The sequence below is a fragment of the Daphnia carinata genome, chromosome 3 (genome assembly GCF_022539665.2).
Source record: "Daphnia carinata strain CSIRO-1 chromosome 3, CSIRO_AGI_Dcar_HiC_V3, whole genome shotgun sequence".
NCBI lineage: Eukaryota > Metazoa > Arthropoda > Branchiopoda > Diplostraca > Daphniidae > Daphnia > Daphnia carinata.
Genome location: NC_081333.1, coordinates 12,260,607 through 12,526,863, shown reverse-complemented (window position 1 = coordinate 12,526,863; position 266,257 = coordinate 12,260,607). Strand labels below are relative to the sequence as shown.

At 40.8% G+C, this 266,257-nt stretch overlaps 25 protein-coding genes, 7 long non-coding RNA genes and 1 pseudogene across 46 annotated transcripts; 16 read left to right on the top strand and 17 right to left on the bottom strand.

Annotated features, from left to right (window-relative positions):
* Positions 1–4,192: 4,192 nt before the first annotated feature.
* Positions 4,193–9,066, top strand: LOC130698626 (cyclin-dependent kinase-like 4). The gene is given in 11 exon segments (XM_057521310.1): positions 4,193–4,243; positions 4,306–4,448; positions 5,340–5,532; positions 5,606–5,617; positions 5,619–5,728; positions 5,922–6,085; positions 6,210–6,317; positions 6,378–6,467; positions 6,525–6,667; positions 6,991–7,134; positions 8,003–9,066. Coding segments are annotated over 10 exon segments (1,242 nt in total). The 5' UTR covers positions 4,193–4,243; positions 4,306–4,374; the 3' UTR covers positions 8,207–9,066.
* A 3,874-nt stretch (positions 9,067–12,940) lies between these two features.
* On the top strand, positions 12,941–21,164 carry LOC130698625 (amyloid-beta-like protein). The gene is made up of 10 exons (XM_057521309.2): positions 12,941–13,069; positions 15,352–15,540; positions 17,856–17,982; positions 18,267–18,925; positions 18,991–19,088; positions 19,155–19,502; positions 20,065–20,225; positions 20,297–20,670; positions 20,749–20,895; positions 20,957–21,164. Exons 1-10 carry the CDS (start codon positions 12,992–12,994, stop codon positions 21,065–21,067), a joined length of 2,292 nt encoding a protein of 763 aa, XP_057377292.1. The 5' UTR covers positions 12,941–12,991; the 3' UTR covers positions 21,068–21,164.
* Positions 21,165–28,781: 7,617 nt separating this feature from the next.
* On the bottom strand, positions 28,782–31,206 carry LOC130698621 (UDP-glycosyltransferase UGT4-like). Its single transcript, XM_057521306.2, is given in 5 exon segments — positions 28,782–29,096; positions 29,160–29,379; positions 29,450–29,681; positions 30,228–30,382; positions 30,385–31,206. Coding segments are annotated over 5 exon segments (1,581 nt in total). The 5' UTR covers positions 31,085–31,206; the 3' UTR covers positions 28,782–28,822.
* A 377-nt stretch (positions 31,207–31,583) lies between these two features.
* On the top strand, positions 31,584–32,600 carry LOC130698622 (dynein regulatory complex protein 8-like). The gene is made up of 4 exons (XM_057521307.2): positions 31,584–31,978; positions 32,035–32,158; positions 32,236–32,300; positions 32,401–32,600. The coding sequence occupies exons 1-4, from the start codon at positions 31,804–31,806 to the stop codon at positions 32,580–32,582; spliced, it is 546 nt and encodes a 181-aa protein (XP_057377290.1). The 5' UTR covers positions 31,584–31,803; the 3' UTR covers positions 32,583–32,600.
* A 1,623-nt stretch (positions 32,601–34,223) lies between these two features.
* On the bottom strand, positions 34,224–45,956 carry LOC130698502 (MAP/microtubule affinity-regulating kinase 3-like). 6 transcript variants are annotated; one of them, XM_057521163.2, is made up of 18 exons: positions 45,703–45,956; positions 44,989–45,162; positions 44,013–44,048; positions 42,275–42,472; positions 41,807–41,860; positions 41,433–41,481; positions 41,220–41,356; positions 41,083–41,139; positions 40,873–41,008; positions 40,503–40,723; positions 40,177–40,389; positions 39,536–40,085; positions 38,924–39,125; positions 38,038–38,151; positions 37,106–37,390; positions 36,376–36,484; positions 34,966–35,070; positions 34,224–34,556 (listed from the first exon to the last, which is right to left on the bottom strand). In XM_057521163.2, exons 2-18 carry the CDS (start codon positions 45,061–45,063, stop codon positions 34,443–34,445), a joined length of 2,655 nt encoding a protein of 884 aa, XP_057377146.1. In that variant the 5' UTR covers positions 45,064–45,162; positions 45,703–45,956; the 3' UTR covers positions 34,224–34,442. The 6 variants fall into 6 exon arrangements, with proteins under 6 accessions (XP_057377146.1, XP_059350376.1, XP_059350380.1 ...); XM_059494393.1 differs by having other exon boundaries at positions 36,376–36,481; XM_059494397.1 differs by lacking the exon at positions 36,376–36,484.
* A 3,221-nt stretch (positions 45,957–49,177) lies between these two features.
* On the bottom strand, positions 49,178–54,823 carry LOC130698500 (uncharacterized). The gene is made up of 8 exons (XM_057521158.2): positions 54,637–54,823; positions 54,382–54,503; positions 52,789–52,900; positions 52,591–52,718; positions 52,369–52,502; positions 49,791–52,307; positions 49,524–49,710; positions 49,178–49,451 (listed from the first exon to the last, which is right to left on the bottom strand). Exons 2-8 carry the CDS (start codon positions 54,461–54,463, stop codon positions 49,300–49,302), a joined length of 3,312 nt encoding a protein of 1,103 aa, XP_057377141.1. The 5' UTR covers positions 54,464–54,503; positions 54,637–54,823; the 3' UTR covers positions 49,178–49,299.
* A 3,889-nt stretch (positions 54,824–58,712) lies between these two features.
* LOC132087809 (uncharacterized) lies at positions 58,713–59,203 on the bottom strand. The gene is made up of 2 exons (XR_009420625.1): positions 58,941–59,203; positions 58,713–58,874 (listed from the first exon to the last, which is right to left on the bottom strand). It is a non-coding gene; the product is annotated as an uncharacterized LOC132087809 (long non-coding RNA).
* A 1,858-nt stretch (positions 59,204–61,061) lies between these two features.
* LOC130698531 (4-hydroxybutyrate coenzyme A transferase-like) lies at positions 61,062–65,468 on the bottom strand (annotated as a pseudogene).
* Positions 65,469–68,274: 2,806 nt separating this feature from the next.
* On the bottom strand, positions 68,275–69,406 carry LOC130698571 (4-hydroxybutyrate coenzyme A transferase-like). Its single transcript, XM_057521249.2, has 3 exons — positions 68,858–69,406; positions 68,639–68,787; positions 68,275–68,579 (listed from the first exon to the last, which is right to left on the bottom strand). The coding sequence occupies exons 1-3, from the start codon at positions 69,027–69,029 to the stop codon at positions 68,409–68,411; spliced, it is 492 nt and encodes a 163-aa protein (XP_057377232.1). The 5' UTR covers positions 69,030–69,406; the 3' UTR covers positions 68,275–68,408.
* Positions 69,407–71,207: 1,801 nt separating this feature from the next.
* Positions 71,208–73,641, top strand: LOC130698530 (argininosuccinate synthase-like). The gene is made up of 8 exons (XM_057521200.2): positions 71,208–71,415; positions 71,488–71,556; positions 71,869–72,114; positions 72,253–72,398; positions 72,514–72,635; positions 72,715–72,857; positions 72,935–73,175; positions 73,235–73,641. The coding sequence occupies exons 1-8, from the start codon at positions 71,311–71,313 to the stop codon at positions 73,393–73,395; spliced, it is 1,233 nt and encodes a 410-aa protein (XP_057377183.1). The 5' UTR covers positions 71,208–71,310; the 3' UTR covers positions 73,396–73,641.
* Positions 73,547–74,908, bottom strand: LOC130698578 (uncharacterized). The gene is made up of 3 exons (XR_009003298.1): positions 74,332–74,908; positions 73,992–74,239; positions 73,547–73,927 (listed from the first exon to the last, which is right to left on the bottom strand). It is a non-coding gene; the product is annotated as an uncharacterized LOC130698578 (long non-coding RNA).
* LOC130698576 (uncharacterized) lies at positions 74,867–75,666 on the top strand. Its single transcript, XR_009003296.1, has 4 exons — positions 74,867–74,881; positions 74,961–75,137; positions 75,231–75,337; positions 75,447–75,666. It is a non-coding gene; the product is annotated as an uncharacterized LOC130698576 (long non-coding RNA).
* Positions 75,644–76,978, bottom strand: LOC132087813 (uncharacterized). Its single transcript, XR_009420631.1, has 3 exons — positions 76,834–76,978; positions 76,566–76,768; positions 75,644–75,753 (listed from the first exon to the last, which is right to left on the bottom strand). It is a non-coding gene; the product is annotated as an uncharacterized LOC132087813 (long non-coding RNA).
* Positions 76,979–77,123: 145 nt separating this feature from the next.
* On the top strand, positions 77,124–77,656 carry LOC130698581 (uncharacterized). Its single transcript, XR_009003302.2, has 2 exons — positions 77,124–77,218; positions 77,302–77,656. It is a non-coding gene; the product is annotated as an uncharacterized LOC130698581 (long non-coding RNA).
* Positions 77,657–78,332: 676 nt separating this feature from the next.
* Positions 78,333–79,115, top strand: LOC130698577 (uncharacterized). Its single transcript, XR_009003297.2, has 2 exons — positions 78,333–78,534; positions 78,670–79,115. It is a non-coding gene; the product is annotated as an uncharacterized LOC130698577 (long non-coding RNA).
* Positions 79,116–79,128: 13 nt separating this feature from the next.
* On the bottom strand, positions 79,129–82,563 carry LOC130698505 (pre-mRNA-splicing factor syf1 homolog). The gene is made up of 11 exons (XM_057521168.2): positions 82,438–82,563; positions 82,217–82,365; positions 82,030–82,153; positions 81,522–81,946; positions 81,326–81,458; positions 80,821–81,210; positions 80,564–80,749; positions 79,843–80,502; positions 79,685–79,780; positions 79,500–79,613; positions 79,129–79,437 (listed from the first exon to the last, which is right to left on the bottom strand). The coding sequence occupies exons 1-11, from the start codon at positions 82,477–82,479 to the stop codon at positions 79,201–79,203; spliced, it is 2,556 nt and encodes an 851-aa protein (XP_057377151.1). The 5' UTR covers positions 82,480–82,563; the 3' UTR covers positions 79,129–79,200.
* A 206-nt stretch (positions 82,564–82,769) lies between these two features.
* On the top strand, positions 82,770–84,956 carry LOC130698575 (pre-mRNA 3'-end-processing factor FIP1-like). The gene is made up of 9 exons (XM_057521255.2): positions 82,770–82,880; positions 82,949–83,063; positions 83,208–83,416; positions 83,482–83,718; positions 83,781–83,993; positions 84,062–84,307; positions 84,371–84,483; positions 84,541–84,687; positions 84,746–84,956. Exons 1-9 carry the CDS (start codon positions 82,779–82,781, stop codon positions 84,951–84,953), a joined length of 1,590 nt encoding a protein of 529 aa, XP_057377238.1. The 5' UTR covers positions 82,770–82,778; the 3' UTR covers positions 84,954–84,956.
* A 2,096-nt stretch (positions 84,957–87,052) lies between these two features.
* LOC130698499 (pumilio homolog 2-like) lies at positions 87,053–95,382 on the bottom strand. Of its 2 annotated transcripts, XM_057521157.2 has the most exons (13): positions 95,042–95,382; positions 94,829–94,975; positions 94,674–94,763; positions 92,976–93,096; positions 92,724–92,914; positions 92,184–92,628; positions 91,953–92,113; positions 89,741–89,912; positions 89,588–89,674; positions 87,928–89,498; positions 87,705–87,867; positions 87,401–87,609; positions 87,053–87,321 (listed from the first exon to the last, which is right to left on the bottom strand). In XM_057521157.2, exons 1-13 carry the CDS (start codon positions 95,126–95,128, stop codon positions 87,115–87,117), a joined length of 3,651 nt encoding a protein of 1,216 aa, XP_057377140.1. In that variant the 5' UTR covers positions 95,129–95,382; the 3' UTR covers positions 87,053–87,114. The 2 variants fall into 2 exon arrangements, with proteins under 2 accessions (XP_057377140.1, XP_059350733.1); XM_059494750.1 differs by lacking the exons at positions 94,674–94,763; positions 94,829–94,975; positions 95,042–95,382 and adding an exon at positions 93,763–93,964.
* Positions 95,383–95,841: 459 nt separating this feature from the next.
* Positions 95,842–101,595, bottom strand: LOC130698510 (long-chain fatty acid transport protein 4-like). Of its 2 annotated transcripts, none has more exons than XM_057521176.1 (10): positions 101,438–101,595; positions 100,168–100,411; positions 99,936–100,086; positions 99,631–99,868; positions 99,360–99,571; positions 99,280–99,299; positions 98,800–99,001; positions 97,112–97,316; positions 96,603–97,042; positions 95,842–96,542 (listed from the first exon to the last, which is right to left on the bottom strand). In XM_057521176.1, the coding sequence occupies exons 2-10, from the start codon at positions 100,326–100,328 to the stop codon at positions 96,231–96,233; spliced, it is 1,941 nt and encodes a 646-aa protein (XP_057377159.1). In that variant the 5' UTR covers positions 100,329–100,411; positions 101,438–101,595; the 3' UTR covers positions 95,842–96,230. The 2 variants fall into 2 exon arrangements, with proteins under 2 accessions (XP_057377159.1, XP_057377160.1); XM_057521177.1 differs by lacking the exon at positions 98,800–99,001 and adding an exon at positions 98,071–98,272.
* A 1,948-nt stretch (positions 101,596–103,543) lies between these two features.
* LOC130698532 (uncharacterized) lies at positions 103,544–169,291 on the top strand. Of its 2 annotated transcripts, XM_057521201.2 has the most exons (10): positions 103,544–103,893; positions 104,001–104,066; positions 104,136–104,222; positions 104,282–104,420; positions 104,494–104,636; positions 104,733–104,830; positions 104,906–104,930; positions 105,063–105,196; positions 105,271–105,538; positions 105,618–105,756. In XM_057521201.2, exons 1-10 carry the CDS (start codon positions 103,755–103,757, stop codon positions 105,752–105,754), a joined length of 1,236 nt encoding a protein of 411 aa, XP_057377184.2. In that variant the 5' UTR covers positions 103,544–103,754; the 3' UTR covers positions 105,755–105,756. The 2 variants fall into 2 exon arrangements, with proteins under 2 accessions (XP_057377184.2, XP_059350383.1); XM_059494400.1 differs by lacking the exons at positions 104,906–104,930; positions 105,063–105,196; positions 105,271–105,538; positions 105,618–105,756 and adding an exon at positions 168,091–169,291.
* Positions 106,832–107,385, bottom strand: LOC130698579 (uncharacterized). The gene is made up of 2 exons (XR_009003300.1): positions 107,286–107,385; positions 106,832–107,177 (listed from the first exon to the last, which is right to left on the bottom strand). It is a non-coding gene; the product is annotated as an uncharacterized LOC130698579 (long non-coding RNA).
* On the bottom strand, positions 108,926–121,109 carry LOC130698520 (orexin/Hypocretin receptor type 1-like). 2 transcript variants are annotated; one of them, XM_057521190.2, is made up of 6 exons: positions 120,522–121,107; positions 115,274–115,421; positions 114,486–114,758; positions 113,048–113,264; positions 112,751–112,863; positions 108,926–109,547 (listed from the first exon to the last, which is right to left on the bottom strand). In XM_057521190.2, exons 1-6 carry the CDS (start codon positions 120,951–120,953, stop codon positions 109,225–109,227), a joined length of 1,506 nt encoding a protein of 501 aa, XP_057377173.1. In that variant the 5' UTR covers positions 120,954–121,107; the 3' UTR covers positions 108,926–109,224. The 2 variants fall into 2 exon arrangements, with proteins under 2 accessions (XP_057377173.1, XP_057377172.1); XM_057521189.2 differs by lacking the exon at positions 108,926–109,547 and adding an exon at positions 111,206–111,705 and having other exon boundaries at positions 120,522–121,109.
* On the top strand, positions 127,673–136,784 carry LOC130698507 (SET and MYND domain-containing protein 4-like). The gene is made up of 12 exons (XM_057521173.2): positions 127,673–127,793; positions 129,213–129,552; positions 129,744–130,091; positions 132,832–133,051; positions 133,496–133,644; positions 133,878–133,963; positions 134,036–134,219; positions 134,583–134,743; positions 135,059–135,099; positions 135,219–135,248; positions 135,322–135,610; positions 136,493–136,784. The coding sequence occupies exons 2-12, from the start codon at positions 129,216–129,218 to the stop codon at positions 136,721–136,723; spliced, it is 2,076 nt and encodes a 691-aa protein (XP_057377156.1). The 5' UTR covers positions 127,673–127,793; positions 129,213–129,215; the 3' UTR covers positions 136,724–136,784.
* LOC130698524 (inositol-trisphosphate 3-kinase homolog) lies at positions 137,688–148,840 on the bottom strand. Of its 2 annotated transcripts, none has more exons than XM_059494820.1 (8): positions 148,353–148,840; positions 140,863–141,120; positions 139,297–139,528; positions 138,763–138,893; positions 138,541–138,675; positions 138,279–138,452; positions 137,896–138,069; positions 137,688–137,753 (listed from the first exon to the last, which is right to left on the bottom strand). In XM_059494820.1, exons 1-8 carry the CDS (start codon positions 148,683–148,685, stop codon positions 137,694–137,696), a joined length of 1,497 nt encoding a protein of 498 aa, XP_059350803.1. In that variant the 5' UTR covers positions 148,686–148,840; the 3' UTR covers positions 137,688–137,693. The 2 variants fall into 2 exon arrangements, with proteins under 2 accessions (XP_059350803.1, XP_057377176.1); XM_057521193.2 differs by lacking the exon at positions 148,353–148,840 and adding an exon at positions 144,306–144,867.
* LOC130698503 (trafficking kinesin-binding protein milt-like) lies at positions 149,792–158,783 on the bottom strand. Of its 4 annotated transcripts, none has more exons than XM_057521166.2 (14): positions 158,533–158,783; positions 157,834–157,929; positions 156,942–157,046; positions 155,548–155,624; positions 154,513–154,717; positions 154,291–154,446; positions 153,981–154,111; positions 153,592–153,914; positions 153,268–153,474; positions 152,961–153,162; positions 152,264–152,420; positions 152,036–152,177; positions 151,606–151,963; positions 149,792–151,524 (listed from the first exon to the last, which is right to left on the bottom strand). In XM_057521166.2, the coding sequence occupies exons 4-14, from the start codon at positions 155,596–155,598 to the stop codon at positions 151,150–151,152; spliced, it is 2,307 nt and encodes a 768-aa protein (XP_057377149.1). In that variant the 5' UTR covers positions 155,599–155,624; positions 156,942–157,046; positions 157,834–157,929; positions 158,533–158,783; the 3' UTR covers positions 149,792–151,149. The 4 variants fall into 4 exon arrangements, with proteins under 4 accessions (XP_057377149.1, XP_057377148.1, XP_057377150.1 ...); XM_057521165.2 differs by having other exon boundaries at positions 158,529–158,547; XM_057521167.2 differs by lacking the exon at positions 157,834–157,929.
* LOC130698509 (putative ankyrin repeat protein RF_0381) lies at positions 162,459–165,164 on the top strand. The gene is made up of 4 exons (XM_057521175.1): positions 162,459–162,763; positions 162,823–163,328; positions 163,447–163,562; positions 163,639–165,164. Exons 1-4 carry the CDS (start codon positions 162,522–162,524, stop codon positions 164,788–164,790), a joined length of 2,016 nt encoding a protein of 671 aa, XP_057377158.1. The 5' UTR covers positions 162,459–162,521; the 3' UTR covers positions 164,791–165,164.
* Positions 169,292–184,715: 15,424 nt separating the features above from the next.
* Positions 184,716–186,587, top strand: LOC130698522 (G-protein coupled receptor dmsr-1-like). Its single transcript, XM_057521192.2, has one exon. It carries the CDS (start codon positions 185,082–185,084, stop codon positions 186,570–186,572), a length of 1,491 nt encoding a protein of 496 aa, XP_057377175.1. The 5' UTR covers positions 184,716–185,081; the 3' UTR covers positions 186,573–186,587.
* A 14,252-nt stretch (positions 186,588–200,839) lies between these two features.
* Positions 200,840–260,171, top strand: LOC130698569 (coactosin-like protein). Of its 2 annotated transcripts, none has more exons than XM_057521248.2 (6): positions 200,840–201,094; positions 204,169–204,248; positions 206,036–206,153; positions 206,271–206,393; positions 206,730–206,859; positions 260,161–260,171. In XM_057521248.2, the coding sequence occupies exons 1-5, from the start codon at positions 201,056–201,058 to the stop codon at positions 206,844–206,846; spliced, it is 477 nt and encodes a 158-aa protein (XP_057377231.1). In that variant the 5' UTR covers positions 200,840–201,055; the 3' UTR covers positions 206,847–206,859; positions 260,161–260,171. The 2 variants fall into 2 exon arrangements, with proteins under 2 accessions (XP_057377231.1, XP_057377229.1); XM_057521246.2 differs by lacking the exon at positions 200,840–201,094 and adding an exon at positions 202,298–202,461.
* Positions 219,987–225,508, top strand: LOC130698515 (doublesex and mab-3 related transcription factor 3-like). Its single transcript, XM_057521182.2, has 4 exons — positions 219,987–220,198; positions 220,356–220,827; positions 221,768–222,257; positions 223,553–225,508. Exons 2-4 carry the CDS (start codon positions 220,369–220,371, stop codon positions 224,416–224,418), a joined length of 1,815 nt encoding a protein of 604 aa, XP_057377165.1. The 5' UTR covers positions 219,987–220,198; positions 220,356–220,368; the 3' UTR covers positions 224,419–225,508.
* Positions 235,760–238,283, top strand: LOC130698512 (F-box/LRR-repeat protein 7-like). Its single transcript, XM_057521179.2, has 10 exons — positions 235,760–235,812; positions 235,898–236,092; positions 236,178–236,720; positions 236,780–237,068; positions 237,124–237,293; positions 237,354–237,443; positions 237,506–237,617; positions 237,685–237,794; positions 237,866–238,006; positions 238,069–238,283. The coding sequence occupies exons 1-10, from the start codon at positions 235,789–235,791 to the stop codon at positions 238,237–238,239; spliced, it is 1,845 nt and encodes a 614-aa protein (XP_057377162.1). The 5' UTR covers positions 235,760–235,788; the 3' UTR covers positions 238,240–238,283.
* On the bottom strand, positions 238,305–240,376 carry LOC130698521 (protein O-glucosyltransferase 2-like). Its single transcript, XM_057521191.2, has 7 exons — positions 240,171–240,376; positions 239,982–240,111; positions 239,637–239,921; positions 239,330–239,577; positions 239,027–239,264; positions 238,651–238,950; positions 238,305–238,585 (listed from the first exon to the last, which is right to left on the bottom strand). The coding sequence occupies exons 1-7, from the start codon at positions 240,344–240,346 to the stop codon at positions 238,454–238,456; spliced, it is 1,509 nt and encodes a 502-aa protein (XP_057377174.1). The 5' UTR covers positions 240,347–240,376; the 3' UTR covers positions 238,305–238,453.
* On the top strand, positions 240,421–243,245 carry LOC130698508 (uncharacterized). Its single transcript, XM_057521174.2, has 5 exons — positions 240,421–240,569; positions 240,868–241,400; positions 241,464–241,601; positions 241,663–242,399; positions 242,462–243,245. Exons 1-5 carry the CDS (start codon positions 240,515–240,517, stop codon positions 243,018–243,020), a joined length of 2,022 nt encoding a protein of 673 aa, XP_057377157.1. The 5' UTR covers positions 240,421–240,514; the 3' UTR covers positions 243,021–243,245.
* LOC130698519 (centrosomal and chromosomal factor-like) lies at positions 256,431–262,516 on the bottom strand. Its single transcript, XM_057521187.2, has 2 exons — positions 260,917–262,516; positions 256,431–258,954 (listed from the first exon to the last, which is right to left on the bottom strand). The coding sequence occupies exons 1-2, from the start codon at positions 261,920–261,922 to the stop codon at positions 258,392–258,394; spliced, it is 1,569 nt and encodes a 522-aa protein (XP_057377170.1). The 5' UTR covers positions 261,923–262,516; the 3' UTR covers positions 256,431–258,391.
* Positions 262,517–266,257: the final 3,741 nt, after the last annotated feature.

Sequence of the window (266,257 nt, the reverse complement as noted above, 5' to 3'; positions counted from 1 at the left end):
GACGTGACACGCTTGAATGAAACGCTTCCCTTTAAAAGACTGATTGCGATTGTTTTTGATGCGGGTTGAACGATTAAAGGATCTTTGATTGTACGAGTACATGTATCATCTATAATCGACGCCATCTGCCGGAAAACATTTGCCAATAAGATATCCTTTTTTTTTCCTATCGAAATAGGGCAGGGCCGTTGCCCTCCATGTATCCTTAAAAGAAGGAAAGATTGAATGTTTTAGAGTGGGATAACTATTGTACTGCTCTTTGTAAAGGCCAGCTGCTGGGAAGAGGACTGTTGGTGATGTAGGGCCTTGCGAGATGTTTCCATAGCGACCAAAACTACAACATTAAATAATCGACCCTTGCTACTCGTTGCTGTTTAGAACCGAATGCCCTTTGATTTGTAAATACCAAATGGAAAAGATATGGAAAGAAAACTATTGAACCGGTACTTTAAGAAATGCTTACAACACATCATTGTTTGTTTAAAATTGAATCGGCTCTTCAGTCAGCACAATGTACTTAATAAAGAAAAAAAATTATATTGCCCTTCTCTACACAGATTTAAATATTGAATTTTGTTTGTGTTTAGGTTTTTTTATGGTGAAATTGCTGAGTGATGGCCGTCGGCTTTTCACAGACATACACGTCAGGATTACAGATATTGTCGGTTAAAAGATTGTCTGGCAATGGAAGAAAAGAATAAGAAGTTGGTGATGCGGAAACGAATAAGGAGAGAGATTGACAGTACCGCAAGGGGACAGGATGTACAGTCGACTGTCACGAAGCGTGTCTCCATATCCATTTGGTTAAAAAGAAGAAAATAAAAACCAGAAAATCGATCGTGACGTGTAGCGAAAAGAGGGTCGGATAAAAAGCGGCTCGTCTCAACTAACACAAAAGTTTAAAAATCAGGCGGGGCTCTAAAAAAAAAAATTATGTGTTGAACGATTAGCGGAAAACTGAATATGGAAATCTTTGCTGAATAGCAGACTGGGAAATGTTCCACGTTACGCCTGGGATGATTCGTCACATCCAAATCGCCTTAGGTATTACTGTATAGCTGGTATTAGATCTCACTCGATGTCGCTTTCATTTCGTATTCGAAAACGACGCAGGGCATTCTCATGGGAATGCGGCCGACAACCGGAATGATTGGTTAGACTTGGCGAAATGTTCGCGTCCGACGACTATATTTTCGAAAACTTTAGCGTTAGTCGAGAAAATGATAGTGATGATAGCAGATGGAGCGGATCCCATTGGATTTCCTCTTTCTGCCGATCGGAAATGTTGTGCACATCTACCGTCTGGAAAAATTCTTTTAACTGTTTTGCATATTATTTCAATCGTTGCCTGAGGGGTGCAACATCTTCCGTTCATGGTACTCTAATTTTAGTATCAAAATTCAGATGTATTAAAGGCACAAAAAAAGAATAGACGTAGATCTCTATTTGGCAAACAAAAAGAAAAGGTCAAACGCCATCGAATATAAACCCATGCCGTCAGAAGATGTGTGTCCAAATATCCCGGGGTAAATGCACAACAGAGAGAGACACAGCCTTTGTCATCGGTTTTCATATTCTTTTGTTCATACATACATACAGAGGAAAAGCCGGAAGGAGAACAAGTTCGGAAACGATGATGGAAAAGGGACGGAGGAATCAAAAAGTACAAACCGAGTGCATGGAGAACGTGAAACACAAAAAAAAAAAAAAGAATCACGAAACAAGACAGAGTAGTAAGAAGAGGAAACAATTCAATTGGAAACGGAAGGATATAGAAACGAAATGCATGTCTGTAGGCAGTGAGTGGGATTCTCCAACACGCAAGTCTGTGATGCTATGTGGCACTCCTGGCGTCTACATCAAAATGTTACAAAGGATGGACACACACAAAAGATAAAAGGCGGGGGAGAGAAAGATCGTGCGTGGAACGTCAGTCTGATTTGAAAATGTTTCACGCTAAAGCTCGTGAGCTGGATGCGTAATGAATGAACAAAGGGAATACAGCAGAATCCGCTCACAACTTCCTGTGCGGAACTCGACTTTGGGAAAATGAATCAGGCAGTACCCGTTTAAACGCTATAAAACTTCATTATTCTTCGTGCTTAAATATGCTATAGGACTATTATATGGAAATAAAGTTTCACAGGGCGGAAGATTTGATATCTTAATAACTTACTTCCCCTTTTTTTTCTAACATGTTCTTTTATTCCCGTGTAAGAGTGGAAAGAAAAAGATATATCAAACACGAAAGGGCAAGGCGTGTGCACAGAATCGTCTAGAACGATGAGTTGTATAATAGCATGGAGTTTCTCATTAGATATATAGTTCCAGTATGAACAATAGGAGGCATTTCTTCGTGACTCACGAGACGTACCCGAAAATGCTTCGACTTCTTGACAGTTGCATGACGGAATACTCACTGCCCCCATTTCATTTTTTTTGTGTGTGTGAAGATTATACGTGTCTAGACGCAACACACAAGGATCGTGACTTTATACCTTCGATATTTAATTATTTCTAGAAATGAAATTAATTGCCTCCGGGAAACGATGCGAAAAATTTGCCCATTTTCCGCTTTTATTTCATTATGTTACGCTCTTGGAATATCTATTGCGTATATATCCGGTTTCAAACATTGACATGTGATGGTGTGACGTCATTTCTTATAGCTTATATGGTAATAATATCTATAGCCGCGTGTAATACACCTGCGCGTGCATTGCAGTTCTGCGACAGCACATGTCGTGATGTTTGGTCATTCGATGTTATTTGAACATGTATAAATATAGAAACGGACTTGGACGGTTATACATTAGCTATACAATACCACATCTCATCATATTGCAACATAATAAAAAAAAACAACACACACATTTTTTTTTTCGTTTATTTTGGTCCGTCATGTGATTTACTGGTAGACTTTAATTGTTTCAGGATTTTGTTGCTACACGTTAAGCGGAAAATACATCAGCCAAAACAATAAAAACAAAATGTATTTCTCATTTTTATTGTGACGTGCCAAATTAAAAGAGAAAAGTCTATAATTGTAACTGTCGACCTCTATATCACACAGACACATAGAGAACAAAGAGTAAATGTAAGATTTATTGCCGACAATAACGCCGCTGCGACAAATAAAAACAGAGGAGGAAATATGATTGGGGCGTTGGGGAGAATTGCGGGCACGTCCCCTCCGATATTTTGGCCTTCAACCCGCACAGATCGTTCCTTCTCAAATCATCACGAATTTTTTTTTTTTTTTTATTCTTTGAAATCTTTATTTTTCACAACGTTTGAAGAGACCACAGAGAAGTTCTAGATCTGATTCATTTTTCACGTTTATCTCGGCTTTAATAATAAAATGAATAATGGCTCGAGGTTTAAAACAAAGCTTCACATAAAACGAAGAAGGCGTGCGATAGACGTACTTGTCTACATTATTCGATTATTATTTTACAACCACTATCCATATACAATACGCCCAGGAGCCAATTTAAATTAACGAATGCGCGTGGTACTATATATAGCATACCCCTAGATGATTATTCTAATTGCGTGACGTTCGCTGTTGTTCAAGAACCGCAGACGACATCCTTCGTCAGCGCTTTTGATTGCTCTTCTCACATATTTCCTTCCGGACCCCGCCTCTACACAACCTCCCTCGTTCCATAAATGCATTTCGAGAGTTTGGTGGCCAACAATGAATTTATTCAAGAATAAAAACAAACACAATTGACTTACAGAGCAAAACACTTGCCTTTTTTTTTTCAAAACTATTGTGGGGCGTTGTTCAAAAAAAACATGCACCACATGTGTCCCGCTGACGGATGCGAGTCCCTTACAAGCAAATCCATCAGGGGTAGGGGAAAAAAAATGAGTCTCCCTACATTCATTCGATGTATCATTGTGTCCGCTTCGTGATGTTCTTATATACCCCTATTCCCCCTTTTCTATAGTTAAAAAAGAAACAAGTACAAAAATAAGAACGCACGAACGATGTATAGGAGGAGAGCAAGGGGGGGGATGTCGCATTGTTTAATTGAACCCGTGTGTCTTTCCTGATAATCATGCTACCCGCACTACATCATCAGCACCCTCTCTTTCGTTATATGAGGGTGGGTAACACAAAAGGGAAAACATTGTAGTCCAATATAAACTCACGTGGATAGAGCCCAGGTGGAGATTACAAGGTACTGAGTCGTTGTGGCGAGCACATCGATGCTAACCGACTGTTTCAAACTTGGTAAAAAAAAACATTCGTGATTTTTATTTAAAGAATTTATTACAATTGGCAATTCCGTGCAGGTTTTTTTCAACGAGAGAAATTGCAAGCGTTGAAAATCAATTTGTGACGTTGTTCGAATTGCCTGAGTCATGGAACGATGGTTGGCTGAATCTCGATTTTGGATGGCCGGTAACAATCGCACGTTCGTCGTCAGCAATTCACGGTACTTTTCATTCTAATAACAATCAATTTGCTCCATTTAAATCAATGATTTGTCTATAAAAAAAGCCGGGGAAATTTATCTAATGGCTTCGTAAAGAAAAGGCCAAGAGTTTTTCGGGCCGGGATCTTTCGTGTCATCGTGTCGTTGTGTACCTACCGCTGTCCTATCATAGAGAACACTGACCTATTGTGTCTTTTGCATCGGGGTGGTTTGTTACCACCACTGCCTGACGACAAACAAACCCCTTCAAAAAAAGATAGAAGAAGATTTTCAATTGATTCTAAGCCCGAAACATATTTTCCCATGCCATTTTATCACGATTCTTCTATAACTCTACCCTTTTTTTTTCAATCCAACTTTTTTTTCTCCCCCTCTCATTTCCAGAGAGTTTTTTTGTTTCGGTTCGATAAAGAACGTCCACAGGGCAGGGCAGTAGTGGCACGCACAAAGAAGCCCAGCTCTACTATGGATAGTTGAATGTATTGCCACGGTGCTCGGGTAAAAGTCACGTCACCTTGGCAACGAGAAATCAAACAGAAACACAGAGAAAGAAAAAAGTCTGAGCAGAACGGGGACTAGCAAAAGATGGAAAGTAACGTTACACTCACACGAACAGTTAAACAACACGGCAGTTTACACGCATCGCTCGCTAGGTAGAACATTTTCATCAGACAGCCAAGAGTTCCTGAAGTCTAAAAACGAAAAAGGATGGACGTAACGCCCGTGCGGATGGCCATGTTCCATCAAAGTTGATCCTGAAAACAATTTGGTGGTTCATACTTTGGTTGGCCGTGAGTTAGTGTGGCTGTGTTGGCTTAGATATCGCGGGATCAACGAGCTGAACAATTGAACGACGAACAAAAACTGTGTGCCGTTTTTTCCGATGTTTAGGTCGCGGGCTCCGTCGTCGCACTTTATGGAGCGATACGAGAAGATCTGCCGGATGGGCGAAGGCTCCTACGGCGTCGTCTACAAGTGCCGAAACCGCGAAACGGGCCAAATCGTCGCCATCAAGAAGTTTGTCGAGTCGGAAGAAGATCCGCTCATCAAGAAGATCGCCCTCAGAGAAATACGCATGCTCAAGGTAAAAATGAGAACTCGGTTTTTTTATTTTTTTATTTTATCGATCGTTTGACATTATTCGCTTGATTGCGCAGCAATTGAAGCACCCCAAACTTGGTGAATTTGATCGAGGTTTTCCGGCGCAAAAAGAAACTCCATCTCGTCTTTGAATACTGCGACCTCACTGTGCTCAACGAACTGGAAAAACATCCGAGAGGGTAACGTTTTTTTTTTTTGATGTAATCAAGACTTGTGTAGATCCATTTAAGTGGATCTATAGAGTCCGACTAGAACGATTCAAATATGGCTGTGTAGAAGCTTTAGATCAATAGCGAAAAGATGTAAACACGACAAATATGTTTAATCTGCCTATGTGTATCTATACGTGGTGTGTATGTTTGCTGATTGCAGAGTGCCGGAAGTGTTGACGAAGCGGATCATCTGGCAGACATTGCAGGCCGTCGGATATTGCCACGCCCACAATTGCATCCACCGCGACGTCAAACCGGAAAACATCCTCCTCACCAAGGAAGGCGTGGTGAAGCTCTGCGATTTCGGCTTTGCCCGGCTTCTCAGTAAATTGATATCTATCGATTCAACATTTGTTCAATTGCGCTAATATCTAAACCCATTTTTTTTTGTATTGGATCAACAATAATTTCAAACTTCTTTTTGTTTCTATTTCTTTATGACAAAAAGATCCGGGAGAGAATTACACCGATTACGTGGCCACACGATGGTATAGGGCACCGGAATTATTGGTCGGAGACACCCAATACGGTCCCGGTGTAGATGTTTGGGCTATCGGTATATTACTTCAATTACAATTGGATGACGTAACGATGGAAATGATTTTTTAATGCATAGGTTGCGTCTTTGCCGAGTTGGTTAGAGGCGAGGCCTTGTGGCCGGGCAAGTCTGACGTCGACCAACTTTTCCTCATCCGGAAAACATTAGGTGAATTCAGACACATTTCCAGTTCTGGAATATATTGAATGTTTTTATTGATGGCAGGTGATTTAATTCCGCGCCACATGAAAGTATTCAAGAACAACGAATTCTTCGCCGGTCTGTCCATCCCCGAACCGGACGTCAGAGAATCGATCGAGTCCAAGATGCCGCGCGATTTCTCCGTCGACGGAATGGACTTCCTCAAGGTGAGCTCTTTAACTGATTTATTTTCTTTTTATTATACAACATCTTCCTTCATCTAAGGCGCCTATTTAAATTACAATTATTCTTCTTTATTTACCGAAGCTAATGTATTCCTTTCAATAACTCAATCATTAAGAATTGAAAATAGGCATAACAGATTCTCTTGTGAGTGCCAAAGCGCAAAAATGAAATTGATGGAAAAAGGAAGATGGATCGATAATAACCTTATTCATATGCAAATGGACTTTCAAGCTGGCGAAATTTCGGAAAAAACGATATTAATAGCTAAATTGAAATTCCTTCTCCTTTCTGTTTGTGTGTCTAGAAATGTTTGGATCGAGATCCGTCGAAGCGGTACACCTGCGATCAGCTGCTCCGTCATCCCTACTTTGCCAACTTCAATTTCCGACTGCCAGAATCCGAATTGGAAGAGTACGAGCGGCTCAGGAGATTGAGATCGCGTTCACGGGTAAGAAACAAAAAACAAAGATCTGACATGTCCATCAGACGATATCGATCGGTTCCATTTTGGTTGCATCCAGCTGGACTCGTTTTTTGTTTTGAAAAGCAACATATTGCTTTCGATGACGTCCATATAGCAGCAAAAATCTATTGTTAGAATGCTCATTTGGCGATTGGAAATCGGTAGCGAACGTCATTCTAAAAAAGGCCATATGCAAATGCACGCTATTCGAGTGGCCCAACATAAAACGCACGCCATTTTGAAAACAGCTGATTCGCGCAATCCGCTTTTTTTTTATTTGTTCACCCTTGCGGAATATTCTGGAGGGCATGTAGAAAAATGGCACCTATCGCAACTTTGCCTCGGCTGATAAATAGGCCAACAGTAAATCATCGTGATCGACAACCCGTAAAGAAGAACTTGCACTTAGTCAAGCATCTTTAGCAATTAGTTTCGGGATGAAGAGAAAAGCAAAAAAAAACCGATGGATTAGATGAGGAAAAATAAAATACTAGTAGGAGGCAAATCGAAATCGAATAATAAAGTAGGCTGGGTATTACGTCGGCATTTAGTCGAGACGGGGGGGGGGAGAGCTTATACGTAATTCGTTGGAATGTATAATACGAATAGCGCAGGGGATGCTCTTCGGCACGGAATGATGGAGAAAAACAAAAGCCTCTCAGCTCACAGATGGGCGTGTCGGGAGTTATAATTAAGAGTTAGACACAGTTGAACGATGATATTGGACTCGACAGACCATACATAACACATAGCAAAAGTTATAAACACGAGCAGTATATTTGAACTAGTACTACGTAAACATTGAGCTTGATAGAAAAATGAAACAAAAAAATGAATTCATTTTTTGGATAAGAATTTTCAGTATGCGGGTAATCATATGCTGCCACAGTTGCCTGGACACGGTGTAGCGAGCAGCCTGAACTACGTCGGCGGAGGTTACAGCACGAGCAACACGAGCACGAGCTCCAACAATTTCGTCGGTAATAGTCCACCATCTATGCAAATCAGCCAAGCACCGAGAATGGTCCGCCGTTATGACCATTTGCCATCCATTTGAGGAGCCGGTCAAGGGGTGCGGCAACATCATCCAGTTGCGGCGCAGCAGCCAACACACGGCAGCAGCAGACGGACAGCAGCGCATCCGACGGAGAGTAGCAGCAACACGAGCGGTAGTGTCATCCTTGCTGGACATCATAATCATGGCAAGACGAAGAATAAAGCCGAGCAGCATCATTATCACAAAAGTACTACGACTAATTGTACGATTCGTACGCCGTTTGCGTCTAGCACCAGTTATGCGGTGGCACATCATCATCAGCTAACGGTCCCAATAAAAACGAAAGGACCGAGGCGTTCATTGGCTGCCGGAACATTGCCATCCACAGCAACGCCATTATTGTCCACAAATATAAGATGAACAAAGTCTATCGACCAGACTTATCACACGATAATCGACTGAATGCATTCTTATATACGTTTAAGTTTTTCTTATCTAACGTTAAAGGCAATATGGGAAGTCATGTGTTATTTAAAGATGCCTTTTTCTTTTCCCCCAGCTGTTCCCTTAAGAAAAAGACACCTGACCCTTTCTGGATGGGTATCCATTATTTATTTTTCATTTTCTTTTTTTCTGATTGAATAGAATAGGGAAGTGGAGAGAAAAAACAAGTAGATGGGGAAAAATTGATATGGAAATTGACGGCTGCAGTATCGGAGCTGCTGGTTGATGTGCGTGCTGCTCGTGATTGGCTTTGACGTTGCGTGTGATGATCATTGTATGTGTTTCTCTAAAACCCTGGCGGCCCTTTTTTTCTTATATTCCCCTCATTTTCGTTATGTCTATAAGAATCGTGTGTTTGCTGTCTATACGATCGCTCTTTTGTTTCGTTCGCTATACACATCAATATTAAACCGGCATTTAACTTCCTCATTATCCAAACATCCCACCTGGTACACGATACAGATCGTGCGCATGATCGGAATCCTAATGTCTCGCTTTAGATGTTTTATTTATTTCACTCTTCTCTTCATCTTACAGATCTCTTCAACATTTAGAGCTACATTTAAATGCAACTGTGTGTAGAGCCTCGTTTGGTTGCACGACGACAAGACTTGCCCTATACAAAAAAAAAACTTATATGTTTAGGTTATTCAAAAGAAATTCTTATTTGATTCTTAAATGCAGTAGTTCTACATGCTAACACAGATGAATCATTATTTTTTTTTTTCGTAGCTCTGCGCAAATAACATCCGGCCGCACATATCCGGAAACTGCGCAGCGGATATGTGCTGAACAGAGAAAAAAAAATAATAAGACTCGATTGGCTTGTGTGCGTCATTGACGTTTTTTTTTTTTTCAACGCTCAGGTCATCGTTCGGATTGAACGTCATTATCTATTCTTTTCTAGCGCAGGTACATCGTGAGCTTTTCCATTAAAAAATAGAAATCCTCTTATTTTCTAATCCTTCAGTACTACACGTAGGAGGAAGCTTTAAATATAATCAACATCAAAGTCCTTCTTTGATTTATTCCATCCGATCTGCTGATGGCAGTCCTGAAAGGATTCCATCGATTTGCCGCTATACCCTTTCAGCGGCGGCCACTAGTAATGGCCCTATCCGACACACCTAAAAGCTTATTCAAATACACGCGCATGAGTTGAATACGCAGCGTCACATCCGTCCTTAAAAAAAATATATAAATTTATTCGCTCCTTCAATGCACAAAAGTTTTGTTTAATTCAATTGACGGACCGAGAGAGCTCTTATAAGGTACTTATATAAAGGCATGTTAATGTATGCTTTTTAATTGTCGCCAGCGCAATTTAATTGCGACACACAGCGGCCTGCTGGATCGCTTTATACATCAAAAGAAGCCCAAGTGCAGATGCCATACTTTTGGCCATTTTATTATGCTCCCTCTTTTATATTCTGAAATACATAGCGCATATTATAGTATATATAGCAATATACCTCGTCTGTAGTTTTTCGCGCTTCGCTTAAGCTCTGCTTGACTGGATACTGTGAGAGGCCAGGGCGGATGCGTCACAGCGAATGGAGGCTGTGAAAGGGGGAGATGGAATAAAGATAAGAAAAGGAGGAATCGCGGGCGACAGACACGAGCGAATAAGACCAAGGCCAGCAAAGAGGACCCTTAGGATATATCGATTAGGTGGGAATAGATAGGAAGACAGCAGCATCCGCACGGCGGATACATACAGGGGTGGCGTGTTTTCCAACTTGGTGGCTCTCGTTTACTGGAACTTTCAGCGAGAAATATATTATGTATGCCTTGGCCCATCGAGCAGTGCAGAGTGCTTGTATATTGAAACAAGCTTCCTGCGTAAAGTACAATATGGTAAAGTCCAGTCGACAGGCTCACGAGAGCAGTTTGTGCAAATAAAATGCGCACATCGCAGTAGATGACTAAGTGTGTAGCAAATGAACTCTGAAATGCTAGTGCATATATATATATAGAATTTGAAAATCAAATGAAATAAAATACACGAAATGAGATGACTGGTACTTGTAATCGTCCCCTGTTTTCTGTAATTAAAATCGAGTGCTTTGCGCAACACACAGAATCCTAACCGCAGAGGGTTCGTCCTGTCATTGTGGGCATGTAATCCCGTGTAATCCGCAACAAGATCGTTGTGGCAAAATTTCGGATATCCTCTCGCACTTGGCTATCTTCCCTCATTATTATCCACATGTAGATAGAGCGTATAACACATGGATCATGAGTTTATCAGTTTTCGCATGTGGATCGCTGTTGGAAATAACGTCCGTGAGGTCAAAGAACCGACTACGAGTCCTTTGTAATAGCCTGCTGGTGTCTTCCTAATTCAATTTCAAAAGTCGTAAAAATAACTCGATTATTTAATAATGGATTACAATTGAAACAAGAATAAAAGAAGAACGTTGCCGGAATATGCTGTATAATAGTCAATTTCAGATGTCTCTTTTCCGTGGTCGTAATGTATGGTAGCAAATGGTCATGTTGCAATAAGTGCTACCGTATCCTTATCGAATCCAGCCGTCCATGAATCGTGAGGGACTTTGCCTCTCTATAATAGCTAACGGATCCTATGTAGCGATAATGGCCGTTCTCTGTACACATCAGCCTCAATCGAAACTCATCCCCTATGCACTGTTTTATACGTGCACTGGCTGACAAACAGTTGGCAATTTTTTAGTTCAAAGAGTACAACAAAAAGTGGCTATCATCGGACAACAATGTACGTTCAGCGAAAACTTGTGACTCGTCTGTAAAAGAACACAGATTTTCCATCGTTTGCAAAAAAAAAAAAATACCGACGTCTTATGCATATTTAACGTGCAGTCGTGTAAACCAGTGGGAGTTAAACAAACACTTCTTCACGAAAAAAAAAACCATATCTAATTTATAAGACGTCTGGTTCTATACAAACTGCTGTCGCCAACAGCAGACGTCGCCCCAATGTGTTATTGACTTGATAGCGCGTCCTCGGTTGCCTAGGCGACGTGCATAATCACTGGCGTCAGTCAAAAAGGGAAACACAAAAGGAGTTCTCCCGTGGTGACAACCATCCACATACAACATGACCTTTTCTTTGCTATACAATTTTTGTGTGTGTATTGCACAACGTGGCGGATACATGGATATGTGAAGCTCTATACATTTCACGTATGTAGAGGCAAAAGAAAAATCCCCTATCGGCAAAAGCTGTGTAGTATACACGTAAGTCGTTTAGGTTTCACCATATGCCAACAGCTGTGAATGCACTTGAATTATTGATGGGGGCGATCGAGATACACGCGAAAAAAGGGGGGAGGAGAAGACGTCTTTTATACAAGGCCATTCGATGAGTCCATGTGTGCAACCGCCATGACGATGTGTGCTGGGAAAAAATCGATAGGGACTCCACCCTTCAGCCGGATCACCACACACATCCACTACGGGTGATACAGTTGCTACAACCACCTTATCGTCTCTTTTCCCCTAGTAGCTTCTTTCCTGGTAGTGATACGTAATAGACATAAGAGACAGATGAGATAAACAAATGGGTCTTGTGTTTACGAATATATAAACGTGTGTATCAAGAATTGGTGTGTCGACTGTCAAAAGTTGTGGATCGATAATGGCGCCAACTGGGTTGCCATTACTTTTCCATGGCGTTTTATTATTATTATTTTTAATACGTGAACTGCGTTGGCATGTCACGACAAATGAGCTTTAGGAGATGTGTCTTTGCTCAAAATGCAGCTTTTTCATTACTTTTTTTTTTTTTTTTTTCAAGAGTTTGTGGCAACCTTCAAAACATACGGCATTGACACATCTAGTAAATTACCTCGTTTTCCTTTTGCCCTATTTGAAATAGCTAAAGGGGGAAACAAGTCGGGGCCGGACGTGGAACGTGAAAACTCATTTGGCGGAACAGTAAATTGGTTCCCGACTGCATATTATTAAATCCCAGCTTTTCATCCAGTTTTCAATCTTGAATGGAATCGGGAAAAATGAAAAAAATGTCAGACAAGTGCCAGTTATTATTAATTTTCCTTTTTTCTTTTTCTATTCAATTTACCTTATTAGAATCCCAGACGGAATACACAACAGCACCTTACGTAGTATTATGTATGATTTCTTCCTTTTGTTAAATTATTTTTAAAGGTGGCGCGCGCAAGCGCAGTTATGTAGGTCAACGGTGCTGCCCCCTTAACGGCGGCTATTGAAATCGAAGCTGGCATCGTCCACACGTCAGACAGACAGAAAGAGGCAGCTGCAGCGAGAAAGTCAGTCCGATCGTAGTGTGGGTGTGTTCTCTGTTCCCCCGCCCGTCGTCGACGCAAAAAAACAGCAAAAATGTGGAACTACAGAGTGTTTTTCATCGCCATCATCTTATCGGCCATCAGTGTTAACGACATTTTAGCCTACGTCGAGGTATAAATTCCTTTCAACTTGAAATGGATTTCCATGATCTTTTCTTCCTTTCCCAGGAAATAAATGCGAAAGAAACAATCGATTGTGTTGGTGTGTGTGTGTGTGCGCGCCCTGTGTGTGACTTGCTCTATCCGCCATTCGCCCTGGTTCCCCTTTTTCTCTATCGAAATCCCATAAAGCTTTTTCCTGCGTATTCGTTACTTAGCCAGGCAACTCGACTAGACAACTTTCATTCCTCTTGTCTGATTTCTTATTTTTAGTTCGAAGCTTTTCCTATTCTTTTTCAGGTGACATTTTCCACTAGCTAGAGGTCCCAAACTGATGCTGTTGGTTGAACTTCCATCATGACTTTTGTCAAGATCTCTCATGTCACATAAAAGCTGATAGCGCATTCCATTCTGAAGCTTTTCATGAGATTGGTTACACCTCATTGTCTCAGTAAACATCAGCAGGTCCCGTTGCACACAGAAGGGAGTGGAGAGAGGTGCATGACTCTGCATGGATCAGTTTGATTAAACCACACCATGTGTGTATCTTTGTATGTAGGCAGTTTTCCTCCCCTCTGGGTTTCTTTTCTTCTTTTCCCCCTCTTTCCTTTCATCTGACAGAAGGTGGGGATCAGGCTCGAGTTTTGATTAGGCAGCTTGGCTGGCAGAACATCTCATATTTCTCACCTTGTCACTGTGTATGCTTTGTGTTTTCCCTTAATCCAACAGCGACGCGACCTTAGCACGCCCTGTCGTCAACACGAAGTCGTCAGTCAACAGGAAAAGAGAGATTCCACTGTTGTTGCATAGCTTCGAGCTATGCTAAAATTCCCAAATTGTCAAATGTACACAAGAAAAGGAGACAGCCGAAAGTTCACGGTTAAACTTGAAGAATTTAGACATTAGATAAACGCAAGGGGGACGAGGTCCGTTGCAAAAAAGAATCGATCGACCTCATCAGTTCACCAAGGCAAAAAGACATTCAGCAGTCGTTTGAGTCGTTCAATTTCAATTCGGTGACAAAAGAACTGTCGAACATCAGCAAAAAAATAGTTTACAAGAAGGTTAAAAAGAATTACATTTTGAAACCCATTTTTCTTAAGAAAAGGACCATACACATACCAAAAAAAAAGCAGCTGGAAAAGAAAAAAATGGGGTCCCCTTTTCTATTCACCAGCTGCTATTATTCTTAATTGAACAGCTGTAAAAAAAAAAGGTTAAGAGACTTCCGCAAAAAGGCAAGCTTTTCTTCCGTTTTCCTATGGACTTTTTTATAACTGTTCTTCTCCTTCATTTTGTAAAAGTAATTTCATTACAGGGGGATCAAAGATAAAGGTTCTTTTTGGATACCTGGAGGTGTATTCTTCACGTATGTGGGTGCACTCGTTACCGTGCTTAATCAGGCCCTCCCGCTTTCCAGTTCAATCTAATATTAATCAGCCCTTCCAGTATACATGGACACACAGAAAAAAAAAAGTTCCAGGTCGATCGATTGATGGCGTACATTCGGAGTGTAGGAGAGTCGGTCGGGAGCCAACCCTCGCTTTTAGTCATTTCCGCTAGACATGGGCACATACATTTGATTGTTTCTTTTCTACATGACACGCACATACCCCTTGTGTGGTGAAGAAAGAAAAAAAAGGGGGGAGTAGGTGTCGCATTTCCGTACGGCATCCGAAATGCTTTAGGGGCCGACAGCCGAGAGGCTTTTTTTTTTGGTGCAATTCGACACTTATTTCCTCTATGTTGAAACATACTTTTTAGCTGGGCCGTGTTTCAAATGAATTTTCGTGCCTTTGTTTTCCAGGAAGAAATGAGGTCGTCCAATTTGGCAAAGCTTTTTGTCCGTCCGTTTTTTTCTTACGTCGATCGTTATTAAGCGTCACGATAGCTTCCCAGGAAAACACCAAGTAAACAAGTTTGGCAGGCTTGCAGCACCGAAAGATGACGTGCACACACACAAGTAGCGAAAAGAGTTACACGAAGAACTAAGTAAAGGTTCCCTTTTAAAAGAGACAGTGGGGAAAGGCACAAACAAAACTGATTGAGCTCTTTGTGGATGTTCTAGAAAAGGGGAAAAAAAAACTTTTTACGGAGTCGAAGAACCAATCAATAATATCGTGCTTTCTCGTCCTCCCCCCTTTTTTTTTTCTTCTAGCAATTTCCTCCTACTCCGCTAAGTCTGCTTATAGGTGGCCCTGCAATTGACTTTTTTCTGATGTTCCCTTCATTGCCAGTGTTATTGATGTTGTTGACGTAATTTGTTTTCTTCATTTTCTATTGACGTGCACACAGGCTGTCGCCGGATCATTCGGATCGGATGTGGCCCCCATCAAGGTGGAGCCCCAAGTGGCAGTCGTGTGCGACGTTCGCAACCCGCTTCATCCGCAGTACATGGATTCGACCGGGAAGTGGGTCTCTGATTTGGACAATAAGAACTCGTGTCTGAAAGACAAGATTGAAATCCTCGACTTCTGCCGAAAGGTAAAGCAAACACGTGACCTATAATGCCAACGTTAGTTTGACAAACTAATCAAATGATTTGCTTTCAGTCGTGTTGTTGTTGTCCTCATTTGTATCGATTGTCGTGGTCGATTGAGTTGACGTTCCCTCCACTTCTTTTTAGCTTTTCCCTAAAAAAATACTTCCCCTGGGCAATTGGAGTAGAGCCAATCGATTGGTTAAAATGGAAGAAGAGACGAAAGACGTCAATGCGAAATGGGAGAAAAAATTGGAAGGGAAACGATTGATCCGTTTTAGCTTTCTCTCCGTTAAGAACCCAGGTCGGATCGATTTCAGCTTCTTGATCTCTCCATTTTCTTTCGGGGAAATATATAAATCCCGTTTTCAATTTAGTGACCTTCTTTTGTCCGACTCCTTCGGGGACATTCGACCAAGTCGGATGTCAACTCCAACTGTCTTTGCTCTGCTGCGCTTCCACTTGTTCATTTTTTTGTTTCCCCCCCTTCTTCATGGCTCCGTTGTTTCCTGCAGTTCAGTAGTCATTCACTTAGCCCGTCGTTACGTGCGTATGCTCAATCTGTTCTTCAACTTGTCTGCTTAAGATGCACTGCTCCGGACAGATGGAAAAGTTGAACGGGATCACGAAGCAAATCCTTTTTTTTTTTTGGTCAAAAGGTAGGCTTCAATCTCAACGACATCTACTTGCGAATTCTTGCCTTAACGACAACAATTTTCCCTCCTCTTTTTATTCGAGCGCACTCGAGGCTGCCGCTACATTTCTCTTATTATGCACGATCATCCTTTTACGTTCATTTCACGAATCGACTTGTAATGCAAAACAAAGAAAGAGTTTATCCATCCGATAATTATCGATATCCCTTATCCGGACTTTACATTTTAAGGGAAATAAGTCCAAACAGTAAGGTCAAAAGGTACCAGCCATTAATGGTTTTTCCTTTTTGTTTGCGCGTACGTATTTTATTTTTATTGTCGTTTTCAAGTGTTTTTTTCGTTCTACGTCTTTCTTTTGTATTGAAGCGGCCAAGCCAAAGTGCCTTCGTTGGTACAAGTCGACGAGTGTGTGTGCCTTGTTTGCACGCTATCGCCCGTCCCGGAATATAAATATACGCCGGTCGATGAGTCATACGCTCGGTTTGCCTCGATCAATGAGTTCCACAAGCCAAGGGGGTTCACCCCGCAACGGCCAATATCGGGGAAGGAGTGGGGAGGCAAAGATGGCTAAACGTTGGCAAAGAGGAACGAACGAGTGATTCTTGACTCTCTTTTCTTTCCACATCGTATCTTACCAAATATAATAGGAGCAGTTAGAAGAGCTAAAACTGACATGGTTAAGGAGCTTAGACTAGACGACAGTTGCCCGTGTGTTGAGGCGGACTGCACGACGGCGTCGCCTAGCAACCTAACGACGAGGGGTGGAACCGCTCTAGTTACAGATGCTCAAGTTTTTGAAGAACTCGGTTCGCTAAATTATAAAACATCACCGGTCGAAACTTGTTGAAAAGGGCGGATTTTGGGTGTGTGTGGGAGACGGAAGTCCTCGAAATTTTGAAACATTGATTTACTTATACGATCGTTCTTCGAGCATCGCGAACGAAACTCGTAGCAAAGAAGGCGCATTAGAGCTAGTGAGTCAGCGACTGTGCTTGTGAATAATCCATCCAGCAATCGTCACTCCTGGAAGAATAGATCTATAGTTAACGCTGACGCCGGCCGCTGTTTCACGATGGCGTCAGCGTCGAATGACCAGAAAATAATGACATGTATAGCCCGCGCAATGGCATTGTCCTTTTCTTTTAAGTTTTATTTATATATATGCATTTTTTTTTTGTTCTCCAAATGGAGCTCGAAGTGGCGGAAACAGCCTGAGAAAGAAGGCAGCCTGTGGGCTACTGCAGCGAGGGCAACTGACAGGCAGTAAAAGTAATTCTTTTAGGCTTTTCTGAGGTCCCGATCGATTCGCTCCTAGAAAAGGGAGCGGTCGAAAAAAAAAAAGAGGCTTTTTGTAATAAGGAAAGGCATGAGCTGGATCAATTATAATCTCCTCTTTCCGTCCGCGTGGCTCCCATCTCTTGTATTTAGTTGCAAAGAGCCATTTTTGTTGAATCCTTTTTTTTTCTTCCGACTTTTCTAGGAAAATCAAATAAAAAGATTGTCCGCCCTCTTTGTCTATCTGAATAGCGAATGTGTCCAAAAAAGAAAACCTTTCATGTCACATTTTCCGCAGTTAATCCTTAACTGCCACGAATTCGATTCTCTAAAGTAGCTAACAAAGTTGCGTTTCATGTATAATAGATGCACTTTTCTTCTCTCGATAGGCATACCGTGGTCGAAACATCACCAACATCGTCGAAGCCCCGCGTTCAGTCAAGATTGACAACTGGTGCAAAGTCGGCCACCGTAAATGCAAGACCACGCAGTCGGTGAAACCCTACCGATGTCTCGGTAAGTCAGATAAATCGTTTCTTTTCTAACCCTTTCACCGTTTTTCTCCGGCTAAATGATCAAGGGTCACTCTCGGTTCCAATAAATCACGATGGCATAATAGAAATCATCTCTTTTTTTTTTTTTTTGTCTATGTGGCATTTGGAAATCACTTGTGTCAAAAGCTTTTTGTTTGTACGCGTTGCTATGTGCAAGCTGAGCGCTGCCTATTCTCGAGAGAAATAGAGGACATTGTACGAGCGTGATTGGATTTTTCTTCTAATACATATCTGTTGTTTATATAGAAGGAGCATTCCAGAGCGAGGCCCTGCTCGTGCCCGAACAGTGCGTCTTTGACCATGTCCACAACGCTAGCCGTTGCTGGTCGTACGATGAATGGAACGCCACTGCCGCCAATGCCTGTTCGACTCGCGATCTCAAACTCCGATCCTTCGCCATCCTGCTCCCCTGCGGAGTCGACCTCTTCTCCGGTGTCGAATTTGTTTGCTGCCCGAGAGCGGCCACCTTGGACGATGTCTCTCCCGTTGCCAAATCATTGAAAACCGAATCGTCCAAAGACGACAAAGACGACGACGACGACGATGATGAAGATGAAGATGACGACGATGACGATGATGATGTCGACGATGACGATGATGTGGCCGCAACTCCCGTTGAAGATAAATTGGACGATAAAAAGAGCAAGACTATTGACGTCAATGATGATGATGATGACTACGACGAGGATGATGAAAACGACGTCGATAGTGCCGAAGACGATGATTTGACCTCTACCACAACGTCGACCACTACCACGACAACTACCACAACTACAACTCCCAAACCCAAGCCATCTCCTACTCCTGACCCTTATTTGACTCATTACAACCCCAAGAAGGAGCGCGACGACTTCCTCGATGCCGAACAGCGTCTCGAAGAAAGGCACAGAGAACGTGTCACCAAGGTCAAAATAGTGATTTAAAATTGTACTGATCGACTGATGTATAACGAATTGTTGTGTCACACCAGATCATGAAGGATTGGTCCGAGTTGGAGGACCGTTACCAAGACTTACATTCCACTGATGCCAAGGGCGCCGAAGAATTCAAACACAAGATGACGAACCGGTACGGGAATTTAATTTTTTTTTTTGTTTCATACCGAGTTCTCAATCTGTTTTCATCCCCACACAGATTCCAGAAATTGGTGAAATCGATGGAAGATGAAGATGTTATGGAGAAACGCCAGTTGTCTGCCGTTCACCAACAGCGCGTCCTTGCCGCCATCAATGAGAAGAAACGCGATGCCATGACCTGCTACACGGATGCTTTGAACGAGAACTCGCCCAACACCCACCGAATCCAGAAGTGCCTGGAGAAGTTGCTCCGTGCTCTACACAAAGACCGCCACCATAGCATCAGCCATTTCCGTCATTTGCTTAACATCAACCCCAGCCAAGCGCAGCGTGAAAAGGATGCCACCATCCAACATCTGAATGACATCGAGAGACTCACCAATCAAAGTCTCCAGATGCTCGATAGGTAAAACACATTTTCATTCCTTTTAAATGAAAAAGACATGCTTTCTTTCACACGACCATCAGTTAGCGGAATGATTTAGCAATATCGACTGAGGCCAGCCCGCTATCGCTGGCATGCTTACGTTGAGAGCAAAGTTCGGGAATTTCTTGTTGTGGCCCGAGGAGAAAGTATTGATCGATTTTCCCGTCAGCTGTGTACTTTCTCGGGGCATTGTCGTCGGGATCAACAACATGTCGCGTGTTAACTTGTATATTGACGTCATTATTCTTAGTTAGAAACCCCAGCGGTTGCCACTTTGTCACTTATTAATGCAACACCCATCATTATTGTCGCCATCTTTTTCTCGTACGTTGGGTGGGGTTATTTTTTTCTTTCTTCCGTGTCGTGGTAGAGTTAATTTCTTTGTTGTTTGATAAATGGAGGCTTCCAATTTTTTTTTTTATCGAGAGTTTCCCTGACGACACGCCTACCCAATTTCCCTATTTTTATTTCCTTCCCTCGGCTAGTTTGGGCGTTTGATCAATAGGGTATTCATTACAATCATGTTGTCTATTGATCTCAGGTTCCCCGACATTCAAGCCAAGGTGGTGCCGCTGATGAAGGATTATTTGCTGGCCCTGCGGTCGAAAGACGATACCCCGTCTCCGCTCCTGATGACCTCCCGTACTTCGGAGGAAGATGTTCTCGATAGCTTCAAGGCTGAAATCGCAGCCAAACAAGCAGGTAAAGTGGATTGATTTGAAATTGGATGTACCTGATTCTGTTGGTATTTACTTATTCATTCTTTTTTCTAGAAAAGGAACGCCAGCGCCAAGCCGATAAGGCTCGCAAGGAAGACGAACGCCGTCGCGATGAACGCAGGAAGATGGAATCCAAGAACAAGAAGCTCAACCAACTGGACTCTAGCGCTGAGGAGACGGCCAAGGACGATTCGATGGTCAAACAAGAAGCGACGACATCCACTGCCACTCCCAAGCAACGCCAGCCAATGGGTGACAAGATCAAGCCTAAAATCATCAAGGAAGAGATTGTCAAGAAGGACAAGATGAAGGAGAAGAAGGCCAAGGAAGATCTGCCTCCTTACGTCGATGCCCAGGCTGTGCAACATATGCAGGAGCGACCCAAGGTGGCGCACGCACAAAACCACCAGATTGCCCATAACGAAGCGGTAATACAAGCCGCAAAAAAAGCTCGTAGCTCCATGTCTTATTCATCTCTTTTTATTTTGTTCCGTGTCTTGTCGTAGGGATTCTCTGTTCGCCATGAATCTGGACATCGCGAGAACCGTTCCGTTTACTTTACCCTGGCTTTCGCCGGAGTAGCTCTCTTGGCTGCTATGGTTGTCGGCCTTGTTTTACTGAAGAGACGACATGCTCGTTCCCCCCACCAGCAGGTTCGTAGTTAAACATGTTTTTTAAAGGCGAGTTTTATTTGATTTGTTTTTGTATTTTTAGGGTTTCATTGAGGTGGATCAGACTGTGACGCCAGAGGAGAGACATGTGGCCAACATGCAGATCAATGGATACGAGAATCCAACCTACAAATATTTTGAAGCCAAGGAATGAGACAATAATAGACAGGATTTTTTTTTGTCTTAAAAAAAAAAAAGAAATTCATAGCAATTCCACGTCCAAAAAAAAAAAAAAAAAGAAATCCGCTTATCATCTCTCGCAAGTCTTGTCCGGATAGTTCATTCTTCTTTTTTATTCTTTTCATCTTCTTTTGATTAATATTATTTTCTTAACAATCCTCTTGCGGGGCTTCTACATAATAACACTAAATATGTCTACTTACCCAACTTACGATCGAGATTGTCACTGTTTTAACATTTAAGTAGTACTTTTTATGTCGTGCGTTTTCTTCGTCTCTTCTTCCTTCACCATTTCCTCTGCCTCCTAATCCTCCTTGTCCTTTTGCCTTCTTCGTTTCTGTATATCGTGCTTCTCGTCTAGGCGTCATGACCCCCTTTCCCACCCAATTCTTTGTACACCAAACGGCAACCATCGCATTTTTTCGGGGTTAAGATTTTCATTTTATTTTGGTCAACTTAAAGACTTTTTTCCGCGATATTTTTTTATTACTGGGCAACTAAAAAAAAAAAAAACTTTAATCCACCCTGATGTAACGCAGCACGCGTGCGCTTTTATTCCCCCTTGTTCACACGCGTTCATCTTTTTTTTCATTTATCCTCGTTTTCTTTCATTTGGCGTAGGTCGACGTTTCGCCTCTCGTCGTTTCATCTTCGGAAACGATTACTGAGGCCCATTCCCTCCAAAACCTTAAAATATCAAATCTCATTTTTAAAAAGAAAGCATGAGAAAAGAACAGTTATGATTTCGCCGATGTCTTTACACAACATTTAACGTAAAAAAGAAGAAAAAAAAAAACAAAAAAAAATTAAAGCCATGATTTTATTTCGGTTGACGACGCTGTGGATGGTAGCTAAATGTATAAATAATAATATTCTTTGGGAGTCGCAGCTGCTCTTCAGATAACAGAAACAATCTTTCGGAACCGCTTTCGTCCATTCAATTCTCGTTTCGTGTTTTCTGGACGTTCGTATACTCGCGCGTTTTTTCGTCCCTCTATTTTTTTAGTGTAGCGTTGACCTCTCTCATATCCACCGACTGCCCGCTCCGCTTCGTAATACTACCACTTTATCTTCTATCCCTGCCGGAAGTTTTTGATTTACCAACAGCATGTAACCTCTATATTGCTGTAATACACACTGTTCCATTCAATATGGTTCCCCTTAAATTCTTTGCAGTTTGTTTTTCTTTTCGCCCCAATAAAATTCCTAGTTAAAGTAGCATTCATGGATTTGACTACTGGGTAAGAAAAGAAAAGTTTTCCTCTTAAAATTTGCTTTTGTTTTTTTCTGACATATTACAAGAAAGACAGGTATTGGACGATATCTCGCACGCGCAGATACCAGAATCATGCATAGTTCTGCTATGTCAGTTGTTCTGTTATTTTCTATCGTTACTACATTTTATAGCTGTTTCAACTGGTACATGAATTAGAACTTAAACCGGAAACAGAAATTCAGTCTTTTATTTTAAACCAATTATACTTGATTGTTAGTACAAGTCAAAGAATGAAGCTCTTCATCTCTGTGGAGGAATGGCGGCCATCTTGTTACGCTGGCCCAGAGCTGATCTGTTGGCACAATCATGAACTTTTTAGCATGCAGATGTCAGTATATACCATCCAAACTGCTCCCATGCCAGATTGTTACGCATTGTGTGCCATTTCTTGTGCTAGTGTGACGAAGGTGTGATTGGCAATGTAAGCAAATGATAGCTGAGATAACTTTCCAATCGTAGTTTTAAATATATATGTCCAACAGATGTACATATATGGCAATCCGTTTTACACAAAAAAAAAAATATAATCCTTTCTGTTTTACTGCTATCGCCATCTAACGGTCAGATTTCTAGTTAATTCTCTACATACATTGACCTAATGTTTCTGCTGCGTCGTGTTGCTCCGAATATGGTGTGTTTGCAAGGATTTCCTTCAGTGAAAATGAGTAATGCCAGTAGAAACTCTTCATTTCTTCACAAAAAAGTTTGGCTTAAGAAAAAAATAAGACTTCTTTGGATTGAAAAAGGATAGATCTGTGAGTATTCATATGACTTTCGTTATGTAGATATTAATAAAACTCACTATCGAAAAAAATATACTCTTTTTTTAAACATGGATTGGATAATATGGTTACTTGAACACTGGATTTGCAAATGCAGAACAGCTGACTTATGTTTCACATGTCAGTTGGAGATTTCCCGGGCAAAATTTCTAATAACTCAGCATTTAGTACCATCTTTACTATAATTTTATACAGTATCCTGCCTGTCTCATTAATAAAGATTTAAATCCTTTTATAGATTGACACATCAGTGAGGAAGGTTCAGTTTAGTTCATCATATTGTAGTTTCACCCCATCCGTCATTTGTACCAATTCTAGATATTGTCCGTAACAAGTCTCCATGTTTACATTCTTGCCAGTGGTGGTGATACTTTTTTTATCACAACCACTTGTTTCAGCTGTTCCAAGTATTGAAGCATTACTTATGCAAGTACTTAGAGAGGGCTGCCCATTACAAAAGTAGAGCTTATCATGGTATGTTATGAAATAAATAGATTTTTAAAGAAAGAAAACTTTTAACCTCTCCTGTTCCTCATAGATGCTGTGATGGTATGTTTGCAAAACTGGAAAAAATTCTGTGCTATGGTGGCCTTAAGTACGTGCTCAACGTTTTGAAAAATGTGAACAGCAAAAACAGTTGGTCAGAATTTCAAACGTCAAAAGTACTTATTTCTGGAAAATCAGTTAATCTACAGCCTGATTTTCTGCTGTTCCATCAGTCACTATGCAGTGTGTTTGGACAACCTATGCATTCTTGAATCAGACTGCTTCAGTTTATAATGAAGATGTATTGCTTGTCATGCCCGGTGACCAACTTCACAGGACTATGTTGTAAGTTAGTATCACTTTACAAAGCCAAATAGGTGTAACAAAATGCAATTTTGTAAATTTTTTATACAGAATTATTTTACTGCTTTGTTTTTTGTTGTACATTGTACAGCAAATTTAGATTGCATGCCTAGTATGAAAGAGATCAAGTATATAACCGAAATTGGCTATCTCAATTCGCGACTTCCGAACTCATCCTCAGTCTGTCATTCTGATGCAGGGGTCCTGAAAGAAGTAGGAATGTTTTGAACCGTCTCAACCAATAAGTCTGTCTCATTTTTTGTGCCTGGGAACCCATGATTATAACTAATTAAAATGCCATTTATTGTGTTATTTGCATAGGTATTAGAAAATAGGTAGTCGCTTAATGATTAGTTCCTTCGCTGCCCGTCAACTTACCATCCCAGCAAGCACTATGTCTGTCAAACCATTAGCTGAATACAGTTAATACCAGTAGTTCACCAAAACAAGAGGTAATTGGTATATATTGATAGGCAAACGTTTAAAAATTGATTCATGTTTCGTTTTCTTTAAATAGGTTAAGAATCATACTGAATCAAAAGAGGTATCTAGTCGAACCAAATTTCATAATGATAACGGTTGGAAGCCCGAAGGAATTTTTGAAAAATGCTTCCTGTCCATTACCTTCAGTCGTTGCTGCGGCCCGAAAACAAAGTATTAAAATTTATATAAATTGAAGTGCATATCTGGGCTCCCTTCTTTTCTGTGGCCCCGTTTCCCTTTGATTTTTAATAAGCCCGTAGGGGGTCATGCCCCTACTGTGATCAGCAGTAACGGTTGTGAGTGCGCTGTCTGGAAAGGGGACGTGGGGGTCCTCATGGTCCGATGATATCATTGGAGGGCTGTGGGGCTACCCAAAAATCCGAATTAACAGTTAATCGCTCACGTAAAAGCTTGTCCGCAACCTTCGCTCTTCTTCCGGCTTCTCTTAGCCACGCACCGGGTAATCTCCCCGGTGAGTCAACTGAGGTAGTGTCTCCCCCTACCTTGGTTGACGGCAACTTTGAAATCGGCTATTTTGCCCTTTCAAAGTTGCAAGTCTTTAAATTGTGCCGAATTTTATCAATACAAATTCTTTAAAACAAAATTTACAGATATTGTCTTTCACTGTAGTGCTGTTCTGCACTGTTCAGTAATGTGCACATTTCCTTATTGATGTCAGAATGTCATTTTATGGACGTATACGTTATATTTTCAATTTTTGCTGTTCCCAATCATAGGAGTATATTTCGTCGTTAGACGGTTTCATTGTTTATGGAATGATGCACTTTAATCTCACTTCATGGAGATTCTACAACTTTATGTGCATTAGTGATATTGAATAGTATACATGCATTATATATCAAATTTGACATTTTTAGTTATATATATTTATTTAATTTCATTTAGAATCGTTAGGGGATTGAACCCTTGATTTCTAGCGTGCGACGCCGATGCTCAACCATTGAGCCACGATTCTTGTAATTTAGTTAACTATTTTTCCTTGTCTTTTGAAGGAAACCTATTTGCACTTGTAATAATATTGTTGTGCGTCCCAACGCAATTTAATATTTCCGTCTCGGAATGTCACCTATAAATACAATAGAGTGATTCATTTTTCATACAAAGAAATATTGTCTACAGTGGGAACCGTAACTCAATCATCTGGCACATAGGATCCAGACGTGACTCGAACTCTTAACTTTCGATTCCCGTAGTCAGACGCTCTACCTCAGAGCTATTAGTATTACGTAATTTCCCGTAGCGTGCGAATACGCTACAGCGAAACGTAAAATAAGAAAAAGTAGGGCTTATTTTTAAACCTGACTATACATCAGATGGCCGTGCATGATAAGGTTATAATAATAGTATGTGGTATATCTTCATGCTATGATCTATATTTATCAGGCATACCTTCCCATTAGCGTGATACATAATGCTAGTAGTCTCTGTTAACGATGTAGTGTCATAAGTATATCAATTCGCGCGATCAACCAACAGTAAAATAAAAAAAAAAGCACGAAAGAAGCCACTACACCATTTCATATATGATCAAAATGCTTAAAATGTTTGGCATATTAATGTTCATTTTTAGTTTTCTCGAAGTTGAAAAAAAAAATTACCGGAAGTGACCGGAAGTAGACTATATCTCCAGAAATACTGGGCCCACAGCAAAACGAATATGATTTTCGTGATCCTCGTGAAATTTAAGGCGTGTCTGACCTATTTTGACCTGTTTTTGGCGAAAAGTCCAATTTGGCCAAAATCGCGATTTTTCCTGAACTATAGTTCAGGGAAATTTGCGATTTTTGACGATTTTCAGGTATTTCCTACTGACACATGGATTCGACCCCAAATTTCACGAGGATTACGAAAATGTGGTTCTTTTTTCATTCAGACCAACAGATAGTGAGTTATTAGGCATTTTCAAACCGGAAGTTGTCCTGAAAGTTAAAATTTCGAAAATTAAAAAATGAACTATGTTTTCCTTCACAAGTTACAAAATATCTGCGTAGTTTCAAACGTAATCTATAGTAAATGAACATAACATGGCCTTTCAAAGTTCTTAAAGTTCAGTTTTCAGGTACGACCTGTATACCACTTCAAATCACTACCACACACATAACAATCGAAGCAAATGTTTTAAAACCATCCCCTTAATTTTGTAGCCATCAAAATTAAGGGGATAGTTGAACAGACATGATTATTACCGGACAGAAGTAAATGGGTGATCCTATTCTTGCAGAATATTAGCAAATAGCACATCTTCAAGAATGTCTCATAAATAAGTTACAATTGATTCACGAAGTAATAAAATCATGCAACAAACCATGATATGTGCAAAGTACACAACAGAACACATCTATTACTTGCAACTCCACTACTGGATATGTTTACTAATAAAGAAGAATAACATTAACATGTTGCAAATGTAAAAGTAGTAAATTATCATCTTAATAATCCTGAAAATTGGCTTTTGGTTGTAAACACAAAAACCATCAATTTTCACCAAATATCATGCACAGTTCTGCTTGTAACACTGGCTTTACCCAGAATGATACAACATGAGACCTGGTTTTCCAAAAGTATGTTTATATTACCTCATTCTAAGCCCAAGTGCAACGGCTGACATTTCGTTTAGGTAATGAAGCAGTGCAATATTTGCACAGCGATAATAGGGGTCGAGGTAAAAACAAAAAAAACAAACAGAAATAACGATACCGTTCAGACGAGGGAAAGTCAAATACACGTTGTCAACGTAAAAACAAAGTAAACAATGAGAATCACATGACAACAAAAAATAACAATAGTTCTATTTCACACGCTAGAGGCTGATAAATCTGTAGCGCCATCTAGTGGAAATACTGTTTTGGCCAGGTTTTAAAATAAGCCCGACAAAATAAGCATCGCACTAGCGCTGTAGCGTACTGGCGCGCTAGCATTGCGTCAAATACTCTGTGTATTTCAAAAACAATCAACTTTATTAAAAAAATAGAAATTTATTCAGAATCAGCATTCAATTTTGAGTATGCCCTGTAATAGCCAACTAATTCCGATGAGTGTCAGTTTTTTCAGAAAAAAAATTTAAGCCCGACCGAGAAAAGTCGGACTTATTTAGTCGGGCTTATTTAAACGGGCTTAAAAATTTTTTTCAGTCAGTGTATGTAGAGAATTAACTAGAAACGAGACCGGTAGTTGGCGATAGCAGTAAAACAGAAAAAAGGCCAATATTTTGGAAGAGTGAGAAGGCTATAGCCTTGTCACTTTTCATTTTTGGCCAAAATCTAGATATCGTTAGAAATACATTATTTCGATTCAAAATTAAACGGCAATCATGAAACTCAAGCCTGTTTTTACGCCGAGTTTACAGTTTTTGAAATAAATGCAGGAAACTGATGAACAATGATGGCATGCCAGCACCTCTTTGTTTCTGTTTATTTCAAAAAGAATTGGTTTAAGGAAAAAACGAATAATTTTCTCGAAATCAGCGTTTAATGGCGAGCAGAGATGACTGGGTTTTATTGAATTGTAAATAATATATTTCTTGTACAAAAAAGTCGGGCTTAAAAGCTCGGGCTTAAAAAGTCGGGCTTAAAGTCAAGCATGCTGCTTTTTTTGCTAAAATAGAAATATAAAAATTTAGGCTTGACTTACATTATTTCTTGCGTGCCAGCAGAAATTTTGATCCTTTTATTTAAAAAACAGGCCATTTGATGAAGAAAAAGAATACTTTTCTTGAAATTAGCGTGTAATTTCACTGAATGCCAAGCGATGCTGTTTTATTGTGTGGTCCCACCGTTACGCCACTCATGACACTGCACACAATTTTTGTTAAAGAAACTTTTTGAACACCGCGATTCTTTTGATATACATGCGCTATTATCATCAATATGCGCTGAAAGACCACCCGTTAACGTTACCACGCAAGGAATAAATGACAACAAGAAGCTGACCAAGGCGGGGCCGTGGCCATTAAAATGTGTAGACATCTAGCGGTAAGACGTTTGATTGTGTAACGTGGGGCTGGACAACGGGCTAAATATATTGCCATGAGCAAAAATTGCTCGGACTTTAAATGGATTTGGGCAGAGCAAGTGCAGTTGCCTGTATGACCATAGGTAACTGGAGAAAACTTCCTTCACGGTCTAGAACTTGCGGCTCTTGTGGCAAAATTACAAACTTTCAATTACAACAGTCTTGCACACGTTGAGAATTTATTGAATATTTTATTTTATTTTTCGTTCAGCGTTCTGAAAACTACTTTTGACGTCCAACTTATGTACAAAAATTTAACTTCTTATCTGGAGATCATTTTTCTCTTGCATGGGGCTTCCACTCCGTTTTACTTTTCGTGTTGTTTGGAGCTCCGTTGCGCCCTTCGTATCGTTTTGATGATCCCGATGATTGTTGCTGTTATACATAGGAGTATTGTGAACAAGACGCAATAGACATCGATCAGGTTTCGTTGGAAACGAGACAGGTTTCGTGACCCGAGCTCCAATGCAGGAGCACCTTTATTACGCAGTACATATTCGGTCCAAAATACGGCTCTTTCTAGTGGTGTTTCTGGCTGATCTCTGAGCAAAGACTGTAATCGTTTGACGTTGGATCGATACCTAAAGTTTAAGATACGTTTAAAACAATGTTTTAATTGGAAAACAAAAGGCGAGGCAACGTACTTTTCTTCATTAAGGATATCAAGAATGGCGCCATGCAATTTCTCTTCGTCTATGTCGTTCCAGGCGAGTTTGATGGCATAACCATCCATAACGGCTTTGATCATGTTGTTTTCTTGGTCGGTCACAAACGGAATTCCAATTACAGGGACGCCATGATACACAGCCTCCTGAGTACTCAACAGGCCTCCGTGCGTAAGGAATCCTCTGCACTTTGGATGACCTACAAAAGGGAAGGAAAACGAACTTGATTAACATTGCCAACAAATTAAAAAGCAGTCACTTCGACTTACCTAAAAGGTCTTGTTGGGGCAGCCAACTGGATAGCATTACATTGGGAGGCATGGTCTGATTTCTCGGTTGATTTTTCCACTGCCAGATCACTTTCTGGGGCAAACGGGCAAACACATTCTTAAACACCTGTAGGATTTTTTCGGGCATCTCATCCATCTGAATGACGGATCCAACGGTGAAGACTACAAACCCAGCAGCATTGCCTCCATCTTCAATAAACTCTTCCATATCCTAAGAAAAATAAAAAAAAAACAATAAACATTTGCTGTGATAATATCACAAGACGAATCTAAGTTGAGATATGGCAAAGCTTATTAACAAAGTTCGGAAGCTGTAATAATCAAGACAATAAATATTTTAATTATACAACCATACGGCTGTCGCATTATTCATGAGCTTAAATTCAGCTAAGAAGTACATGATTAGTCTATGTAAACAGAACAGTGGCCGTGAACAAACACGTATTAAACCAATAGCAAAGATTGGCTTTGATGACGTGCAAACTGTACTCATAAACAATTAAAATTATCATATCTAGATACCATAGTAACAGTACTGCAAGATAGACCTAACGAGATCGTTTGCATTGCGCCACAGCCCATCAATGGTTAAAATTAGTAGTTGCCCTTTGCTCGACCATTGTAAGCCAACGATATTTTATCATACCAAAAATTAAAACGCTAACTTGTAGATAAAACATAAAAATAAATCTTAATAGTAAATTTGAAAGCGACAAAATTATTGCATAATTAAAATGGAATTTCTAAAATGACTCACCGTTGGTAAGGGCTGCGCATGTCGGCAATGAATAGCTCCAACTTCGATCAGGCTAGGTGGACTTGCTCGTGGGTAAGAGATACTCGGGTGAGTGTTTGTAAAAACAAGGCTCACGTTGTGTTCGATGTCCAGCAGAGGAGGACACGCAGGTAAAAGTGTTGTACCAGTTTGTCGAAGACGGGCGTGTTGAACGATTTCGGAATCTTCGTCGTCAAATGGACAAGGGCTGTGTTGATTGTGCGCTGCATCAAGCTCATATGATGCGTGAAACCAGACATGATGAAAGGGACGTACTCGGTGTGTTCCGAATCTCCCATTACGAACGGCATATCGGCCAGCACAACATTGGGGCTCATTACAATGAACGGACAATTGAAATGCCAAGCCAGCGGATAGCCAACGTAAGCGGTAATGACTGAAATAAGTACGAGATCGAATTTTTCGTTTTCCATCATGCGTCTGATTTGGGGATCTTTAAAAGTACTGTTGATCGTACTTTCAGGTACTTCGCGGAATTTTTCAAGGAACGCCATTTTAGTCTTGAAAGGTCGATCCACAATGTTTTCAAAAAAGGACTGTTTGCCAGATCCTCTGTTAGCGACAGTGAACTCAACTTTCATGTCGATAACAATTTCTCTCACATTGCTCGTCTTCTGCAGTTGTGCGGTTGGCTTTCCAGACACGTAAGTGACATGGTGGCCCCGTGCCGCCAGCTCAGAAATCAGAGGAACGATTGTGCTCTTGTGACTTGTTGAGGCATACGGCATGACTGCCAGGATGCGATGACCGTGGCAATGGTCAGCAAAGAGGAGAGCGTGAAATGTAATTATAATTACCCAATGGTACTTGCAAGCCATTTTCAGAGATTGGATATTGAGTTAGCTTCAGGATGGGTTGCTGTGCTGCTAGTTGAGCTGCTTCTCTGCTTTCCGTGTATGGACGCGAAAACGAGTGATTGCTTACTTACTCAATGGGTTTAGAAGCTTGCTCTTTATAGGCACGAAGACAATGCTGTGTCATTTTTGAGATAAATTTGTCATACCCGGATACCCTTCACCTCCATGTTACTGATTCGACTTTGATTAGAAACTATTTTTGGATGTTTTTGTACTATTTTGAGCGACCGTTAGATCACCTAGTGCCGTCTCCATTTACCTCTTAATCTAAGGTGACGATGAATTCATCTAGATAAGAAGCACAGCTTGACCGCGGATTCAAAAGCATCGTAGGCGGTAAACAACTTGGGTTTGCAATCCCCTTCACCTCACGTAGGCGTTGAGTACGGGCTACTTATCGTGGCGTCGTCGGCATGCGTAACGCACGTGATGTTTGTCAGACCGTGGCTCCCAATTTTCTTCCTGGCGGCCCATTCTTGCGTAACGTAAAAAAAGTTCACCTTGATGTTTGGACGGTAAACCCCGACATTAACTTGTCCGTTGATCTTGATTTTCTTTCTTTTTTTAGTTTCTCTTGCTGACATTGACTAAACTCTTTATCTAAGCCACTCCTTTTTCGAGTTGCCATAGCAAAGACGAATGCGTTTGGTCGTTAGGTACGGACGCTTGTTTTTGACAAGATGGCAAACAAATTTCAAGGCAAGCGAGATGCCAATTCTGCCGAGCATCCGTTGCCAACGCCTAGCATGGAATGTCCTTTTAACAAATTAGCAACCGAAGCTTTCTTGGTCTTTGACGAAGCCCATAACGAAACGGTTGACGTGCGAGAAGTTGGGACCATCATTCGCTCGTTGGGTAAGTAAATCTTCTTTCATTCTATCTCCGTCTTCTTCATTATTCTTTTGCAAAAGGATGTTGTCCTTCCGAGTCGGAATTGCAGCATTTAGTGACGGCCATGGAAGAGGATGGAACAACTCAGTTTGTAACTCTTCAAAAGTTCGTGCCTACAGTGAGTAGTGTGTTGCAACAAAAAAGGTAACTACTTATGCAAGAAATTGTACGATTACCTATTGGCCAGAGATAACAAACTGATCGTAAGATTGTCTGTCAAGGTTCCAATCAGCCACCGAAGATTTGATTCTGCGCGCTTTCCAAACATTGGATTCTGAAAGGAAAGGTGGGATTAACATTGGTTTTCCCCATTTTAGGCGGTCTCGTGGCATAGTAGTGTGCCACGCCATGAAAAACAACTTTGTATAAAGATACTGTCTTTTTAGGGTTTTTAACCCGAAAAGAACTCGAATCTTCGTTGACGGGCAGCGGGGAGCCATTTTCTTCCGACGAAATGGAAGAAATGTGGACAGCAATCAAAGCACTGCGATGCCCGTCAGACTTGGACCGTACCCTGCCACCGGACGCTTTTGAATACAGCGTCTATGCAAAATACATGATGAAATAGCGTCTTCCGACAAAAGAATCATTTGCAAAAATACTTTCCTCGGTTGAACGGTCGTAATTATTATTTAGACGATAGTGTGAGAACTACGATACTGTAATTGGCAGGGGGCTTTTTCATGGGTTACACAATCGTACTCATTTCACCCTTCATATGTACAATTTGCAAGTGCACACAGGAATGGATGTTCCCCTCATCCTCATTTTTTTGTATCCCTTTTCAAACAGTTAAAGCGACGAAGAAAACCTTCAGGGGACGTGATATAAACTATTTGCAAAAAATTCGGAAGGGTAGGGCCAAGGTGTAGGAATAAGGTTGAGGAGTTAACGGATCTCAAACGTTAAGAGTGAAAACGACTTCCTGTCGCTCAAAATTCTTCATCGGTTCAAAGGAATGAGGAGCAAGGAAAGAAGAGAAAGAAAAAAACATAATCAACCGAGAAAAGGGGATGATATTTTTAAAGATGAATTCAACGATGAGGAATATTCGCGTACAGCTCATTTCTCATAAAGATACGGTGCAGCAGGTCAGAAAATAATGTGGCGACGAAGGAAGTGACGGGATTGGTGGTGAAAAAATTATAATAATAAATGATATTAATATTAATCATTTAAAAAAACATCCGAGTGGGACAGGGAAAGTTGTGAAACAAAACGGTAGGTTAATCAGCAGACCAGAGTACAAAAAAGTAGAGGTACTACCGATACCCTAGGATTTGTCCAATTTCACTACACACTGTGAGCTACACAACAAGGAAAAATAGGGAAGAGAGGAGGAGGAATCGAAAGGAACAAAGAAAAGAACATTGTGATAAGAGTGAATACCGAATCTACACCATAATTAGCTAGCAGCGCGCCCTTTAAACCCCCCCCCTTACACACGTTCTCTCTCTTGTCTCGCATACGCACTTACATTCGCACACAATATGCTATACACATTTCAGAATGAAGAGAAACAAAAACATAAAAAAAAAAAATTATGAGGAAAAGGGAAAATATTCAATGCAACTGCCAGAGCAATGCAAGTCCATCCTATATGATTATATAGACGGAAAAAATATTGAAGAGGGGGGGAAAAAAATAAAAAATGGTGAAAGATGGAAGAGAACTAGATTGGCGAGTGGATGTGTGTGTGTGTGTGTCAATCTGGAGCGCCATGCTCGTAGCGCCTCGGTTGGTTAGCGATGGACGAATTTGGGTGAACATTTATAGCTACACGCTTGCTTGTTCCTGGGGTAGAGAAACCCAATAAGATGATAAAGGGGGGAGGGGAATACACGAAAAGAGGGGCAAAAAAAAAAAAATCAAAGTCATTTGCAATGGTGGACATAATCATGGGCAACAAGTTGGAGGAAACATGACAGCTTGTAGAAAGGACTGAGGAAATGTTGGCAGGGCAAGGAAATTAATATAGATAAAAGATGTGTGTGAGAGAAAAGAGACGGACAGGTGGAAGGAGAGAATAAACAGAGAGAAACAGAGAAAGTGTTTTTCGGGATGTTTTGTTGGGTGGGGAGGGGCCGGTGTATAGCTTAAGTTGAGAAGCACCAATTCCAGCCCTTTCCATTATGCCAACCAAAGGGTTTTCAACGTATCAAGGTGCTTAAAAAAACAAAAGAAGAAAAAAAAAACTGAGCGCTTATCATTTTTCACTCGGAAACTGGACACCATTAAAGAGCTAGCTCGCGCGCTCCTCATAAAAATGTTGTACAAGTATTTGCATTTTTTTCTCTCTCTCTTTCCGTTTGCTTTTTTCAGATTTTTTAAACTCTGTTTTTTTCTTTTTTTTTGTCTTTTTCTTTCTTTCTTTTCTTCTTTTTCTTCAATCGTGCTCTGAATCGGAATTGTCAGAGGCGACTGGTAGTCACAGTTTCAGTTCGTTGGCTATTTTAGAAGCAATGTTTTTGAATCCGATCGACGTTCCAGAGATGCGCTTGAAGCGGACACCATTTAGGGAGAGGCGAGGTAGTTTGCATACCTAAAATAATGAATGAAAAAAACAAAACAAATATAAGATAGCGTATCTAAACAAACGTCAGCAATTCCGAGTAAGAAAACATACAACAACAACAAAAAAAAACAGACCGCCCAAGAAGTTGGGTAACCTCAAGAAGTAATCTGAATAACCTATTCAAAACCATTTCCCATTCTGTTTCTATAACTATTCATATGAGTTTTCCTTAAAAAAAAAAAAAAAAAAAATCACATGCAAACGAGAAACCTTTTGAACTGCACATTTTCCATTCACGTCTGTTATTGCGTTGCGGGAAAACGAATAGCTTCTATCCTTAATTGCTAACTCACGAAACGTATAATGTTGATGACGCAGGGAAAAACAAACAAATGAATTCGAGAATAAGAAAACAAAACAAAGTTGAAACATTTACCTCGATTTCCCATTGGACAAGGGAGTCGGTATTTGGGTCGCCGTGGACGCAGAGGAGGAGGAACCTCTCGCGTTGTTCGTAGTCGCAGTTGTTGGCGTCAAGAACCTTAACACATGAACAGCGATTGACAGACACAAAAAGAAAACAAATGTCGTGTAAACATTAATCAAACAAATGAATCGAAAAAACGAGACTGCTTTTCATTGGGTATCGCACGGTATGTGTTGGGAAAATAAGGAGGCAGGAAAAGCTTTTTTTTTTTTTTGGCTGTCTTATCACAAGAACTAAGACAGAAGAAAAAAAAAATAACCAAAATAAAACAGTTCTAATGTAACCAACAATCAGGATAGAAAAAATGATGGAAACCTGCCCGGCTTTTATAGTTCGATAACTTTTCTTAAGTCATGATTTCGGTTTTTATTTGATGTATCTTGTTTCGTATTTAATTCTTGGTTTCACCGTGAAAAACGTTTTGATTGAAAAGAAATGACAACAAATGAAGAAATCAACATATTGGGGCTACGAAATATACGGTGTCACTGCTCGACCGACAAAACGAAACAAGACTAACGGTTCGATTCAGATTGAAAAGAAAAAAAAACGCATTCAGTCAGTCGAAAAAAAAACGAACCAATTCCTTTAACGATAATAAAAATGTCTTTATGTCGATGGTTGCTGAAAAAAATCAAGTATGAATGGTGAATTGGAAAAGCCGGGGAGGTTGGTGGACGATATGACAAAACTAACCCCCAGTTGGAAAAAAAAACAATGACCCAACGGGTTAAAAAAAATTATATAGAAAAAGGGTTAATTAAATAAACAAGTTTAGAAAAAAAAATCAAAATAATGACCACAAAAAAAAGGCGAATACCGTAAAATAAATTGCGATTATTATTGGTGAAAGATAAGCAAGCTAAAAATTAAATAAGAAATATGAATATTTCCATTAAAGATAGCTGACATTTACTCCACCTTCCTCCACCATCACCACAACCACGAGCCAAATGGGAAAGAATAACCAACCATTGTAAAAGGAAACAAACAAAGGATAAATTAAAAAAAAAAAAGGGAAGAAGTTATTACGGAATTTTTTTAAATGGAGAAAAAGTTGGCATGCGAGGTCGGATGATGAGCAGTGGACAGTGTGGTCAATCATTTCTGATCAGTGGACAAGAGCCGAAAATGTACAAAAATCAATGGGGAAAAAAAAGGATGTCCAAACGAAACCAAAAAAAATTTAATTAGGAAAAATAAAATTAAGAATACTAGTCCAATTCCAAAAATTAAATTTAAAAAAATAATAAAAAGGAAGAAAACGAAAAAAAAAGAGGTTCAAATAGATTCTACTACTGCCTTTTTGTGTGTGTTTGAGTGGCGTGATTTTTGTCTTATATGGGGGAGTGTGAATACCTTGCGGATTTCCATCATGATTTCATTAGGGTCGCGCGAGGAAGTAGTCTTCATACTCCACGTGAAGCGTAGGGATCGCGGCTTCACTTGGTCATCATTTACGTTACTACTGTAAATAACACACCCCATATCTAAGATAAACTTTCTTTTGACAGTGGATGCCAACGTTTTTGTCTTCTTTTTTCAAAGATCCAAAACAACAAGGACAACAAGCAAATCAAACAAATACCAAATGGAAAAAAAAGGAGAGGAAAAAAATAATAATAATAATAAAAAAAAAACAATATGGAGCGCTTTCGTACTTGAAAAAAAAAAGTCTTTACGAACAAAAGTTTAAATCTTTCATTTCTTGTGTTTAACCATCAATCAGAACCAGGCTCTCCTTTGCTTCACATCCGACAAGAGGGAAAAAAGGCGACAGACGATGGAATCATACTGGACAACGAAGCCAAAAAATAATATTCAAACGAAATTCAAAACAATAATAATAATAATTAAAAAAAAAATTAAATAAATAAAAAAAAATCCCAAAGACGTAGATTTAGCCCGAACAAGGTAGTAGGTTAAACAGCACGTGACTCTTGATTGGTGTAAAGGTACAGAAATTCCCGTCGTTGTCGACTTTTTTTGTTTTTTGTTTTCTATTACCCCTCTTATTATGCGTTTAACGAGTATAAGGCCACGAAAAAAATAAATGGAAAAACAAATTTTTATGGAGGGATGAGCTCACCGTTTAGAGAAGCGCGAAGACAGCTTCGAGAAGAAAGAGGTGCGTGACGATGGTCCCAAACCGGACGAGTCAGCACCGGCCATTCCTCCACCGGCCGCACCGCCGTACGTGGCCGCCTGGTTTCGGGGGCGGTTTTGCCCGCTGTGGAATGTCGAACGACTGGGGACGTTGCGGGGGAACGGTCCCGTCGTGAAACGGTTGGTGCTTGATCCTGATCCGGTCGGTGTTCCCGCACCCGACGATCCTCCCGCCGTACTCGGTGCCCCACTCACCGTACGTCCAGCACTAGAAAAACGGGCACATCATTAGAACAGAAAACCGATCATCAAAACGTGATTTCAATAGAATTTTTTTAGTTATTTATGCTGTTGTTTTTTTTTTTTTCATATTAAGGTTCCGTGTTGAGAACCAATGGCTCCTTCCACCATCTCTGTAACACCTCATTAAAAAAAAAAACAACTACATGGAAAATGTTGTGAGTAACCTATACAGAAAAAAAATAATAATTCCGATGAGACCTGTAAAGCAATTACCATCTAAGGTACTAAGAGCGTATCAGCAAACAGAAACATTTCACAGCTTTTTATAATAGCGACAGACTCTCCCAATTGCCCTCAATCAGCCAACCACCAATTAGTGTTTTATCGGAAAGAAGGAAATGTGGGACAATTAAAAAAGAATGAAAATGAAAAGAGACAAATAACAGTATGAGCGAGGGCTGTATGGGAGACAAACAACAAGAAGAGACAGGGTGGAAGGAGTCACAAGGCAAACGCTTGGTTAGCACACGAACGAGCAGTCAAAGTCCCGTGACCCGTAGACGAGCGCGCGCACGCTCTTGCGCTCAGTATTAAAAAAAAAAAATTGAGAAATATCTTGCGGTGTTTTTTTTTTTTTGATTGAAGGAGGAAATGAAGCAATAGAGAAACTACCTGATTCGAAGCGGATCGAGGGCGGGCGAGGCGCTCTCCGGACTGAGTTCGCTTCGCACCGCTGTAGAAATGGAGGCCGACTTGACATGACCTTTGACTTTGGTCTCCGTCACCCTGCACCATCAGCGTGTGTATTCGTACGCCGCCCCAAAACGTCAACAGCAGCAACATCAGCAGCAGTCAGACAAGATGTGAGGTAGCAATAGAAGGATGCAGTTAAAAAAAAAAAATGAACTACGGCACTCGGGAAAAGGGTTGCCAACAGTTGGCCAGATCATTGTGTTAAAGTGTCGAAAGAAGGTGTGTCGGTCATAAACATTCACATAGACACAGAGAAAACGGGGATAGATCGTGTGGAGCAGTTATGAAAAAATGGAGGGTTTAAAAAAAAAAATAAAGCTCGCTAGCAACAACTGCCGAGACAATGTTTTTGGTGGCCCGTGACTCTCCAGGTTACAAGTCGTGTGACGTAGACAAGCAAGCCATCAAATCAATACTTGGTGACACTCGATCTAGCCTGAAGGAACCGGTCTCCTACTGAACGAGGGACCCCACTTTGTGTACACCCCCCTTTACTAGAAAATAAATCAAACACAGCGAAGAGATCTGCTACAAAAATGAAATCGATAAGGAATAACCCATTGGAAAAGAGAGGAAAAAATGAAGATAGTAAAGTAAAAATTAAAAAACATAAACACGACATACCACAACAACGAAAAGTCAGAAAGAAACGAAAATAAACAAAACGAAAACATGCGAGCAAAGGCAAACTTCGGAATTAAAAACGAAAAAAAAAAGTAAATCGCCACCCTTTTCTTCCTTTACCCTCCCCCAAATATTTGAACTAAATGACTAGAAAAAAATAATGAGATGGCAAAGGACTTACGTGGAAAGAGCGTCGCTGCCGATGGCATTTGTTTTCTCACTCGAGGAAGACTTTGATTCGTAACCTATGGTTGAGCGGCGTCCTACCGAAGTTGTTCCTGGGCCCAGAGTGCGATTGGCGTTAGCCGCCATTGTGTTCGATTTCGTTAATCCTCGTGGTTTACCGAATAAGCTGCTACTCGGACTAGCAGCTCCGGCGTTACCTACACATCCAAACAGAGCGCAAAGAAACAAAAAAAAAATCAAAGTTTTAGCGTCAGCTTATTCGAGCGCCAAACACGAGACATGTAATAAATAGGAACGAAGATAGAGTCTCCGTCAGCCGGTCCAAAGTTACATAGCCAACGATAAAACAAAAGGCCGCAAACTAATGGCCAACAGTTTTCTGCATCAGATTGGTGGGGATCCTTTAGCCGCGGCCGCCATCAAGTTGTGGCGGCCACCAATCTCGATGGATATTGCAAGTGTGATTGGATGTCATTCCCTAGGCAGTGGCTGACACAGTCGTAAAGGCTGCAATCTTTTCGTAACTTTTGTCTCTCTCTCTCTCTCTTGATGAACAACTGGGCCATACATTCTCATATAGAAGACACAACAGAAGACATATACGTACCGGTTGTGTTGGCAGTAGCATTTTTAATGGCAGCCGGCGAAGCCAGTGGCCGGACGCCTGTCGGTCCCCCGCTAGAGGCGTTACCCGCTCCCAGTCGAGCGGACGTCTCCTTAATGGTGGCCGAGTCGACCGTGTTTTGACGGCGGAAAAAGTTCGTGGGCGCGACTCCACCCGAACTGTGATTGGCGACCTGGGGCGTGGCGGCCGTCGAAGCACGATTGCCGGCCGTAGCCGTTGTAGCTCCGGCATTGGTACCGGAGGCAGCAGCGGAGGCGGCACCCGAGGCACTGGCATTAGTGGCAGCTTCGCGCGTCTCGCCACCGGAGGACGCTCGGCGGCCCGTCTTGGACGATGTAGCCGAGATAGATCGGTGGACACTTCGTTGACCCGAAGCGCTAACAGAGACTGTAGCTGTTCCTGATCCCGATTGAGACGAATGACCCGAAGAAGGGACAGAAGATGGCCCTGACGCAGCAGTCGCAGCATCCGTCCGCGGAGGGACGCCCCGCAACGACAATGAGCTGCCCGACCTAGATCCATCACTTTCCAGCTAAAGAACAACAGCAAAAAAAAAAAAAAAAAAAAACGGTACAATTATTTACGCTGTGCGTGCATGAAGGGAAAAAGCGTAAACAACGTACATCGGTTGATCTCCTTCCAAGCAGCAGATAGGTGGCGAAGACGTCGTCATACTTTTGAGTTTTCAGAGAGTCTTCAATCTCCGTCCGACTGTAGCCCATGCCAACCAAGATTTCTATCCGTTTCTGGTCAGACAAGTCAACTTCCGGTTCCGAGTAAGGCTTCAGTTCGTCTTCTTCGTGTCCCATATTCATCCACTTGTCCTTCATGATTGCCTGCGTGGAACGAAAGGACACAACAAAAGGGAGAAGTCAGTCATCGATCAACCGAGAACAAAAAGTGTTTCTAGGAAGAAGAAATGGATTCAAGGTGTAAGAGGGCCTCTCACCTCAAGCGATGCTCGCTTCGTCGGATTCAGAACGAGAAACTTCTTGAGTAGATTTTCGCAGTCAGTTGACATGTAAAAAGGGATGCGATATTTTCCTCGCAGGACGCGTTCTCTCAGCTCCCGCAGTGTGGACCCGTCGAAGGGCAGCGAGCCGCTCACCAATGTGTACAAAATGACTCCCAGCGACCAAACATCCACCTCGGGCCCGTCGTATTTCTTCCCTGTAAATAAAAGGGATGGAAGGGAGAAAAATCAATAATACAATCCAATTCAAAAGACGGTACGAAAAGAGAGAGATCGAAAATAAAATATTAAAAAAAAAAAAAAAAAAAACAACTGTGAAACCAAACGGCTTGTGGCGGTCGTTTACCCTGGAAGAGTTCGGGCGCGGCGTAGGGCGGACTACCGCAAAACGTATCCAACTTGCTTCCCGGCGTGAATTCGTTACTGAATCCAAAGTCAGCAATTTTAATATTCATTTCACTATCCAACAACAAGTTTTCGGCCTATCCACAGGAAAAATGATGAAAATTATTATTAGAAATCGCAGTACTGACAACAATGTGTTGACCACACCCACCTTCAGATCTCGATGAATGATTCTTTTCTGGTGACAATACTGAACAGCAGAAACTATCTGCGAAAAACAAACAAATGAGAGAACGATGTCAAAACGATTCAAACAAATCAGCAAGAGAACTAAGTGCGTCTTGTTACTTGTCTAAATTTCGCGCGGGCCTCCTTTTCTTTCATGCGCCCGTGGAGCACCAAATAATCGAAGACTTCGCCGCCGCTGGCGTATTCCATTACAAGGTACAACGTCTTCTCCGTTTCTATCACTTGGAATAGTTTCACTATAACGTGCCGGCAAAAATAAACATGAAGTTAGAACTGGTGAATAGATGACACTCTTCGTAACGAAAAATTTACCGATATTCGGATGGTCCAGTATCTTCATGATCCGCACTTCTCTGAATAGCTGAAAACGGAGGAAGACAGTACGATTAGAAACAAGTAGAGGAAGTCTTGCTAAATTGGGTTAGAGGGTTTGTGGGCGATTACGAAAAGTTCAATTTTTGTTTTCTTTAATTCAACGGATTTGGGGACTCATCTTTTGGCTGGAACGAGCACACAAATGACAGCATTCGTCTCGTCGTGCGGCACAAAATTACAGGGCCAACATATTTTTTTTCGAGACGATTCATTTTGGGCGCATGACGGAGCAAAATAAATAATGGGGTCGGACTCGAAGAATACACGAGGGTATGAGGGGAATCCTAGAAACAATGGCTTTGTTTGCTCACCTTCTGCAGGCTTCCCTGATTCAATTGTGTTTTATCGATGATCTTGATAGCCACCTGTGATCGTAGAGCGAACTAACCGTTAGAATTGCAACGAAATTGAGCCTCCAACTAGGTCGAATAAACCACAGGAGTAAGATATTCTCTACATTCTCTCTCTCACACACACACATAGACACACACGAAATCAAAACGGACACGGACTGAAAAGCGCGTGAACCAAGTAAGGTAAAGAAACCCAATTAACGGCGCCATAACGACGACCGCCATCGGACATAAGGTCCTTTTTTTTTTCTTTTTATTGTTTTCATGTGACCAACTGGTGGTCACAATCGTCCTACGACGCATTTAAAAAGAAAAAAAAACGCCCGATCCGTGGGGAAAGGTTACAGGAAAGCAAAAGAAAGGAACGAATCATGAACCGTCGCTAGTTATAAAAAAAAAATACAGAGAAAAAAAATAAAACCGCACCTCTTTGCCAGTTGGAATATGTTTGGCTAGTTTCACTTTGGCGAAATTGCCTTTGCCGATGGTTTTCAGCAATCGATATTTCCCGATGTGTGGTTCTTCTGATGTGCGCCGGGAGGAACTTCGAACAGACGCAGATGCGCTGCCAGAACCTCCTCCTCCTCCTCCACCTCCGCCGCCGCCACTGCTGCCATCCGACCCCTTGAAAAACAAAAACACAAAGTGAATAAAACAAACAAAAAAAATTTAATCGATATTCATGCTAGAAATACACATCAGTCACGTCATTCTAGACAGTAACACGGCCGGGACCGACACGCAAATCACTAAACAAAGCAACGAACAAGCGAACTTGCAAGATGACGGATTCTTTTAAATGCTACGGGCCTACTTCCGCAATTAAATCCAGACTAGTCAATCGATCAACGTTTTCTGTCCAATATCCAAAAACAACAACCAACAACCCTATCCATAGGCAAATGAGAAAACGAAGGGACAGGGGTACGAACAAGACAAATAACCCACACAGACAAAGAAAGAAAAAAAAAAAAAGACTTAAAAACTATGACGCATCGTTTCGTGCTGTGTGCACCAGTGTAGCCGCAATGTCTCGCAAAAAAAAAAAAAAAGAAAAACACATCGGGAATCCATGCATGACGCTAGAGACCACGTCAAAAAAAAAAAAAAAAGGCTCCACTCATTACAAAAGAAAGAAAACATGGTGCGAAACGCTTCCGTAAAGAAAAGAAAAAAAAAATAAGGATTCGCTTTATTGTTATGGCTATTTTTCTTGTACATTAAAGGAAGAAAACGGCTGGATATTGCCGGGCATTACAACTGCCCACTCCCACCTTGCCTATTCTGCATACACTATATGAGCAACCTTGACGGTTGTCGAGGCTAGGATCAATCAGCGATGCCTCGGGTGATTCAGAGAGCGATGCTTGTGGAAAGCCAAACACTTGACCCTACCCTCTAAAAATCCAAGGTTGAACAGGTATGACGTCACGACGTAAACGGACTGGTGGAGGGGAAGCAAAAGTCTCGTTAACTCGAAGCTAAGGTCTGATGGTTACGGTCAAATAACTACAATTCCTTCCCCTTTAATGACAAACGCGCAACGCTACCTAAAGCAGTAAGTTGTTCTACGAGGCGAGAGATTCGGGCAAGTTCCGGCTGCAAAGCTCGGTCACAGTCAAGTTTAAACGTCGAGACCTTTATCATTGCCAAAGTTACATCTCGACTTTATTTCTCGTCCTTTTTCCTCTTTTATCGCTTTCTTTTTTTTTTTTTTTTGCAAGTTTTCTTTTCTTGATTGAAGGTACAAAGCACGCAGCTCACTGTGAACACAAATATCACGTGCTGCAGGATAAGTTAGGACGTTTAATATTATAAAAGAAAGAAAAAAAAAGGAGTAAAACAAAAGAACCGATTGCACACCGTCCATATCTTGACGAAAGCTTATCTTTTTTGGGGTCCTTTCGACAGAGAAAATACCCCACTTGGCTCGACCGCCTAGGAACTGTAAAACCCATTTGCTAGTACCAGCTCAGGAAAACAGACGAAGGCGGATTCAACATTTACGTGTCAGCATCCACAAAAAGAATGGAAAAGCCCAAATACAATTATTCCTTATGCTAGGCTAAGGTCACAATCAGATGACTACTGTTTGGTTTATAAAAAAAGAGCGGTGATGTAACTAGACGGATGGGCTAAATTAATATGATAAATGTTCACTTACCGGCCGCAGAGGTGACTTGACCGGTGTAGTCTTAACCTGAAAAAAGCAAAGAGAGAGAAAAAAAGACATTGAAATGATGAAATTAATGGACGTAAACATTTAAAGAGGGAAATGCACTGCGCACTGGGTAATTAAAAAGGGAAGATATTACAGCTGCCTTATTTCCCATCGTTGATTGCTCTGCAGATACTATTATCCAGTGAAGTTACACAGCTTGTGCACACACACCCCCACTAAACAACGAAATCACAACGCAATGCTTCTATTTAACAAGCATGACTTTTCCTTGGGAAAGTTTTGTTATTAACGAAGAAACAATTCCAACTAGCTGGATGTTGGAGGACGATAGAAGTGGCAAGTCTCGAGCGGCCGACCGCTCGTCCGACACTGAACAGGAAAACAGCACACAAAAGGTGTGGTTTTGGCAGCGAGGTTTTTCCTTTCTTTTTTTATCGCGCTTGGAAAATGCGATTGGGCCCAGCTAGCGTAGAGCCCGAGAGCTACAGTTCAACAACCTGCAACGCGTTACGGTGCTCAAACCGAATCCCGTCAGGTTCACAATGGGATAAAATTGGGAGTTATTTTCGATATCACTTTTGTTGCTATCTAGTCAAATTTATTTCCCGGTTTAATTTTGAATCCATCCAGCTAGGCACGGAGATCTTGACCGGTATTATTTTTGAGGCGACCTTTAACTGTCAACACACGCGAAATCAGAAATTTGAAATAAATTGAGATGGGAGGATGCCAAAACAAGATTTCTCTATCGGTTAAGCTTCGCACAAATTCGGTGACTCACAACCACACCTGACAGCTAGAATCCTTGTTTGTGAACATAATCACAGGCGCGTTCGCTTGCCCTCCCCTCTTCTATGCACGTTTTTTGTCTGTGTGTTAGCTTAGCAGAACTAGATACACTTTCTCAAGAATTTCGCCGGCCCAAGGTTATTTAACACACTGAACCATTTCTTGATACCTTGGCAGTGGAAACATGGTCAGAAGGTAGGGATTCAGGAACAGTTGGCAGAGTGGTCCTCATCCCAGCTGACATGTTGTACCGGAACCAGCAATGTAAAAATGGTTTTCAGCTTCCAAATGTCAGATACTAATTTACACTAATGAGCAGATCCAGTCACAAGGTACATATTCCCTGAAAATAAAGAAATAAATGAGAACCATTAGTATCCTATTAAGCTCAGTTTTCCACAATCAACGTTAATGAACCAAATGTGTCATCGCAAGCCAAGTTTGACATATGATGCTACAGATTGTAAAATTTAACAAATCAAATCATTGAGGAAAACATTTCATTCCTGTTGCGTAAGGATCAACATAATCAAATATTTTCTTTGGCACACCACTCCTGTTAGCTGTTTAAACAAGGCCCAGCTGTTCAAGCAAAGAGTACCTCGGGATTTAAGCATTATGAATGATTCAAGCTACAACAGTTTTTGCTCACAGCCAACTTTTGCTCCTTTGTTCATTAAATGAAAGTAAGGGCCAAATATTTCCAAATTTGATTTATCCATGGAAGAGTGCTGATGGCTTCCTAACAAAACAATGGAAGCATCCCAAAAGCCATCAACAATGCAAGCTGCAATCTGTCACTGGATGGAACGGCAATTGTCACCATTATTAAACCTTGGCCTGAGTGTGAATAATCGGGATTTTAACGTAAAAGAAAATAAACCTGACAAGCAGGAGAGAGGGCTAGGCCGAACTGGCAGAAACGGTTGATTTTTGTCGGCCACTCACGAACGTTCACGCGAGACTGATTCCCATCTCTTTGCACTAAACAACGAACAATTCACGTAGACTTTTCTGTTCACAGTCTTGACAAGGGACGGCTTGTTGAAACAATCTATAGGCAGATTAGCGAGTTAGAATCAGTGAAATATGAGCGTGAACGTTGACCAGGTAGGGCAATTTCTACAAAGATGTCGACCGCCCATGCTAAGATGGCCGCTTCGTTTTTCGAGAGGAAAGACCATAGCCTGCTTTATTGACGCGCCGAAAACCTGCCTACCTACAAGGGGTATCTTAAACAATGTCCACCCAGCAGAGCCCCCTGGCGGATCGGTGTATAGTAGTCTATTCGTTTGGGGCGTTGTTTGGGAGGCCATTGAGAAATGGGGAAGCATTTGGCCGTCTAAAACATAGTACCCCATGAAAATTTACCTTACCGTGACTATCGATAGTTCCTTCACTACACCTCGATCACTAGCATACCTCCAATGAATCGACAATCAAATTTTTTTACTTCAAAAGAAACAAATACGCTCAAAACGAAGCTAATAATACACAAATAGTAAACTTGGAAACCAGCGACAAGATTCAGCTTGGTTCTAAAGCAAGAAGCTCCGTCTGTGGGGTTTTGAAAATATACCCACCAATGTCCTGGGAAACTATCCGACCTCCGCTGAGCAAAAAGAAAAAAACAGGAAACAGACACAATGGTCGGAGGGCTTAAAAGTCTCAACTATCGATTCACCATCAGTTTCTTCCTACCCCCCAGAAAGCAGCACCCAAACCCGGCAAGATTTTTTCATTCTTGTATCATTTTTTTCTTTATTTATTCTTTTTAAAGACATTATTTTTCATTTAAAACATGCGCGAGGTGGATACATAGGTACCCATCTGTGAACTTTTCTTTAGGTATTTGGTAACCAGAGATGGTTAAACAAAAACATCATCTCAATGCGCTGATCGTAAATAAAAGAATTCATCGAAAAAGGGATGCGAGAGCTAAATATGAAGAGGCCCCTATTCGAAAACTTTTCATATGCAACTTTCTCTTTAAGCTAGTAGTACCTCCAAGGTAAGATTGTGAATAGTTTTGGAAATCGCTTCTTGAAAACAGAAATGCATTTTTCTTTTTAAATCATTATGAGGCGAAAGTTTTCTCTTATCCAACGCCGAACAGTTCTTGTTTTCTTGAACGTTTGTGTGCGTTTAGAAATCAACGATCATTTCAAACAACTTTTGTGTTTTACCCTTAATCCTTACATCGGCTGTATAGAAGATTAGAAAGATGACACAATCATTACCGAAAGTTTAAAAATTCAAGTTTACGAAATAAATCTTAAAAGGGTTTCTCGTTGCCCGCATGTAATGACTTAAAATGTTTTTCAGAAGTCAAGAATTATGCTGATGAAAAAATTTCCGTCAATCTAAACTTTGTAGAAATTAGGCTACTCAAGTTTATATCAATCCAACGAACGAATGCTATGACCTTCGCCGGCATTTGATAAGTTTCAAGAGGCGGTGACCTCCGCATACAGATGCTAGACAACTTGGAGCCTAGGATGGAGTTTGATACCAAGGCTTGCATCAGCTTCCATTACGAAAGACGATAATCAACATATTTCTTATAATGGATTTTAAGATTTTTTAACGCTTGTTGTGCTACGCCATACCACCCTCTGGTTTAGCCATATTAATCTCTCCGTGCCAAAGGTCCTTTGAATTTCATAATTATTCATGTTTGAGAAAGCTTGACTGCCGACAAATGAAGCTAAAGTTTTGGGGGGGATTTGGGAAAACAACTGCTCAAATTCGCAGTTGACGTTTGACATTAATCAACGTTCACTGGTTGAGGTAAATCAAACATTCTGAAAACATTAACTAACAACGGCCATATGTTTAAATGGCAAAGTCTATATGCGAGCGGATGGAGATAAGGGAAAAGAATAGCCGTTAATGTATAATTCAATTCAAAAGCTCCCACAGGGATGGTGTAGGGCAGTCACTGTTGCTTCTCTTTTGCTAGCCGCACATGAACTTCGCGGACAACGCCCACCCGAGAGCCACTCCCCACAGAAAGAAGATCACGCAGCGTATGTAATTCTACATACTTATGACCTATGGGTGCTTTGCTCGACTATAGGAGCCTATGGCGCGGCTATAGATCACGCTTTAAATCTCCTGCGTCACCATCGCTGCTTTTTAACAGAAAAGCACGGGAAAGCTTTACGAGATTCACACAACTTTTCACGAGTTTGTTTAAGCAACATCCAATGAAAGCAGAACATAAAAACATCGTTCTGACGATGGACTTTGGTGAGGAAGTACCTAACTTTGCGTGCAATTCGATTCTTGTAGCCGCATATTGCGCCCAATTGCTAGTTAGAATACGTCCAATCAAATTCGGATCGTGAAAACAGGAAAGCTAGAATCGTCGAAGCAAGTCTTTCCCATCCAGTCTCCTACCCCAGTTTCATCAAGCCGCATAATTTGGTCATTGGACTGTGGACGTTGATCTTTGGGCGGCGTATATAAAACTAAATTTTTTTTGTTCTGTGCGCTATCATCCGTGTTCTTGCTCTAATCGTTGGTCACGACAGTTTCACGTTGAACATAGCACCAGCAAACAGTTCACGGACCTAAACAAAACGGCTACAGACGAAAATATGAATTGCATCATTTATGACACTTGAGCCAAACATATGCGATCTAACTTAATCACACGTACCAAACGCATCAGAAAACTTACTGATTTGAAGGAATCCTGTCCTATGATGGGAATTGAGTAAGGCTAGCTTTCAAAGGACAATAGCATTGTCGCATTTACTCCAGCGCACCACCGCGTATTCTTAGTAACACAAGTTAGCGGACACTCTGTTATTCTGATCTCGCAGCGATAACTTTCAACTTCATTGGGTATTCAACCCAGTCACCTACGTAAAATACGAACCACAGGGGAGGTCCGCGTTGGTTAGACAGGGGTCGCTGAGTAGAAGAGTAACGACATTTTCCTGTTCTCTATTTTGTGATCACCCCACCCAAAACCCCTGTAGGAAACATCCCCCCATCGAGGGGGAGAGAAAGAATCAGAATAGGAATAGAAAAAAAAAAAAACAATTTTTCAATACAAACTAGCTCTGCGTATCAGATTTCAGCGTTCACACAGTGTTAGATTTGGCTATAAACAAAATCGAAGCAACATACAAAGGTCAGAATTGTTTCCCACCTTTATCGTAAGTTCGTTGAAACCTGAACTCGTCCTACTCGCCGAGTTATATCCGGTCTTTATTACATTTTCAGCACTTCCCTTTTCGAAAAGCTGTAGAAATCCAGACAAAGGCACGGTCTTTAATCCTTTTTTCCTGTCGGGGTAAAGCAGAACGGCACCTCAAACGACACAATTATTAATAATGGTAAATATGTCCCATTCAGACCGTTTCATTCCCATACAAAACTGATTATACATTTGACTTTGATAATAAAAAGGTTATCAACAAAAAGGAAACCTAGGTAAGTTTGGACGGCTAATACTGTTTTTTGGCTGTCAGAGGAAAGATTTGGAATGCTGCGTTTTGTTTTGTTGTAACCAGAGCCTCAGCGCTTGCGTACGCTCGGCTGTCGATCCGCTAAAAGACCAATGTAGAGGCACGCGATCGTTAGTCATGAGCGACTGGGATGAAGGCATCCATAGTGGACCTGAATATCCAAAAATTCGTAGTTAATTAGGTTTGTGTGACAGCAAAAGAATGAGGTAACATTAGAACTTACTTTGGTAGGAAAGGTAGGATAGCGGTCTTGGTCGAGGTCCAATATGAGACCACACTTCCTGCAGGTCGCCACTAATTTTTTGTATGGAACTTAGAACTGTGTCCCACTCTCCGGTGGAAATTGCACTGCTGATTCCTGATGTAGGTGTATCAACCGAAGATTGGTCGGTCGATAAATCTTCCATCCACTATATTTCATGACCGAAATTAAGATTAACGATAGTAAGAAATAACGAAATAAAACTCATATTCGAGAAATTGTGTTTACCGCTCTCCTGGGCGTTTGACTCTTAGTAAGTCCCTCACGTGCTCGTTGAATGGGCGTTGACTTTTTTCCGGCTAAACTGTCTCTGCTTGCGTTCAGGTTTGTCATCGACTGGCTTCTGCCTCTAGAGTGTCTCCAATCGGAGACGGAAGAAGTGGTCGATGTTGCCGATTCGTCAGTGTCCAACCACCAGGGCTCTCTTTGAGCCTTGACAGGTGTGCTCTTTTTCCTGGTTGGCACATTTTTTTGGAACGACAAATTCTTTTGCTTCAGCAGTTGCATTTCTCTTTCCACGCGTGCCACCTGTTTCTGCAGGTTGTCGCACTGGCAATGGATTCGCGAGTCTCGTCTTGGTGAGTCTCGACTTTCCCAGCGAGAATACGTTTCGTTTTTTGAAGGATTCGATTCAGTTGTTTCAATTTTGTCAACCTTCAACAAAGGCACCATTTGTTCCATTGGAAGGCTACTGACCAGAATGGGCGGCTCCTCTGTTTGCACATTGGCATCTTGACGGGCGACGGTCCGATGTAAAACAGAGCTATTACACTGCGATACTTCATTGTTGACTTGTGTCTGAACTTGACGGGTTTTCTCCTCTACCAAATGTGCTAGAGTCTCTTCTAGACGAACTATTTCACGTTTGGCTAATTGTTCTTTTTCAGACTTGGCATTTTCGACCAGTTTGCTCAAATTTTCTGTTCTCTCCCGTTCGCTTGCCAGCTGATTTTCGAATTGTTTCTTAATTTGAGCAATTTCACTAGCGAACCAACTTTCTAGTCTTTTCTTCTCGTTTTCTAATTTTGATTCCATTTCTTTTTTTATCGTTTGCCAGTCTTCTAGAGATTGAGTCTTCTCATAAGCGATTCGTGAATCTGATGCGTTACATTTGACAGAGGAATCTGCAACTACCTCTTCCGTTTGTGTCACGCTTTGCGGAATCTCACTGAAAGATGTCGGAGGTAATAACAAATCAAGTTGACTAGCTTCTTGTTCGGAATTCAAATTAATATCCATTTGGACAACAGGATTTTGCGATTCGACCGACTTTGTTTCACACGTGATAAATTGAACAGGACTCGGGCATACAGGAACGTCTTGAACGATCACTGGGTTTACTTGATTTGCCAATACTAATTCTTCTAGTGATTCCGAACGCGTAATGCTTCCAACTAATTTCGAGGTAACATTTTCCAAAGCCAATTTCACGGATAGGACATCATCGATTTCTTGAGGTTCAACTTTTAACGGGGAAATAATGGGAGGCGGGATGTCAATGTTTTCTACTTCTTTTCCATTATGATTTGCAATAGAAGTATTTGATTTATCAACTTGTGCAAACGTGAAATCCAGATTTCGCTTTTCTTCATTGACTTCCTCTCGTACAGGTTGAAATGGCATGGTTGACAAGAGCGTTTCTGCATTGTCAGGACGCGTTGGCACATGGATTTCGATTTCTGGCAGTACATTAGTCACCATACAAGACTCAAGGTTCGTTTCCAATGCAGGGATACAATTTTCGACTTGTTCACTTGCTTCATTTTGCATATTGTCAGGGCATATGGTAGTTTCGTCTTCTACCACATCAGCGTCGTCACTCTTTTCACTGGCAGACAACGGACTAGGGCAGTATTCAGAATTGAAACGCGTCACCATTTCATTAGAATCTTCATTGTCAATAAATGCCGTTGAAATTTTCACTGGTGAAATGTTTGGAGAAGCCAATCCAAATGAGGTGAATGACACCTCCCATCTTTTCTCTTCGTACGCTGTCGGGTAGCACTGAACATCGGTTAACGGTTTCAAATATTCAGGATCACCTACCAAGTCTAGAATGTCTTCCGAGCTTGAGGATTCTGACCTTTCGGTCGCCTTGTTTTCTTCAGAACATTCCGGGGTATACTGATGGTAGTGATTTGGTTCTAAATCAAAATGGACGTGCCTCTTCTCTGAATTCATTGCACTTGTGCGATCCATTTTGTTCGCATTCGACAGGCAAGATTCTGACGATTCGTTGCTTTTGAGCTTTTGAGACGCTTTTTTTGCAGCTAGGCGTTCAGTAAAACTTGTTCGTGGCTTCGATTGCTGAGCTACCGGTTCCAATTGACACTTAGAGACGGAAATCGACAGCTCTTTAACGATACTTTTATCAGTCGTTAAAGGATTCAAGTTTCTACTTGCGGAAGTAGGGTAAACTGTGACTTGTTTCATTTGCTGGGTTAGTTCATCATCTTTCGAACCCATTAATTTACTATGAAGGCTTCCTGCCGTTGAAACGGGCAGAATGGAATGATTAAAAGGCGCCACTACCGTGGTTGGACGATCACGATTTTCAAAAAGGAGGTCTCCAGGTAAAAGTGAAGATATGATATCGCTCGATTTGAACGTAGAAAACGACACCTGTCGGACTTGTTCGCTGTGCGAATGAGGTGAAGTTGGATCACAAAAGGGAGGCAAAGGATTTGGAGACGTTGTCAGAACATTTGTTGTTGACTCAATTTTTGGAATCCTTTTCAATGGTGCCTGATAAAAAGAAAGCGTGAACACAATGCATGTTTTTACATCGACGTTTAATGAGAATTACCAGTGTTCGTGGAAGTGGCGTTTTGATGGGTGTGATGCCTCCCATAGTGGAAGATGAGAGGCCCCCAAATCCCTTTGTGCTCAGACCACTTTCCATGGATTGTTCCGATGACTCTCCTTCTGGGTTCTCCCTTTCTGTTAAGTAAGTGTATTTATTATTACCTAAAATTTCTTTCGTTGATCAATCAACGAGCTTCGAAACTAGATTCGAAACCTACTGTACCTCTAATTGTCTGGAAGGATAAATATTCTTTAGCCAAATTCCTGTGGATGTCCTCAAGAGGATGATGCCAAATGGACTGACCGTTCAGAGCATTTGAATAAAACCACTGGCCCGTTCGAGTGTCAAGACTACCGAATAAAAATGTAAATCCATAAAATTAACCAAAATTCAATAAAAAATAATAACTAATTTAATTACCATGGGAACCAATAGCGAGGGAGAGGTTGTAAGATCCAATCCCTCACCAAATTTGTTAATGTCGGGTTAGCTGTGAGGTCAATTCCTAAACGTTGGCCGTATTCCCGAATATCTGCAAGCATGGAAGAAATTAATCAATTGTACAAACGCACCTAACCTTAGTTTTTTTTAAATGTAACTACATTTTTTTTTAAAGCGACGTACAAACAAAAGCACGGTTTGCTTTGGGAATAATAACGGTCCGTAACCCGAAACGAGGTGATGCACGCGAATCGCACAGGAGGCCACGTGACTTCACATCCGGTGCTTATCAGCACCGGTACAACCACGTCTAGGCCCCATTGCTGACAGTGTGGCACGCTCATCCCCCCCCATCTTTTGCTCTACCGTTACCGCTTGTCCCATCCAAAAAAGTACGCTATCTCGTACTGTTCCCTCTTCTGTCTGCCCCAATCCTCATTAACGATCCAGTCTGCTCATCAATCATCACCGCCAACCATGGGAAAAGCTTTCCCTTTTTTAAATGCAAGTCTGACCTTCTGAGTCTGGGAAACATCGACGTTAGCATAAAAATAGGGTTAAACGAGTGAATAGCACGCAAGTTTGGATTAACACTTTGCAACTGCCAGCGTAGGACGGTCAGGATTAGCATGGCGTGACCAACATCAACCCTCTGCTTTTCTGATATTGTAAAAATTATATTTGGTTGATCACAACATGAGGAAACGAATTTGCAGCTGCACAACTTAAACCATCACTAGGTTACAGCAAAAAAGAAACGTATTTAACACAAAATCTTATGCTTCTAGGAGATGTCTGCTAACACCTGATTAAAGAAAATAAGGGAGGCAATTCGACAGTTTGTAACTGCCGATGAGCCTAACGAATTGACAACATGCCCTAGCCATAAACGCATACGGCACGCGGCGGGCGCGTGAGCGGAAGCTTCTCCCTGGCGAAGGATGCGAATGAATGGAAAATGCATTCGTACTACCTGAGAAGTGGGTAAGGATGGCTAACTTGGATAGTTCTGTCTAACTATAAATGTAAAAATACAATTTAGTCACGCGACTTGCGAGCTACTAATAAAATAGAGGCATAATAATCTTTTTCGTTGAGCCGAGGCAGAGCTACGCTGCAGCCTTGAATCTATAGTTACTTTCACAATAAGTTTTTTTTTAAATCGCGCTTTCAATTTATGAGGAATTACAGACGGCTTCTGGCGAAACGTTAATTGAAAGCCGTTTAGTCGTCAACAATGTAAACATTATATGCATTTTGGCATATCAGTAACTAAGCATTTTCTTTTTGCAGACTTGACTAAAATTTTAAGGTATCCGTCAGCTTAAATGTTTTCTAAAAGTATGCTTTGGTGCGATTCCAAAGCATGTGCAACACAAAAACGTGCTCTTTTGAAATACAATTATGTGCTATGACTCTGTGATCTAACACTGCAATTATACTAATAAAAACCAACTACTCTTCAATTTTGTTTGGGAAGAAGAGTAGAGAGAATTCTTGTAAAAATATGTGGTTTGAGAAGGTAACAGGTAACACAAAGTCAAGAGTAATTAAATTTATGTAGAACTATACCATCATCTGAAACGTCAGTGGACTCATCAACAAATTCTTCATAGACGATGACTCTTTTAAATGGTTTGGGTTTATCGTTCATATTTTTTGATGGCTGCTTTTACAGAAAATCTTCATGTTTCCTAAAATTTTGTTCAAACATGATTAATAGCTAGAAAAGCTTCTGAGATAGGGAATCGTATTATAGACTAACGTAAGACCCGAAAGTTTATGCAGTATACTCCAGCTATAGAACTCAAATGTTAATGAACTTACCTGGTCGTAATATGACGAAAATCTGACGCTATTTTGAAGAATTTTCCTGATCTCGACACAACGGGTTTAAAAACTATAGCGTTACCAAATTGCGTTACAGTTCTGCCAAAAATTTGGTAAATATATACCAAACGACCAGTGCTGATCAACTGTTTCATAAACAGTGTATCTCACAAAAGCAACGGGCCTTCACACATGTGTGTTGTCAGGCTATATACAGACGTCAAAAAATGACAGCGCAATCGCCATCTAGCGTCGTGATTTGAAAACGAGGAATTAAATTTCGAAAAGTATGAATGCTTCTGAAAGTATACGTACGTCTACAAATAAATCTAAAAATGTAAGTTAATTAAAAATATTTAAATTTACGCTGAATTGATTGAATAAACCACATTGTACGCAGAAATGAATATTTAAGGACAAAACCTTTTATTTCGACATTGGAGTTGAATATTACAAAATTTTGAACAAAACCTTACGGTTACTGTATAACGTTCGAAATGTTTTTTAATACATTACTCACGGTTCATTCATGACTTCTGTCGATGCTGTTCAGCAAACGCAGACGGGACCCCGTGTAATTATCGAGTTAAGCGACTCCGTCGTAATCGTTTTTCCAAAAACTGACACCGGTAATATTTCCATATTCCGGAAAAGTGATGGGCGCCGCATTGTTAACCGGAAACGGGCTTAGCCAACCATTAATTGGTTGGCTACATTGTTGCACCGAAGTGGACTGGTCGAGCTGTTTACCTGAAATGAAAATTCCACCTTAGGATGGGAAAAGGATCATTCAGGTTAAACGACTCGTTCGCAATCTTTTTTCGGTGAATAGCCATTGGTAGTTCTTCCATATTCCGGATAAACAACGGGCACCACTCTATCAACAGTTTCGAATGGTTTACAGAATTCAAAAATCTCATTTTAATTTCGGAAAAGTAGCATTCTAGCGTGAATCAGTGTAGCATGTCTTTCAGAGATTTCGATCGCATTAAGGACATCCTTAACTTGTGCGGCAGCTTCATTTGCATTTATAACATCCAGCAGGTCTACCCACGATTGTAGGTACATCTTCCAAAACCAAAAACCTTGCGAAAACTTACCGTGGCACACGTTGTTTCTAGCGTCCATTGCTGCCTTCAACATTGACGCATCATTCCTTTGAGACGCACCTGTTGCGAGGTAATTTCTATTAGATTTTTGTTCTGCTATAATCCTTTTCAAATTTTTGTAGACGTCAAAGCTCGTTGACGTAGCTGCATGTTTAACTTCTATCAAGAAGGTCCGGAGTGATGGACTAACATATCTTATAAGGCAGCTATATAAAATCAAACTAAGACCGAAAGAGGCATTTTCGTCGTAGGTGCCCGTTATACAGACAAAGCGTTTTTTGGCGATTGCACGATGATATTTACCCTCCGTGAGGCGGGTGTGTACAGTCTGCACGTCTGCAGCACTATCTTCATCGCCAACACTTTGGCAGAGCTTGACCCAAATGGATAAGTTTTCGGACCAGTTTGTTTTCACTTCAGCTAGATTGATGTGGCAGGCCGTGTTCCTGGCATTGATTGCGTTACGAATTTCTATGGTCGAAAGAGGGATAACAAGAAAGTTCCTATCGTTGTTGTAGGAATTTATTATCTCCATGATATCTGCGAAGTCACAGTTAGTAGCCCTAGAGGAAATCAGTCCCTTACTGCACAAAAAGTAGCGCACGGCCGGAGTAACGACATATGTGAGGCAGAAGAACAATGCTTCTGCTATGTAAATGTCATCCGTACTTACTTCGTCAGTACTTAGTTCTGGCTCAGCTTCCGGCTGGGGTTGAGGTTCCGGTAAAATCAACGGCACAATTACGCGTTGGACTATTGGTGCGTTTTTAACTTCATGTTCAGCTACCAGTGTTCGTATCACTCTTGAAGATGTATGGACTTGAATATTGTTATGCGTCTTACCCATTTTGGATTCTTGTTATAGAACTCTTTCAGAGGTAAATAAGAAACAATATAAATTTTCATTATGATTTCAGCTGCCTTAATACAACAGGGTGCGTATCTCGTCCACTGGGAAGGGGTTTTCGACATAAAATCTATTCTATGTCATTCTATGTTATTTTTTACTGCAGAAGTAATAGGGATTATTAACGTTCCAATTTTTAGAAATGTTGTTCAAACATGTTTGAACAACTTTTCGGAAAAGTAAAAACAGAATATATCATTTAATGCATCCCTGATAGAGCTAGGCCTCCGTGTTACCTGAGACCCACCTTACTACCGGAAGGTACTAGCGCGACACACATGAAATGTGTTTTTCGTGTTAAAAAAAATGTTTAAACTATCGAAATTGAAAATTGACTTTGTATTTTTCATAGCATTAGAAATTTCTGATATAAACGGAAAAAACGGCGAACAATGTTGGTGCGCCAGTATGATGCAGCAATGGTAAAATTTTAGCAAAAGGCATGTTTTATGCACCTTATTAGCAAATTGGCAAGAATATCAATGAAGTTAAAAATCCAGCGCTATTGAAATAAAAAAACGGAGTACGTAGACATATTATTCAAATAATTTTTTAGCGTTTTATTCGTGGATTGATAAATGCACTACAACAAAATACTCGTGCATGTTTGAGTTTGAGTGCTAAGGAAGGCTAAGTTTTGTCGTTACAGACACTAGCAAATAGATTGCAACGGAAAAACCTCCAACCCATGAGAAAACATTAAGGAGGTGATTTCTTAAAGATTGCTTCTTACAGTTTACCATATAAACTAAACTGATTTCGAAGCTGGTGTTGTCGAAAAGCCTTGAAAACAGGGAGGAATTATAGTCTGTTAAGACCAAAGAACTCATTAAGCAATTTGCAGCTATCACACGGAACGAAAAAAAGAAAGTTACCTCTATAGAAACTTGACCAAAGAACAGTATTGCTGTCATTCCGAATAGTACGACGGTATCGTCATGGAGAAATTCTGAAAAAAAAATTAAATAACAAATAAGTTGAGTTTTTTTTTTGTATAAAAAGGTTTTACCATTTATATAGGTTGAATATGTGGCAGGATGTGGGGCGGTCTCTCTATTCAAATTTTCTTCAATGAAATACTCCCTGAAACCACCAATGAAATACTGACATCAAGGTTCTGATACAACGCACGCAAAAACATGAGGAAGCAAATCCACAGAACGGCCATAAACAGTACGGGTGCGTTAAATGGCCGCACGATAAGCGCACCACCGAACAAGGTAAAGTTGATATACTCTAGAATGATTTGAAAACCTGGACCTATCAAACTCAAATAAGCGTATGCAATCGGCTGTAAATTAAATCTGCAAACCATTAGCGTACCAATGAGGAGTCCAACTTGTCCAAGGTCGCTGCACACAGATAAAACTGATGTCCTCTCCCCTATAAAAAGTTGTTCGGCACACTTCTGCCAACAATGCTGCTCCTGCTCCACTCCCCAACCCTAGCAAATAGAATGTAAAGTCTAGGTGCTTCTACTTAAATAGATGTCTTATGCGTCTCATGATTATATAAACCTCCGATCCACCAACAAGACACATTGTGTTTCCAAGAATCATGGCCAACACAGCAGTGGCACGATATTCTTTGTTGTCGACGGAAACGAGTCTGCAAGTCGTCCTCCGATCTATCCAGGAATGGCAGCAGAAGCACTGAAATCTTTAAAATACCATTAAATATCTGAACGAAACATCAATCTGGAGATGGCGATGTGTTTTTCAACCTGACCTGAAATGGTGACAACCTAGTTCCAGGTTGAAGACGGAGAACTACTAAGAAACACAACAGCTATACAGTGGAACCAAGCTTTTGAGCAATATATGAACAATCTTGATTGCCCGTTCCCAAAAGGAACAAGGCCTGAAATTTTAGATTGGCTTGTTGTAAGTAATGTTAAATGGGTATATATTCAAAAGTCTTGCTGAACTTAGCAATGCTGCTAATGTTCTTCGTTACTTGTTTATCCATGATCTAAGAGACCTTCAAACAAAAATCAATGAGTGCCTTGTTTCTGTTCAAGCCCTCACTGCTAATCCTAAAACTGACACTAAGCTTGGTAAAGTTGGATATTGAGTGTATTTTCTCCTGGCCAATATGACACATTTATGAATCTTTTCAACCATCCCTGTTCTCTTATTTGGATTCTCAACGTTGGCTGTTGTGAGTGACGTTAAATGGGTAAATATACAGAAGTCTTGCTGAACCTACTGATGCAAATCCTAGGGAAGGAGAAAATCTTGCAATGCCAGCTACTGAAAATGGATAAAAAAATACAAAAATCATACCAATGCTGACAAGTTGCATAAGAATTCTGCTCCACTTACGTTGTGATTTATTGGAATGGTGTGCAATGTATGCAGCTGCTCCAATCAAACCTGTGGCTCATATACTGTGAAAAAGGAAAATGCATTTCACTGCAGTGTAATTTGTACCTGAACCAATGATAAGCCTATAACTATAACCTAAGCAATCCCTATCCACTTTAAGCGTTGAAATACGAGATGTGTGACTTAGCGAAACAAAACAAAGAAGATATTTTTAAAAATCGTCAAACCATTCCAGGCTGTATGTACACACCAGACAGTGGTAGTGATGACAGCTGCAACAGTTGAGGAGGAGATTTCGAAGCTTAAGCACTTGTTATTGTTTCACTATTGCTTTCTGGCACCATCTGTGGGAAAAATCTTAAGTTGTAAATTACAACTTCTGATACAGACCCCATAGTCTAGCTCCTTGTCTCCTCCCATTGTTCCTATTCGAAATTGATTGCTGATCACGGAGAACAGGCTTATTTTGACATCGAGCTAAATAAAATGAAAAAAAGCGAAGGAAATTACCTAAAAAAATGATCGAGACGACTCGCGGAGTTGCCAAATAAACGGTCAACCATGGAGCACAAGTTGTCTATACAAAAATGGGTCAAACGGCGTTCCGTAATGTAGTCACTGTTAAAAGTCGTTTTATAAATCTGGAGATCAATATATTCTTTTGGTATTTCTGCCAACAAAAGGAATATAACTTTGTGAATACAGTTCACTGTTTCATTTTACTTTGATGCACCTCCAAAATTATATTCTTCCCCCTTTGACTGTAATACTGACGATTTCAGCAGCAGCGCTTTTATACCCTGCGTTTCACGGTATATTAACGTTGATGAAACATCCCCTTAGTGGGTCGGGGCAAGCTAGTGACTAAGGATTCTTCCTTAGTACAATAGGCGACTGAGTGTAGAATGAAAGGAGGGCTGGATGAGAGATCTGATCGCAAAGTACCTTTCATTAGACATTCTAGTCATGCAGTCGGCTTGAACAAGCAGTTGGTCCCACCGTGTTGCATGTGAGTCGTGGTAAGCGTCATGGTGTTGGCTAGGTCTGTAGATCGTCCGGATGGCCAAAACTGGAGACAGATGCGGAATTGTCGATGATCATTTCTGTGATGGATGGTCCCCCATCCACACTGTGATATTCGAGCTATGCATGAATATGATGGTAAATCACGTGACTATGTGAGGCAGTTCCGTTGGAAGAAACATCCAGCTAGGTTTAGATTCGTCTGGGTCAAGTAACTGATGAGAGCCGGGGGGGGGATACCCCGGTAAACTCAAAGGGTCCTGTGGCGACTATTACGCTCACACTGCGGTGGTCAACTAACTGTTGCGATTCAAGTTACACGAACAAGTCCCTTCCCTTTCTTTTTATATTTATATTTTTTTTCCTCAAAGTATGTTTTATCAGAGTAAAAAAAAAATGATTTCATAAGCCATATCTACTTTCAGGCAGATTCTATTGTTTAGATGAATGATAATTATTGCTTCTGCGCAAACAGAATATCGATATAATGAATTAAATTTATGGTGACCGTGTCTCATCCAAAGAAGATGGAGTTATCATTAAAAAGTTAATATACAACAGAGACAATGTCATCTTCCTTCAAAATCGAAGTACTTTAACTCTACTTGAAGAGTAATTGAAAAAATTAATAAACATAAGACCCAAAATTGCTTTGCTTATTTACAAACTGCCGTCTGCTAGAACACAGTAGTTTTCCCTGGAAATGCATTCACTCCTAAATTATAAGGTTTTTTTCTATCCAGAGAAATTTAGCATCTGACCATTCCCTAAACAGGAGTTTGTATGATGCGCCCAATTCTTTGCGTCCTGCTTAAATCCTTTGCTGCCACAATGGTATTCATTGGCATTCATTTGAAACATCCATGTTGCCATACCTCAGTGGCATCTTCCTTCTTTAATTTGCGGCATTTCTACGTAAAGCCTGGCTGATTACTGAACAGCTTTGCAGTAGCAGTCAATCTTTTAATTCAGCAATACAAAACCCCGAAAAAACAGGAGATGAATACAGAGTGCTGCTCATAAAATACGTATATTATTATAAAATCATAAAATAGATGACGAGACGACGGGAAAACAATGGAAAGGCAGGAAAGCATTACAAAACACATTTGTTTCAAAAATCGGCAGACAAATTAAGGTGACGCTATTGTAAATGTAGATGTTAGCAGGGAAACACTTGTAAATTAACAAGGAGAAGCAAGTAACCGAAGTCTTACATCCAACTAGAGAAAAACAGTCAATATTTAATAATATGATCCCACCGACAGCGCCTTTCATGGTTTGACTGCGAGTAAAAACTTTGCACAACAAAAAACAATAGTTTTGGAAGCTGGACAGATGTAACAGTGTTCGCTGTGAAACCTTTCAAGCACAAAAAATAACTCATCAGTTGTTCTTCATTTTAGAGGCATGGTCTAAACGCAGGTCTTGGTTTTTCGTGGAGGATTGGGTACTTCCTGCATTTTAGCGTGGCTAACTGAGAAAGCCTATGACGTTATTTGCTATCTGGTTAAGACGAACTTAAACCCATGAGTAATCCACATTATAAAATGTTTCATTACTTTCATAATTACAAAGGCTAATATAGGGCAAAACGAAAATTTCAGTAGCGCTGCGGCAAAAGCGTTACGTCTCGGAGCAAAAAAAGGTGAGGTAAACGAGCATTCCTATTATCGTGAGGTATGCCGTGGAGCAATGTTAAGATAATCCAGGTCACAAACTGCATTTAGATATTAGAGAAGAGTAAAAAAAAACCTGTTTTGAAAGAAATATAAATTAAACGGACGTTTGATCAAATCTGGAAATCATTCGTTATCACCATAGCGACAGAGGTTGAGCAATTCTTTTGATGCTTGATTTAATTAGGTTTGTGTGACAGCAAACAATGAGGTAACATTAGAACATACTCTGGTAAGAGAGGTACGATAACGGTCTTGGTCATGGTCCAATATGAGACTACACTTCCTGTAGATCGCCACTAATTTTCTGTATGGAGCTCAGAACCGTGTCCCATTCGCTCGTTGGAATTGCACTACTAATTCCTGAGGTGTGTATGACACGCAAAGAATGGTCAGTGGATAGATCTTCCATCCACTATACATCAGGACAGAAAAAAATTGAAATGAACGATAGTAAGAAATAACGAAATGAAACTCATATTTGAGAAATTGTGTTTACCGCTCTCCTGGGCGTTTGACTCTTAGAAAGTCCTTCACGTGCTCGTTGAATGGGCGTTGACTTTTTCCCGGCTAAACTGTCTCTGCTTGCGTTCAGGTTTGTCATCGACTGGCTTCTGCCTCTAGAGTGTCTCCAATCGGAAACAGGCGATGTGCTCGATGTTGTCGACTCGTCAGTGTCTAACCACCAAGTCTCCCGTTGAGCCTTCGCGGGTGTGTTCTTTTTCCTCGTTGGCGGATTTTTTCGAAACGATAAGTTCTTTTGCTTGAGCAATTGCATTTCCTGTTCAACGCGTGCCACCTGTTTCTGAAGACTGTCGCACTGACAATGGATTTGCAGATCTCGATTATCCCAGCGAGAATACGTTTCGTTTTTTGAAGGATTCGATTCAGTAGGTTCAATTTTGTCAACCTTCAACAAAGGCACCGTTTGTTCCATTGGAAGGCTACTGACCGGAATGGGCGACTCCTCTGTTTGCACATTGGCATCTTGACGGGCGACAGTCCAATGTAAAACAGAGTTATTACACTGCGATACTTCATTGTTGACTTATGTCTGAACTTGACGGGTTTTCTCCTCTACCAAATGTGCTAAAGTCTCTTCCAGACGAACTATTTCACGTTTAGCTAATTCTTCGTTCTCAGACTTGGCATTTTTGACCAGTTTGCTCAAATTCTCTGTTCTCTCCCGTTCGCTCGCCAACTGATTTTCGAATTGCTTCTTAATCTGAGCAATTTCACTAGGGAACCAACTTTCTAGTCACGGTAATGCCAAAACTGGCTTACCACCATCTGGACAAATAGCTGCTCCACGTGGAAAATCAACCTGTCCACCGACACCCAGTAAATCCATAATTACTGCTTAAAATTTTCTAGTAAAGGCCTCTTCGATAAACGTATTACCAGAATACATTCTAGTTCCAATGGAGTCGCTTACAACTTGGCCGGTTAAATCAATCTCGATGCACGAATTGATGGCTGTAACCTTGGGATTCTGAGCGATCAATGAAGACGAATTAACCCATTGGACGTCACCCATAACTGCAAGTTAATGTTGAAAGCTCTTTATTAATAAAGAATTCTACGTGAGTATGCGAATTGAGTACCTATGAATGGGTTGTTGTCAAGAAAATCGTAAAGCCTTCGAGACCCCAGACAGAAACTATCCGCAATCTTGCCAGGTAGTATCTTTTTTTGGCTATTGCTAATGCAGCCAGCTTCAACCAAATCTACTACGCCATCGCTAAACATTTCCGAGTGTATTCCGAGGTCTGTATGGCTTTTTAGCGACGAAAGTACAGCGTCAGGGATATTTCCCATACCTGGATAATTCAACTGAGAAATAAAGAAAAGAACTCACTTTTGTAGCGAACAAAGAAAAAAGAAAATACCCATTTGTAGGGTGGCCCCATTATCAACCAGACTGTCGGCAATCAATCGACTAATGGCGTTTTCGATTGAACTGATTTTTGATGGAGGTCTTTGTGGAAGCTCTTCATCTACGTTGACGATACAGTCCAAATGGGAACGTGGATTGTCCCATCACCAAAGGTTCTCGGAATTTTTGGATTAATTTGGCCTATGATGTACTTGGCATTTTTTACGGCAGGCCGCGTCACGTCCACACTGGGACCAAAGCTGCAGAAATCATGCTGATCAGGCGGAGAAACCTAAAAATAACATTCTCACTAAAGTTTTCATTATATTGTTGTAATAGTCATTATCTTACGTTGATTAGGGCAACATCTAGTTGAATGATCTTCCGCTGAAACAACAGTGGTATCTCGGAGAGAAAGATGGGTATGAAATCAGCCCTACCAGTGTTGACTGCCTCCCTAGCATTGGCACCAACGAAGAAGGAATTATCACGGAATATGCCTGACAAAAATAACAAGATGATACCATTTATGCAAACATAAGTGCAAGAATATTGAGGTGTTGAGTTTACCACTGTACTCTGGTTTCAAGTACTCCATTGCTCCTTCAATATGGATGTGACATACTGTGACTCTCTCCTGTCTATTTTGCTTTCCATGGTTAGCTAATGCAGCTAGAAGCTTTGATGGAGTAGCTGCTGCACTGTGAACAAAAATGTTGTCACCAGACTTGACAACCTTTATGGCATCTTCTGCAGAAGCAGTGATTGGTGCTCATGGCAATGAATGAAACGGTTCAGTAGCATAAGTATAATACTTCCTTATAATTTCATTTTTAAATCTTCTAAAAACACCGCTAAGATGCATTGTTATGATCACACGATTCACTATGCACGTCGTTAACAAAAAATGTTGGACTAGTTAAAGATCTAGGGTCTATGTGATTCTACGAATTACTACAAGAATGGAACGAGATAAAAGCTAAACAGTGAGGTAAAACCAACAACGGAAGTTCTGACTAGTAAAATTTCAAAATAATGTGTGTTCTCGGAGGCGAACCTTTGTCATTTATATAGTCACGTAGCTGTGAAAGGTTATTAAGCAGCCGGCTGATCTATTTCGAGGCCTTGACGTTTGTTTACTTCGCGGCTTATTTCCATTAACGCTAGATGCCACTTTCTTGCAGCGGTTTTTCGAATTTTTCGATTTTCTTCAGCCCGCCTTTTTATAAATTAAATTTCCACGAGTTCGCACAAAACCCCGCTTTTTCAGGCTATTAATTAAGCCCTTGTTATTGTTTCACCATTGCTTGCTGGCACCATCTATAAGAAATATCTTAAGTTGTAAATTACAACATCTGATACAGACCCCATAGTCTAGCTCCTTGTCTCCTCCCATTGTTCCTATTCGAAATTGATTGCTGATCACGGAGAACGGGCTTATTTTTACAGCAAGCTAAATAAAATAAAAAAAGCGAAGGGAATTACCTAAAAAATGATCGAGACGACTCGCGGAGTTGCCAAATAAACGGTCAACCATGGAGCACTTCTTTTCTTCTCGTTTTCTAATTTTGATTCCATTTCTATTTTCATCGTTTGCCAGTCTCTTAGAGATTGAGTCTTCTCGTGAGCGATTCGTGAATCTGCGTTACGTTTGACGGCGGAATCTGCAATTATCTCTTCCGTTTGTGTTACGCTTTGCGGAATCTCACTGAAAGATGCTGGAGGTAATAACAAATCAAGTTGACTAGCTTCTTGTTCGGTCTTCGAATTAAGTGCACTATCCATTTGGACAACAAGATTTTGCGATTCGGCCGTCTTTGTTTCAAAGGTGATAAATTCAACAGGACTCTGACATACAGGAATGTCTTGAACGATCACTGGGTTTACTTGATTTGCCAATACTGTTTCTTCTACTGATTCCGAACTAATTTCGAGGTAACATTTCCCAAAGCCAATTTCACGGGTGGGGCATCCTCAATTTCTTGAAGTTCAACTGTTAACGAGGAAATAATGGGAGGCCGGATGTCAATGTTTTCTACTTTTTTTTTCATTATGATTTACAATGGAAGTATTGATTTATCAACTTGTGCAAGCGTGAAATCCAAATTTGGCTTTTCTTCATTGACTTCTTCTCATACAGGTTGACATGGCAAGGTTGGCAAGCTCAATTCTGCATTGTCGGGATATGTTGGCACATGGATTTCGATTTCTGGTAGTACATTGGTCACCATACTAGACTCAAAGTTCGTTTCCAATGCAGGGATACAGTCTTCGGCTTGTTCACGTGCTTCATTTTGCATATTATCAGGGAATATGGTAATTTCGTCTTCTACCATTTCAGCGTCGTCACTGTTTTCACTGGCAGATAACGGGCTAGGGCAGTATTCGGAATTGAACCGGTTTAAAAACTATGCCTTACCAAATTGCGTTATGGTTCTGCCAAAAATTTTGGTAAATATACACGACCAGTACTGATCAACTGTTTCATAAACAGTGTATCTCAACAAAAGCAACGGGACTCCACACATGTGTGTTGTCAGGCTATGCAGACGTAAAAAAATGACAGCATAGTTGCCATCTAACGTCGTGACTTGAAAACGAGGAATTAAATTTCGAAAAGCATTAATGCTTCTGAAAGTATACGTAAGTCTAGAAATAACTCTAAAAATGTAAGTTAATAAAAAGATTCCCAGATTAGATAGGGGTGCGGGATGATCCCGCTGTCCAAGCACCAATCAGTGTGAACCTGATCCACCGTAAAACTACTGGTGCGTAGTAGTAGTCGCGAAAGGATGAACGGAAGAGGATGGATTTTTGAATTAAGTAGACATTTACAAATACGAAGCATAAGCATTTACGCTGAATTTATTGAATAAAAAACATTGTACACGAGCGTATAGTTAAGGACAGAACCTTTTTACTCGACATTGAATTTTGATTATTTACAAATTTTGAACAAAACCTTACGGTTACTGTATAACGTTCGAAATGTTTTGTAGTACATTGTCGCACCGACGTCGACTGCGTCGAGCAGTTTAACTAAAAAAAAATTCACCTTCGGTTCTGAAAATAATTTTTTTGGTTAATAGGGCTCGTTCGTATTCTTCAATATTCGGTTACTTGTACGGAAGTCGGTAAACAGCCACCAGTAATTGTTGCATAGTCTGGAGAAACGGTTGGCACAACAGGTAAAATTGTCGCGTCGCAACGAGTTACGTTGAATCGTGTACCGAAATAAAAAATATAATGTTAGATGGGGAAAAGAACCATTGTCGGCTGTATCTCCATTGTGTATCTCTCAGAGATGACGATGGCGTTGAAGACGTCCTTAACCTCTCCTGCAGCTTCCTTTGCGTTTAAAATGGTTAGTATATTTACCCACGATTGCAGGTACGTTTTACAACACCCGGAAACTTGCGAAAACTTACCGTGACACGTCGCGTTTCTACCGGTAAAAGCAGCCTGCAGCGTTGTCGCATCACGTCTTCGATAAGCACCTTCTGCGAGGTAATTGGTGTCAGTTCGTTGCTGCTGTATGATATATTTCAAGTTGTCGAAGGCATCCAAAGTCCTTGATGAAGGAAGGTGTTTTACTTCTATCAAGAAGTTCCGCAGAGACGGAGCCACATGTCTTAGTAAACAACTGTATAAAAGCCAGCTAAGACCAAACGCGGCATTTTCATCATGAGTGCCCGTCGCGCAAAAAAATGGTTTATCTTCCACTGCATACTGATATTGGCCCTCCATGAGGCAGTTGTGAACATTCTCCACGTTAGTGGCACTAAGTACATCACCGACACTTTTACAAAGTTTTATCCAAACAGAAAAGTTGTCTGACCAGTTTTTGTTCATTTCAGCTAGATTCAAATGGCATACTTGATTCCTCGCATTGACTGCAGTGTGAATTTCCATGGAGGAGAGAGGTTCGACAAGAAAAGTGTTATCAGTGTCATTATTGGAACTTAATGTCTCCATTATAACAGCAAAGTCGCAATTTATAGCTGTAGATGAAATCAGCTCCTTTCTGCGCAAGAACGTCCGCACGGCAGGGGTTACGTAGTACGTTAAACAATAGAATAATGCTTCAGCTATATAGATAACATCCGCATTTACTTCGTCTGTACTTATGTCAGATTCCGGGTCCCCTTCCGATTCAGTTAAAATCAACTGCACAGCTGGGCGTTGGACTGTTGGTGCGTTCTTCAGTTGTTGTTCAGTTACTACAGTACGTATAACTCTGGAAGATGTAGAGACTTGGCTATTAGTTTTCGGTTTGCCCATCTTTGATTCTTGTAACAGAACTTTGATAGGCAAATAAGTAAAATTATAGTTTTCATTATAACTTCAGCTTCTTTAGTTAAACAGGGTGCATATCTCATCCACTGCGAAGTGGGTTTTCGACATATAATCTATTCTATGTCATTATATGTTATTTTGTACTGCAAAAGTAATAGGAATTATTAAAGTTCCAATTTTTAGAAATGTTGTTCAAACATGTTTGAACAACCTTTCTGAAAAGTAAAAACAGAATATGTTATTTAATGCATCCCTGATAGGGCTAGGCCTCCGGGATACCTAAGATACAGGTTACTAATACTGACAGGTACTGGCGCGACACACGTGAAATATGTTTTTCGTATTTTTTTTTTATCTTTAAACTGTTCAAAATTGAATGAAATTAACAATATAGCGCTATTGATAAAAACGGAGTACGTAGATTGATTATTCTTTATTGATTACTATTTATTGGTGGACAGATAATTAACGCGAAGTGGAAATACAACATACACATACATAGGTACTGTGCTCACAATTAAAATCATTTTAGTCTTTGTGGAAGCTCTTCATCTACGTTGACGATACAGTCCAAATGGGAACGTGGATTGTCCCATCACCAAAGGTTCTCGGAATTTTTGGATTAATTTGGCCTATGATGTACTTGGCATTTTTTACGGCAGGCCGCGTCACGTCCACACTGGGACCAAAGCTGCAGAAATCATGCTGATCAGGCGGAGAAACCTAAAAATAACATTCTCACTTAAGTTTTCATTATATTGTTGTAATAGTCATTATCTTACGTTGATTAGGGCAACATCTAGTTGAATGATCTTCCGCTGAAACAACAGTGGTATCTCGGAGAGAAAGATGGGTATGAAATCAGCCCTACCAGTGTTGACTGCCTCCCTAGCATTGGCACCAACGAAGAAGGAATTATCACGGAATATGCCTGACAAAAATAACAAGATGATACCATTTATGCAAACACAAGTGCAAGAATATTGAGGTGTTGAGTTTACCACTGTACTCTGGTTTCAAGTACTCCATTGCTCCTTCAATATGGATGTGACATACTGTGACTCTCTCCTGTCTATTTTGCTTTCCATGGTTAGCTAATACAGCTAGAAGCTTTGATGGAGTAGCTGCTGCACTGTGAACAAAAATGTTGTCACCAGACTTGACAACCTTCATGGCATCTTCTGCAGAAGCAGTGATTGGTGCTCATGGCAATGAATGAAACGGTTCAGTAGCATAAGTATAATACTTCCTTATAATTTCATTTTTAAATCTTCTAAAAACACCGCTAAGATGCATTGTTATGATCACACGATTCACTATGGACGTCGTTAACAAAAAATGTTGGACTAGTTAAAGATCTAGGGTCTATGTAATTCTACGAATTACTACAAGAATGGAACGAGATAAAAGCTAAACAGTGAGGTAAAACCAACAACGGAAGTTCTGACTAGTAAAATTTCAAAATAATGTGTGTTCTCGGAGGCGAACCTTTGTCATTTATATAGTCACGTAGCTGTGAAAGGTTATTAAGCAGCCGGCTGACCTATTTCGAGGCCTTGACGTTTGTTTACTTCGCGGCTTATCTCCATTAACGCTAGATGCCACTTTCTTGCAGCGGTTTTTCGAATTTTTCGATTTTCTTCAGCCCGCCTTTTTATAAATTAATTTTCCACGAGTTCGCACAAAACCCCGCTTTTTCAGGCTATTAATTAAGCACTTGTTATTGTTTCACCATTGCTTGCTGGCACCATCTATAAGAAAAATCTTAAGTTGTAAATTACAACATCTGATACAGACCCCATAGTCTAGCTCCTTGTCTCCTCTCATTGTTCCTATTCGAAATTGATTGCTGATCACGGAGAACGGGCTTATTTTTACAGCAAGCTAAATAAAATAAAAAAAGCGAAGGGAATTACCTAAAAAATGATCGAGACGACTCGCGGAGTTGCCAAATAAACGGTCAACCATGGAGCACAAGTTGTCTATACACAAATGGGTCAAACGGCGTTCGGTACTGTGCTCAAAATTAAAAGTCGTTTTATAAATCTGGAGATCAATACATTCTTTTGGTGTTTCAGCAAACAAAAGGAATATAATTTTGTTAATACAGTTCACTGTTTCATTTTACTTTGATGTACCTCCAAAATGATATTCTTCCCCTTTTTGACTGTAATAGTGACGATTTCAGCAGCAGCGCTTTTATACCCTGCGTTTCACGGTATATTAACGTTGATGAAACATGTTCTTATCGGGTCGGGGCAAGCTAGTGACTAAGGATACTTCCTTAGTACAATAGGCGACTGAGTGTAGAATGAAAGGAGGGCTGGATGAGAGATCTGATCGCAAAGTACCTTTCATTAGACATTCTAGTCATGCAGCCGGCTTGAACAAGCAGTTGGTCCCACCGTGTTGCATGTGAGTCGTGGTAAGCGTCATGGTGTTGGCTAGGTCTGTTGATCTTCCAGATGGCCGAAACGGGAGACAGATGCGGAATTGTCGATGATCATTTCTGTGATGGATGGTCCCCCATCCACACTGTGATATTCGAGCTATGCATGAATATGATGGTAAATCACGTGACTATGTGAGGCAGTTCCGTTGGAAGAAACATCCAGCTAGGTTTAGATTCGTCTGGGTCAAGTAACTGATGAGAGCCGGGGGGGGGATACCCCGGTAAACTCAAAGGGTCCTGTGGCGACTATTACGCTCACACTGCGGTGGTCAACTAACTGTTGCGATTCAAGTTACACGAACAAGTCCCTTCCCTTTTATTTTTCTTCAAAGTATATTTTCTCAGGGTAAAAAAAACGATTTCATAAGCCATATCTACTTTCAGGCAGATTCTATTGTTTAGATGAATGATAATTATTGCTTCTGCGCAAACAGAATATCGATATTAATGAATTAAATTTGTGGTGACCGTGTCCCGTGTCATTGACATGATAGTGGCATTGATATTGACAGTGGCATCTTCCTTCGTTAATTTGCGGTATTTCTACGCAAAGCCTGACTGATTACTGAACAGCTATGCAGTAGCAGTCAATCTTTTAACCCAGCAATACGAAACCCCGAAAAAAGGAGATGAATACAAGGTAAGAGGTGCTCAGAAAATGCGCAATAATTATAAAGTCATAAAATAGACGACGAGACGAGGGAAAACAATGGAAAGGCAAAACAAAAGGGCGCTATTGTGATTCTAGATGTAAGCTGGGAAAAACTTGCAAATAAACAAAGAGAAGCTACTAACCGAAGTCTTACATCCAACTCGAGAACAACAACAAAACATTTAATGATATGATCCCACCGACAGCGCCTTTCATGGCTTGACTGCGAGGAAAAACTTTGCTCAACAAAAAACAATAGGTTCGGAAGCTGGGCAGATGTAACAGTGTTCGCTGTGAAACCTTTCAAACATACAAAAAATAACTCATTAGTTGTGCGTCATTTTAGAGACATGTCTGATAATGAACGTGTGATCTTGGCTTATAGTGGAGGATTGGATACTTCCTGCATTTTAGTGTGGCTAATTGAGAAAGGCTATGACGTTATTTGCTATCTGGTATAGACGAACTTAAATTCCATTAGTAATCTACATTATTAAAATGTGTCATTACCTCTCGTAATTACAAAGGCTAATATAGGACAAGAAGAAGATTTCAGTACCGCTGAAACAAAAGCGACATGTCTTGGAGCAAAAAAGGTGAGTTAAGCGAGCATTCCTATTATCGTGTGGTATGCTGTTGAGGAATGTTTAGGTAATCCAGGTCACACACTGCATTTGGATATCGAGGCAGAGTAAAAAAAAACACCTGTTACTAAAAAAAAATATAAATTAAACGGACGTTTGATCAAATCTGGGAGGATTCGTTTTCACGATCGCGACAGAGGTTGACACGCAAAATGATCGAAACACTTACCACCGCTGACAAATCGTGTTTATGTTGCTTTATCGTTATCAGCTTGAGCTTGGCCTCATTTTTTTTATGACAATTTTTTTTTTCGGGATTTCCAGATTATAATTGAAGATTTACGTGATAGTTTCCTGAACGACTATGTTTGGCCTTCAATTAGAGGCGGATTGATTTACGAAGATCGGTATTTATTGGGGACAAGTCTTGCCCGTCCTTGCATCGCCTCTGGTTTAGTGCGTGCTGCGATTCGTGAGAACGCCAAATTTATTTCGCACGGAGCAACTGGCAAAGGAAACGACCAAGTTCGTTTTGAACTAGCATGTTACTCGCTCCACCCTACAGTCAAGGCAACGTTAACTTTCTACGTTTTCAAGTATTTTCATCGTCGTCACTCGGACATCACTAATTTACTTTCTACAAAGATGGAGATGACGTAATATTTTTGGGACAAATTATACAATAAAACGATTTTGGCATTCTCACAGATTATTGCTCCTTGGCGCCTGCCCGAATTTTTCGAACGATTTGTGGGTCGACAAGCACTTTTTGAATATGCCGCTGCTAATGATATCCCATTACCCGTCACGCCGAAAAACCCATGGAGCTGTGACGCCAACCTTATGCATATCAGGTTTTTGACTTTTTCTTTGTTGCAAAAGTTAGAAAGAACAAAAAAAAAAAAACTATTGACCTAATTTTCAATTTCAGTAGAATAACTATTGATTTACTTTCGTACCTGTGTTTAGCTATGAATCTGGGATTCTAGAGAACCCCGACCAGGAAGCTCCAGAGTCGTTGTATCAAATGACTTCCTCATTGGAGACAGCTCCCAATGATCCAACTATTTTAGAAATCACATTTGACAAAGGTTTGTTTACGACCTGTCACTATCCAACTTCTAAGTCTAATGGCACTACAGCATTGCAAGATAATTAATTTTTTTCCAGGCAACCCTGTGAGCTTAATGAACATTCAAACTAAGGCAGTGATCACAGAACAATTGGCACTTTTTGTCAGTTTAAATGAGATCGCCGGACGACACGGAATCGGCCGGATTGACATAGTGGAAAACAGATTTCTCGGCCTCAAGGTAAATGTGCACATATGGCAATGCTAATTAATTTAAAGTTGTTCAGCTTGATGATCCAAAATTTATTCCCCAAATAGTCACGCGGGATCTACGAGACTCCTGCTGGAACTGTTTTGTATCACGCTCATCTTGACCTTGAAGCGCTCACTATGGATCGGGAAGTCCGCAAAATCAAACAGCAGCTCCAGCAAAAAATGGCAGATCTTGTTTACTGCGGATTTTGGTTCAGTCCTGAATTCGATTTTATTCGCCAGTGCGTAGACACGTCTCAGAAATGCGTTAACGGGACAGTCCGTGTTTCACTTTTTAAAGGGCAAGGTATTTAAATTCTTTTGCTATGTAACGGCATTTTAAAAAAAATGTTTCGTCAATGACAGTCAGAATTCTGGGCCGCAAAAGTCAGAGTTCATTGTACAACCAAGAACTGGTATCAATGGATGCACATGGGGGCTACGATCCGGTGGATGCTGGAGGTTTTATACGGGCGCACGCAGTGCGGCTGAAGGAATATTATCGAGTTCAGACGGAAGCCGAATAAAAACCCCTGAAACAGACAGCCGGATAATCACGCAACTAAAGTCAACACAAGCAAACGATCAATAACAGAGTCAATCCTACACTCGTGCAACTCGTAAGGCAAACTGGAAAATAGCGCACAGTGATGGATAACGTACCCAGCATCGGCAACGTAAATAGAAACAAACATGTAATGCAATTAGAATCTGTAAACAGACCGTTTTACGATTTAAAAAAAGACAATAAAATTTAAGTAGTAAGGCAACAATTCAATAACCGCAGTTCACATCAAAATTCATAAATTATGTTACGCTTTTCTACAAGGTTTACTTTCCGAAGAAACCCAAGTAGCCGCCAAAATTTCCCCAGAAAGGGCGATATCCATACCCGTAGTAATTGTAAGGACTATATTCCTCAAGTCTGTTTCTGAGCCCAAATAAACGAGCGTCGCGTTGTGGCAGGGTGGCAACGGGATCGAACTCTAATTCTATCGGTCCGGAATTCACTCCTTCACTAGCAAGGATCACCAACATTCCGAATATGCACAAGGAGGTCTTAAAAAAAAAAGAAACTTGGATTAATTTCTACATTTGAAAAATTTAAGAAAAAGAAGCATACCGTCAGTTTCCCCATTTTTGAGCTGCCAAGAGATATAGCTGATCAAACGTTGTAGAAACAACTCGTTTTGAACCAAGACTCGTTTTGAATTGACGATCCGCCGCAGTTTATATCCGAGAACTTTTATCCTGTAATGTGAATGGGCCAGATCACCTCACTATCCTGGAACGGGACTTGACGTGTCTAATCTAAAAGGCACACAAGGCACACGTCAAGAGTCCGCCAACCGGAAGCTGTTAAGCGACACACTTATGCAATCATGAGGAAAGAGTAAACGTGAGGTTTTTTCTAAAGCTCTATAAACTAAAATCAATTTAATTATTTAAAAATTAAGGCTTACTGTAAAAATTTCAGGAACTGGAACATTTTTCCTTTTTCTTCATTTTACTTCTTGGTTTCATAGCATGTCAATGCGCAGTTTCTTGAAAGGTGGATTCACGTTCGTTGTCTTGAGCTTTACATACTCTCCATAAAGAAACCGAAGACAGGTTCTTCTCGTAATATAAATATATACGATTTCTCTGGAAGGCGATGGCAGCGTGATTTCTAGCAACGAAGAAAGTGACCTCATTTCCATAACGGAAAAATCTGGAGAGGAATGACCACTACTTCAGCCTCAAATACGATGTTCTCTTTTGCTTTAACCTACACTCAAGCACTGAGGTGGTTTTCCCCATAAAAAGGTCCTGCTCTTTCTTGATACAATCCTATGTGCGTTGAATGTTACAGATTAGCATAACGAAACTACCACGATTCAACAATAGAAACGCTGTCGTAGAGCATCATTAATGTGGACCAATAGCTCGGGGAGATCTACGTATGTGGAAAACCCCAAATTGTCATTGTTAAGCTGCTGACGGCAGTCACGCGGTACAAGAGTCCCGTTCAGTGTAAGTATTATTTATCAGTCGTCCGGTGAAATTACGCATCATGTAAGAGGTTCCTACTTTCTATTTCAACTATTACCAGATGACCCACTGATTGGTTGGTGCGCCAGCGGGTTCATCCCAGATTTCAATTCCGCTAATTTTCTTCGGAGTATATAAGGTGGCTGCGGAACTCTCCCAATAACAAACCTGCAGTCCTAGAAGACACAAGTTAAAAAAAACGGGAAACAAATTTACTCTTTACGAATTCAAGATGAAGGTAATACTTGCACAGTCACATTAAACTTTAGTTTTCTCAAGTTTGTAAAGGACAAAATAGATTTTAAAACCTGATTTCCTTACATTGAAATAGGTCCTATTCCTTCTTTACGTCTTTGCTATTTCCGTACTAATCGCCGCAGCTCAGACAAGCAACATCAAGAGTAACCTTGCTGATCTCGACACTGCGGAAGCTATACCGTACGTTTGTGACCTATTTACATTTCTTCAGCCTTTCTTTCGGGTGTTCTAGAATTTTCAAAAAATTCTTTTTCTCTTTTTGAATCCTTTTTTTTTACCGCGTTGTCAGGTATGGGAATACAGGGCGCTATCGCCGTCCACCCTATCGAGGCGGATCGTCATCCCATTTCCGCGTTACTGGATAACGTACGTGCATTTCTCAAATCCTGATGTGGGCCGTGTCCCGTCCTATTTTGAAATTATAGAGATTTAAATGTTAACATTTTAAATTTTACGTATATGAAATGTTGTGTTTCACGAGATATATACACACAATGTCTTACCGCAAATAGTTTTATTCATCCTTTTGCGAAAGTATGCAAATCTGGGTAGACTATGACTTTTTCTTGGTTTCGGAAAACTGGTTTTCTTTCTGCCTATTGAATGAAACGATAAAATAATTGGTTTAGACAATTTCTCAGTAAGCTTTTGTGTTGGAATTTTCTCGATAACAGGAAAATGTATGCGAACAAGCCCACATTCAAATTGGTATGCGTGAATGACATAATGCATGGTAATTACGCATGCATTTATTACGTAGTACATTATTATACTGATTTCAGTAAGGTGACTCACAGGGCAACACCAAGGCAAATCAGATCGCAAAAAACTATTCCGATGATGACAACGGACCTCAAAATTTCTTCACATGGTTAGTGGTGCTCCATAAATCATTTTGAAACTTACTAGCATAAGAATTTTTAAAAACCTCGAGATGAACATTATTAATTACATACCATTTATCTACACGCTTATTTGTATTATGTTCCTTACAGTGCTCTTTTACTTCGAAAAATGCCCTCGACACGGTTGGATGAATGGCTGTCTGGAACCTCTATATCGTGCAGTTTTAGGGAGTGCCATTCTGTCTGGTATAACTCAAACATCATGAAAAAGCACTGACGTAACCTCGCCCCTTCGAAATCAGAAATTTCTTACTTATTCAAATCATTTTTGTTTCAGTTTTGCTCATATTGAGCTTGGAACCCTTTTGGCTTAAAAAAGTCCCAGTATCCCCGCTTTCTTTAAAATTAAAAGCGAAATAAAAGTCTGGCTACGGCCCTGTAACGAAGCACAACATAACTAAAACAAACCCAGAACAGGAGGAAACAACCACGCCCGGTTTTTAACGTTCGTGGTGTTTTCTCATTAAAGTGTTAAGATAGTTTTCTCAAGGCGACTTACATACCTGTGGCATTGGGATGGCGCAGCATCAAGTCTTCATTGCGTTGTTCTGCACTTTCCTTTTTTTCTTGTTTTAGGGGGATGTCATTTTTTGCAAAAAACGGAAGAGCCTTGCCAGTTGACGAGTCCATTTAGCACTTAGTGATCGAATTCCAGTTTTTCTTCCTTGTTTTTTTGTACGTTGTAGAGCTTTAGTGAGGTCTCAAACTAGTAAATTTTTTTAACAGATTAGATCTTTCGAGACGTTTCGTTTAAAGCTGGTTTCAACTTACTTATATTTACTCGTTCTCTTGATAGTTGAGCTCGATCTCTTCATGCTGCCAATTTTGTTGCCGGCCCGTAGTCCACTTCTAATCCGGTTTTTTTTTTTTTTTTAACTCAACCTTTTTGTTTAATTATGTGGTAGGTACAAGAATCTTCTAACTTTCTTTTGTTTTTCTCCCACTTGCTTATTGGACCATCTGCCTGGGAATCAAATGCATACACGTATTTACCTTCCAGCAGGCCGTTTAGAATTAATTATTTTTTGGAAACTCGGCTTAAAGGTTCGGAGGTGGACTATAAAAGCTGATGGGAAGATGTTACACTACGTAAACAAAGTAAGACGTTGTAGAGGTCACACGCGTTAAGATTTACCTTTTCATCATCGTAATGAGGGTATACTAAATTAATGCCTAAGCGGTACACAAATTTTAGATGGCCAACTAAATAGTTTCATGTGTTTTGAATTTTTTGAACAGGTTATCTTATTTTTCTTCGCTGTTTTTGTTATTTGCTGTAGCGCTTTAACACGAGCAGCCAATCTGATTACGAAGCCCAACATTGACATGGCTGATCTGAATGGAGCTGATTCCATACCGTATGGAAAAATCCCCAGTCGTCACCGAGGATATCCGTATGGAACACGATATACTCATTACCGTGTTACCGGTTAACACGACAGCAAGTTTTTCTTTTGTGGCTGTTAATACTAATATTCCTTGACTATCCTGTTTCGATTTAAAGTAGCTGATAAATCTACTGACCTTATTTTGGTGCCCTCGATGCACGGTTTTATGCCTTTAATGGAGAAATACACATGATGTTTATATGTTCCATTGTTTTCGCACTACCATTTATCGCTTATCTGTGAAGTAAACCAAAACATTTGCTTAAAAAAAAAAAAATGCCACCATAGGAGATCATGATGAAAATGAAATTACCTGTACTTGGTAAGTGTTGGCTGATAAGGCTCTTCAAGGGCAACGTCAGGGCGATCCGGTGTAAACGTGCGGTAGTAAGCAGCCGGCAATAAAATTTCTGGCATTGACGCCTCTTTTGTTTTTCTTTCTGCACGCCTTACTTAGCACAACATTGTGTCCTTTTCTAGAGAGCTAAAAGGAGTAGCCTTTCACACACTGAAACCGTATCGGTTTAAGCTAGGTCGTTCAATTTACGAAGGATTTTTGCACAATGCTCAATTCCAGAAATTTAAATTATGCCAGAGGACGCATAATAATCGCACAGTTTTTGCGCGCAAAACAATTTGCTCATGTCTGAATCGAGGCGGGTTTTTTCGCCCTCTCCGGTATTCCCAGTACTTCATGAATTAATCGTGATATACTTACACATTTCATTCAGCTGCCCTATAGTGCCAAGGTGATACCGTAAAAACAATCTGGTTTTTACAAGCCAAACGTTTAAACTGTATCACGCTGAAGGACAAGACCGATTATGCCGAATGCCCTTGATCTGTTTAGAAGGTTTCCTTCTTCATACAACCGTGTCCACTGATGTTTCACCGCTGAGCCCATCTCAGTAAAAATCCGGTTTCGGCGAAAGGTAACTCCTTCTTCTTTGGCAAATTCCCTCCGGGAGTTCCAATGAAGGTATATAAACCACCGTGCGACCTAATCGTGTCACAAAGAAAGTCAAAGCCATCGAACAAACACCGTTAAGAAAAGAGAAATCTCTTTAACTCAATCGCCATGAAGGTACGTGATTGTGTACCAAAAAAAAATCTTGTTTGTTAAAGGATACAGTGCAGTCCAACGCTTGACAGTTTGTTGTTGCCGGGTTGCAATTAAAGTAACGTTTAATTATTTTTTCATGTCCCATTTTTTTTTTAGGTCATTTTTCTCCTTTTCGTTTTTGCTATTTGCTGTTCGGCGATAGCTGCGGCACCACAACTGTTTGAGTCGAAGCCTAGTATTTATGCCAACATCGGTGCAAATATCGCCGATTTAGAGACTGCAGAAGCTATTCCAGGCCGCCGATATTACACCGGTAGCCGAAGTCGTAGCTCCTATGGATCACGATCATACCATCGTACTATGCATCGTGGATAAAGCGACCACTTTCTTTCCCTCTTGCCGGACTATTTGCATACTTCTTTCTTCGCACAATTTTGTGCGAAGCAATTAGTGCAACCACGACCTTATTAACTTTAAATTATTTACCTCCACCGATAATGTTTGCGTCTCAGCAGAAAGATCGCCTACATTGTACATTATTTTTTTTCTTTCCTGTCACTACCTTTAACGTATAAATAAAAGCATCAGCAATTTTTTAAAAATATGTAGATTGAATTATTTTGTAAAGAATACCCATGTATTGAGTACGGTGGAATACGTTCAGGATGTTAAGGTTTGCGCCCATTTTTATTGCCCTTCTTCTTCATCATCATCATCTTTTTTCAAACTACCAAATACTTGGCGTGGAACTTGTTGTTCTTCGATTGTGGCCTCTTCTTCCTCATCGTCATCTCCATCCTCATCAATGTCAATTTCGTCAGGGTTACTTGCAACTGGAACTTCCTCAGTTGCGCTGCCCGGTTGAGTTTCACTTCGGACGAACATAATGTTGCTTCCAGGGCGCGCGAGAGGTTTAGCCACAGGCTGGAGAGGGAATTTTAAAATTAAATAACAAAGGACACATGGAATTGTAGATAATAGGGTACCACTGGAGGACGAGACTCCTCCACATCTAGCATTTTCATGCTGTCCTGAGAAGCAGCGGCTGCTTCGGCAGTGTTGGTAGCCGCAGCTAACATCTGAGCTGACATCATGTTGATCTAAAGTAACCAAGAGAAATATATTTACATATTTCATCGACTCGTGGTGAAACATCGCTGACACAATTTACCTGCGTATTATATGTTGCCTGTACACTGCGCTTGATTCGAAGCATTTCACGCATCGTATCTTCGTTGCCATGCTTAATTTCAAACTCTTTCCAAACCTAAAACAAAAATTCAATGATAAATTTCCAACGAATGAATTATAACGAAATATGCCACATACCTTCCAGAACTCTGGTGCCACCCTAGGATCGCACATTTGACTGCAATGTCCGTAAACAGCTCGAGCTCGGTCAATTTCGCCCAGTTTGCGCTCCAAATCGGCGAAGCGCAAACACATTTCACGAGCCTGGTGATCGGGTAGTTCTTCGATGGATCGCTCGTAGATGTGACGCGTCTTGGTAACTCCGTATATCTCTGATGCTTTTTTAATGTACATGTTGTACATGTCAAACCGCTCGTTTGCTGGCACAGCTTTTGTGGCTCTCTCATAGACGTTCATAGCGTGGCGAGCTAGACCGTGTTCCTCTTCCAACTTGGCGTAGAGCATAAAGAAAGTTTTGGTAAACTTATTGGGACATCCGTCGAGACATTGTTCAAAGAGATCTCGGGCACGCTCCAATTTTGAACCACCATAGCGCTTCAGAAACTTGGATAAATAGGTGTTCCATATATCGTAAACATTGGGCCATTTAAATAAAGCAATTCCTCGTTCGTAGGCTTTGAATGCTTCTTCAAAGTAGTTGTTTTCTTCCAGAAAGATAGCGTAGTTCATAATGATCTGCGGAGTTGCAATTTTCAGTTCAAGGATGCGATCATAGACCGCTTTGCAAGTCTTAAAAGTACCAAAGCTTTCTTCAAGGTCTGCGTATAAGCCCCAAATCTAAATTAAAACAAACACGTCAATGCTGTTGAATTTTAAATAGCAATTGAGCAAACAGTACCTTTAAAGATTTATGGACACGGGTCTGTACTTGTTCAGCGTCATCATGGTAATCTACTTTGCGTGCCGGAGGTGTAGTAACACGATGCATTAGCTTGAGAGCTTCTTTGTAGTGAGCATTTCGGATTTCCATTTCAGCCCATTCGCACCAAACAGTTGCCAATTCATCAACTTTTACGTACTTCACCTGCAACACCAATGACATAAACATGATAAATGAATAATCTGGCACGCAAGTTTTTCTTCAAAATAACCTACCTGTGTAGCTTTTTCGAAAACAATTCGCCCATCTTCGATTTGATTATTCTTTTCGTAGAATTTAGCAAAGTCGACCCACAGCGTATGAACTTTGCCGATAGCTTGCTTTGGATCCACTGTCTGGACAGCCTCAGTGAAGGTGTTGATAACTTCATGAGGTTTGCCTTCGTAAAGCTGGACTCGCTTGTGCCATTCGGCAACGTTATGGGGATTTTGGCGCAGCAGAACTGAATTTAAAAGTAAAGGTCTGCGATCCATCAGATCCTCAAACCTAGCCATCCTCAGTTCAACTTCGATATCATCATCATCCGTGGGGTTAGTTTTTTCACCTATCTCCTCCATAAGATGACTCAGATTCAGTTCTTCAAACTGAGCGTAGGCATCGAAAACCTGTCGTTTGCAATTAACATAATAGACGTTAATAAATTAGTTCATTTATTAATTTTTTTTTACTTTTAATTCTTATTACTATATTTTTTCAAAGAAACGTACAACGCAACTTCACTTGTGTAAAATCTCGCACAGTGGTAACCGTCTGAATAGCTTCTTCGTAAATATCTCGTGCTCTTTCAAACAAACCACTACGTATGTAATAATCGGCAAGAGAATTCCAAAGCTGGCCAAGTTGATCAGTATACCTGTTGTGAGAGATTATCATTACAAATCTGTATTAATTTCTCCGTTGTTCAATACAGACTCACCGTCGAAGTCCTCCTCGAATGATTGCATCGACGTTAAGACTTTTGATTTGCTTTGGATTTTTTGAATTGAGCTCACACAATTCATTCCAAAGTTGGTGGTTTGATTTCCCAGTTTTAGAAACAAAGCTATCTTTGTTAACAATTTGGGCTAGCTTGACAGCGGCTTCATCTAGTCTGTCGATAGATTTCAAGTAGTCGACAAATTCTTCGGCGTCTTCTGCAGACAGTTTGAGAAAACGACGAAAGACACGTACAGCTGTTTCAGGTATCGGGTGCATTTTGACAAACTTCAGGTAAAGCGGCCAAATACGGGAATGCTGGGTAATTGGCAAGGCTCTGAGAGCACGATCAAAGACCTTTCTTGTGGTGGTAATTTTTTGCTGGTGTGTTAAAAATTTGCAGTAATCCATCCATATTCTAGGCATCTATAGTGCCATTACAGTTAATGATGAAGTAAGAAATTGCACATGACACTGATATGGAGTATTACAATTCAATAAAATGTTACCTTGTGCATGAATACCAAAGCTCTTTCAAATGCATTGTTCGCATCTTCATAACATGGATCTGTTATACAGCGTCCCTTAGTTTGCTTCCTTCGTAGGCAAAGATAACTATACCATAGTTTGTAACTGAAGACAAGCATGTGTAAATTAGCATATGTGTGAACAATAAGGCGGCAAAAAAATTTTTACCTGCCAGGCATTTCTTTCAATGCTCTTTCATAAATCAAATTGACGATCGCAGGAGGAGCATCTTTTTTGAATTCACAGTAGCGAAGCCAGTGTTTGACAGAGTAAGGGTTTCGTAAAATTTCTTCTTCATAAGCCAAGTCTTCTTCACTCTTAAATCAAAGGAGACAGGTCATAATTTAAACCCAGCATAATTATGAAAACCCAGCATCATGTATTCTTACCAAAACAATGTCTCCCGGCTTTCTCCCGATAGGTTTATCCATATTGCTGATGAATTATCTCACAATTCAACGCTACCGACTGAACAAGCAACACATGAAAATTTACGAAACGCAACGTCTGCCGCAACCAGGGTAGCCTGTTGCCAAATTGCATTTACCATCCATCGAAAATTTGAAATCCAAATCGAAAAATTATATCTTCTGTTTTTTAATTTAAAACATCTTACAAAAAAGGTAAGGTGCTTTCAAGTATTAAACCTTTTCAAGATACAAGCACCGTGAATTATCTTATAATCACGTTTTGTATGACAGCGTGGGTCTTCTGTGTTTACACTACAATAATGGCCGACCAGGAGGCCAGCTACCCGGCCCGGCACTCAGACGAGGCAGATAATTCTAATTCTCAATTCCCAGATCCCTCGGAACAGTTACCAGATGACTACGTGAGTGTATAAAATCTGTTTATTTTTTTTACGAACTAGCAGTCATGGTTTGGTGGATTTTTCCCCAGGGAGAAGATGGCAAAGGTGAGCAGGACATCACCGGCAATGGAGAAATCTACGAAATTGAAAATGAAGACCATATTGCTATCGAAAGAAATATGGAATTTTCCAGAGAAGGCTACGGTAAGCCCTGTTTCAAAAACTCAGTTGGTGATATTTCTATACCTGACTACCTTTTGTCCAATTGAAAGTCTGCTTCACAACCAGAATCTTATTACTTTTCTTGATTCATTCGTGTAAACAAATCAATTTCTTAATTACCAAAAGATCATGTGGAATCAGAAGAAAACAATGAAGAAAAAGAGGAGAGACAATATGATGGTCAAGAAAATGAAGATGATGATGATGATGAAAGTGATGATGATGTTCAGATCACAATTGGTGATATTAAATCTGGCCCAGCAGCGTATGCTGGTTTTAATGTAAAAAGAGGAGCAGCCGGAACAGCAGCTCAAGGAATGGGGGAAAAGAGCAAAGTAATTTTTTTGTTATTGTATATTTTGGTTGAAATGTTGTTTCCAAGTGTACCTTTATGTTTTAGTTCACTGTAGATGAATTTGACGGTTCAATGGCTATTAATGGAGTTCCCGCACATGAATTCAGTTTAGACTCGTTGGAAGACAAACCTTGGAGGAAACCTGGTGCCGACATCACTGATTATTTTAATTACGGTTTCAATGAATTAACGTGGCAAGCATATTGTGAAAGACAAAGGCGATCACGAATGGAATCTGGAGCCGGTGTTCCAGCTAGTCTTGGATTAGGCCCCCCTCCAAAGGTAATAAACCTAATTATTTAATAATAAAAAATTAATATTGACTTCACGATTTTTATATCTAGATGATGGCTGCTCCTGCCCAAGCGATACCAATATCAGTGGTTAATGAAAATTCGAAATACGCAGGGTCAGTCGTTGTGAAAAAAGCTGGCCCTCCACCAGCACGCAAAATGGCCGGCGCTATTGATGTTATTGGCGGCGGGAATCTTTCGTCCCGTCGTCCAGAATCAGGAGTTTCTCCTGCGCCATCGATGGAAGAGCAACCGGAAGTAGTGGTAATTAAGAAATTTAACAGAATGTTCAGCTAAATAGGGCTATCCACTAAAATTTATATTATGGCTAGCCTGAACCTCCTATCGAAAAGCCACCGGTGTCAATAGATTTTTCACGTCCACCTCCCGGTTTTCCAAATATGGCCCTACCTCCGCCATTTGGTATGCCACCACCGGTGATTCCACCACCAATGATGTTACCACCGCCACCTATAGTACCTGATCCTTATGCCAACGAATTTATGGCTGGTCCGGGGGCACCCGGCGATGACTATTACCAATACGAACCCACGCAGGATTCGCAGTGGGGCTCTTCAGTAAGTCAGCTCCTCGTTGGCTTTCTTGTCATCGAACCATAAACATGTTCAAATTGTGACTAGGATTGGCGAGGACCACCACCCATGGGAATACCACTTCCAATGGGCATGAACCCACCAGCAAAGCAACGGAGAGAGAGCCTAGGAACCCCTCCTGTTCCTGGAGAAGAATCTCGGTAATGTACAGATAAATTGCTGGTTGATGCATGGGGAATAACAATATTTTCTTGCAGCCTAAACACCAGTAGCAGTCGAAGACGACGTTCACGCAGCCGTTCTCCTAAAGACGAACGCGAAAAAGAAAAAGAAGTTGAAAAGGATCGGGGCAAAGAGAGAGACAGAGATAGAGATCGTGATAGAGATCGAGATCGCGACAAAAGGTAACTGACACGAATCATAAACCGCTCATCTTTTAATTTCATATTTGTGATTCAACAGGGAACGTCGATCGGACAAAGATAAAGATCGTTCTAGTGGCCGTGATCGTGAAAGAGATCGCGATCGTGATCGCAGTGATAGAGATCGTAGTGATCGTAGACGTCGACATCGTGGCAGCAAAAGTCGGAGTAGGAGTCCCACCTCCCACAAACGTTCGTCCAAGCGATCGAAAAGAGAAAGAAGTAAAAGCAAAAGCTCGTCGGATTGATTTGGTGTCAACATACAGTCACCTTGCCCCTGCCTTTGTTAATTAGCTTGCGCAATTGGCCGATTTCCCAATAAAAACACCCTTTTTCGTTTATCTTATACTTTTTTTCGGGTTAAATGGTTAATGGGATTGTATAAGAAGAAATTAAATCCAACGCATATACTCGGGATGTATTTTTTTTTTTCAAAAATGAAAGAGGGCAAAGGTGGTTGCACGAGAGTGTGCTATTAAGAGGAAATACATTGGAGGTGTTTTTCCAACCAGAATTTAATGTAAAAAAAAATTGTAAAGTTTTAAGAAAACTGTCTTTTTGATGGAGATTGAAAGAGAAAAGCATTGATTCCAGAAAAAGAAAAATTTAAGGAGGGAAGCGGATGGGGGGTGTCGAAGAGCGAGTTCTGGTGGGGACGATTTTGTACATGTATCATGTTTACAAGGGGGAGAGGAGAGGAAAGAGCACTAGTGATATTTTTTTTACAGCATTTCGTAATTTTCGATACATAACACCAGCGGTTACAAGGAAATGTACTAATAAAGAGGGTCGAAATAAAAGCCAAAATCAAGAAATAAGTGACGCAAAAAAAGAAAGAATTACGGGAAGTTGGGGGGGAAGCTACACACTCAAAAAAGAAAATGTCCAACACAATAGATGGTTGAGAATTTAAGGGGAGAGAAGGAAACAATTCACAAAATATTGGTCCGTGTCAGGTAAATCCACGGCTTGAGGAGCAAGGGAGGAAACCAAACAGCGTCAGCAATAGAAAAAAAAAATCTACGAAGCGAACTGGCGTTCTACAACTGAAAAAACGTAGCCTTTAAGTTTGAGTGGAGGGTGAAGTGTTTGATGGATTTCAGAAAATAGCAATACAAAAATGAAAAAAAAAGAAGACCCATAAAGGTGATGACGCGTCGTCGCGAATGAGAGTGTGTGGGGGTCCACACAGCTTGACCGCCGCACACTACGGAAATTTACAATCGATGGATGGAGAAACTGGAGAAAAGAGCAATTTGCTAATTTTCTCACTGATTTTGCTTCGCTTGGTTTTGTTATGTAAAATAATGAAAAAGGTTCGCTCTTTTCACTTTTGCCGCTGTACACTTTACAGAAAACCAAAACGCAAATTACGGAGGTAAAATCCTGTTTGGGGGATCAAGTCGGAAAAGGGTACTGATGTCGGTCATATCTCACGTCAATGAAGTGGGGAAATAAAGATTTAGAGAGAAAAAAAAAGGAGTAAACAATGGCAAATGTCTCGTTTTGCTTAATGGGCCACCTGCAATTTTTCATCGATGGGGGTATAGAGCTCGATACTGTTTGGGACCAAGTAATATGGTGTGAAACCGAAGAAAACAAAACCAATAAGCAAGCAACTCAGCAAAGTGGGTAAAAAAGAGTTGATCAAATAAATGGGCCACCATCACATCAATCAAAGATGACGCCGTTAAATCCAGTGAATTTCAAGTGATCGTCAGAACTAAGGGAATGAACAAAAAAAAAATTACAACTGTTTTTTTTTTTTTAAACTTTCGGTGGATTGACGATTCCTAAATTTTTCTCAACATAATCCATCAAATACCGATCAACAATCCGGATCAAATTCGGATAAGATGGTAAAGATAGTTGTTTCCTCCGACTTGTTATAATGTAATATCATGCAGAGTTGGAGGATAGTGGGAGGTGCGGACCAATCGAATGAATGAAGATAGATGGAGACGGACGAAAAAAAAAGTGTTTAAAGTAAAAAAATACGAAGGGAAATTTCCTGTACAATGTACACATGTAAGGAAAAAGCTGTACAATGTACACTACCACGACGTATGGTACAAATGGTCAGTTGAGAAATCCAAAGTTTTTGAACTGTTACTTTTTACCCTTTACGAAACCAGAAAGCTTGCCCGTTTCTTTTTCCCTTCCCATAAATCATTATATCCATCAATTAAAAAAAAAATAGTAACAAAAAAAAAATGGGACTGGCTTCCCAATCAAAACAGCGCATTTTTCACGAAAAAAAAAAAGGTAGAAGAAAAAACAAGAAAAAAAGGAAAAGAACCAAATGTTGAGAATTTTAAACCAAGATGTTTTGCTTGTTTGTTGATGGTTGTCGTGTTTTAAATAACGTAGTCGTTGGCTGCTAGTAGTGATTAGTGCTGCTATCCGATGTTATCCGATGACTCCGTTCGACGGCGGCCCAATAGGCCCCAAATCAACATTATTCTTCAGGAAGTATTTTTCCAGTTTGGCGAGAATGTGTTTGCCGTAAGTATACTTGCGGAGCGTAGAGACGTGCGGTCGGATTTTGTGCATGAGCAGTTTGCGCTGCGAGGGCTCGGCCACATCAATCATCTTCTGCACGACGTAGTTGGCGTACTGCGAAGAGAAAGAGATAAGAGGCGGTTAGGGTTCAAACAGGCCAGAGATAGATTTCGTTAGCTATTCCAACACGTACCTGATCCTTCATCATAGTGTGTAGGGGACTGTGCGGACTCGCGTCGTTGAAGCTGATCACCTCGTCAATCAGACTGGCCCTCTCGGATCGGGTGGCGTGCGAGACGCATTTCTCCACGACGTTAGAAGCGAACTTGTGCTGCGACAGCGACAGCACCTTACCCTTCACGGCCGTGACGATCCGCAATTTGTCCTCCGGCTTGCCATGCTCTAAAGTCAAACAAAAAAGAAAAAAAATACAAATTAAAATATGCACGACCGGCTTGGCATACAGGTCCCACATATTAAACTTTGCGGATCCGTACCGAGAACGTGCTGGATAACATAGTTGCCGTATTGATCTTGGATGAGAGTTTCCGTGTTGTGATGCAACTCGTTCAATACGGGAGCCGTCTGCTCGGGAGTGCAGTGTTCGAGGATGCGCTGAATTACGCGGCATCCGTACGGGTGCGTTGAGAGTGAAAGGACCTATAAAATCCCAAATTAAGAACAGTGCAAACACTAAGTATTGCAAAATATTACTCTCACCTGTCCTTCAAACGCGTCGATAATGAACTGCAGCTGCATAGGGTCGACACATTCAATGCACTTTTGGACCACGTGGTTGCCGTTTTGATCTTTGACACACTTGAGAACATGGCCGTCCAGTTCGCGAACAATTTCCTTCTGCTGCTCAGATGGAACAGATTCCAGAGCTTTCTGAATGACGCGGCAACCGTACATTTGGAGGGCCAGGGGTAAGACGTGCCCGCGAATTTTCTGCGCTAGAGTGCTCTTCTGCTCCGGTGATCCAAATTCAAAGAATTTCTGGATGACATAATTGCCAAATACGTCCGTCATGAGCGCGTACGTGCCAACGACAATCTCGGTAAAGACCATCTGCTTCTCGGCCGGCGTGGCACGCTCTAATTTCTGCTGGATAAAACGTGAGCCGTGCTGGTCCTGAGAGAACTCGACGATGTGGTTGGCGATGTCGCGCAATTGTAGATTGGGGAATCGGTTGTTCCGGAAGTCCTCCAGCAAACGTGATCGTCCCGTCATCTTGTCAAGGCCGACTCCAATGACTCCGTTGTGAGGATGCTGTGGCTGACGTCCAGCACCTCCCATCTTGGCAAAGAGCGAGCCGCCAGCACCCGCTCCAAACAGACCTCCGGCTCCGACGCTGCTGGGCGTGGTAGCTCCGTTACGGAACTTCATCATCTCAGATCCTGGAGCAGCCGACATGAGTCGTCCACCAGACACAAAAGGACCCAAACCGAGTTGCAGTCCAGAAGACGCTCCGCTCATATTGGGTGGAGGAGTCAGCGAGCCAGACGATAAGCCCAGGGGGCCAGGAGATGCGGTGACAGTTCCCAGGGCGCCGTAGTTCTGTGGCCATTTGCCTCTACCGTATTCACCCAGCGAGGGCGAGAAAGTTGACGTCGAATTTCGGTCAAAGGAATCACGCCGACCCTGTCCGTTAGCCAGACCCAATGAGGGAGATCCAATCGATCCCAATGCGCTGTTACCGAATCCCAGGCTGTTGCTTTGCTGCAATCCCAATGCTCCAAAGTTACTGCCCAGGCCAGAGTTGGGCTGCATGTTCTGCAGGCCACCGAGGCCTGGATTGTTGGGTCCGTTGTGAGAATGCGAGGCCGACGAGCCTGGCGTGTTGCTGTACAGAGATTGCTGCTGGCCGTTATTGTAAATCGAAGGTTGTTGCTGCTGCTGCTGCTGTGCCGCTGCCGACATCTGCTGCCCTTGGTTGCCCATTAGTCTCATGTTGCCAGAATTGGGACCGCTTGGGTTTTGCAGAACCATAGGAGCAGGCGACATGAGGCGAACGGGGCCATTCATTCCACCATTACCAATGCCTCGCATATTGCCCATCACCAGCGACCCATTTTGATCGTAATAAGCCGGTATGACTTGATATTGACCCGGTTGCGGAACGGGCGGATGATCAGACAGTGAATTCGGAGACATTGGTCGCCTTGGCTGGCCTTGCTGATGCTGTCCGGGAGCTACTGGACCAGGAGCGCCAGGCCCTTGCGGAATGACTCCTGGATACATGCCCCATGGAGCCATACCATAGTACTGTGGCATCATCGCCGCATGGCCTGTATGGAAATATTCAAAATTAAAATTAATTGCCATGCTACACAAATTAAACTGACAAAATTAAATGTAACAAGAGACACCATCTCACCTGCAATCAAAGTTTGCATGTACGGCTCTTGATTGATTACGTATGGTGCATTCGGATAAGCTGGCCCACTTGCTGGACCTGCAAGCCCTAAAACGCAAAAAAGCCATGGTTACACATAATCCGGCGATTTTAACGAAAATGAAATGTTTTCACCAATTTGCTGCTGCTGGGCGGCAAGAAACTGTTGCTGGGCAAGAAGCTGGACCTGCTGCGGTTGCTGATGTTGCTGCTGCGGGGGCGGTGGCAAAGGAGGTTGCTGCTGTTGTTGTTGTTGCTGCTGCTGTTGCGCTTGATGTTGTTGGTGATGATGGTGCGCCCGGAACAACTGAAAACAAATAATAAAAACAAATAAATTATTGTCACCGTTTAACTAAACTAAAGCTTGAAATATAGCGCCGGATAGACCATTAAACATTGTCAAGAACACGCAATCTTCTCCCACTTTTTCTTTTTTCATTCTTTTACAATAGTCTTGGGGAGGGAGGAAAAGAAAGGAAAAGCAATCGATTGGGTCCTGTCTCTAGTCGGGCGCCACGTCTCGACGCAATCTAATTGGAAGTTGGCGAACAATCTCGCATTGAATTAAATGATCCAATTTATTTGTAGATCTTGCAGTTTCAACTAGGTCATTGGAAGATATTCGAAAGGCGCATAAACTAACTAACAGAAATACTTGACTGGAATAATCCATCAGGGCGGTCCTATGCATCTCGTTTCTAAGTAACAGGGAAAAACGAAAGTCAACAAATTCTTTTCGAGGTGCACATACAGAATCTGTCATTACTCTTGAGACTACCCCCTCCTTTGCGGAGGAAAAGCAAACCTCAATTAGAACCTGGTATAGATAGACGGTAGAAATCTTTCAACTCGTGTGCAATTTGCGATGCGACATGAACCAAAAATAAGAATAGTTTGGGCGTAGAGTCAAACCTCTTCGACATCGAGAGTTTTGGGTAGAGTGATTTCATTCTTGGCGAGCCGTTTGGAACTTTTTCGAACACAGCCAGATGAGTAGATAGACAAACAGAGACTCAGCAATGCTTGGGACGATTGAGACGTTCCGCCGAATGCCGCTGGTCCTATGCCTAGCATATTTGAGAACGGTGACGGCTGCGGCCACAACACTTTCATTTTTCACGGCAAGTCTTTCATGGACTGCCGCCACGACGGTGAGCGTTATCTCCTTTCTGATTTGGCAGAGTAGATGAGCAACCATCCAACACGCCCTATCGTATTTAAGAATTTCGACTGGGCATAACAATCAAACACGGCGATTAGGCAAATGTCATCTATTCCGATCCCTCTCAGCTTTAGCCTGCTCAGTATTTAATCAGAAACCGCCCAGTCCGGCACCGCTTATCAGATCTTACACTTGCCAATGTCTTTTTTTGGTCAAAACACCACAACAAGAATTTTTTGTTGTTGATAATTTAAGAACTAAACGGGATAATCCATTATCGTAAATGAAATTGCTGACAAAAATCGAAAGTTTTTCCACAAACGAGCTCAAAACGCTAGCGATGTTGAACGCAAACGGAAGACAGACAGTTAACCATTGAGGCTATGCCGATTGGATTGAGCCTGATGAACCTAACCGCACAATACACGCAATCACGCTATACAATCGATAGCAAAGACGTTTAGCCAGATTGGAAAATCTCGCCGGTAGTAAGTGAACGACTAGTCGTTGCCCCAACTGGTCAATTAATCGGGCAGATAGCTGTAACGAGCAACGCGCACGGAACACTGGCACACACGGCCGACGGCTGGCGACTAACTGCGTGGCGCAGGGCAAGTTGGGAAGCCAACCACTAGTGTGTGGATTACGTTGACGGAAAAGGCGGACAAATAAAAGGAAGACAAGACAGGGAAAATAAACCAAAGCAAAAAAATGTTGGTCCATCATTAGCGCAAAGAGAGCATTCGGAATGTAGCAATCAAACGAGAAGGAAAAGAGTAACTAGGACGTCGTTGTCATCGTAGTAGATGTCGACAACAAAACAGTTGATGAAATCAGGCCAAAATCGGCTGCTTTCGACTAACGGTAGTCAAGCTAACAGTGGGTGGAGCTGAGAGAAGACACAAGCCATATGGTGCCGAATGGCACCTCTCAATCGGCGCTAGACACCAACAAAACAAGGCTGTTACATTCAACAAAGAAAGATTAAAGACCTTCCAAACAGATCGTAAACAGACAAAAGTTTTAAAAGATCCTACACTTCCCAATTACCCCATCGGTCTTCAATCCGAAAATACCAAGCCTTTCTCAAATGTGTAACTAACTGAAACTCCCCCGTAAATAACACTCACGTTTGCACTACTGCTCTACAAAGTGGAAAGAAGAGATGAATGAAAATGTACATACGTGAGCGTCAAAATTCTGCTGGAGCATTCCTGACGATTGAGTATCCATGGTAGAGAGCACTGAATAACTGCTGTCAAAGTGCACTCCCGGCGGCTCCATCATCACCGGTTCGTAATGGTTGCTATGTCCATCGGCTGTTCCGCTAGAAGATAGTCCCAATCCTACAAGAATCAATAAAACATTTAAATTTTCTATGCACATCTAGATTACTTTTTTTGAAAGAGCACTTACCGGGTGGTCCTCCACCATTGACGAGTCCACTCATGGGACCGATACCGTTAGACATCCCCGGCGCCTGAATCGGTCCCGTCAGCGATCCAACCATAGCGCTATGGGGGTTGTTAGGAGGCAGGCCCATACCGTCACCAGATTTGATGGGCACCGAGTGAGCAATCGGTAATCCTGGGCTGTGATTCTTGGTTAGATCCTCTTCAGATGGTGAAGGTTGTCTGCTTCCTTGCGTCCGGCTGTATGAATCCACATTCATGTGATAGGGCAAGCCATTAGACGCAGCTTCCGAGGCATACTTGAAAGCCTTAGCATCATCATCGGAAGCCAGTCCGTTGGGCAACATCATAGCATGCGAGTGGGGAGGACAACCATTTGTGTTCCCCTCCATGTCTTGAAGAGGTGGCGATGAGGCTTTCTCCTTCTTGTCTTTATCTTCTGTCGGATTCTGCAGAAACAAAAGAATATTTCCAATCAAATCAAGGACGACAATACAAATCAAGTAGAATTATGAGGTGTAAGATGAATGGAAAGCGAACTTACGAGGACCAGCCCTCTCATCCGACTTTCTAGATCTTTGTTGGTGGGCGATGTGCCGAGGACGTACTCGACCATCTTGACGCCAAGTCCACCCGTTTCAGAAGAACGTGGCGACAGGACATTGGCCACCTCACTACCTGGGAAGCTGCCAGAACGTCTGGGACCCATCGAGATGGGCTGTGAAACAGCATGGTCTGTTCAAACAACAACGACATTAATGCTGCAATTTACATCGATAATTTTTGAACAACTCACCGATAGTCGAATTGCTCCACGTAGAGTCTCTCCAAGTTTGATCACTGATGTTGAAGAGGCTACTTTTAGTGTCTTCTTTTTGTTCCTCGACTCCCCACAGCTTCTTGGCCGAGGGAGCAATCTGGAATAATAAAAAGTTAACAATAGACACTTTCGGTTATTAACTAAACGATGATTAGTCTACGAGAAGCAAGTTAACGAATAAATAATTTCATTTTTCGCATCCTCTTAAGGTATAAAATGCTAATTTTTTACGAAAGTTGATGTTCGTGGTTTCACTTCTGACAACTGAGACTACGCGGCGATGTCAAGTCTACCACTAAACAATGTCACTCAAGTCTTTGGCTGTGAAATTAAATAACACGAAGTGGGCGTCAAAAAAAAAAGTAACATCGCAGAGACGGCAGTTTATAGATAATGTTCTTATGTTCAAAAAGGTAAGAAAGATTCAGTTTTCCGACTTGTTCCTGAGCTTTTTGACTCTCTCCACGAAATCAAGGCCTCTCGGTCGGCTGACCACAAGGCCACCTGTATGCTTTCAGTTTTGTTCGCTAGCCTCGAGCAACAAAGACGTAGTCATAAAATACGAAGAGAAATAAATGGAAAAATTACAAGGTAGCTAAAATGGAAAATAGAAATCCTGACAGTCTTAAAACATGTAAGTCAAATGAATTTTGGAAAAACGACACGTTGCATCAAATCTATCATTTTCTAGAAACTAAAAATTTTGCAATATCCTAACATACACGATAAGGGAAAGAGAAAAACCTTGCCGTGTATAACTTACTAAGTCTGCGCTCGTGTCCTTCATGTTAGGTGGCTTTAAGAATCCACAGGCATTTTGACAGAAGGTAGACTTTTTGAAATTTTTACACACCACACAACACGACAAAGATCTTATTTTTGCAACGTGCAAGAATTAAGTACTCGCTAATAAACTATGTGAATGAATTTCTTTTCTGATTTGTACAAAGAGATGTCGAAACGCTGAGAGAAGCGAGAGAGACGGCGCACACCACACACGCTGAACTCAGCTATACAAGCCACACTCGGCTGCCTCGACACACACACGCACACACAGAGCGTCGCATCGAACAAAAGAGTAGAGAACCTACGGCTGCAAGGCAACGCTGGAAGCACTTTCCCCTACCTCCAAGCTCTTCCTCCTCCTCCCCCTTTTCCACTCTCTTCCTCTTCCCTACTCCCTTTCTTTTTTCTTTCTCTCTCTCCCTTTTTTTCATTCTGACTACCTACTCTTCGCAGTAACCCCTCTTCTTGCCTGCCTACACTCGCGAAGGGAAAAGGGAAGGGTACTGAATACTGTATAGGGTAGAGTATGCATGAGGGGTAAGGGAAAGAGAAAACAACACTTGAAAAAGATCCGATTCCAGCAGCCCTACGAAAGTTGATGAGGGGATTTCTCCAACGTGGCGACTAACGAGAATAACAGCCCCAAATGACACACACTTTCTATACAGAAAAAGAACATTCTTTTCTTCCCTACCTTTTTGCATGCAAACTTGTCATACTCTTAAATGTTATATAGTTGTTTACATGAAACTAGTTGGACTCTTAAAATAAAGAGATGGAAAACAATGGATGCACCAACTTATGATAGTAGTAGCAAAGGCTTAAAACCACATTAGCCCAATCTCTGAAACATTAAGAACTGAGTTTGACAGAAGGCTTTAAATGTACCTGATCAAATTGGCTTCGTTGCTGGCTGTTGACTGCACTTGGTTGTGAGACGGATGCTTGTGCAGCATCATTGGCAAGACCAGGCTTGACCTGTAAAGAAGCAAATCAATAAACATTATCTTATTTTTAATTCTTCAAAAAGTAATGTCAGTTACCTCTGAAATACTCTCGTCCCCTAGCCATCTAGATTGATGCTTGCTGAAGGCTTGGAAATTTCCATCAGTCTGAGGTCTTTGAAAGATGTAGGATACCATGGCGTCATCTTGAGAACGAGAAGATATTGGCCGAGCCATTTCTGGCACCTTCACAATACAGAAGATAAACATTATAGTGGCAACACGAAAATGCTATAGTGTTAATAAACTTACAGTTTGCAGTGGGGCATGACTTCCGTTGCCTAGCATTCCTGAAGTAGAAGCAGGAGCGTCTTGAGAATCACCTCCCACCCACTTCATTACATATAAAAACACTGAAAATACTAATATTTCGCAGGGAAGATATGTTACGGCCGACTATTCACATGCATTTATGTGAATCGTATCGTAATTATTCAGTCCAATGTGTCTCCAGGACTTCTTTTTACACTTCTATGTATATGTATGTATATAATCTGGAAGAATCAAAACAAACACAATCTGAAAAACTATTTAACCGCCAATTTGACGCTCCGAGACACTCAGTTCTGTAGAAAGCTCCTCTTTTTATAAGAAAGATGTGCAAGTTAAAACTGACAATAAATGCTGATGAAATCAGTGAGACGGCTTTGTTTTGATTAGTAACGAACGCGCGTGTATACTACATAGGAGGAGAGGACGCGTTCTGGTAGGGGGGGTGACAGTTTGAAATTGTCGATCGGAATTAAAAGCCCCTATCTTTCTTTATAAAAACAGAGGAGCTTTCCCGACGCACTCAAATCTCATCACGAGACATTTCTTCGTCGAAAACTTACCAAGGATGCGAACGGATAAAACCACTGTACAGCTTTCGGTTATTTACACGGCAGGGGCAGTCACCATATAAAAAACGAGTCAGACAAGATACACAGTTCACAAAGGCGAGCGAGCGTAGTCAGGCTAGTAGAAGGAAAACAAGAGACGAACGCCAACCGCGCGCGCACATTTGAAATATGTTGGGGAAGAAAGAAGAAAAACTTGAATGAGAGATTGAATGAAATTTCGATGTTTTGTATTACTTTGTGGTGTTTCAAATGTAATCTTTTATACAATATCAAAATTTCTCAACAATTGGCTTCGATAAATCTATGGTCCCATTTTAACTGCCGCGACTCACGAGTTTAAACATTTCAAACCCAAGCAAACTTGTCATTTAACCAAATTTGCTTTTTTTCTCCCCATCCCTATGTGGATTATTTGGGCAATACCCCATGTCCCTGACGGCGGTTATGGTGGTGAATCCAAACCAAAATAAAATATAAAAAAAAATTATTAGACATGATAGTCAGAGTATCTAGTTTGTAAACAGTCCTTTTGACAACGATGCATGAAAATGACATGATATGTAGGGGGAAAAAAAGTGTCAATAATACGTGCGAATGTTTTAAACTCTTATTTTCCCTGACTTCAACTGCTCGTAAAGGGCACTAGTAAAGGGCACATATGATTGGCTAGCCGCATCGAAGAAGTACACCTCATCCTTAATCTTGTCCACATCAAATCCTTCTTTCTGGTAGTCGACTTTTCTCAACTTATACGTGCCCGTCAAATCGATTACTTTGACCAGTCGTACAAATAGCGGCCGGGCATAGGATGGCAATACTTTGCTCATTCCGGTAGCCAAAACTTTCAAGTCCAGATTCCTCTCGGGATCCAATATAGCTGCCATGCCCGCACGACCTTCAGCACCCGGAACCTACATTTGCAAGAAAAACGTTTACGTACATAAAATATTACGATAAATTGATCAGAATACCTCGACTCCATAGACGCAACAGTCCTTTAACCCAGCTACATTGCTGATGACGGCCTCTACTTCCGACGTGCTGACATTCTCTCCGCGCCAACGGAAAGTATCACCAGTACGATCCTTGAAGAATAGGTACCCAAGTTCGTCCATCACTAGGATGTCACCAGAGAGGAAAGCTGCGTCACCACGTTTGAAAACATCGACAGCAACTTTTTTCTTCGTGGCATTTGGATCGGCGTAACCATGAAAATCGCGAATAGGATGATTCTTAAGAATCATGCCTACAAACATGCCCGGCTCAAAAGGTTTGCAGCGGATGCAAAGTCCATCCTCACCGCGAATGGGCTCTCCCGTTTCTTCATTCACCTTGATCAATGCAACTGGATAAACCGCTGGGGCAATCATCGATACAAACCCAACAGCGCCGACACGGCCATCGAAATTAACTACAAAGTAAACAATACACTGATAAGCTTTGGAAAGTTTTGCTCGGATCTGTGTGTGTGTGTAAATACTTATGTTTGCGTTTCCTTCGGTGGCTCCGTAGAATTCTGCAATTTGTAGTTTTTTCGTGGAACTGCTAAAGCGGTTAACAAATTCTTCCCAAATTTGCGGGCGCAATCCATTTCCGAACATGAGACGGACAGTGTGACTTTTGTCTTGAGGATGTGGTGGGGCGGCAAGAAGATAGCGACATGTTTCTCCGATATATTGAGCAACCTGTTAATCGATTTTTGACATTAAGCTCATTCAAGTTGTCATTGGGATTTCATCAAATTTCATTGGTAGTACTAATCTTAAATTTCAAGCCATCCACACAAATGAAGTACGAGGAATTGTCAAAACGAGAACAGCCGAAGCTTTTAAGTCAAACTCGGTTTTGATAACAACGTGCAATAGATGAAAATATGACGGTTAGCAAAAGAGTCATTTCTCAGCTTAGCCATCAATTGTATGAATATCTAGTCGATAAGGAAAGCAAGATCATCCAATAGCTGAGGAAAACAGGTCCCAAACACAGTCTCAATCATTTCCTTGTCCTTTCAACCCAACACCTTAACAATTTCTCATTGAACCAGTAAAATCAAAGAGGGAACACGCATTTTTCCAATGTCGAATAAAGAAATAATTCGCAAAAGGACGATGAAATAATAAAATTAAAGAACACCATAACGACATGGCGGAACTCCAAAAGCTTCGTCAGCCTTAAAAACCAAGAATATTATTCTGGGTGCCGTGTTCAAGGTACATTTAGTGCGTAAAATTGTGAGTCAGATGATTATGGCTATAACCAGTTAAAAGCTATTAGTTCTAGTTCGTACAGTCTTTGATCAATTTTTTTTTCAGATTAATGAAGCAATATTAATAAATACGTGGTAGGATTTAAGCTATGGTCTTGTTAAAATTAGTGAAAAGCGAGTGCAAGATTTTAGAAATAATGCAAAAAACGTAATGGAGGGTGGAGAAGACCGACCGTGCATTTGTGCTGGATGGCTTCCTTCCAAAAAGCCGAGGCCGAAAACTTCTTGCGCAAAACTGCCGTGCAGCCGAATAATAGTACTTGGCCGGCACCAACCATTCCTCCAGCGGTATGGTATAAAGGCAGGGGATCGTATACAATGTCGTCGTACTTCATCGGGCTCATGTAGAATGTGGCGCTCACAAAGAACGTGTAGCTATAGATCCGGTGTCAAGTCGGACGGATTAGCAAATAAATGATTACGTTACTATCAATCATGCCCAGTCGAAGTTTAGACGTAACATGCCTTCCTTACAGGCAATTAATTGAATGCGTATTAGTTGAATTGAACGAGAGACCGTCTTCCATTAAGTAGTAATAAGTGAATGCAGAAGGGCAGTGAAATTCACCGATCTAGGTTATTTCAGCACGTTTTTTCTTCTCATGCATTGTTTTTAGAAATCGCAACTACTAAATGCATGAAAATTTGCGCGGCTAAATTTGTTTGGTTATCCTAAACGTCGCTATCTGTCTTTGCTAAACATAATGTGTCGGATTCATCGAAACCCTCCCCTGGTTTAGATGTGCTTGGGACTCACAGCAAAGTATGGATGATGTTGCTGTATCACCGAAAATGATAAAATGCTGTGCATTGATCGTTATCAGGTGCCGAGTATTGAGATTAAGCTATTTTGAATTTCTACTGTAACCATTTACGATACTCAGAATTAAACTAAATACTACCGTGCATCCGTGTTTGGTGCAATCGCTCCAAAAGTTCGACACACTGAACTTTTTTCGAATAACTGCAGTGCAGCCAAACAGTAGAGTCATCCCGGCACCCATGCATCCACCTGACATGTGGTGTAAGGGCATTGGGACGTAGATGGTGTCTTTCTTGTTAAGACCGCAAGCATAAAAACCCCCAAATGAGGCAAATATGTAACTAGTAGCAGAGGTGGTTACCATTAAACAAAAACATAAATATTGAATTACGTCGAGTCAAAAACTCATTCTACGAAGAATAAAATTTTGAGATAAGAAAAAAAAACATATAGGAGGTTTCTAAGATCTGATAAAATACGACGTTTGCTGAATAAGGAATAGCTAGTCTTCAAAAACTAGTTCTTCCAGTGCAAAACCCAAGTCGAAAGTAATAGAATGGGATATAGGCGACTAAAATACGTGCATGTTACTATGATTAATAAGCTAATGGCTACTTACCGAGAATGACGAATGACAGCCTAAAATGTATAACAAAAAAATTATTATCACATCAATAGATTGATTATTAAAATATTTACGGCTTTTGGAAGTCCAGTAGTGCCAGACGTGTAAATGTAGAGCATTTTGTCATTGTAATTAGCCCGCTGAGGTCCAGAAAGGCAACCTGGGGATGCCTCCTCCATTTTCGTGTCGAGGTTGATGCTGGATGTGGGGATTGGCACGTTTTTCTTGAAGTCAAAAGCATACTGCTTGATTGAGGAATCCAACTGATCACGAACACTAGTAAAAGCTATAAAATCAGAACAATTAGAATACTTCTTTTCATGATTGAAGTATAAACAAACTAACCATCACAGAAATCAGCTCCAAAGATTACTGCTTTGCATTCAACGATTTGAATGCAATGCAACAGAGGCTTGTCTCGAAGGTTGTGGTTAATTAAGGCAGTGACAAGACCAGCTTTTGCAAGACCAAGCCAGATGCCAACATATTCTGGTCTGTTATCCAACAAAAGAGCAACAGTGTCACCTGGTTTGAAACCAGCTTCCTCAAACACATGTGCCATCTTATTGCTGTATTCGTCAATCTATGAAACAAACAAAGAGGAATATTAGGTACACAAATATGTTTATAGAACCAGAATTGAGTTTCACCTCCTTGAAAGTCCACTCTCTACCCTCAAAAACAAATGCAACTTTGTTGGGATGATTCTTCACATGATTCTCAAATACCATTGGTACAGTCCAATTTTTCTTCTGGTATCTGCGTACCCTCAACAACACTTGAAGATATCGAGTCAAACCACTGAAATTAGCAGAAACAATTTGTTATTTGAGTTCACTATAATTTTGAGAAATATAAAGGGTTAAGGTAAATCAAACTTACGTGACATCGCGTTTGATAGTTCGAACTACTACACTTAGAAAACTGTATCCACCCATAACGGCGTAGATTGCCAGTAAAATCAAAAGGATGAGCCAAATAGGCAAATGCAGTCGGAGCCACAACAACGAAGCAATGACACCGTAGAAAGCTCCTCGATTCATTTTTGTTTAGTGATAGAGCTTTCAACACAATATATTAATGCAGGAATGGTTAAACAGCAGACGTCGGCAGTGAGGTTGAAGACCTGTGAGAGAAAGTCGAAATTTGGAAAGCTATTCAGAAAAACGCTCAACCAAAGAAGCGCCAAAGTGTGACGTTCGCAGCACGTATGGATCAGCCCAAAACAGAAAACGAGAAAGTTTTAGTTGTAAACAAGCTTTCACTTGCTCTGGAGGCGTGCAGTAACAACGTTTTCAACAATAAATACGAATATGCTTTTAGTTATGTTGATTTCCAAGAAGGAATGCAACTTTACTACCCAATAATGCGCTTAGTTACTACTAAAAGGACGTGGGAGTCGGTGGCTACGGGGGAATCACCACAAGAGAAACTGGCGTCGAAAGGCTATCTGTAGTGCTGGTGTTTACACCACGTGGTCTTTTGTTTACGTTGGTTTGAACTCAATGGGAAAATAAGTGGGTGCAAGTGCGACAGGTGCACCTTATCTTTTTTCAAATGTCCTATAAAACCACCCCTCACATCACAATGTTCCCTTCTCACGTGCCCTTTGCCCAGCAAACACTATACTAACCCCAAGGCTGGATTTTGTATGCACTTTTCTCTAAAAAATACAGCTACCATACGTTACATAAGCCTATTCTTTTACCCGTTGAATCGGGTTATGAAAGTGGTAAAACGAGGAAACTGTGTTCGAAGGCCATTCAAGTGTAAAAACATAGTAACCAGAGCTCGAGGGAGTGCGACAAGAAGTGAGGCAAACAGAAAGTATTTGTTTTACGACTATTATTTGCACCTTGTTATCTGGCTAGAAAAAGATAAGAAAGTGGCGTGATGTGGGGATAGCATGATAACAATTCTTTTAAATAAATTCTCTAGAGATACACTCGTGGCAAGTGTTGGCAAAAAGAATTGGGTCTTTCCATGTTCATCCCACGATAGGTAACAGGAGATATCGAACGGTCTTGAAATATTCAGGACAACTTCGATTTTCAAACTACAACATTACACACAGTTTCGTTCAATTGTACTCCCAAAAACTGGATAACGACGAGTATTCACGAACACGCGCCACAAAATTTTTTTTACTTACTCGAACTGGTCATAGGTACGGCTGGAATATCAGTATTCCAGCCAAAACTAAAATGTGAAATCGGAACAGATGAGCTATAACACTAGGAGAGAGTAGAGCACGCCCTTTTCCAGTCAATCCAAACGAGGAAATAGTCTTGTGGCACGAGTGCAGTATACAGACACCCTATCTCCTGGCAGCTAAACGTTGCCAGATTTTATTTTTTTATCGCTCGTCCGCCAGGGTTTTGCCCCGGTTTGCTAAAACCCGGGTAACCCACGGATCGCCGCCAAATAATGTTCATTTTGAATGATCCCGCTGGCTAAGTTTGAAACTGAGCGGATTGAGGTAGTTATTTCGGTCAACCCAAGCAGATTCTGAATATGTAATTTGGAACAGGAAAAACTTGAATACGTGTATGAAAATAACGCGACGATTCATATTCGGCTTAACCCGTCACAAAATAAAAAATAAAAACTGGATGACCCACCTTAACAGCGAAATTCCATCCGTACGACGTTGGACCAAAGTCCAGAGTCCAGTTCGCTTCTTACATGAGATAGCAAAATTGCATGTAATACATTACTGTTGGTTTCCGTTCGTGCAAAGAATACTAATCCCTCTTAAATCTTTCTCGCTGTGAATGGCAAAAGTATTATACGACCAGAAAGTGAGCTGAAACAGTTAAGGCTTACTTTCACCGAACCAGCAACTCGTTAGCAATTGAAGAATTAAATCCTGAAAACCTGTTTTTTCTTATATTACATTGGCGAAATTCATTTTCGTCTATCCATTCGCCAATTAGAATTCTAAATAATAGACAATGGAACTATTTGAAAGTAAAATGTTGGAATCGACGTTGCTTTTCATTTGAACATAAACTTTTCAGACCGTAATTCTGACTAGTACTAGTTGAGCTTAAACTCTTGTTTTCATTTGTGACGAAAATTTAGGTCAGGAGAGGCGCTTTGTCAATTTATTTAAGAAGCGAAAGTTCGCTTTGGACTGTGATAACGTACGCATGTGCAGGCTATGCATTTCATCCCAAAAAGCTCCAGCACGATGGACTATCGCCCTAGATCGAATTCATTCAAGCAAATACTTATTTAAGGATAAACCCAAGATAAAAGGCTCTCCAATTGATAGCCGTCGGTTTGGTTTACTCCAGGCAATCATTGTCAGGCAAACCAGTTATAAGAATCGACTAAACATTCAGGTCACATAGTGTTGGCAATAACTTATCGTGGTCATAACTTGGTTTCACTGGACCTACCGGCCATGCCTTGCCTTCGGCATAGTTTCATGCACCATATTTTTTTTCTCAAGAAAGTGATTCGTAAAGACATGTGGAAGAAGCTTCAGAAGGGAAACTTGATTGGCCTTTCCTACGACAGTGAATTTCTATAGTTAGAAGCGTTTAAAGAAGGTTCCTAATCCAACAACAAATTTATATGATGCACGTGTAAGAATTTTTTTTTTCTTTTTTTTTTTTTCATATCTGTGCACCTAAACGGCCAAAATACCCGATGAAGCTTTAAAATCCTCCCCCCTCTCCGCCTCCTGACGAATCATTTACACCTAATCTGAAAATAAATAGTAAGGGGTATACAGTACGATCTACAGCGATAAAGGTGAGATGACTACTGCTCGAAAATTCACTCCAACCTTATAAATAACGAAGATCATCCTAGAAAAAAAAAAAAAAAAAAATGAATGGTTAGCTGGCCAGCATCTGTCCTTCGTTGGAGGGACATGCTGACCATACTTTAACCGCAAACCGCTTCCCGTACGAATTCATCTTCTATAGTATGAAGGACATCTGTTGTTATTGCATCGTCAGGATGCGTTAACAATGGATAACTTTTCCGTGTGGTTATGTGTTGTAAACATATCCCAATTGTCCAACATTATGCGTAGGCTATTATTAATGATCCTACAATTTTGTATATTTTTTTTTTCACAGTCATTTATGTCAGCTCTCCCAACTACTTTTTAAATTGACTAATGATTTCATATCAACACATTTGACTAATATCCAAAGGAAAATGTTGCGATTAAACGTCTAAAACCAAATGTTCTTATGTTGGCAATTGCAGTCAGGGCACAATAAGGATGAATTCGTTTTACTTGAAGTATTCAACGAATTAACGATGACCACATTGCACCTTCAACAGTACATCATAGCATTTTCCTAGATTGCAGTAGCTCTAAGATTTCCTCGTATTGCCACTATAAAAAGCCAACCGACGTGATACCTTGATTCAGCAGTTGAAGACACGGAGTCGTTGACGATATCACATCAACTTATTTGTTCTAGTAAAACAAAACAAACAAAAAAATGGGTTTATCCGCCCGCAGTGCAGGACTGATGCTCGTCATTGCATTATTGATACAATTTGCAGCTTGTGCAGATGCGAGCTCGTCAGGAACACAGATAAGGAACAGCACAGGGTCAGAAGGCCAGAGAGAGGAAAAATGTGAGTTGTTACGTCACTACGTTTAATCTAATCCATTTTCGGCTCAAATTTAGCTGACGTAGTTTATTAATATTATTTAATTGATTCCCTTTTCTTGTCGAATGCAGTTCTTTCTTTGTTTTCCATCGTCCGTTTCCCGAACACGCTGTGTGTGGCATCCAATTCTTACAACGGTACGAAAAAAATAATTCTTCATTAAATTTAGTCTTCGTTGTATCGCGTAACTGTTGAAATCTATTCAGGGACATGTTTGACAACTGCCGAGTGCTCTGCCAAAGGAGGAACAGCGTCCGGTACCTGCGCTTCGGGATTCGGCGTCTGTTGTGTTTGTAAGTTTAACAATACACGTCCATCATTAACTATTACACAAATTGTTTTTGTTTTCAAGTGACCATCCAAACGTGCGGTGCAACAACCAGTTTGAACAACACATATTGGCAAAATAATGGATTCAGTTCGGCATACACCACAGCTGGCCAATGCTCCCTGTTTGTTAGCAGAGCCTCTTCTGATGTCGACCAACTCCGGTACAAAATTAGAGTCTTTCGTTAAAGCAAAAGAAATGCGGTTGCATAAAATTTTCTTTTTTTTGTTGAATAGATTAGAATTTTTAACCTTCACTTTGGCTCAGCCGGATTCGGCTACGCTTAGTACCACTGGTCAGTGTATAACTGATTCTTTTACTGTTTCCGGTGCGGCCAACATCGTCCCAGCTATATGTGGAGCCAATTCCAACCAGCACAGTGAGCTATACCACATCAAATTTTATTTAATTGAACTAACAACATACCGGGACGCATTTACCTGATTTTGTTCTCTATTGTTACGTTAAATAATAGTGTACATCAACATCGGACCTGGAACGAGTACAGTTACCCTTAGCATAATCACATCGGGAACAAGTACATCTCGTTACTGGAACATCAGGGTCATCCAGGTATGCTTACATGAAAAATTTCTATTTAAAGCAATTAAACTTACAAATATTTGGCTCAATTTTTAATCAAAACAGATTCCCGAAAACACTGATTATACGGGTAAGTGCTGCCAAACTGGAACATCTTGGCAATGCCGGGATTTTGTTCAGTCTTGTGAAACATTTCGATACAAATTTAAAAAATGAATCATTTACACTGATGATCCGAAAACTAATTGTCCGTAATACGCAGCTCCAGACAACTGCCTGCAGTGGTTCACCGAGGCTTCTGGCACATTGGTTTCGTTCAACTACCAATACGCCACTACTCCGGTAGTTCAACACTTGGCATATCAAGATTACACCATGTGCATCCGAACCAATCAAGTAAAACGGGCTATCAATTCATAGCTTATGTAAAACAACTCGGATTTCGTAATCGATATTGATTCATACGATAGGGTTTTTGTGGAGTTAAATATGATTTGTGCACACCGACGGCTACGTATCCTTATGGAATCTCGACTGTTGCTGCTGGCACTGTTGCCACCGGTACGCTTATGGATGCGGATTGCCCATTCGATTGGCTTCAGATTCCATGCGTCTCCGATCAAGCCAACTCCATCGTTACGTCGGTGGGAGCGACAGTCGGTTGCGCAAGTAAACTTTGCGGCATCACGGGTTTTACGGTAACCACTGATTCGACAATGGCAACAACTTCACTGTACAGTAAGTCATTCTAATTGATTGAGCCGCTATTTTTGGAATTTCATAACTATAAACAATTAAAATTTGCCTCCCCAAAAAGGCTATAGGCGACCTTTCGAAGTTCGTTTCTACACGGACTCGAAAGAATTTCTCGTGACTGCGGCTGAAGCCGAAAACTGGGGGTTCTGCCTAACGTACACTCAACAGCCCTGCCTTTCGTCAGCCACTAGCGGATAATCATCGGTGTAATTTAATTAATTAAATTTACATATATGTATTTTAACCTCAACAGCCTAGCTGTACATGTAAACGAATAAAAATGGTGGAGAACCAAATCAAATTAGTTTTTAGTTCATTTTTTTTTTTATGGTCAATACGAATTTTTCGATTCTAAAAGCGGAAAGGGTAAAGCGCATTTCCACGTTCGAGGTCATTGATGCTATTGGTGTAAGTCGCTGCATTTCTATTTTCGTTTTTATCGTGTTCGTGTAAGAACACGTTCCGATCAAGGCCTTTAATTGAAATGATTGTCCTGTAGTTTTTCGATGGGATTACACACGTACAAATGTACGTGTGACTAGGCAAGTTTATAGTGCACTAGTTGCTTCGGGGCCCATTTTACTTCACGACCCTGAACTCGGTCGCCGCACCGATGGCCGATCCCAGCAATCGTCCGGTTCGGCACGTATTCACATCCCTACAGAAAAAGAAGAAGCGCAAATCAAAAGACGATCAAAAAAGTTGCATCTCACTCACGGTTCCCGAGATCACGGTGACTGAACGCAGAAGGACGTCAAGGGTGGGGCTCGTTCACACGCCTCTTTATTCATGCTGCTCCAATATGTATGACATGAGGCCTTGAACGTGAAGGACGACGCTGAAGAGGGAAGCACGCATTAAACAAGTCTTCAAAAACTGTTTGGCTCTGACATCTATTTTTCATCGTGATTCACGCTAAATTCATTCGACTTGCTTCAGTTGCCCACTTAAGGATTTTTTTAAAAAGCATTTTTTTTTCTTATTGCGTTGTTTCACTAAGCCAGCCCATTTCATTGTTTCTTCTAAATGAAATTGTTTTTGTTTCCGTCTTAGCCATTACCCAAGTCTTTCAAGATGGCAAATGGGAGTTCTTCCAGTGCTTCTGGATGTATACCAAAAATCAGCCGAATAAAACTGGATTGGTTCAAACCATTTTCGCCATGACAACTTGGTAAATAGGCATTGACCTTGCAAGATTTAAACGATTTTTTTTTTTTACAATTTGAATACTTGTCGTTATCTTAATTCATACACGTATCCATTGTAGACTGTGCGTTAAACGTTCACCAAATATATTGGTTATCTCAACGATGGATATGGACACACGAACAAACAAAAGGAAAGAAGTACACCCCATTTTTAAAGAAATAATTCCGTCCGGATGAATCGGAATCCAATAACAAGGCTGCCGATGATGATTCATTTCGTCCACTTTTTTTTTTCAACCGAAAAGCCAACCGGGGAAACGGCTGCCGCGTCTCCGTTGTGGCCGATAGTAACGAGCGCGGCGGCTTGCGTCGCCGTCCAAGTCGAATTCCGCTTGCGGTAGTTCAGCGTATTCAATTTGCGCCATTGTTATCACGGCGCAAACGGCAACCAACATCAACAAGATAAGAATTCCCTAAAAAAAATTTAAAATTTTTATGTGCGCTGCATGAACCGTAAAAAACTAAAGCCATAAACGTCGATGGCCGGGCAATCGTTGGTCAGAATTAAATTTAGAGCTAACCTTGTTCATGATGCAAAATCAGTTGCTTTTTTTTCCTCTCCTGCAGTTTTCAGCTCTTCGATCGGTACGACTGTGGAAGGTAAAGCTTTTTCTACTCGCCTTATATACCCTGCGGAAGTTGAAGCTCCCGAAACGCAAGATGCCTCCCCCCTTTGCAACAACCGAAATTTGGCTTCTCTCTTTCGAGCAGCATTTTGAACAAGAAATTTTCTTTTCTTTTAAAGCGAAGGACGTTGGAATTTCCCAGCGCAAAAAGAAGAAACCGTCGACAATAATGAATGATTAAGAACAAGATAAAACTGAATTAGAACATCACGCTTGTTTTTTTTTTCTGCTGCGTAGTCTTGTTGCAGTGATAGGCGTCACCTTCTCGTCTGACTCTTCGGATGGCTCGTGTGTCCGCAGGACGTTTTTACCTTGCCAGCCAAGAAGGGCAAGCGTGCGCACTTCCTAACCGAATCTCCTCACTTTAGGCTACTACCCAATTTTTTACTTGATTTACGTCCAACTCGAAATTCGTTTTTTCTTGGCCAGTTGCATTCAACGAGCATTTCAAGGTGTAACGCCAACTCACGTAATAATCACTATTACAGGCCGGCTCAGCCAACCGCTTAAGAAATAGGCGAATCAATTTCCTCTGCTGAAGTAGTTACACTGGAGTCGCTCTTGGAATTTCGCTTGTAATTTATCGTAGGCTCCTTTTAGAGTATACCGACCTTGGCGAAGTCCATAAAAACGTTACACGACACAAGCGGATGGGTAGATGCACGAAGCAGGCGTTTTTCACGCAGGTTGTTCCCCCTTAGCTCTGCTAACCGAGACATAAAAATGAGTTGGATAGGAAGACCAAAAGACATACCCTGAAGGTGCGAGATAAGCCGAGTGTTTTGGCAAAACAACGTCTGGTCAGTTGCAGGTCAAGTTGCGTCCTGAATAATCAGGATTCGTTTATGCTTATAGGCGTGAGCCCGTCGGGCATTTCACCGTCAAGTTTACCAACTACGGTAGGGCTCATTCCGGTGAAAAACGGTGCATTCGCTCATGGCCGACGTCAACCTCCTGTGTCATTTGCGTCATACGCTAACGTTTCGTATGGCTCTTACACCGATGGTACTGTGAAATCAAATTTTAAAAATAAAAGAGTAAGCGGCTGCTAGTATCCCGTTAGCCATCGACGTGCGTTAGAATGAGTGGCACGTACACGTAATAAATGCCAAACGTTATGCAACATATGCATGTCTAATGCAATGATGGATGAATGACGTCGGCATGAGGGACTCGCAGGAGTAATCTAGACATAGCCGATGGCATTTACGCGTGTAGCTGAGAAGCCTCACGACTCTCTCTGTAAAGTAGGCTAGACTGCAGCTCACCGTTCTAAGGGACTGCTACTCTAACTCTGACTCTAAATTACCCTCTCATTTGCGTAATCACGACCCGCTTGATAACACGGGGCTGGACAGATACCGCCCTTGTACGTCAGAGGTTCCCTAACTCATTTTAGAAAATGGACCACAGAAAAAAAATAAAGTCGGGACAGGTAATGAATGACCGCAATAGAATAGATACAGTGTATTTATTCTACAACCAATTTTGATTATACAAACAATAAACGATGAGACGACACTTATTGATTGATGGCCCCATCAGCCAGGAACTGACAGCACGAGTATATAAAAACGATGACACATTTAATCATTGTCGAAATGGTATTACTTAAACGTCTACCTCCTTCAGGGGAATTTCGTTTGCATGAATATCCAATGTTTAATAAGCAAAATGACATCGAATAAAGATTGAACAGAGAGCGTTTTAAAGTACAGACGACTAAAAGTAAAACACGATATATTAAAAAAAAAGCACGGCAATTTTTTTTTTGTTTTGTTATGTTTTTGCCTTTCACGAAATGATTTCAAACGCCAGAATAATTTAATGAGCATTATTCGTTAGCCGTATTGACAAGCGTGTAATTAGAAGAAGGCATCGTGCAAAGTAAAATGGTTTCGGCCGACGGTGAAGCGCCGTTTCTCCTCTTCGAACTGGGTGGACTATTCCCACTCTTGGACGAAGATCTTGTCGGCTGTTGGCTGCTGAAGAATCCCGACGGTTGGCGCTGATGTTGTTTGGGTGTCCGTGTTAAACTGGTGACGACGCTCGGAGAGGGACTCATGTTATGAGTTGTACGTTCTTCTCGTCCATGACGTTTATCCACATCGGAAGAACAGCAGTTCATGGCAATGCCAAACTCGCGACGAAATTTTTCTTTATTGCGCGTTTGGAAAAATAATGAAACAAAAAGAAAAGAAGGTGGTGGGAAAGAAAAGATAACGAAAAAAAAAAAAAACGAAAAGAAAAGAAATCAACAAAAACGGAATAAAACGAGCTTTAGAAACAACGCAACTACTGTTGATACTTCCAGACACATCCAAAGTTTGTTTGGATCAATCAAAAATGAAAAAGAATTCACTATAGAGACAAGATTATTAACTGGGATGATTGTGCACACGTTTTTAAGACTAAACCCATTGTAACCGATTCGAAACCGACGTTGTTTGTTAATTTGCTAAGCGATCCGTGATTTCCATAGAATTGCCATGAATTCGGCGAATATTGTAGAAAAAGAAAATGAAATGATTTGTTATTCGTGATTGCTTGTTATAGAAGCCAATGCTAATTGGATGGATGCGTTAATTCAAAGCAGCAGAACATAACTCGTTAAACGTGTATTCATTTGTTTTTTTTTGTGTTTTTTATTTTTGTGCTAAAAGAAATTTCGCACCAGTTTTTTTTCTTTTGCTTTGTTTTATCACACAGGTTTTTTTTGGGAGGGGGGGAGAGCGTAATTTCTGTTTTTTTTTTTATTTCGACAAATATGTAGTGTAAGGACAATCAGCAATGGAGTGGTTAAAAACAGAAACGTGAAAAGCCAGAACGTGAACGCTGTTACAATGCGCAGGTTATGTATGATGACACGCACGGCGTTAAGAAATTCGGGTGTGGGAACGAAAGCGATAAATAAAAATGGTGATTGAGGTGGGGACAAATCGTGCAAGCACCGATAAGACGAAAGACAACACGTCACCGTATAATCAATTAAAAATTAGACTCTGTAGTCTCTTTCATTTTGCATTTGATCAGCGATTAATATCCGCTAAAGATTAAAAGTTTGTTTACTCAAACAATTCATTCTCGAAATTCTCTTAATACTTAAGTTGGCACCGCTTTTCTTTTCATTCGAGAGAGGGACAGGTGAATTTTTGATTAACGACCGGCTCAAAGAGATCAAGCGATGATATGGTTCACGAGAATCGGGAGTGATAATTAACAGCCATCAATCAATTACACGGATCAAGCGAATTCCCTGTTTGGTTGAACATCATGAAATGACGAGAAAAAAATAAATAAATAAAGAAATTAAAAAGACAAAAATCATTTAAGCATAGCTGTGTAAGGGAAGAAATGAACGATGCGGCTAATGTTCTTGGGTCCATGGTCCTCAAATATTTTTGGCTCGCCCACTGACTTACTCATATCGAAACGCTCCAAAATCTTTTCATATTTTGAACCGCTGGTAGTGTGTGATTTTGGTTTAGATGCCATTCGTGACTAGATGACAAGACATTCATGTGCCCATGAAAACGTCTTTGTCATCACGTCTCATCTCTTTCGCTATTTTATAGCCGGGGACTGAAATGCCAACTCAGAAAACCTATACAAATGGCAGTGCATAATAAACGGCATACACACTTCATGCATATAGCAACGAAGATGGCTAACGAAACAAAGAAAAAATGCCAACGATTTTTAACAGCCTCGCAATTGGCAACCTCCTAGATGTGCTAGGGAACATAATCAACACGATGGGGTTCCGAGCCGCTCAAATAAAAAAAAAGGGGGGGGGGGGGCAGACTTGAGACAAACGACCAAGATAATAAACAAAAACCAAAGCAATAAAAAAAAATACCGAGACCTAAACTGAGACGAAATCAAGATTGCAATCAACGAGATTTGAACGAATCAGACTGAGAGAAACAAAGTGCAGTGGGTGATGATGTTCTTTTTGTTTTGTGCGTGTTTTTTTACGTGGTTGTCGTGAGCGTTCTGATGGAGCGTGCAGTAGGGTGATTGGAGCGGCATTGTCTGAGCGGATAGCAGGCTGCGGCCGATGGAGGCGGCACGTTGCTGGCCATTAGCCGGTCGGTAGCGACGGCCGTCGAAGCCGGCGCGGTCGAAGCCAACGCCGCTGCGAAAACCGTCGCCCCTGTCGGTACGCGGACGACCGCGATCATCGACTGATTGAGGCGAGATCCGGCAGCGCAAATCGAAACGGAACTACGACCGCGTCCCCCGCCCGGCAGATGGTCAGTCAACCAGCGACAACGGCAGCGAAACGTGCGCCGAAACTCCTTACGAAACTTCCCTATTAGACACACACACACACACAACACACTGATGTCACGAACGCGGTATGCAAATTGCCAATTTACAACGGTCGCTGCCAACAACGCCCCAACAAGGCGTTTTATGAAACTCATTATCTTTATCGTTTGTCGTGAATTCAATTTTAAGAAGGATCTGCGCATGTCGGACGTAATCGACCTTTCGTGAAAGTGAGTTGCTAGGCCTCAACTACGTATGTCACCTTTTGTTTTCTCCTTTTTTTTTTATCGAGACATGCACGCGACTGCCGCATCCATCGTCGGGATTCGTCCAAAGATGGCAACAGCTTTGTGCAAAGAACTTTACTTGTTCACGACCGCATTCACGCTAGCGTTACAGTAGCCTTAAAATAAAACAACACCTGAGTAAACAAGGGGATGAAAAAGCAATATAGAATTCAACGTTGCGACAAACGACTCCAAGAACCGCAAAAGCTAAACACAATCACATAAAAGTTTACGGCTGTTGGCAAGCTATTTTTTTTCTAACTCTTATTGCTTTTATGGATCCGGTTAAGCTACATCCGTCTTCCGTGAAACGAAAGGCAAACAACAATGAGGTAGCGAACAGGAAGAAAATCTGATTTCTTTTGACAACGCCACCAAGTTACGTCGTCCATCCAGTCGCATCCGTTTTTCGATGGATTGTATCTGTGTTTTCAAATATCGGGACGCAGTCCAAGTTTTTCTTTATGTGCGCACGGATTTTTATGAAAGAAAGTCCGTTTCAAAACTCGCTGGACCCCTTTCTTTTTTTTTTCATAATCGAATTCCGCCTGGCACTGTGCAGTTCGGTCCCCTTTTTCTTTTAATTTTATAGAAAAATTCAAGTAACTCGGGATAGAAAAAAAGGATCGTCGCCCCTTACCGGGAACTCAATGAGGATACGCGTCGTATCCCGCGTTTTTCATTGCGTGAAAAAAAAAACAACAAAACAAACTTTGTGCTATTACGGGAAGCAAATGGAAGGAAGGGATGCAGAGATTGACGCGGAACGCCGTGAGCAGTGCGTGTTTTCTTACTTACCGCTCATGAAGTTATAAATCACGGGGTTGATGGCGCTGTTGAAGTAGCACAGCCAGTGCGAGACGAGCGCCGCTGCGACCGTGTAATCATTTTGTGTCAGTTTGATTGTATATCTGCTCCCACCATCCGAAAAAAATAATTTTAAAAAAAGCGCAACTTTTAAAATGATTGCCTCATACGTTGGTTATGATGACGTGGGAATTTTTTCCCATATAAAATGCTGGAAATCTCCAGGGCACGTTAGAGGTACGCAACAGTTCCTTAATTAAAAGGAGGAATGCCGAAAATGAAGATTACCTTAGAATGCTGACCAGATGTACAGGGAAATAGCAGACAGCAAAGACGATGACTACGACAACCAACATCTTGGCTGCTTTCCGTCTGGAACGCAATTGCAATTCGATCGACGCATTAGAGTTGACGGTGAGCATGTCTTTATTGCCCCCACTACCGGTGCCATGGTGACCGTGAGGATGGTGATGATTGCTGCTCGGTTGTTTAGGAAAGAGACGCACTGATCGAATAAAGAAAAAAAAAAAACGAATAAAATGTAAATCCATTAGAAAAGATTCGGTCAGTTAAATTTAAATATTTCGGATGAATGGTGAGCCGTCATTCCATATAAAACGCTTGGTTGCTATGCGCATTTTTGCCAGCCGTATAATGCCGCGAACATCATCAATAACCAGTTGTCAATTGAATGGGATTAAATGGGGGCGAACATCTTCGCAAAAACGTGGGATGGGCAGTTTCATAAAAGGATGCTTAAAAAAAAAAAAATGCGGGATGTCGAGACGAAAGTGGCCCAACTTCATTCGAGTGGTCTTGCTTACTCTGTTCTCTTCTATTTGGCGAGTTAGGGAGTGGACCGCAAGGAAACGTGGCGCACTTATGAGGGCCTAGGGTGTGATACGTCCACTTCATGGGCCATTCATCATCTTCGAATGGTCTCCCGTGCTCCCGATCCGCGCATCCATCGTCGCATTTCCCGTCCGAGGGAATTTCGGCGTGTCTACACTCTATGTCAGATTAATCCACCAACTCTCAATAGGCTAATACTGGTGACCATTAAACTCATAAAAGAAGAAAAGAAGCTCTGCCCTAAATGACACCATCATTCATTCGACGTCGTACTAATCCCCCCCTCCCCACTGTGCTCGGCGCCAGCAACAACGATGCCTCGTCGTAACCTACGAGTTGGCGGTATAATGCACTTTAAAAGTTTCTACTATCCGTTCTTTGGTCGCGTCCTACACTCGGCTAAAAATAGAATTCAATGTGCGGCAGCATGAGGAGCTTTATAGATAATTCAGAGAACATATTTTTCAGTTGTTCGCTTTATGGAAAATCGTTTCCTTCTAGAAAAACGGTGAGCTGAGCGATGTAAAACGACCCTCTTTTATGCGCATGTTTCAAACCAAATTGCAACCGGAAAAAAAACAAACGCTTGTTTTGTCTATTGTTCGATTTTTTGAAAAATTGCAGAGGTCCCATTGCCTGACGATGAACACCAATTTCAAGTGGCTTAACGCATCTGCTTTCAAAGCTTTTCCATTTATTCATATTTTAGGACCCGTTTTGTAAGGGTATGCAAAGTATGAGATTTCTCGTAAAACAGGAAGAGGTTGCAAACGGCGCCAAACTAAGAGCTAAAAAATTCACTTTCTGAATTCTCTACGTTGCACTCAAAAACGCCATGTAGATTCTTGAAATAACTTTGACTTCACTCATTTACCTGTGGTGCTGTTGGCTGCGTCGTCGGCGTTGTCAGCCGTGCGGTTGCCGCCGCTTATGGCGAGCCGGGCTGAACGCCACAAGACCCTGACGATCTGATAGTAAGTGACGGAGATGAATAGCAGCGGAAGAGCGTAGAGCAGGGCGAATTTGACCAGCTGGCTGTAAAGATCCGTTTCGTCATCCCAACTTGGCTGACATTGCGTAAAATAGACGGTGCTAATCGACAGGTTGCGGCTCGGTCGCGTTTCCAGCACCACTAACTCGGGGATGTCTAAAAAAGAATAAATAAATAAATAAAAAATACTAAAAATTCACGAACGGCCATCGTTTCCCGCGGTTTCAAAAACAAACCATCCAGTTGATGGAGGAGTATTACTGTCAATTTCAGTACGACCCTTTTTGGCTTTCAGGCCATTTTCAAACCGGTTAAACGGGATTCACGCGGAATTCAACGAGGTATACAAAGGCAAATGGCAAGGCTCTTAGAAATTTTCCTTAAATGCAAAGTTCTTTCCAATGCGTTTTGTTCAAATAAAATGCAGGTATGCTAAATAAGGTGAATGCCAAAAAAATGTTGGCTTGTCCCTGTAAGGCGTAGGTGTCATAAATTTTTTTTACGCAGCATTTCATAAAAAAAAACGAAATTGGCTCATCGTTGAATGTCGTGATTGAAAAACGCCAGGTGTTTAGCAATTTTTTTTTTTTCATCTGCCTGCTGTTTATTTTAACCAAATTCCTTGGACATTATATGGCAAATGGATAATAATTTCTTATTTTGTTTTTTACCTATGAGCAGCGAGATGATCCAAATAGCAGCGATGGCAGTTTTGGCCCGACCGATGGTCGAGCGGAACTTGAGTGGATGGCAAATTGCGTACCAACGGTCGACGGAGATGAAAGTCAGCGTCAAGACAGAGACGGATACCGAAACAGTCTGTTGAAATACGAATTTCAAAATTAATTTCAGCATCGCTGTTTATATTTAGAAAATGTCAGCACACAATCCAACGACATTTCCCCCCCCCCCCCTTTCGCGTTCGCCAAATAATCCAAATATTTAAACGGCCATTTTCGATTTGCGAAATTTGGACGGAGCAACGCCGATGGCAATTCCCATGTACGTAGGCAATGACTTCCGTCTTACGTGAATCTATTATTCGTCTATTCGACAAGTCGTGCTTTGTCCACGTCGGCGGAAGAGAGATGCAATATCGCAGCATCCGGAACCAGCAAAAAATAAAAACAAACGGACGACGCAACCATAGAAAGAACGACATCTTTTTTATCCCGTTAGGTTCATACAAGTACATACACAGCCATCCTGTGATGTCCTCTGTAAACTCATTCCCGCTTTTCTGCAGCAGCCAATATAATAAAAACACAAGAGATTGATTTTGGTTGCACAAAAGCTTCGCTCTTTTTTTGGGACGTTGGCTAACGACGGTCCAATATGTGCTTTGCCTGTCTGCAGTGGTGGAACAGCGTGCTAGTCAATGTACGTCAGCGATGGGCTAAAAAAGAGAGAAAAACAAAGTCCGAAATGGAATAAGAAAAAGTGTTGTGACGAAACGGAATCGCGACGCGGCTATTGAAGGAGAAAAATAGCTATCGAACGCGCTATATACGTTCAGACTTGCAAGCGTTGAAGAGGAAAACAAAAGTGTAATGTCGTGGAAATTCTACGAGTCAGGGCACGTTTCTCATCAGGACCGGCTCGATGCGTCTGTGGCTAAAACAAGAATGAAAGTCAAATTTGAAGAACGCACGGATATTGCACGAATTCAAAGGAACGACTTGCTCATAATGACGGTTCCCCTTTATTATTATAGAGAACTTTTCTGTTTTAATTTCCTTTCTTTTTTTTTCTCTTTCTGAATGGCCTTTCTCTTCATGCTAAGTTTCATTCGCCCTTTGACTACCCAAAATCGTTTTATCCTCCCTCTTTTTTTTGTCCCGCAGACGCAGGTCCTCCGAGACCGTGTGGTTTCTTAAGATAACGTCCAATATCTTTTCGGCGATTTACGATGCAGTTCCGTGCTGACAGAATTCTTTATCGATCAATGAAGAATGAGCTAAAAGAAAGAACAAAAAAAAAAAAAAAAATTAAATTAAATAGCAGGAACGAATTGGCTAGTAGATGAAAACCCGGTTGGTGTAATGGGACCAAGTTTTTCAATCAAGTAACTAATCGAGGTGTGTTGAAACTTTAGCGGAACAACAGCCAAAATGATCCAAGGAGATCGTAAGGCGGTTCACGACACCATCATCAGCTTCAATGCGCAAGTTAGTAATTAGGGAAAAGCCGATACATTAGGACGTGCACAATGATCTCCTCTTGGGCTAGCCAACTCTTGTGATGCACTGCATTTAAGTTGAAGCTGTAAGGGAGCGTGGTAGTAAATAAAACAAAATTCACCTGGAAATGGAACCGTAAAACTTGTGGGTATCACCTCGCCTTAAAGTAAAGCTTTGGAACGATAGCGTTGAATTTGTTATCGTTTTCTAGTAAAAATAACACAGTGCATTACATTGCATCCGTACATGGCACGGTGGTTAATCACGACGGTGTTTAGCAATGTAAGTAGGTGTAAGAGCAAGTTATTTTCGTCTTATTTTCGATATATCTTTTATTCCCTCCCCCTTTATTGCCTTTATAAATTGACCACGTCACGGCTTTACTCGCATTAACGCAGCTTATCGGATGGCCAGCACGGACTGGGCTTAACGCTACTGAAGGGGATCAGCGTACTTGTATAATATATGCATTGAGACTTCAAAATCCCCAAGCTTCACTGGTCAGACAGGGCGTTGGCTCCCACCTTTCTGTCTGCTATTGTTATGTACCGTATATTTTTTTTATGCTGGTAAAGTATTATGCACGAAACCCAATACATCGTGAAGCTTCACGTCTTTCAAAAGCAAAGGACGTGGGCTTCAGGTTATCCTTTTTTTCACGTCGCATTTTATATGAACACACGTTGGAGGGACGTTGATAAATCACCAAGGTCGACGATATCTTACACGTTGATCACATAACAATACTCTTGAATGCTAGTGGAAAGAAAATATCGAATTCCAAAAGTGGGAAATTGGGCCGAGTGTACGTGCGAATCGACAATGAAAAGAGTTTCCATCAATCGATTGGCGATTCTTTCATGCCAACATTACGCAAGTCCACTATTTAATCGGGTCACAGTGTCTCCTGTTGCAAAGCACGTTTTTGCTTCTGGATATCGTTAAATGATATCCTGACTGTGACAAAATATTTCAATTCTTTTTCTGAAATGTAAAAAAAAAAAAAAAACAGAAAAGTTTCTTGTCGCCTGAAAACAGTAAGATACATAAAGGGACACATCATTTTCCCTCGCTCGTTGCTGAAGGAACTTTTTCCCGACAATGGATTCGAGTGAATCTTGCCCATAAGTTTTCTTCGATTGTCCTCCTACCCAAAGTTTCGAAGGCGTTCGCCGTTGGGAGCATTTTTGTCTAGACAGTTGCGACAATGGTGAATGTTTTTCTTGAATATTTCTCGTCAGAGTAACTTAGGTGCACTATGGCCTCTTTCCGCGTATCATATTACATTGAAACTCAAAGTCCTTTTTATTCTTTTAAAGCTGTTTTTCCAATGTCCATCGGTAGTGTCCAGCAAGAGGCTTCGTTTGACTGATTAATAGTGAGACTATTATCTGATGGCAGATAGAATTATTTCCAAGAGCTGTTTGCGTGTTATACAGTTGATCAGATCTTGTGGCTCCATATGGGCGTTGTTTGCCTAAAAGCCAATGCGGAGTAATTGCTATCCGCACTTGCAATCTACGCAGACGACTACAAAAGGCGACCATCGATGATAGCCGCTTGCTGCATCCCAAATACTTTTCGCAAAATAATAAGATAGAACCGAATGTCCATTATTGGTACATTCAATCGCGATAGGCAAAAATAAAAACTTTCGTACGCTCGTCATGGGAATTTCTTTTTACACATCCAGAAGGACACAATGGGGGCCTCGTATTGTCCTCTGTGTGTTGCTGTTCGATTGCGAAGAAAGCAAATTCGGATATTTGCTATATGTGACGAGATAGTCAGATAACTTGGGGAATAATATCCGACGAAGAATGTAAATGGAGTATATACTGCAACGCAACGGTTATGACACACGCGTACTATTGCTGAGCCATTTTAGCTTTTTATCTAGGCACTCAGAAAGTTGACAGAGAAACGACTGGAAATGTCAAGATTCTGCGCAAGGAAAAAATAGTAATACGCGACGTATAATGGAAGTATATCTATATGTATATATATATTTTTAAGAGTCCCGCATTGCTAAGCTCGTAAGTAAACATTGAGCTCAAGTTTAGATTGACAGAATAAGCGAACCTACGGGAGCCCGATGATGTGAACAGAGGAATCTAACAAATAATATTTGTCAGTGCCCGTCTCTTTCGAGAAATCGTCCCAAATCATCGTATTATTGTTTCTTCCTGCTTGCCAAACGGGGCGGTATCATGCTGATTACGATAGGACAGCTATTATCAATCATCAATCCCAGCTGTCCTCAAAGCCATTCCTTACAACCGTCCAATGCAATAACCCTTGCGGATCTATTCAACTCAATAGGGGGACATCATATTACTTTCTTATTGGTATACGGTTCTATTGCTAAAGTTTGTTATTACTTGGACCGTATGCGTCATACACAACTTGGAATATTCCAAATCTTCGAACTTGAAATCGGATTGGTTTATTGATATCATACCATTTCGCTCTAATGAGTTTAAAGAGAGCTACAGGAACGTAGAAATGAACTGAACGAGTCCAATCAGCTTAAGTCATGATTCTTGTTATGGACGGTTGAGCACAGGAATAAATATGATTGGCACACCCTTAAGTTTTGCAGGTTGCCATTAAAGAAAGACGTAATAGGATTATATGGGAATTAAACTTCATGCCGTACGTCATCTGCGCCAACGCGTAAATGTAGTGCAATGCTAACGGACATCATATCGGAATTTGATTACAAGAGGATTGGCCAAATACTTGTAATATCATTACGTCAATTCACCTGTCTCCACAGTTGTCTTTTACTCATCAATAAAAACCGTAATATCAACGTATGAATGTTGATGTTAAACTGGAAAGACGACGATCGAATGGCTAACGTTGACCCACTGACCCGCAGTGTTTATGGCCTGTTCCCTGCCTTGTTAGTCTGTCCATGGATACGTGTTCCATCTCGTTAAATAAAAAGCTTAGCCAAGATGGCCTCGATAGCGCCAGGAAATCAAGACGGCCGTGTTTTGATTAGTCGAAGCTGAACGTATCGGGGACGTGGCACTGACTAGTGTCGATGCAATTACAGTTCGCTAGATCCCCCCCCCCCCTGCTAACAGTAGTAGGGGCGGTCCCGCGTTCATCCGTACGATGAAAATAAAGAAGATGTCCTGTGTCAGTCGGAGCGAGTTGACCGTATTCGATAACAACACAACGCGTCTTTCATTAGATACGCGGAAAAGCGGAAGAGAGCAGGTTAGCAGGGACCCTAGCGATATGATTGTGCTGCGTCCTTAACTGACAGTTGACCAACCGGATTTAATACGGACGCTGAAATGACATGCATTGTCACCCACAGGCAAATCTCTGAATAAAGATCTATAGCTGCCTGACGAAGAAACTCGCTATATAATTAAGTTTACCTTTCATGGGCATTAAAGTCATCGCTAACAAAGGATGTTTGTATGTTGCGTGAACATGGTACGTTAGAGTCAGACGCTGTTTGACGCAAGCAGAGGGAGCGTTGGGCTCGGAATTCGAAGGTCGTTAAATGCTGACAGTTTACGCATGTAAATCATTTTTCAAGGGCTGTCTAAATGTGGCCAATTTAGACGATTGGAGAGCCCAAGCGAAAGAATTTGTCTGTTCAGCATAGGAAATTCCACGCCCGTGCAACGCGGCAGACCGAAATGCAATGGCTTGCCATTTTTATCGTTTAAATGTTTCGCGATTAGGCCATTTTAATTATTTGATTTCTATTTACTTGAAAGTACGGGATGATTTTGCAGAGCGTGTTGCCCATGAACCAGGTCTCGGTGATGTCCCACAAAACGGTGGGCGGCAAGCAGAGAAAGATGACGAGGAAGTCGGCGATGGCCAGGTTGACGATGAACATGTTAGTGACGGTTCTCATGGTGTGATTGCGATAAACGGCCAGACAGACGAGGAAATTGCCAACCAAACCAACGATAAATACCACACAATGCAGACCAATCAGAATCCACTCGTAGACGGATGGAAACATGTACGCTTCGATCCGGTCAATGTAGTCGTCATCCGTTTCGCAATAGTCATTCGTGCACGTTTCGTTTTGAACGAGGCCATTGAGGCCGCCAGTAAAGTCAGAACAGTTAAACCCTTCGGTGCAGTTTGACGGAGAAATCGACCAGACGGTATCGTTATGAAATTTTTCCATTTTTTTATTCTTTCTTTGTCTTATAGAAACTGAGGTGCAAACGTGAGAACTTGATAATTTCTCGAGAGTTCAAATCATCGCGGGATCACTAGCGCGATAATGAAAACACACTAATTATACATGAACCGTACTGATTAAATAGTAGGATAGCGCTGCAAATAAACGTACGAATAGCTCGAGAAGAGGCTAGACGATGAACTGGAAGCCACTGGTGACGGAGCGTCGCTATAATAGAGGCGTCCCCCCGGCCCCCGCAAACAGAAAAAAAAAGGGGAGAAAGAAACACGACCGAACGTGCGCGGTTTCTCCCGGCCCCGCCTTTTCTTTCTCTTCAACATCATTTCGCATTTTGTTTCAAACGGGAAGGATTAAAATAAAAGTTTTCTTTTGAATACATTTTCTCCAATTCATGCAACGTCTTCGTCGATCGAGCCCTTTTTGGGTAGAAAATTCAATCGCTGTTATTGGGAATTCAAGTCAGCTCTAACGTGAAATTTCCATGTTCGGAGATTAACAAGATGCGGATAGCAGTATTATAGACACAACTCGTCTTTGGCTGTGTACTGGGAAAAAGAAAAAAAATAAAGACCGACTGGGCCAGCTGGTTTTCTCCCACATATCCTAAAACGTATGTAGCGAACACAAAAACATTTCTCGGTATATTGCGTGCGCGGTCTAACTAATTCCTGATCTTTTTTTTGTTTTGTTTTACTCAGCTACCGTGTTCGTGCACATCGCCAATAAAGTGGTTTTTAGTGCACGGCGCGCGCGTATTAGATGTAGAACAGCTCTTAAACTGGATTTTTCGAAGCCACCACGACTGTTATCCGATCTGTCTGGCTGATGGCATCACGTGTAGGCTAGTTGAACGCACGCTATATGATCGGCTACTTCGGTCAAGTGTCGAGGCGCCATGATGCCGCCGAAAAATACTCCTTTTTTTTATTTTTATTACAGCATTTGCCATGGCCATCAGTGGTAACCCGACGCAGAGGTAACTCCGCGCCGTTGGGTTGTCAATTTTCTGCCCCTTTAAGAGGTAAAACGAGAGCTGCGATTGACAGTTCATGCCAAACAGAGGAAAAAAAAAACCTGAATGTGTTAGTAAACAGATCGTTGCGCCCATGTAAAGTAAAAAAAGAGAGAGGAGAATAAAAAAAAAAAAACAAGGAAGGAAAATAACAAGCTGGTTGCGTTTCATTTCGCCCTGTTGGAGAGGCACTTGTAGAGAACGACGGCCTCTTCTTCACCGCCGGATCAATACAACGACGATTAGATTATTAGCGGTAGAGTAACAAGGCAATTTGGTTGCATTCTTGATGATTCCCTTTTAGCGGTGATTTCAACAATTAATTACGGAACTTTTGGTTGGCCCGCTGGCAACGCTGTGTTTTGAAATGAATTTTTTTAAACGCTACACGAACGTAGTGAAGATTCATTTCTTTTTTTCTTTCTTTACGTCAGCTCATTCTAGATTCAACTGAGTCGCATGGCTGTAGGCCAATAGTGCTGTTGGCCGTTGGTATATAACATGACATGTTTGACGGCGCGCTTTCCCTTTTTTTTTATTTTTAAATAAAACAATAGTTTGGTGAATGCTAAACCAATGGGTCTGTTGAGTAAGGTTAGTTGCAGTCCGTCGCGTTTGTATGGTTGCCAATAAAATCGTGCACAAGCGAGCCACAAAGAAAACGGCCATCTCGTTCCAGTTTAGTGTTGCACATGCAGTATGTTAATTTTATTACGCGATGAGATTTATTAACGATGCACGTGCAGGGATAATAAATAGGGCGTAGTTAGATGCAAGAGTGGTCGATTAACGTACGATTCCTTTCCTTATTATCAGTTGAAGTTTGTTCATCAACTAGGAAAACCTTGCGCTTCAACTTTTTGTTGCAACCAAGCCGAGTTTTGCTTGATCAATAAACGCTAATTAGAAGAAAGAGATAATATTCAGCTGGAACAGAGAACGTCTATTCAATGATGTTCACACCTATCTTTGTGTACGCTTGCCCGTTTGTTACCTAGCGCTAATTTGCCTCCACGTAATATGCCGTTTCCACAACATCCCCCCAAAAGGAAAAGAATAATCACTAGTCTCAGCTCAATATGCGGTAGTTCAGATTGCCATTCAAAAACGAAATATGGAAATGGGCATCGCGTGTTGCGCAGAAACGTTGGGTCCAATCCACCGGTCGATGTCGCCACAACATTTTTGTGTGCAAAGAACATGAACAGCAAACCCCAAACGAAATTCCATGGCAATTGAAGACGGGAAATAATGATACGATGATAACTCACATCTAGCGTGAACAGAAGGGCGTCGCAGTGTGCAACCAATCTGCGCTGCAATCAGAAGACATCACCTGGACAACGTCATTTGGCAGAACGAAGACCCTCCGCGGAGAATGTTGTATTAGTTTGTTGACTCAAGTCAAACTTCGTGATGAGCGTTAATTAAGGTGTTCAACATTTTAAAGCAAAAAAATGTGTTTGAAAGGCAAAGAGCCTATCGTTCGCAACCTTTTCAATTTCGTGCGGCAGTTGGCCTGAAATTGGCTTCATTCTTTCCATTCCGCCCTGCGAGATTCAATTATAGTTGGCGAGGTCCCTTTTTTTCTTTCTTTAAAGAACAGAAGGGATCCCCTATTTGTTCACAATGATGTGTAATACACAAACCATTTATTTAGTTGGTTTCATCTTTTATGTGTTATAGAGAACGATGAACTGAGTTTGATATGGTGAGCTGAAACGACAGACGAACAATAGAAAACTAAGAAAAATCTCACCTCTGAAAGGCAATTGAACGTCATAAAGTAATCAAACCACAGAGCTTTGTACAACAATGAGAAAGTAGCGATGGAAGAAAAGGACGAGTGAAAAGGGAGAATTGAATAGAAAGCGTTCTGGGAAATCTGAACGAAAAACATTTGCGACGTTTATTTTAAAAGTATAAATTTGCATTATCTCGTTTGCGAACTTTGCCACAATGAAGCGCCAAGCGGAAATGGAATGGAAGACATTGTTCACAATTTCTTCTGTAAATTCGAAACTATTCCATTGAATTTCAAGCTTGTGCATATATTTGCATTCGGACGTATCCGACTGTCGCGCTTCGACGGCAACGTGAACGTGACTCCGTGACCCGACGTGTACACATACGCTGCAGCACTTTAATGTTTTTCGGTAGTGACAAGTTGGTGCCATGTTGTATTCGTTTTTTATTGTTTGTTGCAGCGGGAGGAAACATGTTTGTCCTTGGCCGCAAGGAAAAAGTAGCTAACAGTCCATCAATAATAAGTTTTGTATTTTCTTACTTTCCCTTTTCACGATCCGTTGGAGTTTATGGATGGAGTTTGTTTTTATTTCCTCGAACGGAAGGAATAATAGGAAAGACAAAGTCCTCCGGATGCTGACGATTTTATTAGCACCAGTAATGAATCGGCTCTTCAAGATTTTTATTTTGTTGCAAGAGATGGATCGTGTCCCACAGCACGTACGCCTCTGAAAAATCATATCAGCGATCCATCTTCTGCTTCCGGATGCGAGCTAAATGTATACGGTGTCTCTACAATGTTTGTTGCGGAATCATCGGCCGTGATGTTTCCAAACATTTGATCTTCTTGATTGCTGTCCGCATAGCGGATGCGTTTTGTGAAGGTGGACGAAGTAGCATCAGGAGAGAAAAGTAGGATTTGAGTCTTTTTTGTTGCCAGAATAATCACATGTTTCCATCTGGAAATGTATCATGAAAGAGGCAATGGATTTCTGCTGGCTCCAGAACAACGTCACACGTAAATCCTTTTACGCCGCATCGTTCCTACGTGCGCCAATGACAAATGAAATGTAAGAATCCTATCTAATTTCTATAGGCATATATAGAGACAGAGAGAACATATCCATGGCGGCTATATATATAGTCTGTTATGTTTGCAAACCTACAGGTTATTTTCTCTCCAAACGCAGAATGGGATCATTCATCCATCGTATGCCGGACAAGTACCCACATCAAAAGAGAACAAAGATGTATCAATCTCTTTCCAATTCGTCTTGGAAACAGATCGCATCCGTACATGGAATGCAGCCAATGGTTACACCCAAATCAATATTTTTCCCCATATTTTTCTTTTCTCATGAAGATTTCTTTTTCCCTTGTGGTCTTCGAATATTGTCAGGATTGATTGAATACAAGGACAATGGATCAAAAGAGCGAGAGTGAGTCAGAGATTGTACTCGTTAAGATCCTCGTGAATGATGTTCATAGACCCATCATCTATTTAAACGAGACTCGATTACTTTATCTACGCAAGATGTCCATAACGATGGTACTTGCAATCCTACACTCCATGAGTTAAGTAAGGTAACTACACGCGCTTGCATTTGATGATGCAATCTGTCCATTAAACCTATACTATATTGAGAAGTGCTTCGTGACCAGTGCCAGAATAGTTGCATCGCTGTCATTGCCCAACTGTTTGTTTCTTTTAATTGAATCCTTCCCTTGATTTTAATGTCGCGTGTTTACGAAACGTGTAGTTGCTTCGTCATCTTGGAATTAATTCGTGAAAGCAAACATTTGTGATGAGGATGATAAGTCACGATGGCATCCCCATTCGCGAAACGAAATGTAAATTCTTTCGTTTTGCATATTTCCAGACCCCACATAGTAACCGATGGCTTCTGTTAGCATTCAAAGATGCTGATGAAGCGTATTCTTATGCTGGTTGTTTGAAACAGAAACAAGCAGAAAATCGGCATAAAACCATTTCCGCTATTCAAGTGCATTGGCGCTTAACAATAGCCTTTGACATGGGGAACATTTTAAATAGGTTTGGGACTTGATTTCGATTGCATTCAGCAGCCAATTTTGTGCGTCAAAACAGAGGAAAAAATGTAATCTAATGTGGAACGTTCGCATTAAAACGTCGTACAAAAGACGAATGTCGGTTTCGTATGTTCGGTCTTTTGTAGCTGAGGGAACCTGTTCTCGATGGTTGTTGGATGCACATTGCATGGTAACAATGCAACGGTCCCGACGGCAAGAAGCACAGACCCTTTTGTAATCATGCACTCGTCTTTTTAATTGAATTGCACGTTTTTTCTCAGCCGCAGAAGAATCTTGACATTTGTTTGAAGGGGTCGCGAACTCCACCGAGCATAGATCAGCTGACGTACGAATACTGCTCGATAAAACAGTTGTCAGATTACTCTCACTGATGATAAAAAGATTTTATTTTCCAACCCTGTATTTGTGTTGAAAGAAAATGGATGTGCGTTTCGGTTTTTCTGCTTGCCCCGTTGAACACAAAACCGTCATTAACCTTATAAGGCATCACTTCAGATTGCGAAGCACAATACGCTTTCTGGTTGCCATCGTAAAAATCATAATCTGATTTGCTCGCTATGGTAACGTAGTAAACAAAAAACTAAAATGTAGAACGGAAAATGTCTTAGCGGAAATGGTACACATTGTATGCCTGTATTAGTTTACACTTATAGTAGGCCAGTTTTTATACCTCGCCGTATTTCGCGTTTCGTAACCAAGTAGCTCGTCGGTCGAAATACGATCAGTTGGCGGAAGGACATCGTCAGGACGTTGAGTTGTCAATTACCTCAAAAAATAAATACGTTTTCCGAAGGTACCGTAAACGAACCAGTACTCTAAAGCGAATCGAATTTCTACGAACAGAAAAACGATATCATAACACAAGATGGGCACGACAAAGGGACGTAAATACGTAACTTAGCTACTCACGTTGGATTTCAGCCGTGTCCATCCCTTTGTTTCCTCATTTCCTTTTCTCTTTTTTTTTTTTTCTAAAGAAGAAAACCATTTTAGGCACATGCGAGTACAAGCCTCTTTCGATTTACGTCGTTGAATGTCACCAGGTGATCTCGCTTTCTTTTCTTCTCGTCGGAAGAGCATCGCTATAGTGATTGGCTTAAAAGCTGAGTGGTCACGGACGACTACTGTTTTCTTATAAACCTACGTATTGTCGGCTTATAGCATCAATCAGTTTCATAGCTATCACAATCCATATTAGGCTCATCGCTTTTTCTCATGGCGTCCTAGCGTTTGTTTCTTTCTGCTCATGATGATTAGAAGCTCTCCTGGCAACAGTCGTAAACGACCAACGTAACTGTACCCCGGCGTAGTGAAACAAAGCATGGCCGTCAGTTCGTCACAACGCTGTGCACACGGCACACTGGGCTTCATTTGATATTCCCGTAGAAAATGCTATTAACATGGAAATGTCGCTATATTGCGAATACGGATTATGGGTTACATCAATCTCTTTCGTTCACTTGGAGCACTTGTATTGCAATATGCGCAACGTATTTGGAGAACATGCGGTTATTAAACGTGCTCGTTTGCGCCATATGCAAAAAGACGGATGAGCCCTCGAACTGCGCTATACCAGCCGAAGCCACTTAATAAAACCAAATCTTGAAATAGAATAAAGCGGTGGGGAAGAACGAGGAAGAGCAGACGTCGGACCTGGGGGTAAAGCAAAACGATAGAGTCAACATCCTTATGGGCTCGGCATATATTTTTTGTTTCTCTCGACAAGCGGATTGGAGAATGTGCTCACTCCAGACAAAAATAGATCCGTCTGAAAGGGTCTGATGAACAGGAAAGGGAGGAGAAAAAAAAAATGAGATAAAATTGCTGCCTTTCTCGCTGGAGAAGAGTCGCAAGCGGTTCGACATTACGGTGTTCCAGTGTCTAGTTCTTCCACGTATTTTGACAAATCGAGTTGGAACTTTTAGTCCGTGCAGCTCGGTCCACATTGTGAAATTTCTTGCCGAAGCAACGCTGTTCAACGTTGGACTTAAACTGTGAGTAACGAATTGTTGTTTGATTTAACTAAAAAGCAGATGAGGTAAGAATGAGGCGCGTTGACTAGTTTTACTTAACGATGCACGTTTCCATCATCAAGAGGAGATTCCACAGCACCAATCACAATGGCATTTGTTGACGTTTTAGTCGATAGAGTCTAATCACCTGTGAGCTGTAGAGAAATGGAACTTACGGCGATGGCAGGTTAATAATTGCTAATTAAGAAACTTCAAAACATTCACCTGTCTCTGTTTTATAAGCGAAATTCCACTCCAAGTTTTAAAGACATTCAGAGCCAAATGTGACGTGCGATACGAAAGCCTAGCCGTGTATTCGTGCTGCATGAAATCGCGTTTCGTGATTGTTGTCGATTTGACGTGATTGGTTTATTTTCAACGTTTTTTATCTTTAAACTTGGCTGTATGCCTACCCCTAATTAAGCCACAGACAGTTCGTTTGTTGTTACAGTTTCAGTAACGTGTTACGTAATACCTTGTTTGGTTGTGTGTCAAAGAAACTTTGACCAACGAGACTGGAGTGGGAAAACCGGCCAAAAAAATAAAGCCAATGGAAGAGGACAATTTGATCTAGTTGCGGAAAAGCTTGAAAAAGAAGTCCCATTAATATCACGAGTTTCTCTCCAATTTTCGAATCTCATTAAGTTACCTGGTTGCCGGGAGCTTGTTACTCGGGACGTCAACAACCATTGTAGTGCAAAAACCACTACGGAGCAACACGATAACTCAAGAAAATGAACGTCAGGTATACTACAAGGAAAGGCTTCCATTTGTTATTCGTAACTGAGATTGTGCACGAGGCTATTCCGAGTTGAGATGTTGAACTGATTTTCCTTTTACGCCAAAGAAATTAGCCCATTCTTTATAAATGTAACATCAGCAACAACAAGAAGAAGGGAAAACGAAAAGACCACATTTCCTGCGCCGCACGACAATAACAGGGAAGTCGTGAATATGCATAATAAACATCAATTACGGGCGAACGGGTTTTCGCTTGCTTGTTTCTTATTGTTTGTGGATTATAAATAGCACCAGAAGAAAATGGGGAATGAAATCTTTTATTTCCTTCCCCTTTTCGAAAGACGCAGTCAGCTCGTCCTAAATCGGAAACAAAAAGCGAAGCGGGTTGCTTTCGTTCGCAAAGGTACAGCTATACACACACAGGGTGAATTAGGGACGTCGCCGTCAGTGAACGCATGTAATCAGAAGCCGGTTTGCGAAGAAAAAATAAAATTGACTGCGTAGAATTTCATTACGGAGCCAGTGAGTACCAAGTTCCCCGTCGCCAATTGAGCTGTAACACGCAGTTAGATGTCGGTAAAATTTAGTCACGCGTGAGGCTGCCCCCTTTTCAAGGCAATTATGATAAAGAACACATTTCTTGACGTCTCTCGATGGCAGAAAATGATGGAGGACGACGATAATTTCGGAGAGAAAAATGGATTTTTCAAAACTTATCATTTGGCCGTACTGAGGAAACTTCGCAACGGCGACTTGGCCGGCTTGAAAGCCTGTTGCAATGACGAGGAACGATTCATTTTCGTTCACAATCTACCCTACGTTCATGAAATACCGCAAGAAATGTCACTGGCGATGGCCAAGTCGCTACCCAGCGGCAAATCGGCGCCCGACGCGCAAAAGAAGCGAACGGAAGGAAACGAATTTTTCAAGAAGAAAAATTATAAGCGCGCAGTGCAGCTCTACTCGGAAGCCATCGCCAAAGCGCCCAGCATCTTCAAAGGTAAAAAAAAAACGAATTTACATACACTGGAAAGAGTCATATCAAAAACACATTTTTAATGATTGGCATGAACACAATATTTCATCTGTAATTGGATACCCTGTGTGTAGTGAACGATGTCTTTGATTAAAAAACAAACAAAACAAAAGGAAAACAAAGGGCAATAACCTTTACCGTTTGTTACTCTCTAGAAAGTGAAGAACCCCAGTTAGCCATGGCGTTCGCCAATCGTTCGGCCGCCTTATTCCATCTGGATGCTTACGCTCGAGCGCTTGTCGATATTGATCAAGCGTTAGCCAACGGATACCCAGACGAATTACGTTACAAACTAGTCGAAAGGCAAGCTAAATGTTTGCTGGCTCTGGGCAGGCCGACAGAGGAGATCGCTGCAGTTTGCGAGTTGGCCGTCAAGTGCGTGAGCGATTCACGTTTGGATCTTGTCAAACGCCAACAGTTTGAACGAGATATGAAACAATTAATTTCCGAATCTGCGATACCGAATAAAATAATTCCGGCTGTAAGCATTCAATCAGTCAGAGGTAAGCAGCTTTATTCCAAACAATAACAGAGATCGTTTACATTTAAATTTGAATAATCGCGCATTTGTTTTGCATGTAGGGATGTAGTTTTTATCACAACTAACTTGACGAGCGCACGTAAACAACGGCGTTTAGGCCAACTTAGTGGTCTACTCACTGATTAGAGACAAGGAATTACTAATAGAACAGCCTCGTTGCGTGAAACCCTAAGATAAAAACAAGAAAAAACAAAAACAAATGGAGGGTGTGCCGATCTCCTTGGCAACAGCCAAAATTTAATGCGTGCAAAAAAAATCGGGTTATGCTGAATATAAGCAATACATTAGAGAGGCCATGGAGTTCACTAAAATATACAACAACAACAAGAAAATATTGAGTGCCTGTCGTGCCAAACGAGCCTCGCTGTAATAGAATCCATTATCACTTAGGTCTATGGGCCTTTATTATGTAATGCCATATCTTGGAGTGTTGGTCGGAAAACGCCGTTTCGCTAATAGCATTTTCATACCGTATATTTCAAAAACGGCTTGGCTTACGAGTAAATTAACTCTTTTTTTAGAATCAGCATTCAATTCTGAGTATACTGCGTGATTTTTATCGAATTCTAAGAGGTTTGCATTTTTAGCTGATTTTGACCAAAGTGAGAAGGCTATAGCCTTCCCACTTTTTCATTTTTCGCTAAAATTGAAATATCCTTTTAAACCCATTATTTCGATTCAAATTTAAACGAGAATCACGAAAATTGAATTTATTTTTGCGTAAAACTTGTGGTTTTAAAAATAAATGTAAAAAACGGGTTAACACAATTGTGCGCTAGTACGTTCCGCCGCTGATGTTCTGCATCTCATTTATAATGTATATTTCAAAAGCAGTTGATTTGACGAAAAAACGAATCATTTTTTCTGAATCAGCATTAAATTCTGAGTATATTTTGTGACTTTCGACGTATTCCAAGAGCTTTCGTTTTTTTGCTGATTTTGACAAAAGTGAGAAGGCCAAATTTCAACTTTAGCTTTAAACATATGATTTTGATGCACAATTGAATGCTAATCACGAAAATCGAGTTTATTTTTCGATTAGCCGTATAGTTTTTGAATTAAACCTTAAAAACCAAAAAGGTTGGGCTTATTTTTTTGTCGGCCTTAAAATTTCCATCGCACCAACTTTTATATTTTAAATTAATCAAAAACCATAAACTCTGCGTAAAAACAAATTTCATTTTCATGTTCCATGTAAAATTTTGAACCTTATTGATGTAAAGTTATGTGGATTTTATGATATTATTTTTTAAATAGGAAAATTAATAGAAATTTTAAGCCCGACAAAATAAGCCCGACTTCTTTGGTTTTTTAAGTTTAATTCAAAAACTATAAGACTAATTAAAAAATAAACTTGATTTTCGTGATTAGCATTTAATTCTGCATCGAAATCGTATATTGAAAGCTAAAGTTGAAATTTGGCCAAAAATGAAAAAGTGCGAAGGCTATAGCCTTCTCACTTTTGTCAAAATCAGCCAAAAATCGAAAGCTCTTGGAATACGTTAAAAATCACACAATATACCCAGAATTTAATGCTTATTCAGAAAAAATGATTGGTTTTTTCATAAACTCAATTGCTTTTGAAAAATACCTAATAAATGAGATGTACAACGTAACGACGGAACGTGCTAGCGCACAGATGTGTTAACCCGTTTTTTACGTTTGGTTTTCAAACTGCACTTTATTTTATTTTAGAAACGGCTAGTTTAAGAAGAAAAACCATACCTGAATCGAAATTAGTGTTCAATTTGGATTATAGTGTGTGATTTTAATTGAATTCAAAGAAATGTTGTTTTTGGCCGATTTTGACAAAAGTGGTAAGGTTTGGCATTTTTGGCCAAATTCTAAATTTAGTTAAATATACACGGCTTCAGTTCAAAATTGACCGAAGATCACAAAAATCAAGTTTATTTTTGCGCCAGGTCTATAGTTTTCGAAAAAAAAAACGTGGAAAACAGAAGAAAGGATTTTTGCGCTAACATACTTTTGTAAGGAATATTTACCCACTTTTTATAGACCACCACTTCTCTGGTTTAACATTTATTTCGATTATTTTATAAATTATTTTATCTGGAATACCAGTTTCATTTAAAAATCAAAAGGATAGTAAAAATTTTAAACCCGACTTTTTTCGCGACTTAAGCCCAACAAAATAAGCCCGACTTCTTTAAAATGTTTTTGCTAAATTCTCAATATAGTTCAAAAGATATGAATTTGATTCAACATAGAACAAGAATCATTAATATTGACTTTATTTTAACGTGGCACTTACTGCTTTTCAACTAAACGTAAAAAATGGGTAAACAAAGTTGTTGCGCTAGCACGTTCCAGCGCTAGCATCCCACGTCATATTTAGTTGGGATATTTCAAAAACAGTTGATTTGGCGAAGAAACGAATCGTTTTTTTTCGGAATCAGCATTAAATATTGAGTAAATTGTATGATTTTTAACTTATTCCAAGAGATTTTAAAAAATAAGCCCGACAAAATAAGTTCAACAAAATAAGCCCGACTTTTTTTTAATTTTTGGCAGAAGTCTAAATATAGTTTAAAATGTATGATTTCTATTCGCAATTCAATGAAAATCTCAAAAATAATCTTTATTTTGACCTGGAGTTCGTAGTTTTTGAGATATTTAAATTTAAAAATGGTTGGACTGACACATTTGTTTACGTGTGAAAAACATATTCATTTCTTGAACAGATCATGAGGAGAAACGTCTACCTGACGTCGTTGCTGGTAAGAACATTGAACATCCTTCATTTTCCAAGAAGATCCGAATTGACGAGGACGCCGCTTTGGGACGGTATGGCGTCGCTGATGCGCCGATTCGAGTTGGCGACGTGGTCGCTGTTGAACCGCCTTACGCTTCTGTTATGAATCCGGAGAAATTTCCAACGCACTGCCATCACTGCTACCGACCGTAAGTGTCTCCCTTGTTGCTCATAATTCACGAACGTAATAATAATGTCGCACGTGATAACATGGCGAATCATCATCACCATTATCTCCGTTGACGACCCACAAGTCCTTGCGATATCGAACTGACAAAGACGAATCAGTTCACGTATTTTAACGTACGCGCTTACGTTCAAGTCAAACGCATTTCATGAAAAAGTCAGACATGATGGAGCACACGATCTCTTTCGTATGCAGGCATTTTTAGGAAAAAAAGATTACGCGTGAAAAGGGCACTTTTGGCCATTCACTCGTGATTGGCACTTACACTTTGATGACGCCGTCAGCCTAGGCAATCAATTAAAAAAAGGAAACATGCTTTTCATCAAACTCAAAAGAGGAAAAAAAAAATCGATTGAATTTTACATTCGCGGTGGTTTCAATTTTAAAGGGCATTTCGTTATTTCAGGCTGGATCTTGGCGAGTTGCTACCGTGTCCAAACTGCACCAACGTGAATTTCTGTTCTGTCACCTGCCGTTCTGAAGCGATGGCCGCATATCACGCGATCGAGTGCCCTCTTCTCAGTTACATCGACGCGGCTGGCATCAGTATTACATGTACAGTAAAAACAAGCCACACAGATATAATAGTACCTAGTGCCCGTAATGACAAAAACATTAGACGTTGAATTTTAAACAATTTTCGTGCACAAGCGTGAGCCAATGAAATATTGCGCAACGGATCGCTGTTTCGTAATTAAAGCTCCATGATAAATGGGGCTTTTGCGTTTGTCATAAGCCAGTGATTCATTTAAACGAGAAATTAAAATTTTTCTCTCTTTCTTTCTTAGGCTATTTATCGCTGCGGATGATTGCGATCCATCCGCCCAGCTTCTTCATGGACGTCAGGCCGTTTATTGAAAAACCTGAGTTACAGGCAATACAAACTACATTGTCATTACAAACGATCACGAATGAAAGTGCCTTCTTTTATGCTTCCTAAAAACAGAAGGGCGTTGCCCTAAGTGAACAGACGAAGAAGTACATCAAGACCTGCCAATTGGTCACTCACGAACACATGCGCAATAAGGAGAGCTTCTTCCACGTGACTCTGATGGCCAATTTCCTTCTGAAATGTTTGAAAATGGGCGGATATTTCGGAGCAATCAAGCCGATCGAGTTTAACTTTCCAGGTAAGAACAAAGTCCGTAACTAAGGAACTAAAATTTTAGTTTCCTGTTGGCGAAACTAGCGCAGTTTTTCGTTGTGTATACGTGGTGAAGTTGGTGGTCCATGAAGCGAAAGATGCTTAAGAGCTTTTCCTTGTTTGGTCCCGCGTGCGTATCGCCTTTCCAAGAAGCCCCCCTCCTCACTATCCTAAAAATCTATCCCTGATTGGAAGAGGAAGTAAACACGGCGGCCGTCCTTCCGGAAGAATAAAACTCCTTAGATCGGCTCCCTTTTATTCGTTGCACAACAAGAAAACTGCGTAGACTTGGTACATTTTCATTCGCTAACGATCTCCCCTCTCTTTTTCTTTCTCTTCGAAATCGTAGAACCTCTTTCAGACCAAGAGAAATGGATCGGTTCGTTGTTGCTAAGACATCTTCAGCTGCTTCAGTTTAACGCACACGAAGTTTCCGAATTGCGGATGGATCGCCCCGGCAGCATGGATGGAGCGAAAACTTTCTTTTTAGGAGCCGGTGTTTATCCGACGGTATTGTCTATACGCAAATGATGTTCATTTTGTTTTGTCTTGTAAACTTTTTTCCAGATGGCCGGAAGCAAATGGTTTGCATCTAAGCACTTGTTGTTCACGTCTTCCGATCAAATTCAATTGCTTTGTATTTTGTTCCATACGCTTCATGCACAATCGAGCGCTATTCTTTAGACCTGTTAGAATTGTTCCGCAGAGAATGGAAAGCTCTTGGATTGTCCCGCCGCACTAATTGCGAACGTGTTGCGCAGTAGCCAAACTTATTAACGCTCGGTTTCTGTTGGGTTTTTTTTTTTTTTTTCATCACCATAATAGGTAGCGCTTTTAAACCATAGTTGCGAGCCAGGTGTAATCAGGTACAAAACATCAACTCGCGTTAAACGTTTCCTATTTTTTTTTTTTTTTTGTTTCTAAAAATATTCCCATTTCAAATGTTCGTTCATCTTCTTTTTGAATTCTACAATAATTTACGTAGGTGCTTTATCGGCGACGTGATGATCGTAAGGTAATACTTTGATATCGATCTACAGCTAAAACCGTTAATGTTTAAAAACTGTTGTGGTTTTTGATTTAAAAAGAGCCATTAAGAGTTTCCAACGCGGCGAGATGGTTAACGAAAATTACGGCCCCATTTTCACGCAAAAACGTCGCGCCGATCGTCAACGATCGCTCAAAGATCGATACTGGTTCGATTGCCGTTGCTTACCTTGTGCGGAAAATTGGCCGTTGATCGGCGAGATGACGGACGACTCTCTTCGTTTCCGCTGCCGCGATCCTGCCTGCCGAAAGCCGCTGGTCGTTGCCGCTGACACTATGACGCCGTTCATCGCGTGTCCTTCGTGCAAGAAGAGCAACAATATTCTCAAGGTAAGCCAAAAAAAAAAAACCAAAAAAACATGCGCGTCCCATCGCGTCCGTATGCACACCCAGGCTTCCAGGTGGCCCAGCCCGAGTATATAATGTGGCCTTGTCGGCAAGAAACCGGCCCGGTAGAAACAACGACGAACCTTGAAATCAGATGGAAAAAATTAAAAGAAAACAAGACAAATCGTGTGCAAACTAAGCAATAACAACCACAAGCAAATTGAACTTGCTGGACAGCTTTAGGCTTTACCTGAAGGTGCAGGTTGGGCTGCAAATTTCCTGAATGTTTTTTTTTTTCAAAAACATGATGGCCATTTTCCTACATGTAGAGAAATAATTCGTTTTGACCATTTAAAGAGATCTGATAAATTGTCCGGTTAATTGCGAAATGTTTGAAAACAATTTGGCGAAAAACTGGGAAATGGATCGTTACGCTTTTTAAGGCAAACTTTAAAAAAAAAAAAAAAAAAAAAAGTATGCGTCTTACATGAACGCTGCAATGGCGTGAATGGATCGCTTTCATCACGCGCAGTCCTCATCACTTGCGTCAAAACCAGCTGTCAAAGTTTCGTTATTCAGGATTTATTCCTTTGAAAAGCGAGTAGAAAATGGCACTTGCTGCGTCACGGCTGCACCCAGTGACAAGAGGGAACGAAGACTTCAATAGATAAAAGACGAAAAAATGCTAAACTCGGTTGTTCAATTTTCGCCTCGTTATCGATTTGGGTTTCCTCTTTCAATTTCATCGAAAATATGAAATCGTGAAAAACGTTCGGCAAGTCCAAGGTCTCGGCGGCACGGTTCAACCAATCACTCGATGCCCTTAATTTCCGCTTTTTTTTTTTTTAATTCTGTTTAATGAAAACAAAAAATGATTATTTTCAGAGTCTGCAAAATCTGCAAGATACGGAAGGGTCGTTCGTTCGCGGAAGCGAGCTCTTGGAGCAAGGGAATTTCGCCGGCGCGTTGGAATGCTGCCTGCAGACGATGGCCAAGTTGGACGATATTCTGTGCGCGCCTTATCGTGATTACATCCAATGTCAGGAAAAGGCACGAAGATGTATGCTGGCGCAGGGCAACATCATTTACGAAACCATGCAAAGCGAACGCCGCTGATTCATCTACTAACGCACAAAACAGAAAAACAACAAGATTTAAAATATAACATCCTTTCCAAATCGAATGACAATTTTCTTGGTTTTCTTTTTATATTGTCAACGTCGTCGTCAATTCATCTCCACTCGTGACGGGCCGCGTACAAAAAGACGGGCAACAACACAAAAATAAACGAAAAAATCAGGAATAAAAAAAAAAAAAAAAAAAAAAAAAAAAGGAATGGCCACGTCTCTCGGATGGACACCATTCGTGAGGTGGGCAAAAATACAATACAAAAAAAATGTAGAACACAAAATGTTCCAGTAATAGATAATGCCAACAACAAATTTTTTTTTTTCTTCTTCGTAATTCTTAGTTTTACGATAGTTGGATCTCAAATTTTATCTTTTTTTTTTTTTCGTTGTTAGTTTTTTTTTTTGAGGGGGGGGAGGAGCAGAAGAAGGGGGGGGGGAGTTCTTTTGTTTGGTCCTTGGCGAGAAAAATAACTTGAGGTGTGTTTTACGGCGAGAAAAAGGACATCTCGAGGCACAAGCGATATACGATGGAGATAAGAGAACAACAAGCACGCACTGGTGGGAGATATACGTGAAACAAAGAAAAAAACAGGTCGTGGGGATTTCTTTAAGGTGATTTCAAAGACCTCTAGGCCAAACGCACACACACAGACACACACACACAAATCGGAATCAAAAGACTTCCTAATTTGGACACACTTGCAAATTGATTTCTTCGTGTTGTTTTCGCGTATACAGAGACGTTCCATTGGCAACCGTGAAGATACAATTCATTCAATTACAATTTACATAAGCATTTAGAACCGCATGGAACAAATGAGGAAGAGCCAACAAAACCCAATTAAAAAAAAAAAAAAAAAACGGAAGAATTTCGTTGCAAGTTATTATCCTAAATTTGTTTGGTTTTTTTTTTTCCTCTCCATTTTTCTCCCTCGTTCACTTTTCGCGAATCAATTTTATCGTTTCAGGTGCATTTCTTTCGCATTAGATGCATCGCAATGAAGGGCCTCGATATCCTGCAATCATAATTATAAAAACAATGAAAAGACAGTTTTAAAGATGGTCACAAAAACGGAAATCATTAATATAAAATCTTGCTTAATACGTGATTCTACGTGGGAGTTCGTTTTATTTATTTATTTATTTTTTTTTCATTACCTGAATGAGGTTATCGATACCCGTAAGCCATCCCTCTTCATGATTGCCTTGTTGCCAGGGCTGTCGGTGAGAGACGCTCACACCATCAGGCAGCGAGAGGGTTTTGGCGAAATCGATCACCCAAGCGCCGACGTGTTGGCTGTCGTAAATGATCAGAATACTGCTGCCGACAACCTATAAATGGTACCGCCAATCGTTCACCAAACGTCGGACAGAACAAAAGAGAGAACGTTAGAATTATGGCCGACGCATTTCTTTGTTTTGGGTTTGGTTTTTCTTTTTGTTTTTGCTCTTTTTGTACCTCAGCCAACAGAGAGCTCAAGGATGTCCACGAAAACAAAACAAAAAAAAAAAAACGAAACAAACGAAAATGCGTTGTATACCTCGTGCGTTTGAAAATAAGGCGATTCCTGAAATTTCTGCCTGATGTGTTTCAGCCTACTCAGGATTTGATTCCTGACATGAGGGCCCCGGCCGAGGAACACTTTTAGCATCGATTGGACGGCTTCGCGGGTCTGCACCGTTTTCAATTCGCTGACGGGCGGTTTGCCTTGGAACTGTAATTAAGCCAGATATAGAAAAAATATAAATGTTTTAAAACTCTTTTTTTTTTTTGTTCCACCAGTTGGCTTATTCGAAACGTACTTTAATGGCTTCGATACGAAATCCGAGGCTGCAAGACGAGCTCTGTTGCTCGCGAAACGTCATGTAACGCAATTTGGTGACGGCCTGCAACTCATTTTCCTCTCTGGTTGGCGCAGTTGGGTCGACTTTCACCATCTGGACGGACCAAAAGAAAAAGCGGGAATCGTTTCATGTTACGGGAGAGACCAAAAGATTTTGCATCATTGCATTCTTGTAGCGTACCTTTTGATAGAGATCCGATCGGGCCGCTGTATTGGTAACTTCAGATTCGAGAAACGTTCGCGTTCCCATTTTGATGTCGATGACGTTGGGATCGGTGAAACCGTGCAGCAAGTCTTGCATTTCGATGAAACCTGCAACAATTAGGAAAGAACAGAAAAGAAAAAAAAAAAAAAAAAAAAAAAGAAAGGAAAAATTCCGTGTTATTCACTTTCGGCATTGACGTCGCTAAAGAATTTATGCCGCCGTAACCACCGCTGTCCTACTACCCCGGGCTTATTACATTTTTCCTCGACTATTCTTTTTTTTTTCTTTTCAAAACATAAAGTATGTGTACATAAATTTGTGGAAAACACCGTTAACTATATCTGGAATTGCGAAAGAAAGCGGAGGCATTATTAATTTGACGTATCCTTTCGACCGGATGCGCCGATAGAGGGCCAATTATAACACACACAAAAAAAGGGAGACGGAGATAAGAAGAAAAGGCAAACAAAAGACGAACAAAGTTAAACTGTAAAAAATGATGAAAATTACTTTCGCCTTGGTAGCTGACGTCGCGATAATACTTGGGAACGATGTCGCTAGCAGAGTCCTTCATGAGAGCCTCGTAAACAACTTGCTCGTTGTTGTCGGAGCCTTGTTTCTTCCATAAGGTTCCGAGACCGGCCGGAGCAAACGAGCCCGGATGACCCGACAACTGAACCCAAGACGAGCGCCGATTTTTCAACAGGACGTCAGTGGCCGGCGCTGACAGATCGAGCGCATTCTAAAAATTTAAAGAAACGAATTAAATAAGATGCTCATGTTTCTTTCTTATCTGAAATTTTAACCTTCACGTTACACAACGCGAGATGTGAATCGTTAAGTCTAAAAAAACAAACGCTTCTCTGATTTCAATTAGCCTCAAAAGGCAGAATCAGAACGAGACCATGAGAGTCAAAGCCACAGACAACAACGAAGAGAAGAAAGAAAAAAAAAAGGGGGACGCACGTTGGACATGAAAACAAGACCCCGTCAAAAATAAAAACTGAAGCACAAATTACGTAGCGTATCGTAAAAATTACCGCAAAAAAAAAAAACAAGTGAAACCACAAAACTAAAGGGGGGGGGGGGGAATGGGGAGGCCCTTTGATTACAGCTAGACAAACTGTTTTAATGTACCACGAGTAAGAATAAAAGAAGAAAATGAACGTTAACCGCAAGCTGAAACACTTGTGATTCTCGGTCTCATTTCTTTTTTTTCAAATTAATATTGTTGTTTTTAATTGCAAAGCGATTTCCCCTTGGTTTCGATTCGCATCATTCTTTCCATTGTTTTGTTTGTTTTTTTTTCGAATTTTTCTTTTTCTTTTCTCTCTGCGCATTTTTGAAATTTTTTTTTTTTTTTACAACGAACACGATGCGGAAATGGGATTACGATGCAGTTTTCACTAGATGCTTCCGTAATGCATAGAATCACGGAGCTTGAAAAGAAAGGGTCCCCCTCAATTTCCCATCGCAATACAATGATGGAGTTATTTCAGCCCGGCTGGGAATGACGTATTTTGTGTGTATAAAAAGATACGATGGACGCGAAAGAGTCTCGTAAAATATCCAACGCACTGTCAGTCGTCCTTGTGGTAATCCTCCACCAACAGCGGACGTGATGTGATAAGAACTACAGTAACCCAATCTGGCGTGTGATGTCACGATGCTTGTTTTGTTTTGTTTTTTTCTTTATAGGGAGAGAGGATTTTCCCATATCGCGCGCAAAATTAATGGCTTGCACTATCAAAAGGCTGATTAAACATCATGGGCTATTTTTTTTTTTTTTTTAAAAGGGAGGGTGGTTTAATATGGTCCGGCCAGTGGCAAACAGGATGCCCGTCATTAACAATTAGGCCGAAATGGATAAGAAAAAAATGGGTCATCCAGGAAATGAGTTAATCAGTGGTCAATGGAAAGAGATTATGGTGATGTCAATGAGACATTTCAACCAGAGCAGGAGACTCCCCCTCACAGAAAGATTACGTTATTGACGTATTCAAATATTTGTTAATATGAAAAAAAAATAAATAAATGAGCTTTAAAATAATGATAATAATATAAAATGAAAATTACAAAGGCGAGAAGCTGCAACATGGTCATGTCGCCGTGGTAACAGGTGTGACGTCCGGTTGTTGGACTGTCCTTGGCGCTGCTGTCCGCTTTGGCTGATATGTGTGTTGTCGTAGATGCCGGGACGCCAGATGCTTTGAATCCGTTTCTACTTGGCCGCCATTTCCTCAGGTTGGCTATCCCGTGTTTGGTGGCTGTTCCTCCTCCGACTCGTTTGTGCTGCTGGATACTCGTCGCCGATCCGTTCGCATCGCGGACCGACTGCGTCAGTCACCGTCATCAAAGAAAACAAAAGGAGAAATATGTCAACGTTAGATATAGCCTCATCTTATCTGATATTCAGTATGTTGATTAGTTGCAGGTTGATATCTGTGCCGTACCCCTTGACATAAGTTTGGATTTTTCGTTCACATGCAACCATAGCTCGCATTCTCATTTGCGTACGTCACGAAAAATTGTACGGTAAAAAATACAAAACGAAAGCAAAAAATTTTTACGATAGACCGGAAGCAAAGAATCGTCTGTTTTTTTTTTTTGCGTAACGTACATTCCTAGCCGATGAGTATGTGTTTCCAATTGCAAAATTAAAAATAGATGAAAACGTGCCTGTCTCATCTTTCTCAGTGGCAAATTAACGCGCAAAACCTATTTGACTCCTGCCAATGCAGCAGAAACGGTCGCCAAAACGTGAAAACATCACGAGTCCGGTTTTGTTGTGTCGCAGTTTTCTTTTTTCTTTTTTTTTTATATACTGTATTTTTAAATCGTTCGGCTTTTCGTGGAGGTCAAAAATCTTTTCAAAACCATTAAAAACGCTTCGTGAGTTTCACAACTGATTCAATCCGGTTTTTAGCCTTGCCCAGAAAAGCCACCGCGCACCGGACACACATTTCCATATTGGACGTCGTGCGACTTGGGCCTAATCACGATTCCCTCCTGAATCCCCAACAAAGTCGAATGGTGTCACGCGCGCCTGGTTGGACGTGTCACGAGCCATTCGGCGGTTCATTCAAATTTTTGGATGTGAATTTGTTTTCCTAATTTTGTTTTCTTTTTGGGCTTTGCCTTGGCGACCCAAATAAAAGAACTTTTTAAGCGTTTCTTAATGGTGGTCTTAACGATTAGCAAATAAAATGTCCAACAACAAAAAAAAAAAAAAAAAAAAACCCTATCCTTTCGCTATCTATGTACAGTGAAGGTTATGCACCGCATGACTCGTCTCCGTACGCCCCCCCCCCCCCCCCACAAGTGGACCGTCACATTAAAACGGATTCGATATCTTGACGGGTTTACGGTGCAACATTGCACCTTTTACTTTTGAGAATCTCATATGAAACTAGTAATGCACTCGGTGAATGAAAAAAAAATAATCACCTTGCTTTCAAAAGCCAAGCGAAATGGATGGCAACAAGTTGAACGTCCCATTTTTTTTTTCTTTCTATTTTATCTCTACATGACAATTATTGCTAGTAGAAACTAATAAATAAGAGCCTCTTTTTTTTTTCGTCCTCCCTTTCTCTTTACGTGTTCGAGAAAGACGATGTCGAAAAAGCAACAAAATAAAATATCATAGATAAATGGAGAAACGTAAAATTAAGCGATGAAACCATTTGAATGAATGTTTCGTCTACGTGACTGGTATGGAACGGTGGACGTGATGGCCGTCTTCGCTGCAGACAACGTTACACACGCACAAGTGTAAAAAAAGCAAAAGAAAAAAGCAAATAAAAAAAAAACACACACATATAAAAAAGGAGATCGAAGGAAATAGAAAACACAAGATAGATGGAACCGTTGGAGTATAGACACCAAAGCAGGGCAAGGTCGATCAGAAGGAGACATTATTTTTGATCGTCTTTTTTTTTTTCTTTTTTTTTTTTTCTTTTTCCCCTTTTCTAAATGATTACTTAAGGACGAAAGGGCAAACGAAATAAAAAATAGAAAAAAAAAAAAAAAAAAAAGAAAAAGTGAGTAATAAATAAATAATCATCATCCGCCTTATGGTGTTTGTAACGTTTCTCTTGTTTTACTCGTCTTCCCAATTTGGAACTGGAAACAAGTGACGGCTAATAGTACGACATAAAGTTGGCAGTGTGCCAATTATAGACCCTCCTCTTTCGAAACGCTTAAAAAAAAAAAATTGCATTTTCTCTCTTTTTGACAAGAACAGACACCGTAAACGAAGAAGGCGACGCCCTCCCGAATACATCGAGTCCCAGGGCCAACAGACAAAAGACGAACCTACAAGAGATAAGAATTCGTTGTTGTTTTTTTTGTTTCCCCTCTTGCGCACGAGTATGGCCAGAACACTTTCGCTCACCGCTAAAAAAGAATGATGGGCTCGCATGGGATAAACAAACAAGCTGCGACTTTTGAGCCGGACATTAAAGGCCATTCATTCATCACGCATTGAAAATAACCAGTTATCGAAAAAAAAAAAAAAACAGCTGACTACTTGAAAAGGAAGGGCGGAACGAATCAGATAAACGTTTGAAAAGTAACATGATTTTTTTTTGCGTGTATGTGTGTCTTTTCGGATACGGATGCTCCATTAGTTTCAGGGTCCTGAAAAAATACTTCATTCATCAAAAACCGGTATTGCGTTTAAAATAGTTGACCTCTTCTTTCATTCCTCGTCTGATGATATTTGCAGGTGAAGGAGAGGCCCACCTATCGCGCACCTTTCGTCTGCTCATTGACGAGATGCAAAAAAAAAAAAAAAAAAAATACTATCTGTCTAGACATCCGTGTTTGTTTATAATCAACTAATAAAAAACAATAAGCTGTTATTAATACTTATTTTTTTTTTTTTCTAAAAAAAGAGCTCATAATTGCGGTTGTATTTATTTATTTTTGGCCAGACGGTCGACCAAATTTGAATTGCAAAACAGGCGAAAATCCACTTTTCACTCCTGGCCACCTCCTGCTGTTCATTTCTTTTGCAGCCAATTGCGTATTTTTTTTTTTTTTTTTGAAATATAAAACATTCAAGAGATAAAAACAGTTTTTGCCTAAAAGGAAATCTGTGTCGAATGCACCTTTTCTTTCGCACGAATAGACCAAGACGCCCCTAAAATTTATTGAAAGATTTTAGCAGGAAAAAGAACTGGGTCCTCCCCTAAGTTTGTTAGTCGTTGAATGACGTTCGAAAAAAAAAAAAAAAAAAAAAAAAGAAAGAAATGGCCACTTCTCTCTGTTCAGTTTTTGATTATGGCGTCTGCGTAACAACCAAAGAGGACAAACTGTTATCTAACAGATTGGGTAAGATCAATTGGTTGTTATCCGCTGTCACGGACACCAACCAAAAAAAAAAAAAAAAAAAATTGTCCTGGATCCTTTTTTTGTTCGTCCCGTTGCACGCAACAAATACCTTTGACATTCAATCGGTTTTATTTGTATTGAATGTCCGTCATTTTTTTTTTTTTTTTGCGTGTATCGTTTTTTACCTGCTGCTGGTGGATGGCTAGAGTAGGTCGAGTACAATCCATAATAAGACGCTGGTACTGTTCAGCGGCTTTTCTCACTAGCTGCATCCTTGGGAACCGTTGTTCGACCTCCATTCGCGCCAAAGACAAAACTGTTTGAATTGGATCGTGTCCGCGGGAGCGCTGCGCAAATTCCCGTCTCCGGGGATACGCCAACGTAGCGAGCGCGCCAGTCAAGTGGCCGAAACGCGTGTGCCAATCACCCGAAGTCAAACTATCTTGGCAACGAGTCACCGATGTTTTCATGAAGACCGGACGGAAGTGTCGATTTCTTTTTATTCGAACAACAAAAACGAAGAAATGACGCGTTCGACGATGTCGACACACAACGCGCACAAACAACGACACTTGAATTGGAAACGTTTACGCTCTTAATCACTGGAGCCGGATATGTCCATGTCGAAATCGCCACACGCGAAGTGAGTGGGAGGGGGGGGGCGAGAGAATGTTTCAATGTAAACGAACGACTGAACGAAATGTCTGTCAAAAGGGACGAAAGCAAAACAGTTGTACACGTTGACAAATGATTCGGGGTGTGACACTACCAGTTGCGAGGAGAGAGAAGCAAAAAAAAAAAAAAAAAGAGAATAACAAGAATAATAAAAAAAAAATGGAATGAACAAAATGAAAAAGGGAATGACTGAAAAATCGCGTGCGCTCGGGACGAGAGCTGACAAGCCAATGGTGAACTGAAACGTGCGGGACTTTGGCTTTCACGGCGGCTGCACGGGTTTTTCGGGAATACCAGTACCGCCACCGCTACCACCTTCACATTCATCTCCCGTTTTCGACATTTTTCTCTTTTTCTTTTCGAAATGATGAGCTCGACATATCTGTTCATTTTTTTTTTTTTCTTTTTAAGGTTTTTGTTTTGTTTTTATCTTTTTCAATGTTGCGTTCTTTTCCCATTAGTTTTCTTTAACCGAAAGTTGGTACCAGCTGACGCTAACTGGATTATTTCATGTTCGCTTTCCTTCTCCCTATTTTCTTTTTTCTTGGAAAAAAAAAAATAAACGCGCGTCTCGGGAAAAAAAAAAGTTGTTCAAATTGTACGGTTGAAATGTCGATGCGAAGAAGAAAGTAGCTTTCGTTATCGGTGCAATATTGACCGTAACGAGGAGCATGATCCGTCTGCGGTCGTTAATCTAGTGGGAGAGAAAACACGAACCCTGAAAGCTATCGCTCGACGTCAACACACACATTCTAATATCAGAGATATACTGACGGTTTCACTGCTCGATATAGTAACCACAACGCAGATAAAAACAACAACCCAAAAGAAAAATCGAATCCCTTAAAAAGGCAAAGAAAAAAAGAAAAAAATACTAACTTCTATAATTACGCATTAAAGTAAATTATCTCGCACAAACTCCATATTTCTATTACTACCCAGAAAGAAAAAAAAAAAAAGGGTCGCCACGGTCGGAAAAAAGTCGTTTGGGCGGAGGTGGGGGGGGGGGGGGACCTGTTTTGTAAGACTGCTTCAACAGGATTGCAATTGACGTCAATGATTTCTGTTTAGCCTTATTCTTTTTTGTTCTCCCGTTCTATACTACTGCTTCAAACATTTTCGTGTTTGTTTTGTTTTGTTTTTTATCAGAAAGCTCCAACAAGTGGGAGCTCTCTCTCTCCCCTTCTCTCTCCGTGTGCCGTTTGCTGACGTCAATCGGCAACCGACCGCGAGCGCATTTGCCCGCCCAAAGCAAAAAGGACGGGACTGTGCGAAAGAACGTAATGGAATGCAACACACACAAAAAGAAAAAAAAAAAAAGCTTATTGCATGTGTAATACATGCACGACAAAGAAGCCACGATCGTCCTGATACGGTAGACATTTCCTTTTGCACGAAAGAAATACTACCGGCAAATACGTCTGGAAATTAATCTATCGGGAGCTTTGGTTCATGTTCAAAATTTCTTTTTCTTGACGCGTTCAGAAAAAAAAAAGGGGGGGGGGGGCAGGAGAAAAAGAAAAACCATTGGGACATTCAACAGGTTTTTTCTTTCTTCTTTTTCGGTGTTTTTTTTTTATTAAACGGCCAGCGGGAATCGTTCCAGGAAGCCGCAACAATTGTGCGGTGCGTACTCGTCGCTCTCGAATAACTCGACGCCTCTCTTCTTTTATGTGATATAGATGAAAAAGAAAAAAAAAAAATGACGTCAAAAAATGGAAACTTGATGGTAGTCACGCGGGTGGAAAAACAATACCGAGAAGAGAATTCTCGAATATGAATTCGAAACGAACCGAAATGGGAAGAGAAAAAAAAGGGAACACGAACACGAAAGGGGCGGCGCGCGAGGCAACCCGTTACTAAGGCAACAGTCACGTGACTCTACTGACGTCAATGCTGACCTCCAAAAAAGAACAGTCGCAAGTAAAAATGAAATAAAATGAGATCCAAGTGGGAAAGAGAGGAGGGTAGAGGCAGAAAAAAGAAAATGCATTTGAATGTCTGCGTGAGGCCTTCCCTCCCGTCATTTCATCGGTTACCCTTCTATTTTCAAATTTTCCTTCAAGAGAAAAAGCATATATGCTTGATACTTCAATTTCACCTTCGAAAATGCAGATATTGCTACTATTGTCAAGCCCGGTTTTGTTTTTGTTTTTGTTTTTTTCCAGTTACGTTCGGTCGAAATAATTTAACCAAGAACTGTCCGATACGAGCGGGACTGGTGAATATGTTTGGCCCCATTTACTGGATATGGCTGCTTTCGATTACAGACGTGTTGCTTGGCGTGCGCAAATGTTAAACTACGCAGGCATGTATTTAAAAAAACAAAAAAAGGAGGGGGGACTTACGATGTAAAGCCTGTGCACTAAACAAATGGCTAGTACACGTGCACTTATCACGCGTGAAACTCACAAACGGATGTCACGAAACATTTGATAAAACGAAGAAAAAAAAAAAGGACCAAACCTGGTGGTTGCAAGGATCAGCCTGATGAACAGACGAGTGACGTAACCAACAACAGCACGATCGCATGATACGTTCGATTATTCGAGAAAAGAAAAATCAATGAATTCGGGAGAAAAAAAAAAAAAAAAAAACGAATGAGAACGCGGGCGTGGACCGCTGCTCACCTGCAGCTAAGCTGCTCACAGGTGAACTAAGGATTCAATCAAACTGATTCCTTATTACCCAAATTTTTTCTTTTCCCCCTTTGCCCTGGCGTACAGAACAATACAACTGACAACTAAACAGCTGTTTTGATTGTATGTTCAAGAGTGGCGTATGTGTCATCGTGAACCAAAAAAAAAAAGGGAGACTGTCAATCATTTACGCGCCGCTAATTTTTCACCTGTACATACATGGTGCACTGGCTTCGAACGAATTACTTCCCCGTATGAAACAGAGAGAAATGTGTACGATTCTATTGAACCAGCTGCACAAGGTATTAAAGCATCGATTCCAGATTATACGAACTGACATTTATGCTGAAACAGACACAGGGACGGACGAAAAGCCGACGGTTCCGCCCGTCGTTTACGTCGAAATTCATCGACAATGTTACGACAGTCACGCCAAACGACAAACAAATGAACCCTCACGATAGATATGCATTTCGTTTTAATATTCTCCTCGATATGTGCATGTTGTTCTGAGTTTGGTCAGTTTTTTTTTTTTTTTTTCTTTTGTTGTTGTTCCTTTTTAATCGTTAAATCATCGAAGGGTATTTTGAAGTTGTAAACAGATGGCGGTCATGATATTTGAACAACCGGTGGTTACGACTTAATCAGGCTTATTTTAGAAACAGATTTTCCCATACGATGCATAAACACGCATGGCCTACTCCAACCGCACGACGTATATAATAAACTCGACAAAGACAAACAAGGAGAAACAGTGTGTTGTCGGTATAAAAAAAAACGACTGATAGTCGTTTGGCTTACGTCTGCCACCAGACGTACAAATACCACAACATTGCGATTTTTCAAGGGGAAAGTTCGAGGGCAGACGTTTAGTTCTTTTTTTAAGACATGACACATGAAAAAGTAATGAAATCATACCTGCTGTTGTTGTTGAATGGGTTCAATGCATGGCGAATAGGCGAACGGTGGGAATGAAGTAGCTGTGACACCCATCAACAATCGGCTGGGACCTCGGAACAGAATCAGTTGACTGGCTCGAATCGAAGGCGTAGTGGAAACACAATTTCTGGCAGACAATTCGACGAGGAGAAAGACTTGGCTAAATGGAATGGCACGAGTCAACGACTTTGAGTCCAATCTCGGAACGATTGTTGATATGACGCTCTGTGTCCTACTCTTTGCTCTTGTTCTTCTCACGTCTTGGGCCCACTGACACATCTGACACCGACGCCAGCGCCGCTGGTGGCCCATTCGATAACCACGTGTTGGTCGCAGCTGAGCAGCTGAGAACTTTGACGAAGCAGTCGGACATTCCTCAAATTTCCATATCAAGACACTTCATGGCCATATCGCCTATCTAACAGTGGATTGCATTCAATGGGGGGACTCGGTTGCCAAATGACGTGGTTAAAGATCAACCAACGACGTCTTAAATGTCAAATTTTAAAAAATGGCGAGTCAGTGATCGATTGCGGATTATGGCAACAAGGCTGCAGTCTTTTGGGCAGCATTATCATCCAAACGTCATCAAGCACATCTGGACAACCAACCACTCGAATGCTTCATGGTTTGCACGTGCGCGGATGGTACAATTTTTCATTTTACTTTCTAATCCTTCCAGCACAAAACTGACAGTCAAGTCCATTTTCACTTTCATGCTCCCATCCCCCCCCCCTTTTTTTTTTCTTTTATCAGGTCTGTACCAGAATGAAACCGTTGCACGCGGTCTGATTTCAATAAGAAATGACACAAAAAAGAAGAACGGGACGTAAATTCATTAGTCACTTATGATCAATGGGTAACATCTTGTGTTTCGAAACTCCGTCACGGTGCACTGAACAGCTAAACGCGTGAACGCTTCTGCATTTACTTGGAGGGTCGACATGGATGTCGCAACGCATCTAAATCGTGACTTGTTTTTTTTTTTTTTCTTGGCTAAAAAATAATAATAATAAATGTTTTCTTTACATTTAGGGGTTTCTCCCTTTTTTTGTGGGTTTAAAAAAAAAAAATCAAAACAACCGAAACTAACCAAAATGAGGACCGCAATCGTTTTGCCAATTAGTTTGGTTTGGGTTAAAAACAATTACACGTTTTCTGCTCGGCGAATTTTCCCCTCTTTCTTTTTGCGAAGCTTTATTTGCATGATTTTGTTTTATTATTGCCATTTTCCCTGAACCGTGAGTGGTAAACGTCACGGTAGTTTAGGTAACGAGTTGTTCCGCTTTTAGATTTCCTCACAAATCCGGATGTTCAAACGTAACGTGCAGCTAAAAAAATTCCTTTTTTGAAATTGTACAGTCCACCGAAAATTGGCCAAGGACATGCGCAATCCAGCGCAGTGATATGTTTAGAAATCGCAAAAAATGTTCATTGTATTTGTTGTTTAATATGGCAGGACGAAAAGGGGATTGGGCGGGGATGTAAAGCATAACACAAACGCGTATAAGATCGGTATGTTAATAAACATGGGGCGGGGGGAGCAAATAAAGGGAACGAAATGTAAAAAATATATAAACCTGTGCTCGAGGTGCTATATGTACATACGGGGTTGGGGGTAGGTTAAGTTTAGTTTTTTATTTAATTATTAGTTGGGGGGGGCAAAGGTATTTTCAACAGCCTCATCCCCCAGATTAAATAGCAGCACGACAAAGCGAGATCTACAACAAAAGACGCATCAGACAAGACAACGACAAAAATGTGAAGGCAACATAAACGTCCAAATATCAATGAATTAGAAATAAGCACTACTATAATATGACGTATTTTTTTTTGTGTTTTTTAGTTTTTTTTTTTTTTTTTAATTCGATGACACGATTGGCAATCTCCATTTCATCCGATGGTGATTTAGGAAAAATACTAGGAGGCAGACATTCACAAAAAAAAAAAGGATTTCACACATACATTCACGTCCGGCAGCTGCGAGGGTGTTGACACTCGAATTGGCATGCCGGATACACAATCTGTTGCCTTTCCGTGTTTCTTTTTTTTTTTAAACTCGTAGTGAAAAATGTGTGGTACACGCAATGATCTCCCATCTGGCAGTTATGACGTAACGACATAAACAGAGCACCAAATTTGTTTCAGGAAATTGAAAAATAATTTTTAACTTGAGCTGCTCACGGCACTTGTCAAATTGCCTCATTTAATGTTGGCCCGTCGACGATATCCATTCGGTTCTCCCCACCCGATTACAGCACATCTTCTCTCGTTTTGGCTACCCACGAATCTCCAATTTCCAAAAAAGTTCAAAGCAAAAGGAAACGAAAAAAAAAAAAAATGTATACTGTTTTAAAGTTCTGCGATTTAACGCTTTTCTTTTCCTTAAAAAAAAAATGAACTAGTTAATTTTCGCCGGAACGGATGGCACGTCATTTGTAACCAAACACCAAAGTCGACGTCATCATCGATATTTGAATACGACTTTTCACTACCATCTCGCTTTCTGCCTCCCTTGTGCATAACGCAATATTTATAAATGACTAAAAAAAAAAAAAAAAAAGGAAATCGCAAAAATGCTCCATTAGAAAAACGACTGATTGTTACGCATTCATTTTTTTCTTCTGAAACTTTCCTTATTTCCCAACCCAACTCTCGTCGAACCCTCTCTGTCTCTTTCTCGGTAAATGTCCGCGATATCAAAAGACATCCGGTAGTCGACTTTCGGCGTTTTTTTTTTCATCATGGCGGGATGAAGAACCAAACAAAGTTGTTGTCAAACGATTTGGAACTTGGCACGGATGTCGAAGTTGGATGCAACGCTAGGAGGCGAGCCGAGATCACAAATCATGTTGAGACCGACAGAAGACGATCGATGCATCGGGCTCAATTTCGGGCTGGGCATGTTCTCCACGCTGGAATTCGACAAATTCCTGCGGATGGGACTGCGCGATTCCAACACCGCACTATTGGCAACGCCGTCTTTGTTGCTCTGCCAAGCATCTGTATCGTCACGATGGCCGTCAGTTGCGTACGTCAAATTCTCTAACGCGACCCTCAGCGTTGTGGGAGACACAGGAGTAAAGCATTGGTTCACTTCGTCCAGACCCAATTTCTCCAACTTATCCAGCAAATGCATCCGCGAGACGGTCTTGAAAAAAATCGCAAAACAAAAGAAGGGGGAATTTATTATTGTTATCTTTTTGAATGAAATATGCCACATTCCAAATACCTCAAGTTCTTTCCGTGCAATGCGAGGAACACAACGACGAGCTGGGAGGGGCGTTTCTTGGCCAGTTAACGTCCGCCTTATCATTTTGGCTCCTTCGGCTAGGAATTCCCACGTTTCGTGGAGAAAGTGAGAGGATGACCCATCTGGCGACGTACAGCCCGGACTGTTGTTGGGGGTCGACAGGCCACTCCACCCAACGATCGAATGGCCAACTCCTCTTTCATGTAAGGCTTCGACTAGTCTGCGTTGGGAGGGTAAAGTGGGTACGGATTCTGATCGATTGCCAGACTGCACCGAATTGACTGAATGATTTAGACTAGGATAATCGACCGATGACGTCATATAAGCACTTTGCATCCTTTCAAAAGCAAAAAAGAAGATTATCAAAATAGATTGTCGCATTAAAAAGGGCGTTTGACATGTGGCTTACGATGAAGTGACGCTCGTCAAATTGTTGGGATGCGTCGCTGTGGAATTGGTCAACGTGTAAACAGGTGCGGACGTGTCGAACGTTTTGCCGGGCAACGTTTCCATCTCCTCATCCTCTTCGACGTCAAACAAACTGTACATTTCTATAAACATTTTCCCTTTGGTGGTTAATTGAGTAACAAAAAAAAAAAAAAAAAAAACATTTGAAAGCAGGCAAAACAACTTTTACCTAGGAAATCCCGTTGATAGTTGAAATCGTCCATCTGTTTCGACTTGGTTTCCCGCGTCGCCACACCGGGTCTCTCTTCCAACAGCGTGCCCAGGTGCGGAGTGGCCAAGCGAGACCAGTGATGCAGCGTCATGGAACCTTCCATCGGTTTAATGATCTAATACAAGACACATAAAAAAAAAAAGGGAATAGAGAATAAAACAAATTAGCTAATTACACGTCATCGACCGTGAGAAAAAGTCAATGGCATTATTCATATTCGTGTCAGTGCGCACGTCAGTCCTAAAAAAAAATCTAACAGCTGCCAACGAAAACGCGTTTTAAAGATTTCGATCGTAATCGAATCCCATTTGGTCCAGTTGACAGCGATTACCAACGCCATTATCGAGATGGAAAAAAGAGAAATTGTACCGCAATCGAGGGAAAATTTAGCGACATGGAACTATCTCCTCCCTACTGTTTCTTTTTTCGACGCGTTTTTGCACACTTATCCTGGTTGTGTAAATGGAGAAAAAGAGACCAACGGAGGTCATAAACAATAAGATGTACGAGCATGGTAAAAAGCAATTGGCATCGAAGAAAGGCGGGATCAATGTAGCTGAAAAAGAGGGATTCTGTCCGCAATTAAGAGTCGTTACGTTGTTAAGAGCAGAGTTCGAGTCACGACAACTTAATTACATACCAAATGTGTGTATACCTTGAGCTTTTCTGGATAATGAAAAGAATTAAGGCTGCTAAACCCAGATCGGCTTCCCGTTGACATGATACTGTCCGGCGTCCTGCAACCGTGCCCATCGTGAGATGGGCCAGTAACAGTAGTTTTGGGTGCCAATCGACGTAGTGCGTGGGTTAAATCGACCGTTCCCGGCGTTCCTGGTACGCCCACCTTCGTAGTCGCCCTGGTGACACGAATTTTTGTTTGTTTGTTTATATTTGTACAGAAGGAGAGCATTGGACGATGTAGGCCACACATCGTCAAGAAATAGAAAAAGAAAATCCATTACGGGTAGTCTGTTTCCGACGTTGCTGTCAGTTTCTCTAGCACAGATTGGGCCTTCTGGAAAGACGGACTGATTTCGGCTATCGGAGTGTTGACCACAAGCCGGGGTGGCATTCGAGGCCCATCAGTCGTCGGTGTCGATGCTAGCACCCTTGGCTCGCCAGCCATTGATGCGCACCGGACCGTATCGAAAACACGCTGGTATTGAAACCTATGACAGCAAAACCCAAAAAAAAAAGCGTTCCAAAAATGAATAAACAAGGTCTCACGTCTGCCCCAACTCACGAAAGTGATGAAGAGCACATGGAAAATGAGAAAATAAAAATACCGAGAAGGGAGGGTTTGCGGCGTGGAACTAATCTCGGATGGCCAACTTTCCGAGCCGAGTGAAGAGAGTTCTAATTCCGAGGCCAAAGAATCCGGGTGATAATGTGAAGTTGCTCTGCTGGGCGGTGCAGAAGCGCCGGCCAAACCGCGAGAAGTAGGAAGACTCCGCTTGTTTTGCTCTTTCACTTGCTCTTGCGTTTCGTGAAGCAATTCAAGGATCTCAGCATACTTGTCCTTGTATTCAGACAATTCGACGGCCAGTTCGTTCTGGCATTCACGCACCACGTGCAATTGCATAGTCAAGTCCTCGTTTTCTAGTGTCAGCTGGAAAAAAAAAGCAAACATCAGTTTTTAATTTACCAGAATTAAATAGCCATTTGTCTTTCTTACCTCACGAATTTTGTGCCGTTGGCTGACCAGCTGGCCCAGCAAGCTGGTAATCTCTTCGCGATGTTTGTTCGTCTCATCATACTTATTGGCCAGTTCTTCATCCAGATTTTTGATGTGGCTATTGGCTTCAGCTGGTGGCATATGGAAATAAAGCGGCGGGAAAGAAATTAATGAAACGATACTTCACAACAAAAAATAAACGGCTGGTTCCAATGGGCAACATTCCTGTGGCTAATCATTATGCGTTAACGAAAAGCACAGTGGGGAAAACATTGAAAAGCAGCGATCCTAGTGATGTGCGTAACTGTACCTAGTTGAGCGACGACTTGGTGCAGCAGTTGTTCTTCGCGAAGTTCAGTCTCCGAAGACTCGTTGGCCAGCTGGGAGGCTTCCGCCCGCAATTTGCGGTTGTCATCTTCCAATCCCTTAACTTTACGTTGGAGTAAGTCAGTTGTGAAAGCTCTCACTGTTTTTTTTAAATAATAATTGAAATTGCTTTAACGAGAATTAAAATGCAAAAAACTTGTCTTACCGCCTTCCGGACTGCTGTCGTCCAAATCGTTGCTGTAGAGCTGCAAGAGCTCGCCCTTGAGGAGGAGATCATGCCGCAATTGGGTGACTGTTTCATGGGCATTCGTCAGTTCTCCTTCGACGGCAACCAAACGCTCTTCAAGCGCCTTGTTCCTGGTCAGTAGGCCCTGGCCGATTCGGGCGGCCAACTCCAGGTCCTTCTCCTTCTGCTCAAGCAAATCATCCATTATGATCAACGAACTGACAACGCTGACATCGTGACCAACCAACGAATCGCAAAGGCTTTTTTCTGACACTTGCACGGCAGTCGCCATGTTTGTTGTTTTAATCAAGATTGAAAACAACAACCACTGAGGGGGGTACAATTTTTTTTTACGTTTTTTTTTTTCAAGGGGGGAAATGAACTCGTTTGACCACCTGTCATCTACCCCCCAAATGGAAGCGCAAGAAATAAAACCATCAGAGCGGGACTAGTTCTCGAATAAGTTTGAACAATCGTTTGGTCTTTAACAATCGTTTTTTTTTTATTCGTTCGAAACTACTCACACGCCTGAGGCGTGTTGTCACGGGGAAAATTGACAATGCGAAGAACGAACGCAATAATCATAAACGAGGACCCCCAGAAAACAACAACAAAAAAAATGGTCACTAGAGTTGCGTGATAACGACAATCGACCACTACGCCTAGGGCCAATTCGATAGGGGGGATGATTATAACGACGTACGAACGGCCGCGGATCCAGCCCCGCGTGACTGACGCTCTAGATGTTATACATTTAAGTCTCGTCCGACATTTCCTTTTTTTTTTTTTTAATTAACCCACTAACAACGAGCAAACAAAAAAACTAGAGGTCACAAAGAGGAAAAGCTGATTACGTTCTCAATGTCGGCTTTTTTTTTAAAGCCTCGTTACAAGGTTATTTACACGGGTAAAGAAGACACGTCATTGCCCACTCGTTCACCATCAAATTATTTTAATTTGGACAATTCAAGGAATACACAGAAATTAGGAATAAAACAAAAATCGCACGCTTACCTCTTCGAGTAGGCGCGTGACCGCTGCGACGTCATTATACGTCTTCGTCATTTGGCTGAGACGCTCGCCGCATAGCACTGTATGCAATCAACAGAAAGAAAGAGTTAATTGCGTAAACAAGGTGAACACGTGATATTGCCAAACACACACGAGAGGGTGGGCTAAACTATTCCAGATCAAACTTGACACGAAAGCAACAAACAAACACACCTCGACTTTGCACGTCGGCGATGAGCGAGTCCAAGGCATCGTCGGCGTGGATGACGTACATCGCTCCGCCGATTCGACTGCACGACCATCGACAGACGATGGTAACTCGCGACGACCGTACACCGGCCGCCAAATTCAAAACAAGAAAGGCGGGTACCTTCGAGGTCCCTCTGAAACCGAGCTCGATCGAAGCGATCTGCGGACGAACTGGGCCGCTGCTCGCAGTACGCCGAGACGGCAATACCGGCACGCAATTAGTTCCGCCGAAACAGCCATTGTTTTTCTTATTCTTCTTCTTCTCTATTTTCCCCATTTCCACAGTTTCTCTCTTTCTCTCCTCCGCTTGTTCTTTTTTTTTTTGGTTACCAAAAAAAAACAGGTACACATACGAAAAAAACAAACCCACTGACTCTCTTTGAACACGATCGTTTCCCTCACGAGAAGAAAACGCGGGAGTAAAGGAAATCACAAACAGAGAGTGATCGACCGACAAGCGTCTGACCAAGAGAAAACCAACCGCTTCGCTTCAGTTTTGCTAGTTGAATCGTGTAGTCATCAAAAAGCAGCGGATACAAACGTCCAACGTTCACAAGGTTATTTCTCCGCCCTTCAAAAATATAACATCGTCCTCCTCTTCTAGGGGCTCTTTGTTGTTCAACACTCTTTGGGGAACTGTTTCCTACAAGAAAATTTTCCTCAATGCCCTTTGCGCCTTTCACCCTCAACTTGGTTGGCTGAGACTCGCGTTGTGAGAGAGGGAGAAGCTAAGGGAACAACTTCTTTATAGTGAAGACGTCCTTCTTTATATTGCTCGTGTACCTGGAACCGTTCACCTGGATTCTCTTTCACCTTCCGGCGGTGATTAGAATGCCAAGACTTCTCGCACTCCCCCCTGTCCACCATTGGTCTACGTGACCGCATCCACGTTTTGTTTTTGGTGGATGTGATCTTGTGTTGTGTTGTTGTTGTTACCATCCATAAAACCGGTTAGCTTAATCAGGTTCTTTCTTTTTTTTTTTTCTAAACTCAGCAAGTTCAACTTTTATCAATAAAAAAAACACTTACGGCGTAGAAATGAATGTGACCTTAATGATTAAAAAAAAATACCCTTAACACGCAAATCGGGTAATGAAAGACAACAAATACAAGAACAAAAATGAAGTGAGCTGAGATTATGTACTTACGGAAATAATTCAATGTTTCCTTGGTTTGTTCTGGCGTCAGATCTTCGGTTATGGTGGGAATCCTTTGCGATGGTGGCGGGATGTACCAGTTTTGATTATGATAACCTATCGAGGGATAAAAAACAGAGACAGCAATGTAATCGCAAATCAATTTTATCAGTGTGTGTTATCTCGTTCTTTTTGGTGCCATTAAGACTCGCAAAACAAAGACATTTCATAAGACGCAAAAAAAAAACGATGTTAACAATCATAAATGAACGAACGTTAAGCTTTGGTTAGCAACAAAAGAACAAGTGTTGTTCACTTGTACCACGTGAGTTTAGTATCAAAACACAAACAACCACTTTCCAGTCACGAAAAACGAATGAGAAATGGCCACCCCTGGAAGTGGTTCGTGAGACTTTATGCCACTCAAAAGCTCATGATGAATTATGAAGATGAGAGAATTTAGGGTATTAAGTTTGGCGTGAGAATGAAATTATAAATTCCATGGAAAGGGCGCAGCGGAATCCACACAAAATCGAGTTTCATAAAATACAAAATTAAATCCTACCCTAAAGACTTTCAAAAAATCAAACGACGTTGCTGTAAATGCCTGGGTACTTAGTTTGGACATTGATTTTGTTCCACAATCAGGTTATCACAATTTACAAGTCTTCTAATCAATGACATGTCGACAGATGGGTCCTTCCCCCCCCCTCCTTTTTAGAAATTTGTCTTTATTGGTATTGATTCCGCTGATGCGAATCAATCAGGGCGTGCTGGATAGGCGATCACCAATTGACATTGACGCGTAACGAAGAAGTAGGCTGATTGAACATGGCAATGTTTTTTGTTTTTCTTCTTAATATAATGCAACTAGTGACGTGAAAAAGGCCTTTTTTTTTTTTACCGGTGAGGGCAGCAGCAGAATCAGCTCGTAGGGTGTAAAGTGGTATTTTCTCTTTGGCAGGGTGGATGTTCTCGGCGGAGGCCGACCAGCGAAGACCTAGAAAGAAAGATCAAACAGTGGGAGTTGAGTAGACGATGTCAAATCCCGAGGCCGGCAGAACATTAATGCGAAGCCGATTGATTCCGGAACTAAACGACTGTTTGATTCTATTTTTAGTAGAATAAAACAAAAAACAATGGACGCTTGCGCGATCAATGGTGCCGGTAGCTTGAGCCCTCCCCCACAAACGAAACAACCCGACATAAGTTTTATTTAAAACCCTCATTCGATGCCAACTACGAAGCCAAACAAAAATCGTCAACCGCAGCAACCCCATGGCCTCATCATTTTCTCCGAGATGAGTCGTAGAAAGCTACAGTTTCACAGGTCAACCCGCATCTCAAGTTTTCTCTAATTTCTATAGATCTCACGCATTTTTACAAAGTTTTATTTGTTGTAAAAGGCATCAGCGTGCCGCAGAATATCATTACAGCATCACAACGGTTCCACTTTCGTTACACCGCGTGAGTGAAAGGCTTCGTTTTTAAGTGGGGCCGTGCTAGCTATTGACTAACCTCATATATTCGCGCTGGGAAAAAGAGTGCGGGCATCCAAAAAGGAGAGGAGATCGTGAAGTGGGGGAACGTTGCATTAACTTACCGGTCTTGGACGTGTCTGAATCCAACGTGCTGGTTCGATTGACGACTTGGTCTTTCGCTCGACCGCTCACCGGCGTATGGAGAGGCAATATGGCGGGCCGTTCTGAAATTCTTGCAACAGTGCAGCCCGTCTGAGCCTGAGGGGCGGCCAGTTTGTTGGCTCGCAACACCCGATTGCTGAGTGTTGCTCGGCGATAGCAAGCAACGCGGGCCGGTACTTCCGCCTCGCCTTTCACTTGATCCTTTTTTTTTAAATCTGCGATGGTTGAAAGGGAAAAAAGAAATGAATAAATTTACGATAGAAAAAAAGACAAAACAGATTTGGAAGGAAACTATGCTTGATTCATCGTGCACGAGAAAGTAACAGCTCTTTCAACATAAATTGCGGTGCTCGTCACCACAGAGTCTGTGCCTCATGGCGACTTTCCATGCGGTTAAAATTATCCTCGTGACGTCGCGGGAGTACATCTACCCGTTGAACGTTTCCCAAGTCACGTGACAAGTTCTTTTTTTCGTACAGACGAAGAGTATTCACACACGCGCGTACAGCTATTTCTGCAGGAAACGAATTGAACGTATCATCGCCAGAGGGATTGGCGGATATTAACTATTTAAATTACTGCACAATGGGTGTGGCAGAGGGGACATCGTTCATGTAGTGGTTTCTGCTAGAACACGTTTTACGGGCCAAGGTCTATGACTCGCGAAAGTTGCATGAGTTTCTACTGTCTAAGCCCTCAAGCTGATACGAATGGATCAATAACTAGCTTTGTTGTGTACACCAGGGAAAAACCAGCTAAAACCTGCCTGTTCATCCAGGTGTGCAGCACCTGCACAAAGGAATGCATTGAAAAGCAATAAGGATAACAGCAATATGCTAGTTATTCAAGTTTGCAATAGCGATCAGTGTGGACTTGATAATGTCCTCGAAGAGTTAAGGGCAAACCTAGAGTGAATCGAGTCCCAGTAGCAAGCAGGTCCAAATATCTGCTTTGGGCCAAGTATATTGGCGGTATCTTTAAAATAAGTCTAAACCCTTTCGTGCATAGCTATATTTCTGTTATCGAGCCCTTTATGATAAATAGAATAGCAGTCATTATAGCACGGTCTCATCATCTACAGCAGCCTGATAAACGTTGTGAGTAAACAAAGAACGAGGAAGGGTAAGTGAGAACACCTTAGAAAATTGTTTGTCTTACCTAGTTATAATCAGAGGGATTTGGCTGTTGTTTTTTACTTTAATATTTAAGAATTCCACGATCTTCAATGTAGTTATTTTCCACCTTGCGATCAGAACTAACAAAAAGCGTCTGCTTTTGCTTTTTTTAGGTAACCGGGAGCATGGCCGACACGCCATCTGCTGGAACATTTTATCACCACAAAAAAACGAAAAATTCGTTACAAAAGAAAAATGTAACGCAATTATTAAAGTTCAACGCAAAGCCTAAACGTTACACAATTTTACGGATCTGATGATAACAAAAGTAGTTAGCACATTGATTAGTCGGAGCTATTCCTAATTACACCTACACTAGCTTGGCGAATTGCCAAGACTTCGTCACGGATACGGGTATCTTCTAAGCTACAATACTTGAAATTCCAATTGACAAAACGGATAAAAAAATTAGATCAAAAAATTATGTTGAAGACTTTTGAAAAGCTTCATTACTTTATTCATGATAAACTAACGTGTCAAGTGCTTTTTGGGGTCACAAAGTCATCGGATATTTGAAACTGGCTTTGATGCAAACTAGACAAGGCCCGTCTTCATCAATACACAAGGATCTGTATACACGATTCAAATAAGGTTATCGATTTGTACCTCTCTCCCATATATATCGACAAACGTTCTGAATGAAATGTTTCGGTGCGGCGCGGAAGCCCTAGCGGCCAGACGCGACGTATGCGGGGCACAATTTATAGTTTAGTCAAGCAGGGGTTTCCTTCTGAAAGTGCGACTACTTTCACTCCTGCCAATACACATGTAATAAAATAGATTTTTCTATCGACAGGCGGAAGACGGGCCATAAGAAGCCAAGCATTCCAGCTCGATAATGAAATCACCAGTGACCAGAAATTTAATCAGATATTTCATTCTGAACGCCCATTTCCCCGTTGGATGATCATCACACGTGCGGTCGATTCTATTGACAAGCAAGACACTACAAGTGTCACGCACAGCACACTTCTAGAACTGATCAAGCCTCGGAAGTGACAAACACATCGTCTGTGGATCACAGCCAAAAACGAGGGTAACACTACATTAGAATGAACCCTTTGATTTCGCTTTCACCTCAAGGCTCGCTGTAAGCAAATTTTTTTTTTTGCGCCCTGACATCGAATATCATTCATTGTTTGTGCCGACGTGCCAGGGAATGCTGTCACGAGCCATCGATGACATCATTGATTGCATCCATGATATCTCATTCAGTAGTTGAATGGTAGACAAATATTTAGCAATGAATGACCGGAAATCGTTTTAGTCGACAATCTGGAGAGCAACCGGAAAGTTTCTTTTGAAACTTTGTGTTCTTCATTTCGTGGCCTACTAACGTGACGAAATAACCGAAATCACATTTTTTTTTTATACACCATTTTAACTCACCTGATGCAATCGAATAGCAAATGGCTGATACGCAAAGCTTATCTTCAAACGAAACAAACAGATGTGTGGGGGGATAACAAGATACCAAACTGGCTGGCTACGCTTTAGAGGTAAACAACTTGTCAATAAAAATTGCGTAATGTGCACTAAAGCTGACGAGCGAACGCATCATATCCCGAGACAACGTCTAGTTTGTTTGCTTCAGCTAAATACATGAACCCATGGGATTGAAAAAGTTATACAAATCATTTTCTGACATTTGATATTTAGTGATAATATTCATCGCGGCAAATCAGCTGGAAAATGTGATAACTGAACTAAACATTTAGAGAGCAAACGATTTGGGTTGGGATAGCACTGGGTGTACCTAACTGACGACTTGATCAACTTGCCCTCATTTGCAAAAAGAGTTATTTTATTAGTGATTTCACCTACACCTCGCCTTTAATGACATCTTTCATTAACCTGGCCGCGCTACTTGTCCCCCATCCCCAACAGCTGCATCTAGGTAATCAGTTAGTTTTACGTGAATCGCTTCAAACAAGATAGCGTCCGACCTTCACTTGTGCCAAGCCGATGGTGCAATACGCACGCGACTATGTTACACGGCTTAATGGCACTGATATTTCCAAGGTGTTCACCGAAAACAGTCGCAATTTCAAGTTGTTTGATTGTTTTACCTTCCAACTGGCGCCACCAACAGCAACTTTAAAATTCTAGGATGATCAATGCAGCATAATAGGCTATTTTTCGACTGATGTATTTAGATTGTTGCAATTGTAGTCGTCTTATCAGGTCTGTTTCTGACCAACGTGTGTTTCGGTACTAAGCAAAATAATATTTAAATTATCTTAAAATATAATATAATAGATGTACTATGTTCGTCATAGAAATGAGAGAGCCTCTATTCACAGCATGTTTGCAGCATTTTTTTTTAATAGGAGGGCGATAAGCTTCAGGAAAGATAACGAGAAAATACAGTAATTCTATAAGGTATGCGGTTGAAAGCGGTAGTTATAATGCGCAATTAGTAATGCTCTATGATAAAATGTTTTATGCTTAGTAAACATTAAATGAAATGATTGAAAAGGCACATTAATTGAATTATCAATTCGATGCAAAATCACTTGACAAGTCAAGGGGCTAAAATCCCGTAAAAATGATTTGAAGTAATTTTGATGAACAAACGAAAAAACTTTACTGACATTTCACACGGGTCAACAGGTAGTTATATTTGACACTTCACATGATGCATGATGATAAGCTGAGATGATCAAAGCCATTTGCGTTTGCAAGTGAGAGTTGTTCAGTGTCAAACGGTATTTTCCGATAGTAATCCGCAAAAGTTCTTGTCTCGCTAGCCTCGGTTGCAATTAAAACCTGAAATGTCATCATCTACTGCCTTTCGTGTAAATGGCATTAGATTCCATCGCCATGATTTTTTGGGTAGCGGTGGCTTCGGTTCGGTGTTTTGTGGTACATATGAAGGTCGACGTGCCCCAGCCAAAAGAATTGAGAAGAAAAATGACGAAGATCAAGTAGTTGACAACGAGTTAAAAATTCTTGAGCAATTAGACCATCCCAATATAGTTAAATTTTTCCACTGCGTCAGCGATGCTGACTTCAAGTAAGATTGTTACGTGATAACTTTGAATTTAAATGAGAATTTCCATTTCTGTTATTCAGTTACTTTGCTTTGGACTTGTGCGACGCATCATTGGATCAGGTGTTCCTAAATGAGGACGATCCTCGGAAATATAAAGGACCTGAATTACCAAATAATTTCGAAATTTTCTCCCAGTTAGCCACTGGTCTCAATTACATCCATTCAAAGAGACAAATCCACCGGAACATTAAACCGGAAAATATTCTCATTTCTGTGAAACATACTAACCACGCTGAGGGGATAACGATCAAGTGGGCTGATTTTAGATTGCCACGAGAAATGAATGAACGCGGAACATTCACAATGAGTGGAATCAAAGGGACTCAACATTGGTTCGCTCCCGAAGTCATGGAAATGATGGGCAGAAACCTACGCATTGAAAAAACTAAAGAATCCAGCAAAAGTGATATTTACGCAGAAGGCCTCGTCTTCGGATATATTCTGTTGAAAGGAAGACATCCCTACGGTAACAGTGATTTAGAAATTGTGAGGAACATCATGAACCAAAATCCAGTTAATATGAGTGGTAAGTTGCCACTTGAGGTAGATCACATAACATAAGTATGATAATGAAATATTTTGATAATATATTTGATAATATATAGTTATATTTTGTTAATATAACTATTATTTTTGAAAAATAGAAATTTCCCACAAGCATTTAGCGCGTAACTTGATAGAAAAAATGCTGGCCATGACACCTGATACAAGAATTACATCGGAAGATGTTGTTACTCAGCTTCATTCCATAAAAATCAAAGTAATGAAGTCACACAACTTTAAAAACCTTTTTCGTCAATGAAATTTGAGTTTTCTAACGGATTTTTTCCATTTAGCTTACCGAAGCGGAAGAAAACCTGCATCGACTGTGTGCAGATCAGTGCCAAAAAATAGAATTTAGGATATTGGGAAAAAGAATATGGGGATTTCAAAATGATATTGTGGATGAAATCATCTCTTTAATGCAACTCGGCATCGACATAAACGCAAGGAACAAAAAAGGATGGAATGCGCTTCATCTGTTGTGTCATAATTATTCAGGCCCTACCTTAATCGATGCAATTAAACTCTTGATCGAACTCGGCATCGACAAGGACGCTAAGGATAACGATGGATGCAATGCGCTGCACCTGTTATGTTTCAACAATTCAAGTCCAAGCTTAATCGATGCGATTAAACTCTTGATCGAACTCGGCATCGACAAAAACGCGAAGAAGAAGGATGGATGCAATGTGCTTCATCTTTTGTGTTGTAACAATTCAAGCCCACTCTTAATCGATGCAATAAAACTCTTGATCCAACTCGGCATCGACAAAAACGCACAGAAGAACAATGGATGGAATGCGCTTCATCTTTTGTGTTTTCACAATTCAAGTCCACACTTAATCGATGCAATTAAATTTTTGATCCATTTCGGCATCGACAAGGACGCAAAGGACTACGATGGATGGAATGCGCTTCATCTGTTATGTTTTAACAATTCAAGCCCACACATAATGGATGCAATTAAACTCTTGATTGAACTCGGCATCGATATAGACGCAAAAACCAACGCTGGATCCAACGCGCTTCATCTTTTGTGTTGTAACAATTCAAGTCCACATTTAATCGATGCAATTAAACTCTTGATCGAAATCGGTATCGACACAAACGCAAAGAAGAATGATGGATGGAATGCGCTTCATGTTTTGTGTTATAACAATTCAAGCCCACACTTAATGGATGCAATTAAAATCTTGATCAAACTCGGCATCGACAAAGACGCAAAGATCAGCGATGGATCGAATGCGCTTCATGTTTTGTATTTTTATAATTCAAGTCCACATAAAATCGATGCAATTAACCTCTTGATCGAACTCGGCATCGACAAAAGCGTAAAAAGAAGCGACGGAAGCAACACGTCTAACAATTCAAGTTCACACTTAACCAATGCAATTAAACCCTCGATTAACCTCGGCATCGAAAAAAAAACAAAGAAGAACGATTGAGGGAATGCGCTTCATCTTTCATGGCGATATGATTCATATTTCAAGCCCACACTTCATCGATGCGCAAAGGCCTCCTTTTTTGGGCTGTTTATTAAGACCACTCGCAAGAGGAAAAGGCAAACAAAAATTCAAACAAATCTTCCTGCTACATTGCAATAAATGGGACGGATCATCAAAATCGGAAAAATACGGCTAACTCCATAACTTGATCAATCGCAAAAAATATTAATTGAAATATCAACGGATATAGTCTAATTAGATAGTTAGATAAATTTTCATGCAAAAAAAAAAATAAGGAACTGCTTGGTGGGCTACCTCACAAAATGTGATACATAAGCTGGAACCTGAATAAAACGAACGTTGTAACAATTGAATGGAAGCGTTTGAAGAAACGTAAAACAAACAACTTGATCCCTTTGTTTTAGTAACCACGCCCTTGATAACGAACCAACTAGTTGCTTTCTTCCTCTCTTATCGACCATTCCCTTGCCTATCATTGAAAATATCATTAGAAATATTTTTGCGTTGTACAAGCAAACGAAACTGTTAAACAGTTGAAACACTGAACTGTCTAACTTGTCTGCGGAAAAACTCCTTTTCTGTTTGTTGGGCCAACTGCAAAAAGAACGGTTACACGCCAGCAAACACAACACTGTTATGGTTGGAGACTTCCAGTTTAGTTGAAACACGAGGTACAGTATTAGGTGAGCAATAGTGTGTTATACATATGAGAATGAAACGGCGGCCCAGTTCTACATCAACAACACGAAGCCAAACGGTATGCAATGGGTTATCTTGAAACGCCGAAAGTTACTCGGAATAATTAACGAAGTCGAAGCAAACATACAAGGCTAGTAAAAGTATCGAAGAATGCAGACATAGATAAGCGTGACATTCGTAATCCACTTATGGTCTACATGATAAAGAGCGCAACGAAAGATGAAAAGCGCTTGACATTTAGTGCATAACCGATCGAGTGGAAACTTGAGCTGTGCGGTCACAATGTTAATACTAAATGGATGTGAAATGAACTTAAAACATAGTTCAAGTCATATTTTTGGCAACATGTGCCAACACTTTTTCGTTCTCCTGCGGGAAATGCATGCCGATCATCCGATTCCGTTGGACATTCCAGTTTGTTACTACATCCATCTGGAGGAAGTTATCATAGTCGAGACGGATGGATCGAGTACTTGCATCGTATTCAAGACTTGAAAACAGAGAATTATTGGCGGGCATAGGAAGAGAAGCTGATTGTCGTCATTGCTTGCTCTGACATCGCTAGCTCATTATCACTCTCAAATGCTAAATGCATTGAGAGCTTATAAAGACTCGTCTACAGGAGAGTTGTCATATTATTTACAGGAGGGTTATTATATGAGTAGTTGCATAGTTGACAAGCATAAAGCAACGAATGAATTTTTCAGAACTTTTTTTTCATCTTTCTCCTGGCTTACTGACTTAAAGAAATAAACCAAATTACATTTATTTGAAATCCAATCCTGATTCACCTTATGGTGTAATAGACAATGAGCAACTTACCAAGAGAATAACAATTATATAGTCTTCTTGGCATCAAGTCTGTTTCTGACCAACGTGTGTTTCAATCCTAAGCAAAACCATATTTTAATTATTTTAAAATATAAGATAACATAGATACATCATGTTCATCATAAAACTGACGTAGTCTACATTTACGGTATATTTACTGTATATAAACAAAAAGAAGGAGGGAAAGCTTCGATAAGATATACATGTCGAAAGCGAACTGTGCAGAGCGCAATTGGTAAAGCTCTATGATAAGACGTTTTATACGCAGAAAACATTAAAAGGAACGATTGGAAAGGCAATTGAGCAAATTATTAATTCGGTGTAAAATCATTTGACAATCAAGGAGCAAAAAATTCCGTAAAAAATGATCTGAAGTCATTTTAAAAAGCACATAAAAAAACCTTACTGAGGTTTCACACGAATCAACAGGTAGACGACGAGATAACACATCATTATCTGCATTCGACTCGTAAGTTATATTTTATGCTCGGCAATCGGATAAACTGACTGATAAACTCAAAAGCAATTTCGGATTGCTGTGAGGGTTGCTCAGTGTGAAACGGTATTTTCCAAATTAACTCGCACACAAGTTCTTGTCGCGCCAACCTCGGGTGCAAATAAGTTTAAATGTTGTTGAATACTGGCATCCAATTCGATCGCCATGATGTTTTGGGTGTCGGTGGCTTTGGCTCAGTGTTCCGTGGTCAATATAAAGGTAAAAGTGTAGCAGTCAAACGAATTGAGAAGAGGATTGACAGCGTCCAGCCCCGTGAGTTAAAAATTCATCTACAGTTAGGCGCCCATCCCAATATAGTTAAATTTTTCCACTTCGCAAGCGATGAGGACTTCAGGTAAGATTGTTACGTGATATCACGTATCAAAAAAGTTATATAAATTTGAATTCAAAAAAGAATTTTGATATGATTTCTGTGATTCAGATACATTGCTATGGAATTGTGCGACGCATCACTGGATCGGGTGTACCTAAATGAGCACGATTCTCGGAAATATAGAGGACCTGCATTACCAAATGATTTCGAGGTTTTCTACCAATTAGCCTCTGGTCTCAAATACATTCATTCACAGAAACTAATCCACCGGAACATTAAACCGCAAAGCATTCTCATTTCTGTGAAACATAATGACCAAGGTGAAGAGGTAACGATCAAGTGGGCTGATTTTGGATTGTCAAGAACAGTGAATGAACGAGGAACATACAGAATGAGGACAATCAAAGGGTGTGTATTGTGGTTCTCTCCCGAAGTGATGGAATTGATGGACAGAGACCTACGCATTGAAGAAACTGAAGGCTCCGTCAAAAGTGACGTATACGCAGAAGGCCTCGTCTTTGGATATATTCTCTTGAAAGGAAGACATCTCTACGGTGACGGTTCCTTAGAAATTGAGAGGAACATGAAGAACAACAATCCAGTTAATATGAGTAGTAAGTTACCACTTGAGGAAGATCACATAACATAAGCATAATAACTAAATGTTTAAAACTCTTAAAAAATAGAAATTCACGAGAAGCATTTAGCACGTAACTTGATAGAACAAATGCTGACCAAGTCACCTGATATGAGAATCACATCGGAAGAAGTTGTTATTAAACTCCAAGCCATAAAAATCGAAGTAATGAAGTCACACAAGTTTAAAACCTTCTTCGTCAATGAAATTTGAGTTTTCTAACAAATGTTTTCCATTTAGCTTACCGAAAAAGAAAAACAACTGCATCAGCTGTGTGAAAAGAGTTCAGAAAACGATTTTATGGAAAGCATCGAATCTTTAATGCAACTCGGCATCGACGGAAACACAAGGAACAAAAAAGGATGGAATGCGCTTCATCTTTTGTGTTTTTACAATTCAAGCCAACATTTAACTGCTGCAATTAAACTCTTGATCAAATCCGGCATCGATAAGGACGCAAAGGAGAAGGATGGATGGAATGCGCTTCACCTGTTATGTTTTAACAATTCAAGCCCAGGCTTAATCGAAGCCATTAACCTCTTGATCAACCCCGACAACGACATAAACGCAACAACCAACGGTGGATCCAACGCGCTTCATCTGTTGTGTTATAATAATTCAAGCCGAAACTTAATCAATGCAATTAAACTATTGATCGAAATCGGTATCGACATAAACGCGAAGAAGAACGATGGATGCAATGCGCTTCATCTTTTGTGTTATAACAATTTAAGCCCAGGCTTAATCGATGCAATTAAACTGTTGTTTGATCAAGGCATCGACAAAAATGCAAAGAATGGCAATGGATGGAATGCACTTCATATTTTGTCTTTCTATAATTCAAGTCCACACAAAATCGATGCAATTAAATATTTCATCGAACTCGGCATCGACGTAATCGTATAAAGGAGCGTTGGAAGCAATGCGTATAACAGTTCAAGTTCGCACTTAACCGATGCAATTGCATACTTGATCGAACTCGGTATCGAGAAAAAGTAAAGAAGAACGATTGGGGGAATGCGCTTCATCTTTTATGTCGATACAATTGAAGCCCACACTTAATCGATGCGCTAAAACCTCCTTCATTGGGCTGTTTATTAAGGCAGACAGATGAGCAGGCAAACAAAATACTCAAACAAAAGTACGTGCTACGTTACAATGAATGAGACAATTAGTATTTCGAATTCAAATATCAACACATGTTGGCTAAGTAAAATAAATTGACATACGAAAAAAAAAAAAAGATACCTGTCGATGGGCTATCTCACAAAGTGCGACACATCAGCTGGAACCTGAATAAAACGAACCTGGCAACACAAGTGAATGGAAGAGTCTGAGGAAGCGTAATGAAAACAAACTGATCCCTTTGTTTTAGTACTCACGTGCTTGATAAGAAACCAACTAGTTGTTTTCGCCCTTTCTTATCAACCATTCCCTTGCTTATCATTGCAAATATCATTAGAAATATTTTTGCTCTGTACAAAGAAACGGAACTGTTCAACAATTAAAAACACTGACCTGTCTAACTTGTCTACGGAAAACCCCTTTTCTGTTTACTGGGCCAACTGCAAAAAGAACGACCACACGTCCGCCAACACAACTCTGTTATGGTTGGAGACTTCTAGTTTAATTGAAACATGAGGTACTAGGTGAGTAATGATGTGTTATACATATGAGAATTATAGGCCGACTAAATTCTACATCAATAACACGAAGCCAAACGATATGCAATGCGGCATCCTGCGAAACGGGTGGATCGAGTACTTGCATCGTACTTCAAGACTTAAAAACATCGAATTATCACATGGTGGATATAGCAGAGGAGCTGATTATCGTCACTCTCAGCTCTGACATCACTGGCTCATTACCATTCTCAAACGCTACATTCATTGAGAGCTTAGAAAGACTCGTCTCCAGGAGGGTTCTCCAAAATGCCGCTCGCTGCTAAATTTATTGTTAATGAGATATCCATGTTTGACATAAGTATCACCCATATCCTTCAAAACTTTGCAGCCACTGTCGCCGATTTTGCTAAACCAATTAACCGACTCGATGTAAGTATAGTTTTTGCTTACTCTGCTTAGCTGATGAACGATTCCTGGTAACAGTAGCCACTGTCTCCGTTAGGACATAATCCTTCGCTATTGGCTGCATTAGAAAAAAAAAACCGAAACTAAATTAAAACGGGATCTGAGATGGAATGCTAATGCCTTTGATAGTGTGATATTTACCTCCTATCCAGTACCACTGGAGAACGTAATGTTTGGCAAGTGACGTCTGATGGCATGTTCGTCACTACTAACAAACCTGGAAGTTTGGGTGGGGGGGGGGGGGGGGGGCCTTCGAAAGAAACATCAAAGAGAAAGTTGCTTTATAAGCGATGAATCACGGGATTCGGAGATGAAAGCTATGATAGATATATGTACGTATAAATATAGAGTTCAATAGAAAATCTATTCTTTCTATATATAGCTTTGACAACAATGTATAGGAAACCCGAAGAATGGGGAAGAGTCTGTGACCGTTTTATATGGCTTACGCAAACTTGGAAAAAAGAAGAAAACAGTTGGGATAAAACGAGGAAATGACAAGTCTTGTCATTGGATTCCTTTCTCTTCCGCTTGGCTGAACGCCATTCCAATAAGAGTCGGTTACTTTCCCCTGCGTCCGAGTCAAAACGCGTGTTATAAAAGACCAAAGGAGTTCTTGGAATGGGACGGTCCGATTATCCTTCGATCATGGAAGTGTACGTATATTCACGTGTTTATTCTATTTGGATGCATTTTGAAAAACAAACTTCTAATGCGTACGTCAGGTAAAATTGTATATTCCGCTTAATCGTTTTCTACGTAGAGACGAAAGAGAGAACTAGTGCAGTTTCCATGACGGAATCATGTCCGTTAGTTTTAGTCTGGACGAGAACTCAGGTGACAAAAAAAAAATAGGCTACAAATGGTTTCTAAAATAAAAAAAAATAGCAAGATGAATGACACTGCGCAAAGCTGCTTTAGCGGACTCCTCGACACCGTTCAATGTCGTTATCCTTCTAGGAGGCGATATTTTTAGGCAGGCCGACGTATAAAGAAAGTTACAAACGAGAGCTTTATCCATCGCATTGGCGCGAGTATGACGTACAACTAAATAGAATTAGGAAGATTACCGACTTTGATGTGAAAATTTGTTGCTGAGCCTGTTTGGATTTCAATTTTGTTTGCATCATGACAGCGAGTGCAATATTGATGGCAACTTTACGTTCGGCAGGGAAGACTGAAAGTTTATTATCAATAGTATTTTTACCTTAACATCATTAGTCTCTTTACCTTCACTAATGGCTATCTTGCCATTTCACCGACACGCTTAAATAATATTTAACTCTCGTCATATTTATACAGAGAAGAAAAGAAAGTAAAGTAAATTATTCATGGTCGATGTTGAATACTGATAGGCTATTGCCTTTTTTTTTGTTCGCTAAAGTAGAATAAGAAATCTTTAAAAAATATTAAAGAGACACAAGAAGTATCCTTGTTTGAATAGCGATCAACGTTGGTTGAACCGCTTTTTTTATTCAACGAAAAACGGGAATAAAACACACGACACGGTCTTCTTGAATGAAATATCTGTGTTCCTTTTTTCCTATTCTTTTTCTGCTTGGCGTGATGCTTTTGACAGTGAGTCTATAAAACTGACGTGCCAAGTTAGTCTACTCCTTTCGATTAGACTAAAAAAAAAAACACGAAAAGAACAATCATTAAAGTAGATTGAAGCTGAATTGAATTAGATTGAAGGAAAGCTTCCGACTCGGTTATTGTCAGAAATAACTTGGAATCCACTTATTGAAATAGTCCATTAACTTCTTTTTTTTTAAAGAGTGATGTAGTCATGAAAAAAAGACGATAAATGATCGAGTCTAATGTTAACCTATACAAGTCAAATGAATGGGACGAAACGATTTATTCTTGTCGTTTGGAACTGAATATGACAAAAAACGCCAGAGGAAACTGCCGTGCCTATTGGTCTCCCTCCTTTTTTTTTCTTTTACTTTTCTCTCTGCATGTCTGCGTGAATATAAGCAACGCCCACAAGAGGAAATAAATACAGCCTCCTGGAAATGGCATTCCATGTTGTGGGGGAAAAAAAACGTGATCTTTAGATTCCCACGAATTTCGACCATTTCTCCTTCCTCCTTTTATCAACCGGAAGCTATTACTTGCACTTCCGTATGTGGCATACTGGAAGTTCCATCGTAACGCCCAGGACTCAGTAGCCTTTCCGCTTCGTGGATAAGAATATTTAAAGGAATACATCCCAGTCAACAACATTCATTTTTACGTTTTATTCGCTTCGTTTACCAACTACGTGACTAAATCGCTTTGGCAATCGGCCAGGCTGCGGGATTCAAGTGCAAAAAAAAAAGAAGGCCAACTGATTTAGATCTACATTGTGGCAAGAGCGTGAAAAGCACGACTATTTGCCTTGCGGAACTGAACGCTTTTGTTCAGTCAGCATTTACGTTTAGGCTCTTCCGCCACGCGTTTTTGCAACGTGAAGCGCGTTTCAGTTCAACCAGTCAACCCAAAATTTAAATAAGAAAGTGCCTTAAACAGTGCAGAATCATCACTGTTTTCTCAAGAAAAAAAAAAAAACCCGAAGAATAGCGGTGGATTTTCCATTCATTTTTTTTTCTGGAATTTTTAGCGGGCTCTGTTCAACGTTGTGTGAAATTCGAGTTACTTCGCTCTTGGATAACCTTGGTCTTTGATAGCCCGTTCCATCGGCACGAGCTTAGAACGGCGACAAAAGAAGAGCATTTCAAATTTTTGTCACTGTGGCTTTAGTGGAAATGTATTTGACAAAAGACAGCAGCTGCCGTGTTGCATCACACAGTGTGCGCATTTAAGTTGACGGTGTTGACCAACCATTTCTGTTTTGTTTGTTTTTTTCCAAAGATAAGTAGAGCCAAAATCCCGTTCGATTTCACTCACTCGTGTGCCATGAAAATCGTATTTTTTCTTTTTTTCACAAGATAGCTATTCTATGTGCCTCTTTTTTTCAGGTCGACTCGCCAAATGGCAAAGCGTTACTGGAACAATGAACAAACCTCCAGGAGTGTAAACGAGCAGGTTATTTCTGGCCATATATATTTACAGCAGAACAAACGGTGCTGTATTTGTTATATCCAACGTATTGAAAAAAAACAAACTGACCTATTAGATCCCCCGTCTTTCTGGAACAATATACCTCCCAGTTTGTGGAATGTTCTATTTTTATTTGCCAAAAAAAAAAAAAAAATAAAAATAAAAAGGTAACGTACTGAAACGACTGATCCAATTCTTTACGCATCGACTAATTTAACATCTCATTGATATTGGAATAATCCAGTTCTTTCCTACAACGACCCATCAATAGTGCAATCAACGGGATGTGCATTTCGTCCACTTACTGCGACAAATGACATTGACTACGTAGACACGATAATCTAACAATTTATTAGTACATCTATACGGTATTGAAAGCATAAAATGAATGGAAGCAGTCGGAGCTGGCCGATGTTGGTTTTTTACGACAACTAACAAGCGCTCTCATCTGCGATGATTGGATTGGCCCATAAAGTCCTTCTGCTTTAGCCAAAGGCTAGTCAAATAACCGGAAAATGGGCAAACGGTAGGAAATGGACAAGCAATAAAAGCTTCACTTGCCTTCGTCCGAACTTCAACTCTATCGTGCACGTACAGTATATGTTCTATTGATGATTTATTGACCTGAACAAGTCACCCACTTATTAAGCTAAATGGATAGAGAAAAAATAAAATAAAATAAAGTCGTTGAACAAATTATTTGTTCCTTTTTCTTTGTGATTTTAGGCTTTTTTTGGGATTGGTGCTAGAGAAATACTCTCAACCTTTGCGGCTGTATACTCAACAAAGGAGAGAGAGAGCCGTTGTTTACGTACGAACGAACGTTCCGCGGGCATAGCTTTCAGCATTGCTAAATGATAACACAGCCTGTGGGAGTGACCGGAAATCATTTCGCTCTAATGGCGACCTTAAGCCCACAGATATTCGTAAGGCTTATTTCAATATTTCAGTGACCCAACCACGCAACGATTAGCCAGCGTTACTTCTCCATCAAAATCACATGTCTTATGTAAGACGTACAGTATGTAGTAGGCTACATATTTGAGATAGGTTGCATAATGCTCAACTTCGCAATGCCCAACATGCTGGGTGAGGCTTCACCTAAAAACTTGGTAGAAACAGAGAAGGTTACTTTACATTGATGGAGCGTGTTGCGTGGAGAATATACAAAAGGTTTCGTGTCAGTTATTAGGTAGTAGATCGAAACAGTCAAAACACACATGCAGCATAAAAGGGGGGGGAGGAATAAATAATAAACTTGTCTTTTTTTGTTGTTGTACAAAGGAAAAAGGATAAAAAAAAAAAGACTAGTTTTGCGTCGCAATGCACCACATCGGAATCAAAGACGTCGATTCTTCCCGTGGAGAAGAAAAAAGGTCGTCATTTTCTTTGAATACAACTGGATGAAACCGGCAACAAAAGTAGAAAGAGAACTGTTCGCATCGTCAGCTCCGGGAGCAAAGGAGTTCGTGTGCTTGCCTTGCCAAAAAAGAAAAGAAACGGGACGCAAAAAGATAAAAATCTCAGAAGTTTTAAAAAGTGGGTGGGAAACAAAAAAAAACAAAAAATAAGAAATCGTGGTGGCACATACCAATAGAAAAAGCTGCTACAAAAGCAGGATATGCTGTATCCGGTGGACTCCCTCCCCCCCCCAATCGTTCATCATTTTTTGTGTGGTGATGCAACATGATTATATTATACATTGTAAAAGATGGATCATACATCAGTAATTCAGTATGCATACTGGGCGTGTTACTTATGTCAACTGTAATCCTTCATTCCTCCGTTCTATTGCCGCGTACAGCAGTTTTCTTTTTTTTTTTTTCCCTTAAATAAGCCAGTCGGGATTTGAACGGCCTCGATTGAAGGCCTTTGCTAGCGAAGTGGAAATTGAATTGCAGACAAGGCTAAATCTCTTTTGATCCGTTCAGCTTGAAAGACTTTTAAATTTTCACCATCGCCTTCCCTTCGTTTCTTTACCCTCCAAGAAAGATGAACTTCAAAGTTGAGAATATCTGGCGCCCCTTTAAAAAAATAAAGAGGAGGAAGTAGAAGATTACACAAGTTAAGGCAAACATCTTCGAATATATTTTAAAGGTCGTTGTGTTTCAGCAGGAAGGTGCGCCTGCCACCTTGAAGCTTATTGCCTCCGTTCACGCAGCGAGTCTATGAAAGTGATGAATCGTTAACGTTTTGCCTATGTATTTTTCTTACGTAAACACCACAGCAGTCTAGTCGTTGTGGATTGTGTGCAGAAATGAGAAAAAAAAAAAAAGAAAGTCCACGTAATACACCCTCAAAAATAAGCACCGCAATATATGGCACCATTGGGGGATCAGATGTACACGGAAAGAAAGGGAACACTGCGTCCGCAGGATTATTTTTCTTCCATGACCACATAATAGATCACCAGCAGGTGTGTACATGTACACACATGAAAAAGGAAACCAGACAAGGCCAAGCGAGGACTTGTGCACGTTACGTTGCGAGTCGTAGATGGAGAATAGTCGTCGGTTTGTGTCATCCGCCGCGTGTGGCTAGAACGAGGTCTCCTTTACAAAACGCGGAATAAGAATCGCAGAACGTATCGCCCTACGTCTGATTGGAAAGAAAAAAGAATTGCTTAAATGATTCGATGTTAGAGATGACGACGTCCTGCTTTTTTTTTTTTCTAGATCAATTAATGCTAGCCTTCCTTTTTTTTTAGCTCAAAACACACTGGCCTTTTAGAGACGCCCACGTATCGTTTTTTTGTGCAATCGATTGGCTGTTGGCCTGCCGTCATTTGTTTGGCATGTTATTTCATAGGGTTTGGTACGCTTGATTTCCACGAACCGCTTTAGGATAAACAGTAGACCGATAGCTTACAATAGCTATTATATAGCGTAAGCTATATTCTTTGGGGGCGCGGTTGAATCCGTTATTTGTTCAGTTTTCGGAAATTTGAAGGTATAACTATACTGAAGCATTTCCCCTTTAGGCGTGCGCGTTTTGATTGACCCTAGGTGTTCGTGACCACTTTGCCATTGGGGAAAGAGAATATAATAAAGCAGTTTAAGGGCTTAATTATGTGCGCATAATGATCTGCAAATTTGACGAAAGTTAAAAGGTAGACGCTTCCGTTTTAAACGAAAGTACGTGTTGTTTTTCTTCGATTTCTTTTCACTGATTTTATTTTGTATTTTTCTTGGGAATTGAGAACGCGCAATTGAAACATGCTTGTTATTTTCTCATTCCAGCAAAATGCTTACGCACACTTCCAAATTCCTGCGAGTGGGTGAGAATCGAAACAAAGATGGGAGGCTCTCCCGGAATCGATCCGTGAGAAGAATGGCTTCCAAATAGTTCGAAATAATCAAAGACGGAGGTGAACCGAACTCAATGCGGTTCACCGTCGTGGATTCTGTTTTTTTCTTTTTCATACACAACAACAGACAAACATCTTATTCGAGAGCGATATATGGACTTTGACAGAATGTGAGACCATGGCGAGAGACACTGATGGATTGACACACAGCAACGACTCGATGATGCGTGATCCACAATACGAGATAACAATGTTAGCCCAAAGAAAAACTAATCAGCTATATATAGACGTAATCACATAGAAATTTCAGGCCAAACAATGGCGAGGAAAGAAAAACAACTCCTCCTATATAGACGCTGTGCACTATCAGACAATAGGCCTATGTATACAGTAGCAAGCACAACAATAACAACATCTATTCTGAGATTACTGAAAATACTGCCTATTTCATATATTTTCGTTTGCTTTTAGCTGTTTTAAAGGTTAATCATTTTGTTCGCAGGTTTGGATAAAGCGAAGGATGCTGGCCTCTTGCTCATGGGATGCCTAATGGGGTTACATTTTTTTTTTGTGCGTTCTTTATCTCGACGTAAACGATACGTAAACTGTAGCCCCTGCGTTCGTAAGTATCACAATGTTATTACATTCCGACCACCAACAAAAAGAAACAAGCACCGAATATTTTGTAAGTTACACTCTACCCTTATATTTATATTTATTCATGTGGATATAGACACAGGCAGTAGCCTATAACCTATGTCCACTAGCCACACCCTTTTGCCGCGCCCAAATCATTTTTGGCCTGCCACATATATTGCAGTGTATCTATATATATTGGAATGTGACACGATGAGCCTAAACTTATGAACATCTTAAATCAGTATAGGCTACTATGCGACGTCACAAACGGCACGGCCCCAAGCATTAGAGACACTTTCCAGCCCACGCAGCAGTTGCAGGCTGACATCAATTATGTCGCATCCATAAAAGCCGTATATATAGTGGTACTGCTGCTGCGCGTCTGTCACTAAAGGCAGCAACACTTGCCCTGAATAATGGGGGGGAATTTCTTATTTAATATCATGCAGCATCATTCTTTCTCAACGAGGCCAATGACGATATATGGCACTGACTAGCACAACCTTGAATAGAACCAGGTTTTCTATAGGTCTAGATACATCCTTCTTGTAAGCAAACAAGTTTATAATGAACGCCTCTTTTCATATAATCAGCACGTAAGTTAGCGCGTGTAGTCGGTTAGCATTCATAAGTTTGAGTCGGCTCTTTTAACGTTTTAATAATAATTTCTTTTAACTCCCTGTATGGATGGTGTTCTTTTCACGAGGATCGTTAGTCTTGCACGCAACTGGAATACGCAAAATCGCGTGAACCTTATTACATTGTCTGATGTATAAAGTATACGTGGTAATCTCCTTTTGATGCCTGAATTTCAAACAAGACCAATAAACAATTATAAAGATGTTTTTTTTTTCAGCCTAAAGCTTCAATCGGCTTCTACTTGAAAAAGAGGCCCAAAGGCGTTGGGAGCAACGATCGATTCTGGGATGCTGGTAAGTAATAAGATTTTTTTTTTTTCTTTCAATTCTAGTTTAGGAAAGCATTTTCAATTTCTACATCGTACTGTATCGAGCCTTTTGTTGCCAGTCGAATGGATTCGTTTCCCATTTGAGTATTTTCAGCTTTTTATTGGTGGCGCACGGACGTTAATCTCACGGACCCAAAATTGTCGGGTTGCTTTACTCCGATCAGCGACGTTGCGATCGTTCCAGATGCTCTCCGGGAAAACGTTTCGATGGTTAACAGATGGACCCCAGTGCGTTTTTGAAAATGGAGATACTGTTTTTCTTGCCTACTCTTTCTTTTTTTTTTTTTTGCTGAAGGCGCTTCCATCTGCGTCTGGCCGACCAGTTCACCGTGAAATAATCATCAAATCTGCTCGGTTGACGATGAATGGCGGTTTGTTTGGTTGAATTCCACTTTGCTTTTAATCAAACTTGCATGTTGTAAGAGACTATAATGAAAGACCAACAGTTGAAAACACGAGACAATAAAATGAATCGCAGACGGAAATCCAAGGCTGCATAATGCTGGGTGAAAATAAATTGTCTTTTCATTATGGGTTTTGTTATTCGTAGAATGGCTTCATTTCCTTTAGATTCCAGATGGCCTTTTCTCACTGTCTCTATCTGTGGAATGGAGCAGGATCTTATAACTTACATTCGTCTCTCTTTATTTAAAAAAAAACACGAGACAAAGGATGCAGGTGCTGCCTTTTTTCTTCATATGAATAGAAATTTTTGAATGCATATCAATTTGAAATTATATATAAAAGCTGATCAAACGCTATGGCGGCGCCCTCCTTTTCATGTCCCTTTGCCAGTCAACCAGAAACATGATTAAACCAGTACCCCACTAGATTGCTTATATTTACATTGCATTTCCATGATTCGGATCGTCTATGAAAGTGAAGATATCAATGTCCATCACAACTGTATATCCTGAGTTAAATATCCCGCGTGCTACAAACTGTTTAGCGATCTGCCTGACAAACCGATCCTCAAAATAACGAGAGAAATGACGAAAAACACGAGTACCTAATTTGCAAACCATGTTGTCTCTCTTTTATTGAATAATCCAAACAAGGATCTAAGTTGGCACCTCTTCTTTTTTTCGCAAACATGTTATCGTGCACTTGTTCAAACATACCGCAGAACACGTTGAAGCAATAAGGAGGCAGTTGATTGGTAGCGAATTTCTAGTTTGTTTGCGCAAAATAGGGGAGAACCTCACCATGACTGTGTACTTAGTTTGTTACACTCGTTAGACTATAAAAGGGTCGTTGAGACTAGTTTGAAGATGGATGAACGTGTGCGTGCTGTATTGATCGAAATTTGAAGACGTGGTCAGATAAAAACCTATTGAAACTATAGCCTCGTTCTATACGTCCTAATGGTGTAGCATAGAACAAGGGGAGAATACAAATATAATAGGGACACTCATAATAATGAGTTTCACGTTGAGCTGGTGATAACGAGTGCACACGTCCTTTGGTCAAATAGAATCCCTCTATAGACCGATACACGCGCCAGCAGCTTAGATGTCTCACTATATCGGCTGACATCGTGTTGTAAAGAACAGATTTTCGCGTCCCATTTCTCTGTGCAAGGTATTTCAAAAATTGAAATTGAATTTTCAAATGATTGAGGAAAAAAACCGTACCACATTTGATGTCGCTCGCTTATACCGTCACTTTATAAGCTGCCATCTGTCGAGGATATTGCATTTTGGGTTACGGCAGCGTACATAACTCACATCGATCGACTTTTCCTACCGTAAATTAAATAAGATTCGTCCTTTATCGAGTAAAAGCGCATAGCCGTCAGGTAGCAGACCTTGGTGTAAATCTTTGATGCCGACCTTTATGGCATCCATTTCCGGCATAGTCGAGCACCAAGTAAAGGGGGAAAAGATCACATTTTTTATTTTTTTTTTTTCCAGAAAAGGCTAATGAAATATGGAGTATTGTTTATGAGTTTTGCCTTCGAGCGTTCTTTGGAACGGCTGTCGAGCTGCTGGTACATAGATGACCCGACAGTATAGCTTATCAATAATAATCTCCTCATCACAATTGCCAGCAGTTTAGATCCTCGATGTCTCCTGCGGAAATTAAAAAAAAGAACCCCAATGTCATTCAAATTAGATTAATAATGACGTATAGATATCGGAACCTTGCAAAAGATCGAACAGCAAAAACAATGCCTTTTAGATTGGCCATGAAGTTGCATTTATTCTTTGAATTTGGTTTATTCTGACAAGGGTATTTCAAATGTCTTATACTTTTCCAATCCGGATGATAGATGATGATAGTCCTGCCAGTTCTCGATTCTTTTATTTGTTTTCAACACTGACGACTGAGGTAGTAACAAGTCCTTGTTACCATTGGTTCTGCAACGTCTTCTTTCTGTGGCCGCATCATCACGTTCTCTCAGACTTTACAGTACTCTCGTAAGATTGTCCGCATTCACAGACTACACAGGACGTCTGTGTACCGTATGAGCACGAGTTATTTCGCGTGTTTGTTTGGATTTTCTTAACCCGTTTAGTCTTCTTCTTCGGTCAGTGTTTTGACTGTTTTCACCACAAGCACAGACGCAAAAAAGAAACGACAGCGGTCGGGCGGTCGCTGCCTTTGGAGCTTTCTAAGTGAAAGCTCTAGAGAAAATGGCGAGGAAAAAGAAAATTTCATTTTGGCTAGTCACGTACGCAAAAAGCGAATGCGAGACGATGCCGTGCGGGATTTAGGCGAGGGTCCACCCACACTGTCAAAACAACTGCGGAAAATCCTTGTCAACGAACCTGTCGTGACAACAGTTCTATAGAAGAAGAGAACGAATCAAAAAGTGCGATGCCTTCAACGTATAAAGATTAGAGAACCGCTGGTAACAACGACGATCGATACAAAAAAAAAAACTAAAAATGAAAGAAACTGTCATAGAACTGAGTTGCTGCGAAAACATTCTAAAAACGAGCTTGCATGTGTATTCAACGAGACGCCACTTACCATATACTTGCCCTTTAACTCAACGAATACACAGCATAGGAATTGCATATTGTAGATGATCGATCGATTTCTTCAAAAACGGAAGAGTGAAAACATTTCAGAAGATGGAATGATGTCCGCTCGTTTATTCTTTCGATAACCCTCGTTGAGCTCTTTGATATTCACTTAGTTTGCTCGAATGTCTGCCCTATTTAGAAAAGAAGAGTCGTTCCAGCTCATTCCCTTGTTTGAAAGCCATTTCCGTCTTCCTCGTTATCAAAGGAAGATTTTTTTTTTTTTCTAGGCCAAAGCGAATTATAGTGTTCATCGACGGCCGGAGTGGGTGCAAAAACGAATAGATTAGAAATCAAACGAGCTATTCAGTGAGCCGTCGATACTTAATGACCTTTTCTGACTCTTTCAGTGACGTTCTTCTGCTCTAAAAAAAAAAAATATTTAAACAAAATATTCAAACAAGAGAGCAGTTCTATCTACGAAAAAAAAAAAAGCTGCCCAAAGAGTCAAAGGGATTTAAAAGGAAGGAGGCGAAGTTTAACAAATAACTGTCCCTCGAAAAAGATTGAAGAGTACGATTTCCAACAAGAGATACGACGTCTTTTAAAAAGTTAGTCCAACAAACTTTCGTGTTCTTCACTGTCCGCTACGGGTCACGGAGTTTAGGACACCTTGTTAACGTTACGCTTTGCACACAAGTTCTTCGTAGATAACATAGTCTTCTAGAAAAAAAAAATAAAAAAAACTCATCTCCAATTATTACGTTTTTTTGCTGTTGAAATGATGAATCCACGAACATTATGTCAATGATGCCGTGGCACAATTCATAACTAGCTAGCCTTTAAAATCTTTTCTAGTTCTTTCAGATTTATCGTTTTATTTTGGAACGTAGATCAGAGGTCGATTAGGAAGTTTCCATATGAACACATAGACAAAAACTGTGCGTCTCGTATCAGCTGTGAACTATTCTTTTTATTCAAGGCCCATATCAACGTAAACGACACAAATCTAACGTAAAAATGCGTCTGTATCTCCAGCGTATTCCCAAACACCGAAAACCAAGCGTCGATATACCGGTAATGCTCGCTACGTATAGCCACACAACGTCTACACCATAGATATGTAAAAAGCACACAAGTATGCTCGTTCTTATCGCTCTCCCAAATAGCCGATCCGGGTGCGTGAGAAAGCAAAACGTAATCGTAAAAAAACAGGGGGAATCGACAAACGGTATATCCCAAATAGGTTTGAGCAGCGTCGTCACGAATTCACGCGATCTAGGCCTATCAAGCGAACGCACTCTCTTAAGTTAGCGATAGAAGAAATCATCGTGAAAGAAGAGATTCTAAAAAATATAAATTTGCATATAAACAGCCACGCATCTCGCGATGGTTAACGAGGAAGATCAAAGGCAAACATTTTTCGCCATATTTTTTTTTATAATTCACAACTCTCTTTTTAAGTTTCGATTTGTGAACGATGGCACGTTTACAAAACATCTCATTAGCCTGTTTTTTTTTTTTTTTACTTGATTCCACAAACGAGTAAGGTCGTGACGTTGATTGATCGTTTCTTGTTACGTGGCGCTCGTTGCGTTCATATCCTGAAAGTTGTCTCTTACACTGCTCCGATTTTTGGCATGAATGATGAGCACAAACGAGACGTATCGTCTGTTTTTTTTTTTTTGGCATTTGTGGAAATAATTCACGGTGGCTTTGTTAGAGATGCTTCCTCACGGAATACCTCACAGCAAGACGGTTTCATTTCGATGTCTTTGTTAAGCCAATTGGAAAGGCTGAAAACGAAATATCGAGCGTGAGAATAGGTACATTACAAGTTGATGCTGAACTCATTTCCTGCTTATTTACTTTTTACGCTGGATATCTACTTGGCAGAAGCAAAGTCTGTTTGTCTGGCTCAGTCGACTGTGTCACCTGATTGCCCTTGAGAAAGAGTCCCGAAAGTCAAGGCCCCTCAACAATACTATCTTTTTTTGTCGCTATTTTGGTTAGACGTTAATTTTCCAGTTACCCTAAAATGATGGAACACTAAAGACAATATACAAATCCAAAAAAAGCCACGCCTCTCTCGGTAAACCAGACGATTAAACGAGAGTCGTGGTCTTTGTTCACTAGTTAGAAAAGACAACTTGAAGCAGAAAGACAGTCTAGAAGAAATACATCAACTATAAGAAATGTCAATATAAGTATGATACAAAAAAGGGAGGGGTGAGGGAGGTTTTTTGGTGCACGAGATCAAAAGCTCCTAGCAAAAAAAAAAAAAAGAGAACCTTGGAAAAGTTTGAATCAGTCGGAATCGATACGAAGCCCCGTTGGCTTCCGTAAACGAAAAATAAAAAGGAAGCTTGCACACTCGATTACATTCACTTAGATGATACTGTAACAGTACATTATAGCGCTATATATGCCTGTATAGTATCATAGCGCTCCTGACAAACGGATCGCTGGAATAAGATGACCCTTGTGTATGGAACCCAATTGTCGATGTCGCGCAGTATATTATGGCAACCAGCCAATGAGAAAAAGAAAAAAAAAAAAGAACCTTTTTTCTTTTTTTATATAATATTCCGTGTGCCCATATCGGGCTAGTGATGGTTGCTCTTCCCGAACAACATCAGACGTGACACAAGCAATGGACAAAAGTATTCTATTTTTTTTTTCATGTCAGATAAAGTCTGGCGTACCCAGCAGTGTCATTCAATTTGATTCTACGTGAAATGTGATGAATGGTATCGTTGCGGGAATCTCGTCTTCCATTTAGAATGCCAAGATACGTAATCCATGACATTATCAACAACAACTCCTGCTCCTCTCCGGAATTGGCCACTGGGCATCAGCTTGTGAACGGTCTCATGTAAATCCTACTTTTCAATTCCAATTTTTTTTCCTTGCGTCCATTCCAGATATGGATTTGCCGGGACGTACGAACGTGAACGGAATGCCTGCCATCCATTATATTACGTTCTCACCCATCCGCATGATTTCTACGTGTGTATTTCAATGATTGATAACAACGTGCTGCGGGATACGAGCAAAGCCTTTTTGCATTATCATATACTACAATGCAATCTAAAGTTCAAACTAGGCTTTCCCCTCCATTTTGACGTAGGAACATCTCTTTGCTCTTTATACCGCCATGGAAATAAATATACGATAATGGTCCTCCCCTTTTTAAGAGCATTGCGCCTGTCGTTGAAATGTGCCGACGGCGACTCGCATCCGCACACTGTGTAAGTAAACAGTTCACGCTGAAGTGCGTGATCGGCCACAACAATCAATGGCCGCTCGACCGACAATTGATGGAAAAGGAAGAATCTACATAGCGTCCATCGCGCTTACGCGTGAGAAATAGCGCAAATGTTGCAGACAAATGGCGGAGGCGTTCAGCTGTTTCCTTCACAGGTGGGAAAAACAACACGATGCGCGCCCTTTCTCGCAACACCCCCAAACACTCCTGCTCCATTCCGTCTGCGAAGATGTATCATTCGTTATTATCGTCCAGACTATCAAATCAATTGGGGCGGGAGTACGTGACGAGCGTCCGATGGATATTCCATTGTCCGTTCTTTTTTCCGCCTATCAATGCGTGACATAAAATGTCACCAGTCCAACATCGTATAACGTAACAATTTCGCTATTTGATCTACATGTTTTTATTTAATTTTCCAAAAAAAACAAAAAAAAAAACATTTACATTCGACGCCTGCTAGTTGGGAGGTGGTATTAAGCGCAAGCGCAACGGAATTCCAGGCCAGCTATATATTGCTCAGAGTTCGGTTTCAGCCAGCTGGGTTCAATGCGTGAGCACGGCAAAGTCGGTCCGGGAGCACAGTTGTTACGTGTCTTCAGACGGGTGATAAGCGAAACAAGGGCAAGGCTGTAGTGCTGTTACGCGGAAGCTATTCAAAGCTTGGCGTTGAAAAATCTTGAAAAACAACAAAAAATTTTGTAACAAACCAGCTCAGTTTTTCTCAATGTTCCGGACGGCGATTAGTGGTGGATCAAGCGCGAGGCTCTTCTTGCCACCGCACCGTTTATTTCCTTTCTGCTCGATTTGGTTAGCTGTACAGCGCTTAGGACGACACAGTTGATTAGTTCCCCCCCCCCTTTTTTGGCCGCTTTTTGCTGTTCCCTAACGGGGGTTCTTTTTTGCTTTTATTTGATTCGTTCACAGTGAACCTAATCAAGTTTCAGAAAAGAAACAATTGAATTTGAAATTGCTTTTGACCATCGTCATGCAGCTGTTTGTGTCGTCCGAAACGAGCGGAGTGGGTGGCGGTTGGGACGATCGTATCGTTGCGCTGTTCAACCAAACAATGTCGAACGAAACGAGTTGGCCCACTGACGAAGAATTCCTTCTGATGATGACCAACAATCTAAGTGCCGTGACGACCGGAATCTCCAGCTCGTCGTCATCACCTCCGGCCGCTAAGCTCTACTGCGGCGAAGGATTGGAAGCTTTCCGAAGATCGTACCTGATCATGCACGGCTACATCAGTCTTGTTGTCTGTCTCTTTGGAATGCTGGCCAACACGCTCAACATTATCGTCCTGACGCGGATGGACCAGCGCATTTCGCCGACCAACGCCATCCTGACGGGCCTGGCCCTGGCCGACAATTTGGTCATGATCGAATACATCCCGTTCACGTTCCACATGTACATCTTGCGCGAGCGGCCCATCTACGAAAAGTTCAGTTACCCCTGGACCGTCTACGTCCTGATTCATGCTCACGTCACCCAAGTCTTTCACACCATTTCCATTTGGCTGACGCTCTTGTTGGCCGTCTGGCGCTACCTGTCCGTCGCGCACCCGCTGAGGTCGCGCGACTGGTGCACACTCGACCGGGCACTTTTGGCCATTCTGCTGGCCTACGTCTGCTCTCCGTTGGTCTGCATCCCGCTCTACTTGACGTACACGATCCAAGAGCAGCCGTATCGGTCGCCGGCCAATAGTTTCACGGTGAACGGGACGGGCATTTCATCGACGGACGTGCCGATGAATCACACGCTGTACGTCCTTGGAACGAGCGAACTGGCCAGGGCCAACGAGAGCCTCCTGGAGAATATCAATTTCTGGACGTACAGCGTTGTCGTCAAGCTCATCCCCTGTGTGGCATTGACTTTCTTTAGTTTCCGGCTGATTAGCGCGTTGGTTAGCGCCAAGGAACGCCGTCAGAATCTTAAGAGCAGCAACGCGAATTCGTCGAAGAAGAACCTTCCGGCAGGCGGATGTGATCCGGAGCGATCCGTTTCTGGGATCGAGAGGCACGCACCGTCGACGGGACCAGCGACTGGAAGTGGTTCGGAGAAACACGACCGCACAACGCGGATGCTGTTGGCCGTTTTGGTCCTCTTCCTGGCGACGGAATTCCCGCAAGGGATCCTCGCCCTACTCAGCGGCATCCTGGGCGACGCTTTCTTCACCAACTGCTACGGACACCTGGGCGAGTTGATGGACATTCTGGCCCTGATTAACGGAGCCATCAATTTCATCCTTTACTGCGTCATGAGCCGCCAATTCCGCCAGACTTTCAACCGCATCTTTCGGCCCCGTTTGCTGGACAAATGGACAGCCGATCCACTGTCGGCTGCTCGCGGATCCAATTCGTTGGCCAACAACCAGAATAACAGGCTGACAGTTCGCCCAATTCCGGCGCAACAGCAACAACAACAACCGCAGCATTCGATCGTCAATCTGCTCAGCCCCGACCCTTGCCCAGTGTGATTGGCTAAGGAAAAAGCTGCGAGATCCTGTTACACGATAGCTCCCCCAGCTGTATAAGTCACGCAGAAAAGAGACATGCGGGCTATTGCGGAATTGGGCTTTACCCTTTAGACCCCTCTTTTGTCCTGACAGTTAATCCGGGCTCCCTTATTTTCGTTGCTTTTGGCCCGCTTCATCTTCTCAACATTTTCTTCGTGATTGGTTGTGCTCTTCCATCGCAAATCACAGAAGCGCGTGTCAACACTTCGTCAAAACGAGATTCTCTCTGGCTAGTTGGAGCCATCCGCAAAACGTATGGACTTCTTTTCGTCTTGAAATTATTTTCATTTGATGTTTTTGTTTGATTTCGGCCAGCTGTTGCCACCACTCTCAACCGTGTCCTCGAACGCACCAGATATTTTTCACGATCATTTTCATAGAAATATATAATTATAGTATATTCATTCGAGATATAAATAAGAGTGGAGTGTATAGAGGAGGTAACCCACATTGTTTAGTAAGACGTTTGTGACTCTCAGCTGTGGTTTTCTTTTCACCACCACAACCTATCTGCTATAAAGTTTTAAGATGGAGATGTGGTGATACAAATAAGCAATTTAACATCCACCGGTGCAAATACTGGATGGAAGACATTCTTTGCCGTGCTCTGCATCCTCTTCCTTCGTTCTTTAGTTTCATTTCAAAGTTTGGTATTTAAACACAAAAAAAGGCGAGAACATTCAGAAATGATGAAACAAATTTCTCCCACATCCATGGCAACAGTTTCCAAGGGTTAAAACTGATGAGGGTTGAGGTACATAAGAAATCTCTTCCACAGCTACATGTAAACCACACTCTGATACGATCTTTTGTTAACATACACGATCGCGCATGGCTAAAGTAACACGAGATCAACCCCCTCTGAGCTTTGTTTACGTAGGCAAACTACCCAAGCTATTTTTCATCCATCGAAACCGTTCCCCTTTGTAACATATAATGTACATCATAGTCTCCCATTTATCCACCTGTCAATATGTCGTCCTCCCATCCAAACATTCAACTTCTGCGTTTATCCTCCGTGTCTGATGTAGTCCCGAGCATCGTCTCTCTCGGCTCATCCGAGGCTTTCTCCAGTTTCCACACGATCGTACGGAATAAACGGCAAGTTTTTTCGCACACACAGCCAACAATTAGCTGTCACGTATACCAATCAATGATATGTATCGTCACAATCAATACAATATTAAAAGAAAACGTTCTTTCATGTACATCTATATATTTTTCGTGCTATTCTTAGAGGTGAAACAGGTCAAGATCCAATAGTGAGACTTGATCGGTGCTAAAGCACGTCCGTGTATCGATCGCAGCCGTTCCGCGTACTTGAGTGTGACACGATAAAGATAGTCTATCTGGGGTACTTCACCTGTCCGTTTCAGGGCTACCATCCTTTTACCCTATGCGTTTCCACGCACCATATGGACAATGAACCGAAATTAATAGCTTGAATCGGGGGATCGAAAAAACAGGTCGTGACGTGAAAAGGTGTGTACGTGTCCACTGGAGATGGAGGCATCGGTCGTGACAACGTTAGAAACGCTTTCTGCTTTCCAAACACATCGCTATTACATTTGCGAAGCATTATACAGAGCAAGTCAGTTCTCCCTGGTAAATGCGTGAGTGTCACTTGATCACGCTGATTTATAATGTACTGCGTGTCAGGATTGAGACTTTCAAAAAAATTAATTTGAGACGGACTTTTGTCCAGCATCCGATATGATGTCAACAACAACCGTTACGCAACGCAATGATTGTTGCCCTTGACATCAGATGGTATTATCTGCGCTTCTGTGTAAAGATAGTGACATTAAAGTGACACCATGGATACAGTCACAGAGGCCGATGTCAATCGAATCCCGCCTGCAATGCAATTTGATTACGACATGCGAGGAAACATTTGGGGCTCTTTTAAATCTAACTTACAATTCGCTTGTCAATAAGGTGTCAATGAAAGAACGTTGAGCTGCTTCGGGAAGGAAAAACGAATAAGAACGTTTACGTCATTCGTCTTCAGCAGCCACAATGTAAGTACAAATGAAAAAAAAAAACTCGAACGTTTATGTTTCCTTTCGCAATAATGTCGGATAATTCCCTTGTCACTAGCAAGTTTTCTTGTTTATTGTTTCCATTTTGTCTGATAGGAATTTGTATCGATGTCGTAACCGACGATCAACATTGTCAACCTCCACAACTGTAATAGTCCAAGCAGAAATACCAGAATGATTGCAATTTCAAACCAACAATTCCAATCCAACTTCATCTTTCTATCTTGTTCAATGGATGTTGCAATCGCCCAACACCAATCTTCTTGTTTTCAATTACGCCACGCCTTTTGCGTTATCATCGTAGATCATTCGGTGCTATTTCGGAACTTGTTCCGGCTCGTTATAACTTGGATCTTGGTATGTGAGTGTGTACAAGTTGGCGGATCGTGATAATTAGGCGGTTCAATCGAAAGGGCTTCTCCTCTTTAAACGAGAACTTGACTGGTGGCACTGCCTTGTAAATGGCAATCGTGACACTTACAAAAGGGTACAAGTTGTTGATTGAGAAACACTGCTATTGTTAGCTAGTAAATTGACGTAATGCTAGAACAGGGTCATTCCGCTACAGAACAGCGCGTCATGGATGCAACGCGATAGAAACCCAAAAACATCTTCGTTTCCTCCACTGGCTCATATGAATGTATTCGACTCGATGTGATTCGATTTAACCTGATTTGCTTAGCTTTTTACAAGACTTCACAGTATACATTTTTTTTTTTTCTATGTTGCATGATTGTGCGGAAGCACTTGGAATGAAATAAAACGCAACACGAGAACCTGCAAAATCGCATTTACAAATCCTTCCTTTTCAATTTCGCTACGATTGTCAATAGGATTCGAAAGTCTTCCTTCCGATTTTCCACGTTCTCTTTTGTTGTCAATTTTCTTTTTTCCACCGTCGATTATTAGTTTTAGAGGCGACGTAATACTACGAGATATGCTCTGCGATATATATCGGCGTAGTTGCACGCATAGATTTACGTCTGGCTTCATACATCCCCTGCTACAGTTTCTTCTTTTGATAATTTCCTACTTTTCAGATTATTGGTATGATGGCATAGAAATTTCCATTCCTGCCGACGTCGGAGTTAGAAAAGCTTTGACGATAGCGGTATAGATTGCGAGACGCACATCAGTCATAAGACATGGGTCTCTCTATGGCAAAGCTTTTGCAGCAGCCCCGTCCTTTGTGCGTAAGCGTTCTTCCGGTTTTTTTAAGGATTACGATGTAGGACGTAGTTCTTTTGTCAGAACCCGAGAGAGTCTTTTCCCCTTGAACGCAATCACATCTTCTGCTACAAATCAGCCACTGCTGAACAAAAGGTAAATGCGTTTAAAGGTTGCACAGAAGAACTTGGTGTCCTATCTACAAGCCGTTCTATAGGAAAAGCGCTTTACTTTATGTAATGATTCAAATGTTGGTTGCCATTCAGAACAGGTGATACAACGTAAAAATTAATACGATAAAAGAAGATTCTAGTGAAATGTATTCCGCAAGTGAGTGACACTGGCGATTGAAACTGTTCAGATAGCAGATAGCTTAATGTGAAATGCCATTCAGTTTCTTCTTTTTCTCACGTTTACAGTGGACTCATATATTTGAATATTTAATGAACAGTAAAAATTGTAAGCCAAATGGGAAACGGTGATTTTTATTCCTTTCGATGTGGTGTCATCGATTGTTTGAAGAAGTTTTGGTGAAAGGATGGATGTTTGTTTTTGAACCGGCAGGCTTCCTTTACAATGAACGACTTTGACGCACAGTTTTAACTGTATTGCTCATAGAATATTAAACGAGCTGTTTTTCCATCCCTGCCTCACGTATAGAAAAATGAATTTCGTTTAATAAAATTTGGATCGATCGGTTATTTTATGCACATACCAATTTAAATAATAAAGACTTCATTTTCTTTCGTTAATGTTACGCGTGAACAAAAATGTCAAACCATAACGGATCGGGCAAATATGTAAATTTAAAAAGAAAATAGTTTGATACGATTGAGATTTTATCAGACACGTATCACTCACACCAATCATCAATATTCTCACATAAATTTTTTCAGTCATGCCTACATCCATTTGATGCGAACGAATTTTAAAAAGTTTGGCGGAAAAAGAATTGCTATTACAGCTCGTCACAAGATTCATTTTACAACGAAGAGCGCTCATCACGTCCCGCAGAAAATTCAAACTCTGCGTCCTATAATTTCATTGAGTGAATGAAAAATTTTCTGTTTTTTTGCACAGATGTTGGATAATGTAACTTTCTAAGGACGTCAATGTTGTACAATTTCGGTGAAATGCATCCGGATTGACAGGTTCCACAGAGACCTAGTTCGAATAATAACAAAGCCGGAAAGAGCGATCTGTTACGAAGTTTGACGCTAATGTATAAACGTAACCTTCCAGTTCCTATAACTGGTTTAAAACTTGATTGACAAGTTGTCACACGTTCGTGTAGGAGGAAAACGGGCTGTTAGCCAATTTCACATCCGTGCCTGTTTTGAATATTTTCACGACAGGTGATCGACTATTCAGGACATACCGTGTGACAGCAAATCGAGAAATCGAACCTGATAAGCTGGAACTGTTTGTCTTGTTTGCTGTTGAACAAACTTCATTTATATACAGGGCATTAGGTCGCCTTCTTTTGCTGATGCGATGGCCTTTCCAACTATCCAATCAGTCAGTCGAACAGGATGCGCGTTTATGCCCCAAAGATCGCTCTAAAATAAACATTTACCTGCACACTTTATTTGATGGCCTTGTGTGCCTAATGGTTGGCCATGTAATTGTACTATTATCAAATTACGTGACGCCGATAAAAAAACATTGGGACCTAGAGTATTCCCCTTTTTCTTTAGTATTAATACATTCAGGCTTCACCAAGCACGGCAGCCAGTTTCATTAAGAAAATATTTTTACGAGTCTTGTTGTACAAAGAAAGATAGTTCAATAAAACTGAATTAATGTCCTGAAGAGAAAAAAAAAAGGGTTGCTAAATGACGAGCAAAATATAAAGAGCCAGTTGCTGGCACGTGTACATGTAAGTTTAATATCCGCTTAACTTGGTCATTAAATGTTATTATAATGCTCGGCCGTATACAAGTGAATCTTCTTTTTGTGTATGCAGCTTTGCAGTACAATCGCATTATTCCGACATCTTATTAGTACAGACTTATTAACGCGACGTTAAAAATACAAAAAATAAGGAAGAATGAGATCCTTTATCAAGTACACGTTTTTTTTTTTTTATTATTAAGCCATCGAGACGACATTTCATCATACGTCGAATGATTTGCTATAACCCGAAAGGTTATACGTCTATTTTGACATCTCGCTGACATGGGGCGATCCTAGAGTTTGCTCGTGTTCCATTGCCGCAGTATGTGGGCGTATGCCAGAAACAAGCCGAGATCAAAGGCTTTTTAATTGATCGTGTAACATGTCAACTGCTTGGCCAAACAGTCGTCCAAAGCGATACTGCAGACAGCGTATCGCGCTCACGCGCGGAATCCGTTGTATTTTGTTTTGGACTTTCATGGCGGATTGGCATTGCGTTGAAGACAACAACTGAACAAAAAAATCAATTTGTTTTTCTTTCGTTCTCTCTCCTCGTGCACTGTACTCATCCGAATGCAAACCGTATAAGCTACGTGGGGTAATCCCGAAAGTCTGTTCGGTTCTGTCTGTTTCGAAGGCGTTGGGTTCTTATCACCTCGTAATTTCTATAGCCAATGTGGCAACGAATCGATCAACGTCGCCCTTTCGATCAAGGCTGATTGCTTTTGATAAAGATAAAATAAATTGTTTGCCATGTGTTAGTCAGCTGCTGGCTCCTTGTGGAGTGCAACATGCGTCGAGTTTGTGACGACCTGCAGAAGGGCATCCTTCTCTAAAATCGATAATTGAGTAAAAGAAAAAAAAAAACACGCCTACAGATGTATAGGTATAAAGGCTCGCAATGTACGTGCACCGCATGCAACACACTACATACTTGGTCTATTTCTTTTCAAACTTATTCTCCGGCACTCCGTTTCTGTTACTGCAAAGAGCGACAGCAGCTGCCCAGTGTCTCCTGTAAACCTGTTCTTGTGTATCACTGATTTTTCATTGTTGTGGTTTTTATGCATAGCCTCAGTGCAAAAACTTGGCCAATGTGTTTTTATCAAGACCTCGCATGCCCTCCTCCCCCCCCCCCCCAAAAAAAAAAAAATAACACCAATGAATGGGCTACGCAATTGAGGACGGAGGGAACTTTCCCATATCCTCGTACAAAAAAAAGCTGATGAGAAACCAAACGTGCACATGGAAAACGGAAGAGAAAAAGAAAAAAAAACAAAAAAAAGGATTTAGCAGCAACGACACTCTTGAGCTATAGAGACTGATTGCTCACTGTGATATCGTCTATGTCAGCGCGATCGTCACAGGAATTATGGCCCGGATATAGGAGCCTAAAAGAAAAGGGATATGTGTATAACATCAGGGCGTTGTATACATCCGGATGAGACTCTTTTCAAAAGAAGGACAAGCGGAAGAGGAAAACCATCCGACTTGGCAGAATGTTGTACGACAATAACAGATGAAATCGAAATAGATAGTTGGGGAATAGGAAAGCACGCTGACACGTCGAAGATTGACGTCAATACGTACGTGATCTGTTATCGGCACCAATCTATGGCGGACTCACGGTCCCGTTCTTATGCGAAAATGGATGCGTTTTGCTGTTTACAATTGGAACCTTCCAAAAAGAATGAAATGAGTGAATGACTCTTTAATTTATTCTCAAACTGCATAACTGTAACTTTCAAAGTTGCCCAGGGTGATTTTAGATAAAGCTTTTCGAGTGGAACGTGATTCATTTTTTTTTCTTTCCCCAGTTCGGTTGGTTTGATAAAAACGAAAGGACCCAAAACGCTGGAGGCGATGTAAAGAAATTCTTTTTGCTGCTCATCAACTGCAGCAATTAAGATACGATCTAATCGCATCAAAGAATGGGTCTTTAATGTTCTTTATCGATTTTTGTTCTCTTTCTCTTTCGTTAATGGGTCTCTGCGCAGTTAACGATAGAATCAACTCCCCACAAAAGAAAAAAAATCAAACGAGAAAAAAAAAACGGGAGGTGGATAGAAGACTAAATAAATGAAGGCGCTAAAGGCAAGGTTGAACATTTCCGCGTGACGCATTTGTGGGAGTTTTTTTTTTCCTCTCCTTCGCCTGGGAATTTGTTCATTTTTTTTTTTTTTGCGACTCGATTAACTTTCAGTGAATCTTATGGGGAAAGGCGGAGACGGTGCTTTTGGCATTACAAGAGGAGTCAACGGCCATTGAAACACTTCCGGCGCCATTGCTTTTTTTTTTTCTTTTCCCCTCTCTTCATCTGGTTCGATTGGCTCCATCTCAGCTCGAAGCCACACACGCACATACCCACCGCTGTGTATTCTAACCACTAGACTCTTTTACTAGGCTGTGTAATCTGCCGGTGAATCGCAATTGCTACGACGATATCACTGCCTCGTTCATGCATGTCCAAACGATCAAATAATGAAAGTCAAAGGCGAAGACGAGGTACCACTTTGCCACAAAACAAAGTTGAACGGAGTACAGCCATTTGGGCTAGACACAGTGTTGATGGCCATCGGTCCGGCATTCGGGTAGTAATTGGTCATAAGGAATTTATGCACAGCAATATAATCAAGAAAACAAAAATAAGGAAAGAGATTTGTACGTGAAGAGGGACGTGAACGAGGCGTATAGAACGAGCAAGCTGCACTCGCAATCAATTTGGCAATGCCATCTAAACAATGGCAAATTTTTCCCGAGCGCCAGCACCGAGCAAACCATAGCAATAACATGTCCTAGTGTACAGTAATCTACGATTTCTTTGTACACATATTAGGCGGAAGTATAGTTGCTAGGGAAGACAAAATCAATCTCATATTAATATTTAACTTTCCCCTTCTTTATTATTCTATAGCGCGTACATAGAAACACACAGTTTGTAATCCGCATTCTATACAAAGTTTGCGCTGCACATTCGTAATAACTCGATCGCCGTGTGCAATGAATCCAAAAGCAATTGACCAATCAAGTTCAATGGGTCTTATCGGTTTTTGTCTAACTCGAAGTTGCACTGTACTCGGCTACATATACCAGATTGTACACGGGGGTCTGATTGCGTATCCTTCGTTCGAGCTCTCACGCTCACGATGGCCGCCTGTTGCCTGTCTATTGTCAGACCTCTTTTTCGAGGCTATTTCTATTTCTGATTATCTATCACGGCAGTCCAACAGTTCCATACAGTATATTGTTTTTTTTTTATCTTTTAAAAATAAATGGCAATAAACTTGTTTGCCTTTTGATGCACTTCGGTCGTTCGCCTTTGTCCACAAGCAGTTAACGGAGCTATTAGCAAGTAGAAGAAGAAAAACAAAATGATTTACAATAACATTTACCACCGAAAATCCGTCCAACCAGACGCAACTGTAGCGAATAACATTTCGTCCAGCAAAGTCGCATGAAGGCGATAAAATGAAAAGCAAACAGACGGCAAGAGTCTGAAAACACTGGTTATATAAGAATAGCTGTTACATGTCGTGTAAAGCGGGTGCGTGTGGTCACGTAAATTTCTTTTTAAAAAATAAATGGTTAAAAAAAAATGCATCAAAATCCTGGTCTCGTCTCATATGTATTAAGCGGGCCTTTAAAAAAAAAAAAAATTTTATTCAATTTCTTTTTAACACAAATCTATGTTGCTAAAGCCAACAACACCAGGTGAAAGGACAGCGGAAAATCCTCCAGTCGTATTGCCTTTTAAAACCGTGTCGCTTGTGAACATTTTCTTTTGATCCGATTAATTCGACGCCGCTGGACCCTTCGACGAATGTGCCCGTCGTACACGTTCACTTGCGTCGCTGTGTTCACAGTATTAGCCTATAACAGTATTACATGTTATGGCTAGTCATAATAGTTAAGCATCTTGCGGTCGCACGTACCTCTAAGCTTTTGGCGCGGGTCCCGCTGTGGCGGCCAGATTCTCTCGGGGCCACCTATCCAAGGCTCCCGAATAGCTATTTGACAGCGGATTTCAACATAAGACCTTGTACGTAATACGGGGAACGCCGTATTGCGTGGCGGCAAAAAAAAAAAAGAAAAAAGAGAGGGTTGAAGAGTGAAATGTTACGGTTGTCTAGTTCATAAAAGGCGCGCAGAAAAGCAGAGTTAGTGCTAGTAAAATACGAGAAATCGCAGTGTTAACCCAGTTTTATATATTTTTTTTTTTGTTATTCTTTTGGACATTAAAAAAGTTCGACACCTGTCTGTCGTTAACGCTGTTCTATGAATGTAGCGAGTTTAGAATTACTGTACGTGTAATGAATTACTTATCGAGCTACATGTCAGTGTTGGTAAGGTTGGGTTTCTCTATTCCCTCGTCTAAAGGTAATATCAAACTTAAAAATTTATATGTTACTGGCAGTTATGGAACGACAAAGTTTAAAATATTTGCAATGAAATGTGCGTTCCGTGTTTTACTTTTTTTTGTAGCCTAATAAATAGACCGTCTTCTCATGTAGGCTGTAACGAGCAGCAGACACTCGAGACGAAAGTCAGCGACAATTGTTCAACGATACGGCTCAGGTTGTAAATAATTTATTTTTTAATTTGAATAGATTGCCTTCGTCGAATGAAATCCTCTTTCACGTAATACACCTTTATTCGTTCCGAGTTTAATTGCCACTAGGGGGACAATAAAGTAAGTATAGAGAACGACTCTGATTTCAATTGCATGCTGATAATGATATCCTTATTAACAATGTATAAATCTAAGCAGTATTACGAGCAGCGTTTAAATAGGCAATGCAACAACGTAGCTCGGGAAACAGGGTTTTAAAAAAAAATATTTTTGTCCCTAGAAACCATGGATTTGTTTACGCACCAAACTTGTGTTATCGATTGACTGCTGTCTTTTTTCGTTATAACCACGTCTCTGAATTGTTAGCCATTCTTTCCTTCACTGCATCTTTTAATAAACATTTGTATTCTTATAAGTTGAATGAAACCACAAGAAACAAAATCCTGTCTGCATTTACATTTCCTTCTTGGCGTGGGCCGAAAAAAATATCTGATGAATGTAAACCATCGTCTACTGTGCCCCGATGGAATGAATCCTGTGGTTAAAAGTTCAATGGCGACAGACTCGAGCGAGAGCTCAAAGGAATAAAGAAGCGCATGCCAATTAAAAGCCAAAAGAAAATCCAAAACATTTTCATCGTTTGTATCGACTTCAAAAAAAAAAAATAATAGTTTCTAGTTCACTTTGTTGATGTGTTGAAATGAGTCCGTTGATTCACGTTGGCATACGCCTGACAGAGCTGACATAATGAGATTGGATGGTGACAATGGCAATGCGCAATATCATGAAACGTTGTCATGGTGAGCGAGTGACGCCATTCAAAACATTCTTCACTGCAGCTGGGCTTTCACGGCGTCGTGATTACCAGTGAAGATACACGAAGGCGAGGTCATGACTCACAACTGTGCACTTTTTCTAGCTCAAGATTGGTGATAATAACCCCACAGACACACAAAAAAAGCGGATTACAAGAATATATGAGACGTGTCTAGTTGTATACGTAGTCCCTCCGTTTTAGAAATCCATAAACGCGGACGGGACTGACCGAGATGAAAAGCGCAAGATCGAATAATCCATTGCGTCGGAGATACCCACACACTACGACTCGGGTCCATATAAGCAATCTATACAGCTTATTCAAAATATAACAAAAAAGAAATGTGAGTCCCCAACGGCCGCTAGAGTATGAGATAGAGACTGACGGGGAGTAACAATAGAAGCGTAGAGGAAAAAAAACGAAGCAGGATCAGCAGGCAATGTCTTTTTCTTATTGCTCACCGATTTCCCAATAGAGTTGGTTGCAATCGATGCCAACCGCCAAGACTATTTGGCTCCGAACGTGTGGCGTTAGGGAGGCGCCAGTAGCTCCCTGATATTGAGATTCTCGCTTTGAATGTGAAAATAAAAACAAATTCGATTTTCGGTTCACACAGTTCCATCGATAAACGAAAATTTGTTCCCTATAAATTTCTTGTACACGCATGTTGACGTAAGCAATGGACGACAATCGTTGTAACGTATGATGCAAATAGGGTTCCCTCTTTGATGCCGTAAAACGGATGTTATAAAGACACAGCCGAATAAAATATTCGTTTATGACGTTCGGGTTTATGCATTCATATCGGAAGCTGATGTACGTTCCATTATACGACTTGTATTCTTAATGAGTCTTGCATAGCATATTTGTCTCGTCAGTATTTTTAATCGCCTTGTGGTTACATTACATTTTCGTATGCGCGTCAGTGACGGGCACAAGCGACGATGCTTTTCGTCTGTGTGTGTTGGGTTAGGGCAGCGGGAGGAACGGTATAAAGAAGAGCTTTAGGGAAATCCATGCTGGTTCGTTTAATTTGATATCCCTCTCTCGTGTTCTGTCGACGATAGGACGGGACTTATGCAACATTCATCACATTGCGAATGAAGAACTGTATGATACGCCCCAGGAGATGTAGGATAAACTACCACCACCACACGAGAAGCTCCTTTTTTTCGAGATTTTAATTAATTGTATAGCTTCGTAAAACTGGGCTTTATTTCATCACTTCCTTTTTTCAGCACGTTTTTGTTTTTGCTTTTGTTTTGCGGAAGAGATGCTTCCTCTTCATATTCAAACATGTCGGAGATGAAGATTTTCTAGTAAAGCTTACGAGAGTAAAACGTAAACGCAGCATCTGTTGGATGATGCAAAGTCTAAGAAATACGAAGACTTTTGAGGTTGTTTAATAAATCCGCTACTTACCTGAGAGACAACAACACAATTTAACCTGACAAAATTACAATTGTGTGTTTCTAATCCTTGTGTCCTTATTGCTCTTATATTTGCCCATTTAATTATTCCTTTTGCCTCTATGCAGAATTGTATCCCGTGCAAACGTGAACCAGTGCACGTTGCCAAAGGTATTAAAATTGATGAAGCACCCGTTGTTTGCTTAGAGCACACAAGCCTATATCCAGTTACGTTTAGTACTATTAGATACAGAGAAAAGGTGGCCTCATCCTCCCTTCATGGCAAAGGGGAAATAGCTCCACAAAAACAAGTATGAAATGAGGGAGAGATATATCGCTGTCAACCGGAAAGAGCTGGAAGGCATCAACCGAGAAATTGCAGAACAGCCAACTCTCTCCCCCCCCCTCCCCCCGTACTAGATGAAGTACCCTCCCCGCAACGGGGCATTACGTGCACACGTATAATACGCAATAGGCACAAAATAATGTTTTCAGTTGGGACAGGAAAGAAAAAGCAAACAAACAATGCAAGTGAGATTCGGTGATCGATAGAAGAAAAAAAAAATTGTTCGTTAGAAGATACAAACGGTTTTTTTTTTCTGTTTTGTTTTAAAGATATAAATGTTCCATATAGTAGTCTCTTTCTTGTTTAGTTACCGTCTGCTTTTTATTTCATTTTTTTTTTTGTTCTTTATGTGTGTGTTTCCAATGCGTTGCGGTTGTCTTCGATATGGACGTGGTGAAATAAATGTCGAGCATGTTCGGGTCTCTGTTGGGTCATTTTTATTGATTGCTGTGTGTGTGTGTGTGTGTGTGTGTGTGTGGTGCTAAGGAGACTCGGCATTTATCGTTTTGGATCGTTAAAGAGCGAGTCAAGGCACCGTTAAATGTCTAAAGGCTACCATTTGACAGCAAAAGAGAGACGAATTTTAAGAGCCAGATGTAGACCAGATGGAAAACTAGATTTTTTTTTTTTTTTTTTTAGCCGCTATGCGATCGAATACATCATGGAACATGGTGAGCCGTTGGCGAAATTTACCAACCGAAGAATCGAGTGAAGTTATGCGAATAAACCGCTATGTGAAACATACGAAATTTACGATCACCCACTCTAATCTTCCATGGCTTTATGGAAGGGGATCGTTCTTTTCCCTTCCCTGTACTTTTGAATCGTGTCGAATTTTTTTTTTTTTTTGCTTCGTGATTACGATGGAAAATACCTTCAAGACAAGGAGAACCTAAATCTTTCTTTTTTTTTTTCTCGTGCGTAAAAAGACGATGAAGAACTGCGGGTTAGAGAAGCAATTGCCACCGTTGCAAATGATGTCGGTGACTCTAATTATCCTGCGCAGATGGTTTACGTCGGGGAAGTTTGCAGATCGGAAATCATTCCCCCTCTCCTTCCGTCTGTCCAATGATATCATAAAGAAGGTACACATCGAATCGTATTGAATTTCATTATTGTCGCGTTGCTAACTGAACATTGGAATTCGGAATGTTCAGGTACCATCATTGATATAGTCACGACTCATGGCTATGGGCTTACGATGTCCTTCGCGTTTTTTGTTCTTGATGAGGCAATCGAGTGGCCATGAGCAATGGTATTTTTACCTCGTTAGTGGTTAATCAAAACGTCCTTTATTTTTGTTTTTTGTATTCATCACGAACAGTGTTTGAAGCGTCTTCCTCTTCCTCGTGATGGCCGAACGCTAAAAGCCGGCAGCTCCTTTCAACGGCCATACTCAGGAAAGATCATTAGAACTAGAAGATGAAATAGAAACAACGTGAATGTAAAAGTAACGCATGCAACGAGACTAAGACAGCCGTGCAATGGATTTATCCTCTTTTTTTTTTGTTGTGCGTGTATTTGTTTCATTCTCAGCACGCAGAAAGAAACGGGAACGTTGGGGGAGGACATGTTGAGAACAGAGCGGGTTGCGTGCCTGCAAGCAACAGATGGCCCGGGATTTTTGCTCTCCATCGTCCAGTGTCCTTTTTCTCTGTGAGAAGCTTCTGTGTTGAAGCGAAATAAGGCAGAACGGATAGGAGAAAAGAAAATGAATCAGTCTGGAAAAAAAAGAAGAAGAAGAATAAGAAGAAGGGCAAGAGAAGCTAACCGAAGGAAGGAAACGAACCAAAAGAGAATGATATACATTCTGTTCTTTCCCCCAAGCAGAACGGACACTGGCGAGTGAACGAAAAAAAAAAAAAAAACCAACAGATTTCTGGTCTGCACTTGGCGTATCCCACGAACATGAAGATCGGGAATTGGACTGACGGAGTTGAAACCGGCAACAGAAAAATAAGCAAAGCGTCAGTTAGTTTCGAACGCTCTTGCACGGCAGTTACACTAGAAGCACCTTGGCGAGCTCCGATTTGAAAAAAAAAAACTAATTCAAACTCGTTTCATCTCGCTCGATAAAGACTTCAAGCAGCTAACACTAAAAGAATATCTGAATTGCCATTGATTTTTGGCCAGCACGCAGCAATTGTTCATTTGCTCTTTTCATCCGAACCCACCCCCGAGTTTAATCAATTCAAGAATGACTTCAGTCGCTAACAATGTCCTGCCTTCCTACCTGGTAAGAATTTTATTGATTATTTACCTTTGTACTTTGTTATTCTGTCCTTATTACAGTCGATGGAACTATTCTATGCAATGTCGACAGGATCATGTAATAATCACACAAAGGTTTCTAGTTATTATGACTACGTTTAATGTTTCAAGACATAATAATCATGTCATACTATTAAATTTAAAAAAAAAGCGGTGGTTACGACATGATGTCAGCGGCTCGTTTGTTTGAAACCAACGCATTTCGGCAGGTTTACATGTGATGTATCCTGTTGCTAGAAACTCGGATAGGACTGTACCCTCCTCTTTACTTTGAAAACTAGGTTTATTAACTGCGCCAGTGAAAATGATTATTACACATTGAAATAAAAGAACAAAAACCGCATTAGGTATAGAACGGGCGGACAGCCATCTGAATTAATGAGATGATGAACAACTCATTGAAAACGAGAAGTCGGATTTCCTGATGTTGACAGCCGAAACGGAAAGGGAGGCAACAACTGATCTCCCCCCCTTCCACACTAAAAAAAAACAAAAAACAAATGACGAACCGAACCGAATGCGTTCAGATGAGATGAAAAAAGGCAAACAATGAAGGGCGGATTTGAAAAGAGAGGCAAGGTAACATTTAAATAGTGGTGACTAGGGTGGGGTTGAATAGATTTAACAGAAACATGGCGCGACCGTCGTGGTTTTTCCCGCAATGGTTTGCCCTTCCGATTGTTGCGTGTACGCGAGGGGGGGGGGGGGGTTCAGTAGGCAAGGAAACATAGCCAAAGGATGTGGTAGAGAGAACTTGAAATTGTCGATAAAAAAAAAAAAAAAAAAAAAAAAAAGAGAAACAGAAAGCGACAGGTCCCGGTGGCAGCGTCACTCAGCGTCAGACAAAAGAAAAATGTTTTAGCAGTAGGATTTACTCTCGACGAGTGAGCCATTCTCGAGATCCCATCGAAGCCGACGCGTTTGGCTTTTTGCTCTTATCACTTTGCGCTCGATTCCACTCTCTGGCACAATCGACTACATCGATAGTGAAGCAGCCTTCTCTTCCAATCCCCCCCCCCCCTTCCTTTCAAGTCTCACATTGCCGTTCGTCTGGGCCATTACGTCCACGAATCGACTTAACATTCTCGTGCGAGCTGCAACATCTTGAGTTTCGATTTCTCTCGAGTTGGTCATTTTTTATTATTTTTCGTGGTGAAAGGAGAACAAAACAAAAAGGACGTTGTTTCACAGTGTGTCTCGAGTGTCTTTCTGTTCATACGTCGGTGTTTGTGTTCCAAATTTTGCTGCCTCCAAAATTCGATAATTGCGACCAACTTCATGTCCACCATGTTCACCAGAGAAAATAACAGCCGTGTTAGTCTTCGCAATAAGGTAGAACAGTTTTCGAATCATTGGTCCGTGTACTTGTGCCATTTTTTTTTTTTATTGAGGCTTTGACCGTCACGCGTCCTTTTTTTTTAATTTGAAAATCATGAGACGAAAAGAAAATGGAGGTAGACGGCGATGGTTGACATTTTCAAGGTAGGCTAACGGAGGTGGGGGGAGAAGTAACATAAAAAGAATAGTATGCTTTGAAAGTGGCTTTTTCTTTTCGCGAAGGGGGCAAGGTAATGACCGCACAGGTATTAAATAGCCCCGCTGGTGTTTTTCTGATTTTGTTCCCAGACTTCACGCCTTTTTCATAAATTCATGGCGGGTTGGCATGGAATGGGAACCTTTTCCAGTTCGCTAAGCAAAACTATTTTGCAATTTAAGGTTTAATTTTTGTTAAAAAAAAAAAGTTTCTTGAATAAGTAAAGTCAATTTGAATAATTCAACGATGCTTTGTTCGACCGTTATTGCAAATGATGGGACTCTGTGTGCCGAAAGCACTTGGCAACAGCAGGAAAGGCAATAGATTGGCAACTATTTTCAACAAACAATTACAGTTATGAGATTCTTTTTTATTTAGCCTCACCATATGTTTTAGAAATACTCCCGTTTTTTTTTTTGTTGTATTCTTTTGTTTCCTTCCGTTAATGTTTTTCGTCCGAATTGATTTCATGCTCTTTGCGTCTGTTCCGGACTGTGTCCATCACAAAATGTCGGGTGTACTCAACTCCAGGGGGTTTTTCTAAATGTAAATAAAAAAATAGAATTTTTGAATCTACAAATTCCTGCTTGGGAAAATCGTGTCATTCCAAGTGAATCGAACGTTTTTTTTTTTTCCTGGGGTTTTTAATTTTAATTCTGAATTCATAACATTCTTCAGTTTTTCATCCCGTTTCTTCTCTTATTTCATTTGCGTGGCGTGCTAATATTTAGAGGTTACACAGTCTAGTTTATATGACCTCCATCTCCTTTCTGCTTTTGACTTTAAATCTATAACATGTTATTTGATTTTCCCGTGTCTGATGTAGCCTGATTCTGTCGGGATTGTCAGCGACTTTCAGCGTGTAAGTTTCACGATCTCCCGATGGACGTGAAGTGCAATAACACGTCTGTTTCTAATACCTTGTTCCAATAACCTTTCGTGCCTGGAACTCGTTTTGCTTGGCTCAAATGTTACGCTTGTCGTCTGTCCACCATTTCCACCTCTTTTTTTTTTTCTCAAGACCATCTGTCATCTTATTTTTAATTCGGGTTTTTATAACAAAACCCAACTCCTGTGTGTCACGTAACCTATTACGGGTGGTCCAGAACACGACCATCATTGTACCCTGATTTTATTTAAGTTCTCTTTTTTTTTCTTTTGTCGACAACCGGAACGTGTGATAAAGTGGGACGGATTAATCCTGTTTCCCGTATGAGTTGGTTCACAATAGATACACTACCGGGGAACAAAAAAAAAAGCAGGTCTAACAGTGTTAACAGATGCGCACGACTTTGCATTCCGCCCGGAGTACCATCCTGAAAGTAGTTAAGGTTTCCAGGGTAATAGATGGAAAAAACAAATAAGTTTGCACACCCTGTCTCATGTTTTGCTCTTAGATGATTGTATTTTCTTGTTGTTTAAAACTGCTAGCCCCTCCACAACGGATGAAATTTAGTTTTGAATTTAAACAGCATTTCTTCTTTTTTTTTCGTTTGTTATTTTAGACGCTGGAGACCCACATCGATCGTCAGAGTGTTCGAGAATCTTACAACGACGTCCGCTCAGACTTCACCGAAACGAATTGGTACTCTTGTTTACATTACATTTTCTCGCTGTTTTTCCTTGAAATACTTTGCACGCGTCCCACGCTCTGTTTTCTATTCATTTCGAGGTTGATGTATACTTATCATATTTTACCTCCGGTCGTTAAATCGGCACCTTAACCCCGATGGATTAAAAATCCCTGTCAAGTGAGATCTTTTGTGAGTGAAAAACGAGGTCGAAGTAGCCTAGATTACGTGTGCTGCAATTTAATCGACGTACTTACTTGTGAGAGAAGACTGGCCCTGGCAACAGGCGGCTAGTGGTTCACACTTGCGTGAAACAACGTGATTTTTAAACGACATCATTTCCTTTTTCCTCGATTACATCCTGTTTAACTTTTTTTTTTTTAATTTAACTGTTTCGAATCAAATATGATGCATCATTTGACTCTCGCTTACTGTAATCAATGAAAAGCGTTTTTATTTGAACCCTTCAGGCTCAAAGAATCTGTTCACACGAACCTTTTGTTTGATACGTTTTCCTTCCAAAATTCTTCATTGTTTTCATGGATTTTTTGTTTTTGTTTGCGGCCAGCGTTCAGTGGCTTCGCTGTGAACGTACTCTACCACCTGTTGCTTTTCTTTATTGTTCACATTAATTCTGATGGCCTTTCTCGCGGCGTTGTAGTCGTCTCGGGATGAAAATATTGCCTCTCGTGATGGACGTCATTGAGAACTCAACACCGAAAATGCTCACGATCCGTAATATTTGGGTACGTTGATCTCGGGATCACTGTTACCGTCGAGCTCGTAATTTTACACAGACATGCACGGCTAATGGGACGAGCATGGAACATTGTTTTCACGAACGCGATCTTGAAATGGCGTTAATTGCCATACAATCTTCCCGTCATAAGCGCAAGATTCATTGCTTTATCTAGTAGAACAGCCGTCTGATGCAATTGCATCTTGAACCTTGTATCAGATTTACCCTGAAGGTAAATGATTTTGCATGGATATGCGAGTTAAACTCGTTTCATCAACAAACAATTGAACTTGATGAACTAGTTGCTTTTGATTTTTCATCGTTCAATATAATTTGCATTTTGCTGGGACAGCTTTGACAACAGGTGGGCATCTAATTACCTCATTGGGTGGTTCTTCTTTGATATTTGATTATGTTTGGCACTGCAGTGCTGCGCACAGCATACGGTGGGAAAATAGAGGTGGTACTTATTATTATTCGATCGTGAGTGTTCGTGAAAACATTTCCGGCTTGATCGTTCACTGGTTGTCCGGCTTCGGCTAACTGAATACTTTGTGCGTCCTAACTTTTGGTAAAAACAAAAGGCAATAAAAAAAATCGCACATCCCTTCCGCTGCTCAATCGAATTGGGATTCCGGAGTTGAACATGGATGCAAAAAAAAGGGGAGGGGGGCCGTGAGAAGGGCAGCCAAAAACGCAAAGGCAAAGCCAAAAAAAACACGAAAAGTTGGGATTTTTTTTTCCTCTTATCGTTGAGCGCTGGCTTTACTTCCTTTTCCGCTTTCCACATCGACGCTTTTGATATAGTGCGATAGTTTCTTTCTTCTCTCTCTTTGTTTTTGGTTCGGCCGTTGCATCATTTCATTTGCGGTCGAATGGTGTAAACCCACAGGAAACACAACGGACAAATGGGACAACATCAACAATCTAAAGCGATTAAACATGAAGAACTGACACATATTAACTCATGCAAATTAGCATTCGTACACGGATATCACATCAACTCGAAATCTTTTTTCTTTTTTCTTTTTTTTTTTTTTTTTTTTTTTAAATCTCTGCTAGGGCGGTGTTCCAATTCGAGGGCAACCAGATCTGCAGCAAGGCCGTAGGAAGCGATTTCGCTGACTTTCGAACTCAGTTTGTCGATGATGAACGCGCATTTGGATTTGTCCGCATTCAAGTAAACATTTTAAAACCACATTTTAAAACACATTTTCCGAAGGCATTCTCTGTGATTTCAAAAGCCGATGCTGATCTTTTACCTTCATCGCGTTGTTTGTTATTGTTGCCATTGCAGAGCGGTGACGAGATGAGCAAGCGGACCAAGTTCCTCTTTGTGACTTGGCTGGGACCCAACGTCAGCACGATGAAGCGAGCTCGGCTCAGCAGCGACAAGGCTCTCGTCAAGGAAATCATCATGGTATATATATTAATCAATCACAAAAAAGAACCTAGCACAACAACTCGCTCTGTCCGTTCCGTTTTGCTTTCACGGTTATCGATAGTCGGTTGAAGCCGACTAGAAGCGCAAAAGCTAAAAGAGAGACAGAGATGGAAGATGTCGATCGCTTTGATTGTAACGGCAGTAACATAAAATACGTAGTGAACGTGAAGCATTTTTTGGGTTATAAGGTGGCGGGGGATTTTGATTGAATGAGTTGAACTTGCGCATTGCTTCTCAGATCCAACACGCACGAGAGTCTCGTATTTTGAATGGAATTTTTATTGTTTTCTGTTCATTGTTTTCGTCGTGCAGAATTTCGCTGTTGAGTTGCAAATCGAGACGGCCGATGAGCTAAACTACGAGTTCTTCCGCGAGGCCGTCCACAAGGCGGGCGGTGCCAACTACGGAACCGGCGTCCGGGAGCTGTGATTGTTCTTAAATTCAGTCTTTATTTTTTTTTTGTTTTTCTTTCTTGCCTTTCCACATATTCGTCTCTCGCTGTCTTGGTTTTTTACTATATGCCCCAGTTTCGATTGATTTCAAACAGTAATGCAGAGGCAACAATTGAACGAGTTCGGATTTTAACGCAATTTCATTTTTCAGCTCTATATCATTTTTTTTTTCAAATGTATTTCTTCTTACGGGGTTCGTACGAAGTGAATCCAACCGAGAATGTAATTTCATTTTCGGTCTTTTTGGCTTCCATTATGTGCCTTTTAGCTTCCCAAACTTCCCTCCCAAAGCAAATGAAAGTGATGTTGAAATCAGAAGCGCTGAACAAAAATTGTGCCTTTGTACGGTGGAACTCCCCAATTTGTCCACACGTATTACTTAATCGGCCCATTTATTTTTGCTCTAGGTTTTTTGAATATTTAATTTTTTTTGATCGTTTGGGAAGCAGTTGGTACTATTTAAATATCCTTCGTCTTTTATTCTACACACCCTTTTTTTGTTTGATTCCATGTTTCTTTTTACTGTCGATAAAGCAAATTATCTAATATACACGGCCCTTAATGGAAATGCTAGGTGCCTTTATTCATCCGGTTTCCGGTGTAAAGGGTCGTGCGCGGGATATGATGATTTACGGGGCAAATCGGAAACGGAACTAACTTTGGTAATTGGTTACAAAGATCAGAGCCGGATGTTCACTAGCAAAGTGAATATTCAGTCACAGCCGGCGAAAAGCCGAATCAAGTCCGAATCGACTTTGGAGTGCGATCCAAGAACTTGTCTGAATGTTGGCAATGATTGCAGCCGAATGGAGTACCAAAAAAAAACTTCGGAAATTATTCTCCATCTGTTGCTAGATCTCCCATCATTTAGCCAAGCCGAATTCGAATTCGAAAAAAAAAGGGAAACATGAAGAGTGTAATTGAAATTGGACAGTACGGGAATGCATTACATTTTCCCAAACGGAAGGGGCGCCTTACGTGATTATTGCTGTCATAGCAACAACTCTACAAAATACTAATGAGCTGACACGCGTTCATCTATCTCGTTATGTCGAAAGTGTTACAGAACTTTTTTTTAGGGGACAAGAGGGATGAAGATGAGATTTTTACGTATTACTCTCAGACCATCATCATTTAGTTTGCTTGACACTCAGTTTGCTCGCTCAATCATTCACTGCTTAGTTAGGTGCACACGTCGCACGTATACCGCGCACATGACGGGACGGGCGTGTTAGTCATCTTTGCTGATGAATACGAATGGGAAAGTCGATTCTCGTTGACTGGCGCAGCGAAACCCCCCCCCCCCCCCCCCAAAAAAAAAAAAAAAAGTTTTGCTTTGAAAAAAAAAAAAAAAAAAAAACTGCCAAAATTGGGGGGGCCTGCACAAGATTGCGGAACTTGATAGATCCCAAGCTCGGCACGTCTCTTTCTTAAGACCTTGGAACTGTGCTCGGCTGGCGGCCTGATTAGATTTTACTGGTCGCTCTCCATCTTCTTCTAAGTCATTATATTCTATATATGTAAGCGGAAAAGAGGAAAGCGTGCGCAAGTTTATACCGGTTGCGCGTCTTCCCCAACTACCCCCCGACGCCGATTTTGAAGGCACATAAAAACGGCAGCGGCAGGCCGCAAATTGTTGTTAGCTATACGCTCTTTTCTTGGGTTTCTTTTTAAAATTCTTCAAAACATCATCCATCTAGCTAAATAGAACATGGCATGTTCCAGCCGATCGTTCTCGAGCCAAACTTTCTATGAATTTTTTTTTTTTTTTGCGTTTGCGTTTGCATCCGCGGACGTGGGTAGATGGAACTAATCATCAAATGAAGACTAGAAATAAGAAAAAGTCTGGCAACGGCTTCCCGTTGTTGAAATAAATCCGTTCGGATTGCCGTACCTGACAGCGATTGAACGCTGGCCCGCAGTTGAAACATGTTTCTAATGTTGAAAGGTGGCAAGTGACGAGCACGAGCGGGTCGATATTTCGTGTGTTTTTCTTTCCAGCGCACAAATCGATACCTACGTAGCTCTTGGTGCCTGCAGACGCAAAAAAGAGCTGACTTGCGCTGCTAATCAAAGGGAGCGAGTAAAAAAGGAAAAAAGAAATAGCGAAATGTATCATTTGTCACGGCCAAAACAATGTATACAGACGAAGAGCTATTGTTCTTTTCCAACCAAAAAAAGGATAACAAATTGACAGCTAATATCAGCTAGACGAATGAACCATTTGTCTCTGGTCAGCACGTAGGAGAAATAAAATCCCCAAACAAAAAAGAAAACACGAAGCTTAAGTTTATCAGCGCGGAAGAATAGGAGGAATCGTGAAGTAGTTGGTGGGTGGGTCGTTTATCAATAATTGACTTTTTCTAAATGGCACAAGCGAGGATTTACGTAAAGTCGTTCCATTCATTCGCCCAATAAACCGTCCAACTTTTTCTCGTATCATTTGAAAGCATTTCTCTGATGTTTGGCGTCGGCATTCCAAGTTGCGATGTAAACACAAAGTCTTGCGTTATCGCAAGAAAGAAAGGTTACGACTCCCAGCGTACTACGTCATTTAAGATTCGTTCAGAAACGAAACATTTGGACGGTAGCCAAGCTGAGTTAAAGCGTATACAAAAGGGAAAACCGATGGGTCTGAAGGTATATTTTCAACCTCTCAAAAACACAATTTGCAATCAGTCAAGGCTGTTGACTTACTACGCCCACGCAGGTTACAACGTGAACAGTATATGCTTCAATGAAGTCCATTTTTCTTTCATGGCATTTGAATGGGCCCAGCTCTTATGGATATCGTGAAGTTCTTTTGCTTGCCTTCAAGCACGAATTTTCAATGAAAATTTCATACTGCCCAGCATATTACGTGACCGTTCGAGGAACAACGTCCAGGCTTTGTTTTCTCCTTTGCAACTGTGAAGTAGAGCGTGTTTCATCCGCATTCAGAGCCAAAAACAAAAAATCAAATAAAAATCCCTCAATCCTGTTTTGAGTGGGATACTGTTACAGATTCAGTATCAGAAGAAGTCCAAAGAAGTAGTGCCGTTAAACTTATAGTTGGTCGGAGGAATTATTACTCACGTTCTATACGGGACAATGTGACACGTGCGGTGGGACGCACAAAGTCGGATCATGTTAACGTGCGTGTGCTCCCAATTTAGTAGAGAATGTAATTGAATATCGACATGTCGTGCAACTCTCCGTACCAAGTCTATTATAACTGAGCGTTCATGTTTCCAGGTAACATGGCCGTTGACAAGTAGCCGATATTTTTTTATTATTATTAATGAATAAATGTTGTTCTCCTATTCGAATTTCATTGGGATTTTGACCTCCCCAAAACACGCAAGAGACGTCGCATAAGAAAAACTTGAACAACAGAGACGCCTGGTATTTTTGTTTTTCAAATTAAATTGAAACACGTAAAAGGTAAATGAATGTAAGTTTGGGTATTTCGTTCTGGTAAACTGTAACCCGATTGCCGTTTTTATCAAACAACGACGCAGATTCCCCGTGGCAAACGCGCTTATCAGAGCGTGTTGACAAGAGGCAATTGGACATTCCTCACCGTGCAGCTACTCCAAAGAGAAATTGCTAATGTGACACTTCGAAGAATGTCGGGAAATTGCACTCATTTAGCTTTCAAGGAATCCACTTTGCGATATACTTTCATTGTTCCTAGTTTGACGTATGTGCGGGAGGTAATTTTATCCTTGTTTCCCTCTCGATAATCAATAATTTTGCTATCCTTACAGAAGCTCCACCTTGATAAAAAATTGAGGATACAGCAGAAATATAATTTCGTGTTTCAATAACTCTCTGCATGAATAATGCTGGCACAAACAAGAGTAAGTTTCAAGCAATGACGTCAGTATTTCAAAGTTTACTTTCCATTTTAAAATCTAGGTTTGAAATGTCGGTGCGCGTCTTGTAAGCCGTGAAAAATGGTCACTGCTATTTGCTGCTGACGTCTGTCGTTTTCTTCAACTTCGGGGCTTTGTAAATGAATACGTAACATGATGTTAAGTAGCTCAGACTATGGAACCAGAGACGACTGTAGCTAATTTTTACGTGAACGGAGGAGCATTGCCAGTATGTTGCTATGCCTGAGCGACACAAGTTACCATAACTTCGCTTCCGGAAACAAATAGGAAAACTATTTTTGTTAAGAGCATTACAACTCCCGTTGCACATGTGCAACTGTTTTGTTCCATCGGCTTTACGTTAATTTTGGTTATTATTTTTGTTGTTTGCAGGTCTTTTTCCAGCAGAAAACGAGTCCGGTCCCCAAGATCCGTAAATTCTTTTGTACCGGCATCATTCTGGTTCAATCAGATAATTATTTAAAAAAAAAAAAGTATGCGCAAGCCAGTGCCGCATTTCTCTAAAGTTTGGCTCAACTATTGTTTGGACGAACAAAAGAAAATGGTGCAAACGGGCTCTTTTTATTTTGTTTGCTGCTTTCGGTGTTTTGTTTGCCTTTGTGCCCTCAGTTTTTTTTTTCTTTTTTCATTTCTGGCCGCTTTGTTTAGTTCCTTTTTCGGTTGACTTTATTCTCTCTATAAAGTCAAGACGGACGATGAAACTGATGAAATTGTCGGAGACTTTTTCGCCGAAATTGGATGGAAAATTTAACGGACGGTGACGGGCTATGTGTTTTGGTAGAAGAAGACGTAGAAGAAAAACGAAAGAACCTGAATTTAGAAGACGGGTGATTTGTTTTCTGCCAGTTGGCTACTCATAAATCGGAGCCATTATGCAAATATTGACCATGCCACATTTCGGGTGGGCTGCATTCGCATGATACAAATGGGCCTCGGGAACGTAACTAGAATTTAAAATCGATTGAGTCAGTGGGGGGGAGAGGGGTTGCTTATCATCATATTCTTCTCGTTTTTACATATCATTCTTGCAAAAAAAATGTTTGTGAACCTGCGACATTCATACATTTTTATTTGGGAACGTCGCGTTCTCACGTCCCATAAATAGTTTTGTCGCTTGAATTTTTAAAGCTACCGACCGAATAACTTACCAGAAGTAGCCCATTCCGTTTGCCGCTGTTGCTATCGACGGTACGACCCATATGGTGCTGCTGCATTATTGTTCCGTGCGGTTATGAATCCGCCCGGAATAGCGTTCGGGAAACGAACCTTATATGGAGATGTATGCCATCTAGTTGAAGGTAGCACAAACGATAGCCTTGCTGTATTGGCAACCATCAACCATGTTAGAGAAACCAACGGATGGCGCACAGTGTTCCAAAACAAGGCGTTCAAAGAGAAATTCAGCCTTATCTCTTATGACCGCTTCTACCGCCCATGATGGAAACTTATGCCTACGGAAGCCTTCAAAAGCATAGACAGAAAACATGCCAGCGCTACCCAAAGCATTTGTGCCAAACGATGTTATGTAATGCACTGTTATAGAATACTAGATTACAATTTATTTATTATACAACACTATTCGTAGATATGTTGTGTATGGGAAAAAGAATTGCGGGTGTCGGTGGTAGTGTGGTGGTAGATACAGTCACAACCAACAAAAAACTTACGGGTATTGAAGAGGGTCACATAGCCCGACGATTAGCTGCCTGCATCCATGAACCTAGTGGCCATAGGGAGACTTACCAACAACCTACAAGCTACGATTATCTCTTCTCTACCTACGTGGTCGATCTTCAACGTGTAGTTGTGAAACGTCTGTATACGTGTTGAGTTGTTGTGAGTGTCATACGTGTAGTATTGTTTGTTTTCTTGTAATGTGGTAGTATTTTTAGCTGGCCTTTTTAGGCCATAGTTCTTGATGAATATCTTCGTTGAAGATGACTTGATGACGTAACATGTATGAATACAATGGGAGGGAGGGCGTGGAGGAGGGAGGAGGAGTAGGGCGTGGAATTTGGCAATTGGAGGTGGCGGGAACCGAACCTGGGGAAACTGATTACAAGGGAATGGCGATAGCCACTGTGCCAGGTCCGCACACTCCAACAAAACATTTCTTTTGGATCACCTGTATAAATAAGGAGCTTATTTACACCTTTTGCATAGGAGATGGCTCGGCGGTATGGCGTAGGAATGCCGTTCTATATGCCTTATGTTCAAGTCTCCACGGCGGTTATTTTAAAGGGAAATTTCAAGTGGGCCATGCAACCACTGCAATAACTGGGCTTTGCTTTTCTAATTTTGATTAAATTGAATAATAATTAATAATTATTTGATATTTTCAGCGGCTGGAACGAAACCGCATTCATGACACGTAATTTTCGTGACGCTATTCGAATTTAAGCTTAGCCAAAATTTATTCACTTAGAGTTTTTATGTATATACTAATTTTCTTTTTGTACGGTCTTCGTGTAGTTTGTTAACGTAGGTTGCGTGCATTGTGAAGAGGCAACTAACCGAATTATTTTTTTCAAATGGCGAATTTTCAAAGTGACGTATAGGCAGGCGGTGTTCATTGGGTTTAAGTCTCACCTGTTTTATCGCCTCAAGTGGTTGTTTTTCAGTTAGCCCATCGGCACAGCTAATTGTTTTTTCATTACCTTTTTTGTTTTGACAGTTCCAGGAAGCAGGAATAGAGGGAAGGGGGATCAAAAGTCCATCGTTGACCGCCTTTTTTCTCCTTTACGTGGCAGTTTTTCATTACTCTACCTCTACCTCAAGGTGCCCTTTGAAATTTTGCTAAACGAAACACGTGCCGCCCCCCAGCAGTTCAGTTCGTGTCGTCCTAAGAACAAGTGTTGTCTCAAATGCATGTGCCTGTGACAGTTCAAGCGCTAGTGGTAAGAGTTTGCCAACTAGCCTTTCATTTGTGTCGTGAACACGTAAAGGATTCGTTTTGCTTTGCTCCTATGCAAACACGTTACAAATGGCTTTCAAGTGTGTGCTTGTGCTTGTGCTTAAGACATGGATCGAAAGCAAACACTACTCTGTTCGTCTTTTCACAGCTGGCCAGCTCCAGGAGATGGTTCAACTTCAGCTAGAGCAGCCCAAAAGGAGGAGTCTCGTGTTCAAAGCAAGGTTAGCTAGAAACCGTTAAGAATTATCTATGTAACCGCGATTCATTGACTATTAGCTAGTTGCATAACAGTGCATAAAAATAAGCTAAAATCACTAGTCTCGGTAGTTTAAGGTCTGCTACATGTTTTAAAACTAAGAAAGCGCCAAGTTATATTGTCAATTGCTTTCGATTACACGAAAAACCACCGTGGGGTTTTCGTCCACGCCTCTCAGTTGTCACGCGACCTTTAGCTAGTACCACTAACGTTTTATTTACAATTGCGTACATGTAACGAAGCAATTTCGCGAACTTTCGTTAATGATACCTTTAGTAATTTCAACCGTAAATGATCCCTTCTAATTTCAAAGCAATGAATGAAAATGCGTCTGCCACCTGAACATGTAAATGTGCGTTAAATACTGTTGCGGATGGCACGCGATAGGCGGGGGTGTAGAACGGAACGATGTCCTCCGCCTTCCGCCGCTGGATGGCGGCTATGTTCATGCAGGGCTACAAGTTTTTCGTTCGCATACGGGTCCACGTTCTGTAGAAATTTGTCTATCCATCCGTCGATTGTTAAAAACTTCCAATGACGATCGAATATCTCGTGCGGAAGGCGTGGGCATCCACAATTTTCAACGGGTTTTTCAGCAAGCTGATGATTTCAACGATGATTCTTGTGCTTTTACATCTTTAAAAAAAATTGCATCATTCTCAGAATCATTTCCGACCACAGCAAATATTCTTATTTTGCTTCGTTAGACATAAAAAAGATGACAAATGATGCTTTGAATTCTTTTTTTCATTTTTGGCCATTGCGGTTCGTCAGATTTTTTTTTTTTTTTCCCTTATATTAGCGATGTATATGTCTATTACATCGGAGCGGCAATCGTCGCTGATGGTTGGTGGACGGGTTGCATTCGCATAATTGGTGGAAAAGACTCGTAAAGAACGAATGGAAAGCGGGGGCAAAGACATTTTCACAGTTTGATGGCCGGAACGTTTTGATCGTAAAGTTCAGTTGCTCGTTACACGATCCCCACCCGCGAAATATAATTGGGGCACCTGAAAGTCGTGTCCCCACTCCTATGAACAGTCCGTGACAGGACACGATGAGCAAAAACGCGGTGAATAGAGTGAAATTTCTCTTTGCATGTGTTCCAACTTGAGTCAAAGGAAGTAAGGAGCCATTGGTTGCATTACAACTTATTCAACGTCAGCCCCCCCCCCCCCCCCATAGCCCACCTGATTTATGTCGAAAGTTTTTGTAGCTCTACGCCAAGTCTCTGTCCCATGATCACTCACCTGTGGTTGTATAAAAAGAACAAGAAAAAATATCCGATTTGTTGTCGACATGTTTTGTCTTTTGTGCTTGTTGACGCAAGCAAAGGCTTTTGTTTCCGACCAAACTTTTCGGCTTCCAAGCTGAAAAGATAAAAGCGCCAGTAGATGCAGAGATCACGGGGGGTACGCGAGACGAGCAAGACCGACTTTTGATAATTGGTAGCGGGTTGGCTCTCCACTACGTAGAGTCGAAAACGCGGACATTTACCGATGTACAGTCGTAGGAGTTGCCTATTTTCTGTATATACACACGTGTATATAGAAAAGAGAATGAGCGAGAGCAACGCGCAAAGTAGAGAGTGGAGCGAAGTGGAGCGCGGCACAGCAGAAGCAGTCAGCAAGGAGCGAGCACAAAGCGAGCTTGTTAAATCTTCCGCCCCAGTGGAACTTCGGCAACTGATTTACATATCGAAATATTCCCCCTCCCTTTGCTCTGTATCATGTGGCACTAGCAGCAAAATAAAAAAAAACTGCGTAGAACAAGCCATTAATGAGTTAGGTACCGCAAGCAGATCTGTCGCTGTCAAGGTGTGCGCGCCCGTCCGCACGTTTTCAGACGCCATCGCTATAAGCGAGGGGGAGGGGGAATAAACAAACGCAGGAACGCCGCATGTTTCCGCTTGTTTCGTTTCGATAAGAATAAATAAATGGGGCACAATTACCGTGCAATTGAAAAAAAAAAAAAACAAATGCATCTTTGAGGTTTTTGCAATTTATGGAATACGACGAAGACGTTGTCCTGACGAACCCATCCAGCGCTACGTAGCGCTTCTTCCGGTGCCAGTATTGAAACTGCGAACCGGCAATAAAAACATTTTACGGGGAAAACCGTTGCTGTTAGTTTTTTTTTTAATGGCAATTTTATAATTGAAATATTGAAAAAATGTGGAGGGGAGGAAAAGTTGCGGATGCATTAAAATGCTGTTGCCAAGACATCCATCATAAATTGCTGGGCTGGAAATTTTCGTTTTCGTATCGAGTTACTCTTACGCGTTTTTAAACGGTATAGAACATTGCAACCGTTGCTGTTGAATAGACGTAAACGTTGCCTATAATCCCCGTAAAAACTGTGTGGAAGTAACAGACGCAATAAAAGCTACGCGCTGATTGTTCAACGGGCCGGCTGTATTTGCTATTTTGTACAAGAAAATTGGGATGAAGATGTCGTGTGTAGAATGCGATTGCGATGCGCACGTGTCCGATTGTCATTGCTCGATCCAGCGAGAAGGAAAAATGTAATTTTTCCCTCCATTTGTCTGAAGGTTTTTCATCTTTTGATGTCTCCGGATCCATTCATCGCCAATGTGCAATATATTTATCAATGTGACAGGCCAACACAAGCCCCCATTATTACAAACATACAATCGACACGAGGGTTCGGGCGGTAGATTTCTTAGAGAAACAACGATAGGTCATTCTGGTGTCAGTAATATTCCGGCGGTTGGATTGAGATTCAATCTTTGATGAAACATATTGCATCCGCGCCAACAGGTATCATGCAGCCTTTGTTACATAATGTGTCAACGGCCGTGTGTGTACGTCTTTTCATCACTCGTCGCGATCCCCTTGACCGTGAAGCATCCTCTTTTGTAACACCTTGACTTGGACCCTATTCTTTTCCCACTCAACAGGCCGCCGTAGCCAGTCAATGGTCCAAAGTATTTTCTCTTGTATTATTTGGTCGTTCTTCGGCGATGGTCAAGCGTAGGTTACAACCCCGCTACATCTATCACACAAGATGGTGCCCATTGTAGTTCCTTCCTCTTGACCGGCTCTATAACGGAGCTCAATGGTTCAAAAGGGTACGTACATTACACAAGGGCTATATAGTTGCTTTACACACAAATACGCAAGTGTCTATTGTAGTATCGAAAATCGAAAAAAAAATACTATAGATGACATGGGCGCATCAAGTTTGTTTTTGTTATCGCGGTTTTTTTTTTCGATTGTCAGAGGGGAGGGATTGTTGATGCCCCCTCTAAAGCAGATTATACTATACATGTAGTTATAGGAATAAGCGACGCGGAAACAAAGTTGAATGCACGTCATACCACACGTAAGGTTTCAAAGACCAAAGTAGAAAAAAAAAATGTACAGCCTCAAATAGATTAAACGATGAATGCGGTGCAAATTTGTGAATATGTACAAAGAGTTAAGTCCACCAGCAATTGTGTCGAGGAAAAGGGGGGAAACAAAGGTCGTCTAAATAAACAAATGAGAGGAGGAGGCATCAGAAGAATGGTATAATTTTTAATGTACATGTATAAAAATAATACTACAAGGGATTCTTTGAATGGCGTAAATGACGGAACCCACAGATGTCTAAATACTATGGCGTCTGAGAGGCTGAACAAGAATGAAACGGAAAGGAAAGGAAGAACGATAAAGAAATAAAGCCTTTTTGACGAGTGAAGTATTTAGACGTAACCACCGATGTAAATACTAGAATTAGATGGAAACAAGGCGAGATGGTGGGGAAATAAAGCAACAAACTCCTCCCATTTTCCATTCTTTCATCTGTAGTTTTTACAGAGTGTGAGAGACGTTTATAAAGTAATACCCGACAATTTCTTTTTTTCTTTTCTATTTTACCCCAAATAATGGCGATGTAATGTCATCCATCCTGCTCTCCTATAGAAACCTAGAAAGAAGAAGAAAAAAAAAAAGAGATAGTTATACACAACAAGGAAGCATGTATATAATATGTGGCCCTCATTTTCAACATCCACATTTGTAGTTCTATATGGGCGGTCGATTAGGACGAGAGTTCCAGCGGTTACCATTACACCAGCACCACGTTTAAAAACGTATAATTTTTATCCTTTTATTTTCCCTGTTTAAAAAAAAAAAAAAACGTTTCGCGTCGTGTCTATATTGCGGGGCGCTCTCCGCCGCAGATATTGAATATGACGTAATGATAAAAGTATATAGCCATACTGCTTCATTGTTCAAGTTTTCTCAATAATAATATAATGTGTCCTGATGCTCCCTGCCCAGCAGACTGCTTGCCCACCCCTCCTTTTTTTTTCAGATCTACTAATGTGTGTGAATTCAAGGGCTTTTGTCTCCGAACCAGCAGCGGTTGGGGGTGTAGAGGGGAGTTCGGTATGCGCAACGCAGAGAACTTTTTTTTTCTTTCTTTTTTTAAAATACATATAACATGTTGCGTCGCCGACGTCCACCCCCAGCGTACTGTGTACATATATACATACGTATGTGTGTGTGGATATATGTGTCTTTATGTGAAGGGTACGACGACAACAAGCTCAGCAGCCAGGGGCTTCCAGTAGTTCATCACGTTTGATTAAACCGCTCGCTTTTGCTCGCTGACTGAAAAGCATATAGAATGTCACCACTGTATACCACTCGAGAAAATGCAGTGTCTAATGTGTACAATATAATGTACTGTGTACATCTAACTCGCTTTTTATCTTCTTTTTGTTCAGTGCTCAATGAACGACCCTCATCAACCGCAACTGCTTGACAAACTTCCTACGTTTCTTTCTTTTTATTTTCCACGTATATATATATATTTTTTTATTCAGGGGAGGTTGATTTCCTACTCCACATGAGGGGGCAAACTCTTCTTATTTTTATAATAGGCACGTTCTTTTTTTATATTACATTTGTGGGTTCAGATTGTTGCTAACAAACTGTTTGTAGTTCAGGAAACGGCAGAGACAGTGTTGATAATGGGATTCTTCTTCTTGCATTTCGATTATTGCAAATATCCATGGCCAAAATCATTGTTTCCTTTCAATATTAACCACTGCTCGCAAACTCAATCACACTGGGAAATTATCACTGTTCGTATGTTTATATGACGTCCGTAACGAATTATAGTGCCTATTTCTGTCGGGATATGTTTCTCAGCTAAAAACAGTTGAACTCAAGGAACGAAAAATTGGAATATTAAGTTTGTATGGTATTATTAATGTCAAAACTTGAAGGCTTTGTGACTCATTTTTCCACCCTTAATAAATGGTAGGTGAGGGCACAAAAGGAAAAATCTTTGCGTGTAACAATAGGCCTCTGTTTCTACGTACAATTCATGTGAATACATGTAGACTATAGAGAGGAGTGAAACCACGGAGAAAGATCATATTTCACACCTTGCAATCTATTATAATCAAACGATTCGCATGCAAACGTACGAGGGGGTGAAAAGAAAACTGGCGATAAAAAAAGGAAATATTGAAGGGTGAGAAAGAGAAAGAAAAAAAAAAAGACCACCTAAGAAGTATACATGTATAATAACACACACCCGTTTTGATTTAAATAAACAAGAACATCACAACATGCCAAAGCGAACAAATACTTTTTTTTTTCACCTTTTATGCTTCTGAATGGGCAGGTTTCCGCCGCGCCACCCTGATGCGCAGTCTCAAAAGAGATGATAATGAAACGATCACAAGCGGTTACGTTGATCGTCTACCGTATAATAGATGTCTACTGTGTACTACACACTATATTGTACAGCGCACATACGCACCATTCGACGCTGTTTGGTGTCTGTGTGTGGACGGCCAATTTTGAGACGCAACGACAGTTGAACCAATGGCAATCGTTTAGGGGCTGGCCTTCCATCCGCACTCTTTACATAAACTGTACTCTCGTCTAATGCACACATGTGTGAACTGTCGGGACCGATGCCGCACCATCACCAGCTATAGCTAACTGGGTAAATAGACGTTGCACTCAAACATCTCTGGGTGGTTCCACACATAATAACGAAAAACTTTATTCCTCGCCGACACAGTTTGTCATCAACGTTGCACCGGAGAGGAACCATTTGTTTTTTTTTTGCTGCGCGTTATTAAAAATAGGCACACCCCGTATTGGCAATGAGAGTGTACTAGCGTGGCATTTGTCTTTTTGTTTGTTGTCTGCTTGTTTGAAAAGTGATTACGTTGTCTTCTATTCGAGTTGATTGTTCTCCATCAACAAGCGTCTTCCAACGAAAACAAGCGGCAGTTGGCAAGCAATTACAGCGTAAGATTAATCAACACATCCATTCTTTTAGGCCATGATCTCAATTTTATTTACTGACATCGTGACATGCTTACCTCTAGTGGAAGTAATTGTCTGACTGCCAGATGATGTAATAAGCCAGTTAGAATTTTTAAATAATGAAGTTGCCTATCAATAGTGAAGGCAAAGTCATGGATCTGTCATCGCATCGTAACAGCGGCCATCAAGTCCCCAGCGGAGACGGAAGCGGCGCAAGTGGCGCAACCGGTCCCGGATCAGGAGCTAATGGCATGATGAGCCCTCATGGCTTCTTTGCCGGACTTGCTGGACACATGGGTTCACCGCATCAACACCACGGCCATCACCAACAGCATCACGGCCAACACCATGCCGGTCATCATCATCACCATCACGGAGGGATTCCTCCGACGGCGGCAGCGGCCGCGGCCGCTATGCTCCTCCGCGCATCCGAGCGCTACCAGCGGACGCCCAAGTGCGCTAGGTGTCGTAATCACGGGGTCGTCTCTGCTCTGAAAGGACACAAACGCTACTGTCGCTGGCGTGATTGTGCATGCGCTAAATGCACTCTCATAGCCGAAAGGCAGCGCGTTATGGCCGCTCAGGTGGCTCTCCGCAGGCAACAAGCCCAGGTGAGACAAAAGGGATTGTTTTGAAAAATGAAACTCGTTTTTTTTTTTTGCAAAACAATCGGCGTTGATTTCCGCCGGTAAAAATGGGTCACTTTGATGTACTGGAACGGAACGTGCGATAAATGCGGATCGTCGATATCTTCTGTCTTTTGTCGTGGAGAATGTTTTATTACTCGGCACTCAACTCTTTTCTTTCAATTTTTTTTCCGTTTGTGTCGTCAGTTTTAACAATTTTGAAGGCTCAGTATTAATTATTTAAATTGTGTGTTGACGATTCTACAAGTAGGCCTATACGCGTGTGCAGTTAATGAACTTGCGGGGGGGGGGGGGGCTTTCCATCAGACGAATGAAATTGAAATTTCGAGTGAAAGCCAAAATCATGTGCCTTCCGTCATTCTCAATCAAAGAAATCCAGGCTTTACTAAAGGACTGCCCTGTTTTTGGAGAGATGAAGGATAGTTTGAATATGAAGCTTATTTTCTTTACCCTGCCAGACATATAGGCCTATTCTGTTTGTGTGGGATGGTTTAATGGTCGGCGTCATTGCGACCAGTTCAAAGGGTTATCCGTGCGCCGCAAACTAGTTCCCTTTTTCGTCGAAAACAGCCCCGTTTTAATGTGATCCTTTTTATAATCAATCACGCAAGATCGGATGAGTGGTGGTGTTTCATCTCCACCCATCAGCATCTTAGAATTTGTGTACTGTAAGTAGAAACCAGCGACGGGCTGTCCGCTCTAGGAAACGATTCGTTACGCAATAGTATAGATTCCCGATCCTACTTGATTTCTGGGGCCCCTTAACATAGGCAATTGTCGAGAGCGGTTTGTTTGTTATAACAAGCTTATTTAGATGAGATGACTCTTTAAAACGAACTTACAAAGCCATTCATTATGCCATGAATCTAACGTCTAAACTATTTTTGTTTCTAATGTTCAATAGGAGGAGAACGAGGCTCGAGAATTAGGGCTGCTCTATACTGTCCCTTCAGGCGGGATAAATAACATGAGCCAACAAGCTGGTTCACAAGGTCCGACCGGTCAAGAATCTCCTAGTCGCTCGATGAGCGATCGGAGCGGAAGCGGTGGGAAATCCGCCAATAGAGGAGAACCCATTTGCGACTCGTCTGCCAATAACGGCTACGAAAGCAGCGTGAAAAGATTGAACTTTTCTGGCCGTGAAGCTGGCCAACATCCGCCTGGATCGTTATCTTTGAACTGTACGACCGCAAACGAACGAGACGAATCGCCACATTATCATTCTTTCGTGAACAGAAAGGGCGAGGGTTTGCTAGGACCTGTCGAACCCATTTCTCCTGGAACCAACAGAGCCTCTAAGATGAGCAATAACAGCATGTCGCCCAAGAGTCCGCTTTTGATGGATTCGGATTCGGACGATGCGGGAGATTCCGACAACCACAGCCATCCAACAGGTAGAAACCCGTATGACTAGTTCATTTTAGAATTATCGATAAACGTGTAAGTGATGAGGTAGTGCGTGTTGATTAGGCATCAAACAAATCAATCAGTCGCTATTATATAGGTGGTCTAGGATGTGCTTCAAAGCGAGTTGTGAAATAGATTTTTCTTTATGATCGCGTTCATTTGGTATGCGGCTGCTGGATAATGAAATAATGAAGTGTCTCAATGTGCGTTTTGTGGGAGCTTTCTATCGTTTCGTTTTGCCTCTTACATATCAGTCCCCGCTCTTCTAAAACGCCATGAATCGTTAAAAAGAAATAATTGACTTAAAAACAGCAAGGCATTTGAACTCGTCCTTTTGATATCCATTCAAACTGCGAATGAAAATCGTATCAAAATAGAACATTTCGCTGCGATATTAAAGAGATAATGACATTGAAGAATCTCGCCGAACACAAAGATACCCTAGTTTTTTTTTTCTCTTTCTTTATATTATCATTCTTTACATCTTACTCGTGTCCTAGTATAGCTGATGGAAGAGAGCTCCTCTTTTCATTTCACATTGTTAGAGGAGAGTAGCAGCAATTTATTCATTGAGATTGATTCGGCAGTCGACGGCAATAAATGGCCCCTCTCGACACCTCGCCCTATCTATATCCGCTTTTGAAATATCTACACATATACAGACATATCAGCATATATGTGTATATTGCCACGGCACCATACAGCAAGAAGGAATTTGTCTTTCTTTCTCTTTTTTTTTTTTTATATTTCCCCAGTACGGAGATGTTGATGCTGGGGGAAGTGAAAAGTGTTTGAATGAGCGACTGATATAGGCTACTTGCCCCCCCCCCCCCCCCCCCCCCCCCCCCCCCGATCCGCCAACGCGCGACTTCTCAGCCCAGCATCCTTAACAATTTTTATTGAAAAGGGATGATAACAATGGACGATGGCATTTAGGCCTGGCGTTGGCCTCTGGAGCACAGGGAATATGAGGGCGAGACTGACTTCATCACGCGATGGATTCATATGGATCCATCAAAAGAGAAAAGAAAGAAAGAGCTTTATGGCGTAGCGTATTCTGTGAAGCAGCTGGCCTCAACAATTGCATCCGTGGAATGCGAATGTAGAAGCCATGTCAATAGGGAATATAGTACAGTAGGACATCTGAGCATTATCATCGTCCTTTTGTATTATTTCTTTTATTAATTATTAATTATTTCCACATCGCCCCCTCGCTCTTTAAACTGTAAAAAAACGTACGAGTTAATTACTTCGAATTATTTGTATCCGTTTCGCGTAAAAGACGAACCGGAATTACCATCTGATAGGACGAAATTCGATCTTCCCGATGTGGACGATAACGCTTCAGCGCTGGATGCGACTAGTGGGGGCGGCGGAGGTAGCGAGCCGGAAGCAGCAAGTAAAAGAGCACCGTTGGACACTCTCGCCAGACTTTTCCCGCAGACTAAACGAGCCACGCTCAAGTCTACTCTGGATAGATGTGATGGAGATGTACTGCGGGCCATCGAACAGCTCGTCTACCACAACAACAATCCGCAGCCGGACATCAACAACACGTTAACTACTAACGCGGTGAACGCGGAAGGACCTCCGGCTGGAAATCATCAACATAAACGCAAATCGTTACAACATTCGTCATCTGGAACGCGAGAAAAGCAGATGCCGCGATACAATCACCATCAGCACCATCTTCATCAGCAAGCGGAAGCGTCTCTGCAATGGAAGAATTGCCTATCGGCAGTCGGAAGCGGTTTCCCCAATGCTGGAAGTATGACCGGATCTTCGTCCCGACCTCCAATGTTTCCCATACAATCCAGCTACTTCCCCGCAGCTTTTGGCTACGGAGCGTCTAGTTTTTTGGCCGGGAGTTTCCTCCGGCCGGATTACCCCGTATTTCCTGGAATGAACCTACTGGCAGCGGCTGGCGGATCGGCCCAATCCGCACCGCTGGAGCCAATGAACCCGGCGGGGTATGCGGCCTATCATTCGACCCCCAACATCGTCCTACACCACACGAGCCCTGGCAGCGGCGGAGGCGCAGGAGGCGTCGTCAAACAGGAGAACGAGTTAGGGAGTGTAATTATATCTGAAAATCAGAGCAATTCTCCGCGATCCGACCGAAGTGAAAGGTCACCTTATTCCGATTAATGAAATGAATAGATTAAACAAGATTTTGGAAACACAACAATTATTTAAAATATCGCCGAAGTGAGGTGTGGTGGAAAATTATAGTTGGTGGACATCTCGTTCACCAATGTCACTCATCCCGCAGATGCGCATAGTAGCCTCTAGGCTACAATCTCGTTGTCATTCTCGTTTGATTACAGTTATGATAATGTAGCAGTAGATCCCGATTTCTTTTTTGTAAGTGTCTTTTTGCATCTCGGTGTTTTGGAATACGGTCGCGCAACTCGATAGTTAAGTACCCAAGTATCATTATGTCATTATTCACCGTGCTTGTTACCATTGATGGTTTCACGTGTTTCAAGTGTTGTAAAGAAAAACAAAAGAAAAACAAACAGAAAGAAAAAAGATTTTGTTAATAATCGTCGTGTAGATTCTCAAAGAAACATAGAGCTCCCCATTCTGGATGTTTTCGCCCCGGTTATCTATCTCGACGCCCATTTACATACGTGTTACATAAAGCTAATCACCACTGTAAGCAAACACAGTGTGATTTTTTTTTGTTCACCAGACTTTACATTTGCCATTTGAATCACATTTTCGACTTTTTAAAAATTATTTATTATTCGTAAATGTTTTTCGCTTCGTCCTTTCACATAATCCTTGATGTGTAACGCGTTAAATGAATCGCTGGCGTGTATATTATACCGTGTCCGATTAAAATTATTACAATGCGGGAGCGTGTCAAACGTCAGAGGCAGCCCTTCGCTCGTGTGACCATCACCCCCCCCCCCCCTTCTCCCTCCGTTCTCTCTGTGTAAATAGCCACCGCCGCTCGGTAATCTCTCTCTTACCCTAAATCTATTTCTTTGTGTCACCATGACATCTAGTTGTAAATGCAAGTATGCAAAGTGAAACCTTTGCAAATGCTAATTGACCGACGGAGACATCGCCGGCCGACGACAGCATCACGTCCACTCAGAACACACTTCACAAACACCCACGCACGGAAGAAAATTTAAAAAATAAATAAATAAATTTCAACATGGATGGCACATTTTCAAATTTTTCCCGCTTCAGGATTTAAATGAGTCGTTCTATCCCGCAAACTGTGCCAAGCCAAAACCATGAAATGGGGAGCGAACACCCACGCTAACCACCTATTATTGTACACATCATCTTCGCTGCTTTCCGAATACAAAGAGATTCAACAGTTTTTTTTTCCTCTTCGACTTAACAGACACAATAGCGACGTGCAAGAGTGAATTGAATTGAAAAGGCGAGAACCAACGGGAAACTGAGGAGGGGCTGCTGTGTGGGTGGTTTATTTTTGAAGTGGCCACACTGCAGAAGCCGAAGTCGGTATGGACGTGCTGCAGGTGATGTAGAGTGTGTTCATCTGCGACACGAAGGACCACAAGTAACTCTTGGTCTTGTTTGTAGTAATAGTCCCACACATCGTGTACAACAGTATAAAAACATATGACGTTTCTGATCGATTCAAAACTGTACCGACATACACAAGGAGGCAACGTGCAAGTGTTATACAATAACCGCTGTCGCCATACGAGTGCCGCGTGTGCGCTTGAATGGGCTAAAATTGGAACGCCTAATCGAAATGTCAGGCTCAACGTGCTTTTGGCGATGCGGGGCACGTCGCAATGACAACAGAACAAGAAGCGCCGCTTTTCAGGTGCTCGTGTTCTAAATGGCGAAACGATCGAGGGAATCGAGTTGCGGCTACCCGATAGATATCAAGTCCCAACTCGATAGAGAAGATGTTGATGATTCACAAAAGAAACGGCATTATATTGGATAACCAATCTAACGAGAGCCTCTCGAAGCGAAAATTTGATGGGCCAAAGAGTCGAGCGCTGAGGGAGCCGGCAACGTTTTATTATTTTTCTTCTTGCCTGTGCCAGCCGAGTGATTGTTGCTTTGCCGTCAGTCTATAGGCTGAACTAATTAGATTCTCTTTTGTCTTTTCTGATTAATTTGGAACATTTCAATGTGCCAAGACCATTCTTCATCGTCACATCAGCCGCAGCCGCACTACCAACGTTTTGCCGTCTCAATCCCGACAGCTAATGTCATTGTCTCGTAAAGAAACCATTCAACTCTCCCGATAATAATAATAATAATAGTAATTTCAACAGCTGTAAATGTAGTGGACTAGGCACGCACGCAAGGACTGTATAGCCTACTTTGCATACACACATCGTCAGCATCGCTCCGTAAATTACATTTGACTGAAAATCCATCCAGGCCACCGTTGCCCGGCCAACAGCGGCTTTCATCGTCTCGACACATTGGGACCTGAAAGTACGCCACAGTTTCAATGCCTCAGCAGCAGTTCTGTATGAGTAACAGACCTGTTGACTACATCTATATGCGTCATCTCGGAGCCACATTGAAACAAGATGTGGCATTTTTTTTTCTCTCTCTTAGAAAATGGCCATTCATCACGTCGAGGGGGTGAGCAACTATACGAAGAGAATAAAAGGCGCAAACAAGAGAGTCAAAAATTTAACCGAAAAAGGAAGAAATACTATGTATATATAAGCTAATGACTTGCGACGGAAACGCGGGGGGAAAAAAAGGCTTCAAACGGAAAAGGGCAAAAAGTCAAATAGGACGGAAAAATAACTGACAATATACATTTAAGGTAGCAAGAGTTCTGATGGCGTCCCCTCCCAACAGCCACTCAAACAAGAAAAGAGAGAAATAATACTGTTGGATAGAGTCTTGTCGGGGCCGAGGGTTCAGTACTTGAGGACTCGGTCAACACCACAAAGAAAAAGATGAGCTAAAGTGGGTACGTTCTCTCTTTGAACGACACAACCGCCGCCGCCACACAAGGACGCTCCCTTCTTCAAACTAAAAAGGAAGAAAAAAAGAACTCTTTTTTTTTTCGGTTGTGTTTCTGACACTCTTTTTTTTCCCATCTCTTTCCCTCTGTTTCGGGGATTTTAACTTTTCGTGTGTTTGTGCCCCACGATGGATGATCGGGAGTGCGTGATTTTTTGTGTCCAGTCATCGAGCGCATAACCTTCGTCCACACGTATTTGCCCGTTGCATCGATTTACCGCTTGGCTGTGTCAACCAGAATTCTTGTTTTGTTTTTTTCAAAAGAATTCTGTTTGAATTCTCTTGAGAACTTGCGGCTGTTACGTTAACGTTACGACGCAGAGTTAGACATCAGACTCTTCATATTTATCTTGTTACATACCTCTTTACTTCGTCTGTGTTTTTCCTTTTTTCTCGGTGATGTTGTCATCATTTTGCTTCTCATCTCTTTGACTAAACAGAAATTGGGGGGTTTTCCATATGCAGCGATGTCTTTTCTGTACTATTATATGGTCAGTAACGTACCAACATTCAGCAGTATTGAACCAGCACAAATAACAGACTGGACGATCTCTTTATAGTATATGCCTGCCGAGACATTTCGATTCCATCGGCACACAACACTTTTGCGCTCTGGGTATATTGCGTCTGAAAAAAAGGGGGGGGGGGGATAAAAGAAGGACATTATTATACCACTATAATACAAAGATAAAAAGGCACTTTAAAACGAGGGGAGTAAAAAAAAAAAACGACAACAGCAGCAGTCGGCAGAAGTTGTACATTGGCGTCCATGATGCCGCCGCGGTTGACCCAGCGAGTCTAAACTCTAAAATCAAACGATTAAAATTCAACAATGAATCGCTTTTTTTTGACCCTAGGCTTGAATTCAAAAATGAAAAAAAGGGGGACATAATGGTAATAAAAAAGGGAGACGTCTTGTGTGGTGTTGACAGTGCGATTTGAAAGACCAATAGCAAAAATGGGACGGCTCTTTTTGATTTGTTCATGTTTGGCCCCCGCCGGACAGCGTCCGTGCGTGTGTATGACTGGGTTATAGGCTAACATCCACCTTTAAAAAAAAAAACTGAAATAAAATAAATAAAAAGATGTTTATATGTGTACACGTCTGGCCGTCGCTCTTATTATTCTTCGAGACTGGGAACATTCACAATGGAATTTTGAAAATCACTCCCTCTCCCTCCTTCTTTTTCGTCCTAACGCATTACTAACATATAAATACATCTTTTTATGCCTTTTTCCCTTTTGTACACCATCGCTCGCCCTTCTCTATTTGAGCCACCCAACTACACTATAGACGCTCATCACCCTCGACGCTCTTCTTATTCTTTATAATACACATGAATGGGGTGCGCTTTCATTCACCAGACGTTCGCCTAGCAATCCCTCCGTAACCGGATTTCAATGTGAAAATTCAAACATTGATGGAGAGCAAACAGCTAGTTTTTGGTATTGGATTTGATAGACAGAAATGGAAAAAAAAATGAGTGATAGATAAACATGTTGTCACTCCGTCCAGTTGTGTAGCTAACGATCCCCCTCCCCTCCCTTTCTGCGCTCGTACAATGACTAATTCTTGATGTGGACGCTATATGGTTACGAGGCCTAATTTGATAGGGCAGGATTTCCGGATATTCATCCTTTTCGAGATATAGTGGTACACTGTATTCTGTCCCTTCTTATCTTTTTATTTGGCTGAATGTGTACACACGGATCGAAAGAATTCAAAAAAGATGCAGAATGATATATACGCGATGGAAACAAAAGTCGACGTTCCGGTGGGTCCAAAATCCGTGATGTCGATGCCCAGCGAGTCATCAGAGAATGGGAAAAAGATACGCTACGGGTATATTGTATTTTAAACATGATAACTTTATCCAGCGCAGGCAGTTGAAATTGTGGATTTTAAAAAGCAAGACGCTACTGCCACTTTCCTGATGTGTGAAGGAATCCTTAACAATTAGAATGTCTAACCTGAAACATCACTGCATTGAACTATCCGAATAGTTTCCCCATGCAGAAAGTGTAGTGATGAAATGATACACGAACGACCCCATTTTCACAATTTTTCTCTCAGTAGATGTAGATGGATCGTGTGGTTTTAAAAATAAACGGAAAAAACGGGTTAACACATCTGTGCGCTAGCACGTTCCGTCATTAACGTTGAATTAACGTGGCTAATTGAAAAATAGACTTGATTTTCGTAATTAACATTCAATTCTGCATCAAAATCATATATTTTAAGCCAGATTTGAAATTTGGCCAAAAATGAAAAAGTGGGAAGGCTATATAGCCTTCTCACTTTTGTCAAAATCAGACAAAAATCGAAATTTCGTGGAATACGTTTAAAATCACACGGTATACTCAGAATTTAATGTTGATTCAGAAAAATTGACTCGTTTTTTCATAAAATCAATTGCTTTTGAAATACACTGAATAAATATGATGTAGTTGATGTTAAGCCAAATTTAAAATTTGGCTAAAAATAAAAAAGTAAGAAGGCCATACATAGCCTTCTCACTTCTTCAATTTTCGTAAAATCCTACATTTCATTAAAAATACAGTATTCCGATTCGAAATTGATCACCGATCACGAAAATGGGGTATATTTTTATGTTAGGCTTCCGCTTTTTGAATTAATCGTAAAAAACAGAAGGCCGTGTTTATTTTGTCGGGCTTAAAATTTTTTCCTATTAAAAAATAGTATCATTAAATCTAGATAACTATGTATGATTCTGATTCAAAATTTAACAAGGAACACGAAAATGAAATTTGTTTTTACGTAGCGTTTATGGTGTTTGAATAATCAACGAAGTTTGATGTGTCACGCTGGCGCTGTAGCGTACTGGCGCGCTAGTAATGATTCGCACACACACTAATTTTATGTTTTAGATTACTCCAAAACTATAAACCCTACGTAAAAACAAATTCTATTTTCGTGTTCCTTGATTAATTTTGAATCAGAATCATCTATAGTTATCTAGATAATGCGATTATTTTTTAATAGGAAAAAAATTTAAGCCCGACAATATAAGCCCGGGCTTATTTTTCTCCAACTTTTATCGTTTTTTACATCTTATTCAAAAACTATGAGTCCCACGAGAAAACAACCCTCATATTCGTGATGCCCGTTCAATTCTGCATCGAAACCATGTATTTAAGGCGAAATCAAAAATTTTGCCAAAATTGAAAAAGTAAGAAGGCCTTCCCACTCTTCCAATTTTCTTCAAATCCTAGATTTCATTAAAAATACATTATTCCGATTCGAAACTGATCGCTGATCACGAAAATGGGGTATATTTTTATATCAGGCTTCTTGTTTTTGAATTAACCGTAAAAAACAGAAAATCGGGCTTAAAAAATTTTTCTGTCAGTGTATGTAGAGAATTAACTAGAAACGTGATCGTTAGATGACGATAGCAGTAAAACAGAAAAAAAAGGCCAATATTTTTTATTTTTATTTTGGGTAAAACGGATTGCCATACCTCATAATATTCTGCAATCAGTATTTTGATATGGCAATCCGTTTTACACACAAAAAAAAAATTTCGCCAAAAAAAAAAAAAAATCGCACTTTTTTCTTTTTTCCGACACGTAGCCATCTACCGCTCAGACTCGTTATTACTGGCGTAGGCAATTTCAGTCCATTGGATGCCATACGCAGTTAGTTCAGTAGCATGGATGGAGAATAACGCGTGGCCGGAGGAACAAATGAAAAATGGATAAGATAATACAACAAAAGGATGGTAAGTATGAAGATTATTATATTGGTATTCAATTATTAATTATTGTTTATTAGATCAAATTATGAAGCTGCAGGCCCAATTATTGGAACAACACAAAATATTAGATAACAGCAAAGCTAAGGAGGGTAAGGCCTAATATGTAATGATTCTATTTATTTGCTTTTATTCATTTGTGTTTTGTAGCTCAAATTTTGAGTCTACAAGCTCAGCTAGGGGAAAAGAAGAAATTGGAACGGAACAGTTTCCAAACAGTGAAGGAGGTTTTTCCAAACTCATCCCTAACTGAACATGAGGATGAATTGGCATTAGGCGAACAGTCAGGTACCTAAACTTTTCAAATAAGAATTCAAAATAAGTATAGAATTTTAACAAACAATTATTTATTGTTTAGTTATTCAGTCTACCACCTGACAGTGTGTTAAAGTTAAATTCTTTTAGTGCTGCACTAAAAGAATTGTTAGTAATAAGTCCATGCAGCGAAGGAAGTGAACACTTGTGGGACCGTATTTGGGCTGAAAATGGGTGTGGTAAGGAAACACAGAAATAGCACGAGTTCAACATAAAACATGAATTAGGTACTTTTCGGTTTTTTGTCTATCGAAAAAGTATTTTTAATGCTATTATTTTGCATTCACAGAATTTTAGTGGGGGATCAAGTCAAGTCTGGAAGTGTTACAGGATGGAAGAGTGAGCCTACAGTTGAAAAACACTGAAAGTGCATTACCATTAAGGTATGAGGTAAAGTAATAGAGTATGCAAATTGTCTAATGAGAAGTACCATCTTGTGTGAATGAATCCTGTGTAACAGCATTCCTTTATAGTTCTGTCACAGCTAGAAGCCTCAAATAATTCTGCTTCTCTTGCTAAAGAACAACTTGTCCTTTACATTCAGAGTGTTGGTGAAGCTGGGTACTTAAATGGCCCTAAAGATGTTTCATTTCGTTGGCATTGCAGCGATGAACATCATACATGGACTCTTTAGGTATGAAAGGAATTTTCTTGAAAATTTTTTAATTTATGACAAAGCATTTCTCCTGCTTTTTGCCAACCATGTCTAATCTAAAAAAAAAAATTTATCCAATAGGAAAGGATTTTCAGCATACTGGGAACACAACTATCAACAATGCAACATTCTAGGGCTGCTATTTTATCATTCAAGAGCCTTATACAATGATTTTCATCTGCAATTTGTATGGCCTTTCCCAAGCTTCTGCCAGAAGTTGAATCTATAAGTCATGTAAGTCACATGAGCAACAATTGAGATGCTTAATGGTGTTGTTTTTCTTTTCTCAGCATAGGTTAATAGTAACATTGAATCTGAAAAGATTCTTGGTTGGGGCAAGACACTGAATAAATTGTAATGATTGAATGGATGACATGACATTTCTATACTTAATTTGGATTCCCGAGACGGTATTTTATATTTAAAAAATTGAAGTGCATATCTGGGCTCCCTTCCTTTCCGTAGCCCCGTTTCCCCTTGACTCGTAATAAGCCCGTAGGGGGTCATGCCCCTACTGTACGGTATATATAAAAACAACATATACCGAGGTTTGGAGGGCTCTGGCCGGAAAGGGGACGTGGGGGTCCGCTTAGTCCGATGATGTGTTCACGGAGGGCGAAGTGGCAACCCACAAATCCGAACTAAAGGTTAATCGCTCCTGTAAAAATGTTCCAAATCTTCAGCTCTTCTTCCGGCTTCTCTTAGCCAATCACCGGGTAATCTCCCCGGTGGGTCAACAAGGCAGTGTCTCCCCCTGCCTGGGTTGACGGCAACTTTTGAAAGGGCTATTGTGCCTTTTTAAAGTTGCAAAAATAATTGTAATGTGCAGAGAATTGTCAATAAAATTTTTTTTATAAAATATTTTTTGCAAAATTTGTTTCATTTATCAACTTTTTTTTTTGCTTTGTTTTATATGTTTTTGTCACCTTTGATGGTAAGGTGACATTGGTTTCCGTTGGTTTATCGTTTATGTGTAAACATTTTATTATTATCCAGGGATCGAACACTGGATGTTCGGCATACCGCGCCGATGCTCTACCAATGAGCCATGAATCATATGATGTCAAGTTGGCTTTTTTCTAGTGACTTGTGGACTTGCATTTACACTTAGAATAAAACTGATGTGCAATTCTGCAATATACTCTTCTACATTTATTTTACTTCTTACATCTTCACTACTATTTTACATCTTCACACATCTACTGAGGTTTGAACCAAGGGTAACAGGTATCACAGCTAAAGGCTCTTCCACAGAGCTATGAACCTTATGAAAGCATTAGAAGATAGACATATAACTGTGAAAGACTGCATAAACATCCTAGACGATAACATTTGATATGCGATAATAAAATATTTAGATATATCTCGTGGCTCAGTGTTAGAGCATCGGCGTTACACGCTGAATGTCTGGGGATCGGTTCCCATACGAGTAAAACAAACTACAAAATTACTTCCAAAAAATATCCAGATGTTACACATTGTTCCTTGAATCTAAGTTAAAGAATTCATAGAGTGTAATGAATAATAATTGAATACTTACAGATAAACGATAAACCAATGGAAACAATGCTTACCATCAAAGGTGACAAAAACAAATAAAGCAAAGCAAAAAAAAAAAAAAAGTTGATAAATATAATGTGTGAACACAGCTAACACAGACAATGAAAGAAACAAATTTTGCAAAAAATATTTTATAAAAAAAATTTTATTGACAATTCTCTGCACATTACAATTATTTTTGCAACTTTAAAAAGGCACAATAGCCCTTTCAAAAGTTGCCGTCAACCCAGGCAGGGGGAGACACTGCCTTGTTGACCCACCGGGGAGATTACCCGGTGATTGGCTAAGAGAAGCCGGAAGAAGAGCTGAAGATTTGGAACATTTTTACAGGAGCGATTAACCTTTAGTTCGGATTTGTGGGTTGCCACTTCGCCCTCCGTGAACACATCATCGGACTAAGCGGACCCCCACGTCCCCTTTCCGGCCAGAGCCCTCCAAACCTCGGTATATGTTGTTTTTATATATACCGTACAGTAGGGGCATGACCCCCTACGGGCTTATTACGAGTCAAGGGGAAACGGGGCTACGGAAAGGAAGGGAGCCCAGATATGCACTTCAATTTTTTAAATATAAAATACCGTCTCGGGAATCCAAATTAAGTATAGAAATGTCATGTCATCCATTCAATCATTACAATTTATTCAGTGTCTTGCCCCAACCAAGAATCTTTTCAGATTCAATGTTACTATTAACCTATGCTGAGAAAAGAAAAACAACACCATTAAGCATCTCAATTGTTGCTCATGTGACTTACATGACTTATAGATTCAACTTCTGGCAGAAGCTTGGGAAAGGCCATACAAATTGCAGATGAAAATCATTGTATAAGGCTCTTGAATGATAAAATAGCAGCCCTAGAATGTTGCATTGTTGATAGTTGTGTTCCCAGTATGCTGAAAATCCTTTCCTATTGGATAAATTTTTTTTTCTAGATTAGACATGGTTGGCAAAAAGCAGGAGAAATGCTTTGTCATAAATTAAAAAAAGTTTCAAGAAAATTCCTTTCATACCTAAAGAGTCCATGTATGATGTTCATCGCTGCAATGCCAACGAAATGAAACATCTTTAGGGCCATTTAAGTACCCAGCTTCACCAACACTCTGAATGTAAAGGACAAGTTGTTCTTTAGCAAGAGAAGCAGAATTATTTGAGGCTTCTAGCTGTGACAGAACTATAAAGGAATGCTGTTACACAGGATTCATTCACACAAGATGGTACTTCTCATTAGACAATTTGCATACTCTATTACTTTACCTCATACCTTAATGGTAATGCACTTTCAGTGTTTTTCAACTGTAGGCTCACTCTTCCATCCTGTAACACTTCCAGACTTGACTTGATCCCCTGCTAAAATTCTGTGAATGCAAAATAATAGCATTAAAAATACTTTTTCGATAGACAAAATACCGAAAAGTACCTAATTCATGTTTTATGTTGAACTCATGCTATTTCTGTGTTTCCATACCACACCCAGTTTCGGCCCAAATACAGTCCCACAATTCTTCAGTTCCTTTGCTGCTTGGACTTATTACTAACAATTCTTTTAGTGCAGCACTAAAAGAATTTAACTTTAACACACTGTCAGGTGGTAGACTGAATAACTAAACAATAAATAATTGTTTGTTAAAATTCTATACTTATTTTGAATTCTTATTTGAAAAGTTTAGGTACCTGACTGTGTTTGCCTAATGCCAATTCATCCTCATGTTCAGTTAGGGATGAGTTTGGAAAAACCTCCTTCACTGTTTGGAAACTGTCCCGTTCCAATTTGTTCTTTTCCCCTAGCTGAGCTTGAAGACTCAAAATTTGAGCTACAAAACACGAATGAATAAAAGCAAATAAATAGAATCATTACATATTAGGCCTTACCCTCCTTAGCTTTGCTGTTATCTAATATTTTGTGTTGTTCCAATAATTGGGCCTGCAGCTTCATAATTTGATCTAATAAACAATAATTAATAATTGAATACCAATATAATAATCTTCATACTTACCATCCTTTTGTTGTATTATCTTATCCATTTTTCATTTGTTCCTCCGGCCACGCGTTATTCTCCATCCATGCTACTGAACTAACTGCGTATGGCATCCAATGGACTGAAATTGCCTACGCCAGTAATAACGAGTCTGAGCGGTAGATGGCTACGTGTCGGAAAAAAGAAAAAAGTGCGATTTTTTTAATTTTTTTTATGTAAAACAGATTGCCATATTTTGATCATTATGGCTGATAAATTACCTCTTGAAGTGAGTAAGAGAAAATGTTTTTTGTTTTTTTCTATTTTTCGCTTCGCCCTTGTTCAGAAATTCACAAAACTATTGCATTTATTAGATAATCGAAAAGATCTTAAAATATCTTAAACCTTCAGATCGTTTGGTCGCTTCAACGATATGTTTGTTGTGGTACGAAGCCTCTCTGACTATGTCTCTGTGGAAGGATGTAGTTATTACTTTTGAAAATTCTTTGGATGACGCTGCCTGTGTGTTCCAATGGACAAGAAAACCTGTGCAGGATCTAAAAATCCAGGTACACCTGAAACACTTGTTCATTTCGTCACATTTAGTATACTATTAGTAATGTAAACAATTTATAAAACATGAATACCTTGCAGGAAATAAATTTTAGTGCCAGTACCCCTGGTCTGTTTGAGTTCTGGAGCCAAATCAGTCGAAATCTCTTGTCATTAGAAATACATGGAAGCTATATAACAGAGGCCAATCTATTGAACCTCCTTTTACAATGCCAGTCACTGGAGAGCCTACATTTTCACAACTGCCGTGATACTTTCATTACTGGAAAACTTTTCAGCAATGACCTAGTCTTGTCCCACATTAAACTAGCCATGCCAAATTTAAAGAAACTTGCTTTCTCAGAAAACAGTTCCTATTTCTCTGATGCCCTCCTCGATCGATTCATGGCTTTAGTTGTCAGCCTGAAATATTTAAGCTTCTCAGCAACCACCATATCCTTCCATCCTGGAATAAATAAGAAATTTTATTCCAAAAACAATGGCAAAGGAGAGAATAAATCATCTGAATTAGTCTTAACATTTGACTGCATGTTGCAGCATATTGTCGAACATTCAAAAACGGTCGAACATCTTGACTTTAGTCAAACGCTCATAGATGACAAGGCGTGCATCTCATTGTCGAAGGTATAACTTGTAAAAATGATATTTAGATTCATTTCTGATGCATACCTTTTCGAAAATAGGTAGCTGGCCTAAAACTCCATAGCCTCATACTGCGTAGCTGCGAAGTAAGCAGCACGGGAATCAGTGGTCTTTGTGCTACTCAATCAACTCTAACCGAACTCGATATTAGTTCTTGCGTTAGAATTACAGACAATGCTTTAAGTAGCATCTGTTCTTTACTACCCAATTTGCAAAAGCTCTCGATTCAAAACTGCCGTGCAGTAACGGACATGGGAATCTCCTATTTAAGCCAGTTATGTTACCTTTCGTACGTCAATCTGCAAGGTCTTCAAAACATAACCTCCTTAGGTGAATCTCTGCTCAAATGTGCTGGGTATTTAACATTTTCAACTGAGATTTAAAGGTGTCGAAAACGGTCTGCTTTCTAAACGGAACGAAACACTTACGCAAATCAACCTTAGCAACACCAGAATGGTGGAGGAAACATTACATCAGTTGGCGAAGAATTCTCCATTTTTAACCCACCTCAATCTTACTTCTTGTAAAATGGCGGTTTCAGACTCCAGTCTCCGGGTAACTATCAGAAAGGAAATCTTATTTTACATTCACCGTATCTTATTCTCAATTGGTAAGGTTGTTCTGAATTCACTGTTGCATCTGCGTGAACTCCTTCTCGACTGGTGCATCTCTCTGACTGATGACGGTTTCGCGGACAAATTGACGGTGTAGTTTGCAAATAGGATTTTCCAATTCTAAAACATTTTTTGAATTAGCGCTTATCGCAGGTGACCAAACTTGCTATTCAAGACGATGGAAATTTCCAAGATAAACCGCTTGAAGCTCCATGTAGCAAACTAAAGGAAAACTGTACACCGGCAGAGTTCTACAGCTTTTCAGGTTTGGCAGATTATGTCCGATTTGGTTCTCCTAGGTAGAGTTTAGATTTTTTAAAATTTTGTATTAGGTCTTATTCACCTATCAGTCGGCGGGTGCAATAAACTTACAGACCGAAGCTTGCAGTATGCCTTTCGATTCCGTGAACTGCGACACCTAGATTTGAATGCTTGTCCATTGGTATACATCAACTTGAAGCTATTTTGGAGATGAGGGTTCGACTTAAGCTGCGCAATTTCTTGTCCTTACAGATAACAGATATCGGACTTGTCGCACTTAGCGAACAAAATCGTGGAATCGAAATACTAATTTTGAACTATGGTAAATTTACCGATTATGGTATGACAAAAGCAATAAGTTACCTCTCCAGACTAAGGCGATTAAGTCTGCATGTACGTATCAAAGAATTGTTACTCCTCTTTGTGTCTTAATCATTTTACTTATTTCTTTAAAGGGCTGTCTAAATTTAACCAAGTTAACTCTTAATGCTATTGAAAAGTATCAATTGCGGTACCTGAGTCACCTGAACATTAGTCATTGTAGACTGATATCGCTCGAAGATGCATTTCAGTTTCAACTTAGAATGCCTTCTATCCGCGAATTAGACACCGCTGGCCTGGAATAGTTCTATCGACTTAGAAATGTGTTCCCTCGAATGCTAAACTTCTTTGGAAGTTTTGAGTTAAATAGTATGTGTAAAAGCAAAGTGTATTATATACCTGTTTTGTTTTCTGGAATAACACTACATGCAGTAAGAGTTGAAGATTCATAAACGTAGCCAGTTTTTTCTGATTACTTTGGCACTTGATAAGCGTAAGCTGCGTGAAAATGATTCCATTTCATAGTTCCATATGGGTCATTTTCTTCGAACACTGGCAGCTACCTAGCCGCTTGTCCGTCGAATTAGACGGCTTAACTAAAGTCATTTGATCACGAACACGAACAGGAGTTTTGAGTTTCTGGCTCCATTTCTGCAGTAAGACAAAAAAGAAAATGTTAATTAAAAGATCAAACATCTACTTCGTATGCAAAAAACCTTAAAAAGGGTGGCGTGATAACAAATAATATCTTTTGGCAAAAGGTGACTCCTGGCATACTGCCTTCCATTAGCACCGATTTGTCGAACTTCTTCGTCGTGAGTCTTGGCCCATTTAATCACCTCAACCAGGTCACTGAGGTCTGCTTTGATTGGAATATAGTGCACTTTCGGTTTGAGGTCACTATAAAAGTGCTCGTAGTATTCGGAATCTTGCTTGAACACTACGGCATCGCCGGCCAATAGGTAGGGGAAGCGATATGCTGCTACTGTACCATCTATGTTCAACTGGTACTTGTACTAAAACCAGACACGAACGATGAAGTTAATTCTGAATTAAAGAAGAATTTTTGGAGTGCTGAGCAATAAAAGTTACATCAAAAAATTTGAAGAAGGAAATGTGGTCCTCTTTCGGTCCGTATGTCTCCTCTTCGTCCCGAAAGAAGAAGAAGTTGGTTAGAGATGCATTGATCAATTCAGGGTGACGACGTGAAAGTTTAACCAAGTTTAATCGTTCCCGACGTGAATCTCTTCCTCTCCAGAAAGCCTTATCTTGTTTGTTTTCCCACCTTATTTCCGGATTGGACTGTACAGATAACATGTCCAAAGTTACCCTGTAAAAAAAAGTAGTAAAAGTCAGTTTTTTTTCTTTTCACAGAAAGCAAAGCAGTTTTACAACCTTCCCATACACTCCAATGAGGCTTCCGTGATATCATAGGTCGGCATTACAATATCAGCAGTTTCGGTTGATCCACACCAGGAGAATATTGGTATGATTGGTCGCACATTTTTCTTGACTAATGGCCAATCCCCAAGATTCATCAAAAACTCCATGTCAGGCAGGATTGCCTTACGGGATATGGATAACAGAATATTATCCATAAACATGTTGAATCCCACATGTTGGCCATAGCAGTGACGATGTACCTTTCGAGAAACACTAAAATTGTACTACGTGTTATGATAACTATGTACAGAACATTTACCTTATTATTAAGAACCACATAATGGCAAAAACTGTAAGAACCTGCATGACTGAATCTCTTTATCGCTTCACTAAGAACTTGGTTGAAGTCAACATTGTGGAATTGACTAAGGTCATTATCAACCTGAACAACATCAGTTGAACATTGATAGGCAGCAATCATCTCATCAATGTTGTCTAGTGGGCAATCACAGGCTTCAGCATATATCCTTCCTTCATAAGTGTAGGGAGATTCAGCTAGATGATGGCCTTTCCAGATGACATGAATTTCCATGTCATCACAGTACTGAATGATTTGTTTTTATTGTTTAGAGTTCTAAGATAAGTTATTAGCTATTGAACCCACCTGGAACATTTTGTAGCGAACAATGAAGCTTCCATCATGACGATCAAGTATCTGAGTCCATACTCTGCAAGGACCATGTTCAGATTTTCCTTTCAGCTCGACAACTAGTTCGGCTTGTGAAATATTACACCTAAATCAATAGATAAAACTGTACATGCTTTACGTCTACATGAAACACCGTGATGGTACCTTCCTGTTGACTGTATGAAAAAATATCGAGCAGGAAGAACCACCCGATCGGGAATGATTCCTGGCCCGGTGACCATGCACTCAGACAGCTCATTTGCAATACTTGTTGTCGGATTAAAAATAATTATGAAAATACTTATGCAGTTCCAGACAAACGCATATTTGAAAACTGACATTTTTTCAGTTGAAGACCAATTTTCGTCTGCTTGCGGTTGCTAAGCAGCGAGGACAAATGGTTTTGCTATTTGGCGCGTTCAAACGTCAACTGTCTGCTATTGTGTTACTTTTCAATAAAACTATCTGGTTGAAGCATAATAAATAAACAGTGAATTTTCGCCGACACCATGGAACGATATTTTATAATTGTGATTGATGATGTTAACAATAAAAACGAGATAGGTAGGTTAACATTTGTTTTTTCTCATCTCATTTCTTTGATTTTGTGAAGGTTTCCAACCTAGCAATTTATATTTCCATCATATCACCTTGTTGTTTTTACCATAAGTTGCCCTTACTATAACAGGATTTCATTGCAATGGGCTTAATTTAACATTCAAAAATGAAAGATTTATAAACATTTTCATGAAAGCTTCCGTCTGTGAATGCTGAAAGTAAAGGCCATGAATTGGCATTACCTTGTTCCATAGAACCATGCCTACTATATGTTATATTAATTTTCTTTGTTTGTTTTTTTCAGTGAAATGGAAACATGATTTTCAAGTTGTGAAGGATTATCAGAGTTCTATGGTGAAATCATCTCGAGCACCAAATGCCGGCCAGTTAGTCCAGAACCAATCTTCGATTCAGTGGGCTGTTTGCTTGACGAATTCTCACAAAATAATTAAAGGCTTAGGAGTTGAAGTGTTCCAAGAATTTCTTTCCAGCAGTTTCATTGCAGACATACCATCTGACCCATGGGATGAGAAGGCTTTCAATAATTTAAAGAACTACGCCATTGACATAATAATACAAAAGGAAGATTGTCCTGAATTTTGGAAATCATTTAGTCTGTGCAACAACGTAAAGATATTTCATAAACAAGAGTTTGCCATATTGTGCATAGGTATAAACCATCAACTGTTTTGGCGTGGATCTTTGAAAATGAGAGATCCTCAAAATCCTAACCATTTCAGACATCTTGAACATGCTGAACTCAGTTATGGCTTTGACTCTCTGGATCTGCTCATAAGTCAAATAAGGGGTGAATGTTTCCCGTTTATTGCGGCACCGGTAGTATTTGTTAATCTGCAAGTTTTATGGATGGTAATTTTAATTATTTCAATTCTTTAACAGAGGAAAACATTTTGTTCATTTTTGGAACTGGTCGGCTCATTTGATGCCGACAGTGTACCGTTCATTTTCTATACCTCAACGTCTTTGGTACTATCAATAGAAGAAGCAGATTCGTTCTGGAAAGCAATGGATGAAAACGTAACTGTGTTATTCACTAAAAATATAAACAAAATATTAAATCAATGACTTATTTGAATAGGTTTCATTTCTGTTTCGCCTTGACTACACAACTGAGGAAGTGGAACATCGGGGAAAGGAAACGACGTCGCAATCCCTTTATTTCTTGAGTCACTGGACCGACAGTGAATTGAGGCTTTATCTACTGAAAGGAGCCGATCAACTGCAAAATATGGCAAATGTTTACGTCGGACATTGTTCAACGATCGCTTTCTCAGTGCCTAAGGTTTCCGCAACTGAGCACACCATAGTTCCGGCTGCGTCAGACTACTTACGAGTGGATCGATTAGAAAAAGAAATCCGGCGGTTGCAGTTGCATGCGCTTCAAACGTGGATTAAAGAGAATGGTTCCATTGACCTGCCTACAGTGAACGAACTGTTGGACGAAGTCGCGTTAGCCGTGGCAAAACAACACCATCGATTCACAGCCAAATTCGAGCCACAGAAAAACGAGTGGCCGGAATTCTCAGAAGCCGAAGTTCTCAAATGGAAGTTGGAAAAGAAGATGGTTACCGAAATTGACCGGCCTGCTACTATGAACAATCGCTTATTACAACCTGGCTCCAATGGCCGTACCGTCTCAGTCGATGTCAACAGTTTGCTACGTTGTTTCAACAAAAAACAGCAACCCAATCGCTCTCCCAAAAAGACTCGTCCTGAAAGCATCGTCTCGACACGATTGAAACCGACGTGTGATGTGGAAACAGCCCGGAAGACGGAATGGCCCTTGAGCGTCAATTTAAAATATCACGGGATCAAGTAGGTTTTCTTATTATGGCAAAAGAAATTTTAAAGTATGCTAATAAGCATTATTGAATTAGTTATAATCGCAGCGTGGAAGATGAGAAAGCTGAGAAACAGCGATCTGAATACCAGGACAAGTGGGTACCTCCCGAGACAGCGTCAGCAACGTGGTGTAACCCGTGGTCGATCAACAGTTCGACTTCCTATCAGCTGTCAGCCAAAAACCGTCCGCCGGCTTTAGCTTCGAGCTCTGGTGTGGTTGCAGCCCGAACGCCGAAGAAGAATCAACAACCGCATGACCTCGCGCAGCTCCGCAAGTCTCCCCGTCTGTTGGCCAAAAGCGGCGGACTAACTCGAACGAGTAATCGAACGACGCCTTCCAAGAAAAACAACAACGAACGAGCTGCCGCGTTCCCAAAGGACACATTCAAGCAGCAGCTGAAAGCCGTCATCATTAAAGTTTTGGGCGATCAGCAGATCACCACGAAAGATCCGCTCTTCCGCACCTGCGCCAACAAGCTCTCAGTAATTTGCATGGCGTTGCTCAACGATTCCAAAAGCGAGGTGACGCCTCGTCAGATGTATCAAGTCGCCAAGTCGCAAGCCAAACAAGTCCTTCAATTCGTCAAGCCTTAATGTTTTTATTTTTTGATGTTAATATTATTATTTGTCTGAGAACTGCACCAGTTGAAATGTTTACGGTCTACCACACTCTCACATATATACATGTTTGTGTGTGTGGGTATTGTATATACACGTTTGCGAGTGGGAAAGCGAACGATGATGCAACTCTTTGGTTGGTTGGGTTGTGTATATTATTTTTCACATGAGGCGGCCGCACAAAATACATCGTCAACCCTCTGCTTCCTCGAGATAGGACTTTCTAAGCGGCAATCTGATAATCCAATCGGTGAAATGCAGTCGCAGTCTCGCCCCCGGTTCGCCTGCAAAACGATCTACTTGTTACTGATGATGCATGCACTTCCACAAGTTTAAAGGTTGCCCCCATTGTTTATCAACAGCTCAGAGAGCCACTAAGCATGCCAGTCTGGAATGCTGACAGTGATTGAATGAAGGATATTCGATACCGATTTCCAACCTCCCACTTCTCTGTCGAGGCTGTTTTTCGCTCAATATACCAAAAGCTAGAAGGCAAAGACGCTTTTCGTTACCGATGACCGAGTCAAATTCAAATCAGGCTGCTATACACTTTTCCCACTGAGTCATTAAAAATGTTACTTTTTTCATTTGCTATTTCCCGTCTTGTTATTGGGGGCGAAGCGGAACTGCGTGGTTCGAAAAAATAAAACCTTGCCCTTTCCTAACCACGAAATGAACCCTGGCCGTCTCTCTCCAGCCCATTGGACTTGGTTTATACCCCCATTGGTTAAACGTCTTGAGAGCGAGGGGGGTTCAATAAATAAGAAAAATATAAAAACCGCGGTGCAGATGGTGAAATGCTGTTATCTTTTCCTTTTTTTTTTCAAAAAAAAAAAAAAAATCTATGAGATTGACTTTGACTCTGCACTTTTAAAGCGACGTTTTTTAAAGGTTGTTGGCAGCGGGTCGTGGAGGCAAAGCCAAGATTTTTTTTCGTTGTTCTGACTGGTCATCGACTTGTCGAGAAAAGCAAAGAAAAAAAAAAAAAAAAAGGTCTTTTGCATATATGTACGTGTTCCGTTTTATGTACTTACTTAGGAGCGGCTGAAAATGCCGCGTTCAAATATTTTAACTTCAGAAAAATATATGTGTAGGATATGCAGAGGGAAGGGAAGACGTACAAGTTTAAAAAAGAAGAGATAGGAAATTGAAGAGAACTTGCTGTGTCAAGTTGTTTGCTCGATAAGTAAACAAATCCGCCCGGGTCCCGACATCCCGTCAACATCAGACAGCCGATTGGAATTTTATTTTCAAAAAAAAAAAAAAAAAAATGAAATTTCTTTCTCATGTCAAATCTTTTCCATCTCCTTTGACTTTTTCCCAACACATTTTAAATTTTTTTTTTTTTTTTTTTTGCTTCCTTAAAGTGAGTTCTTTTTTTAAAGGAAAGCCACTTGACATTGATTGCAGCGAGCCATCTGTGAATAGATGATGGAACACGATGGTGATGGAACAAAAGGCGAATCAATACCCATCCGACCATAATCTCTACAGTTACCCTTTTATATCGTCTCAGCAGTTTCTCTGTGAAACTAATAAAATAAAAAAAAAAAAACTGAAAGTTTCTTTTCTAAAAGTAGTGGCCTATCTGAGTCTCATCAGGACTGGAATAGACAAACACGAGACGGAAAGAAAATGGATGGCAAGTCCAAAAGTCCAAAAGAGATCGTTATGTGTCCCTGCCCCCCTCTCTTCCTGCGGCACTCGTGGCATTTCTTTTTCCTTATTTCCCCGACAGTCCGCATAGTATATCCATCCGCCAGCAGACGTCTAAATAAAAATGGAATCATGAATAACTCGCAAGAATGTCTGTGTAGCCGCCAGCGGACGCAGACACAGCAACATTTGCAGCAGCCAAACAAAAGAGAAGCTGCAAGCACACGCAACTTTGCAGTGCCAGGCATTCACTCTGTGTTATAATATACAAGTACACGAAGAGGAAAAAGGGACGCCATGGCTGAATCATGGCCGCGTATAGGTCGTGACGCGCTAGGAAAAGAACCGCAGCTAGCGGTGCCTGGCAAATCAACAACCCACAAGCGTATAGAGAGTCAGCTTCTTCTCATGGAACACAGGGAAATAACCAAATAGTTGAATGCGTGCCAAAGCCAGAGAGAAAACCTTTTTTATCCTCTTTTGTGACGCTTGTATAGAGAGAGAAGCACGCGGGAGATTTCCGTGGGCGAAATGGCGTGGAATCCCAGACGGGAGGGCCCAAATTGCCAAAGAGAAATGAAAAAAAAAAAAATGTGAAAGAAGACGAGAGGACAATGAAATAAAACGTGAATAGGGCAGAAATTCTTTTTAGGACCTTGTGTGTGTAAAAAAGTAGTACAGTCTAACATATACACGGAGGTTTATACCATTATGCCCGGTGTGTGTGTATACGTGCGCTTTTGTTGTATATATTACTTTTAAAGATTATTATAACCTGCTGTTGTTGGATTGCGGCTGTCCGTGCATTTCCTAAGATTTTTTTTTTTGTGTCTGGAGGCCATTTTCGCGTCGGGATTTTTGTGCTGCCGTTGCTACTTTTGGTTTTTTTCCCTGATGAATGATGTTGCTTCACTGCGGGTCTTAATGACTTTCGGATGCCCCCTCCGAGCTTTGAACAACACCTCCACACCGCTCATCATCTGCGCACATTTTCTTGCGTCACGTCCGTCCATCATTGAATTATGTAAAAAAAAAAAAAAAAAAATTGTTGTCTAAAGTTGAACGCAAAACTTCTTTCGGGGGGTGGTAGGGTGCAGCGAGCCTGTGCATAATATTGAGCGAAATAGGCGACAAAACAGCTGCGTACATATGCAAAGAACATCAACGTGCTGAAATAAAGTTTCTAAGGCCCACCCTTCTTCGTCAACAGCTGTCGGTGGGGCTTCCAACTCCCCTATTATGTAAGACTACCACCGATGAACAATTTTCAAAAACTTCTTACCCGCCTTTTGAATCACGAATTTTTTTAAAACTCGGAAATTATTCTAAAAGTTTACGATTCTTCAACTGATTAGTCGACCACTTGTCCCTTTAATTATCGTGTAGAAAAAGTTTGGTGTTAAGTCGGTTTGCTTTAATTTTAGGAGGCTCCCGAAAATGAAAATTGAAAGAAAAGAAAAAGCAAATGAGGGATAACTTGGTCGTCATTCTCAACGGCTTCAGAGTACGTTGGACCGTATAAACTTTCGATTGCGAACGACTCCAAAATCCCGACCACCCATCCTCTTCTGCCAAACTCGTTCATCAAGTCCTTTTTTTTTGCTGGCGTGCGCGCGTTCCCGTTCCCAAACTCTTAATTAGCTCATTGGGGGGCTGAATGCTTGGCGTGTTTTTAGATGAGCAAAAAAGAAAAACGATTTTTTTCCTTGCAGGAACAATTTTTAAATGATTTAAAGTTGTCCACGAGCGATGAGAAAAAAAAAATGTCTAATTGCAAATGTTAAAAATAGAATTTTTTGTTGTTTACGCAAGTGTTATTGCGTCACAGACAATAGCACTCGAGCGTATTATAGCGGGATTGGTGTTGCAAAGGGGATCGCCGGGGAAATTGCGAGGACGTTCGATGGAAAAATATGGATGGAAATATGAGCACGTCTCTGCACCACAGAGTGGGCGATATATATAAGAGGATAAAGCCTTTTTTCCCCTCCCTTGCTGAGAGGAAGAAGAAATCAAAAGGAAATTAAGAAGAAAAAAAAAATAAAAAATTGGGGTCCGTGCGCGCGCGCGTTCGTTCGCCCGAAAGTTGCCGACTCTTGATGATGGGGACCTCGCCTGGCTACACTAATTATGTTTTCCCTCTCTCTCTCTCTGTGGAACACACAAAAAAGAAAGAAGGAGATGGAAAAGTAGAGAGGGCGGATTTCCCGTGTGTCTATTTGCTGGCCAAGTGCTGAGAACGCCAACAGCGGACAGTGCACGAAATGCGTTTCAAAGAGCAGAGCCAAAATAAAAATGAATCTCTTTCAACAGAGACACACACAGAGAAGGGACTCTATTATCATCGTCAGGGGTAGTAAACAAAAAAACAAAAATCGAGCAAAATGAGAAGATAACACAACTCCCTCCCCTCAGTGTGTAACAGGGATGAAAAGAACTAACGTTATAACCCAAAAGGCAGCAGGTGATTAATATTAATGATGGGTTGATTTACGAGCCGGCAGACGAGGGCGTACAGTTTTGCTTCCAATCTTTTTTTTTTAAACCTGAAACCCTAGCCAAAAAAAAAGGACGGGATGGATTTATGTAAATATCTTCCAGTGTGTGTGTGTGTCTCAAAGAGTTGAAAACGATTCTTTTTCGCCAAGGCACCGTGAAATTCCTCGAATTTCTGTTTTTAATTAGACCGTCGGTTTGAATGATGTCAAACTACAAGATCATTCCTGTTTTGTTTTTTTCTTTCTTTTTAACGGATTTATAGTCCGCTGTGTCATAATTATTTTGGCAAACCCCAAAGAAAAAAAGGGCGAATGCATCGAGCGTTACTGATTTTTAACGAATGATGAACGACCTTTCGTCCCCCGGTCGTGTTCCAGCAGTCCATATAACCGATGATTTAAAAAAAAAAAAGCCGTGAGGGCCCCCTTTTTCTACCACTTTGGATGATAATTTGCTTCTTGCAAGGAAGCCGGGCGTGCGTTCGCCCCCAAGAGGGTTTTTTAAACTGATGGAGTAGGGGGAAGGTTCTGTCTGGAAGCGAAGGCGTTGAAAAAAATAAGCCAGGATGATGATGACGGGCAAACGAAATGTATGAATGATTAAGAAGAAAATGACACAGGCATATACATAAAGAGAGAGAGAGATGTTTGTGCAAAAAAACTGGGCCCATCAGATCCTTTGAGGGAGAAACATAAATAATGGAGCAACGGGTCTTAAACTGATGGGTCCAGTAGATTATATCCCCTTTTTTATCGCTGTATTGATAGACAAGGGGAAGAAGAAAAACAGTTGACGTCACAAAAGCGTAACATGGAGGAAAAATATATATATTTTTTTTATTTCCTGGCCAGGCACAATCAACCGAAAGGAAAAATTCATAGTCGAATAAGTTCCATGTTTTCTCCCCCTCGCACACGATGTGTCAGACGTTGCAAGAGGGATTTCAAACAATAGACTGTGTCCAACGTCTCAAATGTTCAAGAAAAAAGTGGTAATTAAACCAGATGGCCAATGTGGAACGAAGAAAAAAAAAAAAATAATAATCCCTCTGTTGCGGCCACACGATCCCCCCCTTTTTCTTGTGTTTTCCAGTCGGATACTCACAAGCTCGTTAAAGTGGATCTGCGCGCAGGACTATACGTACATCTACGATACGTTCTTTAGCAATTATGGTATGTGTGCCCTTGCGATACGTGCCATTAAAAAAAGCCTCCAACCTTAATGGAGAAACCAATCAATGGAAAAAAATAAAGGAAACTTTCTCAGTTGATACCACACACACATCAACACTTCCCACGTAGAGGTGACCTTATTTTTGTTCATTTTCTTTCGGGGAAATGTAATTTACCAATTTTTTTTTTGTTTTTCACGAGGGAAGAAGGAAAAAGGACAGTGGCTGTTCTATACGTTGATTTATATCTCGTATTTTTTTGTCTTTGACGGATATAGGGGTCACCAGAGACGAATGACGAAGCTCTCTATAAATCACTGGGTCTAGTTGACACCAAAGATAAAAACAACAAAAGAAGAAACGGAGGAATTGAAGAGGATTTCCTTTTTGTTTCCCTTTTTCCATGTCGTTCCTTATTAACAAAAGGGAAAGATGACAGAAAAAGATCACAAAGAATGACAACACAAAATGTTGTCAAACGGCCAAAATCTTCAAGAAAAAGACTTTTGTTTCTCTTTTAAAACAAAATAATTTGCTGTCGTGTTACACAAGCCCCCCCCCCTACAATAAACGCAATTTACCTTTAAAAACAAGGAACTCTCTCTTTCACGTATCGATTGTTTCAATTGTAGAGAGAGCAATTCCTGAAAATGGATTCAAAATAGTCTTTTGAATTCGATATAAAAAACAACCATCAGACAGAAACATAAAAAACGACATGATAATAACATTTGAGAAAATTATCAGAGTGGAACTCGGACAAACAAAACAGAAAAAAAAAGCTAGAGGGGATTATTGTTTTTCCGACGTCATCAAATGTGCCTTTAGTAAAAAGAAAAATTGATTTCTTTTCCTAAAAGAGAAAAAAAAATGTTTTACGGACGGATGATGACGTCACGGCTATGTGGCTCGCGACAAAGTCTTTTCGAAGCACAAAAAAGAGCGATAACAAATGCCAAATTCTTTTGTTCTGTTGGCAGTGAGTCGATTGGCCGAAAACGTTGGCCACTCCTATAAGGCGACCCGTATTTTCTTTGTATAATTCCCCTATTGAAAAATGATTGCTCAAAATTTTGAATCGAACCGGCTCTTTTGCAACACAATGTGTTGATATCGATTAAAAAACATGGCCGCATAACAAAACCAATTTTAATTAGTCATCCGTTATTTTCAAAGTTGCACGTCATGTGAATACGAAAACAAGATGGAAGTTACTTGATTTATTTATATTAATGTTCCTTTTTTTTACGTTGTTATTCACAATTGAGAAAGATCCATCACACTAATGGGCTTTCCTTTTTCTTAAAGGTTTTTCGACTACGCCAGTTCTCTTTTTTTTTTTTTTTTTTTGAGGTTTCCGGGGGGGAAATGTTCAATATAAATTTTGGTTCATGTGCTTCCATTAACAAATGGGGGAGTTTGTTATTTTTCCTACGTTCGTATACTACGTGTTTCATTAAACATTTTGTAACACTATTCGTTGCAATTATATAAGCACACGAAAAAGAGAGAGAAGCCCATTGTATTTTAAAAGAGATTCGTCTATCGTTGAATCGAATGACTCAGTTAAAATGTAAACAAACGTCGGGGCAGGAAAGAACTACGCCGACAATGAAAAACAAAAAACGAACAATAACTTTCTTTCTCGCAAATTAGGGATACGTTATTTTTAAGTGTAACGAGTTTTCTGAGAAACCGCTCCAACTTTTAATGACTTTGAGAAAAAACCCCAAAAAATGTTGGAACACACAAGTGGAACGTTGTGTGTACATCAATTCTTTTTTTGTTTGAAAAAAAAATTCCGGTTTTAATCGACACGTGGAAATGATTGCCATTTTCGATTGATGTACGTGAAAGTGGATTCGTATAACACAGAAATCTGTCAGAGTTGATTAACTCCATCACGTCGCTCTCACGAAAACCCCCTTCAACATCAAGTCATCGTTCTACACAACTGGAATAGCGTCAATGACGTCGTGTCAATTAGTTCGGGACAAAGTTCCCCTTCCTTCGTTAATTGCCTCGTGTTACAAGAAGCGTCTCGAGAATTCAGAAATGCAAAAGAGATAGTCCCCCCGAATATTTGACAAGCATCAGCTTAAAGGTGTGCATCTTCAACATGAAAATGCAGATTAATACCCCAACACATTTCACCCCCCATCCAAATAAAAAAAAAAAGCTTTTAGAGCTAAAATTGTTTGTTGAAAAAAGAGCCATGGTGTTACTTACTATTTAAAGAAAAGTGCATTGTAACTCTCTGGTCTATAGACACGTGAGAGCTGGTGCAGCAAGAAAAATTTAAAAGGACAGAGGGAAAGAAAAAGCACGAAAAGGATTTTCAAGTTGGCTGCTCCCTAAAGTGGGGGCCAAAGTTCTTTTGATATATTAGTTTCTTCTTTTCATGGCAGCTAACGTCAGCCACTGTGACGGTACAAAAAAAAAAAGCTTTCTTTCCAAGGGGGTGGAACCCCGTCGTCTTTAATGCGGCGTCCATTCGCTCCAATCGGTCAGGACCCATCTCATCTATATTCCTTTATCTTTTGATGTATTGAATTTCTTTATCCGGGCAACGCCTCTTTTTGCACTTTCTGTAGACGACAGCTCATCTTTCGCTCCAATTCCTAATCAACCTTTTTCTTGAAGGATGTAGTCTGGAAGAAATGTGTCTAATTTTAGACAGCATTTTTCCTGGAACAATGGATTTTGTTCGACAATTTTATTAGACCTCGTGTTTTATTGATTGCGGACTTTGAATTGATACAAAGTAGTGCAATACACTCGGACTGTATTGAAAATGGACAATCCCCCACATTTGATACTCCGGATGCCCAAATGACAACTGTCGTAAAAGGATTTTACCGTTACGCAATCGAACAACAGACATCCATCCGCGCAGGAAATAAACAAAAAAATATTTGGAGAAATCTGACAAGTTTCAAATTGTGGTCATCTGCATATACTTCATCTGTTACGAATGGAAAGTTTTGAATCCCTCCCCTTCAAAAGAAAAATTCGAAAGACGACAAGAAACAATGGTCATAAAAGTTTTCGTATGTACGTTAATTGCCGAGTCTGTGGCAATCGACAGGGGCAATCCAGCTGGCCCTGACTTTTTTTTTTGTTTTGTTCCACCATCTACGTAGTTGCTGACGAACAACACGACACATGCAATAGCACAATAAAAGGTATATCGATTTATTGACCTGTGTGTGTGTGTACTCCGCCCCTACACCGCCACCCCTCTCCGTTGCTTATCATTCGATGCCGGAGCCCGAAAAAAGTAGAATTAATGGACACCCCCCCCCCGTTCTCTCTCCCTCCCCAATTTTTTATTTCCTTCCCCCTCCCACCATCCGTGTACGTGCTGGATCGTATCCTATTTTTTTTCCCTTTCAGCACAGCAGTTGTTCATTCTTCCTTAGCCTCACTTATCGGCCTCCCATTATTCTCATTTATTATAAATGGAGGAAATATCCCGTCTGCGTTACTGTCGCACGTCCTACATCAATTCAAAAGGCTGAACGTGAGATGGAAAATGTTTTTCAAAGGTGTAGTCAGTAAACTCCACCCTTGGTCTACATCTTTTGTGGGTAAAACATTAAAGTTAAAACTCAACGTATTTTTTCTAAATACATTCTTAGGCAAATTTTCGAATGTTTTCTAATGAGGGGGCCCATGTACGTATACCCCCTCTCGTTTCCTTCGAGTTAACGATCCTCAATGATTAGCAATTTGAAGAGTTTTTCCAGAAAGAGGGGAGCGGATGTCAAAAATAAAAGAATAATGCATATTAATAATTGAAGAAGCTTTTGGGTTCGCTCAATCATCAGCTGATTTTGTAAAAATGGGGAACTTTGGTGAAGTCTATTCCAAATGGAAATCACTATACAAAAAAAAAAAAACGGGTCATCTCTGACGCCATTTTGGCCTGACAAAAGAGGCAATCACGAACGCTGGTTGTTCACGGCTCTAAACAGCAACCATTTATTGGAAACATATTGGACTCATAAAAATGACTTGTGAAAGAAAAGGCATTTTTTTTTTTTAGATATCTGCAAAACCCTCATCCATCTTGCCACCATGTCGTTTAGACCCTCGAACAAAGATCCCCCCCCCTCCCAACATCTTTGATATGTAGAAAGTAATAAAACGCTGCGGGTCTAGTCGTCCGTCAAGAGACTCTTTTTTTTTTTGTCTCTATTCATCCGGCAGGAATTTGTACGTCCCTTTAAAAAATAAAAAAAAAGGTTCTTCCGGAAATATCAAAGAACCAACGTGCGGAAGAATCATCTACTGGACCACACATACAAGATGTTTTCCTATTGGCCGAAAAAAAAAATTGTGTTACATTGTCAATATGAAATACGTTTAAAAAGATTTTCGCATTAAAAAAAAAACGTTAGATGCCAGAGGGATGTGTTTTTTTTTTTTTGTGTTTCACGGTCGCGTGAGTGTGTGATTGAGCCCTTCCCCTATCGCTAGAGATTCTGTCTGATTTCAAAAAATATATATATTCTACTACCCCCTACCACTAACCCCCGTCTGCAATGTGCCAGTGTCACAGTCCACCTCCCCCGAAAACTTCTGATGCTGGGGCCCCCATCGTCTCTTGTTCCAGGCACACACAAAAAAAAGGGAAGGGGGACCCCTAGCAAAGCTTTCCAAGATTTGCTCTGGTCGTTAGTAATGGCTCTCTCCCTCACTCAGACTCGGCTATACAACTGCTGGCAGCTGACAAACAAAGAGTCTGGCCATTGTCAACCTCCTCCATTTCTTTAACGCTCTGTCGGTGTATTTATATATCTTGTATTTCTTTCGCAGGCCCTTTTTTTTTTTTTTTAGCTGGCCATGTGTCTTGTCTTTAAAAGATATACACACACTCGCCCTTTTTTCAGACTTTCAATATTTGCCAGCCACCGACGCCAGACGTGAGGATCGGCTCGCAAACGTGGAATACTTAAATAATAATAGCCAGGCCACTGTGACGAAGATGACGAATGAGAAAAGAATGTCCAAAATTCTTTTGTTTAACAACCTTTTGTTATGAAAAAAAAACGTTGGTTGTTTTTAAAAGAAATCGCAAGGTCTTGAACAAATTTGAAAGCAAAGGTTTTGAATCAGTGTATAAAAAGTGGGATGACTTGGCATCGTACCAAATCTTTTAAAAGACGTATCGGATGTTTTATAAATGTCACGTCCAATTTGAACTCTTTTTTTTTTTGTTTTTCCTATCTAAAAAAAAAAATAGGAGATTGAAAATCACCTGAAAGGCAACAATCATGTTTTTCCTTAGCCGGAAGAATCCAAAACAAGATCGACAAGAGTAAAAAACCGGTTTTATATAACTTGTTATTTTCCTCATATCTAATACATATAATACATCAATATTATACAAGTTTTGCTGTCCCTTATTTTCTAGCAAGTCTTTTATGTACATAAAGGGCGAGTGGAAAAAAAAAAAGTTGTGTACAACAGACACACCCAAAAAAAAAAAAGAAGAAGCGGAGAGGGGGATATATACAAGAGGCTTCTTCGGGGGAGGGTATACTCACATAGTGTGCGTTGAGGATATTTGAACCATGTTGATATGCTTCACGGATCACACGAGCTGCTAGGTTCTCTCCTTTGTGCACACACTGCTGTTCAATGCGTGTTATGTGAGAAGAGAGAGGCTGTGGTACGGAATTATCCAGCTGGAAATTCTCAGGAAATTCTACACACAAAATGGAGATCACTTTTTTTTTTCTGTCTATTTAAAAAAAGAAATTCAAAAAGATGGAACATGAAAAACTTTGCTTTTTATTCCCTCCCACATAACCGGTTTCTAAGCAATCGATCACGATCAATCGTCCAAACTCTTAGATAAACTTCATTCGCAGCTGTCGGAATCAAATGTTTGAAATCCAAATTTAATTTTTGGAGAAAAATGAGCGGACATTGTTGAAGCAGGAAATGAGAGACGTCAAGAATCACTACAAGTTGGTGCCGAGTGACAAAGGTGATTACAACAGCAGACGTGACATTGCGGAGGTTAAGGTTGAAGTCTTTGTGTCTCACACACACAGTTACAATTTTCGAGAAAAACGTACGTGTTCATCCAACTTAATTTTTAAGTCTATTAGCAGGTGGGACGACATTTAGCGCAAAGTTTACCGGGTACGTGTCGTTTCAGTCAAAGAAAATGGCCTACGTTTTCAGAGATCGTATAACTTTTAATTGCTGTATGAAGTGTGTATGTACGTTAATTGTGGAAAGTTTGGATAGAATCTCTCTTTTCATGATGTTGTAAAGAAAATTAGAAAACGAGGAAACATTTAAAAAAAAAATGAAACCAATTGAATCAACTTGGTATTTTTTTTTTCAAATGGAAAATCCATCAAGTTTTAGGACACTAAACAGAGATCCTCTCTCAATCGGACTTTAGGGGGGGGGAGGTCGTAACGTATACAATAAGTTTCTTTGACACATTGAAAAAAAAAGGGCATCTGCTATGTACACTCCCCTTCCTCTTTCGCAGTCGGAACACAAAAAGAGATACGCCTGGAAAAAGTACAAGTGGATGAGCACAATCTTTTGAAAGAAATACGTTTGGTGTGTGCGTGAATGATGTAACAAATATTCACCAATGTTTCTTAACAATTTCGTTTGTTTTAACATTATTTTTTCTTTCTTTTAAAAAAGATTTAAAACGTCTATTGTTGTTTTTGATAACGAATTGAAAAAAAAAAAAAAAAAATACACGACCATGTTTGGGAGGGTTAGTGGATGGAACAGAGAAACGGCGCTGGAGGCGATGCAACTAACTGAATTTCATTCAATCTCGCCGCCGCCACTCTTGCGTATACACAGACGGAAGAGAGAGAGGGAACGGTACACCCAATCAGATAAATAATATACAGAGAAAGAGACGAATCATTTTCTTCCTTATTCAGCTGGATTTTTAATGAGCTACTTCCTTATATTGTAAAGACATAAAAAAAGACGTCCATTGATTTGCATCTTTGAAACAACATTTTTACACGTTTTGTCCTCACTTTTTTTTTTTTTGAGAAAAAAAATTACATTTCCTCAATTGTTCCAAACGATGGAAGGACATCATTTTCGATCAACTTCCCCTTTTCTTAAACCTAAAGAGAAAATGACCAGGGGCTGCGGATGATAAGATCGAGCCATAAGACGTGGAGGAGGGTTGTTTGTCACCGAGATATTGATCGATTCAGCTTGCGTGTTAGCGACGAAACTTTTGTTTGTTTTTTTTTTTTTTTGTTTTTTTACTGGAGAATTTTCCGCACAAAAAAAAAGAAAAAGTCTTTGTGTCTATCTCTACTTTGTTTGTTTTCCGAAAAAGGGGATGTATAAATAAGAACCCGGAGAAACCCTACACACAAGTTGATGAATAACCTAATTCTTCCCGTTGTTCCAGCAGTCCATCTGGAATTCCGCACACACACGCACATCAATTCCAAAACAGCCGGAAGTTTTTTGGAAAAAAAAAAAAAAAAAATTTCATTTTTCTTTTTAAATTCAATTATTTTTTTTTACCTTATGCAGCCAATGTTTTTTTTTTGTGTGTGTGTTTGAAATCGGCTGTGTCTTTCATTAGCAAGTCCATGTGTTCGACGACCCTGCTGGAAAAAAATGTTTTCTCCAAAAAAAAAAAAAAAAAAAAGAACTCGACGTGTTTTCAACAAATAGCACCTGGGTGGCAAAAATAAGAAAATAGGGCGCGGTGCCACATTTTCTATAGACCGTGTGTTGATCTACCACCTTTATTTATCCTTTTGCAGACGTAGACAGCTTTCAAGTGGCACTGCATCGCTAATGACTTTCACAATCTTTTCTTTTTCCCCCGCCTCAGAAACATTATCGTGTCGAGAGACTATATGTGACCCTTGTCCACTGCGTTATCAGACCTCGCCCTATTCCTTTTGCCAACAAAAATTCAGTTACTAAGAGAGACTGCACTCGTGTGTACACATTGTTTCAAAGAGAGTCACTGTATCGCAAAGATGTTGCCCCATTTTTTTTTTTTTTTTTTAAGAAATTAAAAAAAGCGTCTCTTGACATGAAAAATAATCGTGTATGATCCATATTAAAGATGTAGTGTTTTTTGTTTAATTCACATACACACACACACACACACAAGAGATGAGGGAGGGGGGGGGCCAATCCAGCAAAAAAAAAAAACTCGATCAATTCTTTCTTTTTTAATATATCACAGTTACAAGCACAAATTGATTGATTTTACAACGACACAGAGAGAGGGGGGGGGACAAATGAAAATATAAGCGCTATTGAAAATGATGTATCGGAAAGGAGCAAAATCCATCGTGACCATATCAGAAAAAAAGAAAAAATTATATTTTTTTTGTTAATTTTTAGGAATTTCTTTTATATTTAAAGGCTAAAAATATTTCCCTCCATTTCCGTGTGTAAAAGACTTTTTTTTTCCAGCGTGTGTGTGTGTGTGTGTGTTCCGTTTAAGGAAAGGGGGAGGGGAAATGCGACTAGTCACGTGACTTTGCCCGCACGTTCGATGAACCCATTTTTCTTTTTCTGTTGTCAATTTTTTTTGCATCTCCTACATTTCAAAAAAGAAAAAGGGAAAACATACAAGGAGGTTCAACTGATCGAACAGGAAGACTGTCTTCGTCAAAAAAAAACAAAAACGAATACTGCAATCGCATTAAAAAAACAAAAAAAAAAAAGACGACCGAACACATCCAAAAATACACGGCCCCTGAGGATCAAACAATAAAAAAGAGGGAAAGAAGAAAACGCGTGTGACATCAGAAAATAACATGGGGGGGTGCATCCCTCCTCATTCCAGGTGAGAAAAGATGGCGTGTAAAATTCAAAGGACTAGCAAAAGGATCCGAAAAAAAAAAAAAAATTATTTTTTCGTCATACACACACAAAAAGTCACACACACACACGGGGAAAAAAAAAAGACAGCGTAGCTGAATGCCAGCCCGCGTTTTCCTATGCAACATTCAAACTCATAAATATGCGTGAATCAAAAGACAAAAAAAAAAAAACGTGGGGTGGAAAGTAGGATGACGACAAGGAAATGAGAAACAACGACGGGGAAAAAAGAAACGAGTCGTCCAAATTTGTTTTTTTTTCTCCAGTTTTTACAACTCGACTAAAAATGGGTTTCCTTTTTTTTGAAAACATTCGAAAATAGATATATAGATATATATATTTATGTATATATAGACCTATGTGGTAAAAATTGTAGTATGTTATGTATAGAAGAGGCACGTCAGAGATATAAAGTTTTTTTTTTCCCTTTTTTTTTTTTTTTTTTTTAGAGTTTCACGTCTGTCGTGTGTGTGTGTAGGCCGCCATTTTCGCGTTGACAAATGAGCCTATAACAATCGGACACAAGCCGGAAAGGGATTTTCGCTTGTTTCGTTTCATACACACACAAAACAGGGAAACGGAAAAAGAATGTTGTCGTTTTCTCCCACTTCTTTTTTTTTTTTTCGTGAATGAAAATGACAAATCCAGCGCCGAAAATCCAAAAACAAAATTTTCCTCTTGATTCCTACCCTCACAAACTAGTGGACGATAAAACACACGAGAGAAAAAAAAAATATGGGTTCTTTAAAAAAAAAAAAAAAAAATGAGGGTAGGATGATTCGATGACGCTGGATTGCTGATGGACGACAAGGATAACACACACACGCACAAACACACATATTTAAAAAAAAAAACTGATGCGGGAATCCGAAGTGTTTGGGTAAAACGGGGCGTGTTTCAAGGAATTAAAAAGTTTTGAAAAAAAAGAATGAAAAAAAAAACGGAATAAGCATCACATTGAAAGAGAAACCAACTAACACAGTAATCAGCCTTTGATTTTGAAAAAAAAAAAACTATTTTTTTTTTGTTTTGTTTTCTGAGGAAAAACGTCGCTGACAAAGAAAAAAAAAACATGGCGGCCGCCTAACAAAAGAAAAAAAAATATGGTCGGGTGAAAAAAAGGGAATGGCGATTCCATCAAAACATTGTTGTTTTTTCAGCAGTGAAACTTGAGAGGCTGAGCGGATGCATGCATCCAGGCTGGTGAGGACGTGACGTAACGGTGACTTGCGGCGGCCGCAGCAGCGGCTGCAGCGGCCACAAAAGCCGCTTCGGCCGCGGCCTGAATCGACGATGGATTCGGCATCCATTGGGCCGTCGAATAGAGTCGCTGCATTTTATCGGACGTGGTAGACATGCCACCACCAGACGATGGAATCACTTCGGGTGAACGCTTCCGGCGCCTATTGATCACCGTCTGCGGTTGCGGTTGTTGCTGTTGCGGATCGATATTGTGAAAAGCGGCCATCTGGTAAGTGGGCTGTTGTTGTTGTTGTTGCTGCTGTTGTTGCTGTTGTGGTGGGGCGTAATTGAATCCGGCGGAAGAGGCGGTGGCGCCGGCCGGAGGACTCCAATGTTGGTTCATCCAACCCGCGCCGCCGCCGCCGCCCGTTGGCCCCGCATAAACATTGGGAGGAGGACCGGGACGAGCCGCCAAACAACAAGACGGGCATCCGCATGGAACTCCTCCACCGGTGGAATTCCGGATGGCACCTGAAACTATGGCACACACGCACAGAGAGAGAGAGAGAAACGGACCGTCAGCAAAAGAAAAAATTCGATATTTTTTTCCACAAAAAAAAACAACTATAGAATGAAAGCAAAATGTACGACATATTCTATTTATCTATTCTATTCCATCCTGTCAAGTCTCGACGCATTCACAAGGAAAGAGAACAAGGAAAAGGAGATTGTGACAAGAGAGAGAGAGATTGGGGTGGGCGGATCGTCAAAATGTCGGCCATTGGTTGACGTCACTGGAGCGGATGGAGGGGGGTAGAGAGGCTATCTTTTCATCCATCCAAGACGGATGGAAGATTCTACAAAAGCTATTCCTGAGTCTCTCCCCTCTCTTTCCATTTTGTATAGAAAAAAAAGAGCCAAAAGCCATTCAAATGTTTTTTAATAATACAGAAAAAAGAGAATCCGGCCGGATTTTATTCCCTTACATACAAAAAAAGGGAGGAGGGGGGGATGTCCATTATGACGACACGATGTCAATGTAATAATAGACGACAAAGAACGTTCCTTTTGGCCACTGGATTGCAACTCCAACGTGATAGTCGTGAACAACATTTTTTTTTCTGAAACAATGGCCGTGTCTTTTTACTACCTTCAGGGCCAATCGTTTTCCCAAACTGCAATTGTCTTTTGTGTGTGAAGCCTTCCTTTTTTGATGAGACATTGTGAAGTGAGGCAATTAAAAAATTGAATAATTTTGAGACGAATTCAACCGGAAGAGAAATTTCAGAGAGACATGCTGCTGCTAAATAGGAAACGGATTGGAAGTTCGAACAATCAAAGACGAGAGAACCAATTAATTTCTTAGAATCGTTTTTTCTTCTTCTCGAAAAAGAATGGAGAAATAAAAAGAATGGCTCGAATAGAAATCTAGAGAATCTTAAGCATTCTTCCGCTTCAGCGATATTCATTCGAATATAAAAAAATTGTGAGGATGCCTCGGACAAAGAAAGGGAAATGAGAAAATTCTGGAATGCATCCGCATGACCGGAATCCAAGCATAGCACAGACGAAAAAATAGCAAAAAAAAAAAATCATTTCAAAAAGAAATGGAATTCGAACATTTTTTTTTAAAAAAAAAGATAATAACGCAATACAGTCATAAATAGTTTTGCAACTCTTGCGACCGGATCTCACCTCCCGGAATAAAAATATCGCAATTTCGTACCAAAGAAAAATAAATTAATTCTTCGGTTTTAAAAAAGGCGTCGAATCGGTCCGGCAATAAAAATAGCGAAACAAATAACGACATTTTTTTTTTTTCATTTTACGACATGAAAAAAAAAAGAACGCTCCGGCTGCTGGAATATTACTCGCATGGCTGACAAAAGTCGTTTCAACAGGAAGACCCCATTTCGAAAGTCTGGGCGGTGGAGAGAACAAATTACACTTTTTGCTCAATGTTCACTTGAAAGAACGGATGATGTGGGTTGTAAAAAAAAAAAGTAGATTCCATGTATTCCCCCTCATTCTCAGACTACTACGCCATGTTGATTACCTGGTGTATTATTACCTTTTCCTCCCTCTCTTTCCACCCCCGAGGGCTATTAATCCGCTTGATAGAATATCAATAATATCCAAGAGGATAACAACAAAAAAAATCCCTCTCTCTCAAATAGATAAAGATGGCGTCCGGATAAAAAAGAAAAAAACGTCATTAAGAAGAGTTATACTATAAAAAAAAAAAGAGGGAAGGGCAACGAAGGGTATTAAATGACTTGTCAGGAGAGAGAGAGCGGATGGATTCCGAGGCCCTTGCGTTAATCGATACGAGCTAAAACCGAATAAAAAAGAGGAGGGGGAGGAAATGAGATTGAGCCCACATCACCTGATACCCCCCGACGCGATTCCACCCACACATAGAACCATCCGTGTACGCCAACGGATGAGGATGAAATAAGAAGACCGAGAAAAAAATAAAGAAAAAATGTGATGACTTACTCGTAGAGTTGAGTTTCTGTTGTTGCTGAATGGCTGCCGGATGAGTCTTGACGGATGCGGCGGATGGCTTGTCACTTTTGATACGAGTGCCTACCCCCTGCTGTTGGTGATTCCACTGGGGCGGATGGGACAGCGAGTTGGCCGTCGTCGTCCACGTCGACGGATGATAGCCAACAGTAGGCGTGGCCAACGACGTCACAGCAGACGGACGAGGAGGAGCGAGGATCAGGAGCGGCTGGGCGCCGGGTGGCGGACGCACGATCCGTGGCAAGTCGTATTCAACGCTGCAATCAACGTGCAACGGCGCCGAATAATCCTTCTTCGGATCCACCGACAGGCTCCGATTGACATTTGGCATCCGCACGGTGGTCGTCGTATCAGCTGATTTCATTGCAGATTTCAAATGGCCAACGGCCGCCATGTTGCTGGCCACTAACGATTCCTCGCGATTCTGATGTTTCTCTTGCAATGGCCGTCTGCAATCGTACGCCTGTTGGAATCCATTCAACGACGGATAATGTTGTTGTTGTTGCTGCTGCTGCTGTTGCATGTGACACATGGTGCAACCAGACGGGCAAACACTGGACGGAATGGACGAGGCTGACGACGGCCAAATTTGAGCGTGTTGATCAGACCAGACTGCTGCCGTCGTCGAACGCATCTTATCGGTGCATCGTCGTTTGGCAGCCGGAGGCACATCCACTGTCGTTGATGACGTTGTTCGTGACGACCAAGCGGATTCGGGTTGAGTCATTTTCATGACGGTCGATTTGCCAGCGCCAACGGCCGTTGTTGGTTGCTGGTGAAAGGCACCAAAAGTGCTTCCGTAAGCCGGAATAGATGCCGAAGAGATTCGAGACTGTTGTGATGTCGCCATCGCGTTGGAATAAGCAGAGAAAGAGCTGCTGCGATTCGAATTGCTGCTGCTGACGTCAGCCATGTAACCGGCTGAATAAACACCTCCGCCGGCCGGAATTAATGGAGGAAACGCACACAAAGCCGACATTGTGTATTGTGTATGTCGAGGCTAAAATGCCAGTCCTCTCTCCCCCAATGTGCCTAGGGAGCTTCTTTTCTCTCCGTTTCTCGTTGGGGGCCCTTCTTTTTCTTTCTTTTACAAATGGCTGCCAGACAGCACGAAAAATGGGGGCCTATGGCGGGGGATGGAGAGTCGAGGGTGTGTAGTACGTGTGTCTCGAGGACAGAAAAAAAGAACTTTTTTTTTCTGGGAACCACAAACACAATAGAAGAACAAAAAAAAGAAGACACGAATTTTCTGCGTTGGACACACTTGAAACACGAAAAACGATGAACACAGTATCACTAGATGTTATGTTGAAATTAATCCACAGACTAAATTTCTTTTGCCTTTTAAACACACAAAACGAAAAAAAAAAGGAGGAAATCAAAAAAAACAAAAGTTGGTAGAAGCCGAAAAATGTTTCCTTTCTTCTCGGGAAATGTTTTGAGTTGTTCTTGGTCTTGAGAAGCGTTTCGAAACGACCTTCTCTCTCACAGAGTCAGTAGGCAACTGAAGTCGGCAAAATGGGCGACACAATGATGGGGTGTGCAAATAGCGGTGGCGCTGGGATCGCCAAGCCAAGATGGCCGCCGCCTGGGTGCAGCCCATAAGCCCTTTTTTTTTTCTTCTTCTTTCTCTTTCCATTGAATCAACTCGCGTCATCAAGATCCCTATTCAACATCACGTAAACAAAACAACAACAAAAAAAGTTGTGGCTAACGTTCGTTTGGCTTCTTCTCCGCCGCTTGATTGCGAATGAAAAAAAAAAAAACAACTCGATTTGATATTTTCAGCCTCGTGGGCTACATATATATACACGAGTCATTTATGATTTTTGATGGATGACGGCTCCGAAATGGCGCTGTGCCGGAGGGGGGATTCTCCCTCCTTTTTTATTTTCTTTTTCTCAGCGGTCTTCGTCCCAAAGACACAAACAACAGCCAGCAGGAAGAAGAGATGAATCGAGAGTTTGATTGCTACAACAAGCTTCTTTTTTTAAAGAACAAGAACTGCACGTGGAACAAGAAAAAAAAAAAAGGGTTTGGGGATGCCAGGGCAACAAGAATTGGACACATGTGACGTTGGTCGCGAAAGAAGTTGCAAGATAAAAACCTGGAAAATCATCTTACGTACAGGATTGAAAATTTGTTTCGAACATTACATGGAAAAAAGGTGGCGAAGCATGCAATACAGGATATTATCATTTCTTTTTTGGTGTGGGATGTTAAACTTTCGGGATGTTCATTGTGAAGAAAATGTTGCAACCGGCAACGTCATGGGCCATCTTTCTAGTTTCTTTTGACACGTCAGTATAACGAGAAATCTACCTGCGTCATCTTCTTCTTTTTTTTTTTTTTTGTTGAGTACTAGACATTTTCTCCGTTCCTTTCATCTTTTTTCCTTTTTAACAGCCCTCCCCCCACAAAATATGAAATCCTTTTTTTTTTCTATGTTTTATTCATCCCCCTTCCCTTTTAGATTTTTGTCTGGCACAATCCGGACCATTGATTGCACCTGGCCCCCAGGTTTGTCTGGCCTTTTTTTTTTTTGTATATCTTCTAAGCCGTCGTCTGCTGTCGTCTATTTCATCATGGCCATCGATTCTCAATAATAATAATAAATTCCCAATGACAGAAAACGATTCTCGGAATGCTTTCTAGTCGTATACACACGTACACGTTAAACAGTGAGGAGGGGGCAGTTAAAAAAAAAAAAGATTATTTCACAAAAAAATAAAACTCCCGACATTCCAGCAATGATACGTTGTCTATACATAGTAGCTCGATCTCATCATCATCACGTTTAATTAGAAGCCATAAAAAGCCCTTCCACCTTAAACAACAATTTTTGTTCTTTTCAAAAAATAAAATAGAAATGTCTTTAAATTATTGTTGGGAAAAAAATGAAAAAGAATAAAAAAAAAAAAACCGGAGATGCAGTAGTTGTCAAGTATTTTTCTTTTTCGCTGCTGTTTCTTTTTAAAATGAAAACAATGGAGAGGTGGGGGCTGGAAAAGGAAAAAAAAAAAACATGTGTGTGTCTGTTGTATCATCGTATTTTGTGAAACACGCCATCTGACTATTAAAATAAAAACACTCGGGAGAATAGTAGTAGAACGAAATAGTTCTACAACTCCCGCAGTCGCTTTTTGTGTGCGTACCTGCGGGGCAGCAGCGCTCCAAGCGGAGCCAGACTTTGAACCCCCCCCCCCCCCCCCAACAAAAACACATTACACACACACACACACACCCCATTGTGTTTCTTTTTTTTTTCGGGAGAAATAAGGGATAGATAATAACACATATACTACTGGCCCGTTTCTATGAAATAAGAAAAAAAAAAAGATTGAGAGAAGATGAGTGGGGTGGGTTCTCTTCAGAGTTTTCAGACGGAGGGGGAGAGAGAGAAAGAAAAACCCAAGTTTCCTGTTGGGTTGCCAACTTAATGGCTATCCCCTCCAGGGGGGGGGGGGGGGGTTAGTGCGTTGTAGGAAAAAGGAGGTTTCCTTTTTTATTTTTTGGAAAAAAAAAAAGTTAATATACATATGAAGAAAAAAAGAAAGGGTGTAGGAGGGAACATTCAGGATTAACAATACGACATATTCAAAGAATATATGCACGTAGAAGAAAGATGATGATTCATGAGGATTTATCCGGAATTTTTCTTTAATCGCCGTTAGAAATAAAAAAATATTAACCGCTGCATTGGGACATTGAAAATGGCGATAATCTCACACCAGAGGTCGTCAAGGGATTGGCGTAATCGTCTGTGATTAATGACACCATATTAAAAGCCTAAAATATTATTTCGAAAGGATGTATTTCTTCTGACACGGCATCTTAATGGCACTGCAATTTCCTCGAGTCAGAGAGCAATGTACGACATTCTCATTTTTACACAAGTGACGATAAAAATCAAATTGAGCTGCGTGAAAACAGCGTTTGTTGATTGGCAAATAATGAATCATTGAAAAAATAAGGTCAATTCGCTTTCTCTTTATGTCGGTTAAAATGAAAATTGTGCGATCCCATTTAATCGTCACACACACAGCGGAACCGAAAAACGACACATACAAAATAGAAATAATTGACGCCGCGGGAGAGAAGGTTCACTTAAAAAAAAAAAAAAAAAACCCTCCCGCACAGGAAAAAACTCTCTCCGTTTTTGCTGCTCCCAGTTGGTCCCGACGAAAAAAAAAGAAAGATGATTTAAAATCATTGGGGGGTATATGCACACACACACAACTGGCTGTAATTTCTTTGTTGTTCACGGAGTGCTGGCCGTTGCGGTCGGTCAAGGGTATACACACAAGAAAAATTCACGCCGTTGGAATACGTGTGGTTTCTCCCTATTTTTTTTTAGTTAATAATAACAAACGGTCGTACATTTATTCGTTCCGCGCCCTCGGTGACCTCCCCCACATGACGCCATCGTCGGGTGTATAAATCGCTAGACGCGTTTCCTTTTTTTTTTTTTTTGCGCACACGCAACTGAACATTTTAGAAATTTCCATTTTTATTTTCCACGTCATCATTTCTCACTCTCATTGGCCGTGAATATACGAGGGATTTTTAAAAAAATTTTTGAATACGGAAGAAAATATATCCGGATTAAACAAATGGGACGATTTCATTCATTTCATTTAAAAAATATGTTTAAAGAGTTTGAATGTTTACACACGTCTAAGCGACGTTGTTTATATCCAAGGATTATTTAATCCCCACTGTCAAAAAAATAAAAGGAGATTGGATCAATTGATATACGAAGGATTGATTTTTTTTTTTCATAATTCAAAAAACACAGCTGCACTCACGATATTCATTTTTTTTTTTTTTTTCTGGAACAAGTTCTCCAAAAATGTGTTACACAAACATACTGGTATGAGGGCGATTAAGTCGAGATGGATTATATAATAAGCCCCCTCTCTTTTTCCCTTGTCAGCTGTTTGGGGGCATATACAGAGTCCGTGATCGGAATATATATATTTTTTTTGTTCAAGTGGCACGATAGCCCCCGTGACTCAGCATCGCTAGATGATAACAAGATCTTTTTTTTTTTTTGAGGGGAGAAAAAAAATATCACAAGATTATTGTCTATACCCCAGGTGGAATAAAGAAGGGCCTGCAACTAAATCGGATGCTGATGAGTTGAATTTCTGTGTGCCTTTAGCGATATATCGTGTTGTGAAGGGAAAATGAATTCAGTTCCAGACGTGTATATATATACTCGAGGGTTCATAGAATATTATTACAAGTGGCTGCAACGCGCTCGTTCCAGCTGATGCAGATAAGATGCACACATTTCTCTCCCCCCCCCCCC

Bases quoted from the DNA above. Each gene is read 5' to 3' on its own strand.
- LOC130698625 (XM_057521309.2), top strand. From the start codon at position 12,992: ATGTGGAACTACAGAGTGTTTTTCATCGCCATCATCTTATCGGCCATC. The intron at 18,926-18,990 runs GTCAAAATAGTG...GTGTCACACCAG, and splicing joins ACAGAGAACGTGTCACCAAG to ATCATGAAGGATTGGTCCGA. The intron at 19,089-19,154 runs GTACGGGAATTT...ATCCCCACACAG, and splicing joins AAACACAAGATGACGAACCG to ATTCCAGAAATTGGTGAAAT.
- LOC130698622 (XM_057521307.2), top strand. From the start codon at position 31,804: ATGGCAAACAAATTTCAAGGCAAGCGAGATGCCAATTCTGCCGAGCAT. The intron at 32,159-32,235 runs GTAACTACTTAT...TTGTCTGTCAAG, and splicing joins AGTGTGTTGCAACAAAAAAG to GTTCCAATCAGCCACCGAAG. The intron at 32,301-32,400 runs GTGGGATTAACA...CTGTCTTTTTAG, and splicing joins ATTGGATTCTGAAAGGAAAG to GGTTTTTAACCCGAAAAGAA.
- LOC130698502 (XM_057521163.2), bottom strand. From the start codon at position 45,063: ATGTCAGCTGGGATGAGGACCACTCTGCCAACTGTTCCTGAATCCCTA. The intron at 44,049-44,988 runs GTATCAAGAAAT...TGCTTTTTTCAG, and splicing joins ACCATGTTTCCACTGCCAAG to GTTAAGACTACACCGGTCAA. The intron at 41,482-41,806 runs GTGAGCAAACAA...CTCCGTTTTCAG, and splicing joins ATCAGGGAAGCCTGCAGAAG to CTATTCAGAGAAGTGCGGAT.
- LOC130698500 (XM_057521158.2), bottom strand. From the start codon at position 54,463: ATGAACGATAAACCCAAACCATTTAAAAGAGTCATCGTCTATGAAGAA. The intron at 52,308-52,368 runs GTAATTCTCATT...TCTTTTTATCAG, and splicing joins CGCCACTTCCACGAACACTG to GCACCATTGAAAAGGATTCC. The intron at 49,711-49,790 runs GTAAACACAATT...CATGAAATATAG, and splicing joins GTCAAACGCCCAGGAGAGCG to TGGATGGAAGATTTATCGAC.
- LOC130698571 (XM_057521249.2), bottom strand. From the start codon at position 69,029: ATGAAGGTTGTCAAGTCTGGTGACAACATTTTTGTTCACAGTGCAGCA. The intron at 68,788-68,857 runs GTAAACTCAACA...TATTTTTGTCAG, and splicing joins CTTGAAACCAGAGTACAGTG to GCATATTCCGTGATAATTCC. The intron at 68,580-68,638 runs GTAAGATAATGA...TGTTATTTTTAG, and splicing joins TAGATGTTGCCCTAATCAAC to GTTTCTCCGCCTGATCAGCA.
- LOC130698530 (XM_057521200.2), top strand. From the start codon at position 71,311: ATGTCTGATAATGAACGTGTGATCTTGGCTTATAGTGGAGGATTGGAT. The intron at 71,416-71,487 runs GTATAGACGAAC...GTAATTACAAAG, and splicing joins ATGACGTTATTTGCTATCTG to GCTAATATAGGACAAGAAGA. The intron at 71,557-71,868 runs GTGAGTTAAGCG...CGGGATTTCCAG, and splicing joins CATGTCTTGGAGCAAAAAAG to ATTATAATTGAAGATTTACG.
- LOC130698505 (XM_057521168.2), bottom strand. From the start codon at position 82,479: ATGGATAAACCTATCGGGAGAAAGCCGGGAGACATTGTTTTG. The intron at 81,459-81,521 runs GTGAGTCTGTAT...CTCTCACAACAG, and splicing joins ATTCGAGGAGGACTTCGACG to GTATACTGATCAACTTGGCC. The intron at 79,781-79,842 runs GTATGTGGCATA...TTTTTGTTTTAG, and splicing joins TGGCACCAGAGTTCTGGAAG to GTTTGGAAAGAGTTTGAAAT.
- LOC130698575 (XM_057521255.2), top strand. From the start codon at position 82,779: ATGGCCGACCAGGAGGCCAGCTACCCGGCCCGGCACTCAGACGAGGCA. The intron at 83,994-84,061 runs GTAATTAAGAAA...TATTATGGCTAG, and splicing joins AAGAGCAACCGGAAGTAGTG to CCTGAACCTCCTATCGAAAA. The intron at 84,308-84,370 runs GTAAGTCAGCTC...AATTGTGACTAG, and splicing joins ATTCGCAGTGGGGCTCTTCA to GATTGGCGAGGACCACCACC.
- LOC130698499 (XM_057521157.2), bottom strand. From the start codon at position 95,128: ATGAAGTGGGTGGGAGGTGATTCTCAAGACGCTCCTGCTTCTACTTCA. The intron at 89,675-89,740 runs GTGAAAACATTT...TTTGCGTTTTAG, and splicing joins CGCCCAGCAGCAGCAAATTG to GGCTTGCAGGTCCAGCAAGT. The intron at 89,499-89,587 runs GTGAGATGGTGT...ATTTCCATACAG, and splicing joins CATGCAAACTTTGATTGCAG to GCCATGCGGCGATGATGCCA.
- LOC130698510 (XM_057521176.1), bottom strand. From the start codon at position 100,328: ATGAATCGAGGAGCTTTCTACGGTGTCATTGCTTCGTTGTTGTGGCTC. The intron at 99,572-99,630 runs GTTAGTTTGTTT...CTGATTTTATAG, and splicing joins TGGAGCTGATTTCTGTGATG to CTTTTACTAGTGTTCGTGAT. The intron at 96,543-96,602 runs GTATTCTGATCA...TTGCAAATGTAG, and splicing joins GTTGCGTCTATGGAGTCGAG to GTTCCGGGTGCTGAAGGTCG.
- LOC130698532 (XM_059494400.1), top strand. From the start codon at position 103,755: ATGGGTTTATCCGCCCGCAGTGCAGGACTGATGCTCGTCATTGCATTA. The intron at 103,894-104,000 runs GTGAGTTGTTAC...TGTCGAATGCAG, and splicing joins AGGCCAGAGAGAGGAAAAAT to TTCTTTCTTTGTTTTCCATC. The intron at 104,421-104,493 runs GTACAAAATTAG...TTTGTTGAATAG, and splicing joins TCTGATGTCGACCAACTCCG to ATTAGAATTTTTAACCTTCA.
- LOC130698520 (XM_057521189.2), bottom strand. From the start codon at position 120,953: ATGGAAAAATTTCATAACGATACCGTCTGGTCGATTTCTCCGTCAAAC. The intron at 115,422-120,521 runs GTAAATAGAAAT...GTATTTCAACAG, and splicing joins AAATCATCCCGTACTTTCAA to ACTGTTTCGGTATCCGTCTC. The intron at 112,864-113,047 runs GTAATCTTCATT...TGGTGGGAGCAG, and splicing joins CATCTGGTCAGCATTCTAAG to ATATACAATCAAACTGACAC.
- LOC130698507 (XM_057521173.2), top strand. From the start codon at position 129,216: ATGATGGAGGACGACGATAATTTCGGAGAGAAAAATGGATTTTTCAAA. The intron at 129,553-129,743 runs GTAAAAAAAAAA...GTTACTCTCTAG, and splicing joins AGCGCCCAGCATCTTCAAAG to AAAGTGAAGAACCCCAGTTA. The intron at 135,100-135,218 runs GTACAAAACATC...TAATTTACGTAG, and splicing joins TGCGAGCCAGGTGTAATCAG to GTGCTTTATCGGCGACGTGA.
- LOC130698524 (XM_059494820.1), bottom strand. From the start codon at position 148,685: ATGGGCCACCAGCGGCGCTGGCGTCGGTGTCAGATGTGTCAGTGGGCC. The intron at 138,676-138,762 runs GTACGCTACAAG...TGGTCCGTCCAG, and splicing joins GATCGGATCTCTATCAAAAG to ATGGTGAAAGTCGACCCAAC. The intron at 138,070-138,278 runs GTATACAACGCA...TACCATTTATAG, and splicing joins CTTATTTTCAAACGCACGAG to GTTGTCGGCAGCAGTATTCT.
- LOC130698503 (XM_057521164.2), bottom strand. From the start codon at position 156,070: ATGGGGAAAATAGAGAAGAAGAAGAATAAGAAAAACAATGGCTGTTTC. The intron at 153,163-153,267 runs GTAATGGATTTT...TCGTGTCACCAG, and splicing joins ACGTCGGAAACAGACTACCC to GGCGACTACGAAGGTGGGCG. The intron at 151,964-152,035 runs GTAAGCCACATG...TGCTTTTGAAAG, and splicing joins TTGACGAGCGTCACTTCATC to GATGCAAAGTGCTTATATGA.
- LOC130698509 (XM_057521175.1), top strand. From the start codon at position 162,522: ATGTCATCATCTACTGCCTTTCGTGTAAATGGCATTAGATTCCATCGC. The intron at 162,764-162,822 runs GTAAGATTGTTA...TCTGTTATTCAG, and splicing joins GTCAGCGATGCTGACTTCAA to TTACTTTGCTTTGGACTTGT. The intron at 163,563-163,638 runs GTAATGAAGTCA...TTTTCCATTTAG, and splicing joins TTCATTCCATAAAAATCAAA to CTTACCGAAGCGGAAGAAAA.
- LOC130698522 (XM_057521192.2), top strand. From the start codon at position 185,082: ATGCAGCTGTTTGTGTCGTCCGAAACGAGCGGAGTGGGTGGCGGTTGG.
- LOC130698569 (XM_057521246.2), top strand. From the start codon at position 202,408: ATGTCCACCATGTTCACCAGAGAAAATAACAGCCGTGTTAGTCTTCGC. The intron at 204,249-206,035 runs GTACTCTTGTTT...AATCTCTGCTAG, and splicing joins GACTTCACCGAAACGAATTG to GGCGGTGTTCCAATTCGAGG. The intron at 206,154-206,270 runs GTAAACATTTTA...TTGCCATTGCAG, and splicing joins TTGGATTTGTCCGCATTCAA to AGCGGTGACGAGATGAGCAA.
- LOC130698515 (XM_057521182.2), top strand. From the start codon at position 220,369: ATGGATCTGTCATCGCATCGTAACAGCGGCCATCAAGTCCCCAGCGGA. The intron at 220,828-221,767 runs GTGAGACAAAAG...AATGTTCAATAG, and splicing joins TCCGCAGGCAACAAGCCCAG to GAGGAGAACGAGGCTCGAGA. The intron at 222,258-223,552 runs GTAGAAACCCGT...TTCGCGTAAAAG, and splicing joins CAACCACAGCCATCCAACAG to ACGAACCGGAATTACCATCT.
- LOC130698512 (XM_057521179.2), top strand. From the start codon at position 235,789: ATGGCTGATAAATTACCTCTTGAA. The intron at 237,069-237,123 runs GTGAATCTCTGC...TGAGATTTAAAG, and splicing joins TCAAAACATAACCTCCTTAG to GTGTCGAAAACGGTCTGCTT. The intron at 237,618-237,684 runs GTTTGGCAGATT...ATTTTGTATTAG, and splicing joins AGAGTTCTACAGCTTTTCAG to GTCTTATTCACCTATCAGTC.
- LOC130698521 (XM_057521191.2), bottom strand. From the start codon at position 240,346: ATGTCAGTTTTCAAATATGCGTTTGTCTGGAACTGCATAAGTATTTTC. The intron at 240,112-240,170 runs GTACCATCACGG...CTATTGATTTAG, and splicing joins TTCATACAGTCAACAGGAAG to GTGTAATATTTCACAAGCCG. The intron at 239,922-239,981 runs GTGGGTTCAATA...CAAATCATTCAG, and splicing joins TTCGCTACAAAATGTTCCAG to TACTGTGATGACATGGAAAT.
- LOC130698508 (XM_057521174.2), top strand. From the start codon at position 240,515: ATGGAACGATATTTTATAATTGTGATTGATGATGTTAACAATAAAAAC. The intron at 240,570-240,867 runs GTAGGTTAACAT...TGTTTTTTTCAG, and splicing joins TAACAATAAAAACGAGATAG to TGAAATGGAAACATGATTTT. The intron at 241,401-241,463 runs GTAGTATTTGTT...ATTCTTTAACAG, and splicing joins TCCCGTTTATTGCGGCACCG to AGGAAAACATTTTGTTCATT.
- LOC130698519 (XM_057521187.2), bottom strand. From the start codon at position 261,922: ATGTCGGCTTTGTGTGCGTTTCCTCCATTAATTCCGGCCGGCGGAGGT. The intron at 258,955-260,916 runs GTAAGTCATCAC...TGTGTGCCATAG, and splicing joins ACAGAAACTCAACTCTACGA to TTTCAGGTGCCATCCGGAAT.